The sequence below is a fragment of the Amblyomma maculatum genome, chromosome 11 (genome assembly GCF_055883805.1).
Source record: "Amblyomma maculatum isolate TAMU_Amacu chromosome 11, ASM5588380v1, whole genome shotgun sequence".
NCBI lineage: Eukaryota > Metazoa > Arthropoda > Arachnida > Ixodida > Ixodidae > Amblyomma > Amblyomma maculatum.
Window position 1 is genome coordinate 115,571,937 of NC_139354.1, and position 288,358 is coordinate 115,860,294.

General features: G+C 47.6%; 6 protein-coding genes and 1 long non-coding RNA gene across 9 annotated transcripts; 2 read left to right on the forward strand and 5 right to left on the reverse strand.

Annotated features, from left to right (window-relative positions):
• Window positions 1-9,366: 9,366 nt before the first annotated feature.
• On the reverse strand, window positions 9,367-44,238 carry TSG101 (tumor susceptibility gene 101). The gene is made up of 12 exons (XM_084583939.1): window positions 43,847-44,238; window positions 41,955-42,039; window positions 38,953-39,018; window positions 38,153-38,316; window positions 35,160-35,280; window positions 30,468-30,629; window positions 27,157-27,317; window positions 24,426-24,542; window positions 18,204-18,296; window positions 13,088-13,221; window positions 12,353-12,455; window positions 9,367-10,528 (listed from the first exon to the last, which is right to left on the reverse strand). Exons 1-12 carry the CDS (start codon window positions 43,889-43,891, stop codon window positions 10,448-10,450), a joined length of 1,332 nt encoding a protein of 443 aa, XP_084440065.1. The 5' UTR covers window positions 43,892-44,238; the 3' UTR covers window positions 9,367-10,447.
• An 8,818-nt stretch (window positions 44,239-53,056) lies between these two features.
• On the reverse strand, window positions 53,057-97,945 carry Tudor-SN (Staphylococcal nuclease domain-containing protein 1). Its single transcript, XM_084583941.1, has 13 exons — window positions 97,619-97,945; window positions 95,388-95,528; window positions 90,493-90,610; window positions 84,081-84,409; window positions 83,098-83,351; window positions 80,163-80,253; window positions 75,239-75,330; window positions 69,058-69,895; window positions 67,861-67,996; window positions 60,025-60,221; window positions 58,885-58,995; window positions 56,956-57,204; window positions 53,057-53,790 (listed from the first exon to the last, which is right to left on the reverse strand). The coding sequence occupies exons 1-13, from the start codon at window positions 97,682-97,684 to the stop codon at window positions 53,725-53,727; spliced, it is 2,688 nt and encodes an 895-aa protein (XP_084440067.1). The 5' UTR covers window positions 97,685-97,945; the 3' UTR covers window positions 53,057-53,724.
• Window positions 97,946-98,154: 209 nt separating this feature from the next.
• LOC146174781 (transmembrane protein 80-like) lies at window positions 98,155-122,272 on the forward strand. Of its 2 annotated transcripts, none has more exons than XM_084583942.1 (5): window positions 98,155-98,283; window positions 98,455-98,474; window positions 116,505-116,598; window positions 120,603-120,695; window positions 120,910-122,272. In XM_084583942.1, exons 1-5 carry the CDS (start codon window positions 98,274-98,276, stop codon window positions 121,116-121,118), a joined length of 426 nt encoding a protein of 141 aa, XP_084440068.1. In that variant the 5' UTR covers window positions 98,155-98,273; the 3' UTR covers window positions 121,119-122,272. The 2 variants fall into 2 exon arrangements, with proteins under 2 accessions (XP_084440068.1, XP_084440069.1); XM_084583943.1 differs by having other exon boundaries at window positions 98,168-98,283; window positions 98,455-98,497; window positions 116,526-116,598.
• A 10,852-nt stretch (window positions 122,273-133,124) lies between these two features.
• Window positions 133,125-192,340, reverse strand: LOC146174782 (ferredoxin-fold anticodon-binding domain-containing protein 1-like). Its single transcript, XM_084583944.1, has 5 exons — window positions 191,965-192,340; window positions 166,037-166,199; window positions 146,993-147,193; window positions 134,707-134,838; window positions 133,125-134,454 (listed from the first exon to the last, which is right to left on the reverse strand). Exons 1-5 carry the CDS (start codon window positions 192,113-192,115, stop codon window positions 133,563-133,565), a joined length of 1,539 nt encoding a protein of 512 aa, XP_084440070.1. The 5' UTR covers window positions 192,116-192,340; the 3' UTR covers window positions 133,125-133,562.
• LOC146174783 (uncharacterized) lies at window positions 186,902-191,954 on the reverse strand. The gene is made up of 3 exons (XR_014701963.1): window positions 189,349-191,954; window positions 189,000-189,180; window positions 186,902-188,871 (listed from the first exon to the last, which is right to left on the reverse strand). It is a non-coding gene; the product is annotated as an uncharacterized LOC146174783 (long non-coding RNA).
• A 223-nt stretch (window positions 192,341-192,563) lies between the features above and the next one.
• On the forward strand, window positions 192,564-207,047 carry LOC146174784 (choline transporter-like 1). Its single transcript, XM_084583945.1, has 2 exons — window positions 192,564-193,072; window positions 200,933-207,047. Exons 1-2 carry the CDS (start codon window positions 192,728-192,730, stop codon window positions 202,550-202,552), a joined length of 1,965 nt encoding a protein of 654 aa, XP_084440071.1. The 5' UTR covers window positions 192,564-192,727; the 3' UTR covers window positions 202,553-207,047.
• Window positions 207,048-213,028: 5,981 nt separating this feature from the next.
• On the reverse strand, window positions 213,029-230,400 carry LOC146174785 (uncharacterized). Of its 2 annotated transcripts, none has more exons than XM_084583947.1 (4): window positions 230,135-230,400; window positions 227,035-227,124; window positions 222,809-222,905; window positions 213,029-213,699 (listed from the first exon to the last, which is right to left on the reverse strand). In XM_084583947.1, exons 1-3 carry the CDS (start codon window positions 230,346-230,348, stop codon window positions 222,829-222,831), a joined length of 381 nt encoding a protein of 126 aa, XP_084440073.1. In that variant the 5' UTR covers window positions 230,349-230,400; the 3' UTR covers window positions 213,029-213,699; window positions 222,809-222,828. The 2 variants fall into 2 exon arrangements, with proteins under 2 accessions (XP_084440073.1, XP_084440072.1); XM_084583946.1 differs by having other exon boundaries at window positions 213,043-213,699; window positions 227,035-227,157.
• Between the last annotated feature and the right edge of the window lie 57,958 nt (window positions 230,401-288,358).

Below are 288,358 nucleotides of genomic sequence, written 5' to 3' on the forward strand. Positions count from 1 at the left end.
CTCGCAAAAATTCCAGAACTGTACTAATTCTCTTGAAGAGAGAGAAGTACCACGATGGGTTCGCCTGACTCCGATGGCGCAGCGGTGTCAACTTTACCGCAAGAAATATGAAGTATGCAATGCCTGCGGAAGACTCGGTCACAGGGAGGACGTCTGTCCGGACCTGAGCAACCTCAAGTGCAGAAGCTGCGGAATTGAGAGGCCACCGCAAGGTCACCAGTGCGAGGCAAAGTGCCAGCTATGCGGCGAGGGCCACCTGCTTGGTGACCGAAAATGTAAGGAAATATACAGGACTCCGTACGAGGTGAAGAAGAAGCAATGGGAGCGAAAAGTCAAGGATAAGCCAGCGCACGACGACAACAGAGGGCGACCGAAAGTCAAGCAAGAAGGAGGAGAAGACTTCCGCGTTAGAGAAGACTCCTTCCCAAGGTTGGAATCTACCGCCAACGAGAAGCCACCGCAGCAGCGAGGGCGTTCCAGTTCTCGCTCCATGGGACGCTCCAGGTCTGGGTCCAGGAGACGCTCGAGTTCGAGGGACGCGGCCAACCCATGGACTAAGCGGAACGCCAGCGGAGACCTGAAAAATGTAAGCTTCAACAGCGGGGCCTCCCAGGCTAGACCTAGGAAAGATGAGAAAGACGAGGAAGTCGAAATTCTTAAAAAAGAAATTGAGGAGCTTAAGGGGGTGATTAAAAAGCTAACGCAAAATCAAAATTCGAAACAGCATACGGAAAAGCAAGGGCCTCCCACTCCCGCGAAGCAGCTGCCACCTGCTCAGCCAGTCGCCCCGCCACAAGCGGCGCCACCGGCGAAAGGGGATGAGCAAATAGCGACTGAGGAGTCTCGCCCGCCCCCGGTGAAGCGCAAAATTAATGAAACAGACCCGTTCCAAGCACTCGAAAATAGGCTTGACGAAAAATTGAATTCATTCATGAGCCAAATGACCCAATTCATGAACCAAATTCAGAGCCAGGTACAGGCACTTGCAGGGGAAGTGCAGAGTTCGAATCGAGCTCATAGCCGTCAACACGTGGCAGCAGAATGTCGAGCAAACCCAGCTGCAAAATGGCCAGGCGCGTAAATGAAAACCAAATTTGGCAGTGGAACTGTCGCGGCTTCCAGCGCAAGAGAGCGCTACTGCAGCAATACCTTCCACTCATAACTGAGACCCCCCTCGCAATCGCCCTTCAGGAAACAGGGAAGGGAGCCAAACTAATGGGATACCAGGTGATCAACAGCGATCGAGGCGTGAAATCGACGGTGGCGACCTTTGGCAAGCGCAATGTAGCGGTGATAGAACACGATTTGAATTCGAGAGATATCGAGAACGTATTTCTCGAGATATTAACGGGACGAAAGAAGGATCCCAGTCTATTCCTTCTTAACATTTATAGCTCACCTAAGCAAAAGAAAATTAGATTTAGGGCCCTTATGCGCAAAGCCATCAAGGCGGCCGGGAATAATCCCTTGCTGATCGTTGGTGACTTTAACGCCAGACATCAAGAATGGGGCTATGCTATACAGGACACCAAAGGTAGGCAGATATATGAGAGGACACGCACGAGCTAGGTCTCACCCTCCATACGGATCCCGATCATCCAACAAGGACGGGTAACAGCGTATGCGCGGACACATCCCCAGACCTGACATTTTCAAAAAACTTACAGGGTTTAGACTGGCAAAATTCTGAGCAAAATTTTGGCAGTGACCGTTTCATTGTCGTTTCGGTCCTCAAAGAGGGCGTCAAGACGCACAGGGCGTGCCAACCGGCCGTTACGGAATGGGATCAATTTAGAGAAATCAGGGCAACCGCGCAATTAGAACGGATTGAGAACACTGAGGAATAGACGGAGGCACTCAAACGCCACGTTGGTGAGGCGGCGACAAAGACGCTGGTAGGAGACGACGCTCCTGGTATAGCAGATAGCCGACTGCTCCACATGTGGGACGCTAAACAAAGCATGGAACGCAGGCTGAAGAAACAAAAGTGGAACAAGAATCTTAGAAGACGAATCGCGAGGCATAACAAGGAAATCGAAAGCTACGCGATCAAATTGTGCGAAAAAAACTGGCTCAGCAGATGCGACGAAATAGAGGGAGGCATGAATCTGGGGCATGCTCCGGGATCTGCTGGACCCAACAAATTCAAAAACTCAATCGGAAATAAGATTGGCAAAAGTCAGACACGCCTTTGAAGGAGACGATGCGGCATTTATGAATAAGTTAGTAAAAACGTACGTTGCAGACAACCAGCGTTCCCCCCTCCCGAGCTACGGTACGTGGCACGCCCAACGAGGCGCTTGACGCCCCAATCACGGAGGCAGAGGTAAGGGCGGAAACTGTAAGACTAAAAACTAAATCAGCCCCGGGCCCCGATGGGATCACCAATAAAGTGCTAAGGAATCTGGGCGATGACTCTAACGGAATTCATTGGAAACGTTTGGAAAACGAGCCAGTTGCCAGATCAGTGGAAAACGGCAAACATAATACTAATACCCAAACCGGGAAAACCCCCCAATTGGAAAATTTGAGACCGATTTCCCTAACCTCATGCGTAGGGAAGTTGCTGGAGCACGTAATACAGACGAGATTAACGTGCTTCATGGAGCAAAACAACCTGTGGCCGCATGAAATGGTCGGTTTCCGACCGCACTTGTGCATGCAGGACGTAATGCTCCGACTAAAGCATGATATCATAGACTCGCGGTCGAGAGACGCCAAAGTGATCCTGGGCTTAGACCTCACCAAGGCCTTCGACAATGTCAGGCACGAGGCTATCCTCGAAGGGCTCGAAGTGCTAGGAGTAGGGGAGAGAACGTACAACTACATAAAAGACTTCTTATCGGGCAAAAAAGCCTGCATGATATTTCAAAATTTAGAACCTCCTACAATAGAGTTAGGAAGCAAAGGCACACCGCAGGGCTCAGTGCTATCGCCTTTCCTATTCAACGTGGCAATGAGAGGCCTCCCGGATAAACTTAACCAAATCAAGGGGCTAAATTTTAGCATGTATGCGGACGATATTAACCTCTGGATTAACCATGGGAGCGATGCGAGTACGGAGGAACGCCTGCCGTCAGCGACCGACATCATTGTCGATTACGCGGCTAAAAGGGGACTTTCGTGCTCCCCGCATAAAACTGAGTTGTTCGTTTATAACCCAAAGTACCTCCGCTGCAAGAATAGCGGGGAGTTTCATATTCAGGTGGAGGACAAACCGGTGCCAAAAGTAGATCAGATCAGGATTTTAGGGATGGTCATTCAATCCCACGGCCATAACAGAGAGGTCCTGAAAAAATTAGAAAGTTACGCGATGCAAACCCTCGGGCTCTTGAGGAGGGTCGCCACTAAAGGAAGAGGCCTCAGGGAGAGAAATTTACTTAAACTAATCCAGGCATACGTAATAAGCAGAATACGTTACGCCACGCCCTACCTGGACATCAAGGCCGGGGAAAAAGAGAAGTTAGACTGCCTGATTTGAAGATGCGTTAAGAAGGCGCTAGGACTGCCCATGGGTACCTCGAACGAACGACTGCTCGAACTCGGGGTAAATAACACGTGGGCAGAATTGGCGGAGGCAGTGCGAGTCTCCCAATTAGAGAGACTAAGCACGACCGAGACGGGCAAGGTAATCCTTGCAAAAGTAGGCCTCAACCCAGACAGGGGAGTTCAAAAAAAAAGCCACAATTAATAGTGAAATCAGGAATACCTTGGTAGTCCCCCCCCCCCCCCCCCCCTTCCCTAGGAATATGCATCCAGAATTTAATGTCGAAAGAAGGGCCAAACGAGCCGAAGCTCTAGAGCGACGGTTCAAGAACATGGGAGCAAAGGAAGTAGTCTATGTTGATGCGGCAAGTGGCAGAACAGGTGCGGCGGTAGCTTCGGTAGTCGATGGCCGAGGGGCACCGGTATCCGCGGCAGCCATCAGAGGCCGCAGCATATAGACTGCGGAGGAAGTTGCGATAGCGCTAGCTTGTGTAGGAACAGAAGCCAAGTTCATAATTAGCGACAGCAAAACTGCCATTCAAAATTTTGGGAAGGGGAGGATATCGCCGGAGGCGGCCAAAATCCCACCCAAAGAACGATAAATAGGAAAATTAGTTAATTTGGACACCCGCTAACGCTGCCGTCCTTGGTAACGAGGCGGCTCACGAGCTAGCCCGAGCTGTCTACTTCCGGGTAGCCGTCGAGCCCCCCGAACACTGGGCATACGACAAGCGTCTGCAAAATTAAGGGGAAATCATCGACCATTATAAATTGGGATGTAGACTGGTACCCCCGCCAGATGTTACACTAAATAATAGAGAAGCTGTCGCGTGGAGGCGGCTACAAACTAATATGTTCATGAACCCGGTCTGGGCGTTTCACGCGCTACCAGACCTTAGGGACAATGATCTCTGCAAACACTGTGGAGCAAGAGGGACCCTCGACCACATAATTTGGGAGTGCCCACAATCTCCAGGCATAGGGCAAAATATTACAAGTAGAGAAGCCTGGGATACCCTGCTGCGAAGCGCGGACCCTGCGATCCAGCACCGCACCGTCCATCTGGCGGAAGAGGCCGCAACAAGCCAAGGGCTACCTGCCAGCCTCTAATCCGCGGACGCACGACTCCCCGTTTCCGATGGAATTAAAAGTTGTACAACCAACCAACCAACAGTTGACGCTTAAAGGTCAAACATGGCACGGTCCGGGATTACACGAAAGGCCGTTCATGGCCCGGCTTAATATTGCTTTTGCAATAAAATTAGCTGAGGTTTGGCTTTGGTTAAACCCGGTAGGTTGCGTAAGCACCTCTGCTCTCCACTTCCTCTCCACATTTCGAAGCAGCAGCGCCAACGTAGCAGCGCTATAGCAGCGCAGCAGGCGAGATGGATGGATGGTTGGAATATAGGAGCATCCCCTTTGAAACGGGGTGGTAGCAGTAGCTATAATGGTGATTTTTCTCCCTATATCTTAATTATTGTTTTAGATTGGTTAACTATACCATCATTCTAACCATTGAATTTTTGTTTCTACATTACTAACATTATGTCACTTTTCTGCTTTTAAGCCACCAATCTTCCGGTCGTTTTTTGCTAGTTTCCACAGCCGGTTTATTCACCCAGCCACTGGTATCTCTAAACCCCAGAGCATCAAGAAGAGTGACTGCGCCTGCACCGACTTCCGGATGGATACCATTACATTCGAGTATAATATGATCGTTTCACTGGAGTTACCACATGCAGCACATCCGTCATCTTCATTGTTAAATTTCTTTTTGTAGCTGCGTGTTCTAAGGTACCCTGATCTAGCTTCAAAAAGTAGGGCACTGCCTCATGAGTTATCAAAGAAAGCTTCCTTCCTGATCTGCCTTTTCCACTTTCGGTGAATTCTACTCTCTGTTTCTTTTCCATAGAATTTATCCAATTTTTACCATTTGTGTTTTTCACCTGTTGCTTAACGCTCTTTATTTCATCGTCCAATTGTGACCAGCATACTTACTGGTTAGTTTCTTAGTTCTTTTCCTCCATTGTGAGTCAACGCTTTTTAGGTATAGGTATTTAAATACTTTAGCTACCCATCTGTTACTGTCTGATTTCCTCAGGCGTTCCTCATATATTTTACTCTGAGCTTCCCGTACTACGAAAGATGCCCATCCCATATCTCCCTGTACCGCTTCATTTGTGGTTTCGCCGTGGGCACCTAGTGCTAGTCGTCCGACAGCTCTGTGATTTATTTCTAATGTCGACTGTACCTCTGATTTCAGGCACAAAAACCGCATTTCCGAAAGTAAGCCCGGGCACCATAATTCCTTTCCAAATACCCCTCAAAACCTCATACCTGTTGTATCCCCGCAATGCCCTATGCTTCATTATCCCGGCATTTCTTCGCCCTTTGGCCTTAAGTGATTGCTCATGCTTTCCAATGTATGCCAATCCTTCGTTTACCCATACCCCGAGATATTTATATTCTGCTAGTCTGGGTATTTCATGGCCTTGTATTTTAAGACCCCGATCAGTTTAGCCATTGAAAATCAATACACCCGACTTAACCGTGCTAAAAGTGAAGCCTAGAGCATCCCCTTCGTCTCCGCAATACTTAACTAGAGTTTGCAATTCTTCCAGACTCTCAGCTAGCAGCACAATATCGTCTGCATACATCAAACCAGGGAGGCGCTGCTCTACCACCTTTCCACCTGATCTGTATGACAGGTTAAAACCTGGGTTACTTTCTTGTATCCTCCGTTCCAGGTTTATCATATAGAGCATGAACAGCAGCGGTGATAGAGGGCAACCTTGTGTTAATCCTTTGCATACCTTGACAGCTTCCGTACTTCTTTTGCCTTCCCATGTAATTCCTACTTTGTTATCTCGGTATATTTCCTGTAGGAACTCTTATCTCATAACCGATGCCTTCTTCTTTAAATATGTTCCACAGGAGTTCCCTATTTACGCTGTCGTATGCCCTGTTTATGTCCAGGAAGGCCAAATACAAAGGTTTATTTTCCACTCGATTTCGATGCATTGGGTAAGCACGAGCAGACTATCATCTAAGCGCTTACCATTTCTAAAGCCGTTCTGAAGTTCTCCGAGTATCTTGTTACTTTCTACCCATGCTTGCACCTTTAATTTCACCGCCTGCATGGCCAACCTGTACATAACAGATGTTAAGGTAGGATTGTAGGATTTTATGTGCATCCATTCTCCTTTCCCTTTATAAATCAAATACATTTTACTCTGCCGCCAGCTGTACAGAATTTGCTTATTCGTTATTACTGTTTCTAAAGCTTTTAAAGTTTCCTTACTTCTTGGACCAAGTTCATTAATCAGTTTGATTGGAATTCCATCTATTTCTGTAGATGTGTTTTTAGGAATATTTTTTTCTGCCTTTTTCCAGTTTAGATTGGTCAGTTCTAAGCTGCTTTGTATTCTGCTACCTTGAGTTGCTTCCTGATTTGCGGAGATTACCCTATCGTCGCTCTTAAATGACTCGGCTATAACTGATGTAATGTAGTTCACTGTGTTGTCTCCCTTCAAACAATTTCCCTCGTTATCTTGAACCTGGTCCTGCTTTCTTTGATTCTTTTTACCTAGCCAGCTTATATGGTTCCAGAATTTTCTTGGTCCGCCTCTAAAGGCATCGTGTATGTCAGCCATCCAGCGATCGGTGGACTGGTTTATTTTACTTTGGACGAGGACCTGTACATCAAGTTTCTTTTATCAATACGATTCCCATTTTTGGTCGATTTCCTTCTTATAGATACCTGTGCTTTCTTTACCTCTCGGTGTTCCCTTGAAGCAGCCCGTCATTGTTCAATGGCTTCCCTGACTTCCTTATTCCACCAGCTCTGTGGCTTCCTCTTGCCATTCCAGCGGTTTGCGACTTTAACCTCCTTAATTTTCCTCCTTATGAGTAGTTCTGCCTGTTCATAATCCCAGTTTTCCATGGGGCTTTTCTCTATTGCTTCATCTATGTCTGCGCTATTTGATCCTCGTTTAATTTTGCATTTACTTTTTGTCTAAGTTCCATTTCTCTTTTCATCAAGGGCCCCATCTGCAGACTAATACGTTTATGATCACTTCCAAGAGTACACTCCCCTGCTTCGTCTGTTTCCATTTTTGTGACCTCGCTATAAATTCCCTGCGACATTAGACAGTAGTCAATGGTCGTTTGCCTGTTGCGGAATTCCCACGTGATTTGGCCTTCACATTTTGTTTCTCTATTTACTATAACTAGATCGTGTCGCTCACAGAAATCTAGCATTAACTTCCCGTTACAATCCGTGTATCCATCCAGATCGTCAATATGGCCGTTCACGTCACCCAGCAGAATAATATCAGCCCCGTCTCCAAACTGGCTTATATTGTCACTGAGACATTCAACAAGATCCCCGTTTTCTTGCCTGCATTGATGTCCTGTTCCTAAATAAACCACACCTAGCCATGTCCTTATGCCGGCAATTGTTCCTGATACCCAGATATGTTCTTTACAAGATGATTTTATTCTTTGCCAATTTGTTCCCTGGTGTATCATCATACCTACCCCTCCACCCTTTTTTTTCCGTTCTCGTTCTGTTGCACCCTTCCCAGACGTAGCCTTCTATAGACGGCGAATCTTCTAGGTCACTGAGATGAGTTTCGCACAGAGCGCACATACTTATTTTGTCATCCTTCAACTGCTGTTCTATCTCTAGCCATTTAGCTCTTTTTCTACCTCCTTGCATGTTTATGTAGCTGATCCTAGTGCTAAATCTCTTTTTGTACTTTTCTTTCTCAACCTCCTCCTTGCCATTTTTTGGGGCTCAGCCTCTGTTATTACGCTTTCTTCTGCTTCCCTTCTAACTACCTCTGTGCACGAAGCCCTCGTGGACCCCCTAAAAAAGCTACAGCCCTGCCTGCCAGGCGCCAGCCAACCTCTGCTCCCACCCTTCTGTTAAAATGAATGCCAGCTCGCTGAAAAGCCCTGCCAAAACCTGCGTTATGCACCTCCCTGTTTACCTCAACCACTTCAAAACGCTTCTCCAGGCTTAACTTTCTTATGTCCTGAATAACTGTCCCCACGTCCTTTTCCAGCTTTTCGTTTGATCCAAGCCCCTCCGATACTGTGCATACAACTATCTGCGCTTGCTGTGTTATCTCCCTGATATCGTCAACTCCCTTAGTTACTTTCCACCACATCTGCAGAGCGGCCACAGCAGCGCCCCCACTCGGCAGCGGCGGCGCTCCATCTGCGGCGCACCGTGGCTACCGGCAGCGGCCACCCGACATCTTGAGCTGGGAGCCCTGCGGCAGCCACTCATGGAGACGTCAGCAGCCCCACCCAGCAGTGGCGCCGCTCCATCTGCGGCGCACCCTGGCTACCGGCCGCAGCCACGCGACTTGTGCTGGGAGCCCAGCGGTAGCCATTCCTGTTGCCATGGTGACGGCGGTGGCGTCACTCCATCTAAGGCGCACCTAGCTACCAACGGCTTGAGCTGGGAGCCCATCCGCAGCAGCTCTAAAGGTCACTGTGGCTACCGGCCACGGCTACGCGAAGGGGCTGAGACCTGGAGTAGTGTTGCTTGCGCAATAAAACATCGTTCTCACTTCGGTCTCATTTCGGTATCATTTCAAATGCAGAAAAACATCATGCTGGTGTTCAACAGATAAAATTACTGCCATGCAAATGGTTTTCAGCAGCTTTTCAGGCCCATTTGACACTTTCAACTCTCGGTTAACTCGAGCACTTTTTTTTATGGTCCCTTGAAGACCAAATTAGCCACAATAAACTATTCAACAACAATAATACAGCTCATCTGGTTTCATGCAGATCCCTTCTGTAGAAAAATCTGGCATATGGAATCCTGTTTAAAATTTATATTGGATTTTTCAGTAGGGTACACACTTCTGTGCAATTCTGGTTTATTTTATTTGCAAATGCAATGTAAATTGTGAAAAAAAAGAACATTTGCTATTTCTTCATTTTTAATTTGTTTGTTCACAGATCAGATATTTGATATTTGAATCGATATTCGAAGATATTCTTTTCCCATATCTGTATTCAATACATATTCGAAAATTAAATATTCGTACGCCCCTAAGAATAACACACCAAAAATGCCCAGCTTCTCAGAGTATGTAAAGAGCTCTTTAAAAGCCCACATAGTGAAAATCTGAAAGCCCTCAATTAGTGCTCTAGCTCATTTAATTTGTTTTTTTTAATTCAATTCAATTTTATTTCAGAAATATGAATTGTTTACACTGCCTCACTGTTTACACTCTGTCACACTCACTCAATTAGTGCTGCGGCTCCTTTCTTTCACTTCCTCCCTTATCTCAAGGAAATTCAGGTGTCCATCACGATGCAATACAGTTACTGCGTCTTTCCTTCCCTCGAAAAACTAGTATGCATATGTTTGATGTTGGCACCCCAGCAACAGTGCCTAGGCTGGGAGCCCTCCTCGCTGGCAGTTAAAAATTTCATTGGGTTGCCCTAGACGTCCTTAAAGGCACCTTCAGAACATTGCAACAGCAATAGATTGCATGCACAATCGACATCCACTTGTATTCCATTATTTATTTCAGGCTAGCAGAAAGAGATTACAACATGGTCACTTCCGTGATGCCCAGTGCCTGAGGCCTGAAGAGGCTGGTAAGTGAACAAAAAGTGCCCAGTAAATAGAAGTGAATCACTTGCCAATTTGCACATTACAGACAAAAGTTCAAGCACAGGTGTCTTTGTTGTCATTTCTCTGGCATCACCAGCTGGTCAGAGACAGGCCAGAACACTATCCCCAAACATACATGGGGCAGAATTCATTGAAAGAGAACATTCAGATTCCCACAGGTGTGTGTCACACCTCTCCAGTCATCAGTGGCAGCACTGCACATGAAACAGAAGCCCGGGGCTGCCCGTCTTGACGTAGAATCCTAACAGGGGTCCCAGCATGGAGAGGAGAGCGTCTTGCAACCTGGAAGTTGGTCGACTATGGCAACTGGGCCTTTTCCCGACACTTCTGCATCAGCACTCGCAGCAGGAACTGCTTCCGAGACAGCTCCCGGACATGCTGCAGTAACCAGCCATTGTGACGTCACAGGGTACACACCAACATCCAGTCTAGCCACACTGACATCAGAAACATGACAGGCTGAGGACAAGACTGGCAGACATCCTGGCCATGTGCGAACACATGCTAGGGCAAAGTAGGGTTATGCGATAGGTGCCAGGTCCCTGTGTCGGATATTTATAAACACCGTGCCATTCATGCTAATGCCAATTGTGATCCCTGCATCCATGATAAAGTCATTATGCCACCACCATGACAATCATCCCTGGTATGTGGTTTGATAAACGCCATTTTGATCTCTATGCTTTCTACATCTTCCAGACACTATAATTATTCAATGAGAGGGAATTTCTAAATTTACATATCTTTTGGAGATGCACGGCAAAACGCACAACCAACTTCCACCTCCCCTGATGACTAATTAAGCAGTTTCGATCAGATACTTCAGTATCCATGCAGTGATTTAGACTGCTTTCAAAGTGTTTACTGTACTCCTTATGACTGACAGCTGTCACATTAAATCAATATGCAAACAAATTGGCACATTTTAGGCACCTTAAGGACGAAATCATGCACTCAATACAGCAAAAGCAGAGCTGCCATAAAACACGAACGCATCCATTTTGAGGTCACTGAGGTCGTTTGAAGGTCGCTGCAGGTGTCTCTGAATGACATTTTGCTATCATTTTTTTCCCCGCTACTTTAAACACTTCAGCACCTTTTATTGCGGTTGCACTAGAAAGATCTGCGCTTGAGAAATTTGACAGTGTTCCAGTTGCATACGCAAATGTGGACACAGCGCCTCAAGAAGATGTGCAAGGATTCTCAATTGCAATCAGTGCATGAAAAAGTGGAAAGAGAAAACAGGGCAATGTAGGCAAACTAACTAGCATAGGCCAGCACAACCCAAGCCATCAAAAAAGCTGCATAGCCTGATCACCTAGAAGCAAAGACAATTTGGAAGCACCCCAAATACAGCTGGTGAACACAAACTTTGCATTCACACAAGCTCAAGGATATCATGTTTGCCTTTTTTTTGGCTGTGCTGATGTTTGTCCAGAGAAATACAGGGGCACTTTGACGATCTAAAGTGCTCAGAGGTGAAAGCCTTTAACCACCACTGTCACTGCCCTCTGTTTGGCCACTGTTTGGTTTCATTTGGCAACTCTTGCTGCCGACCGTCAATTGTGACGTCACCGTGCATGTGCAGTTGCGGTGGCTACTGGGTGTCGGTTGAGGCTTGCGCACGAGGACACTGTGCATGTGCAGTGAGTGCGTGCATTTAAGGTGTCTCAAAGCTTACTAATCAAGTAATTATCATTGAAAAGTTACTAATTATCATTAAAAATGACTAACTACCAATTAATTATTATAACTGACTAATTAACTATTTGTTAACTAATATTCATACACTTACTACTACATCATTGATTAACTATCAGTACTGAAACCATCCTAATCCTTCTGAAAATGATTCACAGCTGCTGCAGACACACGCATGGACACACTGGTGAGTCATGAGTCATAAAAGGCTTTCGCTTTAAAAGTCCATTGCTGAAATACTTAAAGTTAAACATTTTGCCTCCATCTGATCTCAACTCGCAATGTCAAGACCATCAATGCCTTCAGTTTGTTCCTTTGTCACCATGTTGGTTTGGACATCCTTGCTGGCATTATCAGATAAAGGAGACAGGCGTGGAAATGAGAGAAACACAGAACGCTGCAGCCCCACTCCTATTGTCTGCAACACTGGCACAAGCTCAGGAGCCACCCCATTCTGCAAACATCCACTTTAAGTAGGGGGGAGGGGTCAAGTAGACTGACCTTGAGGAACACATCCAAGTCAATGACTCCCTTGCGAAGCGCCTCACCCAGGTAATAGATGGCGTCCTCAGTGGCATTCTCCTCAGCAAAGGCATTGACAAGCCTGCACACACATAAACCACAGTCATATACTGCTACTTCTGCCTTGCAGTGGATTTCACATCTTACAACTTTGCGTAGGTATCACAAAATGAACAAGGTTTGACGGGGACCTCGAGACCACCAGCCATTTCGACAAGCGGACTTAAATAGCAGATTGAGGTTTAGTCCCCCTCCCCAATTCCATGGATATAAAAATTTAAGACATATTTTTCAAGACGGGAGAACAACAGGTAGTAGGGGCTCTGTAGGTCTTTTCTATGGCATTTCACGCAGAGATCCTTCCTTGGCTCTAAAACTGTGCACTGCAGAGGACGGGCTGGACTTTCCGCATGACCCAGACAGCACCTCAGTGCAAAACTTTTTGTCACCAGTTAGAATTCCACCAATTTTGTAGGAGACTGCAGGTAAAAACAGCTTGACAACACACTGCTGATGAATTCCATGCAGCAGACGACAAACTTTTCCCTGTGCCGTAAAAAGGAGGAAGACACAGAAAGGCTGCAGCATTACGGCATGGAGAAGAGTTTGTTGACTGCTGCATGGGAGTCTGCAAAATTCCGCTTTGTAGGCTACAAAGCGAGCTCAAAGAAGAGCAGTGAGCAATGGTGGGAAGTGGGTGCTGCTACTACTCACTGCTTGTACAGAGGAGCAGTGGTGACCACTGCCTCGTCCACATTGATAGCCCCCTGGTTCTCCATCTTGCGGATAAGCTCCTTTAGCTCCTCGTTGCGGTCACGCAGGTTCTGCAGGTTGGCCTCCAGCTCCGCCTGCATTAACACCCCGGGTCACATCCACGGAGGCAGAACAGAAACCTCCTCCCCTCCAATTACTCCTGCAGGCAGGCTGAGAGAGTTCCTACCACCAGGGGTGTAAACCCAGCCTCCCCCTACCATCCTACACTCTGGCTATGTGCTCTGGAACACAACCTGTCTCGCTCGAGTCTATTTTCATCATTAACTCGAGTCTGCTCCCTAATAAAATGTTGCACCCTTTATCACTCAAAAAGCAGCCACCAATGAGGGCACCAATATCTATGTGCACTCTAGATCAAGGCCGACGAACATTGCGACACTGAGGCAAATTTAATTCAGCGAGTAAAACGTTCTTTAACTACGTTTTGTGCAATGTTCGGAGGGAAATTAGAAAGCAACTAGCAGCACTGTGCCCAATCCTATCTGTGTATCCTTCAGACACTGGAAGTATGCTTAACTGAGAGTCCTAAATACTGCAAGATCCCCGGGTGGAAAGTGCAATGTAAACAAATATGGCTGCTGAAACAAAATCAGCAAAACGTCCATAGGCTCGATGTAAAATGAACGAAAAAATCATTTTCAGGACTGTTGCCTCGAGTGTTTCACAGATGCTCTCATGTGGCTTTGATCAATGCGCTTTCTTGTCTGGTTCATTTTGCAAGAATGAATCGCGCTGCCTTGTTTACAGGTGTTGTCATGGCGAGAGTAAATCGGAATAGGCATAACAGGGGACAGAGCAGAACGACAACGTGGAGTAATGAGGTCCTGGCAAATGCAGGCATAATCTGGGAGGACTGAAATCCTTACTGTTACCCTGCAATCTTGGTACTCTCGGTAGTAAAATCCTAAAATTTTAATACTTGCTCCTCTTAATAATAATAATAAAGAATATTATTATTATTAATAATATTTTACAAAATAATTGATAAGCCAATCAGATCATCTTTATTTTGGTTAGTTCTATCCATTCAGTCAATTTTTCCTCTAATGTCTTCAAACACCAATGTTTTGGCTAAACCAGTCCCACTGCTTTGACATGGTACGTCATCTGTCGAGCAGTGAGGCAAGCTCCACCCCGGCCATTGGCGCGCTTGCCTCGCTGCCCGACAGATGACGCACCATGTCAAAATAGCTTTTCGACTCTCTTCTGCGAAAATTGTGCACACCACCGAGAGCAGTTCTTTCTCGATTTCGAAAAATCTAGGCACTTATCAGATAATGTAAGCTATATTTTGCTACTTTGTGAACGTTATTTCAGCTCGAATGGGGTACTAGATCTTGCATAAAAATTTTTCAAATCCCAGCCCCCAAACATTCAAGACCCTGTATAATTGTTGGTACCTCGCGTGCACATCGATTTATCCAATTTTCCAAATTAATGGGGATCAAATTAATGAGCTTTCACAGTATTCAGGGTGTTCAGATGTTGCCAGAATTTCTTAGCTGCTTTTTATTCCTTTTTGTCTACTTTCTAAAACCTTTGGAACCTCTTTCTCTTTTTTTTTCTGGTTGAAAAAATAGAATCCTTCCCTTTTACATTTGATGCCGCTATTCCGATTTCCCTTCATGTATGCTTCTGGCTTTCCCCTACACTTGGAACATCTGTGCTCCCTGGAGGCTTCCTTATGTTTCTCTATGGCCCCCCTTAATATCCCCACCTCACCAGCTCTTGGATTTTTGTCTTCTTTTCTCTTTTGGCCTAAGTCGCACATTAGCAACCTCTAGCTCAGAGTGTCATTAACTTTGTGTAAAATCGTTCTGCTTTAGCATCGTCAGAAATTATTTTTTTTTAAACAGTTTGATTGCTGTTCTGAGCAAAGAGATCCCATTTGGCTGTTCATCATGCCTCGTTACTCTGCTAGTTTCTTGAGCAAAACTCAGCCTGATAAATTTATGATCACTGCCTGTGGTTCTAGAACCATGTTCACATATGTTCACGGCCCCTAGCCCATCGTACATGCATGTGACATTAGAGCACAATCTATTGTCACGTACAGACTCCCCACCCCCCTCCGTGTTATGATCGTGCCACAGACTCCTCCGTACTGTTAATAGCTTTCATGCATATCCAGCAGCATGTTACCAGTTGAGTCTGTGTACCCATCCACATCTTCTACGCATGTATTCATATCCTCTAATACAATTATCTCGATCGCATCTTCTTCCTAGCTTGTTAATATAAGTTTCTTACAGCCTACCACTTGTTTTCCTATTCCTATTTGTTCCTGTCCCCTGGTATACAAAGCCAAGGAGTGTTTACTTTCCCCTGCTACTTTTCTATTTACCGGTTGCCTTTTTGATCCTTTGCCATCCATACTTTTGTAAATGAATGCCCCAATTCCCTCCCCCAGCCCCGTCCACATCTTTCTGATGTTCTGTTCTGTTGCAATACAGTTAAGTCTACTTATAACGATACCGGTTTTAACAATATATCGGTTATAACAATGAAAAGCTGCTGCACCGTCCACTTTTGTATGTTTTCTATGCTAAATAACCCGCTTACTACCATGTCCTCATGCCGCATTATCAGTTATAACAATGAAGTCTGGCTCCTGAGTGCTCGAGCCAAAAGGTAGTGGAATTCGAAATCCTTCAAAAGAAAAAAAAAAAGAAATTCCAACTGCTGCACCATCCCCGCTGCGCGCTCATACAATAGAACCTGTTTACTGGCCTTCTCCGCATTGCCAGCCTCGCGCGCCTTTCTCCCGCCGCCCTTCCACCCCTCCGAACACAAATGGGCTGCGCCTATACCTCTACGCTGTGCCACCCTCCGAAACACGAATGGGCTTCGCCAACGTGCCGAAAGCCCTGATCTGTTCGCTCACTCCTCATTCTGCACAGTTCTACCAACGGATTTAGTTGTTTGTACAAGTTGATTGCATTGAAGTCGTTCCTGGCCACGTGGTATCTCCATCTCATTTGAATCGCCGCCGAAACGGAAGATGGCTTATCCGCCCGCTGATTAACGAACGACGTCGCCGGTGAAAAGAAAGCACAGGGCTATCAATTTGAAGACGAAGTGCAGAATCGTGAAGGACTACAAAGAGGGTAAGAAAGTGCGTGACTTGGTTAAGAAGTATGCACTATTGCAACCGACGGTGTCGACGATCATCCGCTTTGCTGAGAAGTTCGACAAAGAAAAGTCCTCGCTTGACAGTGAGCGCCAGTGCGTTTGACAAGGTGCCTATAAGGAGGTAGAGGTAAAGCCCCTCAATAAACTAAATGTGGCGCCATCTCCTCTCTCCTCCTCCGGCGGCGCCGCTCCTCCTGCATTTCGACCGTGGCTCCACCTACGGGGTGCGCGACTAGCGCGCGCTCTCCGAAGCAAGCGCCCCGATCGAGGGGGCCGTGCGCAGGTAAAAGCGCTGGCGCCGGCTCTCACCAGAACATTTCAGCTTGCATTTTGTCGCCATGTGTCCAGGTTAAAATATTGCTCACAGCTGAAACATAATTACCGAATGTTGACAGGGATTTCGCGCCAAAATAGTTTCAGCTGTGAGTGTCTTACACCACATGTACGCGATTTCGGCGTTGGTTCAACTCGCCGTCATCTCAGTGTGTCCGTAGTTCGTTATCCTTGGCCAAACTCAGCGGCATGCTTTAAAAAATTTGTAACTAGGTGGCGGGCAGGAACAATTTAGCAATAGTCTGTGTATGGTTTCTTTGCAGCGTTGACTAGTTTGCGAGCTGCCGGTAAACTTTAGAAGTGTGGCAGCAATTGTCTTCCATGTATTTTCAACTTCAGCTGCAGATAAGAATTAAATAGGCAGCGGAAGCTGCAGTCTGTGTGGTGTCTTTGCACCTTTGACTGACGTGTGAGCTACCGGTAAACTTGGGAAGGGTGGTAGCAGTTATTCTTTTTAATATTTTGCGCTGAGACGGTGCCGTTTTGAGCTGTCATGTTGTGTCACCATACGTTACACGATTTCGGCATCAGTTTAACTCGCCTTCACCTCCTTGAGTCCATCAGCCGTTGATAAAAGTGCGCAACATGCTTAAAAAAAATTTAACAAGGCGGCGGAAGCTGTAGTCTGTGTGGTTTCTTTGCAGGTTTGACTGAATTGTAAGCTACCGTTAAACTTGAGAAGCGTGGTAGCAGTTAGTGTTTTTTTAATATTTTGTGCTGAAACGGTTCCGCTTTCAACTGTCAGTATGTGACACCATTCGTACGCGATGTCTGCGTTGGTTGAACTCGTCTTCACCTCCGTGCTTCGACCAGCCGCCGGCCAAAGTGCGCAGCATGCTTGAAAAAAAAAAATAAATAAATAACTAGCCGGCGGGGGAGAACAATTTAGCAGCAGCCCGCGTGGCAGCAAAACACACGCCGATATGTGCCGCGTGCGCGCCGCCCGCACCGCTGGAAAGGAGGAAGCTGCACACCCAGCAAAAAAAAAGCGCGCGCGAGCACGTGACGGCGCTCGGCCAATGAGAGGGTCGAACGACGAAGAAGAGCGCCGGAGAGGAGGCGGGCGGCAAACTTCACATGTTGGCGCTACTTTTAGTTTATTGAGGGGCTTTAGGTAGAGGAGGCCCTCTACGAATGGCTTCTTGGCGCCTGTGCCCAGAAATTGCCTATAACCGGGCCGATTATGGCCACAAATGCGAAGCAGTTTGCCCTGCTAATTAACAATGTGGACTTCCAACCAGGTGGCGGCTTTGAAATAAAAGTTTTGTCTCTCTCCGCGTTACTTCTGGATTTCTCAAGCTGAGAGGCAGCTGCAGCAACCTTCTCGTATTTTTTACAAGGCCCCTTTCGGGGCAACCAAAACGATGCCTCGGTGGAGCTCGCATGCCACCTGCCGTCCGTGACCCCTCTTTGCAGTTACGCTTTTTTCATGCAAATCATTTATAACAATTATCGGTTATAACAACACAATTTTCGTGGCACTTCAATATTGTTATAAGTAGACTTGACTGTATCCCCATGTATGGTCACGATTAATTATAGAGCGGTTGCCCAGTGTAGGTTGCCCCACACTGTGATAGTAGTATCCTACCTGTTCTCGATCCATGCGGCTGATCATGTCATCCAGCTTGGTCTTGCCCTGCGTCAGCTCATCGTGGGTCCGCTTCAGCACATCCATCTCCGCCTGAAACACACACACATCCTTCACATCGATACACTACTACAACTTACACGGCACTACATCATCACAGTTGCATTCAGTCAGTTCAACAAGAACAAAACCGTGATGCATTTCTCATATAATGCCAGCATGAAACATTAAGCACATGGCGAAGTACCCCGTCAGCAGCAGTTGTCCACGACCACTTTTGAAGCAAAAAGCTTTACTACAAGGTTGCAGCCGAGCTTCGCGTATGCCGTATGCTGCGACCGAGTGACGTCGCAGTCAAGGCTAGCTGCGCAGCCCCCTCGCCATGCTCTGACGGCATTGCCTAGCAACACTTAAGAGGTGTCCAACTCCTCCTCATTAAAAAATGCCCACGATTATGTTACTTCCTAATGCGAAATTTGAGCGCAGCTCATCAGCTGTTCCATCTTTTCGATAAATTGAGGCAAAATGAAGAGGCGTCCGTGTGCTGTGCGATGTCAGGGCACGTTAAAGATCCCCAGGGGGTCGAAATTACTCCGTAGCCCTCCACTACGGCTCCCCTTTCTGTCTTTCCACTTTAACTCCCACCTTCCTCCCTTCCCTTACAGCGCAGTTCAGGTGCCCACAGAGCAAATGTGACAAATACTGCGCCTTTCCTTTCCCGTGAACCAATAGAGAAAAAAAAGAGGCAAGGATTTCGAGCAAGGCACATAAGCACAATTACTTACTTCTTTTTTTTTAATTTTTCACACGTATTCCTTCAAGAAACACTCCACTAACAGTTCTTGGCTGTCATGAAAGAAGCTTTGTGGTCCGAGAAATGAAGAGAGCAATTGAGCGACGTCAGTCAGTTGCTGCTAGCGCTGCCTCCGGCGACCCCCTTTTATTTTTCCTCGTGTGCTCCGGTAGCTGCGCGCGCTCCTGCCCCCATCATTCGCCGCTGAGTGTACCCCCCCTCCTCCTGCGAGGCTCCGGTGGCCAAAGCGCCGGCTCGAACGGGGGGGCTGAAAGGGGGGCGGAACTGGTTACAAGGCCGACGCCGACGCGAAACCCAGGAACAGCCGCCAAAGAGCTGCGCTCTAAAAAAAAAGAATTAGTCTCCATCCAGAATCGAACCTCCATCCCTTGGATCTCCAGCCGAGTGCTTTACCGCTGTGCCACACCTCGGGCCGCGAACGCTCTTCATAATTCCGCTTGTCTACTGTGAGGATAATAGCGGGATCCCGCGAGTGACAGATACTGCGATTGGCGCGCAATTTGAAAGTACCAAAGAGTAAAATAGTTAAGTCACTCAATTAGGGTGACGTCAAGGATGTGACGTCACCCATCTGCCGTCAGCTATGAGGACCAAACGGGAATGAGTGCACTCCTACGCCGCCGGGCGGCGCTTCTTGCCTTCCGCGAGTGACAGATGCTGCGCATTTCCTTTTCTGTAAACGAATTATAGAACGCCGATGAACTTAGACGCGCCCGACATGCAAGCCAAGGAGAGTTTAGCTGCTGGCGAACGGCGCAGAAGACTGGAGAAATTAACTTCTGATCCCGAGGCAGTCGCTGCTTTTCGATACGTAAGAATCTCGGTGATACGAACTCGGCTGATACGAAATTCGGTGTGATACGAATTGATAAAATTCCCCGGCCGAATTGCATTGCGTGCAGTGAGCAAAAAATCGGATGTTCCGAACACTTTTTCTTTTCGCTACGGGTGATACGAACTTCGGTATCACGACCGGTCAAGGCCCACGCACACACGCACAGCGAGAAAAGCGTCCTACAGAATCTCGGTGATACGAAATTCAAAGGGAGACGAAAATTTTCGTATCACCAAAAAACGAGCAAAATCCGTTTTCAAGCCTTCCAACAGGTACGAAATATTTATTTTCGTTGAAAGAAATCGTGTATATCCTTCTGCACCTTCTTTTCCATGAGATCTGATAACAGAGAATTCTGAAAACTCAAAAATTGGGCCGCTGTCTTCTCCCACACAGACTCGGAGGTCACGGCGGGCCGCAGAACATCGATGGCGTGCATCGTTTCTGCTGCCGTCGGCGGTGGGTCATCAACGTTTTGGTCGTCGTCATCTTCGTCACTGCATGGAATGCCAGGCTGTGATGACGCTTCCTCCGCAATATCTTCAACTGTGCAGAGACCACAGGTGGCGAGGTCGTCGTCCGCGATGACGAAATCGTCGACGCAACAGTCGACGTCAAGTTGATTCCAGACATCGATGGGAATCGGGTCTGGCACTTGCGAGGCAGTAGCCACAGCGGATTTGAAAACCCCACACTTCGTGAAACAATTGGCGATGGTCGTAGGAACGACGCGATCCCAGGCAATTGCAAGAAAATGCACAGCGTCCAGAAGAGTGATCAGGAGATTCGCGTCCTTCCGTTCAATCTTCGCGAGGAGGCGGCGCACCAACAAAGCTTTGAAATGTTGCTTAACATTCCTTATAATCCCAGCATCCAGTGGTTGCAAATGACTTGTTGCGTTCGGGGGCAGGAACACCACCTTGACACTCTGTAGTGTCATTTGATTTGGATGGGCGGTGCACTGGTCCAGCAGCAAAACTATTTTTCTGTTGTGGCAAGACATCTTGCGGTCGAGGTACGTGACGAATTCCATAAACAAAGAAGACGTCATCCATGCTTTTTTGTTCGCCTTGTAGACGCAGGGCAATCGACCGGCTGCCTTAAAGCATCGGGGCTTTTGATATTTGCCAATGACTTTCAGCGGCATCTGTTCTGATCCGTCGGCGTTGCAACAAAACAAAACTGTGATACGTTGTTTGCTCTTTTGTGCGCCCCGGCAGGCATCGCCTTTAAAGCACAAACTTTTTTTGGGCTGGAGATTGTAATACAGCCCTGCTTCATCTACATTAAAAACATCACGTGCCTCATATCCCGCTATGTAAGACGGCAGTGTGGTTGTCATCCAGTCTCCCACGGCGGAGGCATCGACTTTTTTTCCTTCGCCACAAACGGTCTTGTAGGAAAGATTATGACGCACCTTGAACCGGTGAATCCATTCACCGGAGGCCTGAAAGTCACCAATTCCAAGTGTGAGTGCGATGTCCGTTGCCTTCTCACGAAGCACTTTTCCATTGATGTTGACGCCGGCCGCCGTGACCTCTCTGAACCACGTTAGAAGAATCTTTTCCAACTTCACATGGTGGGCAGTTTTGGCTTCTTTAGAATTCATCGCGAAGTGCTGCACATTCTGCATAATTTGGTCGCGCTGACCAACGATCGTTGACAACGTTGACAGCGGCAGTCCTAGCTCCTTGGCCATGTCAGTGCGCCTTTTCTTGGGCTCTTTGTCCACCTTATTTAAAATTTCCAATTTGTCTTTAAAGGTCAGTGCCTTTCTCTTCCGTGACATTGCAGTATGATGTACCTTTTCGCATTGCCGAGATGATCACAAAACGACGCGCTATCAACGCGGTGTCAGCCTCAACAAACGAGAAAAACGAAGCAACATGTAGCAACGTGTTGCCGCTGCAGCGGAGACTCCGGAAAGCGGAAGAGCGTGGCCTGCTGGGCGGCGGAGAAATGTGGAGAGGGCCGCAAGGCCGTGCGCACAACTAAAAAAAAAAAAAAAAAAATGCGGGGGGGAGGGGAGAGAAAGAGAGAGAGCGGGAGGGGGGCAAGATATCGCCGCCTTCCTTCGCCAACTTCGCTGCTGCCGCGGGTTGCCAAGCCGGTTTTTTTCCCGCTGTAATTTTTTTTCTTCTTTCGCGCGCGTGTGCGTGATCCGTGCTATCAGTGCTGTGCCGCTGCGCACGCTTTTTTCGCTGTGCGTGTGTGCGTGGGCCTCGACCGGTCGTGATACCGAAGTTCGTATCACCCGTAGCGGAAAGAAAAAGTGTTTGGAACATCCGATTTTTTGCCCACTGAATGCAATGCAATTCGGCCGGGGAATTTCATGAATTCGTATCACACCACATTTCGTATCAACAGAGTTTGTATCACCGAGATTCTACTGTATATCCAGGCACAGCAAAGCTAGGCCATCTTTCATTTTTTGCTTTTTTCTTTCCTATTCATCTCAGTCGCACCATGTTTTCTCGCCGTGACACCTCTCATGCTTTCCTTCATTCGCACATTGCTCATTTCGTAAAAGGGTGAGTGAAAACATTCGTTCAAGTTTGGTCACACAACGTCAGCCCTGCATTTCTCGAGTCGCAGCAAACCACGAAACGTTGAGGCGTCATCGGAACAGATGTCCTGCAGCAGAGCCCTAAACACTCTGTCAGTCTCCCTACAAGGCTTGTTTTCCAACGAAAAGGTTTCTTTCTGATACGCCTCGCATTCTTTATGAAAACAAACATAAAGGAAACATAAGCATATCGCGTGGAGTGTAACTGTGGAGGTTAGTGCCACCAGGGACTGGGCATGCGTTGATAAAATGCGCATATGCAGTTCTTCGGCGGCGGTCACAGTAATTTTCATGGTTGCACTGTGCGCAGTATGCTGACAGTAATCTAAGTGCGCATCGTAATTTAGTAGGCTGCTGATTAATAAGATGTTTTCAAAAGAAAAGCTACCCACGTGGCATCTATTTTGACACGAAAATCTAATGTTCTGGTTATGGTGTGGTATCGCTTATAGCGCAGATTTTCACAGCCCATGCAGCCTACGTTAGAAGCAGTCTACACTGTAATCCAGTTTTACAGGCCATGCATAAGCATAATATATATGAACCCTGTCACATGAATAAGCCATTTCATGGCATGAAACCCTTCATTTTATGCATATCGATCGCGGCAGGATGGCATGTGGCAACAGCGTATGTGCAGTTCTCAAAAAAAAATTATTGACAAAAAATATTACCGGCCTAATTCGAACTATATATGCCAATTATTCTAAAGATATTCAGAAAGCTGAGAAAGAGCATATCAGTACACTCTAATCAGCTGCACGCACTGCACTAGCTCAAAAAGTTCTGCGGCGGTGCCGTGAGCACACAGTGCCAGTTCTGGCAGTTCAACGTCGCCAACAAAAAGCAGCCTGTCTCATGTTGCCCACATCAGCAGCCACCAACGCCCCCATACACATAAAGAATTTCGAAGCAACACACTGCAACGAAGCGTTGTCATAGCCCAGTTTCGATGTACGTGCACCTCGTACAAATGCATCGAGACTGCATAGAGACGAAACAAATTCGAATTCTAAAAAGCTCCAAATAAATATACAGAAAACGTAGCTTAAGTAGGCAATGCATGCTAGTTTAGAACTTTAAGGCTTGTTTTCTCAAAAGTTTGTTTCGAACATATCACCTTGCTTGTGGAAAGCACAACACTGCAACAGATGCATGAATTTAAATGCCGCTTGTTTCGTTGTAATTGGTGACATATGCTTTGTATCAAGACAGTCTCATATTTACCATCTAGACTTAATTTTTTTTATTAACGAGTAATTAGGCTATGATATATTTAAGCAATAAGGAAGGTGCATACTCCGTACATTAAAGAAAGGGCACGAAAATTTAGAAATAAATTAGGAATCTGTTGGTTTAAACTATACTTATTTAAATAAGAATTCCTTGATTTAGACCACACTTTTTATCAAATATTAAAACCATTTACAGAACCATAGTCAATTTTGTAGTCGTGCTAGCCTTTCCATGAGCAATAAACGATGTGAACAACATGTAAACTATGATAAAACAAAAACTAATCAAGATATCACAGTAAAACTTTATATCCGACTGTTTGATGCTATTTCAAGTCAGTGCACTAATTTCTATCGCTGTAAGTTGAAAAATAAGAAAGTTTGCCTCCAATCCCCTCATCCTCTCTAATGATGCTGTGCAGAGGGCACAGTGCTGCATGCCTGAAATTAATATGATAAAGTGCAGCACCACGAGGACAAGTCCACATGGTATACAGAACCCAGAGTCAGGTGAACAGATGAGATTTGGAAGATTTAGTTTTGTAGGCTCAGTGATAAGATGAGATTAGGAAATTCTGTGGGGATCAAGGAGATGATTCGGAGCATGATGCTGCTGCAATTCATCATTTTTTCCACAATGGGTGGGCACAGTTAAGATGATGATGATGATGATAACAGCCTTTCTATACAGACAGTGCATAACCAGTGCATGGAGAATTGAGCACACTCTCCTTCATTTCAAAAATCCCTTAACACTGCCCGTGTCCCTCACCTGTGCGCCAGAGAGGGTCTCCTTGAGGCGGGCCTTAACCTTCTCCTCGACAGCCGTCAGCAGGGAGGCCCGGATGTGCTCCTGGGTGATGGTGCCCGTCTGGGACGCAGGGGAAGCCTGCACCATTGCACCACCCTGAACTTTCAGGCCTGCTTCATACTGAACAACCTCAGTGTACATCCTGAGCACACAAGTGGGAAATAGCTTTTCTAGACAATGAGGAGAAAGCTATGAAACAGAGAACTCAGCCAAGTAGTTCTGCTGCATGATGGTGCATTCGGCTGCTTGGTACAGTCAAAACTCTATTTAACAAAGATATCCCGATTTGACAAAAATATTCCAATTCCCCTCAGATGACCATAAGGTCCAATGTTTTAACTAACTCGAAACAACGAAACTAATTTCGTGATCAGTCCCACTTTGTGCATCTTTTTTCGAAAGATGAAGGTCAAAAACTTCCTTTTTAGTCTCAAAATTTATTGGCTGCGAGCTAACAGTAACATTGTAGAGTACCTTCACCCCGCTTTTACCAAACTGCACTGTGCAAAACGAGATGTGCAATTTTGAATTCAATTCAACAGATCACGGGTGAAGTGGTGGATGTTCCTTATCTGCTGTGGCAGCTTGCGGGAACACACAAGGAGACAAAAGACATGCTGGAAGCACTCCAAATTTCTGCGGTCGTTGCTTAGTAAGAACATGCAAAGGTAACCCACTTCTTTGATGGGAGATAAATTTGCTGTCTCCTCGGGCTCTTCTTACTGAGGCAATAATTTTTGCTGCTTCTTTGCATACGCATTTGTTGTGTCAGCTGTTGCGGGCCAAAATTTCATTTTTGGCACAATTACGCCTTGTTAAAATGATGCCGTGATAGCTGTCTGGATACTGCAAAGCCACATAATCGAATGTATCAAATTAAGTGAGCGATTTTGGAAAGTTCCAATTTAACAAAATAATTCGTAGCTCCCCTCAACATCTTTAAATCAAATTTTAACTTTACACTCATGAAGCTGCTCGAAAAATGATCTTTCAACTCCAATGTGCTCAGGGGAATCTCCCAAGGTGTGGAATAGATTGCCTGCAATTACTTTAGCCCAAGTAGAGCTATATAACGGATATATCGAATTTTGGTTATATCGAACTCACGGAATATCCCCTTGAAAATCCCATGTAAAAGTATAGGAAAGCCGCGTCATACACTGAACTCAATTTCACCGGTCGTTCGATATATCGAACTCCGCACCACGCACTGGAAAGTGTGCCTTCCCCAAAGACGATCACATCACCCTCGGCCGTTTGCTGTGCGACGTTTTACGGCTGGTCTACGGCAGCGCCGCGCCCATTCCCCAAAGGCGCGCGCATCTGCGGTTATCGTTTCCCGCGCGCCAGCACGTGAGTGACATTTGCAAGCCATGTGCACGAATGAACCACAGAGAACCGGTGGGAACGAGAGGGGAAAAACGCGACAGAGCGAAGCGCAAGGGTGAGCCCATTCTTTTGCCGAGCTATCTCTCTCCTTTCTATTTCCCGGAATTTGTTCGCAGTAGCACACGCTACGCATGCGCCAAGCCATCTCAGCCCGTTTTCAGACAGAACGTCGGACGCTTTCTCCAGCATGTGCTGCGAACCCTCTGTGCGCGGCGGCTGACGTGCTATGGCGCCTGTGGACATTAACAAGTGGCAGATTTTTTTTTTTTTTTTTTTTTTTTTTTTTTTTTTTTGCGAGAGTCGTTTATTCTTACCGTAGTGCTGTACGCGCGGCGTAGCGTAAGATATTGCGGCTGCGCACGTTAAGAAGCGGCAGCTTTTTTTTTTCTTTTTTTTTTTGCGTGAGTCATTTATCCTTGCATGTATGAATCAACGAAAGCACGCAGTCAGCTGCGATCATGACACTGGCTTTTAGCATTTTGCGCTTCAAACAGCATTTAACTATCACGCTTTCCAATGATTTTGTGGCAATGTTCCGATGATTTCGTGGCAAGCATTCACAAATGCTTTAGCATTTGTCGACACTACTTCTTGTGGGTAGAAATTAATCCTGGATAGCACTGATATTTTACTGACAATACGTGCTCAACTTTGGACACTTCGATGCCAGTGAGTAACAGACCACAGTACAGAAAAAATTTTTCAGAGTTTGTTGCTAGCAAGTCACACATGCTGTGTGTGTGTGCGTGTGTGTGTGTGTGTGTGTGCGTGCGTGCGTGCGTGCGCGCGCGCGCGCGCGCAACCCTTGCAGGCTGAACCTTTTGCACAGCAGAGGTAGCAACAGCTGCCACACTTTGTGATAGTTACTGCGGGGGCTCCCCCAGCCCTCCTGCGTCACCCTTTCATCTCAGCATTTCAATGCAGTGGTCAAACTAGGTGCCAGCTTGGACTATTTTGAACAGCAGGAGCGAAACACTACTTTTTAAAGCGACGCTCACTACCAGTTGATGCAAATTTCACTTTAGGTAAAAGCTGACCTTCCCTAACTAAGTTCATGTACGCTCAGCAGAAAAAGATGCATTCGTTTTGAGAAAATCGCATTAAATATTTCTCCTGCCATTTGATTCAAAGACATGCTTACGCTGTTGTGAAGTGAGCGGCCTCTGTAATTCATCCCACTGCATCTTATTTAATAAATCGGGTCGCAGCTCCCTTTAACGGAACAGCTTACTGAAAGGTTCATTTCGAAGAATTAAAGCAACATTGTTAAATCATCAAAGAGAGAGAGAGAAGGTACACTCACGGTGCTGGCTGGTGGATAAGGGTAGCCCGTAGTGGCCGTGGCATTGTTGGAAGTTGGGTAAGGCGGGTAGGCAGGCGTTCCCATTGATGGAGGGTACACGGGGTATGGGGGCATTCCTCCACCCCCTGTATTGGCCGGGGTGGCACCTGCCGTCGCCGGTGCTGAACACACACCACATGCACACCAAGTTGGTGGCTGCCTAAAACTGACACCTTCTAAGTGCCACTAAATGCAGGAAACAATTCTACCTCGGATGTTACAAAGGAGAGTAAAAAAATGGCATCATCATCATCATCAGCCTGACTATACCCACTGCAGGGTGAAGGCCTCTCCCATATTCCTCCAATTTGCCCGGTCCTGTGCTAGCTCTATCCACTTGACCCCTGCAAACTTCTTAACCTCATTCACCCACCTAACTTTCTGCAACTCCCTGCTACGCTTTCCTTCCCTTGGAATCCAGTTAGTTGCCCTAAGCAACCATCGGTTATCCTTTCTTCGCGCTACATGTCCTGTCCATGCCCATTTCTTCTTCTTGATTTCCACTAGAATGTTAGACTTGAGTTATTTCTGTGACCCACTCTGCACGCTTCCTCTCTCTTAAAGTTATCCCTACTATTTTTCTTTCCATAGCCCTCTGCGTTGTCCTCAACTTAGTAGAACCCTATTTGTTAGCTTCCACGTTTCAGCCCCATAGGTAAGTAGAGGTAAGATGGAACTGCTAATATAATAATGGCATGCACTACTTCAAAAGCAATGGTGATGCCAATGGGAGTGTGCACCTATGTAACAGTGGCGGCCACTTTATGGCGCATGAAGTGTGGTGAAAGGCTCCAGGCATACCTAACCACCTTAACATTATCTGTTCCAACCTGCACTGCTGGAGATGCACTCTGCACCACAAAATGGCGCTCATGATGTCACTTGAATACCTCCTCTAGAACACTGGTCATGGAATGGCCTTCTTTGCACTGCGTGACTGCGCCCATGCAACCCACATGGTCTCCTTGGCCCACTCTGTGCACTCCCTGCCCCTTAACATTACCTACCTGTCCCTTTTGCGTTTAAAGGGCCTTCCCTCAGTTTAAAGGGGCAGTAGAGTGGCCTTTGTCAAGCATTTCCTTTGCGGTGCTGAACGATTTTGTACCCCTCTAATAAAATGAAGGAGGTGAGCGACATTTTGTTGTTTGGACCACGATATAAAACAGAGGGAAGAGCTAGTTTTCTGAAGTCCTCTCTAAGTGAATGCGCCTAGGGATCTCTAAAAGGCAGGCATAGAAGATAGCCTAGCAAAGTACGGTTAAAGGAAAGGGCGGCTACAAATATACAAAGAAGGCCACGAGGGAAGAAAAGTTACTGAAACAGTCAACTGCACTAGGGTGTAGCGAATGGGCACATAGTGTGGGCAACATTAATTAACAGCAGATGCTGATGTGTAGCATCTTCTCTACTTTCTCTTTGCTGTCCGCATGAGTGTGCAGTGGTAAAACGTCCAACTACTGTGCCGGAGTACCCGGGTTCGAGCCCAACCGCGGCGGCTGCAATTCGATGGAGGCGAAGCGAAGAGGCGTCTGTGTGTTGTGGCTGTATCTAGAAGGAAAAAAAAATGCACGGGCCTGCTACTGGTTCCGTAGCTGAGCCACCTCCGCTGCCTCGTGCGGACAGGAGAGAGAAAGTAGAGAAGAAAAAGAAGACAGAGAGAAAGATGCACGCCGCAACAGCCGTCTTCCACCACGTAAGCTGTGGCGGGTGCAATTACGGCCTACAACAGATAAACATTCGGTGGCTGGCTAGCCCCCGTCACAAGCGGCGTTGAGCTACCGTCCTAGCCCCGTAGGGCCAGGAACAGATAGATAGATGGATGTATTGAAAGGAAAAGCACACTGTGCACATTACGAAATTTCCTTGCCCCTCCTATTCCCATCGATAGCCTGCTATCGATGCTTTATAATTCATATCTTCCTGCTTTTCAAGCGCTCCCAGGATGCTAGAGCCATGCAGTGAGCAACAGAGGACTATTCTCTCCGTTCCAGTTTCCCGTTTCCTTTTTTCACTGTGTGGAGAGATATAAAGCCCCTCCGGAATCAAGTTAAGTAACATGCATATTATTTACGTCATGGCATCGTGCAAGGAAACGTTGAGTTTCCACCAAGTCTGACATGCATCTATGGACAAGTTTTTGAATGGGGATATCAGCAACACTGAAGATAAGTTTGTCTGTCCTATTTTAGCATCAAGAGTGAAACTGCATCAAACCGATCCAGAATGCCAACATGCTTCTGCTGGTAAGCTTTCCTTACTTGTCCAAATCATTCCGCGGCTGCTGCACGTTTACCTAGAGATACCCTGCGCATTCTACACACAGTTCTTATTTGCAAAGTGTCAGTATTTTTAGAAAGGGATCACTTGCTGGTGGTTGCATAAAGAGGCATTTTTTTTTCCATTACAGGACCACGAGCTGTCAACATTGGCATTACGTTGCCTGCTGTCATGATATTAATCAGGAACCACATTTTTTCGTGTAACACGAAAAATTGAGTACATATGATCTATACTCATATTTTGCACAAATTTCTTTATCAGAAAATGGTCACCTTTTAAAAATTTGTTATGAGCTACTTGCTCAAAAAAACACTGCCACCTTAACCATTTTCTTCACGTTTACAATATTTCAGAGTAAATGTTTTTTGCAAGTCCTTTTGAATAAACAAACACGTCGATTCAAACAAATAGCATTCAAAAGGTATTTCCTGCCTTTAAAACTTGATACTGCACTAAAACCACAATATAAACGAAGTCAATGAAATCCGCAGTTTGCTTTGTGAAACTGAAATTACACAACATTGAAATATGTCTCCTGCTCGCAGAAAATCCTCAAAACCTTTCATAGACCATTCACAGGGAAAGCCTATCGTTGTGGTGAAAATGGAGGTTACATGCGTGAGGGGGGCAACGCGCATGTATAGTATTGGGGCTACTTTATGGTCGTCATCTTTCTTAATGGTGAGTCCCCAAGATCAAGTAGAATCGCTCGACATTACACTACATTTAGCCATGCTAGACCTCTACAATGCTTTTTATTTATTTAGCTTCATTTTAGATGAAAACAATGCCTTTGTCGTCAGGGTGCAGTAATAGACTGATGCAGTTTACAATCAAGGTCCCTTCAGCGGCTTCTCAAATAATGCATTGTTTCTTCGCCACTTTTTCTAATTGATTTTCATCAAGCCTCTTCAGGTATAAACAGAGTATATTCAGAAATACAGCACCACTGCAGGTAAACATTATGTTCCTTAAAGGTGGGCAGTACTCACAGTAGGGTGTCCATGGGGTGGGCATGGTGGTCCCCCCTGGTGGGTAGGGTGGCATGCCTCCTCCCGATGGTGGGTATGGTGGCTGCCCACCACCACCACCCATGGCTGGGGCCATCACTCCGGCCGTGGGGCGGAAGAATCCTCCCCCTCCTCCCGAGGCACCTGCAGAGAGCCGAGGCTGTGAACTCTCTCTCTCTCCCTCTCACACACACACACACAGTCAACCCCGGCTGTCTATTATGCTTAGCCTAGCCTTACATGCTATGACGCATGGGAACTGTCATCTTGTCCTTCCCACAGCCTAGCTGTTAATTGCCCACTTGACTTGTGGGCACTGGCATTAAACATCTCATGGCCATCTCGAAGTCATGTGACTGTAACATGGCAGTCCTGTAGTGTGAACTCCCATTAACAAGACGTCACCTGTGGCGAAACGCCCGTCCCTGAGCACCTGAACAGCTGTTGATGGAGTTTCTTCGTTTTGTCACAAATAAATAAATAAAAGCAGAAATTGCACAATCCTATACAGCTGCGCTGGTCAGAAAGCCTGCCCACAAAGGCGCCTTGCCATGCCCATAAGGCAAGCACAGCGCATCTCCTGTCGCAGATGGTACGTTTCCCTGTTACAAGACTTTCTCTCCCCAAGAAGGGCACAAAAGCTCTTGCTGCAATACTGTCCTTTCCCTACACTAACTGTATCCTGTTGTCCCATAACCAGTGCAACACAACTACACAGAAGCACAATCACTCAGAGGTTGTGCGTTTGGATTCTACGAGCAGCATGTGGTTATTTTGAGGCGAAAAGCTTCACTACGCTAGTAAACACCGCGCTTCGCGTGAGCCGGCGTATGTCAAAGCACAAGTGACGTCGCACATGGCGCAAGTGGACGCTGCCGACTCAGTCACAAGAAGGGACACTTGAACCAGACACTTGAACCGCATCGTAAGGGAAGGGAGGAAGGTGGAGTGAAAGTCGAAAGAGAAAGAAGAGTCGTAGTGGAGGACTACGGAGTACTTTCAACCGCCTGCGGATATTTAACATACAGCACACGTTAAAGGTCCCCAGGTGGTCGTAATTACTGAGATTACTGAGGCCAAATTAATGAGATTCAAAGAAAGACTCTTGCGGGGCCGCCACAAAGGCCATAGTTCACGTATGAACAATGATTTTTGACAAACTGCCAAACACAAATTTTCTTACGATGGAACACACAGCTACATCTAGACAGATATTGTGACAAAATAACGGCTTGAAATATTATGACAACAGCAGTTTCGGTTCCGGTGTGGCTCAATTTTATTTCGGCAGGTGGCAACGTAAAAGAAATAATTATTCAGAATGGGGTGGTCATTCAAAAACACTGTCAAGCTCGTGTCTGAAAGTGCTATGAATTCAGCGCCCTTTGTGTGATTCCGCTGCTTCTTCTACTGTTGATTTCTTTTATGACAGCAGGACAGTAATAGCGGAAAGTCTTAGAACAACTTCAAGAACTCTGACTTCAGCTCGGGTGAATCAAACGTCAGCCTGGAACGTCATTCAACGAGTGGCCCAAAGAAAGCATTCTTTCAATTTCAGCTCTCTCTTGACCAGTTACACAATCTCACTCTGTGTTCCCGCTGTATTATTCCATTCACTATGGTTTTAGTAACAAGAAAAACACCAACATGTGCGTTAGCTGCTCCAAAACTTCAGCAGGTATAAAGCTCTTTCAGCCACATCGAGTGAGGTTTGGGCATGTAGACTTTCAGATCTTCAACTCTAATAACAAACTAGATCACATTCCGCCACCCTCTGCAAAATATGCCATAACAAATGGCACCTGTAAACCACAAAAAGTTCAAAACGAGGAAATTGTAAACTGTGCTATGAGCAGAGGAAAGCCGAAAAGAAAACGAAACCTTTTTAGCAATTTATCAACGTTATAATTAGAATGGCACACCTTCGAAATGGACTTCACCCCATAACATATCAGTGCCTTGGTAACCTACATTTTGTGACTGCAGAGGACTGAATCACGCAACAACCACTGTGAGAACTGAATGATGACCACTGCTTCCAAACAGCATTAAAACAGCATTAAACTCCAAGTTTTTACTATTGAAGAGACAGTGTATCATATCTGTTGCATTCCAATTATTTTTATTGTGGTGCTTTAGTTTCATATGCATGCCTTTTTTTTTTACTTTAAGGATGCCTTTCATCAAGTTTGCATAGCAACAGTTTTACATTGTGTGACGTACAGTTACTTTAAATGCTATTTAATAGCTGCACTTCAGTATATGTCGTAGTGAAATAATGTGAATATTTCGTTTAATTAAACTTTTTTTTCAGCGAGCTTTCAGCATCGTCTGTTTTATGCTATGGTCCCGAAAGAGTTAACGTAAAAAAATGAAATACCTACACAATACCTACACAATACCTACACAGGATTGGAGGAGGTCAGTTTACATCCCCATTCCAAAGAAAGGCGGTGCCAAAGATTGTTCCAACTACCGCACGATCGCGCTTATTTCGCATGCTAGCAAAGTGATGTTGAAAATCCTCCAAGGTAGGCTGCAGCAGTATGTAGATCGGGAGCTTCCGGATGTGCAAGCTGGGTTTCGCAAGAGCAGAGGAACTAGAGACCAAATTGCCAACCTTCGCTGGATCATGGAAAAAGCAAGAGTTCCAGAAACCAATCTACTTCTGCTTTATTGATTATGCGAAAGCGTTTGACTGCGTAGATCACAGCAGATTGTGGCAAGCTCTCCAAGAGATGGGAGTTCCAATTCACCTCATCTGTCTCCTCAGGAACCTGTATGAAGGACAAGAGGCCACAGTCAGAACTGGGCATGGTCTTACTGATTGGTTTCCGATTGAGAAAGCAGTGAGGCAAGGCTGCATACTGTTGCCCTGCCTATTTAACCTATATGCAGAGTGCATCATGAGGAAGGCCGGTCTGGACGAGTCTTCAGCTGGAGTGAAGATTGCTGGAAAACTTATCAACAACCTTAGATATGCGGATTATACCACTTTAATGGCAGAAAGTGAAGTGGAATTCAAGAGACTTCTGATGCGCGTACAAGAAGAGAGTGAGAAGTGTGGGCTTAAACTGAACATTAAAAAGACAAAGATCATGGCGTCTTGCCCTATCAAGTCCTGGAGCATCAATGCACAAGAGGTCGAAGCTGTGACAGATTTTCTCTTCTTTGGCTCCAAGATCACCTCGGAAGGATACTGCAGCCATGAAATTAGGAGATGCCTGCTTCTGGGAAAGAGAGCCATCGCTAGCCTTGACCGCCTAGTAAAGAGCAGAGACGTTAGTCTGAAAACCAAGATCCGTATAACTCGTGCTATGGTCTTTCCAGTTGTGATGTATGGATGCGAGAGTTCGACTGTGAAGAAGGCTGACCGCCGAAGAATTGACGCGTTTGAATTGTGGTGCTTGCGGAGACTCTTGAGAGTTCCTTGGACTGCCAGAAGATCAAATCAGTCGATATTGTCGGCCATACACTCTGACTGCTCATTGGAGGGTCAAATTCGAAAGTTAATGCTCAGCTACTTTCGTCATCTGATGAGAAGAGCGGAGTCGCTGGAGAAAGATTTGATGTTGGGAAAGGTTGAGGGTCGCCGGAGAAGGGGTAGGCAGCGAACGCGATGGTTAGATGGCATCCTCGAGGCACTGCAGATGAAGTTATGTGATGTTAGGAAGATAGTGAGAGACCGGAAAGCGTGGCATGACATGGTCCATAGGGTCACGAAGAGTCGGACACGACTGCACAAGCCACATTTAAAAAAGGCATTGTACCACCGTCTGTATATTCAGAAAATTTTTATTAGTGCTTTTTATTTTTATATTCATAATTTTTCAACACTTTGTAACTTTTTCCCCCATAAGTTTGCAAGTGCTTAGGTACATATTATTTAAGCATGTAAGACAGCATTTAAATAGCCACAGTTTGGTATATGTTAAAGCAGCATTGTATACTGCACGAATAAAACCAAACACTTTTCCCAGGACTCCACAGAACTGCTTATTTTCTCAGGATCTCAAAAAAGTTGAAATGAACTTCCTGAGATGGCGCCACTTGCACGGTTAATGAACAGCCACAGCGAGCAATGTACCCGCCGGGGTGGCGCAGTGGTTACGGCGCTCGACTACTGTTCCCAAGGACGCGGGATCGAATCCCGGCCTCGGCGGCAGCTTTTCGATGGAGGCGAAAAGCAAGGCGCCCGTGTGCTGTGCGATGTCAGTGCACGTTAAAGAACCCCAGGTGGTCGAAATTACCGGAGTCCTCCACTACGGCGTCTCTCATAGCCTGAGTCGCTTTGGGACAAACCCCACAAACCAACCAACCAACCACAGCGAGCAATGCACCGGGCAACCTCATGCACCACTGTGTGGCTGAACTACCTGGAAGAGTAACAAAGTAGCTTTCTCGTCACTGCCAAGAGAAGCAGTTGCCAGTGTTTGCGACTTTCCTGGCACGTCTCAAGATCAGGCAACTCTCAGGGAACAACTTTGTACTGGGCGCCTGGCCAGAGAGCTGAAAAGCTCTCCAGGCACTTCTATGTTTTTTCAGAGCATGGGACTTACTTTTTGGGTGTGGTTAGACAGGCAACCAGTGTTGCTGCATGTATTCCTATCTAGCCACCCATCACGACCTCTCTCTCAGGTAATCCCAATCACTCCCCTGCTCGTGTGTCCTCACCTGTGGTGGCCCTGGGCAGGTAAGCAGGTTGGCCATCATCCTGGGGCTTGGAGAAGACGGGCGGCGTCTCCCCAAACACGATGATCATTACCTGGATTAGGCCCAGCAGGTCCGATGAGGCCTGCCGAAACAGTGACACGCATGTCAGAATCAAATCATCATCAGCCTAATTACGCCCACAGCGAGAAAGAGGCCTCCTCTCGATATTTATAAGCACCGCAATAAAGCTTGGCGAGATCAAGTTGCAGAGTTCAAATTATTCAAAAATAATGAATTTGAAATTAATGAGCTCCCACACTAAGAAAAAATAAACTCAATATAAACTTACTAAAAAAGAAACAGCATAAAACTGCTAAGAGATGGATACATAAATAATAAATCCCAGTAATATATAAGACATACAATATGTGTTACATTGCCTCTCATGGTACTTAAGAAAATTTTGTACACCTGTCTGCAATGAAAGTTTGTCAATTTAATCTCCAAGGGACAAGAAAAAAATTTGAATTAACCTATGTAAAAACAAACTGACAACAGCCACTTGCATCACTGTAAATTTACTTAACGAAGAACTAGGCAACGGTTGCTCACTTTTTAATCACCATTTTTATGAATGCTTTAACGTGTGCCCACTCTCAGGAGCATCAGGGCAGAACTTGCTTGAAAATGGTAAAACATTCCACGGCATACTACATGACGTTACGCAGTATCAGTGACACCTCCTCACAAGCAGCCCGCGTCAAACGCGAGGATGCTCTGCATCAAGACGTGCAAACAGGGCTCGACGAGCGCACAGTTGTGATGCAATAAAAGGAACACATAGGTCAAAGCAACGGAAACGCACAGTGCAGCCATCGAGAGTGTCAAGCAGCACGCAGATTGGCTCACCGGCTGGCTGATGCGTGGACAATAGCCGCAGTCACCACAGGCTGATAAGCTCTAAAACTAAATGGTCAGCTTATGATATCCTTGAAGACGCGGACATCCGTCTTTCATTGCACCTACTGTTGCACAGGCGAAAGATGTACACAGTCCACTCCATAGCATGCATGACGGCTTTGAGTACGGCTATACTGACGATTGCTTATCATAGCAATCATACCTGGATGCAACGTACCCCTGTTTGAGACCTGTTGCTTACGTCCAAAGCCAGTGCCTTAGCTGGATGCCGGCTAGAATCACACCGACAGCAAAATCATTCGTACACAACATTAACTGGGGTGGAAATAATGAGCTTCTATCTGCTCATCTCGGAGATCACGCGGAACAGAGAGGAGGCACCCGCTAACCTCAGGCACCTCTGGCCGCCATGGAGCCAATTGCCTGCTATACCCATTCCTCCATGGTTTCACTTTCTCTTCCTGATTGCAGGCAACATAGCCTTGTGATTAGGCTGCCACACAGCAGACATGTTTCCGGCCACGCGGTGAGTGCAAGAATATCCAGGAGCAGCAGCGTGTCGTAACTGTTATCTCGTGTTTGAATTATGTAATGGGCCTTTTTATATACAAACTTCTATGGAGCTTGGCCCAACCAAGTAGTGCATTTGAATTACCCAAAAATTTGGATCCCCGACCGCCGGTGGCTGCGTTTTGATAGAGGCGAAATGGAGAGGCGTCCGTGTGCTGTGTAATGTCAGTGCATGTGGTCGAAATTATTCCATAGCCCTCCACTATGGCACCCTTTCTCTCTTTCTACTTTCACTCCCGCCTTCCTCTCTTCCCTTGCTACGCTATTCAGGTGTCCACAGAACAAGTGTGACAGATACTGCACCTTTCCCTTCCTGTGACCAATTTATTTTTATCTATTTATAAGCATTTTAAGCTCAAATTAAATAGCTTTGTTTACAAAGGGGCCTTCGTTCTTCAGGTGCTCATACTGCGTTCTGGCTGCACTGTTCAACAAGCTCTCAGTACTTAACAGTCCTTGTGCTGCTCAAGGACACCTTTCCAGACAGTTTTTCAACCCAAGGACACTTTGCAAGCACTAATGAGGTACATGATTTTGCCCTACCCAGAGCATAGCTTGCCCTTTTGCCAGCTCTGATGTTTGGCACGTTATAGTGACTGAAGTCTGCACTGGCATCAGGACTGAGAAGCTGTTGAAACAGCCCTTCCCCGAAAGCTAGCTGGCCAAGACCGGCTATTTGCGCTGGCCCAGGGAAAACTAGGCCGGCATAACTAGTTATCTGTGTGCAGTCCAGAAAGTGTTCAAACGTGAAGTGGCTCTGTCACACGCCTGGCGGCTAACGCAAGGAGAATAAACAAAGAGAGGAGGTGACGGCAGTTCTGAGTAAGTAGTGCTGTCGCGAAGTAAAAGACAAAAATTTCTAAGAGCACTGGAGAATCTGTACTAGAGAAATGCGAAAGCCTGACCGTTGCTGCTGCACACGGTATATCACAGGCCCCTTGTCGAACACAACCAGTGTTCCGTGGAATGCATCAAAGTTCACCAGAGTTCTACAATTGGTTTCTGGGAAAGGAAAGGTGAAGTTTCTGTCACTCGTGGAATCTCGCTGATACACCTCGCGGACAAATCTCGCCGATGCGAGATTTTGACACTCACTGCACACTTCTGATCCCTATCAGGCATTTATTTCACTCATTAAGTCAGAAACACATTCACATCCAGCTGGCGTGACGTCACATCCTCTAGACATCGATATTAGTCACATGGCTATTTCGACGTCTCATTGATTTTACTTTTACATTTTTGGCTCTAGTTAATTTACTAATCATCCTATTGACATAACTCTTTTTGTTTAGCATCCTGACAGCATCCTCTTTCAATTACAACCATTTGTTTGACCTTAACTCTTATGATAACGACACAAGACTGTGCACACGTTTCGTACGCACATTTTGCCCACACGGCCTTGCTGACACAGCCTAGTAATGCTTTCGCATTAATAAGCAGATAACAAGTGTGAAGCAAGGTGGGTCACATAATTTGCGTTGAATGCCCAAGCGAATAAGGAGGAGGAGGAGGCTCACAGGATTCCACTCATGCAGGTAGGGCAGAAAAACGCGCCCCGTCTGGTCCACGTGGCGAGACACCTTGATCTGCATGTAGGCTGTCGGCTTCACATAGCACATGGGCGAGTTGTACGGGTGTGTGTCTAGCAGCCAGATGCACACGGGGATGTTGTACGTAGCACCTGCAACACACACAAACTATGTAGGCACAGAAGAAGTAAATGCACGCCTGCAAACCTCAATAATCAGGCGATTTTCTACCAAGTGTTCTCGGGCTACCCTGAAGAAAAAATAGAGGATAGTGAAGGTTCCCACAAAGCATTTTTACGAACTGTTGGACGGTGCTCTCACTTGGTCACTCTCTCTCTTGCGCATATGTGGTGCTAAGCATGAGAACCTCAACAACAATTTTTGCACATTGCTTTTTACTAAACTACAGCCATCCATCTAATGTATTATTCCCGTTCAAGCCAGCTGCTTCTAAAAGCCCTGAAAGCTTCACACATTTAGAACAAAGCTGAACAGACCCATTACATCTGACTTCCCATATCAGTAACCCTAAGCAGTGATGACTGCTAACAGATTCTCGGAACCTTCAAACCATCAGTTCCAGCTGTATAGTCCTACAAGCGAGTCCGAAGGTTGCTGGAACAGCTTGGGTGTGTTATAAGATGCTTTCAGCCAGGCTTTACAGAACATGCAACCATCGAACGCAAACAAAGTTCAGGTAGACCCTGCTAATTTTCTTCTCGTAAAGCCTAACTCTGGCCAAGCTGATTCAACGTCCCAGCCGAATTGCTTTAATAAGAGTGGCTCACCTTTGTAGGTGACCGGTATGGTGCCATCCAGGCAGAACAGCTCCTTCTTGCTGCCATCGTTGAATACTGCAAATAGACACCAGTGCAAGGAATAGTGGCAACTGCACTGTGTACTACTTTTCTCTTGGGTCCCCATGATTACTTCCCCAACACTTCCCTTGGAGCACAAGGGTGGAAATCTGGCAAAGTTGGTGATTGCTTCGCCCTGGCCAATCCTTTTCCGCATGCCTGTTCTTGTGAAGAACAACATCAGTTCACAGATTTATGTACTAACTATTTATGACGACTTCAGAACAGCATTTTATTTCATGCTAGCTTGTGCAGCTGTTGAGTAATTTAAATTAACAGCCTTGTAAAGTCATCCCTGGGGCATTAGTTGAGAAGGAAATGCACAAGTTCTGGACATCAGCATGCTTCCTATGCTCTCTAGTGTAGAATAAACCATTTAGATTTAAAAAAAAAAGCACTTGGAGTGTATGATTACACCCTGCACATCTTTTTTTGTGCAGACTCTGCCATTATCAGTTGCGAAACATGGTCAAAAGACGCCCCAAACGCTTCTAAACACGCCTTAGATGCCACAAACAGCCGAGAGGTGAAACCCCAAGGCATGACAGATCCAACATGTGTAGCATGCAACTGGGACGCTGCCCAAAAACAACCGCAATCAGTGCTGTCTGTAACCACACTGGTGCCCAGCCAGAATGGGCCGGTATTTACCCAGGCTAGCATAATATGGGAGGCCCTAAAATGGAAGCACTGGCGATCTTTATATGATGTTGCTGCCAAACAATAATCTTCAAAATAAAAAAGGTTCCTCTGCATGAAGCTCAGTGACGAATGTCTCAAATAAGCGAGCATTTGCAAAGAACTTGCAGCCAAGACAAGACACACAATTTTTAGTTTCTCATTTTCTTTCACGAAATCAACAATTTCCTTCACACATTTTGTTCCTGCAAAAAGGCACCACAAATCATCAGTTGTGACAATGCCCAAAATATGTCCATTTAAAATAGTAATTCAAAGTCTAAACAAGTTGATAATAAACAATACAGCCATAGTGTCCTCCCATCCATCATACAAATTGCGAAACGAAAAGTTTCAAACAGTGCATTTTGAAGCGATATTAAACTGACTTTTAAATGCCTCGACACAACACAAACCACATAGCCAGACAGAAGTGGACGAAACAAAAAGACCACTTTTTTTTTTTTAGTTCTGTGGTTTGGCCTTGCGTAGCATTAATGCATGCCCAGTCAGAACAAGGCCCTCGATGTCTCCAATCAGGTCAATTCCTATTCATAATTACTATTTGTAGATACTGCAATCATCACAAAGTGATTTTTACAAGTGCGATAATACAATGACATACAGAATAATGCCTTGAACATAATTTAAAACAACTGAAAGTAGAAAAAATGCACATAATACAGGTTTGGGCCTAACGACAACAGTGAATAGTATATACAAACCTCAGCAACAGAAAATAAATATCACATGTGAAGTTACAATAAAGAAGCAAAATATATGAAAAATAATGTTACTCTACACATGGCTAGAATGGAGTTGGTATTGATGTTGGGACATTCTTTATTACTGGTTCCGGTCGAATGTTGTGCATGGGAAGAACAAATACTTGAAATGTTGCTACGTGAGGAAAACAGTGCTATTGTTAGATTATGCCTTTGGCAAGTCGTGTATTTTGAAGAGATAAATACAGTGTTTGTTATGTTAGCGATAAACCCCTTGTGCTCCAAGCTTGTGCAGCATGTATGCTCAGCTTCACAACGTGCTGCTGAGCTAGAGTGAGAGCGTCGCATCATTAAATCCTGCTAACTGCAGAAATGACAAAAAGAAAAACATCCTACTTCTTGTGCCAGTTTCGCAACCTGTCTAGTTGCATTTTGCCAGCATACCCGCACGCCTTGCCCCGTTGATAATCAACCATGCGCTGGCACCACTCCTCCAGTAAACAAATATCTGCAGATAGCTCATGGCCACTTTATAAGCGCCACGTTACATCCCATCACAGTTGTGAGCAGTGAGGTTAAAATATGGTACAGTTCTTTCAGTGAGTGCATTGGTGATCCAAAGAATTAGACGAGGTATTAGTCCACAAACTAAACTTCACTACCAGAGACCCCACAAGTAAAATATATATTATGGTCAGTATAAGGTTACTAACAGTATTTTATAGCTGTTTCTTATTTCCATGGTTGTGTTTTGAGAATATGCAATTGTCTTTCCCTTAGGTGTGACACCCAAAATTGTTACATAAACATTCGAAAATATGTGCTTCAATTCGCAACTAACCTTTATCAATTCATATTCACTTCGCACCCAAAAATTTGGCACTTGCAGATGTCTCATTCCTATGCTTCAGTGCTGCATTAGTAAAACCTCCCTTTGGTGCGAAGTAATCATTGTGGTTTATCCCAACAAAATCGATCTGAATTCTGCTGAAAGCCTGAAGAGCACAGCATGGACATGGCAATAGCCAACTGCTTGGAATCCGTGTTTACTTCTGGACTCTCAGGGAATTTGCGTCATGGATGAGCAATGTTAAGTGAATGAATAGGTATGTGCACAAAAAATTTATTGGCTGCTCTCCTTGCCCATTGGTTAATTTTAAATGTCCCCACTGTCCTTCAAAGACTGCCCTGGAGCCAACCTAAAAGGTGCCTCTGAATCAGCTTTAAACTGTGACTGTTGTTGCAAAGGTGCCAGATCTATTAGCACTACAAGTTCCCTCGCACCTGAATCACTTACACAAGGTTTCGTAGACCAACTACCTGCTCCTGTGGCCCACGCATTGTGAAGCACCTTTCCCAGTCTTAACAGTTCAGGCACTGTCACACACTATCATGATCCAGAAATCCAGTGGCGGGTGTCATTCATGACAAAGCATTTCTCATCTATGGGATGGATGAAATATTAAGCTGCACGATGAGAGAACAAGTCAACCGAGGCCTTGACACATGAAGAGTGGAGCAGGCCCTCACCGAACTGTGCTGAGGTTGGCGACAGGTTCCGGTAGTGCTGCAGGGCATTGGTGATGTCCTTTTTGGCTTGGTCTGCATAGTGGTACTGCGGCCAGCACAATGAGGACACACATTTACACACTCTGGGGGAGGCTGATAAAAGCTCAACCGCTGTGAGATAATTGTTACCTCATTCAGAAAGAGTGCAGGCCCTTACTGGGCCCCTGTGGGAGTAGATATGTGAAAGACCACTTTTGATATATGTCACAAAGATACATTAATTTGGTCACTTCAAAAGTTGCAGCTGCTTAAAAAAAAAAAACTGAACTATCTTTGAACCTGCAAAACAAAAATGAATGTAAAAGGAACACTCTATAGAAAAGAATTGTCTAATGAATCTGTTACTGTGGCACGGGTGACAGCTATTTCATCAAGCAACTTATTCTGCTAAGAAATGGGACATGCAATGATGGCAGTGCTTATCAACCTCCAGGCCAAAACACCACAGATGGAAAAGGGTTTGGTAGCCCAAGTCACTTAGAGTCATTAATCCCCACACACCAAACCAAACCAAAGGGTTTGGTGACAAGCAACACATTGCACTATGCTAGCAATGGTGACTTCGAAAACAATGGTGTCACTTATGGGGGCAGTTCTACACTGAGGTCCCAAGCAATTCCAGGGGGTCCACAAAGTAATCTAAACACAAAGCAGCTTCTGTGTACTCTCCTATTCTACACTGTGTGTGAAAAGCACAGAATTTCCCAATGAACTTAGCACAATAAAACGCATGAAAAGATGGCACACCACAACCAGCTTGCTCCAGAACGTCGCCCTACCGGGGTATGCCAGGGAGCAGACTAGGTCAGATGCATAAGTGCGTGACAGGCGTACGATCATGGTAAAACATTACTGCCATCTTTTAGCCGTCTCTGTAAACCCAAGCAGAACACACATTTCTCAAGGTTTACATCCTCTGTTTTTTATGCGCCACCTCATCGCGTGCAATGACAGATTCCGCTCAACGAGACAGGATATTCCCCATTTTGTGGTGATGAGAACTTTATTTCCGTCAACAATCTCATATTTGTCAGGCGATCCAGCAGCATAGAGTCTGCATTCAGACTGTCCCCTTTCTTCTATTCCAGCCTTATCTCTGCATCCCACTCTGTTCAGCTCCTGGTAAGTTCTCCTTAAGACCAACCACCTCTTTCTTCCGCTGTACAGCGAAGACGTTACACGTCCTGTCCCCAAGTCCATATCCTCTAGTCCCAGCGCTCAGTGCCACCTTGGACCACTGCACAATCTCCACGACGAAAATGTTCACATTTCGTTGCGTTTTGACAAAAGTGTCGAGCGCTTCCCAACGCCACACACAAAACGACTCTACTGCCTGTTACTCGTAAAACTCGTTCTAGGGTCAACAAAGTTTGATTCTAATGTGATGCTACAGCCAAACAATCAATTTGTAACGTCAACAACCGCACTCAGCAGAATCGAGGCCGAGTACGAACAGTGCTTAGCAAGAAAAGATTCGAAAGTTCCGGAACGGAAACAAGGGTGTGTGTGAGATGTTTACCAGCTGTCAACGTAAAACATTTGCCGCACGTGATTATACTACAGGGTTGCGTGTTGTAATAAAACCGTTAGCTGTATACCGGGAGGTTGTTACTTCCTACAAACGCAAGCATCAATTGCGTTGCTGTAAGGCAAAACATATGTGCGCTGTTTGAATTTATGACCTGCTGTGAGAAAAGAATCACATCACGAGATCAATTTCATCACACGGAAAAAACCTCGAGTTGTGCAAATAACTAGCAACCGCACAAGAGCACAATCATGATCTACGCTAACTACGCACAGTCGGCCCCACAAGCAGTCGCTTGCGTTGCCTACTTGCGTCGGCCACTCACCTTTGTAAGCAGAGAGGAGAGGTATTGGTCTAGAGACTGGGGCATTTTCACCGAGATGATCGGTGCTAAAGTGTGCCGCACTCCGCTTGGATGACGCACACTTGCTACAACAGGAGGGGTGCCATCAACACACACATACACACGCAAACGGCGACAGTAGCGTTCACAGCAGTGTCCATGAGTGCTCTCAAAAGTTGACGGACAGCCGCATACCACCAAGACAGAAAACCTTAACCAACACCCATTACCGCTCACAACAGTGCGACTGATATCAGCGACGATTATGAGAAGTCGCAGCCTTGTAGAGCACAGACAACATAGACCTTCCAATGCATCCCCCCGTTAACCCGGGTACCAAAAAGCGACAGCCTGATTCGGTCACAGCTCTAGTGTTCACGGATTGTCGTGACACCCGTGGTTTCTAAGGTAAACTCTGAAACATGGAGCTTGAACAATGCTTGAACTACACAACGAAAACATACAGTAAGAACATCTTACATATAGCACTCGGAGAAAAATATTTGGTTTTAAAAGAAACAAAAAGTAATAAGTTGCCATCGAAATATACATACGACCTACATAGCTAGCAAAAGAACCTGTTTTATTGTACGTCTGCCTCTTGTAGTTGTTAGCTGTTTATGTATTCCCGTATTCCAACCAACTTGCCCAGATATTTCCATTCAGAGCTCTGCGTTGAAAAAATACGACCCCGTTATAACCCCGTTGATCACACGGTCAATATACTAGGCACCGCAGGCGCTGGGTTTCACTTTCAGACAACCGAAAGGCGGCGATGCGGTCGACAGTAAAATGTCGCAGCGGGACTAGAACTTGTGTGAAAAGCGCGGCGCGTTTCCATTACCGGAAATGGCACCGCTGCTCACCGATGCCGCCAGGGGCGCTGATGCTAAGGGCGCTGTTAGGGTGGCTATCCGCGGTCGCTGCTCATGCATGGGGGCAAGTGCGCGGACTGCGCATAATTGCATGATTTGCGCACCGTGGTTTGGCTTTAGAATGCCGCTGAAGGTGAGAAATGGCTCGGTGACGGTGGTTTGTCGACACAAAGCAATTATGAGGCCCGAGTTAAGAAATATTCACCAATCAGAACGGCATTCTGTCTAGAGCAGATGACACGCAGTTGCGAGAATCAATTTTTTTTCGGCATAAATTTGCGGAGGTTTAATTTAACGGCAGCTGGACCACTCATAAGGTTCAATTTGTGTGCTGGCATGAAAAGTAGCTGACACAGACCCTCAGACACCTTTCTAGAATGCCCATCCTTCTCCGCGCTGCTAGGGTGATTCGGTCCTAATGCCTTCAGATTTTAATTCATTTGCTTTCATCTCGGCTTCCTCAACAATGTGTGGCATTTTTGTTTATTATCACCACCTTTGCCTCCTGCGGTGGTTTTCTTCGAAGTCCACATGTCGATGAGAAGCTAATAACAATCTGCCTCTTAAGAGCTTCAATTTCAAGCTCATGTGATGTAAACAGAGCATGCAAATTCGCGCTAATACGGTGAGGAAAATTTCAACATATGCGGAAGGTGTTGCATGCTTTTCTTTTGCTCTTTAGATGATTACATGGCAAGACTACTCTGTGTCGCGCAGTGCGTTTGTATCGTGAAAGAATTAGTGGCGTTTTTCTTGCCGAGGCCAAAAGGAAATGGCAAAATTGTACTGGAGGGCTACAGATTAATTTTTCGCCCCATTGAGTTCTTTTAAATGCTTTGTAATCTGAGCAATCGAACGTTTTTGAATTCCCTCTTCTAAGAAATGCTCCGAGGAAATGTAGCTCGTGGAGCATAAAAAAAAAAAGAGATGAGTGCACTTAACCAGCAAAACAGAAAAAGACGTGTTTCTGACAGAATACTTGTTTATTAAATCTATCATTATGTGAAAATACGGTCGCCGGCATGTGTACATGATGGTACCCAAAAAAGACTTCAGGTGTCTAGAGAATAAAGTGTGGCAGTTTTCCCTTATTCCGCAGCCCGCTAAAGCACGCATGGCTTCACTCTCTTGGCTTTCCTTTCATCTTCCTTTTGATTTACCCCTTTCAAAAAGAAGTGAACCCGGGTTAAGCAGTAAAATTTAACTACAGAATTCGTCAGAGTAGGTGAGTGCTGGGGGCAGCCTATTTTTGTTGTTTCGCCAATCATTTTCCACATGTCAGTCACCGACTTAGCGTGGAGACAAGTTCTGCTGAAAAAGCTAGTAATTTTGTTCTCTAGTGTCATAATAAGGTTGTACAGGGAGTGTGTGGGATACAAAAGCCCGCCAAGGTCCCACAGCATCGATGCTTCTGCGGGCAAATCGGAGCTGGGCACGTCTTCTTTCTTCATTAGGCAAGCATCCTTGCAGTCCTCACAGTCGACAGACAACACACGTTTCCTTGCCACATAGCCAGCGATATAATATATAAGGCGGGCATCACTTCGTTCAGCTGAGTAGGAAGCATGGTCCACAGACACTTCAGCTGCATCGCATTGGAGTGGTCGGCTTTCTTCTTCTTGCTCTCCACCGTCGGTCTCATTCAGTAGTTCCTCTACAGATAACAATGACTCAACCACGCCATCAGGCACATTGCCTCCTTTGGGACTTCTGGCAAGACTATAGAAACTGAGGCACCTGAAAGTAAGCACGGAATAGTAACTCATCTTTGAAGCCAAGTGTAAACAATTTAAATATGCAGTGTATATGATGCATGCAAGGTAACAAACTGAATATGGCAGAAAAACAGCAAGATTAGTAATACCTCATGATGACAATGAACTGGGCCGGAGTCGGGTGATGCCCCACCTTGAAGTTCTTGAAGTTCCTTGAAGTTCCGCACAATAAACCTATCAAGGAAAGAACGAAGAGAACCATGCATGAACTGAAGTCTGTATACGAGAACACAAATCACACCTGACGATCAAGACAGCACCAGCGGCCACTAAGGCAAGCACCTGAGAATGCGCATATACAGCGCTAAAAAGCGCGCCGTGGGATAAAATAGTTCATACCTTGCGTCAAAATGCTTCTCGCACACAGCAGAATTCTCTTCCAGTTGCTTATCAGCCCTGGGAATGGCGTTGGTCCATTTGGCGAATAACTCTTCCGAATTTGGAGCTCGGAAGAGGGACACTTTTTCTGTTGAAGATCTGTACCCAGAATTGCATCCAGGCACGAAGCACCAGCGCTGTGTCTTCTTTTTTTTTTTTTTTGCTGTTGGTGGCATTCTCAAAGCCGAGCCGACAACAAAATAACCAAAAAATTTCAGAACGCAAAAAGCAGCGCGTGCGATGCGTTCTTACCACGTGCACAACGCTACTGCAGCAATGCGCCGGGCTGCTTGCTCTGACGGCGCCGCTGTCTTCAGCGCCCCCACGCGGCATCGGCGCGCTTTGGGGGCAGCTTTCGCCGGCCGCTTTGCACACCTCAAGCGGGACGAAAGGGCTGTATGGACACCACGACGTCGTCTTGCGAACTGGAAAAGTCTGTTGGCGTCATTGATGCCACGGCGGGACATACTGAATGAATATTGGTTAGATGTTTGGAAAGGCTCGTCTTTTGCTGCTCATCTTGTGTCAGCACAGCTTGGAGCCGAGGGAGACTGCACCGCGGCAACCGTGTGGTCACGACTTGGCTGGTACTTTTATTGTCCACCCGTTATAACACGCTCTCGGAGCTGTGTGAGGCGTGTTGGCGAGGCGCACCTTGTCTCCCAGTAAACACAAAAAATATTTTTTTTTATTTTCTAAGAAAAACGAGGGCTCCCTGAGCGTCACCATATTCACCGTGGCTTTTGTGTGCGCGTGCCCTCAGCACGATGGAAGCAGCAGCGGAACCGGTTTGCAACAGATCAGAGAGGAGGCGTTTCAACATCCTCCTCGCCTGGAAACACAGCTTATGGTTATTAATGATTCGTCATTCATATTTTTCTTAATTCAAGACATATGGCCAGAAAAATTGGCTTCACTGTGGCTTCAGTGATATAATTAGCACACCCGGAAGCATATGAGTGGAAGCACCGATCTTGGCTGTGGTTATGAGGAGACAAACAGATGCTTTTTCGCACACTTACCTTTGCTAATGATGAAAGAACAGGGGAGAAAATGGATATAATAGAGGATTTCAAGATTCACGAAGGGGTCGACAGGCGCTTGCCGTCCCTGAAACTGAAAAGACATATATATGGATTTTCAAAGCAGAATCGTGGCATGCATATATGCACCTGGAGGCAGTGATTGAGGAAAATCTTTTCATGATTGACGAGGTAGCTACGAATATTTCATGGAATGCATACATATAGGGTGTTGCACAATTAGAGGCGCGATGTAGAATGCTTCTCCCAGATAAACCGCGGAATCCTCGCAGTTCAAATTTTGCACAGAAATGGTATTTTGTAGCTAGTATTTTTTAATACCAAATATGTTTGGGGTACTTGCCTGATTCGATCAAAAGAAGTCAGATGTTCCCATCTTATGCGGCGGCGACAACGCCAGACGAGCCACTGCCCCAACGATGGTACTGGTGGCGCCACCTCATGCTGCTTACAACTCAAACCTTCTGCCAAAACATTCGCCCGCTCTTTTTCTGCTACAGAGTTGTTGTAAGCAGCATGAGGTGGCGCCACCAGTACCATCGCTGGGGCAGCGGCTCGTCTGGCGTCGTCGCCGCCGCATAAGATGGAAACATGACTTCTTTTGATCGAATCGGGCAAGTTCCCCGAACAAATTTGGTATTAAAAAATACTAGCGACAAAATGCCCTTTCTGTGCAAAATTTGAACGGCGAGGATTCCACGGTTTAGCTGGGAGAAGCATTCTACATCGCGCCTCTAATTGTGCAAAGCGCTGTATTATGTGGACTTCAAAGGTTAGAGTCCAGAGGTGTCTCCAGTCTGTCTAGTACTCAACTACTATGAATTTCAGCTGCGCTGCTAACAATGCGCCATTGAAGCCTTTTGGTAGACTGGCAGGATAAGAAAACAATAAAATGTGTTCTCTCCATTATGTTGTAATGACGCTCATGTGATGATTTGAAATCATCCAGCATAACTGATCACCTAAAGTTACTCAACAAGCTTATGCAAGGGCAATAAACACATGTGAACGAAGCAACACATGCAAGAAGCGAATGATCATTACGCTTTGAACTGCAGTGCCACCGTATCCATCGTTACGAGCGGGCTAATTATCATTCTCATTACGAGTACTGTCAGCTTAATAGTCTTCCGAAAAAAGCTGACCAAGCACTCTGGTGCAAGCAGCTCGAGGGACAGGAGTGACTGCCGCTGAGTACGTGGTGCCCCCACTGCTGCCAATGCCTCCAAGGAGGCGGAGAACAATCCTAATAGGCAGGCCTCAACCCCTGCCGACAAAGCTGACTTGAATGGCCTGACCAGTGTTACTAGCAATGGTGCTGCAGATCAAACAAGCCAGAGTGATCCTGACAAGCAACCAACTACCGATTAGCCAGCATAACAGCGTTCTGCGATTTGTGGCTGTAGTCCCAGTCTCATTTTCAAGGTGGCCTTATAAAACTGTTACTGTTATATAAAGACCTAACGTAGCTTACCTTTCATCAATGGGAGACCATCACGATAAACTATTAAGTTCATTTCTCATCTAAACTACTTTAATTAAGTTTCGGGGAAAACGTCACAGGAAACCATACAAGGAAAGATCCACATGTTGCAGAAAAGCTTTCGAAGAATAGTTGAAAATGTTTCTGAAATGTTCCACATGCTAGAACGTTTTCTTAAGCAAAGAGCAGTTTTTTTTTATGCATTGGCTAAGATGAGCGAAGCTACATAGTACACTACACAAGAAACGTCAAGTAGCATATCAAATTTGCAGAACAGCGTATGGCTGTGAAACACTTGAAAATATACTACCCCATCTATAGAATGCCCTTGATTCGAATAATATTCCGTGAAAACAAATATCGTACTAGCTGTTAGAACATTCCTTACTGAATGACATTGAATTGAGGACACAACTGGACAAAATGTACTTAAAGATAAAGATTGAAATGGATGATTGAAGACTGCATTTATGAAGCCAAGTAACTATGTTCTACACTGCATGTGATATTGTGTGCGAACATACCTGGATTTGTTTATTCTTTAGTGGCAAGTACCTGTCATGTGCCTATGTAATACTGCGTTAAACATGTATTATCTAATTTGCAACTATGCCCAACATATTTGGTGCCAGTTTGCAGCTGTGTGTCTATGACCTCTGCTCCCTGCAGCAGGGGTAGCAGAAAATTAGGTGGGTGGATAAAGTTAAGAAGTTTGCAGAGGTCAAGCGAATATAGCTAGCACAGGATCGGGTTAAATGGAGGAATAAGGGAGACCTTCACCCCGCAGTGGGTACAGTACAGCAGATGACAATCTATGACCTAGTCAAGTTGTGTAAGAGACAGCTTTCATTGTGGGCACCCTGCCAAGATGTACACCCGTGGACAAAAGTGGTATACTCCACGTGCTGCGAGAAAACTGCCCGCCAGATTTTTCCGATAGAGAAGCAGTTATTTCTGAGATATGCATAACGTACCCTCCTTGATGTACCGTCTGTTGCAGAAGTTGGCAGCCCAACGCGCCGGGCGGAGGAGCAGTATCGCTCCCGAGAGGCGGCGCTACCTGGTGACGCAGCTATAAAGAGTGATGAGGCTTGTTCTCTTCCCGTCATCGCACGGCTGAGAGCAAAGATGTGCGATATCAACCCCGTGATGAGGGGAAGAGAACAAGCCTCCTCACTCTTTATAGCTGCATCACCAGGCAGCGCCGGCTCTCGAGAGCGTACTGCTCCTCCGCCCGGCGCGTTGGGCTGCAAACTTCTGCAACAGACGGTACTTGCCTTCTTGTCCGAGCAATTTTATGTGGCTCATTTTTTTATACTGAAAAAATGAAATTGTTGCAGTTCGCGTGGAATATACCACTTTTGTCCATGGGTGTGCATACATTCTGCTGGTAAAATAATTTATCATTACCACCTCCAAACAAAAAAGGCAATAAAAGGTTTTTCCAGGGACCCTGGTGTAACGAAAGACACTTTCCACTTCTCCTATGGCATTGACAAACGCCTGCTCTGAGTCATGAGACCTCTCACTTATTCTGGTGTATTTTATGTTGCCGTGATCTGTGCCGTCACCAGTGTGCTCTGAAATTCGCAAAGCACAGTAAGGTGAAGTTATCATCTGAGCTTGTGTGAAAAACAAAGCAAAAACGGGAAGACGCAGCTTCAAAGGTACGGTACCTTCACTCTCGCTGCTATGAGGCGAAAAGAAATTCACTTTTCTCTCGGCGGTCCGTGCGTCATCTAGGGACAATAAGAAAGTCTATGAAACTAGATAACCACAATGACCGACACATTCTCTTGCTTTCGTTTTACATTATATGTAAACAGTTATCTTCATTTTCCCATGTGTGGTACCAGGGCACAAGGATTTGCTCGGGAAGGTCTCCAGCTTTGCCAATTTTGCTGCCTGGCATGTGTGTGTGTTTCTGAATGGTAGCAGTTTTTTTTTTTTTTTCTCACGTGGTCTTAACTTTGCACGTTTGTAAGTTCACACATTCACATTTCTCGCCGCAGGCGTCCAGACAATTCGCAGACGCTCGAATTCTGGCATTACCAGGTTTTTCTTATACACGCACCGTACAGGTGGTTTTGCAATAGTAAAGGCGAGAAGTGATTAGGAGCGGGGTAAGCAAGTAACTGGTCCCAACAGTTGCTGGAACGTTATAACAGAGACATTTGGTTTATCGCTGCCGCTTACTGCAGCCGTCTACCGCTACTGCGCACCTTCAGCACAGCACACGCTGGTTGGTACCTGCGTGCAGGATGAGGCGGAATTTGACAGTAACTTGTCGCCATCTGTCGACCTCGGGGTGATCTGCACATGCGTAAAACTGAACTAAAAGTTTCTAATAAGGCAGTACTGCTGTCATCAGTAGACTCTCTGCTGTAAATTTTCATCTCGACTGCCGAGCAGTATATAGCTTCAACATTTCAAGCTGGCCCGAGTATTGTACCAGAGAGCCTCAGACACAAATTTAGATCATTCAATGTCATTATACCAGCAGTCCTGTATTGTGTGTGCGCACGTGCATTATTAAAAGTGCATGCACTTTTAAATATCACTTTATGGCATAGTTCCGGAACCACAACTGCATGTTTCACATCTAGCTTGCTAGTGCAGGATTCATGCACCACATTGCACGCCGCTTTTGGTTATCTTTCGTAGATTTTTTTTCTAACACATGGGGTTTCAAAACCCCTCGTGTTACTTAATGTTCGCTGCATGCCAGGAAATGCTCAATATGAAGAAAATTACATAACTTCGCTGCGCAATGTGCATACACTAATAGCTGTCACGGGTGTTATGCGTTTGATCACCTGTTTAAATGCACTTAGGCCCGAATTATTTTTTGACTATCATACTCCTTACATAGCAGAATGTGTTCTAAAACCAACCAACATTCTCACTGGGTGAAATGTTTGCCGGTTTGCCCAATTCGTTGGACATCTGATGTTTGGATATGACATCACAGCGCCAGCTGTCTGTTGGTTTTGTGTTGCAAGCAGCGAAAATTCAGAGACTTCATTTGTGACTTTCTGAAACGTAGCCAACTTTTCGTGCAATAAAAAAGAAGGGGAAGTGCTGGTAACGTTTCTGAAGGTCTATTGGTTTCTATTGGTGAAGTGCAGCTCTTTGTCTCAGTCAACAGTTTCCTTTAGTGCTACATAAACTGCAGGCACATGTCGCACTTTGAGCAGTGCACGAGGCCACTAGTGAAAGAGACAACTGCTGTAGTTTGTGCGCTGCATATGCACAGTGCCAAGCTACCCTTCATGTCGCTGACAGGGATCTCAATTTGCAGAATACTTTAAATGCCAAACACTGCACTGAAATATAATTCGGTAACTAAATCTTGGCTCGTACTTAACTCCAATCACATCTGAAAACTGTCACAAACCTGCCAAACAGACCCCGCTCCTATTGGTGTGTAGGTTCGCCAGTCAGAATTGACCAATAGGAGCGGCCATAGCCGATTGGTTTGCAACAGATTTGAGACAGTTTTTGTGATGTGTTCAGAGTGTAACTTGGCCCTTGCAAAAATGCATTTAAATGTATCCTGAAATAATTGCAAACTGTCCCTCATAAACAAAGGTCCCCACAACACTTATCAGTCCCAAGAAAAACGCAAAACAAAGCACTTGCAGGCTGCGCATTCAAAGTCAACTCCTTTATTAAAAGGGGAGAAAAAATTGTTTCACGTTTAACCACGGTCTGTGGAAAAAACAGTGGGACCACAGAAAAAAAAAAATAGAGCTACAAAATGAGTGAGGGGGAAGGGGGCGCAAACTGACAATAACCACCAGCGTTTTATTTTTTTTTTAAGCAAAACGAGCTCTTTCGTTGCAGAGACCGCACCACACCAGATGATGTCTGTTCTTCAAACTACAACTCGCGTCCCCCTTGTTTTATTTCACCAGACGGCAAAGGAAGCTCCTATAAAGTGGAGTGGGGTGGGCGAGAGCCAAAATTGCCTAGGCGAGGAGAGGAAAGCCATTAAACGAGTTAGTGTTGTCACTTTGCTGCCTCGCTGTGTGATCCCTGCAGAGAACGGCGGCACGGTCATCGGCACCACCTGGTGTCTGGCGTAATGCGGCCTCAGGGAAGCCCTCGTCTCCGGCACAGTAGTCCAGCAGGGGTAAAATGAGGGGAGGAGGCTGCCACCATCTCTCCCCTGTGCTTACGACGGAGCATCCCGCCTTCACTGGGGACCTCCTCAACGACAGGCGGAGAGCCACCACCAACCAATCCCCCTCGACAACGGCTCTGAGGCTGCGGAAGTTGACTTTGGCCGGGCGGCACCACCTCCTCAGCGGCCCCAGCCAAACTCCTTGGAGTCGTCCTCTGTGACGTCACCGTAGCACCACAGGTTCAGCTGCACAAGAGGGCACACGGTGAGGCACCCTTAAATGGGGGTCATTTCTTTCCAGGACATCATATGCTGCATGGTTTTCTTTACCTTCCACAAGGATGAAAAGTCTCCCATGAAAGGTGCTGTCCCCCATTTCCCAAACATGAGGATTGCAGGGATGACATGCTTTAAAAAACCCCAGAATCTTTTGTCACGAGCCACCAGAAATGGCACGAATGTTGAACCAGCCTTGCGCTACACTTTGTAAACTTTGCAGCCTTTTAACAAGAACCAAGGAAGAAATATACAGTATTGTAAGAAAAAATGCCTTTGGAGCGAAAGCTTCATGAACTATGCCATGTACCAGCCGAGGCCAACCTGGCAGGCCATTTCACCTTCAATGAGACAGAGGTCACAGTGTGTCTATACAGCTTAAGCACGGTACCCCAAATTGACCCTTGATCTCGACGTTTGACCTTCAACGGGAGCTACAGCATCAAGTGTTCCATAATAACCATGTCTGCCTATGTCAACCTAAACCTAACCAAAGCAAAACCAAGTAAAATGACACTTTCACTTCGCGGGGGGACCCTGGTCTTAAGACAATATTTTTTATTTACTGGTAGATTTTGATAAAAGTTGCACCATTTATGCAGATTTTTGTGCTGATTTCAAAATGCACATTACTTTTATGTAAGCCATTTAGTTCTGAAGGTATTGAGCACTTTATGTTCTCTGTTTGGAGGTGAGCTGTCAGTAAAACTACAGGAGTTATAATAAAAACTGACGTATCAAATCAATTTAGTACACACAGAGAATGCAAAAATCAAGATTGAATGTCCTGGTTCCATTATAACCAAAGTTACAGCTTGTCAAAGTTCAGAGACCAAAAAGCCACCTTGACACTCCAGAAAACATGAAATTCTTAAAAACTTTCCTCATTAAATACCACAAATTCATTTATATTGCTACGAAGATGACGAAGCGGAGCGCTCGCGCCAGGCCCGCTGGCCATTAGAAAAGCATATTTCATCGTCATGTCATCACGTCGTTCTGTTTTTGTTGTGTCGCCGTATTCCATCACTTGTCCATGCCACCACGTAGCAATATTTTTGCACTGTACATGAGTTTACCTTTCTGGTGCAAAAGGAACTATAGCAATATCATAAGTAGAACCAGAGATATCGCAGCTCCAAACATGTACCGACCTCAATATTTTGATTTTGAGAAATTGAGAAAAACATGTTGATAAATTTTTGAAGCACCAAAGCTGACAATAACTCATTAAAGTTGGTTCTGACTAGCTCCTGATGCCGATGCATCATTTCCCATCGATATAATTCACCCTCAAAAAATGAATTTTCTGGCGAACGGAACATATGGTCCAGAGGCCGCCACCAAGACGAGTGCGTTTGCATCGTGACCTCCGCAAAAGTTGGTGCCAAGTTCTGGCGCGCGATCGCCATTCTCACGTTCATGCAGTAAACGCAGTCGGCCTGCAACTAGTGATAAGCGACCGTTGCTCATTTTGCTCCGCGTAGCATTCAGAAGAAAGTTTATTTCGACAAGATTTGGGATTCCACGCAATCTTCTCTATGTTCCGCGTGTCGCGGGATGCTGCTTCGCGACTGCCGCTGCGGCTGGTCTCGGCACTGCCTCATAGGGCGATCTATCCCGGCATTGAAAGCTGCACTTGCTCACCTGCACCCTCACGGTTCCGTACGCGGCAGATCGTGCCGCTCCTCGCTATCGCACTAAGCACGACTGGCTATGCTTTGCCGTTATCAGGCCATCGCGGACTCCGCGTCGGCGCCTCTTCATTGATTGCAGATAACCAGATGCGGCGATGCAGCATCGCCAGCGCGTTTATCTCAATATTGCGCATTTCGCATTGTGGTTACGATGAGGGAACGGCGCTAGGCCGACTAGGCCTAAAGGAGAGACCTTTTCAAAATGGCGCCGGACCACGAGCAGTCGACGCCGCCAGCCAACCAAAGCTCGCCTTTTGCTCACGTGCGGTGGGAGTCCAATAGCAGGGCGTGTTTCATGCAATTTTGTTCCTTTGTTTTCCGCTTCGGTGGGCTCGCTCATGGTCACCAACCGGGATATAGGAATGGCCTGAATCGTGATCTTTCGAACGACACCAAGATTAAGCCCGCGGATCGCGTATTTCTCGAACTGCGGGAGATCGAAATTCGGCGCGATTTGACCTCAATTTAAAGGGCCACACGCACAGATTCTCGTCTTTGGTACGCTGTAACACGCAAATTAGGCGATATTTTTCAACGAAACTTCGGAGAAAACTGCGGAAAGATCTCAGAATCGCGAAAACGAGAAGATTGAAAATCCGATTTTCTGACCGATTTTCGGCTGCAAAGACCCAGGTCCCTCCTTAACTACGCTAGGGTTGAACCTCAGCTATTTATTTAACATATATTGCCATCGCCCTCACTCATAAAACATGCACCTGAGCACTCATTATATCTGTGGCCACTTGAAGCGGGTTCGACCAGCATGACCATCCCACTAATCTCACCTGATCGTGCTCATTTCAAGACTGTAATCAAACAAGATTAGCCATCTTCATGATTACCGCACAACAGTCGTAACTACGGCCCACATTACCCCTCATATAATGTCTGTAATGCACTCTTTAGGTGCAAATGAATATACAAACATACAGTGCTCTGAGCAGCAGCTCGATAAAGGCAGACAGCTGTGCCAAAGAAGAAGTCTGTGTCAGGGATTTACAGAAACTGTATCTCTGCCGAGACTTTGTAAGAAAGACTGCGCTTGCAGCACGCGAAATCTGTCAATGTAAGTTTTTCTCGCGATTTATCGTTGTTCTGTTGTTGTTGAAAGAGAGGAATATATACCAGTACATCAATACAGCTGACCACGTAGATTACAGTTTTAAAGTACGGGAGATAGCCATAAAAACTGATGTAATTTCGACTGTCTTTTTTTTCCCCAAAAACAATATGCAACTTCAAACACCGCTTGTATTACTGACCGATGATGTTTTCTTTTTTATGTTATAAAGAACATTTCAGTTTTGTGGTGCTGTGAGATTTTTGATCTGTTTTGTTTTGCCTTAGCTTTTTGATGCGATGTTGACTTGTTTCTGTGGCCGACACTGCTTATGTGATGTTTTTTTTATGTGTAAATAAAATAAACAAGGGGGCGCACCCGCTTCGCCTTGGCCGAGTCTCTGGCAGCTGTGTACTCCTGGAGCAGCTCCTGCAGGTGGCGGTCACGTCGCTCCTCGAGTAGCACCCAGCCTTCCTGGAGCAGTGTCTTGCCGATGTCGGTGCCCGAAGGGGTGAGCAGCGTCACAAACTCCTGGCCGCCCACCCGGTACTCCACGCTCAGCTGCAGCTGAGGCTCACCCGCAGCCTCCTCTTGGAATGCCTGCACGGCTTCCTGCGCCTGCTCTGGCTGCACAGAGGGCAATGACCCCAATTAAGCACTTGAAACTCACACAAGTTCAATTTAGAGCCACCACGGCATTTTTTTTTAAAACCCGCCATGGCAGCTCAGTGGTTAAAGGGCCCCTGAAATGTTACTTGCAGTAATAGTATATTCTAATGCAATAAATCCATAGTGGTGGTTCTGATGAGTATTCGAGTCAATTTTGAAAGCTTTGTGTGGGCCCGATAATTTACAAACAATTTTTAAAAAGTGCGCCTGGCGACCGCTCGCGACTTCTTGAGGTGCATGCGCACTGCGTGTAAACCTCCCATGCGATGTCACAGGGACATGCTGGGCACTGTTGCAATTTGTTTACTTCGTTTTATCTTGGATGCCGGCGAAGGCTGAGTTGAAGAGGAAGAGGAGCATCATTTTCGATCGCCCATATCTTCAGTAATAATAAAGGCAGTCTTAAAATTTCTGTACTGCGGTGACGATTCATGGGATACCTAATGCTTGTGTTTTCTGGTTTTCGTAAAAAGCTTTTTATGGATTCTTTCAGACACTCGGCTACCGAATGGGACATCCAGGTTTCAACTCAACCAAGGCAGTCACCTTTCAATGCAGGCAAAACACACAAATGACGTCCATGAGCTGTGCGACACAAATGCCTGTTAAAGATCCCCAAATGGTCGAAATAGTTACAGAGCCCTTCACTATGGCAGCTATTTCTCTGTTTCTTCTGTCACTCCCACCTCCTCCCATCTTCCCCAAAAACCAATTTGCAATTTCCACTTTCAGTAACTAGGCTCTTGTACAAGTTATATTAGGACTAGCTGGTCCGTTGTACAAGACTTCAGGTCTTCGGTCATACACTGTAACTTCTCTTCTGAGTTAGTACGTAGGGCAATGTCATCTGCGCAGAGAAGGTTACGGGCATGCTCCCCATGCGTTGCTACCTCCTTGTGCTTTCAATCCCACTCTGAGTACCAGCTGCTAGACACAGAGCGAATGGCACCAGATATATTAAGCCTCCCTGCTCGGAATTTGCTTAGTTGGGAGACAATAGCTTTTCCTGTGCAAGAGTATCACTGCTGTAAAGTCGCGGTAGCATTAAGGCGAAAGCCTTAAGCAGTTAACACACTATGGCTAACACGCTAACTTTGTGTTGGTATAGGACATAACCCCTTTATGAGACATCCCATCCAGTTGTACCTGCACCTTACGAAGATGACGCAAACAACGTCACAGCAACTCTCCCCTCCCCATACAAGAACGACCCACGATGCCATGCGGCAACAAAAGAAAAAGAGAAGGCTGCCCTTTGCTGGTGCTCGCCCATTTCTCACCCGTCCCCAAGGAAGAGACCGAGACCGTCTCAACTTTTAATAAAATGCTCTCCCTTGAGCTGCACAGGTCAAGAGAGCCAGTTATATCCTGCACATTTCTCTGCTGAACATAGACAACGATAGTGTACAAAGTAAGCCCAGGAACGCAGGCAATCCCTAGAGATGGCACCACCCTGGTGTCGAGAATGAAAGGCAGCGCGTGCTGCAATGCATACTGTGTCCATATCAATAAGGAACGCATTGACCAAGCAAAGAATACTGCAGCTAAATATGTTAAGCAGGTCACCAAAGCATTCAGCAATTCGGCATTTTAAAAATTCACGAAAAAGCATAGAGGCGGAAGGGAGGAGGCACTCACATCCTTGGGCAGAGCAATCATGGCCAGGCTGTACTCCCGGGCTGCTGGTGGGATGTCCCGAATGCCCAGAGAGGGCAGGGGCGCCAGTGACAGGGAGTCCACAGTGTCCCGCTGCACACAGGACAGTGGGTTACACACAAACCTGACAGCAAACCTCCCAAGTTAGGAAACCAATGAGAGTGGGCATGACGAGACACTGTTGCTACACAACAATGAACTTCAATAAGCGGACTCCTTCCTTCAATGTCATTAAAACAAAGGAGTAAGTCAAGGAGAGTGAAGAGAGGCACCATTTGTCTGATGACTTTCGCCACTGACCATGGCACCGTAGAGAAAGGTGACAGGTGCAGCACGGTTTATCGATTGGCTCCCCTCCTCACCAAATTGTTTCCCTCCTGCAGTGTGCCTGGCATGCCAAGCATCCACCTCGTGTGGATGAATGTCCTCATCTTACACCTCCACTCAGAATCGCTGTAGACCGAGAGGAAAAATTTTGCGTGCCTCTTGATTAAATAAGACAAAGCATGAGCATTGCTGTAGCAGATGGACAAGTGCACGGTGGGACTTCATGATCAGATGCTAACCCCTGCTAGGCACTCTTTAAACGCTCATAGTAGGATGGAAAAAATGCACACACATACGTGCATACACACACACACACATACACACACACACAGCAGCAGCTACTGCAGAGTACAGTTAGGAAAAGAAGGCTGAAATAGTAAAACAAAACTATAATGCTGTTTTCAAGTATGCTAATGCTCTGTTTCATGCCCTAAGTCTTCAGCTCACTTCATGCATGGTGCAATAAATACTCCATCTGTAATTATCCTCCTTTTGAAAGGCTGCTTTTATCCATTGTTTACATGCAAAACAACCAGCATGCTCACATCTTTCTTGGGTGGGGGGGGCACTCAGTTAAACTTCTGATAAGAAAAATTTTCTGGTCTCTTCCAAGTTCTTTAACAAAGGCTGCTATGCTGAACACTACACATGCAATGAGCATTTACCTTAAGTCAAAGTTTACGGCTAGGCCCGAGAGAATATTTGAATGTTTCAAATACTGAAGCGAACAATGCACTATATTTGAGACTGTTGCACAGCTAGTGGTGATACAGTGCTCAAGAAGGCCTCACTCACGTTTCCATAGTCAATGAAAAAGATGTCCATTGATCCGCTGGGGTGCACCTTCTCTACCCGTGCCCGGTACCACTGCTGGTCCTCTGAAAACTTGGCAGCACACAGTTCGCCCTTCTTCGGCACGTGCGCGCCCGGCACGGGGGGGTGCTCGGCCAGCTCCTGACGTAGCAGCTTCGTCATCTCCTCCAGCTTGGGGCCTGGGATCAGTAAGACAGGCAACCGCTGTCAGCAGAAGTGGCACACATCCCAAGCACAGGTTTGACAAAAGTTTTAAACAAGTTATCAAAGGTATTAGGAACCTAAATTCATGTCTAGTGCAAGCACAAGAAAGCTGGGACGAAAGCGAATGCACAGTGCAGACGTGAAAAAGCCTCGACATGCTAACGGGAGAAAAATTCACTATCATCGCATAATAGCAATTATTCATCCTCATAATTTTTTTCTGTGCTTGCTTGCGACAGCTTTCCAACTCTATCAATGCTGCAAACGGAATGCGCAGCTGATCCCTTATATAACAGACAGATACTGGAAAAGAGTTTTTGCCTGTTATGAGAGCGGTCTCTAACAAGCAGGCTCTCATGTTTTCACCACTTACTGATTTACGTCGTTAATCAGAGAATAGGAGTTCTACAAAAGAAGTCTATAGTATCTAGTTACATAAGCTTATAGTAGCTGCAAAATAGCAGTTTACTTTCTAGCCTGATATGGCGTCAAAATGCCATACGCTTTCTACTGACTGCAGAAAAATCAACCTCTACTCGCAATTTTGTCTGGTAGCTACATCATTTACCTTTCGTAGCTTTTTTTTATTGATAAAACTGAGTGGCTAGTAAATGACTTTTGACTGTTGGAAATACCATAATGTATTACAAAAAAAGAAGATAAAAAAAAAGCAAGAAAGCACTGTAGAGTAGCAGCCATGCTCAGTGAATGTGGTGAAAGGAGACCAACCATTTTTTTAGCCTGGACAATCGTGGACATCATCAGGAATAGCAGAGATCCAAAACAGCCACGTCCTCCCTTACAGCACCCTCCCGCATCCTTGGGCACAGTAGTCGAGCAACCTAACCACTGCACCGCCACAGCGGGGCGTGAACGAACCGAAGGGACATGCATAGGCGGTATGATGTTCCGATTAAGGGGGGACACGGGTCTTTGGGACCAAAAAATGACCAAAAAACCGATTTTCTGAAAATGGCATTTTTGGAATCTGTGGCTATTAATCTACAAGTTCACCAATTTTCTTCTTCCAGAAGTCAGTATTTTCAGCATAATAACGAATTGAAATCATCGCGCGGGCTGAATTTGCGCAGCAGCAGACGATAAAACGGCACATTTTTCGTTGCGCGCAACTGCCGTTCCGCCGGACCGATCTCGGCCATGTTAGGCTCGTTTGAAAGAGCGCTTTCTGGGTTTCAATTTCCCGCCGCTAGCGCTTGTCTGCCCTCAATGGCCACTGAGAAAAATAACCACAAAGAAAAACGAAAACGCGGCATCTGATTCGCTGCTGAGCGCACGTGACTGCAACTGAGCCATCCGATTGGCTGATTCTATCGCACGTCGTCTGCTTGCGGCGGGCCAGCAGCCGTTGAAAGCGTCCGAGACGCCATTTTGTTCTGAGTCGAGACCGAGGCGAGACGATGCCCCTCAGTAAATTCCGCTCGCGCCACAAATTCGGCAAAAAGAAGAAGAGTGCGCGCGGCGACAACTTTCGGAACCGTCCTGCGGCACCCGAAAGCTCCGAGGATGTGCAGGAGCCAGCGGCAAGTCAAGAAGTCCCCGCGGCCGAAATAGGCCTAGCGAGCTCGGCGGCGCCTACGCCCAGCGGACGCGTCCGCCACGACACGACGATGCTGCAGCCTTCGGACTTGATTGAAAAGAAAAGAAAAGCCGAAGGAATGCTGCAGGAGCTGGGTTCAACCGCAGCGACGAAGAGGAAAGCGGATTTCATCGCCACTTCTGATGCCCGTCTTCTTGACGCGACCGGCGGTTGCCGTGCGGACGATACGACGTTCACTGTTGTGAGTTTGGAGTCGCTGAACGAACTGTTGTCTGCTGTGAAATGTAAAGTGTGTGGCGGGGATGTCCATATTTCAAAAGGAAATCGTGAATATGGTCTAGCCGTTAAACTCTCTCTCGCGTGCGTGATTTGCGGGGACATTTCATCGGCATGGAGTTCGCCGCGCGTGCAAGGCAGCCAGAAGATAAATCCGTTTGCCGTGAATATCCTTGCTGCACGCGCGATGCAAAGTACCGGACATAGGCAAACGGCGCTGAATGATGTGTTTGCGGCGATGAACATATCTCATCGTGGCCTGCACACGAAAACGTGGCAGGACTACGTAAAGAGTAAGCTGACGCCCGCAGCAACACGCGCAGCCGAAGGAGTGTTGAAAGACAGCGCCCGTTCTGTTCGGCAACTCTATAACGAGTTGAACCTTGACAACCCCGGGAACATTTCTGTCTCTTTCGATGGTTCATGGATGACCCGGGGTCATTCATCCCACATCGGTGTCGGCGCCGTAGTAGAACTTTTTACTGGACTGGTACTTGACTATGTAGTTTTCAGTAACTTTTGTGCTGGGTGTGAGCGTGGGCCCAAAGAAGGTGACCCGTCCCATGAGGCGTGGAAAGAAAGCCACTTGTGCCAAAAGAACACGGACAAAAAGTCCGGTGAAATGGAAGTTCAGGCCGGACTTGTTTTGTTCGAAAGGTCACTGGAGAAACATGGCCTTAGGTACACGACCATGCTCTCAGACGGCGATAGCCGCACATTTCTTGCATTGCAAGAATCAGCTGTGTACGGCTACATCGAAATCAGCAAAGAAGATTGCACAAACCATGTGCAGAAGCGGATGGGAACGGCCCTACGCAATGCAATTGCCAAGCATAAAGGTGATGCAAAAGAGAGCTTGAGTGGCAAAGGAAAGCTGACAGGCGACCTTGTCACCAAGTTGACATCGTATTACAGCTGGGCCCTGAAGTCCCATGCTGGAGATGTTGGGGCAATGCATAAGGCAGTGATGGCTACCTATCATCACGTAACCTCCAATGATACCGTGTCAAATCACACCCTCTGCCCGACAGGCGCAAACTCGTGGTGCCGCCAGAATGCTGCTGCAGCCAAGGGAGAGCCTGCTCCCAAGCACAGATACAGTTTGCCACCACATGTGTGCAAAGCACTTTTGCCTATTTATGAGCGTTTGGCAGACCCAAAGCTGCTAGAGCGGTGCCAGCAGGGAAAAACCCAGAACAGTAATGAAAGCTTGCACTCCCTAATATGGTCACTCGCACCAAAGGAGCGCCATGCGTCACTGTTCTCCGTTCAAGCAGCTGTTGCGGAGGCTGTTGTCCGCTTCAATGCAGGAAACCTACAAGCATGCTCAAAAATACTGAGTGAGCTAGATATGAACCCTGGCGTCCAGAATATCAGGAGGATGGCTGAGAAGGACAGGCGCCGAACAGCCGAATCAGTACGCAAGCGTGCCTCTGCGGAAAAACATGCATCGGGCACTGAAAAAGCGGCATTCTAGTCAGCCCAAGCAGTCAGATTACATGCCTGGTGCATATTAGCTGTCTGCAAGTGTAAATATGTATATATCTTTTCGAAATTTTGAATAAATTGTGCCTAGTTTGTTTTTTCCCATTTTCTCAAAACTCAAATTTTGGACACTTGGCTGGTTTAGTTCGTCGATATCTCTGCATCTAGGACAGATAGAGATGTAATTCCTTTTTCTACATAAAGCTGAAGGTGCAGTGAATGCAATGATCGAAGCAGAATTCTTTATTCAAGCTTCAAAAATTTTTTATTTTGCCAAGTTAATTGAAGCATGATAGGCACGTCTTGAAGGACAACTTTCAAAGTGCAGCAAAATTGCTAATAAGGGTAAAATGGAAAAACTGCTTTGATCATTGCACTCTTTGGTCATTGTACTGTACCGCCATGCATTAAAAATGATGTTTTATAGAGGCGTTTTTTTTGCGCGGAAGTACTAATTAAATGAATAATTAATATTATTATCTCGGGAATTAACTGACATAGAGAAAAACAAGTTACATTTTTGAAATCAGCATAAAAATCTGAACAAGAGGGTATGATTTTATCAGGATTGGCTTTAAAATAATGAAAATAGCTCTAAGACCAGTGTCCCCCCTTAAGCAGCGAGTGTTAACCACTCTTTGAATTATTATGATTCTCACCTCGCAGCCCATTGCGTGGACATGCATTGCGCGGTCTCCCTACCTCCGCAAGCTGGGTCTTTTTTCGTAGTGATCCGAAATGGGAGGATCGCTGCCAGCCAGCTCACAGCTAGCTGCCGCTAAATCGTTGCGAGACGTAATGACGAGCTTCACTTTGTTTTCCAATCCGCAAGCGCGCAGCCACCATGCTGTGGTGCCAACAGATGGCCGTCAGCGCATTACTGCGCATGGGCTTCTTACTGTGTGCTCGTGGTCAAGACCACGAAGAAAGAGCTCCCGTGTTAAGTGTGAGATACTGACGATTGGAAATGTTGCAAACATTTCAGCACCAGCTCGGACAAACTAGAAATTTGCAATTTCTGAACGTTTAGGACAGGGGTCTCAAGCACGCAATCGCATGCTGCCCACAGAGCTGTGTGATACATCCCATTGGCTCCAAACATTGCAGCCCTTGCTCCAAAAGCAGATGCCAACTTTGTGAGCCAGTTTTACCACTAGACCATATTCCGAACTAAAATCGATTTAAAGGCCTTGTCCACAGACAGATTGTGTTCTTTGTGAAAATGAAAGACGGTCACTGGTGCCTTAATTGGCACGAACTTCGGACAGACATCAGCTGCCTTCAAGGCTGACCGTAATCAAAAGTCTTGGTTAGTTATAAGGGGGTTTTTGGTGCATAAGCTACAGTGGTTATCATGCGCCACACACAAGGTTCAACTGCTTGTTAAGAGTGTTAAACACATTGCTCAACTGGAACATCATACCGCTTCTGCATAACCATCATTTCTACCATAATCAAACTTGCTTAACTTTTTATTAATATTAATGTTTTTAATTTCCCACTGTTTTGGGTTACTCATTCATTATACTGTTACTTCTGCCCATTTGCGGCTCCTGGCCCAGGAGGGACGAAATAATGCCCTCATAGCAGTACGAGTTTGAGACCCTGGCTAAACAGGTTCTAATAAATACAAATTGCGAAAATGCGGTGCGAACTAAGGGGGGTATGAGGGTCTTGAAAAAACCCCTTTTTTTATTTTTAAACATATCTTGTTGAAACTTACCATGCAAATGCAAAACAGAATTACGATTTTAAACATGTATTTACATTTCAAATATCTCATTTCAAGGAGAAGATATGGCAAAATAAATGTCCTAATTAGGTAATTTTTTACGGGCTGTTACGGTCATTTCTCATTAAAAAAAAGACCTCATTTAGGAACATGCAGAAACTTCAAAAGGTCCACCGCACATCCTAAAGCTTTCCTTTTTTTTTAATTGTGGTATATCAGCTTTTGGCTAATACCTGCAACATACTTTTTCTTTCCTACTTCATTATTTACAGTCTAGCCCGGTTATAGCGAAGCCGCTTATAGTGAAATAGCGGTTATAACGAAGAAAGTTCAATTTCCTATTCCCATTTTTGCATTTTCAATACAATTTGGGTCCAGTTTTAACCAAGTAAATAAGCGCACGTCAGCGGATATAGCGAAGTGATTTTGTACCAAATGAAAATGTATCAATCAAAACACTTTTACGCCTTCAGGCAAATTTTTGTTCAAAAATAAGGACAAAATTTGGCTGATGGCCGCATGCGCAGCGTCGTCTGCACTCCCGCGAAGCGAAAGGTTGCTTCACTGCATCGCTTGGCTTGTAGTCTTCGCCATGCAGCGTCCAGTCGAGCTGGTTGCACGGCAAAAAGGCAATTTTTAATGACGTCACGGAGCAGCGTTCCACTTGGCGAATCGCGGTTCTTGAATTTCTCTCCATTCGGGTCTGAGCCCGGAAGAGAAACAGTCTGGCAGAAATCGTTGCGGGAGTGAGATAGCGAGAGAAGCGAGAGCGTTTCCTCCACTTTCGCGGATCTTTGTATGCGCTTCTCTCGCTGACGCCATTATGCCTTCCGGCCTCGTTCAGCTTTTTACCTTTGATATCTCATGACCCCTGACTTCGCCTGGACAATTTTTAAACAGTGGACCTACTCAGTTATCTCCTTTCTCAAACACAAACCCTTCGATTTCTCGACAACGTTGAGTTTTGCGAGCCCCAACACCTCAACGGGCAAGAGAAAAGTGTCGTCATCGAAGACGAAGCGTGCCATTCTGGACGAAGTGCGTCAAAACATGAAGAGTGATATCGCACAGTCCACACTCAACGATAATCAAGAACGACAGCAAGATCGATGCCATTTTCGACGACGGCATTGGCAGCGGGGACCGAAAGAGGATTCGGTGCAGTGGCATACGCCAACGTAGAAGCCGCACTTTACATGTGGATCTTGGATGCCCGATCAAAGAACATCCTGCTGAGTGGACCCGTCATGCTAGTGAAGGCTAAGGACTTGGGCTTCGCCAAGTTGCCAAGCTGCAACCTATGGACCAGGGGTTTATCGCTAACTTCAAGGTCCACTACCAGCGCCGAGTGATCGAGCGCCTTCTGATCGATGCTCGCCGACAACATGGCCGAGACGAAGGTCCCTTTGGTGAAGGCCATTTATTTTGCAAGCGGAGCCTGGAGGGACGTGAAGCATCTGACTATCGCTCACTGCTTTAAGAAAGCTGGCTTCTCCCAAAGCAGCAGTGTGGACACGGCGCCTGCTGAGGACGAATCTGTCGCGGTTGACAACACTGCAACAGCTGATGGTGCCACCACGACAGCTTGCTTGAAGCAGCTATGGAAGTCCGCTAGTGAGTTGGACTTTGTGCCTCCAGGTCTGTCCCCCATGAACTTCATTTCCACCAATGCCGAACTTGTTGCCGAGGAATTCACGCTTGACGAAGTCATCATGGAAGGAACGGATAGCACCTCCAAGAGTGACTGCGACGATGCCGGTTGCGCCCAGCCGGTGACTTTCGCAGTAGCCATCGCAGCTGTTGACACACTACGGATGTACCTCGAGAGTTCAGAGCAGAACTTCAGTTTGCAGTTGGACGGTATGGAGGCTGCGATCCTGAACACCGCACTTGCGTGTTCAGGGAAAGCTGAACCACTTCGTCCAGCTACAATAAAACAATTTGCACAAATTTGACTCTTTTTTTTTCGTAGTCCAGATACAACGAAATGGCTGATAAGCAAAGCGATTTCCAATTCCCGTCGGCTTCATTATAACCGGGCTAGACTGCATTTATGACTAAGAAAACAATACAATATGATTTACCTAGGCTTAGCATGTGCACTGAAGCTCCCGAAATAAAAAATTAAAAACCGCCCTGTGTCGTCGCCTCCCTCTGTCCTCTGCTGCAGTTTTTAATTTTCCAATGTCTTTATTAACTGCCCTACATACCTCCTAAACTTTTAAAAGTTTGTATGTGCCTAAAAGGCGTCCTTTTTAATGAGAGGTTACCATAATGGCCCGTAAGAAACCGACACATTATTTTTCCATACCTTCTCTTCATGAAAAGATGTTTAAAATCAGCATTCTATTCTGCAGTTGCATGCCAAGTTTCAACAAGACATGGTAACAAATGAAGTTTTCAAAATCATCATCCCCCTTAAACTGAACAGCAAATGCTATTCGCAAGCTATTTCAAGTTTTGGATATCTATGCACCCCTAACAGAAATCCCAGGCATCCAATATGTCGGCCAATAAGTTATAGCATTCAATCGGAGAGCATGACGCTGTGCCCTGAGCTTACCGTCGTCATAGAACTGAACGTAGAAGGACAGGTCCGGCTTGACCTCCGTGAGGACCACTTTGCGGTAGTTGCTCTTGCGGTCGGTGATCACCTCTTGGGGCTTGGTCTCCTCGGTCTCCTCGTAGTCCTCCCACATCTGCACAATGCATCGTAATGTAACTGTACTGTAACTTTGTAACCAAGGGTTGGATGGTGTAAAAAGGAAACAAACATTGCACAGAGTAAGCCAAACATGCGCCAGGCCATAGCGACAGCAGCTCTACCAGCCAGCATCAGCCAGTCAAACTGGCCCAGCCCAGTGTCATTTTGGATACAGATTGAATGTCGTTAGCATTCCTCTATTTTCTTTTTCTCACAGCTTAGCTCATTTTTTTCCCATTTTCCCGAGTCATTCCACTGTGCTGTGAAGTCTTCCTATACACGACGAAGCTGCTTATGATGGGTTTGACATTGTGGCAGTGGAGCTACACCATGCTGCACCATTAACAATGCGGGAGGACTTTATGGTTCCGAAGAGTTCTGCTTCGATGCTCCCCAAAGTATGCACACAAAATGACGGCAATGTGAAAGGCAGTTGCTGCCGTGCTGATCTCTTCGAATCAGGCAACCATTGACCAGCCTTTACCAATAAATTTACTGTGATGCAAGCAGTTCTGCACCATTTTTTTTTTTCTTAGGGAGAAGGGGGGGGGGGGAACTTTCATACTTATAACAGTTTTTCTAGTACCCTGAACTTAAAATTGACATTGACAAAACTTTATTGCACTGTATCTTCTTGCCAAAAGCGATCTTAGAGAAAGCAATGTGTATTATGCAAAATGCTATAAAATGTTTTCTTTCTTTTTTTACCATTTTTTTGCAAGATGATGCCACTTGCCATGACTGCTACAAAGCCCTTTGCCATAATGAAGTGGTGCTTCCAGCATCGCCAATAGCTTTATGCATTCAATCATTTGACACAACTGCAAATAATTGTTGCAGCTGCATTGTCTTCCCTCTGAGAAGCACAAGGCCATGTCGTCTAGTTTTGGTGCGTTTCGACCAATCAGATGACTCCAGGCCAAGGAGATAGCGACACTTTCGATAACAACGCAAACTCGAAATAAGGGTCCTGGTGTTACCGATATACACTTAACATCCTACGGGTGGCTTTTGGCAGCATTTCCGAGGCTACCTCCTGTAATTCAGATGCCCTACCTTAAGCCTCTGCTGTTTGGCCTGTTCCTCTGCAAGCTGGAGGGCGCGGAAGTGGACAGACCGCTCGGCCGTGAAGTGGACCGATGCGAGACCCTCCTTGACCAGGGCCACGGACAGGTTGACACCCTCGACAGTGAGCCAGCCGATGAAGTTGCCCGCCTTGTCCATGCCCTCCACTTCCACCTCCACCTCGCGCTGCAGGCACAGTGAGCGCGTGAAGTGCAGCGCCTCATCTCCGAAGCGTTCACCGGGCACCGCCTGTCCGCCCTGTTGGCGAGCGGCACGCGGGCACGAGATCCCTGCTAGCAGGAAGGTGGCCAGGCAGTTCTCGCGCGGCACGTACAACCGCAGCCGCGACCCGCTGGCCACAAACTCCACGACGGCCTCCATCTTGCCCGCCCTCTGGAGGAAGGGCAAGAACTGCTTGCACTTGGCCAGGTCGCCGGCTAGGTCGACGACCCGGTGGACAGAGGCCTCCTTCTTGGAGTGCAGCCCCCGGGCAGACTTCTGCGCCTTCATCTCAGCAGCCAGCAGGTCATTGTAGTGGGCTGACCGCTGGTCATCATCCTGGCGGTAGCGCACCACGGTGGCCAACCCTTTGCCGACCAGGGCCTCGGCCACGTTGATGCCGCCGATGGTGACTGTGCAGCACGTCTTCTCAGGGAAAGAGTTGGAGGCGGGCTGCTTGTAGTCGACAGACACCTGAACCTGCTTGCCAATGAGCTTCTTGCGCAGAAACTCTCGAGCCTCGTACATGAACGGGATGTCATAGAGGGGCCGAAAGCTTCGCTCCTTGGCTGTGGTGCCCGGCGCAGGCTCCTTGGCTTCCTCAGCACGCCTGCAGCAAAAGGTATGGGAAATTGTAATGCTGTAAGATCAAAGAAGACAGCTGGGCAAGGTTGTACATTTGACTAAGTGACAGCAACATAGCAACTGACGTGTAACATACAAGGGACAGCGAAAGAAGGCAACTGACCGGACAGTATGCCAGACTTCAAGTAAGGTTTATTGTCCGTGTAAAAGAAGAACACAGTTTTGCATTACCGTACGCTCAGGAAATTCCTTGTGAGCCCTTCCTTACCCCTTTCTTTATTGACGAAGCAATCTATCGTAAAACAGCATACAAAAACTCAAAAAACACATTAACACATTTTTCGACAGATAGTCTTATTAACTCTTTTCAGTGAGGGTGGCTATTGAAGGGGTGCCCATGCACTTGTCCCCAGCCTTATCGATGCAAAATGCCCCAAAAATTTCTATGTCTAGTTGCCTGTCTCCCTGGCTGTACCTAGCGTGCTGACCCACCGGTTGCCTTCTGTCTCTGTCCCTTGTCTGTTACACTAGTTGCTATGTTGCAGTCACTTAATTGTAGGCAATGCCACGCTGCCACAATATTGCAAGGCCACTGTTGTGGTAACTGAACAGCATTAATTTTATCTCACACCAGTATTCCAACATAAATCAAGATTAGGAAAGCCAAGCACAAAAGAGGTACTGTGGTCACACAAGTACAATCAGAGTATTTTTCTGCACTACATCGGTTTCAGAACGTACCTCGCATAATATATGAAAGCTTAAGACTCAACTGTTGTGTTGCGTTGGTTTTTATGGTGCATAAGCAACTAAGACTATCAAACGCCAAGAATGAGCTTAATGCCCATGCTTGTTGTATTTACTATTAGGGATTGTAATTATTCCACCTATATTTGTCATTCGCACTTGCTTCTTTTAAAAAAGAAAGATACAGTTCAACAATGGCATTCTTATTTAAAACCAACGCCACATCAAAATGGACATGTTCAATGTAAACAGCATCAATGTTTCAAGGCGATAGCGCTAAGGGGCCCTGTTTTGCAGAAAACCCGGTGTCAGTGTTGTGAGAAAAAAATTATGAGCAGCGTTCCGGCAGGTGGTAGTAGTTGGCAAGTGACGCAGCCTGACATGAATTCATCAGTGACGCATGGCATCATGAGACCAAATCACATGGCTCAGTTGCCAACTCGGGCTCCTCCTTTGGGACCGGAGGGTGGCATGGGAATCAAACTCTCCGGGACCTTTTGACCCCGAGTCAGGCAAGCTGCCCCAGGTCACGTGGACACATTCGTATGACTTGGTTAAAGTGGCACTTTATATCAATGCTGGGTCAGTTTTTCTCGTACGACTGTATGCTAAAGATTATGTGCAAGATAACATATTAGCTGTACCGCACCCCGCGGGCGAACGCGCTGGCTTAGATGAAGCCCAGATGCGAAACAAATCTGTTACTGAGAGTCCACTGAAGCGGCACTTTTTGAGGATTCTTCATGGCGGTCTATCTGCCATACAGTGAAGCATCCTCAACTCTGCAGGGCTGTACGCGCGGCTACAGCGCCACACTGCGTTCAGGGCCCCATATTTATAGCTTAATTTTTCCCTAGGTGCCTGGCACCAGAGAAAAAGGTGATTTGCTATTAGCTCACATATGACACACCCATGCCAAAGAGGACTTCATGATTACGGTTATTTAAGTGAGTGGCACAGCTGCAGCCAAACCTGGTCTGACAGTACATGCTCCATAAAGCTGCGTTAACGCCATACAGTTTACAGTTCAACCTCTACGTAACGAACCTCAACTGTGGTGAATTCCTTTACATTACGAAGTTTCTCAACTCCCCAACACCACACTCAGAATCATGTGTACTGAGAACTCTTTGTAACGCAACTGTTGCGTCATTACGCTGGCTATCTGTTATCTGGTATTGAAAATTTGGTAGAACTGCGCAAAAGTCTTGGGACAATAAAATATGAACTGCATGACAGGAATGTCCCATGCACCAGCGCCTACAAACACCCTCGTGATTTCTCACTCACAATGCTGACGAGCTAGATTTTTATGGAGAATGGGGCCTCTAATGCTAATGCGTTAAAATTGTAGACTTTATTCAATTGCATTATGACCAGGTTTAACTGTACCTGCAAAACTGCCAGTGCAGGTGACGCTCGTAGTTTATTTCTCCGGTAAAATAGCCAAGATTTTAGCACTAACTAGCCTTTGCCTCATCAAAATGCAGTGATCTGTGAATACTGGCCAATGTAAACACTAAATTTGGGTTCACACTGACTGGGTGATGTGACAGACACAAGAACAATGTTGTCCTCTTAGTGCATTTTGCGTCACACTGTCAACACGAGCGATTGCAAATTAGACCAAATAAAACTTCCGATTAAATGAAGGCTATTTGTATGATGGTGCCTTTGTGCTACTGGAATAGAGTATAACGGATGTCAGCCTACAGTGCACATAACTCAAACCAAACACAGCATTATGACAAGAACAAGGTTAATCCTTTCTTAGATGGCATGCTGGTTATCGTTGCACTGTGTTTGCACTGCCAACCAGGTTGGATTTCAAAACAAAATTCAAATAAATCTGCTTCACTCCTCTGAATGCTCATGGCCATCCAAACCTAGCGACATTAGGCACTCTTATGTAGCAGCTGATTAATGACATAAAAGGAGAACCGAAAGGACTATTTTCTGGTAATAACTAAGCACAAGAGATGAGACTCATAATTGGTGTGTATCCAGGAATTGATTTAAAAAAAAATAATAATAATAATTTTTCAAACAAAGGCTACAAAAAAACCAGCCATTAAAGATGGATTTTCACACTGCAGACTATTGGCCTACAAACCAGGCATCGTGCAGTCCGTAAGATGCGCGCCTGGCTCATGTATAAAAAAAAAGCTATGTGTATGTCTAATCAGCTTATTGCCACTCCTTCAAACTTCGCCTTCCACACTTGGTGGTAAGCGGATTAGGCATATACCATGTTACAGTCACCAAATATTATGAGCCCGTTGTCTGTCATGTGAATCTACCTCAGCAAGCAATGGAAGCAAAAGAACTCTTAGAACTAAGTGCGTGAGCCTACTTGCATAGCTTGTGGACAGCATTTTGCTGTGTTTATGAGGACAATGCAGAGAGCTACCGAATAAAAACTCGTAGGGGTAACATTAGGAGATAGGAAGCGTGCAGAGTGGGTCAGAGAAATAATTCAAGTTACTGACATTCTAGTGAAAATCAAGAAGAAATGGGCGTGGGCAGGACATGCAGTGCGAAGAGAGGATAACCAATGGTCACTAAGGGTAACAAACTGGATTCCAAGGGAGGGAAAGCTTTGTAGCAGGGGGCTACAGAAAGTTAGGTGGGTGGATGAGTTTAAAGTCGCTCAGACTATGTGCGCAACGTACGGATCATTCGTAAGGATCGTAAGCGTAAGCGCAAAAAACGTAATATGTGTGTACAGACTGCTGTCACATTGAGTGTACGATGTGCAACGTCCGCAGCCAGCGTGGGCGTAAATGTCAGGGAACCCGCGACTTTTAAGACCAGCACAGATAGATTGGGTCAGAGAAATAACTCAAGTTACTGACATTCTAGTGGAAATCAAGACGAAGAAATGGGCATGGGCAGGACATGTAGTGCGAAGAGAGGATAACCGATGGTCGCTTAGGGTAACAAACTGGATTCCAAGGGAAGGAAAGCGTAGCAGGGGGCGGCAGAAAGTTAGGTGGGCGGATGAGGTTAAGAAGTTCACAGGGGTCAAGTGGATGCAGCTAGCACAGAACCGGGTTAATTGGAGAAATATGAGAGGCCTTCACCCTGCAGTGGGTATAGTCAGGCTGATGATGATGATGATATGTCTGTTACTGCGGGACCAATGCACACAGCTGTTTTGGTTTTCCCTTTTCGGTCACGGGGCTAACCAGCTAGCAGGCGGCACCATCCAACGCTTCTACGTTGCTGCAGTGTCTCGGCTCGCCGGTGTTGTGTCGGTGATTGTGTCTGCCCGCAGCTTGATCATGTGCAGTGCGGAATCTTCTTCACCGTGGTATTATCAGCCTCTCATAAAAAAAAAAAAAAAAAAAAAGTTCGACAGAGGCCAATTCTCTACTACCAGCGGCTGAAATAGCACCGAGAGAAGTGCAAAACGATGCCTGGCTGCAAATTGCCAGAGCGCCGAGTCAAAGCAGTAAGTGCTTTTTCAATCCCTTTTTTCATGTGCGAACAAGCTCTCAACAATCAAATGCTTCCTCTAAAACTTAGAAAAGTGAGGTTATAGAGGCGGGGGATGCCCGCTTCGTCCCAATGCATTCTCAGCCCATCGGCTCCGTTGGCAAGTGACGAAACAGTTGGCCTGCAGCGAAAGGCCAATGCGGGGCGATATTGCGGTTGGGCCACAGAACGGAGCTGGCGCGGACTCATCGATGTTTGAAAGCTCATCGTAAAAGAGAAAAAGAAAACGGTGTCTTCCGAGAAGGGACGAGGCTCCACGGACGTTTCGGTGTCTGTCGCGCGCCCCAGATCATTGTTTGGATTCAGTAGTACGACCTTTGAGTCACCACCCCGGCCCGTCTTCAAGATCGCTCTGGGGCACTGGTAAACTGAATATTGCAATCACGGATGCAGGAAACTACATGCGAGTGGAAGTTGTTAAAAAAAAAAAAGTATGCTGCTTTTTTCTTTTGGCCATGTGTTGCGGGCGGCACGGCTAAAGGAGTATATTGGGAAAGCGTGAGGATGGAAGCTGGCGTGCAAGACGGGTGCCGGACCATACGCATGCGCTATCAAAGATTTGACAAACCCATATTTTATTCGTCTGTCTGCGTAGGTTGAGCGCACAGACGATGATAAGCTCATTTTAAGCTTAAAGAGCCCCGAACTCCGCTATAAGCCACTTGCTAACAGGCACCATGTTGAGAAATGCTAGACCCAGTTGGCCCAGAGTGGTGATTGGCTGGTTGTAAAGAACGCATCTTACCGAACGGCCCAGTGTGAACATGAGTGGTCGCAAATTATGTAAACGGGAGTTCCAGCAGCTATGCGCACTGCGATAAATACGACACTTACGACGGAGGCGACTGTAGTCTGAACGCGGCTTAAGAAGTTCGCTGGGATCAAGTGGATGCAGCTAGCACATGATCGGGTTAGTTGGAGGAGTGTCAGAGAGGCTTTCGCCCTGCAGTGAGTATAATCCAGCTGATGACGATGCTGATGCAGGTCAATAGATAGGATGGCCTGCCTGCAGTAGAAGGCAAGCTGCCCATTGTTGACGAATGTAGCAAATGCCTCAAATCTGAATCATGTCGCAGCTAGTCCAGACCAAAGCACCGCTGTCCTCCTCCCTCCACTCTCTCACCGTGGTGGCCTGATGCTAGAGAGGAAGATCTTGCGTAGCTCGTTGTCGCCCACCTTGACCACCAGGGCATCAGCATTGATCACCTCCACCACCTGCGCCAGGGAGACAAATGCAAGGCAGCACTTAACCCATGGCAAAAATAAACTATGTAAAATAAGAAACAGTGCAGGCACCAAAAGACTGTGCCATGCAACATGACTCACATAAGCATCTGTCGCACACAGCAACACAGGAATCTGGTGCCAACAACACGGCAGCCAGATATGCTTACATCATTTTCCTGATCAGGTTTGTTAGTTTTGCTACTTTCCATTAACGGCAAACCACTTGGGAAGTCGGTTCCAGATCCCAATTCAATTGTGAACATGCTTCTATGTCTTCTTCACGATGTGACTATGACCTGTTCAGGATCTGTTCAGGTTTTGTTCAGAAAATGCTTTTGCTTGTGGGGAATGCAAAGCAAATTCCAGGACCTCTGTTTCCTAAGTAGGAAAGCAAATTGTTCTGAGCTATGATGAATGCACCTAAGACACAGCAGCAACAGTCCACGATACAAAAGGACTATGCTCCATTTGACTTCAGCAAAGCACACTTAAAGAAAAACAGAACTTGCACAGAAAGTCGAGCTTGCTGAGCACAATGTGTCACTGGTATAATCCCTCTAAAGTCTAGGACAGAGTAATTCTGTTAAGTTCTAAGCAAACTGTCTGTGAGTGCACAATGACTTTAGAAATATAACGCAAGGAAACAGTTTAATTCTCTACAGCATTGAAGGCAATGAAAACGAGTCATGGGACAAGTGTGACAGTACAGTCAAACCCGAATATAACGAACTCGGATAGAGCGAATTATGTTTTATATCGAACACTCGAATTTCCGCTAGCATTATGCATATAAAATGTATTTTTTATAACGAACTACACATCGGATATAGCGAACTCAGCGCGCGCGATCGGTCGCCAAACGCCCGCCAACGGGCGGGCCTTTGTGCCGGCTCCGAGTTCTCTCCGGGCAGCCCACGCTGCCGGGCCGCAATACTTCTAGCGCATGCCGTTGTCAGATGGGAGGGGGATTGGCGACGGCTCCGTTCCCCAAGGTCTCACACAGCGCATACGTCATCACGCGCCCGCTAGGGTGCTTCTGCGCCGACGCCACGCTTCCGTAAAACGCAGGAGGGGCTCTCTACAGCAGCTTCCACGAGGGACCCTCCTGTACGCATGCGCGGCCGTCGCCCGGAGTAGCGTGAGTAGCCTTTAAAATCCGCGCCATCGGCCAGCCTCTCTTTGCAGCGCTCCTATTCGGCAGCTGCCTACTATGTGATCAAAGACGTTCGAGCAGCTCCGGACCTATTGCGCTTCGAGAAAGAAGCAACACCAGCCAGAACTGGTTTCAAGTTTGGGCGAAGGGAAGGCAGCCTCCGAACAACGAACGCGTCAGTGGCGAACTTTCCCGCATCCTCGGAGCTTTCTTTGTTCGCGTTTGCAAGTCGTGCTGCTGCTATCCTCACGATTCCGGACGTGCCTACGTTGCTGCTGGCTTGCATTCCGGCGCTACATCCTGCAAGATGACGATGAAGCAGCGGCGTGCCCTACCGCTTTCCGACAAGCTGGAGATAATTCGCCGCGGCCAACGCGGCGAAAAAAAGTCTGACGTTGCCGCGCATTTCAAGATTCCGCGGAGCACGTTAAGCACCATTTTGAAAAACCAGTCGGCCATCAGAGGCAATGCACAGGAACGACCAAATGGTGACGGCTTTCGCCACCGCAAGCTGGCTTACGACCAAGTAGAGAAAGCGCTGTATCAATGGTTCTTGGACGTTCGCGCGCGAAATCTGCCGGTCTCTGGCCCCATGCTACAACAGAAGGCAAAAGATTTTGCCTTCGTCCAGGACGTCGAGGGGTTTACAGCGGGCAGTGGTTGGCTCCAACGATTTGAAGACCGCTACTCCATCACCGGGAAGGTGGTTGCAGGTGAAAGCCAAGCAGTGGACGCTGAGAGTGCTGAAAAGTGGGTGCAAGACGTGTGGCGTGCTGTCACGGAGAGATACGAACCGTGCAATATTTTTAACACCGACGAGACTGCCTTGTTTTGGCAACTGCTGCCGAGCAGAACCTTGGCGCTAAAGAATGAGAAGTGCCGTGGCGGCAAATTGAATAAGGCCCGAGTCACCGTTCTTCTCACGACAAACATGGACGGTTCATCAAAGCTGCGGCCGCTTGTCATAGGCAAGTTCAAGTCTCCTATGTGCCTGCGAGGATGCACTTCACTCCCAGTCACAATACAACTCAAATTCTAAGGCCTGGATGACCAGAACGTTGTTCGAAGCGTGGCTGCGTGGCTGGGACGAGGAACTTGCAACGAGCGGGCGAAAGATTTGCCTCCTCCTCGATAACTGTTCTGCGCACCACTGCGGCGTCACGCTCAAGAACATCGAGCTTTGTTTCCTGCCACCGAACGCAAACAGCGGTTTTGCAGCCCCTCGATCAGGGGATCATCCGCGCTTTCAAGCTGGGCTACAGGTAACGCGTCGTTGAGCGGCTGTTGGTGAAATTGCGGGTTAACGACGAGCTCAAGATTAATTTGCTGGCCGCAACAGAAATGAATAACCGTGCCTGGCAAGACGTGACGCAATCCACAATCCGCAACTGCTTCCACCATGCTGGACTATGTCGAGAGGATACAGAAGTTGCTAGTGAAGCGCGCACTGTGCAAGATGACAGCGATGTTGCCACGCTGTGGGAAGAACTCGCTGATGTTCCGGACGCTGTGCCCGAAGAAGTTGCCCTGGAGGATTTTCTCACTGTTGACGACAACGTAGCCGTGACAGCGAGCCCGTTGGACTCGGAAATTGTTGCCGACATGCTGGCATCTGGTGCGAACGAGGAGACCGAGGAGCCGCCGCCGGAGGACGATCGCCCTCGCCCGACGTTGCACGAAGCCCTCGCTGCTACCGATCTGCTGCGCCGATACTGCTCCGGAATACAGGGAAGCGGACTGGAGTTTGTGGAAATGATGTCGCGTGTGGAAAGTGCGATTCTCGCTGATGGAGTTAAATGCAGTGTTCAGGCGAAGATCACTGCCTACTGCAAATAAGTGAGCATTTATCTGCAATAAATTTCTTTTGTAGATTCATGGTGAGCGGCACGGTTTTTCTTTAGTTAGTGTGTTTTCGCTGCGCTGTCTGGACATCGTGTATAACGAATTTGGTACTGAAGTTTGTTATAAACGGGTTTGGTTATAGCGAAATACTTTATATAGCGAACAAATTGCGTTGAATTACACAGTTCGTTATAACCGGGTTTGACTGTAGTGTTTTTTTTTTCTTAGAGTAGTTAAATATTTCTGTTGCTGCTGCGGCCAATGAAAGAGCACCCAGACTAGGACGGTTCAAGCCAGGCAAAGAGAGACCCTTAATCGTTAAATTCATTTTTTTTTTTTTCAAGATAACCACCATGTGCTTTCAAATAAAAAGAAATACATTAGAGGATACTCGCTATTTAAACTACGGCAACAAATCAAAAAGCATATACAGTATACTAAAGAACGTGGAGAAAAAATGAAATTGCAGTTCAATAAGCTGCACCTAGAGAATAAAGTTTTGATGTACAACGCTGAAACGGACATTGTCATTTGATTAGGCCAACAGCCATCACTGCACCTATCAGATCAACCACAATATGCTGCTGAAAGTGAATTTGTGAGCATTATCATTAATTGTGGCAGTCTAAAAAAGAAAACAGACCAGTCCCAACCATTCTCGGGAATGATAAATTCACAAGTGGTAATTAGAACAGAGTCTCCATCCCATATTACGCAGAGGAAAGATTGTAATGCATGCGGTGGTGGTGTGCTCATCCTTGTTCGCAGCAGTTTTAGATGCATGTTGGCGAACCTAAACGACTCCTGCGAAACTACCTGGTGCAGGGTGCTTCACTAGCAGTTGGTTCTTTTTACAGGCCTCTCAATCGAAGTAGTGGGCAGCTATTGTGGTGAAATCTCGTCCCTTCAACTCCTGGTATGTACTGACACCCCCAAAATAAAACGAAGCATAGGCCTGCCGAAACATTGCTCTCATTCGTATGAGCTGCTGATGAGGCGAACACCAAGAGTGTCAAGCTGAACATCCGAGTGTCCCACATGCACCCAAGCTGTAGTACACATGTATATCCGCTTGTAGGGCATGCCGCGAAAGAAATTCTGTTCATTCATGCGTTCAGTTTTATTTTGGGGGCACTAGTACGCTTGTCACAAGGCAACGTGGAAAGGGACAGTCCTGTCAGCGTTGATGCTCAGGTCGTTGCTCCGTCCACTTCGCAAACCCTTTTATTGTGTTCTGCCAGTGCCTTGCCTCACTGTTAATCGATCACTAACTCGCTAGCATCACTTTTCCGGTAAGGCAGTGTCCACCTTACACTGCTTCATGACAGCATTCAGTAAACTCCCTTTTCTATGTGAGCAATATGTCAAACTGGGATACTGACCGCAATCTTTGTCAAATAATTGCAAACAAGCTATTACTGCATGATTTGTTCTTATTTATTTAATGTCTGGTAGGCCTTTGCAGCCACAACCAATAATGGTAATGATGCGTAAAAACAAAATCTTCTGGCAATAATCCCTGTTTCATTTCATAACTATGCGTTGTGGAAAAACATTTTTCTCTTTAATTCAATCTCCACAAATTTTTTGAGATATTAAAATATGCTCCATCTGTGACCAATTTTCATTATTTGCATTCATTTTGCCCCCCTCCCCCCCCCCCCCCTTCCCCCCAAAAAAATACTTATCTTAAACACCTCTCATAAATATGCTCTCTTTCCGGCCATGGTTCATAAAAGATTCAATGTGCAATTTAAGTTGGCAGTATTAGGAAAATATTTGATTCTCAGTCTTTTAATAATTGCTTTGCACCAAACATTTGTACCTTTCCTTCAAAATGCTGCTCCTTGGCATCAATAGGGATGCCTGATGGTGTGTAGTCCTTCCACAACCGCAGACGCTTCTCCTTGGCCTCCCTGCGCACACACGAACACACCGTCTGAGCACACACGTTTCATTACAGCATAAGGCAAGTTATAATAGGCCAAATGACGACCAGGGACCATGTTTAAACAAAGCAATAATCTGCCGCACTGGCTCGGTGTTTAAGGGGGGAGGCTACCCTTGAACACCAACTTTTTTATTTCTTGAGGTATTCGAATGAAATTTTCAGGGTATGCTCATAGTACATACATTTGAAGAACTACCAAGTTTCATGGAGCTGGGCTCATCGGTTCTCAAGTTAGAGGAGTATATCAAGATAGTTTACATAGGTCCCTAGGGGCGGGCCTGGAGAATTTGCAAAATGTGCTAGCAGTGTGAAATTTGTTATGGTCATTCCTGGATAGTTTCCCCAGGGCAAGACAATTCCCTTTTTCCAAATTTCCTCTCCGAAAAATTTTAGTACAGCCCCAAATTTAGTGTTCAAATTTACACCTGACTTAACGATATTTTAATTGACTGCCCCTAATTACACATGAAATATTTTGAAAAAAACGAATTGTCTTGCCCTCAGAATTTTACTTAGGTATATAACAAAAAAAACCTCATGAAAATCCAATAAGCGGTTCTTGAGCTATGACTTTCCCTAGCAGCCACACCGTGAAAAAAGTTGATTCTGAGAAAACGGCTCTCAAAGGTTGAGAGAACAATAACTTTTTTGTTTCTCAAGTTATCATGATGAAATTTTCAAGACAGGCTCATGACATTAACAAATGAAAAACCACCAAGTTTCATAGTATTGTGCACGCTAATTCTCAAGTTACAGAAGCATATCAAACTGGTTCGAATAGGTCCTTTATATCAAGCCTGGAGAAATTGTGAAAGGCACTGGCATTGTGCAATTTGTCATGCTGATTCCTAGATAGGTTCCTCAGGGCAAGACAAAGCCCTTTTTCAAAATTTTCTTGCTGAAAAATAGCATAGAATTGGATTTTTTGTTATCAATTAGACCTATGTTGATTAACCAAATTAATTATGACAAATTCCAGACATAATATTTTGAATACATGGGCTTGCCTTGCCCTCAAAAATTTATTCAGGTACAGTCGAGCCCACTTATAAAGGCCCCACTTAAGACGAACACTCGCAATTATCACGAACAAGTCCGGTGCGGCCGTCAAAATATACATTAGGGCTATGGCGCTCCGTCGATCTTGGCTACAGCGAACATCTGTGCGACTAGCCGATCAGCTACAGCGAACGCCTTGGTGCCGCGGACCACTTTCCACATGCTGAGATCCGTCGATCCTGAGCCCTGCAAGCCGCGACAATCGGCATTCCCGATTCCCCCGCGGCATTTCGCCCTAGCTTGGTAGGCGGCGCAGACGCAGCAAGCGGTTTCCCGGTTTATCTATCGCGGCATCTCGCCGGAGGAACAAGAAGCGGCCCAAACGCGACAAGCGACTTCCCGGGTTATCTTCCGCGGCATAAACGCCGAAACGAAAAAAAAAAAAAAAAGTTAGCAAAGTCTGCACTGAATGCGTGTCGCACCTCGAGGCAGCCAACAACGACAGCAAAGAGCCGTAGCAGACGACGCGGGGAGGCGGAGACCGACGCGTCAGCGGCCGCAGCAGCCAATAGTAGTCGCCCGATCCCCCGCGTTCTCGCGGAGCGCGCGCTTTGCCCAATCGCAGCCTTGAATTCGAGCGCGGGAAACTTGAAAGCCGCCACGAGGCTCTCAATCGGTAGCAAGCCACGCCTCGACCGCGCCGCCGTCGCCGCCGCCGAGGGTGGCAGAAGAAAGCGCAAGAATTCACAAACAAAACAAGACCAAGATGGCGGCGCTCAGTTGGGCGGGAGAGGAATGGTGCGCGCGCGAAGTTTGGGAATTTTCGGCGCTTGCTCGCTGCTCCGCGGCTGCCGCCGCTTGTTAAATAATTAATTTCGAGCATTTCTACGGCAAGTTGGGCATTGATAATTACAGAAATGGTAGTTTATAAGACATACTACCGGAATATATAATCTTCCAAAAATCGACTTTTTCGCGATTTTTCGGTTTTCAAAGGTCGCGTCCCCCCTTAAGATGCTTGGGTATTGAACTGGAGTTCCTGGGTTTGAACCTGACTGTCGTGGCAGCACTTCGATGGAGGCGAAACGCAAAGGCTTCTGTGTGCTATGCGATGCCGGAGCACGTGTGGTTGACATTATTCTAGAGACTTTCACTAAGGCACCTCTTTCTTCTTTCACTCCCCCCTTCCTTCCTTCCTTGCCTTGCAACAAGGCTTGGGTGTCCGTCGAGAAGTGCGAGAAATACTGCGCCTTTCCTTTCCTATAAATGAATCCACATTTATGGAGACAGCAACAGAAAAGCGACAAGGATCAGTCTTCTAGGTTTTTTTGCCCCTTGTATCATTCTTTGTGTATATGCAGATAAACCAGATCTTCAGGGCTGTTCTCGCACAAGGCCATTTTGTGCCAACTGGCGCGCTGCCATGCAGCCATACCCTTGGGGACATTGGTGTTGCAGTATCTCAGCGGCCCCTTCTGTATGGTCGCTGCGATTTACTACGATTCGAGCACTGCCAAGTACTGGCAAGGACATTTTCATGGCACGATTGTGTCACAGCAAGTTTATTCGCGCTGTCACAGAGTTAAAATCGACACGTTAGGTATAAGATTTTGTTTGATATTCACGTTAATTATATAGTTGGTGTGCAGAACGCAGCTGCGCTAATGCTGCCGTTTTGGTGCTGCCATGCTTTACATCAGTGCTGAACCCCGCAACAAGGAGCATCCCATTGTTGCCCTGCCAGAACCAGCAGCTGGTAGATATAAGCATGCACCGAGAACGACACTGTCCCACAATGATCCGCACTCACTTTTCAGCCGCGCGCAAGCGGTCGGCTCCGCCGGTGACCGATGCTAGGCTCCAGTCGACGCAGCGGGCAAAGCCAGCACGCAGCAGGTGCTCGGCAATATTGCCGTTGGGGTGCAGCACGGTGCCAAAGAAGTTCTGGTTGGTGGCTCCCTCAAGCACCACCTCAACATCTCGCTGGAGCAGGCGCGACTCCGTGAAGTACTTGGCCTCGTCCGCATACTGTGACTCCGGCTCTCCAGGCCGCGAAGATGGGCACTGCAGGGCAACAACTCTGGAAGCGTCACTCTTACGCACCTGCTTCAAAGCACGGCCATTCCACACACACGCACCCTTTCCTGAGCTTCACTAGTTAAAAGAGCGCCATCATCGCCACCAGCTGGACTATACCCACTGCAGGGCAGAGGCCTCTCCCATATTGCTCCAATTAACCTGGTCCTGTGCTAGCTGCATCCACTCGACCCCTGAAAACTTAAAATTAACCTCATCCGCCCACCTGACTTTCTGCCGCTCCCTGCCATGCTTTCCTTTTTAGACATCCAATTTGTTACCCCTTTTCGACGATCAGCTATCCTCTCTTCGCACTACATGCACTGCCCAGAGCCATTTCTTCTTGATTTCCAACTAGTTATTTCTCTGATTCAGTCTGATATATGCCTTTCGTTTTTGCCTCCTCCCTTCCGCTCGCTCCCACCGCCCTTCAAAATTGCATTCACAGAACTCAAGAGTAGACACACCCGATGCCCTTCTGCAGCACATGTGTAATGGTAAACTAGATATACTAGAGTGCGTTACCATGCTGAATATGAATCGGCGGTCTTTCACAAAAGCCACTAAGTGGCAAGCAACGATCACGAGTTGCAAATAGCTTCCTTCTTCCCCTCAATGAAACCCTTTATGATCGAAAACTAGAACTGCAGTGTCACTTTTCCCTTGGGGTAATTTTGAACGATGGTGCCAAACACCCGAAAGCCTCACAGAACTCACCCGAATGCCGGACAGCATAAGAGTCAAGTAGTGGTAGTCAGGCAGCAGCAGCACGCGCACTGTGGAGCCGTCACGCACGTGCTCCACGACAGCCGGCACGGGCTGACGCCCCATCCTGTCGGCAAAGGTGCGGGGATCTTCGCCACTGAGGGTCCACTTGACGTCGCGCACATGCTGAGCCGCGTCCGGACCATGCTTGCCTCGTCCAGCCGCCTGCGCCGCCTCGTGCAGCTCACGCAGTCGCTGCTGGGCCTCACCCTTGCCCCCGGGGCGCACGTCCACCAGCCCCTCGGACACCAGCGACTCGGCAACATTCTCACCGTTCGAATCTGGGTATCCCAGAAAAGGGGGAGGGGGGGGAGAGAAAATGGGGTTAACTAATACAGTAAAATCTCAATATAATCACGTTCTATTTGCAGCTGAAAATTTTGTTCAAAATTGCGAAATTCGGTATGTTGATGTTCCAATGTTTCAGTGCTCCAGGTAAGATTGCAGGTTTGTAGAACACTCCTAGTTAAATTCCTCGAGAAAATGTAAATACAGTAAAACATCATGCGAGGAGAAAACACGTGAAAAAATGTATGATCCAAATTGCCTAATTTATTTTGAGAATATTGTACCATGGCATCCAGAACTCAGACTTTCACTGCAAAAAAGTTTAGATCAGCATTTCTTACATCAAAAGTATGAACAGCTCCATTTTCAGTTCTCACAGAATTCAGTAAATATTTGCATTTTCCTTGGCGCTGAGGAGGTTAAGCAACAAATCCTATTCGTAGACAGCAACGGCAAGCCGAAACCGCTACCTTCAGTGCTTTCGGATGCTTCGCCCCCCAACACCTGTGACTTGCAGAGAAACCGTTGCGACTGCTTACAGTCGCTTTGTTTTTGCTCATGCTGCTTCCCCCAAACCCGGCCCACTTGTATGCAAGCGCACAGTTTTAGTTACCAAGCAGTTTGCCATTTTATGCCCCTAAAGCACTCCAAAGAAAACACCATGTTTCATCTCGTAAAGTCTCATTTCCGTGGGTACGGGCACCTCATATGATGCCTCGTTGGCTTTCTTCGATGCTTCGCCCTTCGCACCTAGGCACCACAAACAGCTGTGGTGGGTGAGCTTTAGTTGGCTGCGAACACCCAGGTTCAGGGACCCCCTCCCCCTTCCTGCACATTAGCACATGTCCAGATAATCACAAAACGTACAAGCACAATTTGTCGAAATGTTGAACGTAATAACTGGGAGATGCTGTTACTCGGAAATGCAATAATCTGAAGAAAAATAGCGTTATTCTATGGGAGATATCTCACTGCCTGCAATTACGAGCATATCAAACAGGGAATCGCATAAAATGGGAACATATCAAGGAGGTTCTACTGCAATATATTTAGAAAATTAAGCAAGAAACCCCTGCAACGATAGCACTAACAAGGGCAACGGCTCTCCTTTAGGGGGATAATGAGTACTGTATATTGCCGCGTATAATGCCCATGCCACACGGGAAAATTAATGTCATTTCCACCGAATGACATTCGTTCAGTTTAATGCCATTTTTTCGACGCGCTGCTACACGACCAACACTAATGTCATTTGCAAATGATGGCAATTGCGATAGATACAGAAATGTTGGTGCGCCGCCTTTGCGAGAATGATGAGCGCTGTGAACGAAAGCAGCCTTTAAAATCATATTTATGCCTTGCATGACTCGTAACCAACCTGTTGATTACGACTACCCATTATGAAGTTAGCGACTGCGCCGGTTGCGTTTGTTTACGAAAGGGTAGGGAATGTTCACGCATCAGTGCCTGGGTGTGGAAAGCAGACGAATTGTTTCAACAACGAAGATTTTGCACACTCTAAGTGCAACACGTAAAATAGGCAGCGGCTAGTGTATTGACCGACGATGCTTTTATTGAATCTTCGAGTATTGCCCGATGGCGTAGCGCACCACAGCCCCGTCGAGTCTCGTCATCGCAAGATCGTTTGCGCGGCATAAATGCCCGTCGAAAAATGCTGGGCCCCAGCCTCATCCAGAAAGCAGACAACAAAACAGCAAAATAGCATCACTTGCTGCGTCGGATCCCGCGACCTTACCGAAACGGTGCTGCCCGCGAGAGCGGTGGACGACTGCACCCTGGCCGTGCACTACGCCCTGGTCGTCGCTAGGCCTAAACGGTTTCACATCGAAGCCACAGCGGACGGCGCGTTGGGAATAGTCAGTTGCCTATTCATGGAGCTGCTTACTGTAATTTCAATGGTGTCATAAATTTTCTGACAGGAAACGGAAGGTGTAATTTCGGCGACACATTAGCATTGGAGCTGCGTACTACGTACAGCACGAGATCGGATGAGCTGCCTCCAACGTTTTTTGCCTCACACCGGCGCTGCGGCTGCTACGGGACTGTAAGCCGAAAATCACTCTGGTTACTTATCACCAACAAAGGTTATTTTTGAGGTTCCTTTATCCAACCGTGTATTATTTAAGGTCAACAGATTTTGACATGTTTTCTGACGGTGGCGAAAGGAAACCGCTGTGCCTGCGCCCATGGACTGCGGCAGCCGCGGCCATTGCCGCTCGCGCTGAGTGCGGTGGCTGGTTGGCTGGTAGCGAGGGTTGAATTTTTTTTTTTCGCGATGCTGTTTGGCATGTTTCACATAATTTATTGATTAGCTACAAAACTGTAGATGCACAGTAGTATTATAATGCCTGCGGCACGTTTGCAGTTTATTTTGGGTATATATTCTCGCTGAGTCTCTGAAGTTGAGATAACACATACCCTCGTTAGTCGCATTCGAATGAGTTCCTCAAACTCATTCGGTGCCTAATGTCGTTTTCATCGAATGTCATTACATTTTCCCGTGTGGCAGCAAACAAATGTCATTTTGAACAAATGTCATTAGATGGAAATGACATTAAATTTGCCGTGTGGCAGGGGTATAAGTCGAAATTTTTTTTAAAATGTACTTCCAAATATGAGGGGTCGACATATAATCGGAGTCGACGTATAGGTGGAGTCTTAAAGTCGGCCTATATGCGGGGCCAAAGTATTTTTGACTGAGTTGCGGATAATATCACGCACCGTGCACTAGTAATTCTATAATAGTTGTCAGACACATTGAAACAAAGGCAAGCACTGTTGCGGAGGAGATGTGCATCCCGCATATCGAGTTTAAAGTGTCTAAGAAGTGGGTGACTAATTTCATGAAGAGGAACGGCCTAAATCTAAGGCAACGAACGACCGCATGCCAACGGTTGCCGAAGCCTACGAAGAAAAACGGAGCGCTTTTCTGCGCTACGTGAATGACTTGAGGGCAAAACACATTCATTCCTGCTTGGTCAAGCAGGCAACGGTGACCAGACTCTAGTCAGGCTTGACATGCCTAGCAATAGGACTGCGTCTGCAAAAGGAGAGCGCCAGGTCCGCCTGCTGACGGGCAACAAGCACAACCGTTTCATAGTCATGTTATGCTGTACGGCAGATGGTCACAAGTTGCCGCCATTCCTTCTGTTCAAGAAGAAAACAATCCACACGAAGGAAAAGTTCCCGCCAAAAGTCATCGTGCAGATGAATAAGAAGGGATTTTTTAATGATGAAATGGTCCTCGAATGGTTTTGTCTTGTGTGGTGCAAGCGTCCGGGGGCACTGCTGAAGCCCCGCAGAATGCTCATCCTGGTCTCTTTCCGCAGCCACATAACCGACCGTGTGAAAAAAGCGGTAGGGGACGCGGGATGCGACCTGGTCATCATTCCGGGCGGATTGACACCTATTCTTCAGCCACTAGATGTGACACTGAACAAGCCATTCAAAGACCGCATCGGTGCATTCTACGAGTGGCTGCTCCAGCAAGAAAACCCAAAGACACCAACAGGGCGGCTGAAGCAAGCTTCTTTTAGCGAAGCGGTGCAATGGGTCAACGATGCCTGGTATGAACATGGTCTCTGTGACGTTTTCCACGTGCGGCATCTCGGCATCGCTTCCAACGACCAGCGGCAGCAGTGCCTCATAAGATGATCGCGACTGTGTCCTCAAAGCGACGACGAGTCAGAGATGTCTTGTGAACGAATAAATGTTTCTTTATGACTCGGCCTTCTAAAAAATTTTTGGCCGAGCTAGGACTGCAGGGTGCGGCAGGTCGACCTAAATTCGGAGTAACTTTTTTTTTGCTCAAAGGGGGCCACGTGTTGGGGGGTCGACTTATAATCCGAGTCTCCTTATAATCAGCAATATAAAGTAATAGCAAACGGATGCAAATGCATCAGTTTTCTGTATATGTGCATGGCAAAGACCGAGCACAGCAACCAGAACTCAAAGCTGCCAGATGTCACCACAAGTATCATCATCACGAGCATCCGTTTACAAGCCCCATTGTATGTTGCATTGGCCACGTGGCGCAGCTCGTTACCACAGACGCAGAGAACACAAGGTCACACACAACATTTGTCTGTGCGTGACCTTGTGTTCTGCCCATGCACGACAGTAAATGCGTCAACTTCCTGTTCTCCACCCCCAGGCTCGCTTGCAATTGTGGGTCGAAGCAATGACTGAATGAAATCTACAACGGATCAACAGAAACGGCAGGTCTTATACTGCTCCTATCCATTTGCACAAATATTCTAGTATTTTTGTACGTGTGCAGAATGAAAGACTGCATGCTGGCGATTACCTGGCATGAGCCCTTGAGGCTCTCGTCACATAGCAAAATCACGCACCACGTCAGGAGTGCACAATAAATTAAACACATAACGTAAAATATGCACACAGCCTCCAAACATGATCTGAACCGACTGCAAAGAGCGCCAGTCAGTTTTCCTGGCCGCTGCATTAGGCAACTAAGCCATCATCGCAGCCTGACATCGCATGTGCTAAAAGTTCTCATTGCTAGATGAAAGCGCAGGGACAGAGAGCAAAGCCTGCTGTCTATGCCTCCAGCCTAAACTTGGAGACTTCTACCACTCCAAACATTTCAGCGTCAAATGCCAATCCCTTCACGCCAACTGACGCGCTAAGAAACTAAGCTTTGATCTTCTTTTTTTTTTCTGTCACTTGCTCCTCTTTGCAGCTAGGCAGCAGAGGAAAAGGTGGAAAGAGAGACGTGCTGCGGTCTCCCGCCATGCCAGGTAAGCACCCCACCTTCTTTGCGGTGACAGTAGAGAACCAATGATGGCACCCCCTTGCCTGACATCCCCAGCACCAGATGATGTCATGAACAGTAACTTGGGCGACCACAAGGCACTGCAGGTTGCCATGAGGAATGAAAGTGGAACATTTAGTGCCAATTATAGAGCTCTAGCTCCTCTTTCAAAATCTGTTTTTAAGTCTAAGACTGCTCTATAATTTTCTGTCTTAAGTGCTATGCATAGGTGAAAACAGCTCACGCTTGCACAGCTGTTGGACATGGCAGCACGCATGACTGAGCAGTCCCAAATGAATTTTTTTTATAACACTCTGCACAATGTATAACTAAGTAAATTAATGTAATTGCCTTTGGTATACAAATTTTTAGACAATTTTAGATCAGATGCAAGGTTTTAGGTGCTGGTTCCAGAATATTTTAAAAATTTAGAGTCTTAAATATATTACTAATAAATTAAAAAATATGTAACTACACTTCAGACACATTAGAGATTACGCATGCCAAATTTGGCCTTGATGTGACTCAAAGAAGTACATGAAATGCTGCACACAAATGCCAAACTCGCCCCAGAAATAAGAGGCTCAGAAAACCACAATCGAAAGTTATAAAATGTCTCTACGAAACAGCTTAGTGCTGGTGCTGAAAATATTTCTTTTATTGCTATTACATCCTAGTAGTGTGATGTGGGAAAGCCGGCCTTGGGGACCTTGGGATGCAAAAGCATAGGCCTAATAGCCTGCACGAGCATGTCTGCAAGCAAGACTGTGATTTGTTGCATCGCATGTTTAAAAATGCGTCAGACCTGCACCTTTAATAGCTGCCACGAGTGCTCTAGCCAAACGTTTTTAATAATTTCCAAATCATTTTTGGCTCTAATTCTTTTTATAAGTGGAGAAGGAATGACTGAGGATGTTCAAACAGTAAAAAAATCAACTCATTTTTCATTTTTTTCGAGCGAAATGACTTTTCTGACACGCGTGTTCTCTTAGCCCACACTTATATTGCAAAAGCACATGGGCACGCTTTGCCTCTTTTGAAATGTAACCGCCGTGGCAGGGTTTTAAAACTTGGCACTTTGGCTCACTAGGCTTGGCCACTGAGCCATTATGACGGGTGCAGCTGGTTTCAATCTCAATTCAATTCTTTATTCCTTCCAGAAATAATGCGCCTGGAAACGACCATGGGCTAGAAGCTGCTTCAACAGCTCGACTAGGCCCATGACCCCCGTACCAGTTACTCGTAAATGTAAGCGCATCGCAAGGACCGGCCTCACCATACCCTTTCCCAGGTAGAGGGTGACATATTCCCGGTCGCCAGTGCTGTACTCTGTTGAGAAAACCACCTCCTGGCCCACCAGCTTCTTGCGCAGGAACTCACGAGCCTCCCATGCGAAGGGCTGCACAGGTACAACAAGCACACCTTCAATGCAAAACGCTGCACTGCTCCACGGTGGTGCATGCCACCATGTGTCCCCTTAACCCTCACAAAGCACCGACCAGGCAGAACACCACTTCTCCAGTTTATATTGCTAATGCTCAACACAGATAACTTAGCAAAATTTGTCGCCAGTCAAAACTGACAATGACGATTCTCTGAGGCTAAAGCTGATGTGTTGACTTAACAAATCTCTGTTCTCAGTGAAAACAGCTGGCTCTCCTGCTGTTAGGACACGGCAGTCAACCATGCACAGTCCCCACATGATGCCACACACCTAGGCAATGTGGAAGGCCCATGTAAACAATTGCACAATAAAAGAGCCCAGTTTTATTTTTTTATTTTTTCGCTCATCCCTCTTGTGCTCCGCTTCAAATGCAGAGATTCTGCTCCCAAAGCGCATACAAACTTCAATGCTAAATGTGCCACACGACCGCTGCAGACTATACCTGTGACAATAGTTGCACTTTTTTTTTAACACCCCACAAGTATGACTGATGGCCAAGCCATTTCTTGCATGGTAATTACGATACTAAAGGACAACTGCCACAAAATTTCTCCCTCCATAAAAGGTGCTTGCTTCAATAATATGCCAAAAGAGAACACTAAAAACAAAGATGGTATTTTTAATAAGGGAGTAATTACTCATTGACACCCCCCAAGCACAGCCAATAGTTACAAAGAAAAAATATCTGACCAAAAACCATTCCCACTTCAACTTATTGACCAATTCGCTCTAGCCCTGCCATCTGCTCTGCTGGCCGTCCTGGTTAGCTCAGTTGGTAGAGTGACTGCCCCGGAAAGACGGTGGTTCTGGGTTCGATCCCCGGGTCAGGACGAATTTTTCTTTAACTGCGAAGTTTATGAGAAAGCTGTGTATAGCCTTGCTTTGCAGTCGTTGGCTGCGCTTGGGTGGATTAAATAAGTAATTACTACCTTATTACAAATCTACTCAACCCTTGGGGTATTCCCCTAAATATCTGATGGTATTTGTAGCTCAAGCAAGTCTGTCAGGAAGTGTAAACAAAAATTATGGCTAAACCTAAGCTTCACCAGGATATGATGCAACGCCACTAAAAAGTGCTCCAGGCGACCGCTAGCAACCGACTGGGGGCGACACGCTTCCGCGCGCAAATCTCCCCACTGACATCAGTGGGGCTGCTGGGGCGTGGTGAGGCGTCATCGCGACTTTTCTTTTTTCTCTCTTATTTATTTGAGAAGTACTGCCAACCTTCTGCAAGTTCTTCGGCAGAAGTGGGTGGGCAAATAATACAGAAAGTAAACAAGAGTAAAGCACAGCAAAATAGCTACACGGGTAAAAAAAAAAAAACAATCACGCAAAGAAAGCAAAATCAATGAATATACAAAACCAAGCAGAGCTCTTGTAGTAAAAGAATTTCTAGTGGAAGTTAATTACAGAGTAATAAGTGTGTACAAACAAACTCAACAAGGAAAAAAAATGGGATCGGCTTGAAACAATACAAGAACTTCCCACAACAAAGCTGTGCTCACTACACAAAGTTGTACGCACCGGCGTGGGTTGAGCTGAGGGCGGAGAGGAGGAGCATGATTTTCGGTCGCCCATTATTCGGAGCTAATAAAGCTAGTTTAAAAATTTCTGCGCTGCAGAGATGATTGATGGGATACCTATTACTTGTGCGCATTTTAACATTTTAGTAAGTAGCCTTCCCCTGACCCTTTAACGGGGCGCCACAAATAAGCTACTCTCAATAAAAGCACAGCGTTCACACTGTAGTTTAGATCAGGGAGCCCAGAGACTGGGCAACATTGGCATTAACTTCACTAAACCACAACTTCAGTGTGAACATCAGGAGTTCGAACTGATTCGTAAAAAAAAAAAAAAAAACTTTAAATGCAATTTTATCACCCATAACTGTGACCTTTGCTGTCAGAAACATAAGCACACTCATAGGCATGCTCAGAGACAGCCAATGAGCCAATTTTCTACGACTCGTGCATTTGGCTGACATACACACGCTTGAAAGAGAGATGCATGGCAACAGCTCATGCCACCATGCAACCACAGAGACCAACACTGAAGTGTGGTGCAATATCACGAACCAGAGCAGCTGACAATGCAGCCAAATTTTGCTTGGCAATGGCTAAGAGAAAGCTTCGGCATAGAGGAAAAAAGAAACAAAGTATTTCAAGTTGATATATTGCAAAGAAATATTAAAAAAATTCTTGGGATAATTACAACACTCCCTAATGCGAAATTTTAGTGTAGCTACTTACTGTTTTTGCGGTATATTGAGGTAATGAATTTGAGAGATGTGTGTAAGTATCTATGTGCCGTTAGTTACGAAGCACACTATTTTTCTCGCGAGCCAAGAGAATTTCTCAGAACAAGGGAAAGTGCCACAAGCTCTGCGCTGCTCGCTTGTGGCTCTTCTTTATCTTCTTCCAAGAAATTCTCCTCAGCTCGTGACTCTCGGTCGGTTACATGACACCAGCAGTGACGGCAGCTCTACCGCTGAACAGCAGATACGAGCTGTGCTCTAAACATTTGGTGGCTCATAAGCTCCATCTTTAAGAGCAGGATGTGACCGTATTATTGGGTACATTTGTATCATGCATTCACTAGGTCCACCTTAATTCTGCTTGAACCAACGAGCGCCTTCATGACTTATGGGTAGTGCACCTGTCTCACAGTTCAAAGGTCCCGTGTTTGATTCCCACCTAAATTACCCCACTTCTATTCTCAGCACAATTATTTTCCTTTAATAACAGCAACCTCTCAACAATTCAGCATCACATTTTCAGATCTTTTTTGTTTTCTTAAATTTTGCAGCTCCCATCCGAATTTTCCACTGACTGCCAAAGATGATGCCAAATTTTCTGCAACACAAGAGCCTTAGTGCTTAGCATGATGCAATAGCAACTGCGCTGCATTTACCTCAGCTGTACTCGTCAGTACACATACCAGCGAACTACCCATGCCTAGAGACCCATGCTATCGCACCATACTTTCTGATAATGTACATATGCTTGAGAGAGGATGATTCCACATACATCAAATTACTGCTTATATCGAACTGTCAGAATATACCCTTGAAAATTTCATGCGAAACAAGAGCAATTGTTGCAAATAGAGCCAGGCGTGCTGCATGATTTTAGGCACCTGCTGGCAGTGTTAACGTTGTAAACCATGTCATAAGGTGGCCGTCGCTCTGGCATACTCGTTTTCAATGCAATGCTGCTGTCAGCAGGGAAGCCAGCCTAGCTGACTGAAGGCTTCCAGCGGCTCTCACATGGCCTACTTAGACACAGATACCCACTGTTTTCTAACAGTAATTGAGATGTCATCTCATTTATCATGCATCAGTAACAAACTAGACCTCTTATGGTCTGAAGGTGGCTTTTCCCAAAGCATTGTCCGCTGCAGCTAGGGAGCGAGCTCAAACTTCAATGGCACTTTTGCTGCCTGGCGCGAGATGAAAGCTCCAATGCTCCGTTTCGCTCACACATACGCGCTTATGGAGCAGTATGTGAAGAAGCACCCAGAGCGCTTTTGACGCCTGGCATGAAGTGGCACTTAGCACGCAGGTGTGCTCACAGCGCCCATAGCGGGCAGTGTGCTCAGTGGGCAGCATGTTTTGCATGAGGCACCCCGTCAGCATGCGTGCACTGTATTTATGTTTCTAGGTAACAGAGAAAATAAACTATTTCATAATTCCTTTCGAGTTTGATATATCAAGGACAGGCTCTGAGGCCATGCTGAACAGAAGGCACAAGGCAAATGTTTGGCAAGCCTGACTGCCGCTTGCAGAGAAGCCATTCTCAAGCACTACAAATTTCACAAAGTGTCTCTTTTGGGAGGTTGGAGGCAGGGGGTCTTTTTGTGGCAAGCCAAAATTCGACCTCTCCTTCCTTTCCCATATAAAATGGAGGGGAGTCTGTTCACTTTGCATTCCCAATTTCCTGGTCTCTTTTTGGGGGGTTGGGGGAGGGCGGTCTTTTTGTGGTAACCACCTTCTGACCTCTCCCGTCTTTCTTTCAAATATAAAATGCACAGGGAATCGTCTCCCTTCACTATGCCATGTGCCATCTATGGCAAGTGACAGGTCACAACATGACATATGCAGGCACCAGCATTTTCTCCACAATATAACAGACAGCACTGAGACTTCATTCTATGTCCCAAGGGCTTCCACACACACTGCATCTGCCTCACCGTTCAGTGACTCAGCAATACAGGCCTCCTCACCATTTTAGAATGGTCTAGCTGCTGTGAGGAAATAACCCTTTTCAGATAGCCCCAGATAGTAATGGCAATTGTGAAATCCAAGCAAAAAATTCTCAATCCTGTGTCCTTCAGTGCAAGCAAAAAACCCCTTTTTGACTATTGCAGTAAGAGGATGAGAAATTTTTTGCCGTACACTGCAGGAAGTGTTTATCCTTGAAAAATGGTGCAATCACCAATGCAGTAACAGCCTTGCAGTGCTGCTACTGCTTTGGAAAGTTGGGTAGGCTCCTCCTCCGAAGCCACTTTGTCCAATTTGCGGCCTCAGTGTCACTTTTTGTGGCCATACAGATGTTGGACTGTGCAGAAAAGCGGACTTCTTTTTTACAATTCAAGTTTGTGTCAATACCGATTCCCTAATCATATAGCTCAAAGGGCACAGTCTGCTAGCAGTGGCGTGGTAATGTTTTACAGACAGTAAATCTCTTGCACGAAAAGACTTTTAAGAGAGAGAAACAGTGTCTCCTCAACCCACCTCGTCCTTGGTCTCAGCCATTTGCTCAGTGGGGCGCTTGGCCAACTTGGGGGCGGTGATGTTGGATAGATAGATGGTCTTCTCCGGAGGGGGACCACCCCGGGGTTGGCCCCGGATCACCACAGTGTCCCCGGATAGAACCTGGCAGAAGCAAAACCAACAACCACAATGCTTACCCTTCTTGCCTAGAACAAAAAGGGACAGCTCACAATAATACAATGCAATAAAAAGCTGCGCTAATAAGACACGGACGAAGGAAAGGTAGGACGCACACAAACACCGTGTCTTATTAGCGCAGCTTTTTATTGCATTGAACTATGAACCAACTAGCCCGACAAATTTTACTCACAATAATAGCCTTGCATTGTCACACAATATGCATGTCACCCTTCTAGGCATGGCACAATTCAAAGGCTGCCAACACAATACGCTCTCTAAATGACTCCTTTCAGTGACTTTCCAGCAGTGCTATCATATTCTTGAAACTTGTAACAAATTTAACAGATAATGCACCTTTCCTTTCCTGTCAACCACTTATTATTATGCTACAGAAACTGTGTCATTTCATTACACACACTGATTTGCAGTATCCCTGGGACTACAGATCAATGCACTGTGAAGACCCTAGTCCTTGCAAAAGCTTTTCAATATAACACATCGGTCTACTAAGGACTTTGCAAAATAGATCACGCACCAGCCACAAGACAACATAAGATATTGCCCTTGCCATGCACAGTGCACCTGTCACAAGTTTTCTTTCCTGCAATCATTCGTTAGATATTGGTCACCATGTAGAGTTTGCCAACCGCTAAATAATTTATAATAAAACTTCTTTCATGCTCTTTTAGCAATGGCTCCAACAACCAAACTATGGCTGGGATATTTAAGGTCAGGATATGTCACGTGAGGCATGAAAAACATTGTAGTTCCTGCTCATTAGACAGGCTAGATTAAGCACTGTAAGATATTAAAATCTAGGCAGCTTACTATTCTTCACATGAGCTCTACTAAAAATTCATGTTTCAGAGCCATCTTTTTACCGTTGAAGCTGAACAGCCTATTATTTATTTTATTTATCACATTACCCACAACACCTTTTGGCATTGCAATGCAATTACAAAATAACCAGCATAATGTATTGCCAACAAAAATAAACACAGAAAGTATCATGCACAATAACACAAACACAAGTGGGCATATCACAGCAGTGCAGCAAATAAATGTTCCATTGAGACAACCTTCTGGAACAGTTTTTAATTTAATGTCTGAAAAAGATTGCCTTTATAGTAAGTCTGTTCTGCATTTTTTATTTTGTAAGTGTGGTCTTTTTTAATTTTCCTAGCGGTCATAGCAGAATACCACACATCAATCTATGTATTTTAACATTTTGCTTAACATGCCACTTTTCATTGCAGTCTGCCAGTGTTACAAGGTTTGGCAAATTATTCACAAATCCTTGAGCCAAAGAAGGAACCAAAAGGCACTTTTGAGCCCATTTTATGTTTTAAAGACATACGACAGACTGAAGGGCAACGCATACCTTACGTAAGCAAGGGAAGTGCGCAATGACTCGTGAGTGCTGTTGATTTCGCGAGCAAAATATTACAGATCCAGTGGAATACAGGATCATGCCGAACTGCTTTTGACATTCTGTGCACAAGTCTGAATAAACAGTAGTCCGTACGCGCTTGTCCTGTGTACTTCATTTGCCTTGTCGTTGCTAGTGTACCATGCTGATGCCATCAAAAATGCTCATATCTTTATCACCAACCATAATCAGCCGAGAAAGAAAAGGGATCTCTACTTATCGCAAGTAGCTTATGCACTGCACGTTCGTTCAACGATTATTAGCAGGCATTCCAGATAGGTGCGCACTCGGGCATGGTTGCGTAGTACTACACCTGGCGGCTCCTAGTCCAACCAAGTGTAGTACAGACTTCCGCCGTAGCTTCTCGAGCAGCGAACGGACTTAGCTGTCCCAAAATGGTCAGCTAGTAAACACTCCGCAGTGAGCCCTACGGTGCAAGAGGGAGGTAAACGCCGTTCGCGATAACCGCGCGGACCCTTCCGGCCGCAGCACGAACCGGGTCAACACGAGGCCACGCGGGAAGGAGCGCTGTCGCCAGCGTGGCCCGAGATCGACGGCTGCTCACCACGGCGGCTCCATATGGCCCGCAACAATGGGATCGGTACCACCGTGTGCCGATCACCGTCGAAGCAGGGAAGCGTACCTGTTTGACGAAGCAGCGCTTAAGCGGCTGCGGCTGTTGCTGTTGTGGCTGCGGTGCGGACGACATGACCGGTGGCTCTCAAAGCAGGCACATACAGGGGGCACACACCAACGTTCACACGTGCACCGGTGCTAGCAACCACAAGGGGACCGCGGGCTCCGTCGCTCGCCGGGTCCTAGGTCGGGCCGGGGCTCGAGGGGGTTGCACGCACGCGTCTACCTGCGCACTGGGCACAAACTCCGTAGCTAGGGCTCCAACGCAGGGGGACACGACGCGGACGGCTTCAGCTGATGTGGCCGGTCCGGAGGAAAAAGGACTCGCAAGCCCGACGCCAGGCGCCGCTTCGCACGTGAAGACGCGCTCGCTTTTGGCAAATCGTCCTTTTTTTTTTTTTTTGGAAGCTGCTTTTTTTTTTTTTTACTCCGCAGCAACAGTACAATGCAACTGTGCCAAATATTTAAAATAAATATAAATAATTCTGTTCCACAGACACATGTCGATTTGAGCGCCACCGTCGCCTGCCGTCGCTATCATCGCTGTTATATCATCGTTGGTCGCTATGGCATCTATGCTGCTGCTACCGCTGTTCCGCGCAGTGTCGTTCATTGGCATGTTTTGGTAAACGAAACATCCGACGGATGCAACTCGAGCACGCATGGCGAGCGGTAGGTGTCACTCTGTTGCATTTTGTTTTTCAGCCGTACCAAGCAAGCTCATAGCGCTCGGTTGCATCACTCGTTTGCATTGCTCAGTTGCATTGCTCGGTTGCTTTTGGAAGTAACGCGATCTGACTGACCTACTCATTTCTTTTTTTTCTTTTTTTTTTTTTTTTACAGCACCGAACGGCGATCAGCTGGTATCCTTTTCCTTTGGCGGCAGGTATGCGTTCCAAAGGGACGAACAAAACGCGTACAAATGCAAACAACATCGAGCCTCGCAACCGTCAAGTTAAGTGAAACTTGAAAAATTCTTCAATCATCACTTTTTTATTTTATAAAAACCCGACGTTTCACTCCGAATTGAGTTTTATCCGACTGGTTAATCGAGCTTAAACTCTGTTAAGCATGGCAGCGTCCGCTGCCAATTTCCCTTCAGTTTCACTTCAAGTTTCATCAACCCAACCAGACAGGCAAATCTGTCGAAATGTTTAGCTTTCAACCGTCAAGTTGGCCGCTGTCATTATTGTGAGCATGTAATGATAGCTTGGAATATTAATTTGGGCTCAACTAGCTCGGCTCGCGGTTTGCTTAGTGCCGGCCAATTTATCTTCTCGGTCCCCTCCCAACCCTCCCCAATCCCTCTTTCTCCTGGTCTCATAATGCCGCTTCGTAAGGCCAGCATAACCTCCGATCTTGTACGCCCTCCCCGTTAAAATATCCTCAAAATAATAACAACGCGTGTTCACGGGAACCTCGCACATGATGTCATGTACAGTCCCTGCGTAAAAAAGTATACAACCAAAGGTCTTTGCGTCCGAGTCGTGCAGCGTGCATCGATTTACATCTTCAGCTACCATAATCCCGCGATAGCGGAACGCCCTCTGGGCTGCCAGATGTGGTAGGGAGGCCCGCCAAACAGAAACAACCCCCTTCGGCCGTATGTACATTCGACGGAAACTACGTCAGCGGGCTCCCCTTGGCAGCCTTGCATACTTATGAACCGCTTAAATGGCTGCCGTGCTTGCTATGAACAGACGTGCTCTGGGCGTGCAACGACCGGATACATTTTTATTTTCGTTGGGGCAGACTAATGAGCACGTGGCATGACCGAGTCAGCCCGTGCATGCAGCGTGCGATGGCGCTTGGTTGTGTGCAGACGTGTTTGAAAGCAAAACTGGTTGTGCATGAGCCGGTACAACTCCGAATATTCGAATGGTGCCAGAATGAACGCCGTATGCGCCTACATAATAGTGTAAAACCCCCGCAAGCGAAGAGGGCACCACTGAAATATGTTGAAAGATGGAGATCAGAGGCAATGGGGGGTCAGCGTACTTTCCTATCCTCAAGTGCACGTTCATCAAGCGAATGAGATGCCGAAATGCCTCCTCTCTGGACTGCTGAAAAACCGGTTCCGCTGCGGCTTCCATCCTGCTATGAGCCAAGTGCAAAATGCATTCCAGCAAGGAATATGGCGTACGCCCAGGGACCAATTATTGAAAACGTACATACAGCTGCTCATTTACTTCACTATAGTGACGGGGTGACAAACCCGGAGCGTTCTCTAAAGAGGTTAGCCCATTTATTAAAAAAAAAAAATGCTGTTAGCTCCGGTCGTCAGCGCGGCGAGGACACGGCGCCGAACCGGAGACAGCACTAACCTAAACTAACTTTCCTGGGTCACTGATCCTTAGTGCTTATACATACTGCACTGACCTTGGAAAGCGCACGCGTAAAGTCTCTTCCTAATTCAGTATAGGGAGCTTGCATGAAGCGATGCATGCTGGGTAATCCGCCATGATGATGTCGTTGACCGCAGACGACGCAGCACGGAACTGCCACACAGACTCGTCTGCATGATTGCGTAGTGCGTGCAGATGATGCTGGCGCGATCTAACAGACTGACTGCGGGTTCTTCACGATTCCAAAAAATACGTCTGCATGAGGGCGAGAAGGCAAATGATTCCTCTAGCGGCGCTGACGCGAATGGTTCGCACGGGCCAACACACGCGAGATTGACGCCAATCCGGGCAAGTATCAAACTATTTGAAAGAACTGAAATCACGAATGTCGGCGATCTCGACAGGCGGCCAGGTCTAGACGCATAGTGCAATCATTCGTTCGCGCTTGAAGAGGCGTAGCTTGAACAGGTCCGTGACGTACTGCTTTGCATTTCTTCATAGCGCGCCCGATTTTTCGGGTGCAGTCTCGACGCGTACTTTCCTTAGGAATCTGCCGACAATTGCACGCACGTAAAGGCAGCGCGCGAAAAGCCGTGTGTTTGCTGGGTGGATCATCGAAAACGACAAGGCACTTGCTCAATTCAGCCTATGCGCTGCCTGCCGTCTGCTGCCAGCGACATCATCATGGCGGATTACCCAGCATGCATCGCTTCATGCAAGCTCCCTACACCGTGGTGAGCGAAACCAGCGCGGTGCTTCGGCTTGGGACCCGAAAATGTCCCGAACCATTCTCACATATCCGACGCCCCCAGCAAGACCCCGGCTGTGTTGAGTGGAGAGGAGAGCTTTCATTTGGGTGCGAATGTCCTACCAAGAGAAAGACTCAGCATGCCATGAAGGCGGTGACTGGGCTTCCAGTCTGTCGCGACGGGCCCTGGATGCACGCCGCAGATGTGGCAGAGCGGGACATTTTTGTCAACACCGCAGTCCAAGTTCTGCGAGCTCTTTGAGCCGGTTAAGCTTATCTCAAGGCGTTAATACTCCGCCCATAAGTGCTGGTTTGTAGTGCTCTGGATGCTCAAAAACATCCCACAGACACACTGATTTCTCTGGTGAGCTGGGTGGTCCACTGCCGGATCGCAGCTGCATAGCGGGCCTCGGCATGCCTTATTAAAGCGAAATTAGCCCGTATTGGGCGAAGTTCCATCGGTGACTTTTATTTAAGGCCGAGGTGGTCCCAAAATGATGACGTCATCACGCCTTTGTCGAGCGGCAACTCAAGGACGGAGCGGCAAATACTCGCCAAGGAGGTCCTCCTTCCAATGGCGTCGTCCGTTTCCCGTAACGTGGGCTCAGCTGAGAAAGCCTGCCAGAAAAGAGAAGGTGACGGGCTTTTGTCCCCTCCCGTGAAGAATGGGCCCTACTGACCGTACCTCCAACTCCCACCTTCACAACACCGCACGCCTACTCCGAACAATACACGCCACTGCAGGGTAACAAAGGGCGTCTTCTTCCCTTCCCTTTTCTGCTTAGCATTAGGGTGACTCGATACCAGCGCCGCGCTTTACATCGAGGCACCCTAGCTTAGCTTCCGCTGTAGCGCCACAGAATAACCTGCCGGCGAGATTAGCCACAACAATCGCGTTCGATGTTATTGGATGGAGGGCCTTCTTTGATGTGTATTAGCCGCTCCGTTCTTGAGTTGTAACATGAGGCATACGGCCGAACGAAGCTCGCGCGTTGGCCATCAGCTTTACAGGATCCAGCAGATGACATCGCTCCTGGGGCGAGCCGCGGCAACGACCCTTCAAAGCCAAGCTCGCTGCGTAGATAAGAGGCCATGTCGACCAACGACAGGTTCATCGCCAAGACTTGAGGACGCGACCAAAGCGGGTAGTGTTCCGCATTTGCCGCCTTTCGCAGATATGGGTGCTCGGCGATAGGCACACCATCTACTGCGGCCGTCTTCGCATATACTCGGGCGCGCAAACAGAAGAATGAGGCTTGTCGTGAGAGCATGCACTCGCAAAAGTCATGCTTTCGCATTCCCACACTTAAAACATTTCTACAGCCCGTTTCGATGGGCGTATGTAGGGTTACCGTTGTCACATTTTGAAATGACATATAGCTCTAGCGCATGATTCGGCTCGGCCTCCTGCTACCTGTCGTGGACATCCCGAACACATATACGGCTCGAACAGTCTCTCGAGCCGCTCGAAGCGATATGTTCAGTACACCGCCGGCAGTAGTCATGAAAGCGCCTCCTTTGCAACGCTCACAAACTAGGGGACGCTTGGCCAGCGTCACGACGCTTTAACCCTCGTTTGCCGGCTCCCTAATAAAGTTGTACATACATACATACATACATACATACATACATACATACATACATACATACATACATACATACATACATACATACATACATACATACATACATATATACATACATACATACATACATTACATACATACATACATACATACATACATACATACATACATACATACATACATACATACATACATACATACATACATACATACATACATACATACATACATAGGGAAGGATTGAGTGCCAAAGGCACTTGAAGGCAAGTGTATCCGGGATATGGGGTGCCATATTGCGAGGTAGGCGGAAACGGGGAAGGTGAAAGCTAGTGTAAGTTGGAAAGCGGAGGGTATAGCCTCCACCGCGATAACAGTTGTGAGCGAAAAATCGTGAGCACGTACGTCTCGACATGTGGCAGTTACAGGTCGCATGGATTACAGGCATGGTGGCACAGAGCGGTACACGAGTATGCGACTGCCAACTCGACAACTTGTGTTTGCGTGTGCTTCATCTGTTTTGTTCCCTGCTCTGCTACCTTCTTCCAAGAATTATGTTTGCGCAGAAGCGAACGCGCCGCCCGATGCGAGGTTTATCGAACATGGCGCGGCGTCGGCAGGTGTGATGAAAGTGCCTTCTTCATAACAATACAGAACTGTGGAAAGATTGAGTGTCAGTTGAAGTCGAGTAGCCGTGACAGCTCCTGCAGCCACGCCGCACAGACGTTGTGAAGATGGCCAGGCATGGCTCATATTTATCCTTCATTCTTTGTATTCGCTGCATTCGTTGATTATGTGTGATCAACGAATATGCAGCGTGTTTTACTACTAGCGTGCTTTAGCAGACTGTAACGCAGTCTGATAAAACACGCATTTTCACTCCCCAAGTATACAATGCTTTTCACGTCCCCGAACAATTAAGCTGTACGAAGCAAAGCGACGTGGACGTTGGATCGCTGTCGTCCCGACGAACAGGCAATCAAGTCCGAATTCGCCTCCCTGAACTCCTTCTTAACAGCAGACACACTACAATCCTCTGCATTCGTAATTTTTCTTAACATGTGAAAGAAAAAAAAGTATGGCGCTTCAATAAGGTCCCCCCTGCTGGTGCCATATGTATGCCTGACTGATGGAAAGCGCATACACCATGATGCGCGCCCTGTCGTGCGCGCGCCAGCTGATGTTGCTTATTGCACAACCTTTATTTAGTTTGTGCTGTGGTCCAGACGGGGCACTATCCACCACGATAGCATGCATGAGCACCAGTGCAGTGTAGAAGGGCATCTAGCGTTTTTAATTGGGCATCCAATATTGTCTCTTTTGAGTATATAGTTTCATGAATTTATCTAGCGGCTTTGTTTTTCATGGCTTTTCTTTCACTCCTTCCCCCCCCCCCCTTTTTTTTATTACGAAAGCAATACTACTTTCACTTTCAAGTCTTTGCGTTGCGACGGCGGTGCACATGAAATGACCTTCGCATGACCTCTGTGTGACGTCACGCCTCAAAGCTGGGCGATTAACTCGCGCCGTCCGTGAGAGACGGCGGTGCGCATGAACGGCGGCCTAACTCCCGCTCTCTCCGCCAGGAGCGCCACAGGTGTTGTGACGTTATACAGCTGTATAAAGAGGCGACCGACTCGCGCCGTCCGTGAGAGACGGCGGTGCGCATGACTGCGATGCTGCCTACTGCTAAGGATGCTTTCGCAACCTACCGGGCTTAACCAAGCTAAGCCTCTGCCAATTTTTTTCTTTCATGCCTTTCCGCGCTCCACCACATTACGTTTTTTTTTTTTTTCAGGTGTCCGTAACACTTTCGCTGTTATTGTTTTTTTTTTTTTTTTTTTTTTTTTTTTTTTTTTTTTTTTTTACCGGCCTTCGCTTCTCCCCCGCCTCCCCTGCGATAGTCTTTTGTATAATTGTAAACTTTACTCCGTTTTCTGGCCGCCTGAGCGAGCACCTTTACAGTGTGGAGAAAGCGATCATTGTGAACCTGCCTCCTCTAGAATATCGTCATCGTCGAAAAAAGCTGCTAATGCCTCAGCAGAGAAATAGTTGAAGCCTTTCCAAGTTTTGCGTCACAGTTGCCTCCGTCGTTCTCGCAAGTACGGCTTTTCGTCAGTTTGTCGTATTTCTCTGTGTTGTTTTTTCCTGCGTCGTTTTCTTTTTTTAGAACGCCTGGATTTTGATTTGTCATACTTCTCTTTTGGTTTTCTTGAAGCTCCGTCTCCGTTAATTCCTTCTCTTCTTCTTCCACGCCCTTTTCTTCCCCCTCCGCCGCCAATTCTCCTTCAGTATTTTTTCTTTTTCTTTCGCTCTTCGAGCCTTTGCCTAGAAAGGCTTCCACAGGCCGTTCGCTCTTTCCGCTTGGCCCACGTGTTCCAGGTTTGCTCTGCATGGAGTTGTACCACATGTTTATGGGGTTATTCGCCACAAATATTGCGTATTCTCTACATTTTTCAGCGTTTTTTTTTTTTTTTGTATTGCCATTGCTTCTTCTTGCGCGCCCCGTCTCCTTTTGTCGTCTTGTTTGCTTCTCGTGTTTGCAGCGCTGAAGTGACCGCCCGGCAGACAGTCGAGGTCTATTTTTATCTCTAAGCTAGGTCTTGTGCCTTGTGGTCCCCGTACTGCCGTACTGTTCATCCGTCGCTGTGTCATTTCGCCTAGCCCAAACCGCCACCATTTCTCTGCATTATATTCCGACTCCTTTCCTACGGCTGCTTAAATCGGGCGCGAGCCCTGCGCAGGAGGCCGTCACCGTCCATAGCCTCCGAGATCGCACCCGCGCGGGGGGGGGGGGGGGGGGGAGGGGGGGGATCTCGGAGGTCACGACCCTCCTGTCACATTTCTTCCGGCGCCAACTCGTGGTGCTGCCTGTTCGCAGCGAGTGCTGCCCTCTGAATTTTGTATTAAGTAGCCTCCAGAACATGTCTTTCAAGTTATTTTTTTTTTCGCCATATAAGAAAACACCTGGAGAGCTGTTTCGGATTACCCAGTATCGCGAAATTCAACCTTTATTCACCTGTCACCTCGCCGCTTTTCGGTGCGTTGCATTTCACTTTTCGCTGTTGGCTCACTGATTTCCATGCTTTACCGAAAGATAAGTGATGCGACATAATCGGGATATGTCTACTCAAGTTACAACCTTTGTCAAAAGTTTAGAACCCGCAGGGGTTGGCGTTTTAGTAACACCATGCATCTCCAGCGTTCCAAATTTGAAGGCATAACATATCTGGCCCTGCCCCCTCCAGTGGGTAGGACTCGCGAATACTACATGAACCCCTCTACATGGCTTACAAGCAATTGACCCCTGAATTTTTGGACAAAGACTGCACTTGGGTGGTCTTCAACGAAAACAATCTGGTTCCTCAGCGAGGATTTTTCTGTTTCGCAGTTATAGTGCATGGAAATGGAAACAGTCTGAATTGCGGATTTACATGTTATGCCAGTGACTCGAAGGTCGCTGCAGTTCCCACGATAGAAGTTAGGACGTTTCATGCGCGTCGTTCGCTCTTGATGACCCTCTGGAACTTTCCGTTCAGAGGTTATTTTCGTTTGAAGTTTGCTCTTGGAGCGACCGAACGTAGAGCACACGTCTGGAAGGACGAGGTATACTGATTGCAGGCTGGCGATTCATAAATATGGTGGACATATATCCCGGAATCCCCTTCACTTACATCAGCGTAATCTATATTAGGGGACCCAAAAGAAGGAAGACTTACGGGTATGCACGAGATACCTGCCAATGTTTGAAGTATTGTGAAAAGGAAGGGCTAGAGGTGAGTGAAAAGAGACGCCGTATATAGCAGCTTGGTATGAACGCTAAGCTTATTCAACATGTTTGACACCGCGCAGCACGCGGGTGTAGAGCACTATAACGCGAGCGACTTTTGCGTAATGACTTCGTCGAAACGCAGCCGCGTCTTCGTACTCGGGAGCCGGTTTCCGCACAGAGCGCGAGGGAAGTCAGGCGCTGCCCGTTGGTCTGCACGAGCGATCGTTTCTCTTCGCAAATAAATAAATAAATAAATAATAAAACGTTTTCCGGAGGAGTTAGACACAGATGACGTCGGGAGGTGGGAAGTACAAAAAAAAAAAAAAAATCGGGATCGAAAATTGTGGCTGTTTATCCCGCTGAAACCTAGTTAATCGAGCGTTTATTAACCATAGCATCCGCTGCCAATTTCCGCTGCTTTCGTTCGTGCTCACTTCACCGTTTCTTCTCTAGTCGCACTTGTCGCTCTTCATTGTTTTCCGCCTGTAGTTTAGCACGTTTCGTAGCGCGGTCGTTCTTCATTGCTTCTTCTCGACGAGCTACATCTTCGGAGCGACAGCCTGGCGCCTGTGTCAAGGCGTTGTGCTCGGACGAGCGCACACTTCATTCATGGCAAGACTGAGCGAACAAGTGCCTATTCAACCACCGTGTATTCAACAACAAGTGCCTATATATTCTCCTACTCACGTGGTGTCGTGACCGCTGTGTAAGAATCAGCTTCGCCTCTCCATGACGTCATGATGTGATAACAACTTTATTTTTCCACCAGATAAGGAGGCTCCCAATCCCCGCCTCCGGCACGCAGGCCTAAGGGACGGGAGCCGAGACCTCCGCGATCAGAAGCAGGCAAAGAGGTCTTGGCTCTTCTCGGCTTCTTCCGCCAGGCGGATGGCTTGTTGCTGTGGAGCAGGGACCTCGCTCCGCAGCAAGGCTTCCCAGGCCTCTCTACAGTTTATATTTGTTTTAGCTCCCTGGGGAGCTAGCACATTCCCAGATTATATGGTCGAGGGTCCCTCTCTCCCCGCAGTGCTTGCATTTATCGTTTTTCTATCGTCCATCTGGACATAATAAAGGTCCCAGCTTGCAGGCGCTGCCATGCGACTGCCTCCCTATTGTTTAGACTTTTATCCGGTGGTGGCACCAGTCTCCTGCTTAATTTGTAATTTTGAAGAATCTCCGTATAATTTTGCAGACGCTCGTCCATATTCCGGCAATCGGGCGGCTCCACAGTTACCCGGAAGTAGAGAGCTCGGCCTAACTCGTTGACTGCTTCATTGCCAGGAACGGACGTGTGTGCAGTGGTCCAAATTAGGCGAATTTTCCTGTTTAGTCGTCTACTGGCCAGAATCCTCGCTGCTTTCGGCGAGAGACCCTACCCTTTCCAAAATTCCAAATAGCCGTTTTGCTATCGCTGATTATGAAATTGGCGCGCGTTCCGACGCAAGCGAGCGCTACTGCAACTTCTTCAGCCGTTTCGGCGTTGCGGCTTCTAATGGTGGCGGATGATACCGGGGCGCCTCGGCCGTCGACCACCGAGGCGACCGCCGCCTCCGTTTTTCCACTTGCCTCATTCGCGTACGCAACCGACTTGCTGTCCATCGAATCGAAGCTTTTAATTAGTGCTTCTGCTCTCTTCTCCTTCCTCTCTGTGTTGAATATGGGATGCATGCTACGAGGGAGGGGGGGGACGATATTTTCTCGGCAGTCCTGTGGGATACTTGACTTTTCTCGTAGTCCCCTATCTGTCTGCAGGCCTACCATTTCGAGTATAGTTCTGCCCGTGGTCGTTCGACTTAATCTTTCCAGCTGCGAAACTCTGACAGCATCCGCTATTTCGTCCCAGCTATTATGCGTTCCCATAGAAAGGAGCTTCTCTGTGGATGTGGTAATTGATAAGCCCAGGGCCCTCTTTATGCACCGTCGAATGAGAGAGTCTAATCTCTTCTTCTCCTCCGACCTTATATTTAAGAACGGCGTGGCATAGCTCACGCGACTTATTACGTAAGCTTGGGTTAGTTTAAGTAAGATTCTTTCCTTCAGGCCTCGCCCTTTCAACGCGATCCTTCTAAATATGCCAGTGGCTTGCGTGGCGAATCCCTCTAGCTTTCTGGTTGTTCCATCATTATATCCATTCTCCTGAATGAATAGTCCTAAGATTCTGATTTGATCTACCTTTGGAACTGGTTTCCTTTCTACTTTAATGTTCAATTCCCAGCTGCGCTTGCATCGGAGTAAGTTACAGATGAATAATTCCGATTTTTGCGGCGAGCATGATAGACCCATACTGGCAGCGTAGTCTACGACAATGTCCGCCGCAGCCTGCAGGCGCTCCTCAATACTCGCATCACTACCTTGGTTAATCCAGAGAGTGATGTCATCCGCATAAATACTGAAATTCAGCTCCTTTATGCTCCTCAGAGCTTCTGGGAGGCCCCTCATCGCACGTTGGAAAACAACTTGTAAAGGAAACCGAGCCCTGCGGCGTGCACAGTGAAGTTAGGGAGCACGCCGCAGGGCTCGGTTTTCTCCATGACGCGTTACGTAGTACGACGTCGCGCGGGCGCGCGCGCACGCGCTCGACCTCCTTACTGCATGCCACGTAACGCCCGCGTGATCTTTATGACATCCTACCGTTGCGAAAAGACGTCCCATATTCTCGGACGATTGGGATGGAGCGCATTTGGCAAGCACTCGCAGATTATGACTAGCAGCTTACCGGTATCGCTCAAGAGGAAAGTATACAACAGTTGCATCTTGCCTGTACTCACCTGTGGGGCTGAAACGTGGAGGCTAACCAAGAGAGTTCTACTTAAGTTGAGGACAACCCAGAGGGCTATGGAACGAAAAATGGTAGGGGTAACATTAAGAGACAGGAAGCGTGCAGAGTGGGTCAGAGAAATAACTCAAGTTACCGACATTCTAGTAGAAATTAAAAAGAAGAAATGGACATGGGCAGGACATGTAGTGCGAGAGGATAACCGATGGTCGCTGAGGGTAACAAGCTGGATTCCAAGGAAAGGAAAGGGTAGCAGGGGCGGCAGAAAGTTAAGTGGGCGGATGAGGTTAAGAAGTTCGCAAAGGTCAAGTGGATGCAGCTAGCACAGAACCGGGTTAAGTGGAGAAATATGGGAGAGGCCTTCGCCCTGCAGTGGGTATAATCAGGCTGCTGCTGCTGATGATGATGATGATGATTCTCGGACGTACGTTGCAACACAAGCAAAAGAACCTGAATCAGAAGAACAATGCTCAGTCGTTCTTGCAGTAGCTGGTAATCGCAGATTGACAGGGCATGTAGTAACGCGTAGAGGCGGGGATAATTGAATATCAGATTCTGCCATGTACGCGCTTGTTGCTGTGCAGCACGTTGTGTGCGTAAGAGGCATGAAAGGTAAGAAAGCGGCCTAGCTGGTACTGTGCTGAAGTGGTATAATTTGTCATGGTTGTACCAGCGTACTCTGTGCGTCGGGCTAAGTTGTTTTTATGCTCAACCCGCCAACTAACTGCGAGGTTCAGATGCTGTGTTATTTGGTATAGACCTTTTCAAAAAGTGCATCGTCATGGGCGCTGCCATATTGGATACTGGGCTGTGCTGATAGCACAAGAAAAGTTTAGGATTATCTCTTCCAAACCTGCCCCACAGTCCAGTCGAACCGGTTTCGCCGAGGCTCGTGAAAAGGTCTATACAATGGTCTTGAAGTAGGCTCTATTTCTGAGACAATTTTAAAGACTGAGCTACATGTGAGCGAAAAAATTTGCCGATGTATACGTTACTTCCTAATGCTAAATTTGAGCGCAGTTCATCAGCTGTTTCACCTTTTTCGATAGATTGAGGCAAAGACTTCGACAAGACATGCATGTACTATTACAGACAACTATGTTATTTTTCGCACATATTCCTTCAAGAAACACTGCACTAACAGTTCTTGACTGTCATGAAGGAAGAGAAATGAAGAGAGCAATTAAGTTATCGGGATGTTGCGAGGGGGCAGCGCGTGGCCCCATAGAAACGTTGCGCGGCGAAGAGACTAATGCCACAAGCTGCAGACAAGAAAGAACCTTCGCAAATATCTTAAACTGACCTGAAAACGCTGTAACCAAGGTTAGCTAGTGTCTCATCGAATTTCTAGCAATATATGTTTTAAAGGAAAATGAGGGCGGGCTAGATCTGGGCCAGGCCTTCCACCAAGGGCCGATCGGCTAGAGATCCAGACTGTCAAACTAGCTCTATATACGCAAACATCAAAATATGATGCTTTTCTCTGTGAGTGTGTGCATTCTCGGTTATTGCACATGTTACCCTGCAGTTCGTTACTACATACACACACACACACACACACACACACACGCGCGCGCGTGCTCTGTGGACACCTGAATCGTATACAGTAAGGGAAGTAAGGAAGGTGGGAGTGAAAATGGAGCTGGTTACAATGGAAGAGGCGCAGTATCTGTCACACTCGTTTCTGGGGGCACCTGAATCGCGCCGTAAGTGAAGGAAGGAAGGTGTGAATGAAAGTGGAGCTGGTTACGAGGGACAACGCCGACGCCGCGAAACCCAGGAACGGGCGCCAAAGGCGACGAGCAGTGCGGCGAAAGCGTTCATGGTTCGCACCGTCGCCTACTGGGCAAGATATATGAATGTGACAGCGCGAACCCATAGGCGAACCGACGACAACGCGAAACGGCGACGACGCTCTGTGTTGCTGGCATAGTACAACGCAAAACTATTGACAAACGCAACAGTCATAACAATTGCATGAATTGAAGTATTTTGCGACAATGTGCAAAATAAAATGGATTTGAAGCGTCTAACGTGTGTTAACTTGCACTATACGAGTAATCACGTGATGTCTTGTTTTGTTTTTGTTTTCTTGATTGCGATCAGACTCTTTGAATCCTTGGTCATTCACTATTGTTCGTACAAAGCGAAAATTTTACACGGTATAATGCACAATCACAATGCAACACTGCAAAAGAAGAAAAACGTGCGAAACGAGCAGCAGTGGCGTACGCTTCGCGATTGGCTGATCGCGCATGCATTTCCGGGCGAACAAGCGAAATTTTTCATTTCGGCAGATCCGAGCGATGAACCAAGCGACACATGCATTTGTGTTCGCGCGAAGGCTTAGCGCAACGCGGCCGGGCCGCCGTCGCGTTCACATGAGTTTTCGCATACATGTAGCTCAGCTTTAAATTGTTTCCTTAAAGTTTAGCTTTCCTTTTTGTTACTTGTTGCACAATTACAGTGCCTTGTATACATGATTTTATTTCTTTAGTGTAATCTATTTGCAAGGTAGGCGTAGGTTGTGCGGATGATATTAACTGTTCTGTATCTTTTGAGTTTTGTTAACAATATATGCCTGTCCTGCTTGGACCCTGAAAAGGGTCTGCAGTATGTACTAAATAAATACTAAATAAATAAAACATGCGTTATGTGTCTCAGTTCTGGCTAGTATTGTAATGCTGGCATGGCTAATTTTGTTTGTTCTGTGTCCCAGTTTGTTTTTGCATTTGTGGGCTCGTGTGATTAACTAACTTTGTGCCATTTTTATTACACCTGTTTGGTTTGCTCATTTACGTGATTTTTTTTTCTGCTTGTAAATCGTTTAGGTTTGCCCTTAGTATTATATGCGATCCCTCATTTTTGTACCTGTCCACATAGGTCCCAGAAGCTTGTCAAGCTCTCCCAGAAGCTTGTCAAGCTCACTGGAGCGTTTTCATCTGGTGTGCCTTCCTATTCGGTGAAATTAAGGCTAATTTCATTTGACATCTATGTAGGTCTTCGTACGGGAGGGGCGTTGAACTCATGGCCTGTGCGCGTAATCAGAGAGCGGGGAAAAATATGAGGCAAAACTCATGCCCTTCTCCTCCTCCATGCCGACTGTGGGGGCCACAGCTGTCCTTGCCCTCTCTGCAGGCCTTACTGAAGCGAGCACTGAAGAGCGATGGAACAACCAATATTGTGTGGTCTGACAAAAATTACCTCGATCTTCGTTATGCTCTATTGTGGTTACCCGAAATGAAACGAGCAGCTTTATTTTTTCATGCCGACTAAGGCCGATTCACTATTTGAGGCACACTGTTGGCCCGGTCCTGCCCCATTCAGGATCATGCACACTATATTGTGCTCTCACGTGCCGCACTGTCGCCCTGGCGCACTATAACAGACAATTGTGCTCCTAAAGTCGTCCCCACCAGTTCGGGGAGCGAAAGGCACATAGGCGTACAATACCTTTTACAGTGGGCATCATCCTGACTGGGCTGTGAGGCGCCCCTGCCTTTCGCAGTGCTGCAAACAGCTCGTGAGACGCAGTATATAGTTGATTGTGCGGGATAGGGGTGCTGAAAGGGGAGTTGAACAGAGGAGGTCAGTGAGTCTGAAGTGCGCGATGACAAAAGCTCCTTTCCTTCTTGGTCCGCCGAGTTTGGGTAACCTTGCTATGGGGCCATGTAGATTGTGCGTATTTTTATGGCCGGTTATAATTCAAGAAGGCTGCGACAAATACTCATCGAAAGAGTGGCCCTTCATCCAACGGCGTCGACCGACTGTCTGACGTCGCGGTCAATGACATTTCTTGGTAGCGCCGCCATCATGCGATTTCACACTATAGGGGACAACCACGTCGTCATGAGACTCGTTCGATGCTTGGCCAAAGGAGTCGAGTTGGAAACAAGCTGCAGGAGGCATTACGCAGTCAGTATTACCGTTAGTGCAGAACTTGGGAGTTGCAAATGTTTCGTCTAAAAGTGCACATTTTAAAGTGAGCATCATTAAGCGCAAATTCTTCGCTCAGCGTTGGGGAGTATTGGTGCTCTCATAAATCAGATATCATGCCGCGACATTTGCAGTGCTTTCAAAATGAGCTAATTTTAAAATACCGCCTAATTAAATATACTGCTTGGAACGGCGACCACGTTCCCCTCATCCCGCTTTTTTCATTCTCCTAAAGCATTAGCCGGAGTATTCAGCATCAGTCGGTCGACACAGGCAGCAGTAACTTATCAGCGAGAATTAGAATACGGTGGCCCTATCGGTTAAGTGGAATAGCGGTGCGCCAGTGCATATGCGCAGAATGCTGCGGTAGAATGGAGAAGGGTGTGGCTAGGTGTGGTTAGCGTCCCCCTATCCGCTCGGACTCTTTTCTCAAACTGCCTCATATTTTGTGAAATAGTGGAGCAGCGTGTCAACCACAATATTTCTGTAGAAATATTTTGCCATCACTAGTAACACCCATTTCTTAACAATTTCAAGCGTTATATGTACACGTGCGAAACGAATTATTTTCGCAATAATTTGGGCGTTTTCATGATCGATCGCGTAACAACTTCCATGTCGTATTTCCATCAGTTATGTATATGTATGTACCTATCACACTTCGCATGAAACTTCGCACGTCTCTGGAAAGAATTAACCGCCGTTATTTTGAGCTCGACTGCTACTAATTATAATACTAATTAGGCGGAGAGACATTTGTCTTCAGTGGAAACAAAAATTGCATGCAAAAGGGTTAAGTAAGGTGTGATGACGTTCAGTGACTGCGCGCTTCAAACGGTTCTCAAACACGTGCTTCACCAGTAACTATAACGGGCCCAGTCCGCAGACGGTACGCGCTCTTTGTGGAAAATGAAAAGAGGCGTTGGCTCCTTAATGTGCATAAACTTCACGGATGGACGCGTCACCTGGCTGCCTTCAGTAGACGTCTTCAAGTGTATATAGTTTTGTTTTTACGATAAATGGCGGCGGTGTTATAATGTCTCGTGCTCTTTCAGAAACCCTCTCCGAGCAATTTTGAAGTGGGGCCCGTCCAGCGTTTAGTGAGAATCGAGAACGCGCCGCATTTTTCCCGCGACGAATAGGAGGGTGTGACCTGATGATTATTATTAGTAATGCCTGTAGGCGCAAGGGCATCCGAGGCCAAAGAGCGCCAGAGACTGACATTGGATGGCTACTATATGTGAAATGCGAAGTAAAATGAAAACAAAACGTACTGGTTTATTTTTGTATTACATCATTATTTACTGTTTCTTATTTTCCTATTGTTTTTACTATGTCTATACTTATTTAGCGTCGGCTTCTGGCCTGCAAGGATGAAATTTTCGCGTTGCGACCCGACTAGCAATAATAGTTTGAAGCCCGCAGTGGCGTAAACGAAGGGCATTAATAAACTACGGGTGGGGGAGAGTGCGGGCTTAATTTCTGTTGCGCGATGAAATGTATTTGCTTTATATCTTATCATTGCTCTTGATTGCTTCCTTATATTTTTACTTATATGTTCTTCATGTATTTTTTGTTGAATAAAAGTTATTTGGGTTCACTTTGTTTTTTGTTGAGTCTGTGTTAGTTGGCAGGCGGCATGGCCTGGCGCTGATTGTTCTGCGGGTTGTGTGACGTCACCGCACCACATAACATGGCAGGAGCTGCCAACTCGGGCAGTTTATTCAAGATGGGACTCAAACCCGCGGCGCCCATGAATTGACACGATACAGCTAAGCCGCAGGCGCGGCTTAATTGGCACATACACATGCGCGTGCACATACATACATACATACATACATACATACATACATACATACATACATACATACATACATACATACATACATACATACATACATACATACATACATACATACATACATACATACATACATACATACATACATACATACATACATACATACATACATACATACATACATACATACATACATACATACATACATACATACATACATACATACATACATACATACATACATACATACATACATACATACATACATACATACATACATACATACGCCGAAGTATGAAAGCATCCAACTCAAGAGACAATAGGAGTAGAACTAGCAGAGCTATCAAAGGTAATCACCAGGCGCAAAGTGTCCGCCATAAGGGAGAAAATCGAGCAAGCTCTGAACAACGGTAATTAGGCATAGGCAAAAATCAGATCTCTTATTCACTAAAGGACAAGGCGTGCAATGTCGTCATCACTAATATGGGCAGATGTCACGTTTTTTTGCGCAAATATATTACTATATCCGTCATGGTTCACCAACTCGCCCAATCAGCCGTTCTTCTATAATTAATGTACAGTAGCCGAAGTAGTCAGGACAATAATCAGATTGGCAGTAGTGAAGAACAATCACACGTTCCGCCAATAGTGAAGGGCGAGGTTAAGAAAGCTTTAGAAACTATAAGGAGGGAGAAAGCAGCTAGGGATGATCAAGTAACTACAGATTTGTTTAAGGACAGTGGGGATATCGTGCTAAGCTGACTATCCTGTTGCCCGTTGACATCGACTGTACCGAAATCTTGCAGGAACGCTAGCATTATCGTAATTCATAAGGAAGGGGACGCTAAGGACTTGAAGGATTACAGACCAATCAGATTACTATCCGTTACGTGCAAGGTATTTACGAAGGTAATCGCTAACGGAATCAGGACAACCTTAGACTGCAATCAAGCAAAGGATCAAGCAGGTTTTCTAAAGGGGTGCTCTACTATCAATCATATCCATACCATCAATCAGGTGATAGAAAAATGGTCTGAATATAACAAGCCTGTATACATAGCATTCATTAATTACGGAAAAGCATTTGATTCAGTCGAAATATCGGCAATCATGCAGCCATCGCAAAATCAGCGTGTATATGTGCCGGATGTAAAAGTGCTAGAAGATATCATTAATGGCTGCAGAGCAACCACAGTTCTGCATAAAGAAAGTAATAAAATTCCCATAGCGAAAAGTATTAGGCAAGCAGACACGATCTCAGTACTATTCACAGCTTGTTTAGAGGAAGTATTCAGAGATTTGGAATGGGAGCAGTTAGGTTTAAGGGTTGATAGAGAATAGTTGCGATTAGCAGATGACATTGCCTTGCTAAGTAACTAATTGCAAATAATGATTGATGGCCTAGACAGAAAAAACACAGAAAGGTGGGCCTAACAATTAATATGCAGAAGACTAAGGTGATGTTCAACAGTCTCAGGAACGAACAACAGTTTACAACAGGTAGTCCAAGCACTTCAAGTGGCAGGCAAATACGTCTACTTAGGACAGTTATAGTAACCGAAGATCTTAATCATGAAAGGGGAATAACTAAGAGAATACGATTAGGATGGAGCACGCTTGGCTAGTACTCGCGGATCATGACTAGCAGCTTACCGGCATTTCTCAAGAGGAAATCTTATAACAGTTGCAAACGTGGAGGATAAAGGGTTCTATTTAAGTTGAGGACAACGCAGAGGGTTATGGAACGGAAAATGGCTGCAGGGTTTGACGTGAAGAGAGGAAGCGTGCAGAGTGGGTCAGAGAAATAACTCGAGTTAATGATATTCTAGTGGGCATCAAGAAGAAGAAATGGGCAGGGCAGTGGTCATAGCTTTAAAGAGGGAGTTCAACAGTCCTTCAAGTATTTGCCTTTGACGATGGATTTCTCGCCAGCTCTCTTCGCTACCTTACCAGGTACTGCTGGTGTTCGGAGGCTGGTTTTACGCCGTGTTCGCCGCCGGAGAGCTGTTCCTTCTGCTCTTCAAGGGTGAGTGTGACGTGCTACACACACGTGACGCGACACGCGTGCCAGTGTCGGTGCCTAAGTGACGAAGCATGCCGTCCACCATTTTTTGTTGCTGGCACGTATTTCCAGGAAGATGGTTGTGATGAGGAGCGCAGTGTAGAACAACGTTCAATTTTGCACGACAATGCCTTGTGCTAGAGCGCATGCGTAAACTTCGCAGTGCGAGGATCTAGGCTAGTGATCGAACAGCTGAAAGCTGACAAAAAAAATTACGAGGGACTTTTAGCGACTGAAGTAGTGAAAGTCGAAAGCATGAGTGCCGCATTTTGGTACGCAACTAGAATAATTAGTAAGTAATTAGTTATAAATAGTTAATTAGACATTAAGTAGGTAATTGTATAATGACTTAATAGGTCATCGAATAATTACTTAATAATTTACTCATCAGACATTAATTAGTAATATATAAATAGTCATTAATGAGTAATTATTTAATAAATTAAGTAGTCAATAATTACTGATTGATACTTGATTAGCTATGGCAATATAAGGCCATTCGCGCATACTGTGCTGGTGCTCTGTGATTGGTCGAGACCTCTATGACGTCATCCCGCCTCGGCCAATCAGAGCCGCCGCAAGAGCGGGACACATTTTGTCCACGACAGCATGAGCCATTAAAGGCTTTCGCCTTAAAATTGCAAATGTTCACCATGGGGTCCCATCGTAGGAAACCCGTGGCGGGACCTCTAACTGGCAGTGTTAGATAAGGCGCCGAAGCAGGCATTTCATCAACTTCGATGTTTCGCGCTCACCTATGCATTTAAACTAAAAGCCAGCCGTCCCAAACAGTTCAGTTTTTTGGGGCTCACTCACGGTTGCCATAATAGAGAGCGTTTGTCAAAACAATGCATATATCCCCGAAGTCCTCTATGGGTTTAACGTCAGAAAGCGACTCAGGCAATGTGAAATGCCGTCGTGTATAACGTGCTTAGGAAATTTCGACAATTTTGGTTCTTTAACGTCCACTGACATCGCACAGCACACTGCGCCTTGCTTTTCAGCGCCATCGAAAAACGGCTGCCGCGGCCGGGATTCGATCCCGCATCCTTGGACACAACAGTCGAGCGCCGTAACCATGTACCACCGCGGCATGTTAATAAACTAACTTAGAATATTTTCCTATTACGGCTTGCGATGTATAAATCGTAAACATCCTGGAAGCCGTAGCGATGGAATTTGCTTTTAGGGCTAAATCCTTCCTAGTTCCACGCGCGCAAATTCGTCTGCAGCGTTGTTATTGGCTTTGTTGACAAACATTTTTACCCACAAGAACGGCGTCGACGTACCACCGTCATAAACGAGCCCCTATGTGGCGCAAATTTCCCTCTTTGGTGTCAAAGGCGTGACTCAAACATTCTTCGAACATTTCGGGTGGTGTCATATAATTTCGCTTCATCCATCATGCTAGTCAAATTGAAGACTAGTTTGCGATAGGTATTCGAACCGATGACATATATATACCTCCTAGTTGTACGCCTTAACGCCTTACTATGGTCCCAGGAAAATCTTTCCGGGGACCATACCTTAACCGTCTAAACACAACTCGTCACCTAGCGCAGCTGGCACCTTCAGGGATACAGTACGCAGGGTATCGCGAACCAGTCACATGGTGGCGAGAGAAACATATTTATTGTTAAGGATTGGAAGATCGCGGACGACTGCACCTCAGTGTGACCCCCATACAGGTGTGACCTCCAAAGCCCAGTTAACAAGAGCTTCCTGTTTTGTTTTCTCCTGCCTGAGCAGCGCGGCTCTCTTCGGAGGGCAGGAGCATGCATGCGAGGCGGAGGCTTGACCTGACATTCCCATAAGATGGTATCTTGGGTTTCCAGTTCCCGGCAGTTTAGGCATAAAGGGTTATGCAACCCGTTCTTAATAAACGACAACCTGTGGGAACTTATAATAGATCTTAGTATGGATCCTTGCATCGCGGTCTGTGCTTTGCTAAGGTCTGCTTGCTGAGGTGGATAAATAAGTCTTCCATCCTTATAGCAGCTAGTTATATCATGGTACGTGGTGAGTGCTTCACCCAGGGAGTCCGAATCTGAGGAACTCACCTCCCTGCTCGTCAGACCTCGGGCTGTACGATCCGCGTCCTCGCGAGCCATATGAGAAAGCGTGAGGAGCACGGCCGTCGCGTCAGCGCATCCCGTAAGTCAGCTTTTGCCATCGCACACTTAGGTGGCCATAGCGTCTGTGCTGAATATTTAAGGGTGGTGAGTACCTGAAAAATTCGAATAGGGAATCGAATACTATCGTATTCGATTATTCGAACTGAATCAACTATGTTGTAGAATTTTTTAATACTGTTTGAAAGTTGGCCGGAGTTCTTTGTTGTTGTTTTTTATTATGAAAAGGGCCCGTCGTAGTATTTCCTTCGAGGACTGTTGAAAAAACACGGGCCACGTCGATGCTGCATGAGTACCATCTTGTAGCGACCAGTAAGCGTGGGATGACCGGTTTAATGATGGTATACGTGGTCCGTTCTTGTGGCAGTCCTCGTAATGCTGACACATGGCCTCTATAACTATACGACGCACCAAGGCCTACGCAAATTTAGCAAGGTTGCATAGAAGCCCGATCTCAGAACCGCTCTATAGCTGCAGCCTCATGTTCTGATGTGTGGTTTTGGTTTATTATCTTTCGTCATCAATACGAAAATGTAATTTTTCTGCGCGTATAATATGACGCACATAACATTAACGTACTGAATTCGTGTTGCGTCGCCCGCCGCGGTGGTTCAGTGGTTGGGGCGATCGGCTTTTGAACCAAAGGACGCGGGATCGAATCCTAGCTGCGACGGCCACTTTTTGATGGAGGCGAAACGGAGTGGCGTCCGTGGTCAGTGGACGTCAAAGAACCCCATGTGGTCGAAATTTTCGGAGCCCTCCACTACGGCGTCTCTCATACGCGAGTCGCTTTGCGATGTTAAATCGTCTAGTTGCGAGTGCAGTTAGTTTTGCATCTTTGTTCCACCAAAGCTCCACAAGTTAGCACCGAACCGCAACGCCGTTGCCGGCACTTCAGTGAATATCGCTATTGTTTGTTCTGCATACGGTTGTTCGCAAAAGTAGCGAATATTAGTACAAATATTTGATTCCTATTCGATTCATTACTATATTCAATTCGTATATATTTTGGTGGACAAAAGCTACGCTATTCGTGCTACATTCAATTCGAGTATTAGTACAAATATTTGATTCGTATTTGATTCAGTACTATATTCAATTCGTAGTTATTTTTGTGGACAAAAGATACACTATTCATGCTCGATTCCGTTCTGAAAAAGTACTCGCATACCCCTACACTGTGCTTGCGGGCTCGATTTTGCGGGTTGAATTCATGGTGGCACTGGCATGCTTTTTTCCTATTGAGATGAAATGAATTACGCATTTTATTGCATACAGCATGTGTTTTGAAAAGAACATTATATAATTTCCTGAATCAATATGCTCTTCTTGAATGGCATTCCTCGCAACGTAAAGATATTTATGAGAGGCAAAGACGGACAGACAAGAAAATCTTGGAACGTGTATTGTTTGCATAGTTTTTCTCGCGTAGCAGACGCCAAATATGAGGAAAGAAAGGTTAGAGTAATTTATTTTCTCAGCCAACGCCACGACCCTGTTTTCGAAGCGCACTTGACCAGACCAAGTCCAAGCCGCAACTTCAAGCCGGGGCCGGCCCAGGCCCGGCGAAACAGTACATTTTCCGGCCCACCCAACACGTGGTCCGACACAGGCTTTCGGCCCGAGCTTGTGCAGTGATCTATTCCCTAGTAGAGACCGACGGAACGCGGTTATTCTCAACGATCTGTTTCAGTCGGATCGGCAGGTCCAGGCTTCGAGACATGAATTAGTACGAGCGCTGCTCAGAAAGGTATACAGCGCACGAAGCGACTATCGAGTATTCTTCTGAGTATGAACGGTCCTGTGTACGCGAGCTAGCGCCTGCTCTCTCCGCAGGGCTTAGCCTTCCCTATCCGAGCGGCAACATGGCGTCAGAGCTGTGCTTGTTGGCCTTCCTGACGGTCGTCGAGAGCGTGCGCCTCAGCCTCGGTGAGTGCAGGTGCCTGCTGCTGACGACACTCTCAAGTGATGCGATATGCTTAAGCGACATTGCCTGCTGACTGAGGTAAGCGGTCTAAAATTAAATTACGAGTTCAGATGGAATTCCGCGGGTGTTGAGAGTGGCCCACCATTGCTCCCGCGCAGTCTTAAAGCGGTTAAGTTGAAGGAGGAATAACTTGGCGCGTTGGCGGCTCCTTCCTAGGCAAGCGGGGCAACCTGGTGGGCGGCCCGTGCCTGGCGCTGTCGCTGCTGCTGAGCGTGCCGTCCGCCTTGGGAGCCCTCTACTTCCTGCTGTGGCAGACGTACGTTCTGCGCCTCGACTGGGTGCTGGCCGCGGGGCAGGCACTGCTGCTGTCGCTGCAGGCTCTGCTCGCCATTGTTGCCATCGGCTCCGCAGCCACGGCCAAGTGAAGCGGCGACCCGTCACTCTCGAGACCGGAAAGCTTAGCCAATTGATGCACGTGATTTTTCATAACGCTGTAAGAACGACGAAGACGCACACATTGAAAAGTTCACTCTATGCACGTGGAAAATGTACAGGGTCGCTGACCGTTAGGTGGAACACGCGAGCGCATGGCTGCTCTTTTCACAGCGCCATTGCCTCCGACCTAGCCGCGTCGAAGCAAAGTAGCAGGCCACTGTGAGCGTTCGCCGATTTGGTTCGATGCGCGGCTGTATCGGATGCAATTGCGCTTCGAAGAAAGCAGCCACGCGCTTGCGTGTTCCCCCTAAGAGTCAGCGACCTTGTAGGCATCTACATATGCCGTTCATATCGAGATAGCGATTGTTCTGTCTACACGCGTGCGTCGTCTTTCGCTTCGCGCCATGTCTTTCACTGTGCGCGAGCCGATTCACTTGTTCACAATACTATTTCTTTCTTGCAGTCATTGAATACCTTGGATTTGTGCGAAGGGCTCTTTTTCTCACTGCTTCTTTTGTGTCGTCGTCGTCTTCTTGCGCTGATGCGACAGGCTGAGAATAGACACTCGAGGTGCCGCCTGCGTTGTGAGTGCAAACATGGTAAAATGCGGCGGCAGATGTCAGTGACCATTGAAATTCGTTTGAGTTGCCTTGTCCTAGCTTTTCGTACCCTTAGACTTTTTACTGTGACTGAGACTGTAAAAAGATACGAATAATTTTCATTTCTGTTGGCATATACAATTGCGTGAGTTAATTTAGCATTCTTATGTAAACGGTTCTTTAGCATATTTATTAAAACAAAGTGAAAGTGTCTGGTGCCAGAAATGAAAAATAATTTAATGGAAAAGACAACTTTCCTTGCTCTTAACGGTTCATTCACATGTGATAACGCACAGGCGCGCCTTCGCACATATACGAATTGATCGCCTTCGTGCTTTTAGAATTCATCAAAATGATGTGTATTATGTATTTATTAAACCGCCCAGTTTTTTATAATTCAGGAATAAAGGAACCAGTAATAGAATCTTGGAAGTTCGTATCCGATGTTTCCTGTGCCTGGCCATTACGGGTAACTAAATCGCTGTGGTCGTGGTCAGTGTGATGTATATGTCTTCGCATTTGATCGAGAGCGAGCGTTGCGTGGCAATAAAACGTATGAAACAAAAGTTAACAGGTGTGTTTTCCGCGGCTGTACTCAGGCCGAAGCTGACGGTAAGTCTTAGTGGTTGTGTTTAACACTTATGAGCAGGGTGCAGCTGTTCTGTACCAGCTGTAAAACTTTTTTCGCGAGCGTGGCACCACGCTGAGACGCGTTTAGTAAAAATATTAACTTCGGGCAGCGGTGCATCTTATGTAGCTTGCCCTTGCTAGCACGAAGCGTAAGGAAATTTACAGCAGAAATTGCCGAGAATGCATGCTCAGTAATGTGGTTAACACTTACTGATATTGTTACATTAGGCGGTACATGCACTGATATCTGCTTAAGGACGGAAGAAGAAGAATCTAGTGAGTTTTGGTGAAGACGACGTTCGAGCACTGTCGGTTGGTGCCCGGTTGACGCTGCTGTGTTTCTGTGTGCTTTGTGCGGTGTCATCTTGGACTAATCTCTTGGCCTTACCTTGCCACGTATCATCTTGGTGGAGGTGACTAAAGATCCCCGTGCGCACAGAATAGAATATCAGAGCAAAATAGCACAGAAAAAGCTGGATTTGCGCAGTGGCCGCCACCTAACTGGGCTCACAACGACGTCAGCAAAAAACCACTATGACCTCCGAGGCAGCCCCTACCATCGCAGCAACATCGGCTCAGCCAGTGGTACTCACGAAGATCCGCCACCCTCCCATTTTTAATGGGGAAGACAAGCCGGACGTTGACGACTGGCTAGATGAGTACGAGCGCTGCAGCAGAAACAACCACCGGGACGCGACCATTATGCTGGCGAACATAATCTTCTATTTGGCAGGAACAGCTCGGACGTGGCTCCAAAATCAAGAGCGAGAGCTAGTGACCTGGGAAATCTGTAAACAAAAGCTTCAGGATTTATTCGGAAAGCCGAAGCAAAGACAGCATTTTCCACTCGAACCCAATCCCCACATGTCTGTGCTACTTAGCAGGGTAGATGTGTAGGCCAGTTGGTGAGACATAAGGAAAATAAAACCGCAGCAGACACAGGACGGAGGCTAGAGACAACACAGGGCGGTACTGGCAACTGAAACGTTTATTGAAAAAACAGGGGCTTTTAAAGACAGATGGCACATGTGACCTTACAATCAGGTAAAGTGGGCTGAAACATGAAAACCAAACAAGACCTTCGGCGAACCTTAAAAGACAACAATCAGCACGTGGAAGTTGATAAAAGGATGATAACAAGCATAATCTGTAAAAGAGGAAATCATTACAAAATAATCTGAACAATCTACAACAGCACATGAATGAAAAGACAAAGATCTCCGCACTAGATGAGCATGAAACGAATCCAAAACAAGAGGTTCAAAATCATTTTTATCGGCCGACAACCAGGGGAGAAAGTGGATGCATACAAACAAAAAAGTATAACAACCACCCAAGAAGTCACATGACAAGGAAATCTAGTTCTTTTTGGAGGAGAGCGACAGAAGGTGAGCTAACGCATTCATCTGGATGCGAACGCTGGATGGCAACCGCCTCTACAATCTCTCTGTCAAGTTGTCCCTTCCTTCTTCCTATAATCTCAGTCTGGCTGAGCTGTGGGCGACAGCCCTGACAACTATGGCAGTGAATCGGCAAATTCGAGCCCCCTGCCTCCCCCAAGGAACGCGCGTGTTCTCGTAAACGATCATTTAAGCACCTACCGGTTTGTCCAATATAAACACGCCCACAACTGAGGGGAATCTTGTAAATAACCCCTTTCGCACATGCGACACGCTTGTTCTCTTCTAGGTGTTTTATGCCACACGTGCCTGATCTGGAAACATTCTTTCTCACCAAATTGTACAATCTGGACAGTTTGCAAGGTGCAGAAAGAACAATATCAACGCCATATTTACCTGAAATCTTTTTAAGATTATGTGAAACCTTATGAATGTAAGGAATGACTTCAAGTTTCCTCTGGCTAGTAGTTTGTAAGGAGACAGGTTGTTTTTCTTTTTCTTTCTTGCGTAGCTTCTTGGCCACCGATTCGGCAATCGCCCTTAACAGGAAACTCGGGTAACCCGCCTTCTCCAGTCGCTCCACTTGAAGATGAAAACTAGAATGCAGCATGTGAACGCATGATTTTAAAACCGCGGATCTAAAACATGAAGAGGCTAGGCCTCGCTTCACCACCTTAGAATGAGAAGAATCGAAAGGCAACAAGGCTTTCCTCGTCCTGGGTTGGAAGGCCCAACACACATGATCACTGTGGTTAAAAAGCAGTTTAAGATCTAAAAACTGAATGGAAGCCTTTTGTGGAAGTTCCTAAAGTCGCCTAATATCTCGTTAGCTACTTCTGTTAGAACATCATCGGATGAGTTTCAAAATAATCAAAAAACCATCTACGTATCTAAATATCTTTCGATGTGGAAGAGTTGTTTTACTCGATACCACACGAAGAACTTTTCAGCGCAGTAAGAGAGTTGATTGAAGTTTGTGGAGTGGTTAGGTTCCAGAACTCCCGTGGTGTGTCACCAGATTCTTTTCTTGAGCCCCTTTCTTTTTATCTTTGTTCCACCATTGTGTCTTTTGACGAAAAATTGTACGTTCAGAAGAACGGAATATGTATAGGATCTAGCGTCGCCCCTGTGCTGTGTGAAATCTTTCTTGCGCATTTAGACCGTTTGCTTGAGCGTAAGCTAACACAACCCTTCATTGCAAAGATATTTAGATACGTAGATGATTTTTTGATTATTTTGAAACTCATCCGATGATGTTCTAGCAGAAGTAGCTAACGAGATATTAGGCGACTTTAGGAACTTCCACAAAAGGCTTCCATTCAGTTTTTAGATCTTAAACTGCTTTTTAACCACAGTGATCATGTGTGTTGGGCCTTGCAACCCAGGGCGAGGAAAGCCTTGTTGCCTTTCGATTCTTCTCATTCTAAGGTGGTGAAGCGAGTCCTAGCCTCTTCATGTTTTAGATCCACGGTTTTAAAATCATGCGTTCACATGCTGCATTCTAGTTTTCATCTTCAAGTGGAGCGACTGGAGAAGGCAGGTTACCCGAGATTCCTGTTAAGGGCGATTGCCGAATCGGTGGCCAAGAAGCTACGCAAGAAAGAAAAAGAAAAACAACCTGTCTCCTTACAAACTACTAGCCAGAGGAAACTTGAAGTCATTCCTTACATTCATAAGGTTTCACATAATCTTAAAAAGATTTCAGGTAAATATGGCGTTGATATTGTTCTTTCTGCACCTTGCAAACTGTCCAGATTGTACAATTTGGTGAGAAAGAATGTTTCCAGATCAGGCACGTGTGGCATAAAACACCTAGAAGAGAACAAGCGTGTCGCATGTGCGAAAGGGGTTATTTACAAGATTCCCCTCAGTTGTGGGCGTGTTTATATTGGACAAACCGGTAGGTGCTTAAATGATCGTTTACGAGAACACGCGCGTTCCTTGGGGGAGGCAGGGGCTCGAATTTGCCGATTCACTGCCATAGTTGTCGGGGCTGTCGCCCACAGCCCAGCCAGACTGAGATTATAGGAAGAAGGAAGGGACAACTTGAGAGAGAGATTGTAGAGGCGGTTGCCATCCAGCGTTCGCATCCAGATGAATGCGTTAGCTCACCTTCTGTCGCTCTCCTCCAAAAAGAACTAGATTTCCTTGTCATGTGACTTCTTGGGTGGTTGTTATACTTTTTTGTTTGTATGCATCCACTTTCTCCCCTGGTTGTCGGCCGATAAAAATGATTTTGAACCTCTTGTTTTGGATTCGTTTCATGCTCATCTAGTGCGGAGATCTTTGTCTTTTCATTCATGTGCTGTTGTAGATTGTTCAGATTATTTTGTAATGATTTCCTCTTTTACAGATTATGCTTGTTATCATCCTTTTATCAACTTCCACGTGCTGATTGTTGTCTTTTAAGGTTCGCCGAAGGTCTTGTTTGGTTTTCATGTTTCAGCCCACTTTACCTGATTGTAAGGTCACATGTGCCATCTGTCTTTAAAAGCCCCTGTTTTTTCAATAAACGTTTCAGTTGCCAGTACCGCCCTGTGTTGTCTCTAGCCTCCGTCCTGTGTCTGCTGCGGTTTTATTTTCCTTATGTCTGTGCTACCTTGCCTATATTCAAGACGTGTTTTCGTTGTGCCGCAAGGTGAACAGCTTCCATGCCAGAAAGTGACAAGATAGGGCATATCCTCAAGGGTATAGCGGATGATGCGTTCAACATCCTTTTCTGTACGGATTGCGCTACCATCGACTCGATACTTCAAGTCTGTCGAAGATTCGAGCAGGCTAAACAACCTCGTCTCGTACATCGCCTTGACCGCCTTCCGAACACGGCGGCTACATCATCCTGCGCTGACCTGCCTCCTTTGCAACAGTCTTCTCATCCAGCAAACATCTCTCGGATCATCCGCAGAGAACTCGAGGCCTCGGCTCCTGCATCACTCACGTCTCCGCCGCCCGACACCATGGCCATGATACAGGCCGTTGTTCGCCAGAAACTTGCCAACGTCGGCATCTCCTCCAGCCCCGTGCCGCCATCGTCACCAACGCACCCTGTTCCTGTAGTGGCTGCTGCTACCACCAGCCAGGCTTCCCCACGTCGCTACCCTAGCCGCAATCCTGCAGAGTGGCGCACTGCTGCAGCTGAGGCTCAAAGGAAGTACCTTTGCAAGACAAACTGAACCACCTTTGCAGGCTGCGAGGTTAGAAACTGGGTTTGGGCCCACTGCGGAGGAGGGGCGCGCAGCGGGGTTTACGGAGCTTCTTCTAAACGCACACCCCTAGAAAAGCCGAGCGCCAGGCCGGGGGACGCTTGTACCCATTTTTACCGGTTGGTGTCCGGCGGTGGGTTTTGAACTAACCAACTCCCGCAGCCGAGACGGGCGCTTATAACCACTAACCGCGCCGGCCACACATCTCGTCATTGCTGTAGCCATACCTTCTTCGCCCCTCGCTCTTGTTACAACGCCGACCGTCGATACTACAATGGACCTCGACGCTTCCCTGCCCAACCAGAGGAGCCCCGCCCCGCCTATGATGGACCTGGACATTATCTTCCTCAAACAGATCAGCCTCGCAACGAAACCGTCCCCACTGCCCGTCGCTCCAGCCGATCTCCATCCCCACTGGCTCGTCGATCCCGCTCACCGGTCCCTCCTCGCAGCTCCTCCCCATCATACGCCGGCACCTATTCGGGAAACTAGCGAGTGCAGCGCCCGGGAGTGGCGCTGCATTACCGACCCGGACTGTCAACTCGGAACTGACCCCCACACCCAGACGTAACCTCATTGACATTCTTGTGGACGGAGCCTTCGTTTCTGCCCTTATTGACACTGGAACCCATATTTCAGTCCTTAGTTCGTTGTTCCGCCAGCGCCTAAAAAAAGTTCTTATGCCCGCTCACACCTCTACAGTTCATGTTGCTGATGAAAACACTGCTACCATCATCGGAATGTGCACTGCGGGCGTCAGTATCGCCGGCCACCACGTCCCTGTGTTCTTCGCCGTCCTTACTACTTGTCATCAAGACGTGATTTTAGACCTAGACTTTTCAATAGCCCATTCCGCTCTCATTGACTGTTCCTCCGGACTCCTGCGCCTAGCCCTGCCCTATTGTGTTCACGACCCCAGTGCTGACCATTCCCAGCCTCGCCTCCGCTCCAGTACATTTACTCGCCTACCTCCCGAGGCGGCTGTATACGTGCCCATGTTACCTTTTCCCTCCCTTCCTGACGACGACTACGTTGTCAACCCCATCACCGACGTCACTCTACAGCGCAACATCGTCCTGCCTCATAACATTGTACACGTCGATAATAACCTCACCTACATTCCCGTACTTAACTTCTGCATGTCTTCGCAAGTTCTCCCGGAGGGCATTTTCCTTGCCGAGCTGTCCCCTTTGTCCAGCTTTATTATTTCTGCAGTGCTGTCCGATCGTCACGCCGAGGTACCTGCACAATCTGTCCCGTCACTTAGTCCGGAGGACCGCATCTCAGCCATGGTTGCCTCTGACCTGCGTCCCGAATATGCCAGCGCCCTTGCCGACCTTTTGCGGTCATACAGCGACATTTTTGATTTCGGTAACGGATCCCTGGGCCAAACGTCCGTCGCCACACATCGCATCGATACTGGAGATGGTCGTCCTATTCACAGACGGCCTTACAGAGTTGCTCTTTCCGAGCGCCGGATCATTCAGGAAGAAGTGGAGAAAATGGTGGCCAGCAACATTATTGAGCCGTCGAGCAGCCCCTGGGCGTCTCCAGTAGCACTCGTCAAAAAGAAAGACAACAGCTGGAGGTTTTGCGTAGGTTATCGACACTTAAACAAGATAAAAAAAGACGTGCACCCTCTTCCAAGGATCGATGACGTCCTCGACTGCCTGCATGATGCCAACTACTTCTCTTCCATCGATCTCCGTTCTGGATATTGGCAGATCTCTGTTGACGAAAGAGATCGTGAAAAGACGGCTTTTGTCACCCCGGATGGCCTCTACCAATTAAAGTTGATGCCTTTCGGCTTATGTAATGCCCCTGCGACCTTTGAGCGCATGATGGACTCCTTACTACGCGGGTTCAAATGAACCACGTGTCTGTGCTACCTCGATGACGTCATCGCATTTTCATCAATCTTTGAGGGCCACCTTCATCATGTTTCGGCTATTCTTGGCGCCTTCCGACGAGCTGGCCTTCAGTTGAACTCCAAGAAGTGTAGCTTTGGTCGCCGGGAACTCAAGGTCCTAGGAAACTTGGTCAACACCCATGGCATCCAGCCGGATCCCGACAAAATTCGCTCTGTAAGTGATTTTCCTATACCGAAATCTAGCAGCGACGTGCGTAGCTTCCTCGGACTTTCGTCATATTTCCGGCGATTTGTACCAAACTTCGTGGAAATCGCCCGTCCACTCACGCAGCTTCTGAAAAAAGGGGTCTCCTTTTCTTGGGCTGGGACCACGAACAATCAGCCGCCTCCGTCGCTCTTATTGCTCACCTCACCGATCCGCCAGTGTTGGCTCACTTCAATCCGTTAGCGCCCACAGAAGTACACACCGACGCAAGTGGCCATGGAATTGGTGCCGTTCTCGCACAACGTCAGCTCGGTTCCCCTCGCGTCATCGCCTATGCCAGCCGACTTCTCTCTGCTGCCGAACAGAATTATTCCATCACTGAACGTGTGTGCTTAGCCCTAGTTTGGGCCATTACGAAGTTCCGCCCTTATTTGTATTGGCGGCCATTCACAGTAGTCACTGACCACCACACATTGTGTTGGCTTTCCACACTCAAAGACCCTACTGGCCGCCTTGGACGTTGGGCCTTGCGCCTTCAGGAGTACAATTTTTCAGTAGTTTATAAGTCTGGCCAGTTGCATCGAGACGCCGATTGCCTGTCCCGCCATCCGGTCGACCCGCCAAGCCAACTTGAATGTGACAATGACACTTGCGTGCTCTCTATTTCTAACTTTTCCGACATTCGCCGGGAGCAACGCCAGGACCCTCAGCTTCGCGGAATTATCAATCGCCTCGGCGCCGATCGCCATGACCCCTCCCTTCGTTTGTTTGTGCTCCACGACGGCACCTTATACCGGCACAATATGCGACCTGATCGCCCCGACCTTCTACTAGTAGTCCCTTAGCACCTACGCACAGCCGTCCTTGAACAGCTTCACGACGTTACCACAGCGGGTCATCTAGGCGTCTCTCACACATACGGCAGTGTGCGCCGTCGGTTCTTTTGGCCGGGCCTATACCGCGAAGTCCGCCGCTACGTGGCTGCCTGTGACCGCTGTCAACGCCGGAAAAAGCCATCAGTTTTACCAGCTGGGCATCTGCAGCCGATCGACATCCCCACAGACCCATTTTCTCGAGTGGGTCTGGATCTTCTAGGGCCTTTTCCACTGTCCGCATCGGGGAACAAATGGATTGCGATGACCACTGATTACACCACACGCTACGCGGTCACACGAGCAATACCAACCAGTTGTGCAACTGATGTCGCTGCTTTCCTTCTCAATGACGTTATACTCGTCCATGGAGCTCCCCGCCAACTGCTCACCGACCGTGGCCGTTGCTTTCTTGCGCGTATAGTCGACGACATCCTACGATTGTGCAACGTTCGTCATTCTTTCATGACTGCCTTACGAACGGGCTTACTGAACGCCTTAACCGGACAATAACTAACATGCTGTCTATGTACGTTTCTGATGACCACCGCGACTGGGGCATAACGCTGCCATTTGTGACATTTGCATACAATTCGTCGCGTCAAGACACTACCGGCTACTCCCCCTTCTATACGGCCGTGAACCTCTGCTTCCTTTTGACAGCCTGCTCCCTTCTGTCGACACTGCCAGCTCATATGCTCGTGACGCCATAGCCTGAGCTGATGCTGCCCGCGTTGTTGCAACCGACTCGCAGCCTCCCAGCCCTCCCAGAAACGTCGCTATGATTTCTGTCATCGCAACACTCAGTATTATTGCGGCTCTCTCGTGCTACTTTGGACCCCAGCTCGCCGCGTTGGCCTTTCGGGAAAACTTTTGCCCCGTTATATAGGACCGTACCGCATTTTACGACAAGTGACTCCAGTGACATACGAAATTGCACTCTTGCACCCCGCAACGCATACCTCTACACCACGCACCAAGACGGTCCATGTTGCACACCTCAAGCTGTACTACACGGGCCCTGGTTTGGACGCTATTACGCACCGGGACGGTGCTTTTCAGCCGGCGGGGTAGTATTACATTAGGCGGTGCATGCACTGATATCTGCGTAAGGACGGAAGAAGAATCTAGTGAGTTTTGGTGAAGACGACGTTCGAGCAGTGTCGGTTGGTGCCCGGTTGACGCTGCTGTGTTTCTGTGTGCTTTGTGCAGTGTCATCTTGGACTAATCTCTTGGCCTTACCTTGCCATGTATCAATATATTCAATGAGGCGGGAGGATGAGGTCAGGAAGTTTGCAGGGGTCAAGTAGATGCAGCTAGCAGGACTGGGTTAACTGGAGGAATCCTAGCTTCGCTCTGCGGTGGGTATAGTCTGGCTGGTGATGATGATGATGATATATTGAATTGTGCATCTTGAAGCTGAGCGAGACGCATACGGTTACAGTGACAGAGCACACGTCGGGTATGAGTTCCGCGCTCTGTGCGTCTTCCATTGTCACCGTTTGTGTTGCGTGTGCAAAATGTGCAGCTACGTATTCTGCTACAGTGTGCTCGATATGGGTTCGAGAGTAGTCTGGTCATATCTGGTTCTGCCTGCTGTGCTTCCATACTTCTGGGTTGCTGTTGTTCATAATTCTTTGCCAAACACAGACACACTTTCTGCACTGCGCATAGTGCAGTTCGGCTCTCCGCTAATTACAGCACCGGTGGTGCAAACGGTGTGTTCTTTTGACCAATTTCCAAATATTTGGACTGATCCTCGATTCTTAGAAATATGTCTCGGGACGGAACAAATGACTGCTTTAGCGATGAAATTTGGTTTTCGGTATATGCCGTGCAGAATCTACATGAATGTAAGAGATATTTTGCCTCAAATCAAGCAAGAAAGCGTCAATGTAGCGTTATAATAAAGCGTGCATTCTGCTCTATCATAGCAGAATGCCATTCGCCGTAGTGAGTTTCGGTGCGACGTGTTGCAATGTGCAGTTGTCGGCGCGGCAATAGTTTCAAAAGTCATTTATTCGAAATGACTTTTGAAAAGTATCCAGTGACTGGATACTGAATTGACAGAATAAGCGTGCCAGCGAACGAAATAATAAATCAAACATTCCGGGCTATGGTAGTAGGACAATCTGCAGTCTTAAACAGGTAATATGTATTGACTATTTCATGCAAACCAGAGTAAATAATTATCGAAGTGTTGATTTATAGCTGAAGATAGAGCCACTCTACGTTCGGTAAGATGAAGCCGGCTCCTCCGAGAAGGCTATATGATGCATCGATGAAAATTAATATTATTTGAACTGGAGTAAAGTTTGAGGGGTATTTGAATACGGTGGCCTGTAAAAAGACCCAATATTTATCCGAGACTCATGATCTAAGGTTACTTGCTCTGCACTGTCTCATATAAGTTAGATTCTACATTCATTCGTAGGACTTTCGACCATATATACCAAACCAAACGTCCATATATGTGTTACTGACGCTACCGTTGTCGAAGGAGGCGTCACGCATATGTCCGGGCCACGAACAAAAGCCACGCAGGTCCTCTCCGGGCTCCCGCCGCGAATTCTTCAGGGGAGCTCTGCTCCGCTGTCGCGCTGCTCTCCAGTTTCTCACGAGGCACCCTAGCCTCTCAAGTTAGTCGGCCGTTCCGGTCTCGGACATCTGGTAGGAGATGGAATGATCAGATGTACTGAGTGAACTATGCCGCCGCGGAAACGGACCATTGACGCCATTCGAGCAAGTGGTAACGCAACGTAGGGACAATAAATCTGTTAACTTGGTCTTGTTAAACTACTATGTTGGCTACACATACTACAGCGTATACATTAACAGAACACCGCCACTGTGTACGTTATGGCCGTTCCGGTAAACTGTTCAATTCGGTGATGTTTTGTTTAACGTCCCAAACTGACTCATTGGCTGAAAGACTGGGAGAGAAGGGAGAGAGATGTGTGGTTGGTGTCGATATAGTCTGAGGCTCCAGCGGCTGCCGCTGCTGTCCGTGCTCATGTTACGAGGGCCGTTTGAGCCTCGAACCGACTCATACCATGAGGGAAGCCATAGTGGAGGGCTCCAGAAATTTATACTACCTGGGATTCTTTATCGCGTTCTGACATCGCGAAGTACACGGGCGCGCCTTGTTTCTCGCCTCCATCGAAAAGCGGCCGCAATGGCCAGGATTTGTGATTGATAGCCGTAAACATTCATTGACAGCTATTGACCCGTTGCGGAAACTACCATTCGTAATCTCACAATGAAATTTTGATCACTCATGATCACTTTTTTTTAAATTCAATTTAAAATGACCACAACGGCTATGAGGAAACTGGACTATATGCAAACAAAACCGACTTTGTTAGCAGTCTTGTCAAAAAGAAAAGTTTGTTTATTATAGTTTTTGTACCGCAACAGACAAAACAGCCTAACAAACAAAATAACGAAGATGAGACACCACCGCCCGGCTTCTTTTTTACCTTTAAGTTTTGAAGCAGCATCAAGTGCTCGGGTTTTCAGATCTGTGCCCATATTCCTTCTGTGCAGCCTCCAAGTCGGCGTGCTCTTTCAACTGACGTCCACAAATTTCAGAGCTTTCAAGAACACGTGTCGATGTCAGCAGTCCTTTGGCACATCGTATGCAAGCATTGGCTCGTCACCTTACCTGCACTGGCAGCACATCAGTGAGGGCACGTCCCAGTGCGAGGTGGAAATCGCGCGCCGCTTCCCGACTCAGGGCTTTCCACAGAGACTGATAAACGAGTCGGTAACATCGACTCCTTCGCCCACTGTCAGTAAACGTGTAATCGTCAACCAGTCGGATGCTTTGGAGAAGCTCTCCCGCCGCATTGTATATCAACTTGAACAAAACGTGTTCGTCGAAGCCCTCACCCAGCCACATGCTGAGATCGTGCGTGTACAATGTGCCAGGATATAGAGGGCCGCTTTCCTGGTCATGCCCAGACAAAAGAAGGCGCCAGTCATCCAGGCAGTTTAAAGCAAGAGACAACAGCTCAACATGAATACTTAGCTGCCATTCAGTCTCATTGCCCTCAGCCGGTCCTAAATAAGAGTTGTTGAACATATCATCTAAGGAACAACCAAAGCTGCTGATGTCTGCTGAAGTGGTCAGAGCGTCCGATGAAAGACCGTTACACACTTGAGACGAGAACCGCACTGTAGCTACATGCAGGCTGCGACAGTAGATACGCCAGCATGCGGTTGTCGCTGTCCCCGAGTCATCACTGTCCCAAGAGACTGTCGCAGGAATAAAAGGGCAAGACGAGAAGTTGTCGCCGCCAATGTCCTGCAAGATGGCACGACAGCCAGGCTTGTCCACGGTGATGTCGAGGACGTGGCCGAAAGGGGGCTGCACTGGGGAGCACACCGGCACGCTCACCATGCGGCATCGCCAGCGAGTTCCGGACTCGCCGCTGCCATCAGAGGTCGCCCATGGTGCGACGATGCGGGTACTCTCGACGCCTAATGCGGTGGCCAGGTGATGCACTGTTCTTCCCAGTGGGTTTTCGGGCGAACCCATGAGTGACCTGCAAGGACAGAGGTTTCGGTCAGCGGTGGCTTTTCGTAGGGCTTTTACTACACGTGAACTGCGTCGCCCTACGTCTAAGCTCACCGTGGGACCACCAATAGCTAGCTATAAGCGTCGCCATCCAGTTTTCTATTTGTGCACACAGGTAAGCTTGGTCCTTGCCTACAAGTTCGCCCGCGCCTGTCTACATAACGCGCTCCTTTCATCCGACAGTCTCTAGCACTGGCGGTGTCCTTCCGTGTGCACCTACCTCAGGAGACTGGCCACGAGGTTCTGGTCGGCTTGCAGGGAGGCAGCGCTGGGCAGAGCTGCCACTGCGCTGCCCACCAGGCAGAACACGTGCGTCAGGGCGCCCTCGATGTGAAAACCCTTAGCTCCGCCCCTGTCGAGAAAGCACATAAGCAGTAAATTCTTGGCATTTCATGCCTGTTTCTGAGTAGGAATTTGAACTGCTCAACACAGCGAAGCAAACGAACCCATCCATGGCGATGGCAAGTGACATTCTATTTCGGCTAGCTTGCTGGGGTTCAGCGTTGGAACTGACCTAAAACGAAACATAAATGCAGTGGCGATTTTCGAACACTTAGCTGAAAGTTCGCAGAATGGGAACAGCTTTAGGATTTTCAGCGCATGCGATCAGCTAACGCTTGTTTACAGCGACAGCTGCTATAGGATTGGTTGGTTAGCCACACGCCTCTGCATTCTACAGAAAAATCCAGCGTCCGCCACAGTTGACTTTGATTATTGGGAGTTAATTTTTTTTCCCGCCTCGTACGGTGGGCTCGTGGCAAAGTGAGGAATTGTGTTCTCCACATCCGGGGAAAGGTACAAGGAGATAGGGCATAAAGAGAAAGGGTGGCTTGAGAGTTATGACAAGCGCACAGGGATGCACGCGGGGAAGGTGGCTGCCTCTGGAAGATCCCAGAGCGTATACGTGTACCGCAGAAGGAAGAGGTTATGGCAAGGGAATGGGTAACATGAGGATGGGTCCATGGAAAAACGCGGAACTATGAGGCAAAGCCAACTATAACAAGTTTCGTCGAACATGAGTCAAGCCGGGAAGCGTAACCGTATAGCAACTTCGGTGTACGTATTTGACAGATTCATACAAAAATAACCAGGAGGCAGGAACTTGAGAATACAAACACAAGCCTGCAATTATACATTCAAAGTTTAATATCCGTACAGTTAAGCGCAGTACGAAAAGCCCGAAGAAGCACATGACCAACATTCCTAAACCCCGACAGCTTCCAAGATTTCTGACACGAGATTTGCGAGAAGCAAATCAGAGACATACCAGTATTTTATCCAATACGCACCGCTCGTACTACCTCCCGCGTTCTGACACCAGTTGACGAACTGACAACCTCAATAGAGGGCTTGGTATGTGCGGGCGGGTGTGTGATGAAACAATGCCACCTTCAGTTCACATGGCGCCTTTATATATCGCATAACTGAAACACGCATATCGCAATGCTTACGCCCATCCGTCGGCTTGTATATTACCTATAGGGGCTGGCGGAGAGCATTAAGTATAGCACAAGATAAGTTGTGACAACCTTCAATTAATTTGAAAACAATCAAAAGAACAAACAAAATCATAGCTGATACCATGGTATATGCGACAAGTTACTCGTTTTCTATTTCTGAATGGCCGCCTCACATTCCGCAACCCAATTTTGCTTCGCCGTCGCTTTTTCGTCCCAGACGTGGGTGGTGCTTCTGAATTAGTGTGGTGTGGGTGGTTGCTCGGTGCCATTTTTAAGGGCGGTTCAGGAGACGGGAAGCATATCGCATATCTTTATCTCAGTCTCACACGTATGCATGCACGCACGCACAGCGTTTTTTTCGCAGTGCAAAGGACTGCGATGCAATGTAAGAACGAAAACTTAATGCTTGGTAATTTAGCAATGGCCGCAAAACAAGCACCGCTCCTTATTCGAGCTAGAATCTTCAATTTCCAGCGCCGTAAGGTTTTAAACGCGCAATCGATGAACTTGTGACGTTTGATCGCACCTTTAAATGCATGTAACGGACTTGAGGAAAGCCACAGCGGACGATTCTGGCTGAAAGCGCGTGGGGCTATGGCCGGCTACAGATATCGCCGCGAATATTTCTAATGTTTGTTTTCTCGCGTCGTTTGTTCGAAGCCGTTGGAACGCAGCGTAATCGCTTTGCGGAGAGAGAGGCGACCAGATTTCTCGGGAATGATCGTAGTCTCGTGGAATTGCTTCTACAATGCTCAAGGTTGCCGTCAGGGGAATTTCGAAAAAAAAAAAAAAAAGAAAAACTGCTGTTTCCCTTGTCGTCTCTAGCAAATGTAACCATGAAATGCATCTACTGTAGATTGCTGTAGGCCATAGGTGAGTCTGGTCCCATTGTATTTAGTTTGTCTCGTTTGTCCCTGTCTCTTTTGCACAGTCCATAGAATTAATACGAGTCCAGAATGAACTGGACGCTGCTAGTAGCCTTGAACTCGGGCGTGTCCAGGTCAGGCCATGCCACATCGCAATCCGAAGTTCCTTTGCCGCTGACATCGTTAATGCGCAGGGCGATATCAGGAGGCGCATGCGCACACAAGAGTCAGGCTGGTAAGATTACCGAGCCGCAAGCCAAAGTTAAGCTCATTTCAGGCTCTTGCCTTTCAAAACACATCCGCTCGGGTGCCAAATCATTTCCGCCGTCATCACTATTTTTTCCCGTGTCTACTCGCTGTTCAACTAAAAACTGGCGCACAACCTTGATATACAGGTATAACCCGTATTTGGGTGACGGATTAAAGAGGTTCCTCTGCCCCAGATAATGTTCCCAGAGCCCGATAGAGCTCTGAGTAAAACACTAGTCAGCTGCGGCAGCTCCAAATAGACACCTAATCTTTTAATCCGTACATTTACTCCAAATTATTCCCAGAGGAGTACGATCGCATCTCTACTGGCATCAAAAGGCAGATATACCATACATATTATATTCATGTAATCAAGGCACGCCACCGGAGAGTCTGCAGCTGTCTACCCAATCGCAGGTGAAGGCCGCGCTGCTCAGCCCAGACCGGAGGTTCAACTCCAAGTCAGAGCGAGCCGAACAGGTCGCCAAATTACGTCGTTGGTCGGCCACTTAGCATCTGGCCTAGAACTGGAGCCAACCGCGGGGAGGGGACACTTGCCGAACTCGTACCTAAAGCCCTTCCTCAATAAAGCCTTCCACCTCCTGCTATCTCCAGAAAAAAAGGTAGAGCCCAGTGCACACGGACAAAATTTATCCCCCGCCGGGGTGGCGCAGTGGTTACGGCGCTCGACTATTGCTCCCAAGGATGCGGTATCGAATCCCGGCCTCGGCGGCCGCTTTTCGGTGGCGGCGAAAAGTAAGGCGTCCGTGTGCTGTGCGGTGTCAGCGGACGTTAAAGAACCCCGAGTGGTCGAAATTTCCGGAGTCCTCCACTACCGCGTCTCTCATAGCCTGAGTCGCTTTGAGACGTTAAACCCCACAAACAAAACCAAATTTATTTATCCTTGATCGGGCTCAGAGAGCCGCCGCCGTCTTGTTTGGGTGGCCATTTGATTATGTTGGTGATTATTTTATTTCATTTCGGTACCAGTTCCCGCCTATAGACAGCGGCCATCTGCCCTTCAGCGCGCCCGGCCGCGTATCGGACGTTTCGCTCGCCGTGGCCATCTGACACCCTCCGCCAGACTTTGGGCACGTGCGCATTCAAGCAAGTCGGCGCCTACAAAGTACCCTTTTTGTTTGCAATGTTTTTCAGAGTTCGTGCGCAGCTGGAAATTCCCACACCACCGCTAATAAAAACCGGCCCGGCAGGCACCATTACCCACTTCTTATCCTGCCTCAGCTGTAAGCAAGATTTTGTTCTAGGAATGGATGGTGCTGGCCAGTGTTGCCTGGGAGCGGTATGTGGTAGAGGTGTGGAGAGAGAGCGGGGGAGGGGCGCTTTTTGTGGACGGCGCGAAAATTTAAAACTGCCAGTGAAGACGGGGACGGAGGGGCGGGGGAGTCTGTTGCACGGGTGGGGGCACGTGCTCGAAATGCTATGGTAGGTAACCACGAAAGCCTTAACACCTAGCGGACTACTTCCTGTCGTGGATGAATAATGTGTGGCGGTTACTGCAAACTTGAATTGTAAACGACTTTAGCTATAATGAGGTGGTAGCATTTTTCATTCTCGCACGCGAGAGTATGATGGTATTTCTTCGCCTCCAGTGTGCTGCCCATCTCACCCATGGCGACCTATAGCGTGAACGACGCTACGTGATCAAGTTTTGCGTGCCGCCTAGCGACTCCAGAAAGTTGTGTCGATCTGACTCTGAAAGTTGTGTCGATCTGACTCACCGACGACAGTCTTAAACTGGACCGCTGAAATTTCTTTTTGTGCCCTAGAAATATAAGGAATTAAAAGGACGTCATTCTGATAAGGAGAACGTTGCAGTCAAACAGCTAGAAATGTATTCACTGATTTTTTTTTTTCAGGCAATGCAGAAACAGCACGAGTGCATTTCATTGAAAAGAAATGACATTGAATGAGGCGAACGTCCGGTGAATAGTTAAAAAAATAAATCAATATTTAAGAGAATCGTAACAACCCATATTGTTGAGAGTTCGACGCCGATCCGTCTGTTCAAACATGTTTGAGCCCGCTGTGACGCAAGACGGAGTGCCGGCAGGGCAATTTATTTTATACAGCCCAAACTAACTAATGTTAAAACATGTTGATTCGATGAAACGAAGCTGTCACTAACCACTTGACCATAGTCGAAGAAAGCAAGTACGTTCCGAAACCCGTAGGAGTTCATCGTGCACAGTGAGATCGACACGAGCATCGGCAGTGAATGATTTAGATGATAACACTATTACGCAATGATTGTCCATACATGCCTGGGATGGGACCTTCGTTCTTGCTTAAGGTCTAATCGAACTGCAAATATGAACTTTAAATGCGCTTTTTAAGTCAACATGCATGCTTCAAAAAGAACAAAGGCGTCATGCAACGAATATATACCCGATCATTACGCCATTTTCCTTAAATACAAATTCGCCACCACTCCTGTTGCACTCGAGCAAGACCGCTTCCTCCATTTCTTCGAACCTTACAGTAGTGCTGGTGACTTTCACACCATACGGCGCCTTGGCTTCCGGTGTAAGTGGAATTAGAGTAAAACAGTCAACGCTAATCGTTGGCGTCGATAATCCGATCTTCGCCGTGACTTCAGAACCCTGAAAGGCGCCCCGCGGGTGCTTCAGTGTGCGCCAAGCTGCACCCTCAAGTTTCGTCCTTCTGTTCGGCGTCACGTTCGCCCTCAGGTTGGCCGCACATCCCGGATGACGCTCGCATGCGTTTGTTGAAGATGGGAGCTAAAAATTACAGGGTCTCTTAGATGTCTCTTAAGAGGAGAAAGGCGAAAGTCTACACCGCTCTTACCCTACAATTTCCATCCCATCGTTAGCATCTTGTAGGCATTCGTTGTAGTGCAGCATATAATTATAATTGGTATACAGCAAGAGAAAGGCGCAACTCACACTTTCCCCGGCAAGTGTGAGTTGGGACGGTACACCATCGCTCCTGTCGCGTGGCGTTCCTTGGCGCGCGTTCAAGTGCGGGATTACAGATGGCAGGGACGTTTCCCGCCTCGGCCAATCAGAACGTCGCAAAAGCGGGACACACGTTGTAAACGACAGCATGAGCCATTAAGGCTTTCGCCTTAAAATCGTCTTTTGTATAATAACTAGAGGCAGCTTGTGTTTTAATAGCCTTATCTGAAAGCTTGGTCGTCACCTTTAGACTGACCACAGCCGAGAACGACGCCCACAGATGCCGTCATGTTTTTCGCCGACGTATATACGAAAACCGACTAAACTGCTAAAAAACTCTGCTTTGGAAAGTTGATGTCAGTTTTAGTGCGAATGCACTATTTCCCGAAATCTAACCCGGCCGGATATTAGCAAACCATATCCCGTAGGAGCACTCGAGCAGACGATGCTTTCCTCTGAGCAAGCGCCACCTGGCGACAAATAGTGTGTATATTGTCTAAAACGAATAAGCTCCAGTGCGCCTACGGGATATGGTTTGCCAATACGCATTCCGGAGAGGCCGAATATATCTCTCAGACGCTCTAGGAGTGCTGCGGGAATTAGGCAGCCCAGAAAGATGCGCTCCGCTGTCTGTCGGGCCACGGCCGCTCAATGGAGGCGCACTTGGGCCTCCATTGAGCGGCCGTGCTCGGGCCAAGCAGAAGGGGACAGGTCAATATTTCCCGACGTCGCAGGGACGAAGGCGCGCCGTCTGATTGGTAAGATGTCTCTTGCGAACCTCCACGTCAGGGAGGCTCGGCGTGCATCGAGGAAGTGGGCGGTTATGTACTGCCAACTGGGTCTTTCTGCGCGTAGCATGTAGCTTGATAGGCGGGCAGGGAGCGGAGGGGTGATCACATTGATAATATTGTTACGGTGAAATAGAAAAGGGGTGTTTATTTACAGTGATATGGCAGTGGGATAAGGTGAAGCCTACTAGCCCCCAGGGACCAACGCTTTCTGCTCTTCTTCTCCCAGGCCAGCACATTCTTCCTCGTCGTCAGTGGCATGACATTTCCCCCCGACTCAGCCTAAGCCCTCTGGGCGTGTTCGTGAGTCGTGCGAGGCTGACACGGCTTCAAGCGGGCAACATGACATAGTTCGGTTTTGGCAGACCGACGACCCGATGCTGTCAGGCGGGCTATTGCATAAGTTAAATCGCTGATGCGTTTGACAACCACATATGGGCCGTCATAGTGAGCCAAGAGTTTTTGATGTAGGCCACGGCGCCGAATTGGACGCCACGGCCAGACTAAATCACCTACAGAGTACGTGACCCGCCGGTGACTGGCATCGTATCGCACTTTAGAACGTTCTTGTGAAGCACCAGACCGTAATGGGGCGATTCTCCGAGCTTCTTCGGCGAGACAGAGCGTCTCAGCCAGGCAGGGGTCTTCACGGCTTGTGAAGGGCAGGATAGTATCCAGGGAGTAGCGTGGCGGTCTGGCATAGAGCAGGAAAAATGGACTGTACCCAGTCGTCTCATGCCTGGCGGTATTAAACGCATACGTGATGAAGGGTAGTATGGTGTCCCAGTTCTTATGCCCTGCGTCCACATACATGGCTAGCATGTTGGTAAGCGTTCTGTTGACGCGCTCAGTCAAGCCATTTGTCTGGGGATGGTATGGCGTCGAGTGCCGGAAAGTTACGGCGCATTAACAAATGAGCTCTTCAACATCAGCAGTGAATTGTCGGCCTCGGTCAGTGATGACAATTCGTGGCGGCCCGTGTCGTAAGATGACTGAGTGTAGCAAGAAAAGCGGCACCTGATGCGCCGTAGCTGATGTAAGAGCGGCGGTTTCACAGTAACGTGTGAGATAGTCCACGCAGATCCAGCAATTTCCATCCACGGACTTCGGAAACGGACCTACGAGGTCAATGCCTACTTGATCAAACGGAGCTGTCGGGGTCTTCACAAGGTGCAGCAAGCCAGATGGAGTTGCAGTTGGACGTTTGTGGCGTTGACATTGCTTGCAACTGGCAACGTATTGCTCAATCGTCGAGCGCATTCTGGGCCAGTAAAATCTTTCTTGAGCACGGTGGAGTGTTCGAACCGATCCCAAATGCCCAGAAGTTGGATCATCATGCATAACACGCAATACGTTCATGCACAGCGTCTTGGGAACTACGAGTAGGTATCGCTGGCCGACAGGCGAATAACTCTTTTTGCATAGGAGGCCATTAAGTACACAAAAACGGCTTGCAGGTACGCTGGCTTGGGCGGCGGCAAAGAGAGGCTGCAGACTGCTATCATTTTGCTGTTCCGTTTTGAAAACATTCGTGTCGGGGAACGCTGGCTCGAGGGTCGATATATAATTGTCGAAATCGTCGCTGTCAGGCCCAGTCGTGGCAATTGGCATCCTAGAAAGACAATCTGCGTCTGCATGACGCCTCCCGCTTTTGTACACCACGGCAAAGTCGTATTCCTGTAACCGGAGGGCCCAGCGTGCGAGGCGACCACATGGGTCTCGAAGGTTCCGCAGCCAACAGAGTGAATGATGGTCAGTTAGATAGTAAACGACCGTCCGTACAAATATGAACGGAAACGCTGCACAGCGAAAACTACAGCCAGGCATTCCTGTTCGGTGACTGTGTAGTTTCGCTCCGGCTTGCTCAGGGTACGACTTGCGTACGCGATAACATGCTCTCGTTCATCGTGCCGTTGGACAAGGACTGCCTCGAGACCGCTTCCACTAGCGTCCGTGTGAACTTTGTCACTGCAGCAGGATCGGAGTGACGTAGGATGGGTTTCGATATTAAAAGAAACTTCAGTTGACGAAATGACGCGTCGCAGTCTGGTGTCCAGTCAAAAGTGGAGTTTTTGTTGAGAAGGCACGTCAATGGGTAAGCGACGTCAGCAAAGTGATGTATAAAGCGTCTAAAATAAGAACACGACCCTAGAAAACTGCGCAACTCCTGCACTGCCTGCGGGGGTTTAAAAGACTCAACAGCGGCAGTTTTCTGGGGATCCGGCATTACACCATCACCATTGACAAGGTGTCCTAGCACCAGCGCTTGGCGCTCTCCAAAGCGGCACTTTTTCGAGTTTAGAATTAGGGCGGCGTTGTGCAGACAAAGACGCGTACTAGACGGTCATTGTGTTCTTGGAAGGATTTCCCAAATATGACGACATCGTCCAGATAGCAAGGACAAATGTCCCATTTTAAGCCGCGCAAAACTGTGTTCATAAAGCGTTCAAATGTGGCTGGAGCATTACACAGCCCGAATGGCATAACATTAAACTCATAAAGGCCATCTGGCGCTACGAAGGCTGCTTTTTTTCTTATCCGCAGGGTCCATTGGAATTTGCCAGTAGCCAGATCTGAGATCAAGACAAGAAAAATAGGACGCACCAGAAAGGCAGTCGAGGGCATCGTCTATGCGAGGAAGAGGATAGACGTCTTTTTTCGTAACAGAATTTAGACGCCGATAATCGACGCAGAATCGCCACGAACCGTCTTTCTCGCGTAAAAGAATAACAGGAGCAGCACAGGGGCTAGATGACTCCTGTATCACCTTCTTCCGTAGCATGTCCTCCACTTGCTCATGAATGACTTTGCGCTCAGATGGGGACACGCGATATGGCTTTTGACGAATGGGACGAGCCGAACCAGTGTCGATGGTATGATGGGCCCGATGTGCAGGGGAGAGGTCGGTCTACCTGTTTGAGAAAAGTCAAACATAGGCGAAAAGGGTAGAAGAATATCCACAAGAGTACGGCGTTGAGGTGAGCTGAGATCGGCGCTAATCATGCGGAAGATCGAAGTTTCATCAGCAGGCAGAGGTACGGTGGCACTCGTAGCATCTGTGACCAAAGCAACGACGTGGGGCGCATCGGGTTCACAGGAGGCAAGCTTCAATCCCGTTGGTAAAACAGCGGGCTCGGACGATGGATTGATTTTCATAACGAGGCACTACCGTGATGCACGGAGATCATACAATGAGGGATAATATTTTTCTTCAGGCATGCAGAGTGAACTGGGTGCACCACGGCCTGAAATGAAACCTCGTCAAGAAGTGGAGCGGACACGGGGACGAACATGGCAGACAAAGGTGGAACTACTGTGTCTTCGGTAATACTAAAATCTGTGTCTTCATTACGGCCACTTTCAAAAAGAGTCGGCAGATGCGAGCCGTCAAAATGAACCTCTTGACTTCGGCAGTCCACGGTAGCGCCACAAAACTTCAAGTCCATTCCTAAAATGATGTCATGCGTAGAGTGGGGTAAGACTACGAATTCGGCTTGAAAAATTGCACCACCCACAGACACTTGCGCACTACACACACCCAGTGGCCGCAACGCCTCTCCACTCACACCACAAAACGTTGAAGCACGGTCATATTCAAACATCACTTTGCGTCTAAAGAAGCGCCTAAACTGATTATTCATCACAGACACAGTTGCACCCGTATCCACCAAAGCTAATGTATACACACCATCAATGAACACGCGAATTTTGTTTTTGAGCATTGTAGTTGGTAGCTCAGCTACAGAGCCAGTAGCAGGCCCTTGCATTTTTTTTTCATCCTCCTACAGCCACAACAACAGCACGACATCGCACAGCGCATGGACATCTCCATTTCGAAACGTAGACGCCGGTAGAGGGTAAAAAGCGGCGCATAGCAGCAACAAAGAGAGAATGCGCGTAAGAAGGTTAAGAGCACGGTAGTTAAGAGAGCAGCGGAGACGCCCGAACAGAGAGCGGCACGGCTTGCCAAACGGTGATGCCACACTGTCGAGCGTAATAGACAGAGCATATAACCACCGAGATAGGGCATATAGAAGAGTTCAGTCAACGGGAATCAATAGAAGAGGATCCGAAGGCACGTCGTGTGACTGATCACTCCATTCGAGTTTCCAAAAGTGCATCTCGGACCCGGACATCATTTTCTTTTCCTACTTCCTACAGCAACAAGAGGCAGCGGAGGTGGCTCAGCTAGAGCCAGTAGCAGGCCCGTGCATTTTAGGGCGAAAGCCTTATTGGCTCATGCTGTTGTTGTGGCTGTAGGAAGAAGGAAAAGAAAATTTAAGGGCCTGCTACTGGCTCTGTAGCTGAGCCACCTCCGCTGCCTCGTGCGAACAGAGAGATAGGTTGGTTTGTGGGGTTTAACGTCCCAAAGCGACTGAGGCTATGAGAGACGCCGTAGTGGAGGACTCCGGAAATTTCGACCACCTGGGGATCTTTAACGTGCGCTGACATCGCACAGCACACGGACGCCACTTCGTTTCGCCTCCATCGAAACGCAGCCGCCATGAAAGGATAAAGACGAGGGAGAGGAAAACGCGCGCCGCAACAGCCGTCGTCCACCACCGAAGCAGTGGCGGGTGCAATGACGGCCTACAACAGACAAAGTTCGGTGGCTGGCTAGCCCCCGCCGCAAGCGGTGTTGACCTACCGTCCCAGCCCCGTAGGGCCAGGAACTGCCACCCCCGGCTCATGCTGTCCTGGACAATGTGTCCCGCTTTTGGGGCGTTCTGATTGGCCGAGGCGGGATGCGTCCCTGCCATCTACAATGCCACACTTGAACGCGTGCTCTGTGAAAGGTGGCTGTTCCTGGCCCTACGGGGCTGGGACTGGTAGGTAAACACCGCTTGCGGCGGGGGCTAGCCTTCCACCGAATTTTGCGGCGGCTGTCGCGTGGCGTTCCTTGACGCACGTTCAAATGTGGGATTGCAGATGGCAGCACAATTTGAGACTTCTGGGGGAAAGGCACAGTATCTGTCACACTTTCTCTGACAAGTGTGCGTTTGGACGGTACATTATCGCACCTGTCGCGTGGCGTTCCTTGGCGCGCATTCAAGTGTGGGATCGCAGATGGCAGGAACGCTAGACAAGATGAGACCTCAGGCTTTCGCCTTTCACTACTTTAGTCGCTAAAGTCACTCGAAATTTTTTCTTTTCCTTCTTCCTACAGTCACAACAACAACCACTGAAAGTTTTGCTGTTTGAAATAGCCGCCGGCATGCGGCTTCATAACCGTGATTGTAGCGGACGAAAGGATCGTGCACTGTATATTTTTGCGTTCGGTATCACAAGGTGCGGCTTTTTATCATCTTACTTGTCGCGCAATATGAACCGAGATGTCTCAAATTATTTTGGCCACTTGCGTCTGTTTCTACAATATTCGTGTTTGTTGTGCTAGTCACCTTCAGCGGCTTTATCTGGATGCTTCTTAACCGACTTTAAATTCAGCGCCGACGAATTCAACGGGCATTCCTTAGTTCGACGACCAGCGAGCGCGATTGCTGCCATCGACGCCGCTGAGTTCTTTAATTATTTTGACGGCGCAAGCCAGCCCAATAAAGAATTCATTTCGGTGGGATTCAGGTCAGCTCGATTGTTGCCTACGGCCTAGTCACTACCGCGTGACAATATTTTCAGGAGCAGGCGAAGACTAACTGTTTTCCTTCCTGGCCTCGCAGAAGGGGCACATAGATGACGATGAGGCGGAACTGTCTTTTGGTTCTGCTCGCTTCTATGCTGGTTGCAGCTGTCATCTAAATATCCTGCAAATGCATTAAGCCTTCACGTAACAATATCTATGTTGGGTGATTCTTCCCCTAACTTGACAGCTTTCGTCTTCATACGGTAATAATATTTGCCGGCTCTTGGCCCGCAGGCAACGAAATTTTTTTCAATGCGGCCCACATGCAAGTGTGAGCTTGAGATACTTAGGACACCTATACTGCCCGTCTCCAAAATGAGGAAAATTAAGTTCAAAAGTGATTATTATTACTGTAATGAATAAACATATTGATTTTTAACCTTTTTAGATTAAACTTGAAGGCTGATTGCATTGCGTGCCTTCAAGATTACTAGCGACGATGGTGGCAGCACACCTCTGTGTGTGATGGTGCAACCTCTCAGCGGCGATCGGTGTAGCAGCAGCACAACACTGAGTTCAATAGCGGCTGAGAATCTATAAAGCTTTGTACAAAAGGGATGGACGCCAACCTGTATCCCCTGGGAGTGTATCCCGGTGGTGGGCGGAAGGGCTCCACGCTGCGCAAGACGAAGCCGCCAGGCGCCGCCATGTCCAGTACCTGCCAGGTGTCGGCGCCCGTACGGCGGAGAGGGAGGTCTGCCGGGGTGCCCCCTTGGCCCCGACACAGGGTCAGCCGGACGAGCGAGCCACGCCTAAGGACCAGGCCTGCACTGCGAAGAACACGACGACGCCGTCGTAACTCAGAAACTATGTGTAGTACATGCCATCTATCGGCCTCCCACACGGACTTGGCAGACATACCAGTAATTGTGGAAAACGTACCTGTAACTAGTCAGCTCCTTTTCTCAGAGTTACTACTGAATGTTTTAATTTGTCAACTTTGGCGCTTATTGTCAACGAGTTCGTAGCCTTGAAGAAGCCAATGCCATATCAGGTCAAAAAGAAAACATCGCCGACCAAAATATTGTCAAAATGTTAAACGTTTCTTTTACTAAATCCTTGTCCTGTGCGAACACAGCTTCAATAAAAGCCGAAACGTCTAACGTTTGAACAACAACGCTCTTGGTCAGCGAACTTTAGCTTTAGCCGAGAACTCACTCCACCAGACGAGAGTTCTTGAAACCTCGAATTTCACAATGCTATAGCCGTTTTTATAACGACGAAAAAGCGAGAGCTTCATGTAAATATGGCTACGCTGATTGGAAAGCTTGGATTAAGCACATTGTGCGTTTCTCCAAACGTCAAGCCCGTTCTTCATCAATCTCTTCGAGGAGGCCATTCTTAGCCGGGGTGGCTGCTCCTGGCCCTACGGGGCTGGGGTTGGTAGGTCACCGCCGCTTAATTGCGGCGGGGGCTAACCTACCATCAGACTTGTATCTGTTGTAGGCCGTCATTGCACCAGCCACCGCTTCGGTGGTGGACAACGGCTGATGGGGTGCGCGTCTTTCTCTCCCTATTCTTTTTCTTCCTTCTCTACTTTCTCTCTTCTGTCCGCACGAGGAAGCGGAGGTGGCTCAGCTACAGAGCCAGTAGCAGGCCCGTGTATTTTCTTTTTCTTCTTCCTGTGGTAGACGTAGCCGGTATAACGAGCAAGACTATTTATACATCAGGTAATGGCGCCCGTTTTCGCTCTGCTTGGCGCGGTCGCCCATGCCGGGGTCTCCCGGCGGTCCGCTTGGTTAGCTTGCCGCTTGGGGCACTGTCGTCAGTGGTGCCCACTACACCCCCCTTTCTTGAAAGGTTTGATCTCACAGGTCCAGGCGTTCTGGTCGCTTACAAACACGTCCACTTCTTGTGGTGCTCGTGTCCTGCAACGGTTGCAGGTGTCTTGCTGTACGTCTTGCTTGTCCTCTGTCGGTTTGTACAACGTAGTACCTTGGTTCTGATGTTGGCTGTGTTACCACGCCGTGTGATGCAGCTCCAGCGATGCGCACCGCTGTGCCTGCTGGTAAGCGCTCTCGGCTCCGTACCTTGTGCCGGGTGTCGTATGATCGTTTTGCACGAGCTCTGTAGGCTTCATTATTTTGTCTCAATTCGCTGTCGTCCCACTTCGAGGCTAGCAGCTTCGAAGTGGTTGGTACTGTGGTGTTCAGACGACGACCCATTAAGAGTTCTCCTGGTGAAAACCTTTCCACGCTGGGTGTGGCCCTGTAGGCAAGCAGCGCTTCGTGTATGTTGGAAGACTTCCTCAAAAGCTGTTTTGCTGTCTGCACAGCCCTCTCAGCCATACCGTTGCTCTGCGGGTAGTAAGGGCTTGAGGTTGTGTGTGTGGCTCCCCAGTGATGCACTAGTTCTTTGAACTCTATGGAAGTGAACTGCGGCCCGTTGTCTGTGCGTATTGTCCGTGGAACACCGTACCGTGCAAACATTGACTCCAAGACTAGGGCTATGTTTTTGTAGCTGTCCTCGGCAGCTGTTCTAGCTCGAAAAATCGGGAGTAGTCTACTACTACAACATACTCTTTCCCCTCCAGCGTGAAGAGATCCATGCCGACTGTGTCCTAAGGGTGTGCTGGCAATGGGGTTAGAAGCAGGGGTTCTGTTTCTGGCTTTCTGTGCTCTCTGCAAGTTGGACACTTTTCCACGTAGTCTTCAATGTGCTTGCCTATGCCTGGCCACCATATGCATTCTTTTGCCCTCACTCGGCACCTTGTTGTGCCCAAGTGGCCTGCATGGAGTTTTTCCAGAACCTCTACTCTGATGTCTGGCGGAATCATTATTCTGTCGCCTTTGAATAGCAGACCATCAACGAGCGAAATCTCACTAGCCACCTCGACGTACCTTTTCAGGTCAGGTGACAGCCCATGCACAGTTGGCCATGATGTGCAGAAGGTGGCCACCCTGGAAAGTGTTTCGTCGGACTGGATGCTTGCCCTGATTCTGTCCAGCACTTGGTTTGAAGCAGGGAGCTGTTCAAGTGCTAATTCTTCAAACTCGCGCACTGCACTCTCGAGAGTTCTTTCTTTGTCTGCTGGTTTCCCAGATGGCTTCCGGGACAGAAGGTCAGGTGTGTACAGCTTTTTGCCGGGAGTGTGGGACATGGTGTAATCGTACTCCAAAAGGCGCATCCTGAAACGTTGAAGGTGAGGACTCAGCTCGTCAAGTCGTTTAGTCGTCAGCAGCGGTATTAATGGCTTGTGGTCCGTTTCCACGTGAACGGTTGATCCCAGCAGGTATTTGCGGAAATGTTCGCAAGCCCATGTGATTGCCAGTGCCTCCTTTTCGATTTGGGCATATCTTTGTTCTGGGGCATATCTTTGTTCTGTATCCGTAAGGGAGCGTGATGCATATGCCACAAGTAGGAGCTTTTCGTGCGACTGCTGTAGAAGTACAGCCCCAAGATCATATGAGGAGGCATCCACAGACACTGTGTGAGGCAACTGAGCATCGTAGTGAGTGAGAATCGGCGTCCTGCTTAAAGCTTGCTTGAGTTTGTCAAAACTGCTGCTGAGCTGGGCCCCAGTGCCAGTCGGCGTCTTGGTGAAGCAAGTCTGAGAGGCTTCGTAAAGTCTGCTAGCTCTGGAAGAAATTTCGCTAAGTGGTTTGCAGAGCCCAAAAAAGACCTGACTTCTGACACATCACATGGTGGGTCGAGCTGGACTATGGCCATGACCTTTTCCGGGTCGGCGCTGACTTCTGTTGAGTTTACGACATGTCCTAAGAATGTTACTTCTCTTTGTCAAAAGGAGCACTTGTCGATGTTGAGGGTAACACCTGCATCTTCCAGCTTCCTCAGCACCAGCAGTAGGGTGGCGTCGTGTTCCTCAGTTGTCTTCCCTGAGACAATGACGTCATCTTGTAGACAACTCACGCCATCCAGTCCTTCGAGCACAGGGAGCATTTCTCGTTATAACTCTGGCGCTGTGGAGATTCCGAGAGGAAGCCTCAAGAACTGGAACCTGCCAACTGGTGTGATGAAGGTTGTGTATTCGCGAGAGTCCTTGGACAGTGGCACCTGCCAGTACCCTGCTCGTGCATCTAGGCGACTGAAAACTGTTACACCTGCTAATTTTGCAAGACGCTCGTCCACCGTAGGCATGAGCACACGCTCGCGTATTATTTGTTGGTTGAGTTGACCATAGTCCACGCAAATGCGCAGCTCATTGTTCTTTTTTCGTGCGACAACCATTGGAAAACACCACTCGGTTGCTCGCTCGATCTTCTGGATGGCTCCCAATTCTTTCATCCTTTCTAGTTCTTTCTTCACAAGTGGAAGCAGTGGAAGAGGCACGCGCCTAGGATAACTGACTGCGCATGGCTCAGCATCCTTTTATTACTTTGATGCGGTACTCAGTCTTCATGACTCCAAGCCCAGACGTTAGCTTTGGGTATGAAGCCAAGAAGTTGGGGACATCAGTTGATTGTGCGAGGGTTTCGTCTAGCTCAAGAGGGCGCTGTAGAATCCCAAGTGATTCTATATAGCTGGTCGACTGAGCAGCGGTTCTTTTAATCATTTGATGATGAAGACTGCTTCTTGGACTTCAGTGTTGCGCCAGGTGACTGTTGCATCGATGTAGCCGACAGTGGCTATCGCTGTCTGGCCTGGGCCTATCAACAGCTGTTGCGTTGACTTGATGGGTCCCATGACGGTTCTGTCGTACTGGTCGTGTGCGATTGCAGTCACATCCGCGCCGGTGTCGACCTTGAAGGTAAGAGGCAAGGTGTTCACGGTAGCAGTAATCCTCCACGGCGTGTTCACTCCAACTTTGATTTCGCCTAGATATAGCTCTCAGAGATCTTTTGGTCGTTGTCGGATACTCGAGGTCTCGTCCTTCGGCTTAGACATGCAGACGCGGGCATAGTGGCCTTTTTTCCCACACTGGTTGCACGTCTTGTCTATCGCGGGACACTGTCTTCGTGTTGTCACGCACACCGCCACACTTGCAGCGTTCGTCTCCCGTCTTAAGTGTACGTTGAGGGCGCGACTTGAAATCGTTCCGGGGAGTTTTGACGTTTGTCTGGCCGCGAACGTCTCCCATGTGGAGAGCTGGCTGTTCGATGGAGCGAATTTCCTTGTGTTGAAGTTTCACGCTCTCTGAATTGCGGGCGGCTGTGATTGCTTTTTCGAGAGTGAGTTCTGCGTCAAGCTGCAGGCTCTCGCTGAGTTTTACGTCTCGCAAGCCGACCACGAGCCTGTCCCGAATCAGTTCGTCTTTGAGAGTTCCGTAATCGCATCTTTCGGTCATCTTGAACAGTTCAGTCGCAAATGCGTCGATGTTTTCATGCTGCTCTTGTTTCCGAGGGTTAAATCGCGCTCTCTCATAGATGACATTCTTTCGAGGTTGGAAATGCTTTTCAAAAGCACTCACCACGGCGGAGTATGATGACATCTGTTCGTCTGTCAGTTTCAAAGCAGCGAGCACATCCTCCGCTTCTTCGCCTATGGTGTAGAGTAATGTGTTGATTTGCATCGTCTCGTCCTGTCCTGTCAGACCGGAGATGAGTCGGTAGCGTTCCCACCTGCAGTGCCATCGTGTCCAATCTTCGGGCTTGCGGAAATCGAGCTTTGTCGGCAGTTCCACGGCGACCGGGTTGAACATCATTATCGGAGTGCCGCTCGCGCGCTCTTCGCTCGCGCCACGAGTGTCTGGCATGACGCTGCGGACGCTTACGTTGGGCTCGCTGTCCTTCTGGGTGTCATGCTGCGTTGGTTATCTCGCCACTGCCACCATGTGGTAGACGTAGCCGGTATAACGAGCAAAACTGTTTATACATCAGGTAATGGTGCCCGTTTTCGCTCTGCTTGGCGCGGTCGCCCATGCCGGGGTCTCCCGGCGGTCCGCCTGATTAGCTTGCCGCTTGGGGCGCTGTCGTCAGTGGCGCCCACAACACTTCCTACAGTCGCAACAACAATATCCGGCACGCCGCCTTTTCAGGGCCTCATTCCGAAGTGCCTTCTTCGCGTTCTGATGCGCTACTGTAGCAGGGTGTTCGTCCTCCTCAATCTCGCGCACTGTTGTAGGGGCCTTAGGGCCCCTATTTATACGTATCGCCCTTCTAGCGCCCTCTACTTTCACGTCACATTGACATCACCGCACGTGACTGAAAGTGGTCACGGGCCGCTTAGCCTACGTGACTATACCCTAGTCACATGGCGACCACCAGGCTTAACACAGAGGTTTGACTTCTAAATCGCGTTACCCCTACCTTGAAGAGGTCACGGAACACTTGGTGGCCTACTTGCAGCTATGCCCCAGTCACATGGTGACCACCAGGCTTACACAAAAGTTTAACCTCTAAATCTCATGACCTTGAGTGGCCACGAGCCACTTGGCCTACGTGACTATGCCTCAATCACAAGGCGACCACCAGGCTTAACACAGAAGTCTGACCACTAAATCTCATGGCCTTGACCTTTGGAGGTCACGGGCCACTGGTGGCCTGCTCGCGTGACCGTCAAGTGCCATGTGACCTTGACAGCGGTCACGACCTCTTCGTGGGCTACGTGACTATTCCCAAAGTCACACGGCGACAACCAGGTCACGTGAATTTGATCTTGGCAGAGGTCGCGGGCCACTTGGAGGCCTACGTGACTGCCCCAGTCACATGGCGACTACCAGGCTTAACACAGATGTTCGAGCTCTACATACCCCACAAAGTGATAAGCGTGCGTACTCGACGGCTCCATCTACTTGCCGCAGTGAAGCTTTTGCTTCAAAATTGCGTTTTTAAAGCCGCGCATAGCGAGAAATGTTTTTCGCAAGAAAGTAAAATAGCATTTCAAGAGCGCCGGAAGTACAGTATAAACGCAGTCTCTGTGTGTGACGTGTTGCAACATCTACGGTGAAAATGGTTACGGGTCTCGACTAACGTACTCGCGGATGCGGGATCGACTCCCTGCCTCGGCAGCCCCTTTTCGATCGAGGCGAAAAGCAAGGCGCCCGTGTGCTGTGCGATATCGGTTGCACGTTGGAGAACCCAGGTGGTCGACATTTCCAGAGTCCTCTACTACGGCGTCTCTCATAGCCTGGGTCGTTTGGGATGTTTGACCCCACAAACCAACCAAATTCGAAACGTCTGCGCAACTTACCCTGCATCGGTCCTCAACGCATTTATCGTTTGGTTCGATTCTCAGTGCAACAGGAGTGATGACAACAGTTGATTTTGAGAACCCTGGCATGCATTGTGGGGCAATTTGCTTTATTTTGAAGAGAAAAGTTTTACTACGAGGGTCGGAGCCGAGCTTTGCGTATGCCGCGACCGAGTGACGTCACAGCCAAGGCTAGCTGCGCAGCCCCCTCGTCAAGCTCTTCCGGCAGCCCGGTCGGGACTGCTCTCGGTTGAAATGACGATGATAGTTGTTGCCAAGCGGCGACCGGAACGTAGCTCCAGCGAGAGGCAGGGCACAAGGCAGCAAGGGGATCGAATTTCACCTCCACCACTTGTGAAACAAGGCCAGGCCCAGACGGCAAGGTCGTGAAGGCAAGGCAAGGTATGCCGTGTCAACGTTTAATCCGATGGAGAACCCAGGCGCGTGCCGGTGCCAGCGCCGCGGGACGATGATGATGATGGTATGTACAAAAGAAAGAAGAAGAGCATGGTATGAGTTATTTTCAAAAGTGCGAAGGCTTGGAGAATAGATGGATGGTCCCTGTACAGCAGGTGTTCTTGCTGTTTCTTCTGCTGCCTTCGCTCGTACCGAGTGGTGTTGGTGACCACCGCTGCGTCCGTGGCTCAGTGACACATTGCGGTGCGGAGATGACGACTTCTCTTCTCGGACTGTACACGTTTATTTACACTTTTTACAATTGGCGTATTTACACAAATGTCGTCGGATGCGACATCGAACGTAGAGGGCTAACTGCGACTGGTGAACGATCTGAGGTCAGAGGCTAGCAGAATCAGGCCTTGGCCTCCTGCTACACTTTAGGCCGGAGTCCCTTGAGACCTCCGTCAGCCTAGCCTCCCTCTCGAACCACCCGTCTACCCTCGACTCTCGTCCGAGCCCAACCCTCTTCCGAGCCCAACTCTCTTCCAAGCCCCACTGTCCAACGCTCGCTTTCTTAGCGTTACCCAAAATCCCAGTTTTGTCCGTTGACCAATCAACGTACGCCACTCTGTGGCCAATAACATACATTCCTTTAAAATGGGCTGGCCAATCATTGTGCCACATATACCCTCTCCTACGCATGTCAAATAAAACACACACAAAGCACGCACTAGGCGGCGAGTGGTTGCGCACACAAACACATACATCTGCAACTTTTCCCTCTCCAAAATCCTCCTACGCAAGAGGCGCCAAACAGTCGCAAAGACAAACGGCGTCAACGGTTACACTTCCGAAAATACATAAAAACACACACGCGCAAAGCTCAGGCCCACACATTCCGATCCCTGCTCTTGGTCGGTTGCGCGCGGGCGGCGGATTCAAAGGGACACACAGGCGTCTTCCCGGGAAGACATGTCAACAGCGCGTTCTCCCCAGGCCTGTGTTACGCCGCGTTTCGGGATTTATGGCCTCCGCGCCCTCTCCACTCGAACCGGGAGACACTGCAGTTAGCGCCGAACCCGCAAACCACTGCGCTTATGCTGTGCGCTCTAACTGCACTGCTCTGCCTCCCTCGCGGCACGGGACGGAGGGAGCCGGTGGCGTCGCCCGCTGCCATGTGTTCTGGGCTCACTTCCGAGAAGCGGTCGCCCGCGCGACCGTCATAAATCTGCCCGCGTCAAGCTGCCCCTTGACCTTGGCGGCCCCTTCGGAATCTCGCTTCTGTGCGAAGCCCGCAAACTTAACTCCTCCCCATCGAGAATGTTGCGCGTACACTTGCTGTACGCTCAACATAAAACTCCTCTAACGGGAAAAGGAAGGGGGGAGGGCGCATTGTGGTGTGGCGTACACCAAACAAAGCAAAACAAACAAACGCAGCTATGCAAACAATAGTGCAACGCTCCGTACAGAGGCGCGCGCGCCCTGAACGACAATCTCCGTGTGCACGTTCGCAAACGGTAACTAAACCATACGCCATACAAGGCAACACAGCTTGGCATACATAACACCAAATCAAGCAATAAACACTGCATAATCAAACGCAAAACAATACAAGGTAACACGTGTAAACCACATCATACACAGAACATAGGAGTGCCAGATACTGATACACACAGACAAACTAACAGTCCTTATTCAACGCTCAAGTACAGGCAGGACCCTGCCCTGTACGTTCCTTGGTCCACCATGGTAATTTCACCCACCAATATTAGGTGAATAGCACAATCACCGCAATCTTCCCCATACTCAACAAGCCAACGGGGCTTGTTACAACTTCCAACACCCCGATGAGCGGCGACCTGAGCCGTCCACTCTAGATACCACTCTCTAGCCTAGACAGAGCATCGGCACACCGGTTAAGCGATCCTTTGATGTGCGAAAACTCCAGATCATATTTTTGCAGCGCTAGAACCCAGCGAGTTAGGCGCGCACTGGAGGGTGTGGACTGGGTCAGATAAGTCAGCGGATTATGGTCCGTGACCACTTTGATCTTAGCACCGAAAAGCCATGTGTCAAGGCGGCTCAGCGCCCACACAATTGCAAAGGCCTCACGCTCGATAGCAGACCACTTCGCCTGTTGCGGCGTTAGCTTTTTACTGAGGAAGGCGATAGGTTTCTCAGAACCATCCAGCTCCTGACTCAGACATGCACCTACCCCTTTTTCCGAGGCATCAGTAGTTAGCACGAACGCCTTACCTGTCTGTGGGGCACTTAATGTCGGAATTGCCTTCAACGCAACCTTTACATTGTTAAAGGCTCTTTCAGCCTCTGAGCTCCATGGAAGATTGTTCGGCACGCGTCGGTTCGTGAGATCGGTCAGAGGGCGTACAACTTCGGAGTAAGATGGTATGTACTCCCGGTAGTAGTAGAAGAGGCCCAAAGCGCTACGTAGTTCCCTTTTCGTTGAGGGACTCTTAAGCTCTGCTACAGCGCTCACTCTCTCTGGATCTGGGGAGTGTGTGCCAGATCCGACCACATGCCCAAGGTACCTGACTTTAGGCTGAGCTAAGCGGCATTTTTCCGGGTTAATCGTTAGCCCCACCGATGCTATCGTGGCAAGAACCGCTTCCAGGTGCTGCATATGTAGCTCCCAAGTCTCAGAGTAGACGGCTACATCATCTATGTAGGCGCACGAATAGTCTCGGTGCTTTCGCAGGATCTCGTTCATGATCCTCTGAAACGTTGCCGCCGAGTTACGAAGTCCGTACGGCATCACTCTCCACGCGTAAAGACCACTGGTGGTCGCAAATGCGGTATGCTTCTGAGAGCCTGGTTCAATCGCGATTTGCCAGTAACCTCTCGTCATATCTAGAATTGATATGTATCGGGCCCTGGCTACCTCGTAAAGCAGCTCACTGGTTTTTCCCATCGGGAAGCTATCCGCTTCAGTGACAGCGTTCAAGCGACGGTAGTCAATGCACATTCTTACTGTGCCATCCTTTTTAGCAACACACACAACCGGATGCGCGAAGCTACTTTCCACGGGATATATGAGTCCCCATTCTTTCAGTTGCTCCACCTGCCGTTCTACCTCTCCTCTCAGTGCTATCGGCACACGATAGGGATACGCCTTAATAGCTTTAGCCCCTTGAAGCAAGATGATTTTGTGCTCACCGACGTTACACCTTCCCGGCCTTTCAGAAAATGTACTGCCGTACCGTCTCAGCAGCTGATCTAGCTCCGTCAACTGTCGGTTTGACAAGTGCGTGCTTTCCTCTAGCAGTGCAGCCACTGTCCTCCCGTTTTCACTAAATTGCGGGGTTTTTTCAATCTCGCCAAACTCTTCGTCTGAGTCAAAGACCACGCCGACGTTATTCACCCGAGCGTAGTACTTCCTGAGGCGGTTCGCGTGCACCCATTTTTCTACGTCTCCCGGGAGCTGTACGATATAGCTGTCTGGCCTCACCTGCTGTTTCACTTCGGCAGGTCCGATCCATTTGGGCTGCATTTTCGCGACCTGTCCTGTTTCTAGAATCAGTACCTGATCGCCCGCCTCAAATGATTTCGGCCTCGCCCTGAGGTTGTGCCTATCAGTGTATAACTGTTGCATTTGCTCACCTCGTTGATCTGCGGCACGGGCTGCTTCAGCCATTCTCTCTCGGAGCTCGGTCAAATACGCAGATGCGACTTTATTCAACCCTGTCGGGGGCTCCCACGCTCCGGTCCACGTCTTTTGTAGTATGCTATGAGGCCCCTGTGCCACCCTACCGTACATAAGCTCGAAAGGGGGTATTCCTGTGATCTCGTGCGGCAGCTCACGGTACGCCCAAAGTAGACAGGGTATATATCTATCCCAGTCCCTGGCATGGTCGTGAATCACGTGTCTCAGCATGGACTTGAACACTACATTCCACCTCTCTACGAGCCCATTGCTCTGCGGGTGTTCCGGCGTAGAGAAGCGTACTTGTGCTCCCAATCGCTCTGCCAACTCTTTCGTTAGCCCTGCCGTGAAATTAGCCCCTTGATCACTGCACACCAGCTCTGGTACGCCGAAGCGTGCAAAAATGTCCAGCAACGCCTGACAGGTGGCTTTAGCAATTAGTGCTCGCAGTGGAATTACCTCAGGCCACCTCGTGCAAAGGTCGATTAAACACAATGCATACCGATGTCCGCGCGCAGAAGCCGGCTCAATAGGCCCTATGCAGTCAAGGTAGACAACCTGAAATGGCTGCTGCGGCCGTGTCAACGGGGTTATCGGAACTCGGTCCGTCACCTTCCTGTTAGCGAAAGTCTGACACGTGTGACACGACTGGCAATGCTTTCTCACATCTGCAGACATTGTTGGCCAAAAGAAGGCACTGCGAATACGTTGCTTTGTCTTTTTCTCTGAAAAATGCCCGCCGCACGCTTTATCGTGTGCTAGTATCAACACTTCCCTTCGACGCATCTCGGGTAGGACCAGTTGTTTGCACTGCCTGCCATTCATGTCATCTTTTTGAAATAAGAGTCCTCCTTCAATCACCATGCCATGCGTTCCATCGCGTCCCTGTGCCCATGAGCTTTCTAATGACGCATCTTCTCTCTGCTCTTTCGCGAACGTGTCAGCGCATTGCTCGCCGTTCGGCACCGACGATTCTGCTGCAACTGCTCCGTCCTGAACACCCGTAGGGCCGCTTTCTATCGCCTCGTCTTCGGCTACCTCTCTAGGACGCACGCTCTCCTCAACCGCTTCACGGGCGGCTTCTTCTGCCTGCACGATGCGTACGGCTAGCTCAGTGGCTTGTCTCTGCACTTTCCTCAGCTCATCGAACGCATCTGGGGTTAGAAGCGCATCTATCCCTTCCGTTAAATGGTCCGTTACTGCGCACAGTGTCATAAGCTGAGGGGCTACACCCTCGTCATTAGCAGACAGGCTCAGTGGGACATACATCAAATCGGCTGGAACTGTCTTACCAAATGCTCATTTAAGGCGAACTTTGCCTGCACCCTGAATGTCTGCCTCAGCCGGGATGACATTCCTTCTCAGGATAGTAATGTCAGCACCTGAGTCCAAACAAGCCGTAAATGGGCGCCCCGCAAACGTGAGCTCAACCCAAGTTAATTTCGACGTAGAAACGGTGTCTGTCGGCGTTGCCGCGCACTCGTACACATCACATGCAGCTCTGGCAGTCAGCTTTTCCGGTGCGGAGCCCTTGGCGCGTTGCCCACCCATTATTGCTTTAGGCCTCGTTTGGTTGCACTGCCATTGGTAGTGACCCATCTCACCGCAGGTGAAGCACCTAGAAGACGGCTTCCGATCGGTCCCATGGAACCTTCCTTTTCCTACGGGGTCCCGCCAACTGTGTGAATCAACCTTACTCGCTTCAGCAACCTTCCGAGAATTTGGGCGTTTGGAAGCTCTGCTTTCCTCGTATCCCTGTGCTAACTTGGCAACATCCTCGGGTTTTAGCCATTCCCCTGTCTCATGCTGTAAGACATACGTGCGCATGTCATCCTCCATTAGCTGTTTAACGCGATCTGCAATCAGTAGCGCCCGCAGATCTTCCAAGCTTGTTATGTCTCTACTACGCAGGTAGTAATCAAGCAACCCTTCTAGTTTCGTTACAAACTGTCCCCATGTTTCGCCGCCTTTCCGACAAGCATAGAACCTACGCTTATATTCCTCAGGTGTGAGCTTTAACTCACCCAGAATATAATCACGCACTTCCTCGTAGGACTGCCTTCCGCTTACTGCCTTATTTGCTATCAGCATGCGGCTTTTCTCGTTTAAGAATGGGACAATTATCGAGCCGCGTACCTCCTCGGGAATCTCGCAACTTTGAAGCATACCTTCCGCGCTTCGAAACCATGCGGGGGCCAACTCGTCTTTCTCTGGCATTGGCGCGAGAATAGCGCGTAAATCTTTTGCATATCGACCCAATCCAGATCGAGCGCCTCGCCCGCCTTGATTCTTTAGTCTCTCTAACTCCACCTGGAGTCTCAGAACTTCAATCTCCAGCTCTTTTTCTCGCAGTCTGGCAGCTGCGTTGTTTCCTCCTGACGTTAGACCTCTGTCAAGATCCGCGGTTACCGACGCACTACTAGAACTTTGATCATGATCGCCAGTAATGGTACTGCTCAAGGTCTGCCCCCGCTCATCGGAAGCTGTTGCGGCGGAGCTCTGACCCACGCCATCAGAGCTGTCCGTAGACTTTTGGCTCTCTGACCGAGTTACGACCATGGTGAACCCGGAGAAAACAGGACAAGGACCCACCTGTATACAGCTAGTGTCAGTCCGTCGCACTGGGTTGCCGTGCGGTCACTGCTTTCGGTCCGTCGAACGCTTGGACACCATCAGCACATCAGGCTCAGCATCGGTCGTCACCACTCGAAAAGTCAGCCTTGGTGCCCTTTCTGCTACGCCGGATCTGCGCAGCCTCGCTGGAGTCGCTCACCGTAGCTGCCTCTCTAGGCCGGGAGCGTCGATTCACGGGGCACCTCGACTTCAAACTTCTTCTTGGTCAGCCTTGGCTCACCGAGGTAGTGTGCCACCCTCCGTGTACATCAGTCCGAGGCGTCGTCGATCTCTCGCCACTCCGCAGGAAGTCGCTGGGCCGATCCTGTCGACTGCGCCAGTTATTTTCAAAAGTGCGAAGGCTTGGAGAATAGATGGATGGTCCCTGTACAGCAGGTGTTCTTGCTGTTTCTTCTGCTGCCTTCGCTCGTACCGAGTGGTGTTGGTGACCACCGCTGCGTCCGTGGCTCAGTGACACATTGCGGTGCGGAGATGACGACTTCTCTTCTCGGACTGTACACGTTTATTTACACTTTTTACAATTGGCGTATTTACACAAATGTCGTCGGATGCGACATCGAACGTAGAGGGCTAACTGCGACTGGTGAACGATCTGAGGTCAGAGGCTAGCAGAATCAGGCCTTGGCCTCCTGCTACACTTTAGGCCGGAGTCCCTTGAGATCTCCGTCAGCCTAGCCTCCCTCTCGAACCACCCGTCTACCCTCGACTCTCGTCCGAGCCCAACCCTCTTCCGAGCCCAACTCTCTTCCAAGCCCCACTGTCCAACGCTCGCTTTCTTAGCGTTACCCAAAATCCCAGTTTTGTCCGTTGACCAATCAACGTACGCCACTCTGTGGCCAATAACATACATTCCTTTAAAATGGGCTGGCCAATCATTGTGCCACATATACCCTCTCCTACGCATGTCAAATAAAACACACACAAAGCACGCACTAGGCGGCGAGTGGTTGCGCACACAAACACATACATCTGCAACTTTTCCCTCTCCAAAATCCTCCTACGCAAGAGGCGCCAAACAGTCGCAAAGACAAACGGCGTCAACAGTTACACTTCCGAAAATACATAAAAACACACACGCGCAAAGCTCAGGCCCAAACATTCCGATCCCTGCTCTTGGTCGGTTGCGCGCGGGCGGCGGATTCAAAGGGACACACAGGCGTCTTCCCGGGAAGGCATGTCAACAGCGCGTTCTCCCCAGGCCTGTGTTACGCCGCGTTTCGGGATTTATGGCCTCCGCGCCCTCTCCACTCGAACCGGGAGACACTGCAGTTAGCGCCGAACCCGCAAACCACTGCGCTTATGCTGTGCGCTCTAACTGCACTGCTCTGCCTCCCTCGCGGCACGGGACGGAGGGAGCCGGTGGCGTCGCCCGCTGCCATGTGTTCTGGGCTCACTTCCGAGAAGCGGTCGCCCGCGCGACCGTCATAAATCTGCCCGCGTCAAGCTGCCCCTTGACCTTGGCGGCCCCTTCGGAATCTCGCTTCTGTGCGAAGCCCGCAAACTTAACTGTATGTACAAATTAAAGAAGATCCGTGGAGGGCTCGCAATATATGCACTATGGCACAATTACAGTAGTTTGATTAATGCCCGCCCGCAAATGTCTTCGGTCGCTGAGCACTTGGCAAATCGTGCGGGCCTCCGCAGTAGCTCCAAGCGCAGAGGTACAAATGTCCATGTACAGAGGTACGATCCGCGCGCGTGCTGTGTCCCTGTCACTGTTTACGACGCACGCACGCGGTACACTGTAAAAAACACTGACGGCCGACGTGGGGAAATCGGACGTTATCGAGGATTTAATTTCGTTACAGTAAACGTGCCCTACCACACATTTTAGTTATCACCTCAAATATTGCCGTTCGTTCAGGCTTGATCGATCAACTAAGAGGGGAAGGCTGTTTGTTATTGTTACCTATGTCAAATTTTTGTCACAGCTTCCATGTCTTCACAGCGTACAGAACATCAATGCGAGATCTTAATATAAAATAATTTTGGGTCCACTTAACGCACCTTAAGAGGGCAATACGACGGCGATAGGCTTGCATACGTTGCGCACGGATGAAGGTTACCGAAGACCACAACATGCAAAGTACAGCGCGAGAGTGTGGTCGTTAAACATGCGGGGTCATCAGCTGCAGAGATGGCTACAGGGTTCCGCACTCGCTTTCTACGAGAAATTCCTGGGTACGGGTCACCTCCGATATATTTATATCGGTGCGTTCAGATAAGAACGGTAATCGAGGTGTCGTGACCATTTTTTGTTTTCAATGAAACATTTATACGCCGTGGGAAAATGTCTCCACATAAAGGAATGAACCTTAGTTTTGCAAGATACGACGTTGTTTCCTCGAAAAAAAAAACAAAAAAAAAACCAAAGCAAGTCGTATGTCACTACAGCTGGAAAATGCCGTTTTCGCCATTTCTAAAAGTTGCAAGTTTACAGACAAGCTGCTTGCGCAAAAACATCTTGTCACCCCTTATTTTATGCTCACTAATGCTGTGTAATTTTTACGTATACAAATACTATTATAAGCATGTTTTGTTGCTGTATTTGATTTTCAAAAAAATCGCAGCAAACTTTGCTTCAGGAGCGACGCACTCCATAAATGTTCACATTCAATCTTAGATACAATCATGACGCCTTGAGCTGTTCGCAATAAAAAATTTTCTCTTCATTATGTAGGTTATTTACTTTATTGCAGATACAATTTAGAGCTCTAGACCACTAGGTGTGTTCTACACAACGCATCAAAGTCATCCGAAATTTAAAAACACACAAAAAAGGGGCAACTTTGATTCGACTTGAGAAAAAAAATCTTCACTTTTTATCAAAATCCCTGTCAAGAGTTCTCAGTGCCACAGAAATATTAGAGGCTAAAAAGTGTTGCATTATATTGTTTTACAGTACAAAAACCAATATAAAACTGAGCGCTTGCCTGCAAATTGCTGACATTCAGCCTCATATTGTGGCACTCAAAATAGTGTTCCACCTGCAGCTTTTTCCCTATAATATACATGCCTTGTACTCTATTTGTGGAAACATTTGGAGTTCTAGAATAGCCCGTTATGTCTCCATATTATTTTGAAATCGGCCGAAATTCAAAAATATAAAAAAATGGACAACCTTCATTCAAATTTAGAAAACTACCACAACTTAGATTTTCATCGAAATCTCCTAAACATAGTTCTAGTACCTTAAAAAAATATCAGGCCTCAAGTGTAGTGAATTATGTAAACTAAAAATGTAAAAATAAATGTAAGAAAGTACGCATGTTATTTTTCTGTAGACGTGCATAGGGCTTCAATGCAGGCATCAAAATTTCGACATTTGCTTAATTTAGTTAATTTTATCTGATGCAATGTCCAAATCATTCTCAATGCTTATAAAGTCTCTTTATGCTTGTTGTCAGCGTTGCAGATAGTGTGCCAGGTCAAGACGGCAAGGCAAAGTAAGCCTTGTCTAGCGTTTACTCCGATGGCGAACCCAGGCGCGCGCCGGAGGCGGCGCCGCGAGACGATGGCGATGGTATGTACAAATGAAAGAAGAAGATCCATGGAAGGCTCACAATAGCTTACAAATGAAATAAATTCGCTACTTATGGCAATTTTATAGAAAAAGACAAGTGATGGTTTAACTTTTCCTCTAACCTGTGTTTTCTATTTGTTATTGCGAGATGCAATGGTCATCATTTCAGTTTTTAATTATATTATTTGATTTCAGAGTTATGACAAAAATTAAAAATGCTCTATTTTTGAAAACCATTTTTCTAATGTGCACTTAAGTACAATCATAAGAAAAGCGCTTTGCAGCATTATAGATTTGATGGAATTTTATATTTCTTTATGGCAGCAGCAGGAATGAGCCGAGATGACAAGTTGTTGTTGCGACTGAAGGAATAAAGAAACGAAAATGCAGCTGAGCCACCTCTGCTGCTTCGTGCGGACAGAAGAGAAAATAGAGAAGAAAGAAAAAGAAAAGGAGGAGAAAGATGCGCGTCGCGTTGTCCACCACTGAAACGGTAGCGGTTGCAATGACGGCCTACAGCATATACAAATATGATGTTAGGCTAGCCCCCGCCGCAAGCGGCGGTGACCTACCAGTCACAGCCCCGTGAGCAATCACCAAATGTTTAGTTTTCTTGTCGACAGAGCTATCTAGCCTAGCCTCCCCCCCCCCCCCCCCCCCCCAGAAGCACTTCTATAGAATAAAAGACATGCGTACATTTCCATATTTATTTTTATAATGTTAGTTTACATATTTTCAATACTTTTAGTGCTTGTTATTTATACAGTACTTAGAATTGCTTTTAGTAGATATCGATAACAATCGAAGTTTGGGTAGTTTTCTAAATTCGAATGAAAGTTGTCCATTTTTGTTGTTTTAATTTTGGCTGATTTGAAAATAATACGAAGAATGAACTACTCCAGAGCTACAAAGTTTTCCAGAAGTAGAGAACTAAGCCTGGATACTATGGAGAAAAGGTTTCAGGTGCAACACTATATTGAGTTGTGCTAGAATGTAGGGCTGAAAATTGCCAATTTGCAGGACAAGCGCTCAGTTGTATGTTTGTTTTTACCATTTTAATCAACGTAATGCAACAGTTCTTTAGTTCGTAATATTTATTAGGTGCTAAGATTCTTGAGAGGGAGTTTAATAAAAATCGAAAATGTGTTTTTTTTTTAAGTTGGAATCAAAGTTTACCTTTTAAAGTTAAAGTTAAATTGGTTCACAGGAAGGGAAAGGCGCAGTAACTGTCACACTTGCTCTGTGGACACCCGAACCACGCCGTAAGGGAAGGGAGGAAAGTGGGAATGAAAGTGGAAAGAGAGAAAGAGGAGCCGTATGGAGGGCTACGGAGTAATTTCGACCACCTGGGGATCTTTAACGTGCGCTGACATCGCACAGCACACGGACGCCACTTCGTTTCGCCTCCATCGAAACGCAGCCGCCGCGGTCGGGTTCGATTACCTTTTATTGCTGTTTTCGAATTTTAGACGATTTTGATGCGTTGTGGAGACCACACCTAACGGTCTAGAACTCCGAATTATGCCCGAAATTAAGTTGTATAACATGCATAACAGAGACAAAAACTTTTAGTGCAAACACCTCGAGGCATCATGCTAGTATGAGAGGTTGAAAGTGGACATTTTTGGAGCGCGTCGCTCCTGAAGTAAAGTTTGCGATTTTTACTAAATCAACTGCAACGATAAAACGGGTTTCTGATAGTTTTTGTGAAAGTAAAAGTCACATAGCGTTCGTGAGAAAAACCTAATGGATGACAAACTTTTATTGCGCCAGCAGCAGGTCTCCAAACTTGCAACTTTTTGAAATGCCAAAAAAAAAAAAAACGGCGTTTTCCACCTCTAGTAATATACGATTTTTTTTTTCCGTTGAAACTATGCCCTATCTTGAAAAACTAAAGTTCATTCCTTTGTGTAGAGACATTTTCCCACCACATACGGAAATTTCATAGAAAACAAAAAATGGTCATGGAACCTCGATTACTGTTTTATAACGCACACATATACGCTTTTTTTCTTCTCGTGAAGTCAAAAGCAGAAGCTACCTATATAGCTCCTTTTTTTAGGATTTTCCCCGTATAATTGTTTTCTCACTATACAATGCCGCGCCAAAGCGCTAACCTACCGAACAACAACTATAACGCCCCCTGCACGACTTGATAAAGCACTCCCGGACTCAGTGCAGCCAAGAAAGAGGTTAGCGTTGCTTCGAGATAAGAGCCAGCGGCTGCAGCCGGCGCTCCAGGAAATCGTGGCAAATGTCGCGGTTCGCTTGAAGCCAGCTGCTTAAGAGAAAGGGGGAGGGAATCACCTGACAAAGAAGTCTCGCAGCAGCCGGCGGTTCTCGCCGATGTTCATCTTCCCGCCCACGTGTGGGAAGTTGAAGACGATCTCCTTCAGCTCCGCGCAGTGAGACACCACCCACGGGTGCTCGTGTAGCCGCCGGGCATCCACGTCCGTAAGCACCCGGACACCTGCGACGTCCAGAAATCGTCTGATCGTAGAAAGAACACTACTTCACGAGGTCTAATTAGGTCTTCGGAACTGTTTTCTTCGACCTTTCAGCACCTGCCGATTTGCCAAGCGCTGAAAACTCGGGCTTCGTAATTGAGATAGGAGGGCGATATCAGAACAGTCTTCCAGAGCCCCTGAATCTCGACTTGGGCAAGCTGTCACAAGACCATGCAGGCACGTTTGTACAGAACGCTTAATGCGGGGCTTTATATCTATGGTCGCTCCTGGCTACTTGGACAGCTTACATCACGGTTCTCCTCACGAGCAACGTTGCGTGTAACAAGGACAACAATAAAGATCGACCTGTCATAACACACCATCCCGTAACTCCTTTCTAGCAACATCAAATAGGTACCCCCCTCCCCCCCCCCACACACACACGTAACCTACGCACAGCCGTACTTTTGCACGATAAAGTCGCTAAAGCCATAGTTTAGGCCCTACCTAACTCTCAAATTTTCGTCTCCTGCTCTGGTAGCGGCGCGCACACAGGACTGCGTCTTTGTCAAATAAACTAACAGAGGAAGGGATAGAGAAGGCGGAAGCCATTGGCTCCCGAATTTGAGCCTACTCAGTCGATTCACATGGTCATATTTCATGCAAGTTCATGTTCGCTTCACGTGTGTGAGCAAGAGTCCGTCAGTATAGGTCATGTTACTCAGCTCTATTCGAAATGTTCGCCGACTGTCCCTTACAAGAATTCATACCTCAACTTATATCAAAAATCTAGATCTGAACATATCCCGATTTGGGCAGGTATCGCCACATCTGGTCAGATGTGGTCATATCTGCCTAATTCCTGATAGGAATACCAGGTATATCTGGCCGTGTATAACAATATATCAGGACCAGATATGGCGGTCTACGAGGGGCGTTCATAAAATTCGTATAACCAATACCATAAGTTTACAAAAGGCGCACGCGAAAGGCATCTAAATGAACTCAAAATATTTACATATAATGAAATATATAATGTGCTCTGTACAGTATTGCACAACATCGCTAGAGCATAAAACCAACGATGGCAGCTTCCATCTAAAATATTAGAGAGATTTAGCTTACCGTGATCCGCGATCCGCTACCGTGATCCGCCACTGCGCGTTCCACTGCGCATGCCCAGATTCCCTTGACGCTGATAGATGGCGCCACATACTTGACGTCGGCACATAGACCTGCCGCGTCGGGACCAATCAGCTTGTGCGCGCCGCCCACGCGCGGTAGAGGGTCACGGTGGCGGATCGCGGGTCACGGTAAGCTAAATCTCTCTATTTAAGTACTCCCAAAGATCCGCTTTCTCTATTTACATGGCCGCCATTCAGATTCATGCCGAGCTACTGTCAGTGTGAATAGATTATGCCTCAGTCCATAAGAAAGTCATCAAGTGGGGCAGATGATTCTAACTTATTTAAACAAGCCTTCGTGACCAAAAACGGAAGGGCCGAGTCGCTCGATGATGAATCAGAGTGAAGGCTGTGTGCTCACTGACCGACGGATAACTCTAGACTAAGTAGAAAAATAGCGTAACATATGAACGCAGGCTCAGTACACACATTTTTAACAATAACATGTGCATAATGAAGGTTAACGCGCACGTGCAAAAATCTTTCATCTGCTCTATCACAATGCACAGGTTCCCTCGGCACAGGTGAGGATGTATCTACGGCGGTGAAATATTGCACCATCCTTCATATTCCACGAAGGACACACAGCGTGAGAGAAATTCCCAGGGCGAAGAAGAGAGCGCTCAAGTGGACGCTCTTCATGAACACTCAAATGAGAGGAGCGAGGTTCTGCTGGAATTCATCCATGAGCGGCAGAAGTGCATGGTGCTGGTCAGAGGATATGTAGGCAAAGAAGTTCCCACGCAAGTCTTATTTCTGTATGTTTGTTCTTTCATGCCAATATTGAGAACTTTAGTCACAGGTGGCACCATCCGGCGGTGAAAGAAACGAGGGTTACTGGTGTGCTGCGACAACCACCTGGACTAATGTTGGTCGACCGGCACCAGATCTCGGCCTTAATGTGTGTGCTTCCCACCGTCAAGCTGAGTTGGCTGCTACGCGAGACCCTACTTGGCGCAGGCACGTACACAATAGAATTATCGTACTGCTCTCAGATTATGAACGCGACCTTTCAACTAAATCCTCGAATGCTCCACTCTGAAGAACGTTCCGCGCAATGGAGCATGGTTACCGTTTTGCCGACGCAGCAGCAAATTAACGCATATGCTTTGCATCTAACTTGTCGCGCAATGATTTCGCCAAAGAAGCAGCATGAATTTTTTTCCAAAAGTACGATGGTCCGCAGCCTTAGCTCCGTATTTTAATGTGGCATGTATTCCAGCACGTGATACAACTTCCACCTTCTACCGGCGCCGACGGAGTTGCGAGTCCGCTCGCTATTTCCGAGTTGCTGGCTGCAATAGATGATGCGAAACGGAAAAAAGTGCCGGGATCAGACAATACTCAGTAGGAGGTTTACAAGAATCTAAATACCGCTGCACTACCTCAATTACTAGACACTATAAACACTGTATGGCTGGAAGGTGTCGTGCCTGAGAGCTGGAAATCCGCTGTCATGATCTCTATTCCGAAACCAGGAAAGCTTCTAATGGCCCTTGCCAACTTACGACATATCATAACACCAACAATGTGCAAGCTGGCAGAGGAAATGCTAGATACACGACTTTCGCGGTGGTTTTAGCAGCATGGACGTTATCACCCCTTCGAATTGGATTTCATCCACATATGTACTGAGAACGAGTATTACTTCTAATTACGTTTCATAAATTGGCCTTCACCTTTCCAAGAGCAAAGCTACATGCACATCGGCTGCCAACAGCTGCACGTCGTAAACTTACAAGTCCGATTCGTCTCTGCCCATCAGGCATCCCATTGCAAGAAAATTCGAGTATAGAAATTCTAGGTTTGACGATTCATGATGGAAAATAGCGCGAAAGTACACGAAGGACGGAAGGAAGTAAGACACGGACAAGCGCTAACTCGCAACTGCACGGTTTATTGCTGAAGCACGCAATAAAAACAGGTCACATGAAAAAACAAAAGGGAAGGGAAGAGAGAGAGAGAGAGAGAAGCAGCCTCCTAAAAGTAAAGCTAGGTCAACATAGACAGTGATACACAGTAACACGTGCCACTCATTGCTGGGGGGGGGGGGGGGGAGAGATACGGCTAAGTATAGATAAGTAAAGTTAATGTAAAGTAGAGTCTAAGAAATCAAATTCGCAATCTACCAAGTTAACCGACGGTTCGCTGACACACAAATTTTGACATTTTTTAATATAGTAAGCCTCCATAATTTCACGAACCAGCTTGTCACGATGTCAAAAAAGAACGGTGGCCATAGAAAAAAGCGGTGTGCACTTTTGATTCCCCTTATGGTTCTCTTTAATGCTACAAGCGCGGCAATGCTCCGGAAGATTACCAGACTGTTCTTTTAAGGAGTTGTGGTGTTCCCCTAGCCTAACGTTGAGACACCGGCCCGTTTGTCCTATGTAAACGCCTCCGCAAGACAGAGGCAGCTTATACACCACGCCGATCCCACAGGGTACAAACGGCGAGCGGTGTTTAACGGAGCACCCACGCCTCTTTTTCTTGTCGCCGCCAGTTTCCTGCCGATTTCGAATATGGGAGAACAAACTGTTCAATTTTGTCGGTCCAGAAAAAACCACGGAAACACCATAGCGGCTTCCCACCTTCTTTAGTCCGTGTGCCATCCTATGGACATACGGCACGACCCCAACCCTTTGACGCTCCCGTGTAACAAGATTTGACTTATGGCCTGCCTTAATCCAATGCACCAGTTTTCCACAAGTCATTTTAATAACATGCATGGGATAGCCAGATTCCTTCAACCTGACGACCTGTGCAAAGACGCTCTTTTGTAGGCTAGGGGAACACCACAACTCCTTAAAAGAACAGTCTGGTAATCTTCCGGAGCATTGCCGCGCTTGTAGCATTAAAGAGAACCATAAGGGGAATCAAAAGTGCACACCGCTTTTTTCTATGGCCACCGTTCTTTTTAGACATCGTGACAAGCTGGTTCGTGAAATAATGGAGGCTTACTATATTAAAAAATGTCAAAATTTGTGTGTCAGCGAACCGTCGGTTAACTTGGTAGATTGCGAATTTGATTTCTTAGACTCTACTTTACATTAACTTTACTTATCTATACTTAGCTGTATCTCCCCCCCCCCCCCCCCCCCACCCCAGCAATGAGTGGCACGTGTTACTGTGTAACACTGTCTATGTTATGACCTAGCTTTCCTTTTAGGAGGCTGCTTCTCTCTCTCTCTCTTCCCTTCCCGTTTGATTTTTCTGTTTTTTTTTTTCATGTGACCTGTTTTTATTGCGTGCTTCAGCAATAAACCCTGCAGTTGCGAGTTAGCGCTTGTCCGTGTCTTACTTCCTTCCGTCCTTCGTGTACTTTCGCGAATTGCTCCTAAAACGGGCGGCACTAGTTCGTCCGTTGCACGCCAATTGGTGAGGGCAGTTCTGTAGCCAGGTAGTGTTTATCAAGCCCAGTTTCAACATTTTTACAAGAGCACAATGGGATCGGCTTGAGGTAGTGAACCGAGAGGCTATGAGGACCATTGCGAAAAAAAATTTTAATTAAGGTTCACACTTTTCTACCTTGTGAAAATTTTGTTTGCATTGAGCCGAGTGCAAGAAGTGTTATACCTCTGCCACTTGTACACTACTACCGTTCTGATGTTGAACTAAATGTGATAGCAAAACATAACGGCAACCGGTTTGGAGCAGTTTTGGAACAATATTGTGCCTGAGCAGGATGGAGCAGGGACTGCAGTTTGGAGCAGAATGGAGAAATTGGAGCAGTGCTTCTACCCCTGAACTACGCACTCCAATCTTCAGCCGCCAGCGCCAGTCCTTCCTCCCTGGAACTTTGTGTAACTAAGTGAAAACAGGCCAACAGTTAGACCAAAGTCTATCAACTCGGCACCGTCACTTTGGCAGCGATTGAGTGAGCAAGAGGCTCACCTGCTAGAAGAAGCCATTGTTGTATACGTGGATGCAAGCAACCAAGGTTCCGAAGCAAGAACAGCAGTCTATTGTCCATACAGACCTGGTACGTTTCAATTAACGGAACCACCTACATATTTTATGCTGAGGTAGCTACAGTTCAAGAGGCACCCCGCTCCGTGGTCGCCGCAATTATGCATCCTATCGACGTTCTCATTCGTACCGACGCCCTGCAAGCAGTTCGGCTTCTCCGAAGTGTCAGCCGCTGTCCAGGAATGTCAGGACATCCACCAGCTCGCGGCACATATACGCGACCTATACGACCGCATCTATAGTGGGTTCCACGGGTCCTTTTGCCTTCTCAAACATATGCAGATTTAGCGACATGCCTCGTGACCTCAAGGTGATCACTGCCTCGGTTCCTTAAATTGGACAATACTACTCTCCTTTCATAAAGAAAGAGACACCTTCGGCGCCGTACACGTGCTCTTATCCCTCCGTGTGCGGTAACCCTCCCCCATGGTCTCACCCGTGTAGAGGAGGTTGCGCATCGAATGGTCCGGGTCGGGGTTGCCCTCACTCCTGCCGGGCCTGCCGTTACTCGGACGTGGCCTCATTTTTGGCATTTATAACCCTGCCAATGTGGTCCGATACGCAAACGTGAAAACACTGAAGCCGACATTCATCACTTGCTGTGTTACTGCCCAACATTCAGAGGGACAAGAATCAGACACCTGATGGTAGCGGATCTTTCAACAAGGAATCCTGCTGCATATTGGGCGCGAGCGCCACCACTGGAGCGAACGGCGCTAGCGTCGACCTAGGGGAGCAAGTGGGATCACGTGACTCCTCTTGCGGCTGCTGCAGCAGACTCTCGATTGAATTTGCGCGTTTTAAACGCTAATAGTCGCGTTTCTTTATCTAGTTTTGCTTGATAATGAGTGCCAGCATTGTACTTTTGATGTTACATCGCTGCTGAGGTTGCTTGAAGTTTATTTAAGCTGTTGCCACGGTCCGTCATTACTTTGTATCCGGACGTACGCGACGGAACCGGCGAAAGCTCCCACTGCTACCTTAAAAAAAAAAAAAAAAAAAAAAAAGCTCACGGAATCTTCTTTATTCAAGATTTTAATGGGCACAGAAGCGAGTGGTAATTCTCTTGTGCGCAGCAGACATTTCAGCGAGCAAGGTTTTGTCCGTGGAGTTCGCGTTAAAGAGTTCGGTGAGTAGCGGCAAAAGTAACGGCGCGCGCTTTTTAATGTGTGCTTATCATTTGCGAAGCTAACGACGACGTATTGCCGACAAAATACAAAATATGCTGCTTTCACGGAGCAGTACGCTCTCAGAACAAGGAAGGATCGTGCGAAAGGCAGAGGGTCTCATTCTTCTGAACGAATGTGTTGACAGTTGCACTGAAGTGAACTAAAGATGCTGCAGCCACGGGCAGCGGATGCATGATGAGTAGTCTCAGACAGCGTCTGCAGTGCTGATGTATTTTCAAATGTCAGAGTACGTGAATAAATGGGAAATAGAGCATTACATGCTGTGATAGGTTGAGGTATGCGTCAGCAAAGCTACTATGCGCGAAGAAAACAAAAATGTGCGCCCAAACCATGATTGCCAACAACCGGTAGTCAGTGCGCAAGAATTCGCTGTGTGGGAAGGACTGCGTGGGAAGCACTGCGTAGGAAGCACCTCATGTCAGGCAGCCCTCCCAGGCTGCCACCACTGCCCCCACAAAGTCAACCCACCGAAATGACACAGACTAATTTCGCCAAGTTTATGGCAGAAGTGCAACAAGTAATACGAAGAATAGAACACCAGGTAGCCATGCGAGGAACAAACATCCGCACCCTGTGAAAACAGAAAATCACCGAAGGCGTTAAAGATAGCATCAATCAGAGATACTTGGCATTCGAAAACTACAGTACGAGAGATGAATACGAAAACTAAACATTGACAGTACAACCAAAGGAGCGAAGAAAGAAAAATGAGAAATATGGCAGTGGAACTGCAGAGGATACAGAAGAAAACAAGGATTATTACAATATATCAACACGCAACTAACTCCACTGGACGTAACTGCTCTACAAGAAACAAGGATCACCCCAACAATCCAGGGCTACACGTGCTACGAAAACACGGAAGAAAGTAGAACGGCAATCCTAGTCAACAAAGCCCTCATCGCCATAGGCCATAATGTGATAGACGACACAGACGTAGAGCACGTAATAATAGAGATCACACCGAAGAAGAAAAGAAAGGAAGTATATTCATCGTACATATATACAGCCCCCCTCCCCCCCCCCCCCCCCCGACATTTCAGTTCAGTCGTGTCCCACTCTTCGTGACCCTATGGACCATATCACGCCATGCTTTCCGGTCTCTCACTATCTTCCTAACATCACATGACTTCATCTGCAGCGCCTCGAGGATGCCATCTAGCCATCGCGTTCGCTGCCTACCCCTTCTCCGGTGACCCTCAACCTTTCCCAACATCAAATCTTTCTCCAGCGACTCCTCTCTTCTCATCAGATGACCAAAGTAGCTGAGCTTTAGCTTTAGAATTTGACCCTCCAAAGAGCAGTCTCAGCCAGCACCACAATTCAAACGGGTCAATTCTTCGGCGGTCAGCCTTCTTCACAGTCCAACTCTCGCATCCATATATCACAACTGGAAAGACCATAGCACGAGTTATACGGATCTTGGTTGACAGACTAATGTCTCTGCTCTTTACTAGGTGGTCAAGGCTAGCCATGGCTCTCTTTCCCAGAAGCAGGCGTCTCCTAATTTCATGGCTGCTGTCTCCTTCCAGGGTAATCTTGGAGCCCAAGAAGAGAAATCTGTCACAGCTTCCACTTCTTGTCCCTTGATGCTCCAGGATTTGATAGAGCAAGATGCCATGATCTTTGTCTTTTTAATGTTCAGTTTAAGCCCATACTTCTCACTCTTTTCTTGTACGCGCATCGGAAGTCTCCTGAGTTCCACTTCACTTTCTGCCATTAAAGTGGTATCATCCGCATATCTAAGGTTGTTGATACGTTTTCCAGCAATCTTCACTCCAGCTGAAGACTCGTCCAGACCGGCCTTCCTCATGATGCACTCTGCATATAGATTAAATAGGCAGGGCGACAGTATGCAGCCTTGCCTCACTCCTTTCTCGATCGGAAACCAATCAGTAAGATCATGCCCAGTTCTGACTGTGACCTCTTGCCCTTCATACAGGTTCCTGAAGAGACAGATGAGGTGAATTGGAGCTGCCGTCTCTTGGAGAGCTTGCCACAATCTGCTGTGATCTACGCAGTCAAACGCTTTCGCATAATCGATAAAGCAAAATAGATGGGTTTCTGGAACTCTCTTGCTTTTTCCATGATCCAGCGAAGGTTGGCAATCTGGTCTCTAGTTCCTCTGTCCTTGCGAAACCCAGCTTGTACGTCCGAAAGCTCCCGATCCACATACTGCTGCACCGTATACCCTTCGGGGATTTTCAACATCACCTTGCTAGCATGCGAAATAAGCGCGATCGTGCGGTAATTGGAACAATCTTTGGCACTGCCTTTCTTTGGAATGGGGATGTAAACTGATCTTCTCCAATCATGTGGCCACTGTAGGGTTGTCCAAATTTGCTGACATAATGTATACAGAACGTTAACAGCGTCATGGTTGAGGTTTTGAAGAAACTCAGCTGGAATGCCATCAATTCCGATAGCTTTGTTCTTCTTAGCAAGGCTGGCTAAGGCCCATTCAACTTCACTCTTCAGGATGCCCGCCTCGAGATCAGTAATCACAACCGTCTTATGTTGGGTTTGCATATCCGGGTCCTTCTTGTACAGTTCTGTGTATTCCTGCCACCTTTTCTTTATCTCTGAGGCTTCAGTGAGGTCCCTGCCTCGTTTGTCCTTTATCACGCCCAGCTTAGCCCAGAAGCTTCCTTTAATATCTTTGTCTTATACAGAGCTCTTGTGTTCCTCAATTGGCTGGTGTCCTCAACTGCTTAGAACTGTATGTTCAGGAAGGCATTCTTATCTCTCCTTGCTATTTTCTGACAATCCGCATTGAGAACTTTGTATATTTCTCTTTCCCCCATAACGTTTGCCATCCTCCTTTCCTCAGCTATTTGCAAAGCCTCCTCAGATAACCAGTTTGCTTTTTTGCATTTCTTTTGCTTTGGAACTACCTTAGTAGCAACTTCTTGTATTATATCACGAACATCAGTCCACATCTCTTCAGGCTCTCTGTCTTCTAGATCTAATTCTTGAAATCGCTTCCTCACTTCCACAGCATATTCTGATGGAATTTGATCCAGATCATACTTGAAAGGCCTTCTATTTTTCTTCAATCGAAGCCTAAATTTGGCAACAAGAAGCTGATGATCGGTGCCACAATCGGCCCCAGGCCTTGTTTTAACTGCTTGTATAGCGCTTCTCCATCTCTGCCGGCAAATAATATAATCAATCTGATTCCTGTACAGACCGTCCGGTGAAGTCCATGTGTACAGGCGCCTCTTGTGCTGTTGAAAATGAGTATTCGCTATGGTCAGGTTGTTTTCTTGACAAAACTCTACTAGCCTCTGCCCAGCTTCATTTGGCTCACCAAGACCGAACTAGCCTGTTATTCCGAATATTTCTTCACTCCCAACCTTAGCATTCCAGTCTTCTATGAGAAAAAGGACGTCTGATGATGGAGTGCGGTCTAAAAGGCATTGCAGATCAGCATAAAATCTCTCAACGTCAGCTTCTTCAGCAGTAGTGGTTGGTGCATAGAATTGGATAACTGTTATGTTGAAAGGGTGACCTTGGATCCGAAGTCAAATCATTCGGTCATTTTTGGGGCTGCACCCTAGCACTGCTTTGCGCATTCTTCTGTTTACTATGAGAGCGACCCCATTCCTTCTCCTGGATTCGTGCCCACAATAAAAGACGTAACGGTCACCGGAAATAAATTCTCCCATTCCGGTCCATTTCAGCTCGCTGATACGCAAGATATCAATGTTCAATCTGTACATTTCTCGCTTGACGACATCCAGTTTACCTTGCGTCATAGATCTTACATTCCATGTTGCTACGTGATATATCTCCTTGCAACATCGGACTTTCCGGTCGCTTCCCGACACATCCACAACTGAGCGTCCTTTTGGCTTTAGCCCAGCCGCTTCATTCGTCCTGGAGCTACTAGGAATCGCCCTTTGTTCATCCCCAGTAACATGTGGGACGCCTTCCAACCTGGGGGGCTCATCTTCCGGCGCCATATCATTAATGCTATTGTGACTGGCCATAGGGTTTTCTTTGCAGGAAATACTGGAGTGGGTTGCCATTACCTTCTCCAGTGAATCACATTTTGTCAGAACTCTCTGCCGTGACCTGTCTATCTTGGGTGGCCCTACACAGCAGAGCTCACGACTTCATCGAGTTTCGCAAGCCCCTCCGCCACAAGGCAGTGACCCCCCCCCCCCCCCCCCCCCCCCCCGACAACGCACGGCGAAATACGACGCGCTGCTTAAGGGAGCAAGCAAACTAGCCAAAGGAAACGCACTATTCATATTAAGAGACTAACGCCAGAGAAGAGAGCTGTGTATACACAAGGACACATATGAGGAGAGGAGCGGTAACCGAGGCAACCGACAATATCGACTGCGAGCTCATTACGGAAGCCGACACCCCTACGAGAATCACAAACAGCATGAACAAGGACGCCTGCCCCGATATCACGTTCGTCAAAGGAACAAGGCAAGCGGAGTGGGACAAACTAATGGAAAACCTACGAAGCGGCCACTATATCCTAAAGACACAAATTAAAATAGCGGGTAAAAGACGACAGATAGGGAAGGCAAACATAACGGACTGGAATACCTTCAGAGAAGCATGTGACGACGTGATAGGAAGTATCGAGTCCATCACGGAGTGGGGGAACATGCTGTAAAAAAAACAATGCAATTTCACCAAAGAAATCGACCGTACGCCGCAAACACCGGACGTAGACTCTAGACTGCTCAGGCTATGAGAAGCTAAGAGGGGACTTACAGAAAGGTGGAAAGGACAGAAATACAATAGAAAACTCAGGCTGAAAATCTCGGAAATCACAAAAAAGGCAGAGGAGTACACAACGCAGGAGTACAGAACTGGCAACAATTTAGCGACTCCCTAAACGGAACCTTAGCACCGCAAAAACATGCTGCATACTTAAGGCACCTCTAGATCAAGCAAAAACAAAGACAGAAAACAACAAAGCCATATACCGACTGGTGCACCAATACGAAGGAACAGACTCGGAATTATTAAAGTACGCAAAGCGTACTACGACGAAGGCAACCCTGCATCCTACGCAGAGCGCTACAAAGGAGAAGAAAACAAAAAGCTAAACAGGCCCATTACCCGGGAAGAGGTGTATGCGGCAACAAGAAGCGCGACAAAAAACACAGCCGTGGGCGCAGGCAAGATCAACGCGCTCATTCGGAACCTCAGCGACGAACAAATCGAAAATCTAACCGAATACCTCAATGGGCACTGGCAAGCGGGGACCGTACCAGAAGAATGGAAACATGGAAACACGTGGAAGTCATCATGATCCCGAAACCAAGCAAGCTCCAAGTAGAAAACCTCAGACCAATCTCCCTTGCATCGTGCCTAGGCAAAATTTACGAGTGGTCACGAGAGGATACAAAACTATATGGAAGGAAACGAGCTGTACTCCCACAGCATTTTCGGCTTCAGAACCAAGCTCTCAAGACGTGCTCCTACAAATCAGAGAAGTACTGACCAACATCCCGCTCAATGGAGAACACATCATCATGGAACTGGACATCAAAGGCACTTCTAATAACGCAAGCCACGAAGTCATCATGACATTACTAGACAACTTGAACCGCGGCATGAAAATACACAGCTACGTCAAGGTATTTTTGTCCAACAGAACAGCAATAATCGGCCTGCGAGAGCTAAGATCTGAAAAATTCAACACCCTGAACAAAGGCACGCCGCAAGGATCGGTCATTTCGCCCATCCTGTTCAACGTCGCCATGATCGGGCTAGCCCAACTAGAGCAAGTCGAGAGAGAGAGAGAGTAAACTTTAATTGTTTAACGGAATAGCGTGGGTGGTTTCCTCAGTCCAGGATACCATTGTCCTGGGCAGTCTCTCGGGCCCTGGTGAGCAGGCTGCGCTGCTCAGAGAGACCCGTGTGGGCCAGCTCTGCCTCCCACTCCGCTTGGCTGAGTGCTCGAGCTTTATATTCCTCTAATTGCTCTTTGCAGTTCCATATCATGTGAAGGATGTCCGAGACTTCACCGCATGCAATGCAACTGTTATTTTTTTATTTTTCTGGCGATTATCTGGTACTTTGCTAGGTTTGGGAATGTCCTAGCCTGTATGTTCCTCCAGGTTACTGCCTCCTGTCTGCTGAGGTCTGTGTGTGGTTCTGCGTATCGTTTTCTTTCTAATTTGAAGTATTGTATTAGTTCCCCGTATGTGAGAGGGGTTGAATGCTCTGGGGCAGCTGGCGCAGGTGCCCGGAAAGTATGCCCTCGGGCTATCCTGTCGGCAGCCTCGTTGCCGTCGATTCCCTCGTGTGCCGGTATCCACAGGATTGTGTGCTTCATGTTGCCCGTCTTTTTTTCCTGCTCCATTATTCGGTGTGCCTGTTTGCATACGCATCCCAGGAGGAAATCGAAAACGCACGACACGCCATGTACGCCAACGATATCACCGTATGGGCAACCAAAGGCTCACTCAGGGAAAAAGAAGAAAGACTAAAAGAGGCCGCGGCATGTGTAGAGGACTATGTCAAAGCAAGAGGACTGGCCTGCTCGACAGAGACGTCCGAGCTCCTAAGAGTATGACGAGGGAAGAAGCACCGCACTGTCCCCGAGGAAGAAAACCTTAGGCTGAACCCTAAACGTCCAATCTGAGGGGCAACTAATCGCAGAAAACAACACTCATCAGAATATTAGGAATGTGGTTACAATCGAACCAAAGATGCACCCTGACAGCCTTTGCAGCTCATGATGAAACGATCGATGTTCTCAAAGAAGCAAAATTTAATAAAGATTGAACTGGATTACAATAGGTTACATAATGGAGCTTCCGGAGAGCGTGGCCTCCGAGATCACTTCCGCGCGCACGTTTCTCTCCGGCCGTTCCAATCGACCGGAGAGAGCGTAAGTTGGAAAAGGGGCGTCTCGCCACCTATGCATCAAGTATTCCGCAGCAGCTTGGCGCAAACTATAGACCTTTTTAGTTTCGATGCCTGGGTGCAGCCATCTTAAATTGATAGTGGCGCCCCGTATGAGCCAAACTGCGGAACGTCCGCTCCGGCGCCTCTTGACGCCATCTTGGGCTGTGCTGTGCGTGTTGATGCTTCGGTGCGGCAGTGTAAAAGTGCTGTTTCGCGGTGCTCGTGAAAGCTATACACCTTGGTGCTATCTGTGCTTTGTTTGAGCGCGCCAGGAAACCGTATAACATCCTTTTGACATAGCGGCTGCTGTTGGAAACAGCACAGCGGCCGGGGTGGCTGCGAAGGACTGCGCTCCATTTCAGCAGTGAGGATATGTATCTGTTATATCTTTGATGATACATGTATTTTCAATTATATTTTATTATCGCAATGGTAACTGCACACAAAAACACACAGCGAATGAACCGTACGGGCAGCTATCGAATTCGGAATGCAGATATGCTTTCCAGTTATCGCCGCATTGATTTAACATGAAGTGTGACCCATTTCGATATACGATCGAGCTGTCCGGCTTCAAAAATGCATACTTTCGAGTTAAACTACGGTTCAAGACTAGCACTTAAAGGAAGTGGGGTCTAAAGTACCATCCGTCGACGTTTTTATAAAGCCTTGGTGTTCGCCCTGCGGCGAGACAACATCGTATACACCCCCGTCCCGTACGTCGTGGCAGCATCGTTTGCACGATGTATTGTTGAGCAAAACGTCGAAAAATGTACGCTCTCAGCGGCACCATGAAAGAAAACGACAAATTCATAGTACATACAGCAGCGCTTACGAAAGCGGCGCCTACGGCACTTTCGTCGAGCGCTACTCCCTAGTCGTCGCTAGGCCTAAATTGTTTCGCATCGAAGGCACATCCGACGACGCTTTGTAATTGCTCAGCGCTAGAGTAAAGGTCTCTCATGGAAATGCCTTACTGCCGATCCCATAGTAATATTTCGGTGACGCCTTAGCAGCGGAGCCAGCGTGCAAACGATGAGCCGCGCGCCGCACCAGCGGTAATGTGTTGCGTAACTTGTTTGTATTGCAATTATCAAAACACGGTATGGGTCAGAAATCCACAAGAAAGATTTTTTTTTTTTTTTGCTGTCGGCTTGTTGGTTAAGTGAAGAACAGATTTTAGCACGCTCTTGCATTGGAGGAAAAGATCCACCGTGTCGTTGGCGCGGAGGGCTTGCGGGAGGCACAACCTGCCTGGCGTGCGTGGCTACTACGGCGGAGGAAGTGAAGTGGGCATCATATTCGTGAGTCCGTCAAATTGGTACTAAGTTTATCTGGCTTACATAAAACGTTCATAGGCGAATTAAATAAGGTTAGACTGGAAAGCGGTGAAGCAGAAACATATTGTTAAGGTTTATTTACAAAGTGGTTCTGCCCCTAAGCCTGATGTGCTAACCAAGATATAGTGACCTTCCTCTTCTTCCACTTCTGTTCCGGAGAGACTCTTTTTTCTCTTCCTTGTTCTCTTCTGTTCGCATGCCTGACATTTCCCCCTTCGCAGACGAAGCCCCTGGGCTGTCAGTCAGAGTCCCGAGCGAGAGTGGCAGCGCTTCATTCTTGCGACATGAACTACCTGTGTTTTCCGAGAGGGGCGACCTTGGGAACATTGGAGAGACACGACGTAGTTCAACTCATTGATGCGTTTGAGCACAATAAATTGGCCTGTGTAGTGCGACAACAGCTTCTGGGACAAACCACGCTTGCGGAGAGGTGTCCAGAGCCACACTAAGTCGCCGGGAAGGTAGGAGACATCCTGATGCCGACGATCGTAGCGCTGCTTAGAGCGGTCCAGCGAGGCCAGAGTGCGTAACCGGGCGACCCGACGAGCCTCTCCAGCGCGGCAGAGGGTGCTCGAAACAGACGGCTCGGTGTCGAGAGAGAACGGCAAAATGGTGTCAAGAGAACGTCGAGGTGGACGGGCGTAGGGGAGGAAAAATGAACTATAGGAATTAGTTGTCTCATGCTTCGAGGTGTTATAGGCGTAAGTAATGAAAGGAACACGTCATCCCGGTTCTTGTGCCGCGAGTCAACATACATCGCAAGCATGTTCGTCAGTGTCCGGTTTGTACGTTCGACGAGGTCATTTGTCTGGGGATGATACGGCGTAGAGTGAAGCAACTGGCAAGTACAATAGCGCAGAAGCTGCTCCACAACATCTACCGTAAACTGGCGGCCTCGGTCACTGATAATTACTCGAGGAGGCCCATGACGGAGGACGACAGCGTGAAGAAGAAAGAACGAGACGTCAGCGGCGGTGGCGGAAGGGATGGCGGCAGTTTCACAGTAACGCGTGAGATGATCAACGCACACGATCTGAACCAGCGATTGCCTTTGGACGAGCGGGGAAACGAGCCTATGAGGTCAACACCCACTTGCTCATATGGTGTGGTCGGTCGTGTCACCGGATGTAAGTGGCCCGGCGGAGAAGCGGGGAGCTTGAACCGCTGGCACTGCACGCAGGAGTTCACGTAACGCTGAGTCGTTCGACGCATATTTGGCCAGTAGAAACGTTCCTTAATGCGCGTAAGAGTCCTGGCAAACCCCAAGTGCCCAGCTGTAACGTCATCGTGCATAGAGTGTAGAACAGAGGAGTAGAGGCTAGCCGGAACGACTAGCAGAAAGCGTGCACTGCCAGACGAGTAATTTTTTCGATACAGCAAACCATCGCGAATGCAGAAAGGGTTCGCAGATGCCGGATCACAAGCTTTTTCAAAAAGTGATACCAAGTCTTGATCTTTTCGTTGTTCTCGCTGGAAAGTGGCAAGATCCGGAAATTGTACGGAAACGGCGGCAAGATACCCACACGGCCAATTATGTCCGTCGGACGTCCGGTTAAAGTCCGCACGTCCGGAGCCGGAGCGGGACGACCGCCGGAAGAACGAAACACATCCGAAAACGGATAATCCGAATTGGGACATAAACCGGTAGGAACGAAACACAGCCAAAAACGGACATCCGTTTTGGGGTGTCCGTAGGATTTACGAGGGATCATCCTTCTCGGATCAACATTCAATTATTTCGGAAAAATAGTCTCTCGATACAGACCTCAACAGAACCCGCGCTCATCAGTTCATGTGTGGACACTGGTGGGCACTCATTAGTGGAATGGGCTACCAAGGGAATTCCGACCTGAGCGCACTCATTATAACATCTATGTACCTGTAAAAAAGCAATAATCCCAGCCAGTCATTGCATTTTATATGAAGTTATCAATGTCGCGTTTTCTCGCGAAAAGCTATCCATTTAAGAAGCTGTCAGGGCAGTTATGCGGTGTTCAGCAGTGCACTGGCCTTTTCGCACCGCTCCTTGGACGCGCTCACAGCACTGTGATTCTAATTGCTGCATTTATGATGTCACTAACCGCAAAGAAACGTCTTCAGTTCATTAACTTCAATCGCACATGCATTGAGCCAGCGCTTCGAACGCACTACATATTGGGTGCGTTCCAATACCCCCTCGTAGACGTCTACTTAGACGGCTACGCGAGCAGCCGCCATCTTGGGATGCGTTCCAATTCTCGCGAAGCAGTCTCGCGAAGATGGCTTCGCCGAAGTCAACATCGATGCAGACTACTTTGCTGTCTAAACATGGCGGACAGAGCGCGTTTCGCTCTGAGCGAGTCGTGCGTGCGGTTGTTGCAGTAGCTGTACGGTGGTCGTGCTCTTTGCGAACGCCGGAGTATGCATATGAACGATCTTTCAAACGTGAGTTGTTACGTCAGTGTATGCGCTAGCTAGAGGCTAATTTAGCTGTCTTTATTGTCGTGAGATGTAGCACTGCAGATTCTTTTACCGCGCTAAGAGGAAAGCGTGCGTTGGATGCTGTTGGTCTTCTTTTTTTAACTTGACGAGTTTCTTCAGTCTGCTTTAGTCTTGGTGTTATCGACGAACTCGTCGCACCTCGCCGGGAGTCAGGACGGCTGCTGTACGGCGCATGTGTGTGTTTCTACCTTGCTGTAGTAGCCGTGGCAAACTTCCGCCGATTTTCAGTTAATCTCAGAAGAACGAACTCGCCTGACGATGCCTACTTGTTGCGCATTGATTTTTTGGTGCCTGTACATTATTAAAACAAGTTGTCTTTGGTTACCTCGTCTAGTGACTACAGACAACAGGTGTAACGGCACAGTTTTTCGTTTGCCGGTTATCACCTTTCGTCCGTAATCGCCTCAAGTTTACAGTATTTTGCATGTTTTCATTCTTACAGCTGTGTGAATGAGACATCTGAGAAGCATGTACACTTCAGCATCAGTAATAAAAAAGGAAAAACGGACTAACGTTCTCTTCCGCCAATTCGTGATAGGGTTCATTGCGTGAGAAGTCTGTCTGCTACAAGTTAACCTATTAATAGTTTATCTACGTTGTGGCAATTGCACATGTAATATTGTTGCTGCAAAAAGTCGGCGAACCGTTAAAAACGTGATTTTCACCTGTATTGTCATAAATCTTTAAACAAAACAGCGTTATAATAGTTGTTAAAACTGTTTAGTTCAGCCTTTATGCCGCGAGGTGACGCTAGGCGTAAACAGGTAGACGCGTTCCAATACGCGAACCTGTAGACGTCTACGTAGACGTCTACGAAGCAGTCTTGCTAGACGTCTAAGAATTGGAACGCACCCATTATCCACCTTTTATTCGCCATGCTTGTTTACATATCATAGATGGCTTCGGCAGCTTCGGCTTGTCTTGACTCAAAGTGTACAAATAATAACAATAAACTGCCGTTAAAAAATTGCTGTGTTACAAAATGCTGCATAATATTTATTGTGGCACATTAAAATTTTAACTGGGAGTTTTATTTTGGCATAATGGGGTAACATGCCAGATATGCGTTACTGGCGGCTCGGCCAAAGTCTCGGCTAAGCCAGCTTAAGCCTACGCCAGCCATAGCCGCTACCCGCCGCTCAGCACGAATGGCCGTGTTCTCTCCGTAGCTTCGCTCGTCGGCGTGCGAGTCACAACCCGGTGCATCTAGCCGTGTCGTGGTAAGTAAACATCTTTTAATGCACCCATCAGGGTTATTTAAGTGCTCTTCAATCTGTCTAGTAATTAACAGCGCAAATTTTGGTTTTGGGAGTGGTTCATTTGGTACGAGTGTTCCAACGGTCAACACGGACCGCAAAATGCTTCTGTCGGTTAATCCGCTCGCTTATTCACGCTGAAATTCGACACACGTATAGCATACAACCGTCTGTCTTTTTTAATACCAGTTTAGATTATGTACTTGCCTGATTCGACCACAAATCATTCGAAATCCTTCTGCAGCATCGTTGCCGCGGCGACCCATAAGCAGCCAAGCCTCGTTGTCTGGGTGGCCGACCGCCGATGCTGCAGACACATGTTTCAGCTTGATTCTAATCGTATCAGGCAAGTAAATTGCCGAAACCAATATTAAAAACGATACAGTTATGTACTATCTGGCAAATAACAGCCGTATAAGCGAGCGGATTAACCGATAGAAAGGTGTTACGATTCGCGTTTAGCGTTACAAGTTGCAACAGTTAGAACGCAGCTCTGGTTAAAATCGCATACGTTCCTACTGTTTGCTCCCAGAGGCACTGCTTTTATCTTTTTAGATAGTAGTAGTAGTAGTAATCTCATCCCATGATTGTCATTCGCTGTGCAAATGTTTTGCGCGACCAATTTCGAGTTCTCGTGGTATTTTGAACTGCATTTTTTCTAGCTGCAGTGAGGAGCCTACACTCGGACTCAAGGGGCACCTCTGAGGCTGTCGCGAAATCGTGGCCGAGGCATTCATCGGAACGGTCAGCTCAACCAGCAAGAGCACATCTGACTAAGCACGTTTTTCTTGATATATGTACATATCGTGAAATAAAACCTTCATTTCACTTACGACTAGTCCTTTTAATAAAAATAGTGGCCTGCCACCGTTTTATAAACAAATGCATGTAAAAACCACGCGGATTTGCTAGGTATGCATGCTACTATGAAACGTCCAAGAATAGTCCGTTTGTCCGCGCTCGGACGTCCGCTGGATTAACTGCACATGTTCTGCGGTCTTGCATCGGATGGTCCGTAGGACGTCCGAGAGGTGACTTCGGGACAAAAACCGGACGACCGACGGAGGTCCGAACGTCCGAAGCGGGCGTACCGACGGTCGTCCGTCGGACATCAAATGCCGTGTGGGTAGTCGTCAAAGTTGTCATCGCAGAGGGTAGTTGCGAGAGGCAGCCGCGAGAGGCAGTCAGCGTCAGCGTGTTGGCGGCCACTTTTGTACGACACTGTAAAGTTGAACTCCTGAAGGCGTAATGCCCAGCGGGCCAACCGACCGCAGGGGTCGCGTAGATTCACCAGCCAACAAAGCGAATGATGATCGGTGATGACTGTAAAGGAACGTCCATAAAGGTACGAGCGAAACCGCTGTACGCCAAAAACGACGGCAAGGCACTCTTGCTCCGTCACGGTATAGTTGCGTTCAGACTTGATAAGGTTGCGACTTGCGTAAGCGACAACTGTTGGTTTCCGTTATGCATGCCGTTGTATGAGCACAGCACCCACGCCGATGCCACTTGCGTCAGTGTGGAGTTCAGTAGGAGCTGTCGGGCTGAAATGACGCAGTATGGGCCGCGAGGTAAGAAGAAACTTGAGCTGGCGAAACGCAGAATCACATTCAGGAGTCCATTTGAAAGGAATATCTTTCTGCAAGAGGCATGTGAGGGGGTAGGCAACGTCAGCAAGCTTAGGGATGAAGCGTTGAAAGTAAGAGCAAAGTCCCAGGAAGCTCCTGAGTTCTTTCATAGACTTGGGCTCTTTGACGCAGCTGACAGCTTCAATATCACAGCCGAACTCGGACTGTCGATGCATGCTTGCCGCATACGCTCTTGGTAATCATGTTGCGATTTCTTTGATTCTTTGCGCAGTCCACGATCACGCATTGCTTTACCGATGACATTACCACTAAAAGGGGCGCTAATAAAGGTATTTAAGTCTCTCAAATGACAATATGCCGAGGTGCAAGGCCGCTCTGCTATGCATGAAGCGTGCGAATGCACAGTGAAGGGTAATCGTGGCACGTTCAGGCACCTCTGCCGTCATACGAGTATATGCAAGGTATTCGGAAGTGATCCCGTTAAAAACGGATCAGCTTATACGATCGAATGTAAGGAGAAGCTATTACCTCATTTGTAAACTACGCGGCCCGCCATAGCATAAATGTGCGCAATTACCACGAGAGTTGCAGCTTATTTCTTGTTTTCACTTGTTTGCATATGCTAGACTGGGTGCAGTGCTTTTATTTTTAATTTTTACTCCTAGGTATGCCTATACACGCAGAGGGCCAAGCCGAGCAAGTGGGTTAATTCAAACGAATTATGATTAGACTATAGAATAATGGCATGCCTGCCGCACAAGTTAGCAATTTTTCATTAACTTCAATGATACGCGAAACTTATCAGAACATTTTTGGCACTAAACCTTCGCCGGTTGTAATGATACTAGCCACTTTCTGAACAATATTACGAGGCAAACACTGGGAGCAATTTAAAAAAGACATGTTTCTTTATTTACAAAACTCATGAGGTGGACAAAGAGAAAAACAATATGGGCAAGCACAATCAAGAAGTACACACAAACATTTCGTTATTTACAAACTTCAATCACCACATGATGACTACTTGCATAGTTTTCCATTCGCAAAGATAAAACTCGCAAGACTAAACATGCAGCTCCTATCTTGCTCAGCAGTTTGTTTTTCCGGTAAGCTGCTTGATCAATTACTATTTTTCCTGCGTGAGATAAGCAGTGGCCATCTTCGTTGTTTCAGTGGCGTGGTCCTTCCTTACTGCACAAAGCTAGAAGAGAGCACCTCTTGAAGTAAGCAACATAAGCTATAGCAACATGTATACGCTACACATGGAATGTATCGATGTACGCTTCACTGGAATTTGTTATATTTGCAAGCAAGCGCAGAAGCCTTAGGATTAAAAATGAGGAGGAAAACGAATGTCTCATCAGTTCACCAAACTGCAACAAGACCTTGCAGCTAAGAAACATGCATGCCTTTGACCACTTGACCATGCGCTCGTAACGTTGATTGACCGCCAGCTTCACGAGTGACCATTATATAGGCATTCAAAGACTACCACCTACACGAGGTAGTCTTGACGAGTAACTGTTTCATAAGCAAAGAAAACTATCTAAATGCGGAAATTCTAAGTAGAACGGAACGCATTATGTGAATTCGCAGCAAGAACATCAACACTCCGCTTCGGTAGTAAACACAACACTTAAATTGTGAAACATTTCAGACACACCTTGCGGTCAGTCTTTGCTGGAAAACCAGCTAAAAATCAAAGGCTACGTGACACACTCATAACAAATTTTTCGTCAATGTACACGTGCAAACAACGAGAGAATCGCCAGCGGAGATACGCCGCGAGCAGGCTGGATGATGCATCAACGCCTAGGTGCGCACTGCCGCCTGGTGGCGCCTGGAGGAACTGACAAACTTTAGCAATCGTCTTTGCAGTCAAACATGCTGTCCTGCTCTTGTAGCACTGCTGAAGCATGTGCCAGATTTCTCTCGTACAAGAGATCAGCAATTAAGCTTGCTAATTGTGCCGCCTTTTCTTTCCCTACATCGGAGGGCTGCAAAAGAGAACTCACAATCTCAGCTGGTGAATTTCTATTTCTTAGCGGCTTTAGCAAGTTGTAGAAGGCAAGGTTATTCACTATAAGCAAAAACTGCTCTGAAGAGGGGTGGTCATTGCAGCCAAATGATTGTCTTACAATGCCAAATAAATTCTCCAATTTGTCTTGGCTCAAACTGGTTGTCAGGCGATATTTGTATTTTAGTGATGACGTCACATAACTCACACGTGACAGTGTGCTTTTCAGCATCACATGAAGTCCGAGGGCAGTCCCTACACTGAGAAATCCACCGCCGTGCTGAGCGGCATAGCGTTCCTATTCATTCAGGAAGGTTAGAAATTCTTCTAGAAAGCTCGCACTTGCTGACTCTGGGCGAAGCCCTTTGGAGGGCACCCTTGATGTCATGATAAAAATCAAGCGTTCCATGAGCTTCACAAATCGTTTTGTTGGCTCAAATGTACGGAACATTTTGTCTAGCTTATCCTTGTAAAAAAAAAAAAAATGTCCTTTCAAAACCTCATCACTGAAAAGCTGGAAGACAAGGTAGACACACATTTTCTCAAATGCATTCAGCTGCAAATGGGGCAAAGTTAAATCTGGCATGACTTTCAATGTAAGTGCGTCTTTGTCAAACTTCCACGTTTCTTTGATAATGCCGACATGTGCATTACCACCCGGGATCTGGAATCCCTTAGAAGTAAATGCATTCCTTATACATGTGAGGAAAATCAGAAATGAAATGAAGGTTCCTTGTTTTGTCCACGGGATGTTGAACCTTGTACTTGATTTCCTGGGCTGATGCTGGAAAGATGGAATGCACTTTGATTAACACAATAAAAAATGTGGGAACAATGCACACACACATTAGGAACTTGTTACTAGCTAAAGAAAGCTAGCAACTAATAATTCCGTTAGACAAAAGTATGTACCTTTGATGCCGAATAGCCTCCACAGGCAACGATTCCATGAAGCACCATCACAAGTCTAGATGTCAACGAACAGGTCATGCTTTTTCAGCGAGGATTGTGGCCTCTAGCAAAATCTTCGAAAGCACCGGTGCCTTAACATTGCCTCGGGCGGTGAATACGTCAAGTATCTGTGTCCATGTTCCTGCAAAGATGAAGCACTATTTGATGAGTCGTACAGAAAACAGCAAATTGGTAGCTGCATCAATTTCAATGCGAAGTACTCTGGCAACATAAGCACTTTTATTATAAAAGCAATGACAAACATCACTAACAAAAAAATAGGTTCACCCATTCAATTTGAATAACTTACCTTGGAATGGTTGGAACATGACGACAAGGCCACAGTCACTTGTTGCTGTTTTTGTTGTGTTGTCAGTAAATGACCTAAGGTCTACGAAGCCAGTAAGCTCGCCAGATGGTCTCACACTGATGTTTTCGGAAAGCTTAATTTCATCGAAGACAAGTCCGCCATGGTGACTGAACTAATCCATGTCCTGGGTTTTCTCCACCCTGATAGAATGCTAGTAGTACCAAATGACTTTTGAAACTCTGCATACATTTATCCAGGCATGATTTGTTAGGCAGAGCCATTATTTCGTGCCGCCTGATGTGCTCATAGAGCTTGGGGCTTCTCATACGCATAAGAATGCATTCTAATGTCCATAGCTTGTCGTAGTGCATGCCGCAGGTCGACTTTCTGCGGGCTGCGTCAAAACACGTTTTAACAGCAAGGCACTGTTTGGTGGAAGCCCGCTTTGTTTCCAAGACAGAGCTGGAAATAGATTCGTTTATAACCCGAAGCTTCGCAGCACTTTTCTCGGCAGCAATTGAAGTAACTTCTTGGCATTTCGTTGCTTGTATGATATACTTGGCTTTTTCTTAAGCCGATATGTTCTGTTTAGTGCCAGCTTCTTCGTGTACTTACATCGCAAACAGAGTCTGCCGTCAGTTAATCTCCCGAGTCAGTTTTTTGCAAAGTCTTGCCTCCAAACTCAACGCACTGTCCTGGCTGGATTGGGTGGATTTAAAAGCCTGGGCAAGGTATTAAGTTATCGACCTTTGTCAATGCTGCCACGGCATCGTCAAGCGTCTTGATACAAAATTCTTCAACCTTTATGTTCTGACAGTCAGAACACACAGCAATGGTACGCACTCGTCTCAGCACAAGCGACCTGTGAACATGGCATAAAGCAACATGCTTAGTGACACACAAATTTTCTACCCCAGAGCTACAGTGCCACCCAAAGCATAATGTTGCAGGCTCATTTGATAGCACAATTCAGCTGCAGAGGACAGAAGGCAGTGGAATGTCGCTGAATGGGTGCGGTCTTGCCTCTGAGAAGCTTTCATTTCCGTGTTCCTGAGCGTTGCCGTCTTCCAGGAGGTGGTGTTCGGCGCGCTTCGCTTCGGTGTTGGAGCGTAAATATCTGCGAGGTTCCTCTCTTTTCTCTTTTTCGAGACACTCTTAGACAAGTAGGCGGGCACGTCAAGCAATATTGTGGGAACAGCGTCGTCAGTGAGCACTGGCCGTTCACGCTCTATTTCGACGACCTCACCATTAATGATGTGCTTGAAAGTTTTGAATACAGTGATTGTCAAAATCACGGGAACACACCACACTTGTCTCATCCAGCACTTTGTCATGTTGTTTTGTTCCTTGCCTATTCTTCTCGACGAAGAGAGTCTGTGGGAGCACGGAACAGCGAAACCTTTTTGGCACATGACTTATACCTCCCTTTGCACAGGGGCACAATACACGTTCTGCCTGAATTTGGGGCTACATAACAGTCTTGAAGAACTCCAAGAAGTGCAAATAATAGCGCAAATCCAAAGACTAAAACTAATGGCAACAGGCACAAGACTCCTGAGTAGATATGGCGGGGTGAAGCTACCATAAAGGAGACACAAAGCACAGAGACGATACCTGACAAATGCAGAAACACCATCAAAGTAGCACTGATACCCAGGAATATGGGCCCGAACCTACACATGGTGCGAAGAGAAGCAAGCGCAGAATATGTACAAAGAACACTGGCAATTAGAAACGATAGAATTAGGAGACGCCGCTACATACACTGAGGACAGAAACCACAAGAAAAGCAAAGTGGCAACAGTGATCAACTCGTACCTAAAAGAAATCATCAGCGCATCAATCCGGAACTGTACGGTAGTCGAGGCCGAAGAGGCAGTCGTGGCTCTAGAGGCAGCGGAGGGCTACCGATCCAACAGGTCCTTAACCATACTCACAGACTCACAAGCTGCATGCCGCAACTACCTAAACGGCAGGATCAGCCACAGCGCGCTCTGCATCCTCCGCTCAAGTCGTAAACCCGAAAACAACCAGGCCAAACACACGATAGTTTGGGTGCCGGGACATACTGACATTACGGGCAATCAGGAGGTGGATAGGATAGCTCGAGGGTACGCAACAAACCGAGCACCCAACCATCCCGACCCCGCTGAGGAACCCGAGCCGGTAGCCCAAAGCTATACAGAGATGCTAAACTGTACTACAGAGGGATAAGACGAAAATACCCGCCCCCACACAAACAACTAAATTAAACGTTTTCCATCCATCCATGGTGCTGCTTGGTCATGCTCGTGATGGGATTTGAGGCGGTTGTCGGAAGTGAAAGTGGGCGCAGGACAGAAGCTTCATCACGAAGGTCCCCAGCCGGCCTGCATGGCTACTGCAGTGGGGGCGAATAACGCGGTGGTGACCCAGCCTGACAAAAATGTGACCGTGGTCTGTTTGTGCTGTACGTGTTTATGATGGTATATTTGCGTTTTCTTTTTAATATCTCCGCTATCACATATATGACTAGCTAGCTGGGATATCACCATTATATATCCTTATGCTGAACCACAATAATTTCATTTGGTTGTTTACCTATCTCCATAGGGAGAGATAGCAGTTATGGCTCACCCATGGCGCGAAGTTTCTCCATGTTCTCATCAGTGTCCACGGCAGGGTTGGAGCTCTGCAAACAGCTGGCCACAATGTTGAGTGGGCCCATTTCAGCAGCGACAGCCACCGTGTACGAGAAGTCGCCTTCGCCCACCAACAGGCAAACCATGTCGACTGCACGCTAGTTCAGACAAGCGGAGGTCGGATCAGTTCGCCGGCCGCTGTAGGCTACGACTGTACGGCAGCGGCTCTAACAGCATTGTATCAGCTTCTATCACCTGACGAACAGCATGTTCACTTTTACGGTTTCTCTATGCTACTTCCACACGCCCAATACCCACGACACACCAAGACACACTACCACAACAAACACACGTGCATGCTAATGTTGATATCGTTGGCAGCGGCTGGTCACGATCATGTTTCCTAGAAGTGATAGCGTCAAGGAACGTTCAAGTTTTAATGAAACATTATCCTTCAATGCACTTTGCGGTACAGAACGGAGCTGATAATTTCGATGCCAGTTTATTTGACGCCACACCTGTTCAATGAGGCCTTTGAGACCACCGGCAACAACGCTTGTCGTCGCTGCCATCGGTAAGGTGATCTCGGAGGCTATTTTTAACGTTGCTGGCGGACGATAGCGTCTGGCGTCGCTTTCGCATCACTTGCAAATTTTTGACTTTGACAGGTGTTTGAGTTTGAGCAGCGCAAACATTACTGGGTGGCAAGACTCGCGTTGGTCATACAATCTACTTTGGCTCATATTGCAACTGCGGCGATGGCCGCGGAATCGTCCTCAGCGTCGGAACGGCGTCCGCGGCTCAAGCAGCGCGGATGCACGGACCTACCGTGGCTGTTCTTGCTCGTGGCGTTCTTGGGCGCCGCCGTGTTCGTGGCCTCGTTCGCGCTCGCTCTGGGCGATCCTCGTCGGCTGGAGCGTGGCTGCGACAGCTTCGGCAACGTGTGCGGCGCGCGCAACGCTCCCATGGGCAGCTTCTCATTCTCCGGCTTGGACGCTACCGACCGACCCTACCTGTTCTACTTCGACCTGGATGATCCACGCCGTTCGCTCAAGATTTGTGTGAGCCAGTGCCCGCTCCGTGCTCTGCGCACCATGGACGAGGTATGTCTAGCTTCGGTGTGCCGCGCGATGCAGTTCTTTGCTGTACTATCTCTCTCTGTAGAGTGACGCTGATTTGCTGACTGCTTGTATTTCTGTTCACTTTTAGATCCTACTACTCCATGCCAAAGCTACAAGTCTTTTAAGATCTCGAATCCCACAATTTAGCTTTGCCGAAAAGGGAATACAGTTATCAGCAAAGTGTGAATACATGTTTGACTCTTATTATCTATCTCCAGCAGTTGTGGAACAAATCCTAATTCAAAACTGTGACATAGTGGAGGGCGCTTGGCACAGCTGCGCTTTTTAGGCAGCTATCACGCACTACGTAGGATATTGCAGCCATCAAGACAGGTGAAGCAGCTACACTTAACGAATGCACACTTATTCTCTTACACTGGTGCATCATACAAGGGAGAGTGGGGTGAGAATTTGACTAACAAGGTTGATGGGTAACAGTGTGTTTTTTGAGCTCTTCGATAAAGTAATCTCATAGAAGCATTTTTTATTAAAAGAGCAGAAACTAGGAAACGAAACTGGGTTTCGGCCAAATGATAATTCCACAACTGACCAGTATACGACTTCACGGATAAATCTGCCATGCACACTTTCATTCACTTAGCTGGCGGTCGTAAGTGACAGCTAGGGTCATTATTTGGCTAAAATCACCAAAAGCAAGCTCAAAATTTTCTTCTGCAGTCGAGGGTGAATGCTGATGGCCAGGTATCCAGTGGCATCACATGCTTGTCTTTGCCAATAAGAGACGTTGCTCAATCTTCCAAATCCAATCTCCGATCTCACGGGGCCAAAATTCATTTCTGCTGCTACAAAACACCACCTAATTGTGGAATATAGTGGAAAGGACCAGAAAACTATAGTGAACATGCTATGGAAGTTTCATTAACGTCCAAGGAGTAGAAAAAAAAGAATGCTCCAGTTGCCATAAGGCTGAAACTCTAACCCAACAGAGAATGTAGAACTAGAAGTAGATAATAAGCAGATGCTAAGCAGCACAACAAAATATATAATAAATAGTGTAGAGCAAATACACAATCATGAAAGAAACCTGAAAGCAGCAACAACAGAAGGGAACAGGCAGAAGCCAAATGCAAGCAGTGACATCCAGACAGTAGGTAGCCTCCAGTTTGTGAGAGTAACACATATCGATTGAGTTTACGTGCACCTGTGTGTTGTGCAATACTACAGCATGTTCCACTAGCATAAATGGTGGAAAATTTAAGGGGGCACTCCACTTGAATGCTCTCCCCCCTTCATTTCTCCCATATGGCATCTTCCAGGTGTCCACTGTGCGAGCTGCAAGCCTTGTGTCGTTCCTTCCCTCATAAAACATTTATACAGCCAAACCACAGACAGAGCTGCACCTTACGATGTCTCTTCCAGCTACATAATTCCGAAAGTGCAGTGTAGACACAGAGGACGGGCATTCATCCTTTTCTCTTTTTCTCTTCATCTGTGTTGACTGCAGCGCTTCCAAAATGATGTACTAGTCTGATTCACCACCCTTCGAGAAAACTCCAGCTGCACATATTCATGCAAACGCAGCGACATTTAGGCTTATTGTTGTGCCCTTTTCTGGAATTCGGAGTTGAAAAATCGGCCGTTATTTGTGAAACCCCAACTTTGAGTAGAAATTAGGGTATGATCAACAAAGCATTCCATTGTTGGTGTTTTCTTGGGTTATTTTTGAACAATAATTATTCGTAGTTGATGAGACATTTTGTGCATGACAAATTCTCTACTTTGCAGCTTGCATCAGGGAGGTCTTCGAGTCTTTTTATTTTTATTTGGTCATTCATTGCAGTCATTTCTTCGTATAGGTGGTATTCACTGGCGCACAGCCGCGCCGCGGCGTTGTGGTGCTACGGCGCTGCCCGCCATTTTTGCGGTGAACGTAGCAGGAGGCCACCGTGCAGACGACCTAGCGCATTGCTGGTGCTAGTCTCGTGGTGTGGACTGCCAGCCATGAGACAGTGAAACATTTGGACTACTGCGCGTTGGGAAAACTATTCATGATGGTGTTCTGTAGAGGCGACCTAGTGCATTCTGCTGGTGCAAGTATCGTGTCTTGTGGTCGCAATGCTTTGTGTGCGGATTGCGTGGCAGCGAAACGTGGGCTGCCTTGTCAATTGCACTACACCCTGACCTGCGAAAGTGATGAAACATGAGCGAATACGCAAAAGATCTGTACAGCGTTGAACGCGACAGATACATAGCAAAGGTCTGGAAATGAGCTAGGTGACAACGACCCTTTTTCCATTGGCCAACACCGAGCTAGCTGACCGACGATGTGAAAGTCACCTACGTGTGGATACAGCGGACATATACTACTATTTTGTCCGCAGCACAAGCTTTTTGACCAGAGAGCAGTTAAAATGCAAAAAAAAAAAAAAAAAAAAAAAAAAACATCTTTGCAGTTGCACAATTTTTGTGAGTGGTCTGGTTAAGCAGCCAAAGGTTTAAGTGCTGCACGATGGTAACGTCATTGTTATCGGACAGGTAAATGTATTCTAACCACGTGTTTCGAGCCAGTCTTGAGCATGCACTAAATTTCGCCATTTTCTGCTCTCTGAGTTTTCAGGTGCACCATTCATAGCCATTTCGCGAAAAACCACTGGTTCCATCTATGGCTCCTTATCAGAGCTGATGGCGAAGTTGTCCACGGCCACTGTACCTGCATGCTGTTCTGGGAGAGGCACGCTCTCACATTGGAGTGGGTCCTGCTTTTTTTTTTTTTCTTTTTTTTTACTTAGAGACGGTAATAAATAGCGACAACCTTTTATGACCTCACTGTCTGGGGTCGGCAATCACAAACCTCACGCGCGCCCGTCCTAGACATCATGTGTGCACCTAGACAAAAATCAACCCTCTATTGTTGGATTCCACAAATTGATTGATTCCTACCTTCCCCTCCCTCCTCAGTCCTCTCATATTTCTGTGAAAAATTTTGATTTGTTCCTGTCATTTCCTGCCTCCCCAAAAAGCGTGGTCGTCTTGTCGAAGTTTTAACTGCACCCAGTCAAGGTGCCCCTCGTCCATGTAGTACGCAGGTCATCAATTAAAGTTCGAAGCACCTTGTAGAACCAAATGCATTCGTCAGAGCTCCAAAATCGAAGGTTCTCTCCAGATACTTCGCTCACCTGTTATAAAGGGCGCACCACACTCGCGGTAGTGGGTCGCTGAGACATTCGGGTCCTCTCTACAAATTTGTTCCAGCCATATAGCCCTCCGTTTTAATGAAAGTGCTGCCATCTTCAAGCATCCTCCCTGCCTTGGTTTTCATATCGAGAAGAACCCCACATGAGGCAAATTTCATTGTTGCGTCCGTTTCGTGACTGGTTCGTGCTGCCGTTAACTGTGCAGAACACCATCATAAACCGTTGTTTCCTAACTGGCTCCAACGCGCAGCAGTTTAAACGTTTGGCCGTCCGAACGGCACCGCGGGACCGTGGCCAGCTGTACACACCACGAGTCACAAACAAAGTGCTGCAACCAGAAGACCCGCACCAGCCCAAGACACAAAACCTGCACCAGCAATGCACTAGGTCGTCTGCTACGTGCACCACACAAATGGCGGACGGCGTTGGTGCGGCGTAGCTGTGCACCAGTGCATTCCACCTATAAGTTATCATCCCGGGGAGGTACACTTCCACATCTTTGTTGCCTTCCTGCCGTGTCATGTTCACTTCTATAACACTCAACAACACAGTGCATATCTTAAATGCTTGAGGCCTTTAGAAAGTAACATCAGCTCTGGGCTCCATAGGTCTGGACTTCTAATTGGAAAACTAACTTATTGAGCCTCTGAGCTAAACTAGGGGAAAATCTGCATTATGGATGACATGTGTTCAGGTGATAAATATAGTCAACAGTTGTCGAGAACAACTGCTTTTCAACTCAGACATCCGTTAATTTTCATACCATATTTTCATCTCCATGCACAGACACAGGGCACATTCTTGAAGGTAAATTTGCAGGCAGAAATAAAGCTGAATCCAGTTTTAAACCTGCTATGCACATAAAATGGATGGAAATCTGGAAATAATGTGCCCATACTCAACTTCCCTTGTCACCCTTGACGTTGGGTCGGGCGTGTGTAGGACTCCTCATTTCCTCTAATTATGAAAAAAAAAAAAACCCCTTGATCTGAGCATTTTTTTGCATAATTGTGTGTTGGCAGCAGCATTTGATTTTTTTATAATATTGCAGGCGTTGGCTTAAATGACAGAACAGTAGAAACTTACATAATTATTTCGATGCATCTTTGAAAATTAATATCTGGGAACAAATCAAGCTCTGATTTTGTCTTGATTGCTGAGCAAGCTAGCGCACCAAACAATGCGACTTCTATGGAGAGCCTCATGATGTCGCCTCCTTTTCAAAAGATGCAGTAATGGGATAGCATTAGAAGTCACATCGAGGAAAAGATGTGACGACTTGCGACATCATTTCCCATTGGCCGACACGGGTGTGTTGTCACCAACCACAGCTACCAATGATGAGCCAGTAAAGCCCACTGGGAGACTCTCTATTGCACCACTCTAATTGATTGGCCAAAATTGTGAAATGCAAAAGCATTTTGTTGTCTCATGAGTGCCTTGCACTGAAATTTTGGACAGTGCATGTCGGCACAAACTGACACTTAAGAAAAAAAAAAAACTGCTGCAACTTGGTTCTAAACTCGTGCCAGAGCGAACAGGTCTTCCCTGGCCCATGCACGAGAGCACTATACTATTGCCTCAGCTGATCACACCTTATATGAAACTGCAACACACACTCGCGTTTTTGCAGTAAAAATCATTGCCTTCATCAAGTTCCATCTACAACACACTTTTGCACTGCACAGTGAACATCGTCATTTTCATCAAGTTAAAAATATTCCTTACATACATCATCTGGGTGAGTGCGGGCAAGGTTCGCGACTGTAGCGTCAGGTGAAGCAATCAGGTGATGTGGCAGAACTCATAGTACTTTTACATTTTACATTTACAACGCATCTAAGAAGACTTAACTGCACCCCTGTTAGGTTTTTTTTGTTGCTTTTTTTTAGCAGCATTCATTCTGGACAAACCTGCTGGGTTAGCAACTACGTACCACTAACAAAAGCCAGTGGCGACGCACCCCTGCACAGGCATCAGCTGCTGTGCAGGCATAGCATCAGAGAAGTGACAGTGTGTGAGTGAAGACATTTTATGTGAGCACAAGGATCACGCAATCTTGCATCGAGGCAGGCTGACAGTAGTCTTATGGGTGCTTTTAACAGTGATGGCTTGCACGGCCATGTGCCATCTCTTTTTCAAAATAGCTAAGGAGCAATACTGGAATAAGTTCCACTGCTGAATATTGGTGCATTGCTGTCGAAAGTCCCACTGTTCCAAAAATGGGAGGGGTATGCTTGTGATGTAGTGCTGCTCATATTTTTTTAAAACATCCACCTTTGCACGATCAACTGCATATTCCAAAATAACTAGTCAATTTATTGTATGCATGCTTAGTTTGCTGCACCATATTATGGACTGTTTGTTCTGAATTCCCTAAATTTTAGATTTTCCAGCTCAGAAAATTGGAGCTTTTCAGTAAATAGTGGTTACACTGACATTACATGCCTTGCATATTAGCTCCACACCTGTACACTGCTCAGCCCTGCCTTGTTGGCTCAGTGGTTAGGGGGCTCGACTACTGAGTTCTAGGATGCTGGATCAGATCATGGCCCTGGTGGTTGCTTTTCGATGGAGGCGAGAAGCAAGGCACTCATGTACTGTGCAATGTCAGTGCATGTTAAAGGGACAGAACACTAGCCAAAATATGTCATGAGATTATGATGGAGATGACCTTGCCTTATATAGTACAGATTGAGCACTGCAGTATCAAAGAAAAGAAGCTTTACAATTTTAATTTGCCATTTAAAATCGCATAACAGCAACTGAGGCGCTATCTAGCGGAGAAACCCTATTAATTTCGGTGTAGTACCCCACGTAACTAAATGACAGCGAAATATAGCTGATTTTCGTAACTGCACACTGTTTTTTTCTTTTAGAAGTGCTCGTCATAATTCATTATATTTTGCGCTCACTCCAGTGCATCCTTAAATAAAAACCACGCCTCCTTTCGCACCGCGAGAGGCATGCTTTCAGGTTTTGACACTAAATGGTGCCACAGTGTTTGGAATTCTGTGAATGAAGCGACGATGATGCCCACTAAAACTTTCGTCTACAAGGCATGCATTATCATGCCGTAATAGCATTGAGTGTGAAAAAAGAGGATGTTACACTACGCAAAAAAGAATGTCTGATTACTGTCTTGAGAGTGAAATTTTTATTTGTTTTCTGTATGTCCTTTCTGTCGACCACCAGTCGTCTTCGTGGTCGCTGCTCATGGCTTCCAGCATCGGACTAGATAAAAACGGGCGCATGCACTGATCGAAAAATTCTCAATAAAACTTTTCTACAGCGTTTCTACAAAAACAGTTATGGAATCGAACAATTTAGGCATCAATCTTTCCATTGCGCTAAAAAATTCGAGATCTAAATTCTAGTGTTCCGTACCTTCAAAGAACCTCAGATGGTCAAAATCCCTGGAATCCTGCACTGTGGCGTCCCCATAGTGCGAGTCGCTTTGGGCCGTTTAACTCCATAAACCTAAACCTGCACAAACCTAAACCTGCACACTTTTACACTGCAGATTTTTACTCAGTGTCTTTATGCAGCATCCTCCCGTGAAAGCTGCGACCTGCATCAGCTTGATGGCAGAGGAGGAATTGAAAACATATTGGCATGTTCTGATACTGTTGCCCTTTCCCTGTGTGGTATGAACTGGTAGCTGTGGCAGAAATCCACCTCTTAAGTGCAAAGAAAGTGGGGTGGCAGCTGATGATGGCAATGTACTGTGTGTTGAGCTGTTGTTGGCAAGTTACGCTTGTCAAACTTAGGCTGTCATCTAGGATGTTGGAGCTGTGGTCAGCAAAGCAAAAGACTGAAATTTTAAAGCGTTTAATGGTTTTTTTCAGGAAATCCTTGCAGACAAGCACTGCAATGAGATGAGTGATGAAGCATATGCGCAGTGTTGACAGCAAAGTAGCTACTATGTGTGGTTTTATGCTGTTCTTGTATCCCAGCCCTCCAGCTCTGTTGTATGCAAGCTTGCGCACACTACACTACAGGTGATAAATAGGGCCCAGTGCACTAGAGAGCACTTTTGATTGCATTGAAGTTGAGGAGGGCTTTGGTTGCTCATGGAATTTGGTACAGTGTAATGCTACTTTCATTTTGTTTGTCTTGTAAAGCTTGTTCACACATCATTTTCCAGCTGTTTGCAGCACTGCGAAACGTAAGGATGTCCCATGTTAATCTGACTGATGTGCACTACATGACTGTGTTCTTATTTGTTAGGTGTGAGAACGGGGCAGGAGCGCGTTCATGCTGTGAACATCTTCCTGATTGTCCCAGATTTTCCTTACGTTCTGCTGTGCTGCAAACAGCTGAGGAAGCGGAGTATACGCAGATGACATCTTGTGAATAAACCAAACACCAAACAAAGTTTTCTACATAGCAGGCATACCAATTTGGTCAGTTGGTGCGTGATGGTGTTGGCTCGAAAATAGTGCTAAAAGACTGGACCTGGCGAGAGTCTTCATATCTTTTTATTTGAGATTGCATTTTCTTAGTGTTTGCACACTACCCCATTTAAAAAGCTTGTGTTGTCTGCATCGAAAGCATTCGGTTGTTAGTCGTGAGCATTCCTCACGTGTGTCATACATGTCCCATCTTTTAGAGTTGTTTACTGGTTCACAAAGTTCAGCAAGCATGGCTAGGCTAATTGATATGGTTGAATAATCCTCCTGTGCAGGTGCGTCGTTTCAGCGAAGAAACCGGTTCGTCTCTGTGCCGGTACGACGTGGGCAGAGACCTGCACCCGGTGCTGTCTAACAAAACGGTGCTAGACCTCTTCAACAAGGAGCAGCAGACGACAGGGCTTGGACCATGCCCTAAGCTGCCCGTGCCACCAAGCCGGCCCATTCTCAACCGCTGTGTACCGGACGACGCCAGCAGCTCGGATGTTTTCCGTAGCATCTATGGGTACCTAAATGGTGCGGACACACTTCAGCAGGTCGTTGGTGACCTCTTCGCCGCTTGGCACGAGGTAGCCGCCATGTTATCCTTTGCCTGCGTCCTTTCTTTCGCATTGGTCCTGCTCATTCACTGCTTCCCACTACTCAGTGCCAAGCTCATCCTTATTGTTTCTACGGTGTCGATGGTCGCTGCCGCGGCCGTGCTGTGGTGGACATACGCAGATATCAAGTTTCATCTCGACATGACGCCATTCGAACGCCTCCTCGAGGAGGCCGCCAAGAATGAGCGCGCATTCTTGGTTTTTGCTGTGGGTGTGACATTTGTGGCTGCGGTCCTCCTGCTGGCTGCAGTGGCGATGCGCCACCGCGCTGGTCTGGCAGGGGCCCTGTTTCATGAGGCTGGTCAGTGCGTGCGCCGCATGCCCTTTCTCCTGGCGCAGCCTGTCTGGACGCTGCTTGCACTGGCGGCCCTTTTTGCCGCCTGGACAGTCGTGCTGCTTTACCTGGCCACGGCTGATCATGCCAGCCGTGAAACTCGCCCTATTGCCTCCTTTGTTGGTGGACCTGTCAACTCGACCGACCTGGCTCCTGTAGCCGAGGTGAGGCACTTTACGCTGGTTGCCTATGACCGACCGTCTTGGGTCCGCTTCGCATGGTGCTTCCAGCTGGTTTTCCTCCTTTGGGCTGCTGAATTCGTCCTCTCGTGTCAGCAGACGGTCGTCGCTGGTGCCATTGCATCGTGGTACTTCTGCAAGGACCGCACCGTGCTCATGTGGCCCGTGGGACGGTCTGCAGCTCGCCTGCTGCTGTATCACCTTGGTTCCGTCGCCCTTGGCTCACTCCTGATCCCAATCTGCAAACTTCCCCGGCTCGCACTTCTGGGCCTGCACCATTGGACTCGTGGGCGACGGGGTGGCAGTTGTGCTGGCAGCTCTCGATGCTGCTTCGACTCAGGGTTGCTGTATGTCAGCCACGATGCATACACCGTGGTGGCCATCCGCGGCACGTCATTCTGCACAGCCGGCCGCACAGCCCACCTGACGATGGCAGAGAGCTCCGGTGCCTTTGATGCATGGGTGCTCGACGGCACAGCTGACTTCCTGCTCTTCTTGGCCAAGTGCCTGGTGACGTCAGTGAGCGGATTGTTCGCCGTGGTGCTCCTTCGTGGGAGCGCTGATCTGCAGTTGTATGCTGTGCCAGTGCTGGCAGTGGTGGTTTTTGCGTGCTTTGTCGCACATTGTGTGCTCTCCCTGTATGGGATGATTGTGGATACCCTGTTGTTATGCTTCTGCGAGGATATTGTGTCACAGGATGCAGAGCGGGAGCTGTATGCTCCCGAGGGTTTGCGCAAGCTGTTGCTGGGTGATGCTGCGACGCTCAGGCCTCTGGCCACCTGAGAGTTTTTATTTGAAGCGTACAGCCAGTATCATTTGCCATGCCATCTTTCGAAACCACCATGGCTAGCTATACAATGCACATGGAAAGAAAAATTGTGCTGTGCCTCCTGTCGCAAGCCATGCGCACAATAAGTTAAGCTTGGAATTGAGCTTTATGTTGCTATTTTTTGGTTAGTGCAGTTTATTAGCACAGAGAGGTATTTGATTCCACTGTGAAAGTGGTACTTCTAAACCATACAAAGTCATTGGCATTGTTTTGTAACAACTGCTGTGGTGTGCACAAACAAGCCAGGTAGGCTAGGCAGCTCTGTGGATGAGCCAGGCAGCTTTTTTATGCTCAGAGTGCGCATTCTTCTACTTGCCTAAAAGGATAGTTTTTAGCAGATTTTATATTTTGTCTATGTTGTGTAGTGCAACGTATATATGTCTTGAACACTGTGCGTGCTCTGCTTACTCATCTGCTGGTCACAAGAGGTGAGAACTTTAACCAATGTGAGCTGCACGCTTCAACCGGTCAATGTCATCTGCCAAGGAAACCAGTCAATCACCACTCTCATCATCACTCGGAGTACCAGGCAGCCTTGTAACTTTTTTGACATATTTTTGGCAGAAACATGGTTGTGGTCTCTATGGAGACATTAATATATACAAAAATGGTTTGTAGTGAGCAAGCAAAGCTTGCTGTACATGTGGATAGGCTGTTTCTGTTGGCTCTGTGTGGCTACTTCTTGGGAGAACTGAAATGAGATTTGTGATCCGTGTTGCAGCAGAGCATTAGGAACTAACATTTTGTTAATTTGTAGCTAGAATTTTTTTCTTAGACAACTTTCATTTGTGCACTACACCTGTTCTGAAGTGTGAATTGCTGGGCAGGTTTTTAATGTTTTGGCAACAGAAGAACTGGCGGAAAACAGGATGGCAAATGTGTACGCATGTGCCTTCTTGTGGCTTTGCGTCCTGCTTAAAACACAATAGCATTAAAGGCCCCGTTCACCAAAAATCTGGCTCTGAAAGCCATCCTCCGGCATTGACATTGCGAGCAAAAAATCACGATCATGGCGCTGGCAGACTGTAGCTGGCAGCTGACATGGCCAAGCACTAACTGTGCGTAAGGCTTCCTGACATTACGTTCAGCAGAAGCTGCCAACTCTAGCCTCTCCTTTCATATGGGAGGTTGATATCAGAATCAGCCAGCCAGAACCCTTGCATTCATGTTACCCCTAAGCCACGCAGGCACGTCCACACGGCTTGGTTAAAGCGGGGATTTATATATATAGGCTCATAGCCCACACTGTTGCGTCATACCCTTGAAGGCAAAGCCTAAGTGGCCCTTATAATTCTCTGCCAGTCCTTTTGTTGTTAATACAACTGTTCTTCAGTTGTTGTTTTTCTGCATATACCCACGTAACATTACAGTTTTGCCTGTGGCATACTCTGTCACTTCATTAAAACAGTGACGGAGCTTTTTTAATGCCATTGTGCTCCATATTTATTTTGCCATCTTTGGCAGAACCTAACCAATGCACTCTCTTCTTGTACTCACATGTGTACCTGAAAGCACTGGCCAATTGAGTCCGCCACACGTTCCTTGTGGTCACCGAGCTGAATATGCCTGGCAGTGAATTGCGCCGAGTGAGACTACTGCTTTTGTGGCTTGCAGCTCACTGTCAGACTCCGCATGAAGCCCTAAGTGTAGCACCTAATATGTCCAATCATTTACATCACATGACTTTGTTTTTATTGTTCTGGTCCTTACTCGTCTGATGTATCTTTTACATATCCCAAAGAAAATTTATTTTGTCCTTCATGGGCTGCCTTTGGGCAGTGTTGCAGCTTCTGAAGCCACTCTCCTTTTTTCAGTTTTTACTGAAACATTTTTCACTTCTGATTACTGACTTATTTATTGTAGTGCTGACATTCAGCGAGGTGTTGGCTGCTTCATTTCACTGCACCAATTTTTTTGCATATTTACCGTACAAGAGTTACATGAGCTTATGTAGGTCCCTGTCAATGAGTGAAGTGCACTGGCGTTTTGTAGTCTTCAGAAATGCTTTGTTCAGATTCAGAGATGCACCTTTGTTGCTGCCAACACTCGCACACTGGTGCAGCACTTGCACTTAGGAGAGCGGAAAGTTGGGCGAGTTGGTTAACATGCACACTGAAAAGTTTGCACGTGGACACAAAGACAAGAGAGGAAAAACAGACGAGCGCAACTCACAACTGAAGTTTATTCAAGACGTAAGCCCAAATAAATAAGAAGGAACAACAAAAACCAAACAATGCTGACAAGAGAAAAAAAATAAAACAACAACAATCATATTTAGGCACAGGGATCAACTTGTGCGCGAGATTGTGGAAGCCTTCCACATGCGCATCAGTGGGGATAAGTGCGTAAATCAGACTTCCGTCTGCTTTTCTGATAGGGAATTTCAATTCTTGGCTAAATTACTATGATATCTTATCTAACACGCATTTCTTTTTTCTCTTTTTAGCATTGCTTGGTTTTTATCGTTCCTTCCTATTTATTTGGGCTTACGTCTTGAATAAACTTCATTTGTTAGTTAGCGCTCTTCTTTGTTTTAACTCTCTTGTCTTTTTGTCCACGCACAAACTTTTCTGTATGCAGCATTTGCAATTTGCCACTGTTTGCTTGTGCATCAAGACTGGTTTGATGCCCTGGAAACCAAGGCTTGCAATCACCACAACATGGTTCCTAAAGAGAGCACAGTGTTCCTATGCTGCTGCTGAGGCAGTCGCTTTGCAGTAAGCATAAAGTTTCCTGTTGCTTGGTGAAGTTGTTTGGTGGTCTCTTATTGCAAGGTACTCATATGGCCTCACCTATGGCTCGTGGTTGTATGCTGCCACCCTGGAAAATGCTCCATTTGAATGTGCAGTTGCATAGTCTTCTACAAAACCTGTTGTTTATCATCCTTGTAACAACGACTATGCCAACATGCTCACAGTCTGGCTTTCTTAAAGGGGCCCTGCAGCACTATTCAGTAAAGTTGTAATTTTTCTGGGTTTGTTTCATGTACAGTACAGTCCACTGTTAAAGGGAACATGCAATCACATGGCCTAAACAGTTTGCAAAGCGCTGCCACCAGCAACTAGTGAGAATGGGTGGCACCATGTGCATGCTTGGGAAGAGTATAGCCTGCCGTGCTTACTGCACATGCACCTTGTGCGAATGTTTTTTGCAGGCTCGCTCAGGAGTGCTTTGTAAAGCCCGGCAGCCACGTGGTCTCATGTTCCCTATAGACCAACACTGTGTTTACAAACAAAGGGGGCGCTCGGAGGAGGACTAAAGCTGTTTTAAAGAGTCATTGGAAAGGAGTTGCCAACATTCATAATGACTGCAGGCTCCCTGCTGCCTGTAGAAATATAATGTTTGGCTCAGATGCCTACGATGTACCATCTAATGACTTGATGAGTTTATAAACCATGCTCAAAAAGTGTTGCAGGGCCCCTTTAACACTAGTACTACTAAGATGTGTATACTGTGCCATCCATAGTCAACCCTCTGCTACATCTGACTTTTTGGTGTGCCAGTTTGCTAATCCAAAATGACTGATCTGTAGTGACTCATTATGTTGTACTAACTTGTGGAACTTTTTACGGTTACGGATAATGAGTTTTTATCACTGCTTCAGGAGGCAGGTGGGGCCTTTTGCTCATATGTGCTGCATTTATTTTTCACCAATAACGGCCTGTGCTGGCACATTTTTTGCATTCTGAATGTTTGATTTGAAAGTAAAGTTAGATTTTGTTGGTCTAGGTCAGCACACTGAAATATGCATGTGCCTGCACACTGGAACACGACTGTTTTGAACAGTATGTTATGAGAAATTCCTGTACCTCCTGACATTGAGTGTCAGTACCAAGTCATCACACTCCTGAATACACAGGGTACTTTTCTTTAATCTGCTGGAACAATTACTCATCAGGAAGCATGATCATGGTCTCTGTAGGTCGCTATCGTGTCTGCCACTGATGAGCTGGTGCTCTTGCCTTGACTCACTTCCCCTCTGTCTCAAGCCACAAGCCATGAAGAGCTGTGGTACGCTGTAGTACGGTCATCACATTTGTTATTTCCCTGCCAGGGTGGCTGCATGGTGAGCTACAGGAGCTTCCTTAGAAATTGGAATTAAGGAGGAGCACATGAATTTTTAGGGGGCAGTTGATGGTAGAAATGAAGTGGTAGTCATTTGTGTAAGAAAAAGAATTAGTTGCAAATTAAGGGGGAGCCTTCAAAATCTAAGGGAGCATTAGGGAATCAGTGGCAGCAAGGCCCACTTTTCAGCCAGATACCAGATGTGTTCAAATTCACGAAGTTGCTTCATCTTGAATATGCATGCATAAATGGTGTCAGTGCAGAACTATGTGCTTCAATTATTCATGCATTCTGGAGACCTGTACATTTGGAACTGAGTGATGTCCGTGATATCAACCACATTCCTGTATTATCACTTGTGAAAATATTTTTTATATGAATTCACATGAGCCTTTGTCTTTCTGCATCAAATGCAAGGCTGGTGTTTCTCGTGATTGCAACATTTTTGTTTATTACTGCTACCATCTTCAACTGAGCATGGTGTGGGCACTCTTTCTGGAATGCTCAGGCAGAACAAATGACATTGAGTAAGTTAGGGCTACCAAAAAAATTGACCCACTGCCTGCACTGCTGACATAGAACAAACTTCGCAAAATGATGGGCAAGTTTTGTTTTTTTTTAGCACGCCTGAAGGTGGCAAGGTGAAATATTTAAAGATAAAGGCCCTCTGAAGTGAACTCGCAATTGGGGCAGCAGGTCAGGGGAGAAAACCCAACCTCTACCGGTAAGTAGTTAGAAAGGATGGGTTGTAAGGGATGAACTTTTGAATTGCTATTTACTATTTTTTTTGTCAGAATTTTAAGGAAATTTCGGTCGAATGCTTTTAGGGATGATTATTGTGGTAATCTTTTGTCATAAAAAGTCGCTTAGAGTATTTTGGCGTCTTTATCGGCATGAACAATTTGTCGAAATAGCAGTACATGGAGCTGTGCTTGTATGCTTTGGCACAACTTAGAATCACAGCAATTACAAAAATGGGCCATACTTTTATTACTGCACTGAATAGTCACAACAGCAGTCAGATTCGTTTTTCATTATTTGACGAGTGAAACAAGCAGGAGGAATTAAGGTTATTGAGGCTTTACTTTTACGTGGTGGTTATTGTCTTAGGCCGCACGAAAAGCTTGCAACAGACTACCTGTCTATACTTAAATACTTAAAAATGGAAATTGCGCTGAAAAAGACGGACGAGAAGAGGACATGGATTGCGCCCGTCCATGTCCTCTTCTCGTCCGTGTCTTTTTTAGCGCAATTCCCTTTTTTAAGTATGTATGACCGAGTAGCCCAACAACGTGCTCTGTTACCTGTCTATAGCTCGGGAATTCTGTGCCAGTTACTGGAGGCGTATGTTGTATGCAACTATGGAAGAAATTATTGCCCCCATGAAAAGTAACAGAAGTTTATAAACAGCCGGCAGTTAACATAAGAATGAATTTGCAAGGGCCGGTCATCGCGTGGTATTCGCGTCTATGGACGTGCAGGAGCTCCCGCTCAATAACCGGGGTAGTACAGCCACGTGGCAGGGCATGGTTTCTGTGACGTGCATGCACGTCATGGAGGAAGGAAACAACTTAGGAGTAGCCCTTGCCATTCCCAATGCATTGGAGAAAGTGTGGCGGAAGTGACGTCAAAATTTAGGGTTAGCCAAGTCGGGCCATTAGCAACGGCGACGTAGCGACGTTGTTGCTATGAAAACTCGGGCCACTAGCAACAGCGTTGCTAAGGGCCCTAGGTACGTGAGCGTCGCGGAGAAAGAAAATGCGGAGGGTAAAGGAGGAGGAGAGACGTTTCAGCGTTCGGTCGCGGCGCGGCCGCCTCGGCTTCAAAAAAATGACGTCAGGGCCTCTCCTAAGTTCTTTCCTTGCTCCATGATGCACTTGTAGGAAACGTTGAAGCTTCTTCTGACATGGCAAACGTGTTGACCGGCCAGTTGGCTTAAACTACTGTGGAAGATGCTCCGACAAAGTTCTATTAACGTTGGCTCCGACGACGCAGCCGTGCTGCAGTGAGAGAGCGCTCTTTATGACCAGAAAAAAGGCCGCCGCCAGGGGCAGCGCATGATAACCATCCTATCCGCCGCTTTTGCTGGCAGCGGCGCACGTACTGATAGCATTTGAATTAGCATTAAAAGACCCTAACCTAAATATGTTTGTTTACGTTATTTATGCGTCAGTTTCTGGGTAGAACCTTTCGTACCTCTTATCCTCACCAAATGACCCATTTCCAATGAAAGAGCACTAAACAAGGGTAGAGGGGGTGGGGGTAGCCTCAGTTCGCAGAGCGAGCCAATGGGGAGAATGTTTTTGCAGATTGTCAATTAGCAATCACGTGACACATGGGTGACGTAGGCTACACGTCACGTACGCGTATCTCGCGGAGTCTTTCTTTTCGTCATGGCTCCAAGCAGTAAACAGAATTTTTCTCCCCCTGGGGAATGAGTGAGCGCAGATTTTGTGCGTTCGCAGTCTTTTGCTTTCGTTTTCTTTCTTCGGGTGGTCTGGCGGGGTTAGAGCTGGTATTCGCATATATATATATATATATATATATATTGTGAGCCTTCTGTGGACCTTCTTTCATTTGTACATGCCATGATCTTCTTCTTTCATTTGTACATACCATCATCATCGTCCCGCGGCGCCGGCTCCGGCGCGCGCCTGAGTTCGTGATCGGATTAAAACGCTAGACAAGGCTTGGCTGTCCTTGCCGTCACGACCTCGCCGTCTCGACCTAGCCTTCATTTACAAGTGGTGGAGGCGAAATCTGATCCCCTTGCTGCCTTGGGCCCTGCCTCTCGCTGGAGCTACGTTCCGGTCGCCGTTTGGCAACTGCCACCATCGCTATGTCTACCGACAGTGCCCACGAACAAGCCGGACCCTCTACCTCGGCTGCACCACCCCCTCCGACTGTGCCCACACGACAGCGCGACCCGCCGCTGTTCGCTGGTCGTCGCGATGAAGACGTCGATGACTGGCTTGACACCTACGAACGCTGCAGTGCCTACAACCGGTGGGACGATGCTCTGAAATTTCTCAACATCTCGTTCTACCTTATTGAGGTGGCCAGGACTTGGTTCATCAACCGCGAGCCCCACACAACTAACTGGACCACCTTCAAACAGCAGTTCCGACAGTACTTCGCCGACCCGGCAGTTCGGACTGAGATCGCGAAGACCAAGCTCGCTTCACGCCGTCAAGGTCCTGATGAGTCATATGCGTCTTACATAGAGGCCATACTTGCACTCTGCCGGCGTATTAGTCCCACCATGGCGGAACATGAACGAGTACACCACGTCTTGAAAGGAATCAATTCTGCGGCGTATAACATCCTAGTTGCTCAGAATCCTTCAACTATTGATTCCATTATTACGACCTGCCAACGCATCGACCAGCTGCACTCCTCCCGATTGCAGCCCGCCAACGCTACTGGCCCGACCTATGCTGATCTCGACCTGCGGGCACTTATTCGAGCCATCATCCGCGAGGAGCTCCAGGCGCTCAAGCCTGTCTGTCGACACGGGTGCGAACACTCTTCCGCAACATCTAATGACGCAGGTCTTCGCAGCAGCATCAAAGAAGAGCTGGCAACAATCACCGAACCTATAACATCTGGCCCTCCGGCACCCCGCTCAGTACCGACTTACGCGCACGTCACAGCATCCCCCCCTCCTTTAGTTCCCCCGCCTCGGCACCAAACTACAATCACGGCAATGCAATAACGACGGCTCAACCTGCACCACCCTATTACGCACCTTGGCGCCCCTCCCGACCAATTTGCTATTACTGTGGCATCAGAGGACATATATCTCGCGTCTGTCGTCGCCGCCTCCAGAACGAGCACCGTGGTTACGATACCTTTGAAAGTGACATCCCTCCAACGTCATATTATCAACGCCGGTTTACTCCAAGCCCACCTCGAAGGTCATCCCCACCTCCAGAATCCTCGTCTGAGCCTCGTGGAACCCATGCATCCCGACGTCGGTCCCTATCCCCATACCGTCGCTCAGTTTCCCCTCTCCGACCCGCAACAACTATCCCTGTCCGCCATCCGGAAAACTAAGTGTTGCAGTTTCCGGAGGTCAAACTGCACTCTGCGAACTTACCAAAAGTCCTCCAGATCGCCCGTATAATGTGATTTCTGTTTTCGCTGAAGGATTACCGGTCGAAGCATTGATTGATACAGGAGCTGCAATTTCTGTCATTCACGCTGATTTGTGCTACCGTTTGCGAAAAGTGACGACACCATATGATGGGCCTGAACTCCGTGGAGCCAATGACGTCCCTTTGCGCCCTTTAGCAAAGTGCACCGTACGAATTGTTATTGACGGCGTCCGCCATCATGTGCAGTTTGCTGTGCTCTCACCATGTGCGCATCTGATGATTTTAGGATGGGATTTTTTGTCAACCGCTTCGGCGTTAATTTCTTGTGGCGACCGTGTTATCCATATGACAGACAGCGATTTTTCATCTGAAGTTTCTGAACGACGTCATCCCCTAGTTGCCGCCGCTGATACTGTTTTGCCTCCTCAGTGCGAAAAACTGCTTACCGTTGTTTCTGACCACATCACTGACGGGGACGTACTCATCGCACCATCTCATCGTCATCTTGCACGCGGTATCGCCTTCCCGTCAAGTCTTGTGAGGTTCTGCAACGGCTCAGCGACAGTAGCGGCCACTAACACTTCACGTGAATCCCTCGTGCTCCCAAAAGGAACTTCTCTCCCCTGCATGGTGGATGTTCAACCTTTGTCCTTGATGGTGCTCACCGCCCCTCCACCTCAGCGCCGTGTTTCGCCAGACGTCTCTCTTTCTGTTCTCACAAAGACTATTAATCCTAACCTCACGCCGAACCAACGCCAAGAACTGCTGACATTGCTTCGACACCACCAAGCCATTTTTGATGCCACTTCCCCACCACTCGGACGGACTAGTGTTGCGCACCATCGCATCATTACTGAAGGTAACTCTATCGTTCGCCGACGGCCTTATCGGGTTTCCCTCTCTGAACGAAAAGTAATTGAAGAAAATGTAAATGACATGCTCCACCGCAATATTATTCGTCCCTCGACAAGCCCATGGTCCTCCCCAGTAGTGTTAGTTAAAAAAAAGGACGGCTCGGTACGCTTTTGTGTTGATTACCGGGCACTCAACAAAATTACCCGCAAAGATGTATACCCAATGCCAAGAATTGATGACGCCCTTGACTCTCTCCAAGGCGCCGAATATTTCTCGACTTTGGACCTCCGCTCTACTGGAAAAATTGTACGAGATTTGTACAAGACTGCTGTACGCATATTGCTGCGTACAGCCTAGGTGAACGTACAGCCTAGGTGAACGTACAGCCTAGGTGAACGTACAGCCTAGGAGAACGTACAGCCTAGGAGAACGTACAACCTAGGTGAACGTACACCCAACGTGGCCGTACAGCCTACGTGAAGTGTACGACATACATGGCATGCATGACTGCGTAATCCCATCACAAAACTAAACGCGTATATATGCAGAGCTGTATGTTAAGAGCTGCCACTGGTCTGTGGGCCAGATGTTTCATGTCCTATTTACTTCTGCTCCTTGAGGTCTGCTGCATGCCAAAATTTAATCAGTTTATCACCACCCGATTTACCCGTCCCCTTCGCAGGTTGAATTGGGAAGTTGCGCTTTCTTGTCATGTTTGACATCGTCGATCAAGTGCAAACCTTAATATGTAGCAGGAGTGTAATGTCACACAATTTATGTTTGGAGACTCTTCAGTCTGCGTTACAATTCTTGTATTTGCATCAATATGTTTTGAAAATATGTATCATAGTACTGTTGCATGACAGGTGTGTAAAACATTAGAGCAGTGCAGAATCTGCATTGGAGTAATATGAAAGCACGGATGCTGCTGTTGGTTGCCTAATTCACTTCTTGTTTACCCATTTTAGTCTTTGGTACTTTCAAATTGCGTGCCAACACCCTCCTATGCCCCTTTCCGGCTCTACTTCCGGTTGCGTGTCACATCCTTGACGTCACCCTAATTGACTGATTTGACTATTTTAGTTTTTGGTACTTTCAAATTGCACGCCCAGTCCCTTCCTATGCCCTTTTTTTGGCTCAACTTCAGGTAGCGTGGCGTCAGCTTGACTGGTTTAATTAACATGTATTTGATACATCTCGGCCGCACCCTAACTGACTGACTTAACTATATTTTAGTATTTGATACATTCAAATGTGTCCCCAAGCCATTGGATCACGGTAGACAAGCGAAGTTGTGAACAGCGTTTAACGATCTGGGGGTGGCACAGTGGTAAAGCGCTTGGCTGGGGATCCAAGGGATAGAGGTTAGATTCCCGGTGGAGACAAATTTTTTTTTTTTTGAGGAGGAGTCGCACACCTCTTAAGCGTTGCTAGGCAATGCTGGCAGAGCTTGGCGAGGAGGCTGCACAGCTGGCCTTGGCTGTGACGTCACACGCATGCGCAGAACTAGGCTATGTGAAGCCACGCGAAGCTGCAGTCTGATACGCGTAGGCAAGCTTTCGCTTCAAAAGGTACGGCATGCAAAAACCTGTGCGTGGTTACCGACCCGCACACAGCGTGAGGATTGTTCGAGACTCAGGATTCAAAAGATGCAAAACAGCAGTGTGATCTTAGAGGACGAGAGACATTGACATAGGAATGCTACCATGCTATAGTGATACTCTGCATGGTTGCAAGGCTCCTACACCACTCCTCATGTTTGTGTTGCGCATAATACTAATATCCCAGCTGTAGGCCTTGTGCAAGGCCTCAATCAGTGTTTGCTGCAGTTGTGACAAAATGTGTTGCCGAAATGATGCCCTCCATGAGATATGCCTCATGTGTAAAGCATGCATGCTTGGAAAAGACACTGTGGTCACCTGGATTGGCTTTATTCATGCCATGTCTCAGCATGGCTGACACACTGCGGTCACAAAACATCTGCTTTCGGTCCACCAGTTTGGAGCTTGGATATAGGTTCTCTTGTTCTGCTGCTCTTGACCTGTTGGGTTCGGGCTTGGATACAGGTTTTCACTGTGCGACGTCTGCAAAATGCAAAAAAAAGCAGGACTATATCCCAGATCCAAAAATTCAGCTCATGTCTTTCCAAACATTTTGGGAAAGGGACAAGTAGGTGCTATACTATTATTTGACAACAATTCAATTCAAAAAGTTTCGATTCTGAACTACAGAAATCTGAGGAACTGACACGAGCATACAGACTGTTCAGCATCAGACCCCCACAAAATTTAATACCTCAGTCGAACAGATATTTCAAGGGCCTTCGAACCATGTCCTATCGATCAATCAGATAAATGAAGGGGAAATGAGGGTATTCGTTATAATACATGAAGAAAAGAAGCCAACAGTCGGCGAGGCCAAGGAAAGCACTGGGGATTGTACTTTGTTTTTTTTTTTTTTTTTCAATATTTGCTTCGGTAATCACACAAATTAGTAATGTAATCTGTTTAGGGGAAAGATAAACAGAAAGTAGAAGCAAAAACAATGTGCCGATGGTGGGGACCGAAGCCACGACCTTCGAATATCGCGTCCGGTGCTCTTCCAACTGAGCTACATCGGCCGCTGTTCCACCTGCTACTTTCTTACGTATTAATGTTGTCTATATACGAACCTTGAGAGTGTTCACCAGCGCCGCCCTCATCCATAGCGGTGGACGTGGAATGTCCTGTGTTACCGCCAGCGTCACATAGAATGTGATCAAGAGCGAGGGCGAAAGCTGTGCTTTATGCTACCTATGGCTTCAAGACTTCCAGAACCGAGACCCCCGTAGGCGACAAGCAGATAAATGAAGGGGAAATGAGGGTACTCATTATAATACATGAAGAAAAGAAGCCAACAGTCGGCGAGGCCAAGGAAAGCACTGGGGATTGTACTTTATGGGTTTGGTCCCCACCATCGTCACATTGTTTTTCCTTCTACTTTGTGTTTATCTTTCCCCTAAACAGATTACATTACTAATTTGTGTAATTATCAAAGTAAAAATTAAAAAAAAAAAAGACGAGTACCCTCATCTCCATGTCCACCGCTATGGTTGAGGGTGGCGCTGGTGAACACTCTCAAGGTTCATATAGAGACAACATTAATACCCAAGAAAGTAGCAGGTGGAACAGCGGCCGATGTAGCTCAGTTGGAAGACCACCGGACGCGATATTCGCAGGTCGTGGGTTCGGTCCCCACCATCGGCACGTTGTTTTTCCTTCTACTTTGCATTTATCTTTCCCCTAAAAAGATTACATTACTAATTTGTGTGATTACCAAAGTAAAAATTAAAAAAAAAACACACAAAGTACAATTCCCAGTGTTTTCCTTGGCCTCGCCGACTGCTGGCTTCTTTTCTTCACCTAACGATCAATGACATTTGTACACCGCTTCATGAAAAGCTACAATAACTACAAAGTCAAGAGAGCAGTGCAAAACTGGAGATTTAAACGGCCTTCGAGAAGTAGAAGTGTGCACTCTTGGATATGGCTCAGCATACACGGCTAAAGAATAAAAATAAACCTGAAAGATTATGCAATCCTACATATATGATCATATGAAGATGCACCTCGACTCAACCTTCTGCCTCTGCTCCAAAGTGAAGGAAACAGCTGTTCCTCTACTCAAGGCTTGGTTAGAATTCATGACGGCCTCCGAGCGTTCCTTTCAATAAAGTCTTCTTGAGAAATACCATGCGGAAAGAATGCATGGAGACCTTGACTGAAACCTTTAGTCCCAGCGATCCTCGAGGCATTTTTTTTTTTTTTTAGAAATGAAGCTTTACTTTAATCGCTCCTCGAGTGCAGGAAAAAACTAAAGTTTTCTCACGAATTTCAAAGTGGCAATGACACTAATATAGGGCCACTTCGACCTCCACTTGCAAACATGAGGCATTGTAGCGTTCACACGCTGTGCGGACTTCATTCTACTGCATACAAAGCCTTTTATTAAAGCGGATACAATACGATTCACAGACCCACTCTTTGAAGCATTGGCTCTGTGGGAACCTCAATCTGACTCGAAAATACTGAAACATTGTTTCAAGTACGACCAAGACAACTCTCTCGAAGTCCATGCAGCTAACGATGAGCATGGATAGCTGTTGTCAGGTGCAGCTTTTAATGCTGTAGTTGATCACCGCATTATACTGCTGTGGTATAGGCATATTTCAAGTTGTCACCGGATGCCTCAGCAACATTTCAGAGCGTGCCGAGTGCCAAATTGCAGCAAGCATTTGACGGCTAACAGCAAACAAAGCATGTGCAGGGGTTTCTATGAACCACTGTGAACAGTGGTGCAATTGTAGGGAATGGCATATTGTAAATAGGAAGAGGGAGGTACTGGAGGTGCAGTCGTGCCATGAAACACCTGTGCTGCACACATCGATGGCTTGCTGATTGCCTCGGTGCATAATGTTTTAGACGCACGGTGCTGTGGGGAGGGGGGGTCAATTCTGTCTTCAGAGTGGCTCAGGGATATTCGCAGTCAAGTACATTTACAATTACAGCTCCTAGCTTGCTTGGAAACAAGCGGCATTTGATTCTGGAAAGCCAAATTTCTTGGCTGGGGTGCATGCGCTGCAATATGCTTCTTTGCACTTTACATGTGCTCAACGCTCACCGCCGAGCACTTCGAGTGCAAACACACAACTAGGTCACTAGATTTCACAGCAATTCTAGCACTTCTCAATGCCTAAATCCTGTTCTACACAAGCTTTATGTCAATGACAGAAAATGTTGCCAGACGTGAATTGTTTTCAGCCATTTTTCACAGCTGCCTTGTTCATGCAGTTTGCAAAACATATTTTTGTTCTGTTGTGGCCAAAGAAAGACACAAACGCAGGCAGCCAGGAACGTGAGTTTTATTCACGAATGCCTTTGCTTATATAGCCCTTGTCTTGCGCATGCGCCTAAATTGACATCTGATATTGCGCAAAACAAGGGCTATATAGGCCGAGGCGTTGGTGAATAAAACTTACTTCCATTCCCAGCTGCCTGCGTTCGTGTCTTTCATCGGCCACAACAGAGCAGTTTTACTAGACTGGGACTTTTTTTTATGCAATAAAGCAACTCAGGCTATGAGTAGTGAAGTGCTCCAGAAATTCCAATCACCTGGGGTTCTTTAATGTGCACTGATGTTGCATAGCAAACGGGTGCCTTACTTTTCGTCGCCATCAAAAAGTGGCTGCCGCAACCTATTAGGCTGCGACTCTTGAGGCAGCTTGTTGATGTTGTTCAGAAGGACTTCACATTCGAAAATGACCAGGTTACACGTAGTGGCATGTACTTTCCAGGCCAAATTTTGGCCTTTGTCTTGTCCCTGTAAGCCATGTGTGCTGCCTAGAGTGGAGGGATATTTCTAGAGGATACGAAGTCATAAGAAATGCTGAAAAGCATTCAAGAATCTCAACTGAACCTTGAGTAGAGAAGACTGTTTTCTTCACTTTATAGAGCTGAGGTAGTGTCAAGTAGAGACATGTTTGTGAATTCGACCCCAAGGGCAAAATTTGAATTAAAAACTATTCCACAGGCATAACAGACTCATGCCCTAATGTCAAGTCCTCTGAACGTTCAGAAGCAACCTCTATATTCACAGGCTAACAGAACATGTTTCCCAGGATGCATGAAAAGGCAGCTGTGAAAAACAGCTGAAAACACCTCACTGCCGCTGTGATACAGTTCATGTAGAACATGACATATGCATTGAGAAATGTGAAATTCAGTGACCAAATTTGTTTATTAAGGTTTGGTTTGAAGTTGCTGCTACACTTGCTCTTTGACCTTGCAGGGCTCAGGGGCAAGGGGAGAAAACATGCATGCTGCTTTGCAACGTATGCACCCAAACAAACAAATTGAACTCCCTGATTGGTTTACAAAGCTGGGAGCCACAATGGTCACTGTGCTTGAAAAGCCATGCCTTCTGCCTACCGTGAATGTGTCTCCACAAAACGAGTGAACCAGCCACTTAGACAGCACCGCGAGTCTGAAGACGTCTGTACTACCCTGATATAACAACTAAGCCATTGAGCCTCTAGCACAAATGTTCATTGTTCCAAAGGCTCAACTGCGCTGCTAGTGGGCCCCCAGCTTCCTTTATACGAATGTGCTAAGACCAAAAATGGGAAGACTGCCCAATAGGGGGTGATGAAGAGGCCATGTTTGATGTTTCAATGTCCGAAAGGGGGGGGGGGGCTGCCACTTTCAGGCAGTGTCTGATGAGTCCTAATCTAAACATTCTGAGCATACACACATGCAGCAGCAAGCGTGCAATACATGTCTAAAGGTGTACGCCGAGATATCTACAGGCCGTCACCGAGTGTTCTCGCTATGTCTCCATAGCTAAAGGAAAACTGATCTGCGTGCCCACCACCGCAGTTTTCTCTCAGCACCATCGGAGTGCTGTAAGTCTTCAATGCAAAACCATTACTAGCCCTTTTACACGTAATGTCGTCTGCGACCGTTGTTGGCTGTGATGGTTCTGAAAGAAGAGCAATCACGCCATTGTTGTGCATAGAGCAGCTTGGTAAGATGAGGCATGCGGCTGAGCTCAATACAGGAGGATCAGATGGCGTGACATTTGGAAAAACCCTTTAACGTGGAGTGCACCGAGCAGCTGCCCTTAGCTCAGATCGAAAGCGAAGCCAGCAAAGCATCTATATCTACTGTGGCTGCATTAGCTGTGCACCGCTGCCTACAAGAAACGCAGTACATCAACTGTGTGTGCAGCCAGCCACACCTACTCTCGCTCAGCTAATGTCTGCTTTGATTGATTTCCTGCTTAGCCAATGATGCCAATGGTGCTAGTGGGGCCTTTGATGGAGATGCTGGCAATTAAGACGTGGCTGCTGATTCCGCAGTGCCGGTTTTGCAAAAGCCATTCTTTGCAGGCAGAAGCCCCTTATCGAAACATTTAGGGCAGTGATCGTGCAATCAGAAAGTTCGGTCAAAAATCTGGTTTTCTGGAAAATCAAAGGGTTGGAAGGTATGTACGCAACATGCCTTTCCCCACAAGTGTGTCCCTGTCTCTGGAAGTCACCATGCAGAGCAAACTTGCTCTTAGTCCTCAAATGTGTATCATAGCTCTGCATTAAGTAGGTTCTGAAACATTGCTCCCATATAGTGACAATTTGAAATGTGCAGCACCACAGAAGTATGTGATGATCAATTACAGCATTGCAGTTTGTGATAGGCCATGGTTATGCATACTTGGTGTCAAAAGCTGGGATGTCAGGAGGGTAGCCAAAGCTGTATCCACGAAACAATATGCCAGAAGTTCTGGGTTGAACAGGGTTGACCTGGGCCGTCACTCAGCCAATGCTTCACAAAACAGATCTGTGCATACTCACTGCATCCACTTTTGTGAAAAGCTGGATAAACTCGCAGAACAAAGCACAAATAGCGAGCAAATGATATAATGTCCCGTGTTTACAAGTTGAGTGGCAGTCGATGAGCCCTCAAGGTCACCTAACTGCCAACAAATGAAAAGCAGGCATTGAGGGCTGCATGGAGTTGAAGTTCAAGTGAAAGTATTTTTTGTGAAGTGCCAATTTCCTGTCACGATACTCAATCTCACAAGCTGTACGCTGCCCTGCGAATGGCACAGGAGCCCTGGCCCATTCAGGATCATACAGATTATAATAGGTAATTGTGCTCCTACGTGCCTCTTGCTCCTTGAACTGACCAGGGTGAAAATGGGGGCACAATTATCTACAAAGGCTCTTTGCAAAACTCAAGAGTATCAGCTATCCTGCATAGCGCAATTCCCGTGGGAAAATATTTTTGCAGGTCCTGGGTGCACAGTCACGTCACACATGGATGACGTAGCCTGTACGACACATATATGTATCTCCTAGATTTTTTTTAACAGATGCGCACTGCTCAGTCAAGACGAGATGCGCGGGAATGTAGTGAGCAATGATTCTGTGCGTTTGCAATTTTTTGCTTTCGTTCTGTTTCTTTCGATAGTTTAGTGTACAGCTTGTATGGGTATGCAAAGCGACGCGGGGACTCTGGAGTTGAGTCGGCTTTTTCGCATCATGTCACCGGGATGGTGCGTTTGCTCTCCGCAGTGTAATGAATATGTGCAAGAGTACTTGCCGTATGTGGGGCTGCATATATTCAGTACCAGAGCTTGAGTTATTTGCGTTATACACATGCAGTTTTGTAGTGGCGCGAAAAATTATCCTGTCAAGACAGAGTATCTTCTGAACGGTGCATAAACATTGATGTTTGGATTAAGACATGAAATAGTATACAAGATGTTTCACATAAGGTTTGGTTTATGGGGTTTAATGCCCCAAAGTGATTCAGGCTTGTATCACATAGCGGGCTTAACTTAAGGTACAAAACCTGCCCCAGTGCACGGGCACAGAAGCAGCCAAATCTTCAGTGCTCCCTCCACTGCCACTCAGGCTATCGCAGCGCACACCTCACTGCTACGGAAAAAAAGGAGCAAGCGTGCATACTGCTCTGTGCTTTGCCAAGGGCAGCTCCAGGCGGTCACTCGTTTGAAACAGCACCACCTGCGCTGGCCAAGCCCCCCCCCGCCCCCATTTTTTTATCCTCTCCACACTACTAAGTAAAAAAAAAAGGAAGAAGCATACATGCTGCTGTGCGCTTAGCTCGGAGAACAGCTAGACCCCCCTCCCACTACCTCCACTCCCCCTTCCCACCCACCCACAATTTATTGAGCGCCCCGGGCAGCTTGAAGCAGTCACTCGTTTTAAAGCACTTTGACAGCCAACCTCCCAGTACCCTTTCGTCCTTCCCGCATAGACGAGAAAGACCTTGCAGCCCTTTTCTCACTCCCTCCCAGTAGAATGAAAAAGGAAAAAAAAAACCGCCACGCAGGATATGCAGGAATAATACAGACACGTCACTTTTGTGTCAACAAGGTATGAGTTGCTTTGGCCTGAGCAGAAGATAGGGAGGACTAAAGATTTGACTGCTTCTGTGCACAGTGTGTTAGAGCACAGGGCTCAATCGGCCACCTTTGTACCTTAAGTTAAACCCGTTACATGAAACAACTATAGTGCTAAAAAAATGTTAGTTCAATAACTAAGCCACATCTTGTATAAATTCACAGCTTAATTTCAAACATCAACATTTATGTGCCCTTAGAAGATGCTCTCAGTCTTGACAGCTATTTCTTTTCACCACTACAAAACTGCAAGTGTGTGGTGTGCATGTGTGCAAATAACTCATGCACTATAAATATGTTCGCAGCCCCACATAGGGTCAGTAGCCTTGCACATTTTCATTACAATGAGGAAAACAAACGCACGATCCCATTGCGAAGAAGCAGACTCATGACTCAGTTCTCGTGTCGCTCGAATATCAGCAACCCTGCCAAACCACCAGAAGAAAAAGAACGAAAGCTAAGCAAAAATTGCAAACACACAGAATCAGTGCTCACTCCACATTCCCCCGCATCGTGCCTTTTGACTGAACAGCGCTTTTCTCTCAAGAAAAAAAAGAATACAAACTCCACGAGTAATGTGTAGGTGACATATAGTAGGCTATGCCAATGAAGTATTATGTGATTGTGGACTGAGGACCTGCAAAAATATTCTCCCAATCCCCGTTGCGGCAGAAGTTGGGTGCCATGCTGAATATTTCTGTATTAAGTCTCATGTTATGCACGAATCTTGGGAGGAGCATGCCTTCTCTATTGAAAACCAAAAGGGAAGGGAGGGGGGTTCTGAATGGTACCTGTAAGGTTAAGGTGCTCTTAAGAGCTTAATCCCTTTAATAGAGAGAGCAAACCAAGGCAGAGTGGAGCAGGTAATGGATGTGGTCATTGTCACAAGAGATGTCTCCCGGCAGCACCCTATTTCTGCCCCCAAAACAGGTTTTACCGCCACAGTGAAGGGGTTTTCGCTGAGGAGAGAAGCACTGCAGAAGTATTCTGCCAGAACAACCCCATACCGCCATTTACATTTGCTGAAACTTGCGAGTTCTGCCTCCTCACTCACAAATCATGAGGATGTGCTTTGGTCTACTCTCCATGGAAGGGGTATGGTATCGGTTACCTTTAAGCCTCAAAACAATGCTTTTCACAAACACGCACATATTTCAAGGTGGAAGCAAGGCCACCTGTTTCTTGCCACATTTGTTATCATCAGCAGCTGCATTTCAATGAGGACAGAAGCCAGCAACACTTTTCTCAGTAGTTTGTAGTACCTCCGCCGCCAATACAGCTAGCCGAGAAGCAATAACTGCTTGACGTGATTCCACATGCACAAATTACATCAGCTTAACACTTAAAAGTACAGATAACACTGAATTTTCCCATCCAATTAAACGCTCAACCACTTCCTTCTCAGTTGCTGCAGTGCTACTGGCATCCCGGTACGTGGCATCCCAGCCATGGCGGTATGGTGAAAATCTGCAACCAGTATGCACTCAAGAACTCTGATCACATGTGGCCGGCCTGCCACTACTCAGAATACTGTCAATCATTTTCAAATGAAAGATGGTAGTACTTATGTGAAAGCAGTGCAATGTCAAGACTACTGAAACCTATATCGACTGCATTGCCCCTACTGTACTCTGCTAATTTAACTTGCAGTCAGAGGAATATAACTAGCCCAACAACTGCAGCAACCACAGTGAAGGTGCATGAGCTTCACTTCAAGGTGTACTATCCTCACATCTTATAAAATCAGCTGGTAATGAGATTTGTTTCAAAACTTCTGGCTTTTCCTACCTTAAAAAGAAACTTGCATTTTCTGTAAAATAGCATTTTAGTGAATAGAATGCAAAAATGTATAACACAAGCTAGCTTCAGCTTGTCCTCAATGTCCTTTTATTACCCTAAAGCTGAACATGAGCTATGAGAGACATCATGAAAGAGGGCTTCTGGGCTAATTTCCAGAGCCCTCCCTCTTCCACAAAAAGTTCTTTAAACTGTGCACTGGCACTGCCCAACATGTAGGCAAATTTGCATTTTGCCTGTATCGACAGGCCCCAGGCACCATTCCATTCCATATTCTCAGGCTCAGCAGCCAAATGCCATAGCCAGTAAGCAATGGCAGCAATCAAAGAAAACACTGAAGAAACCTGAACCTCAAAATAAACATAAGGAGCCACAAATGCAATAGTAGGTTAGGCAGATAAGAAACTACACATGCTGAAAAATGTCTTCAGCACTTACATCAATGTCCTACTTGCCCATCATAGCACTGTGCGATTCTGGCAAAGGGTATTGTAGAGCTTGAAGAAGCCATTGCTTTGAAGCAACATGGAGCTTGCTGTAAGGTAAAAAGTACCATGAACCAAGAAATCAAAGCATAATATAGTGCGAGACCTACATGCAGAGGCTTTGTGAGCAAGAAATAAAGGCATAGAATAGGAACACCACAATACTTTTTTTTTTCTTGAAATGATGCGTGGCATGCTGGTGTAAGTCACTGTATGAATTCGCCTCTGCCTGCTAAGTAATCCTAGATTAATATTTTTTTGGATTCAAACTTTCACTTTAGGATTGAATTCGTTGAAGGGCGACTGCCTATAAAGCCAGAGAAGAAACAATGTTGACATCACCCGAGACATACCAACACTGAAATAAATCCTTTCACTCCATCTCGTCGCCAGCCTGGCAAAAGAACAGGTCAGGCATCACAGTGCCCCTAGTTACAAATAAAGCATTTACTTGATTTTAACTGCAAGTACATTTTAACATCAACCTATCCATAATCCACTAATGCCCACTAGGCCCAAGATCAGACAAGCTCTCCCTTTATGCTTTATATCGAGCGAGCCTCTTAATTTGTAGTGCAGGGCCTTAATACATGCCTGTAACTACAATACTACTTTTCTAAGAGATGTGGAACTTCATTAGAATTCATTTTATGACCTAAGTAGCAGAAATTGTATTTTATCTTGAAACAAGCAGCCCGAAAAAACAAGGCTGTGAAAGGAGACAAGACAGGCGCTAGCTTGCAACATATAAAGGAGTCAAGCAACAATGCAAACCACTCAATCACTTATAAGCAGAAAGCAAAACATGAGTCACTAAAATTTAAGAGCACTTCCCTAATCTAGATATCCCAACTCACTGCATGTTAACACGATGGACGGCTCACTAGCACATTCATTACCTAGTCGTGAAATGCCTTCAGCTTCAATAATTTTCCAGCTGATTTGAAATGGATGACAGCCAGAATGTGCGCAGCTAAAAGAAACTGAAAGCAACCAGTGCATTCTTTACAATGCACAGCCAAGTTGGTACCTCTACCTATATCTACATAAATGGAACCGCTCGGATATTTTAGTGATTGATGTTTTGCTGTCTGCTTATCAGTGACTGAGCAGTTTGCGGCGTTGCTTGGCTTTATATATTTCATGTTTGCATCAATAAAATTTAGTTGCGAGTTACTGCCTGCTTGCCTCCTTTCACATCCTTGTTTTTTCGTGCTGCTACTTTCAAGATGACGCCTTACCAACTCATGCAAATTGCCATCCTTCTCAAAGTATGTTAGTCAAAGAAATTTACTTCATTTGGTACTGACCAACACACATGACCAGGTTTGATGCAACTTAAAGGCAAAGACAGCATCATCATAAAGCATGAAAGTTGGCTCAGAAATGCACCTCTCCATGCCAGTGTAGCTTGCACAGACATGAATTTCTGTGGTAAACAAAACACTGGGCTGCTGCAAGGGTGGTACAGCAGAAGCAGAGGGTGCTCCGACAGTAAGAGGAAATATGGCATTGAATCTTGCTATACACGGAGACATGTTGTGGGCTATGCAGCCAAGGTACGAAAGGAAAGGAGACAAGTTTTAGTCTCTTTGTCGAGGAGAGTGGTTTGCTCACTATTTGGGCTAGGCATGTGCGGGCTTGAAGTGAAGGGAGAAAGTTGGAGAGTTAATGCAAGGTCACTAGCGCTGAAGTAACCCACTCTACATGGCAAGGGAAGAGAGGTATGTTGCCTTCACTTTCTTGCCTAGCTTCAGCTGCATAGCCAGACATTTAACCCTGAGTATAGTGATGTGCTACCGTGTAGAATTGAACACTGAAAGTAGCACAGGAGTACAGCATCATTATTCTATCCATGATAAACAGGTAATACAGGTAAAGAGCATGCTGCACTCTAAGGTTGCTGACGGCGTATTTACTTATCTTACATTAAAAAAAAAGTTAGTGACCCATAAATATGATACTTCTGCTATTATCTGATATATGATACTTCTGCTATACTCCACAGCTATGTAAATTGCATGAAGAAAGTGAACCTATGGATAGCTTGCACTGACGACTCACTAGGCACCCACTGGTGAACCAAAAGTAGAGCAAAAATCTGTCTAATTTGCCTTCACCATCTTCATCATGCAGGTATTGCAGACACTAAGCACAGTTCACCATCATAGCACTTATGATATCATCCAAGCCATCTATAAAAGCTACCCAGATTATCACATGAACATTTCAGTAGAGATACGACTTTCCAAGGGTCATATGACACTGACCAAATTCTCATGAAAAAAAAAATTACGACCAAATCAGCACCTTTCTCGGAGTTCAGTGCATGGGCGTGAGATATGCTTTTACACTTCTTTTCGTCAACTGCTACTGTTTCAGGAAAAGGGGTCATCAAACTAAGTAACCTGAGTAGAGTTGCAAACAACGAAATTTAGGAGTGTGGTGAGGGGCAGACTTTGTGGCATTGCGAAGGTACTCTACTAATGCTAACAGTAGGCAGCCTTGATTTGATCATGGTGTTCAACATGCCAAAGAAACTGACTTCGAGGGTCAGCCATTGTAGATAGCTCTGGATAATTTCGACCATCTACGCTTCTTTAATGTGCACTGACACTATAAAGCACATGGGCACCTAGCATTTTTCCACCATCGAAATGCAACCACCCCAGCTAAGACCGAGCCCGCGTCACCCAGCTCACTAGTCAAATGTCCTAAACGCTGAAGCTGCCACAGTAGGATGTAGGCAGCCTTGAGGCAGGGTTGCATTTGCAGGCATGTTTTGTACAAGTCAAGCTTATATAAGCTAGGTATGGCCAAACTGTGGCTCATGAGTAGCATGAGGCTCCTTGCAAAGTCCAGGTGCAGTTCACGACTGCTTGGCACCTGTCCACCTCTCACCATTTACAGTATTTCTGCATCTACAGCCAGCTTCTTTTTTTTTTTTTAGGAAAAAACAAAACAAAAATACAGCCAGCTTCTCTGTTCTTTCCCCTTTAAGTTCCAAACCACCTTTTGTTTAGTCTTCTTTTGAACAATGAAACAATGTGCCACCCTATGGACACACATCTAACAGAGCTGCTCACGACTGTAAACATGCTCATTCGAGAACTTCAATCTGCTTGCTTTACAAATGGGGCAGTAGAGGCATATTAACAGTCGTGGCATGAGTTCTTCACTCTGACCACCTGCTTTGTTAAATAAAAAAAAAAGTCATTATCATCATTTACTTTGCTCTTTGTAAAATTGCCTTTTTAGTCGAGAGTTCTCATTAAAGGTATGGCAGCTGTTGCTGTAGGCCCATAGTTAACGAGCTGTCTGACATATGCCCGCACTGTACTCGCTTGCTCATACATGGAGCTGAGCCTTAGCAACCTTCGTGGTGATGCAAAGAGATGTTTGCCCAAGCTAACATCTTGGCATTTCCATAATGGCGCAGATCAGTGTCTCCACTCCCACTTGTGCTATGAGCATTCCTGTCACTAGCACATATTGAAACCAAAAGCGATGGCAGCAGGCAATGTGACATATGCCAGCAGAGAGATGTTCACTTGCTTTTCCTCCACACATAGTGAATTACAATCCCAGAACTTAAGTGGATTGCCCGCTCCACAACAGAGCACCTGCATCCAGCAGAGATTGTGTCCCGACTGTGTTTGGAACTCATGCTAGTGCAAGTAGGTAGTGCCCATGGACTGACAGAGGAATTGCCAGTCATTCTGTGCGCTAGCCTGTGCTTCGTGTACATATGTCGTCTGTTTTAAACCTGTAATAGGTCTTAGAATGGTGTTGACCTCAACAGTTTATGCCATTCTTTCAGATAGTCTAGTGCGGGCAAGCACGGTAAGATTTCTTTGGCACTATTCTCAAATAAAACAAAGGCTCAGATCACTGTTTTCACTGTTTCAGAGTTGAGGAATGGCTTCGAGTTAACAAATAGCACACAAAGATTGTTTCTGCACATAGTTTTCCAGTCGCACTCAGAGCTGAGGTCTTTAAAAAAGATTATTGCAGAATACTGCTGCTCTCAGACTTGCTGTCCTCAAAAGTGAGCACTAGTTCATGACAGCAATTTGCATTCGTAGCAGCGGCAAGTACCAATAGTCCATTATTGCAGAGGGCACAGCAAGCGCAGCAGAGACAATCTACTGGAAATGGTAGGTGCAGCTGAACACATACTCAAGTAAATTTCCAGCCGGTCCTGTTGATTTCGGCAGAGCAATCCAGACTGCTCCATGGAGCGATCTTGGCTCAGCAATCGCTCCTCATCTGCATTTGGAAGATGAAACCTGTGTTCCGGATCTGCATTTGGAATACAGTTGGTCCAAAATGAGCAGAAAAGAATGTTATGTGACCACAGTCTGTTATTGGAATTCACCATATACAGAGTTTTACTGTCTACCACCTCGATCTGCTCATAATTTAAGTAGCATTATAAGTCTGTGATCCTGCAGGGACCTCCGATCTCACACAAAGGATTCAGTGGCGTAGCAGGCACAACACACATCAAGAGGTGCCTGATAGTGTAACTTGTAAGGAATGTTATGCTAACTCTTCGTTACTTGCTAGCAGAGCAAACAGTATGTCCGTCATCAAACCTTCTTTTAAACCCTACTTCATGGCAATGGAAAAAGGCATTTCGAGTCCACTTGAGGTCTAACTTAGTACAGTAGCGATGAACAAGTCCCTGAGCCTGCCATGTGCCAAGGCGTAAATGCGCTTCACTGTATTGCACGAGTGAACAACCGGAAGGCTGGAAGCTTGAACAATCTGTTTCCAGAAAATGGTGACGTTGTTTGGGCAGTTAGGTTGGAATAATAAGCAAGCACTCTGCCCGTACCTTCATCTACTGGATTTCCTCTCAAAGGTATGTATGCCCAGCAAACAATGTCTGCAACTTAATCCAGGAGTAAAATCGCAGCATGTTCTGAGGACTTCGATCATAACATTGAGTTTTTGATCATTCCAGTCACCTCAACATCAAGTCCAAGACATATGTGGCAGCTTATGGAACATTCGCACATACAAAACACACCGAGAAATGCAAGCCAGTCAGTCTAAAGGCAGCCTATCATCCTCATATTGTTCATAGCCTTCCTAGTGCCACCAAATTTGCTTCCCTACCACCCTCTGAACATGCAATGTTCCACCCCAACTCGGGTTACACACAAGCAGTGCACCAAGAAAGGCAAAAGTTCATCCCTAGCTCCCACTACGTCAACTCGGAAGAATGTGCAGAGTCGGACCAGATATATAAATTTTCACAAGAGAATTCAGTCAAGTGCCATCTTTCCATCTTTCAACTTTACTTGCTCTCTAGCAGATCTAGCTTGGATTCATTTTGCACTCAAAGCTCAAGTTATGTTTCAACAACTTCAACATACTTATCAGGACTGCAGTGCAACTGTCTCTATTATCCAACCTTTTTTTTTTTTTTTGCTGAAGTTGACATGGTGAGTGAGCAGTCTAGTTATACAATAATTTTTTCCAGTTTTAACAGACAATTAGAGAAATAATTTTTGTGAGCTTTCCTTTTTAAAGCTGCTTTGCTGACAAGTTCCTGCCTGCAAGCCAGTGAAGAAAAAGTGGGATTATAGCTATCTGCACACTTCCATTAAATGATCTCAACACTGACATGATGATCAAGTGATATCTAGGAAGATATTGGCACCAGCGCAGCAAGCAGTCTGCTGCTTGTGCATCAACGGGCCAATGCTATCGAACTGCCAAACCTTTTATCATGTCAAAACACGCTCAACCGATCAATTATGAATTGTGAAAGGCTACGCACTCAAAAGTGGAAACACATCCATTCAAAAAGTAAAAAGAAGTAAATTGCAGATTGTAACGTGACTGTTCAAACCATGTATGGAAGTGCATGCGGCCACCAAACGATTCATAAATGTGGTAGCCATTCATGAGCTAGATCCAGACACACCACCACTTGTTGTTGCGACTAAAGGAAGAAGATAACGAAAATGCACGGGCCTACTACTGGCTCTGTAGCTGAGCCACCTCCACTGCCTCGTGCGGACAGAAGAGAAAATAGAGAAGAAAAAAGTGGGAGAGAGAGGCACGTCGCAACAGCCGTCGTCCACCACTGAAACGGTAGTAGGTACAAAGACTGCCTACAACAGATAGAAATCCAGTGGCAGGCTAGCCCCCGCCGCAAGCTGCGGTGACCTACCAATCGCAGCACCGCAGGGCCAGGAGCAGCCACCCCCCGAAACCACTTCCTTATCAACATCTACAGTTGTTTCTACAAAACATGCATAAATTTAAACAAAAACACCACACTGGAATGATACCTTGAGCAAAGGCTTGTTTTGCTTGGAATCCTGCATGCACTCCTCAATTTAAAACCTGCATGAATTTCATACACTGAGTACAAAAAAACCTGCACACATTTTGATTCACATTTCATATCAGGGAAGATGTCGATGGGGCATCTCAGCACAATTAGTTCAGCTTCATTTGTAGATAATTACACAAGAAAATCAATACTATTGGTACTGTTGAATGCATAATTAACTTTACACCTTACTGTTATTTTTGGACTGAAGGCCTGAGTTTGGTGTCTGTCATTTATATGCACTTTGTAGTTTTTGTGGATTACTTCAGTCAAAACAAATTATGCAAAAGAAAATGTGAAGCCAATACAGGTGAAAAAATTCCAAAATAGATAAAAAAATTTTTTTTTTTTTTTACCTTCTACTTGCACCCAAGGCTCGACAATGGTGCTTTAAGTACGATTACAGCTGAATCATACTGCCGTCGCGTGTTCGCCGGCTCCTTATCCCATAATCCGCAATATTTATAGAACATTTGAATAATGAGCTAGCCCTGTCGTAACGCAGGTAGGTTTTACCGCTTATTCAGTCCGTGTAAATTCAATGCACAAGCGCCGGAGCTTCAACTGCAGCACAACGTAAGGACCGGGTCGAGGCACTTACGAAGTTGCCCATACTAAATTCTTGCCGAAGGCTGAATCGCAGTACGGCACCGGCATCATGCACCCCGCAATGAGCTTACGAATGATGATTTGTACGGCATATTTTACTCCAATCGTGCAGCCCACGACACTGTCTCTTTTCCAAGACACTGCAAAAGCATTAACACCCCCCCCCCCCCCCCCCCTTACTTTGTCAAAACCAAACAACCGTTTGTTATGAACGCGTCTTGTTGTTTACGAACTAACAAACTAGCATTGTGTTGGCATGCATGACCAGTTCTGCGCTGTTTTCAGAAGAATGTGCAGGACAGAAGGAAATTTACTTACATCTGAGATGCCAAACGTGTCCCGGGTGGTGACCGCCCTCCAATAGTCCCGCCGTCAGCGTAGTGTTTCCAGTGAAAGCGCACAAAGGAAGACGCACTATCTGTTGGGCACGCCGGCACACTTTTTGCACAGGTTTACACAGAACCTGACGACGCTTCTGCACATCGCACGAGCTATTCTGCTGCGCTTTGTGCCTCGCAAATCTCGAGAGCATGACGCCGCCAGCAGCACAAAAGAAAGCGCGACGCCGCGACGCCGCCACCAATGGCTATGACTAGCACTACAGCTTCGGCTGCTTCGGCTGCTTCGGCTGCTTCGGCTGGTTTCGACTTGTTTCGGTTTCGGAAGTTGCCGACTTCAACGGCTTTGCTGTTCGCCTAACAGCGGCAAGCACGATGTCAAGTGTCTACGCACTAACGCTACATGTTTGTCGTGTATGCGCGCCTGTAGTTTGCGCATTCAGAAATGTGGCGGTGCTAGCGAAAGCTAGCGGTGGCGGAAAAGACCACCGTGAGTTTCGCTTCTTTTTTTGCAATGCTGGAAAAACTGCGTGCTTGTCATGTACGTCGGGTTGACAGATAAGAAATGCGTTGCGGTGGTTCAGCAAATCGGAGCTTTGGCCCAATGCATCGCCAAGTTCCTTGCGAAAATTCCTGATCATAAACAGCGACAGTGGCCATTGTTTTAGTTGTGTGTTTATATTGGAAGATCAAGTGATTTGTTTGAAAACAGACGCCGAATCCTGCTCGCACACTGTTCCACTGGTCACCCGCGAGCGATACCTTCTTTTGTGATTTGTGCATCACTACTATCAGTGTTCAACTCTTGAATGGTGATGAAATTTTAATGGCTCTAGCTTATAGCAAAAGCAAAAACAGTTGTGTGAAAGCATGGCGCCTGCAGTCAGGCAAGATATGCGACATGCAAAAATAGCTTACCGGTCAAGCTTCAAGCGAAGACAGTGTGGGGTGTTTACTTGGGGATCCGGTAAAAACGTCCCCGGAAAAAATGTCCCTATTGGCGAAGTAGGAAAAAATGTCCCCGAACGGGGCTGGAGTCTTGCGCTATAGGACGTAGACTACGTTTCTCCGTGGCGAACTGCAATGATGAATGATGCATGTAAACTTTATTACAGCGGTTTCACCTGTCGGCTTGGAATTGACCGCGAACATCGAATTGATGCGGGCATTCATGACAAAAAAAAATTATGGCAGCGGTAATACAGTGACAGTGACATGCTTTAATTTACGCAGTTCTTGTAAACATTTCGGGCCCCCAGAGGACGCAGGTTCCATATGATGATTACATTTAACTTAAAGCCGAGAAAGAATGGCATAACATTTGTTGGCTTTTTTCATGTGTGTTCCAGAATAAATCTTTTTTAGGGCCGATTTTGGCCTTGGGGACGTTTTTTCCTAGTTGCCGCTTCTTCAGGGGACGTTTCTTCCGGAGACGTTTTTTCCGGGGACGTTTTTACCTACACATGTTTGCGTGCACGTTACTTCAATTAAGCACTAATGAAACTGGCCATACAAATATTTCAACTTGTCTCTGTGGCCTACAGCATACATGCAGTAAAGAAGCAAAAGCAGCCAAGCTGCTTGTTCCATGCAGCCAAGCTGCTTGTTCCATGCAGCATAAATAATTATGCACTGCTGTTGGAAACTGCACAGCATATATTGGTGGACGATCGTTGAACGTGCAGCTTTCTTCAATAGGTTACGCATCTCGAGTGACGCAGCCTACAGTGACACTGAAAAATATGCCATCTAAAAGACATTTCCTTGCAATATTATGCTGCAGCATATATGTGTATAGTATGCATAGCTTCGAGGTGCAACACATATACTGTTGGTATCGCCCCTCATAAAGTACTAGGATTTTTGCATCTTTTCATCAGTCTAAGATCACCGATTCAATCGCTTCTTTCTTTTTTTTTTTCATTTGACAATGAGACTGACAGCATTTGCAAGTGTCATTACGCAGCAGAAAGCTTCAATTCAGACTAGTTCAGTTCAGCAAGGGTTTGTTATAGTCTCAGGAAACTTAAAAATGGCGTATAGATGTAGATGTGCAAGTCAAAACTCAAAAGGCTGTAGCAACTTTTTTGCTCGGCATATCCTTGCGCTGAAAAAGAGAGTCAGTCCGGTTGTTTATAATCAGCCACATGAGTGATGTAGAGAAAGAAGCAGAATTGTTGTCATCTTCTCTCCCACCCCATCTGTTAGTGCTGTTCAGTCGTTTGAGAATTGTCTTTCTGTGGTCTTTGCAAGGGATTATGAGTTCGTGAAGTTCAGTACTGGAGTTGGCTTTCACATTTCTGTTATCATACTTACTTTTCCTTCTACAGATGAAACTCCAAGCCAATTCTTCATACAAACTTGTGATGCCTGACGGTGGTAAAGCTGTGCAGTTATAGTGCATCACCTCCATTCATATGAAAAACACAATATAAGGGTGATTTTGACTGCCAGTTTGACTATCGTATACATGGCAGCGGCAACACATCAACATTGTGCACACAGCATAGTGGCAGATACAATGAACGAAGGGCAGTGCTAGTCAAGGTGCGCAGCAGGAACATCATTTACTAAACTTTAAGTGAACAGTTCTCATTCGACTGAAAAGATTCTGCACAATAAATACCAAAAAAATCCCGATTAGTCGACATATTGGTCATGACATCACAGTTACATGACCTCATGTGAGAATTTCAAACATCTCACAGTGAAATAAAGCTAACAAAATAGGGAGGGTGCAAATGAAGCCAATTATCAAGGAAGCTCTTCTAATGAGGACATTTCAGAAAATAGTAGTTTAACAAAATAAATACGTTGATACTAAAGCTCAACCCATGTGTGCCCTCTGCATGCAATGTCTATAGCCATGTAGGGTCAAAGGTGTGTTAGTGGGGCATTTAGGGAATGCTGTTACATTGGTAATAATTTTGAAAAGTAGATAACTTTAAACGAGAAAAATTATATAAAAATTTGCAGAATGAAAATGCAGTTCATGTTTAAGATGCTGTCACGTCTATTATTGAGGTAAACTAGCTGAAGCTCCAAAATTATTTTAACTTTGTGTAACTACTTTCTCTTCTTATATTTTGCACTGATCATTATAATTAATCTTTGACCTTCTGCATGTTATGCCACTGATGTGCGTTCAATGAATTAAGTTACAATGCTCAAATCTTGTCTTAGTTCATCTTATTTCTTCCGCATTTCTTTCATGCCATGATTTATATATTGCGGATACATTTTTGTTTTGTGATATGTTCATGCTGAACTCTGTATTTATTAAAGAATATGTATTCTATTGCCTATATTTTACATTCAATGTAAGCAGCACGCCCATGTAGGTATACGAAAGCATTAAACTTGAAATATATATGGCATATATATCAATGATTATTCAGGAATTAACATGTAAATACAATATGGTTTGCCAACCACATGAAGGAAATTGGTATCAACTGTCTAACTCGGTGATAAACTGTAAAACTATGACACAAACTTTAATTCTCTTAATGATCTTTTCTATTTAACTGTCAAATATGAGGACATACATGCGGATGATACCACTAAATGGCAGAAAGTGAAGTGGAGCTCAAGAGACTTCTGATGCACGTACAAGAAGAGAGTGAGAAGTTTGGACTTAAACTGAACATTAAAAAGACAAAGATCATGGCGTCTTGCCCCATCAAGTCCTGGAGCATAGAGGGACAAGAAGTGGAAACCGTGACAGATTTTCTCTTCTTGGGCTCCAAGGTAACCCCGGAAGGAGACTGCAGTCATGAAATTAGGAGACGCCTACTTCTGGGAAAGAGAGCCATGGCTAGCCTTGACTGCCTAGTAAAGAGCAGATACATTAGTCTGCCAACCAAGATCCATATAACTCGTGCTATGATCTTTCCAGTTGTGATGTATGGATGCGAGAGTTGGGCTGTGAAGAAGGCTGACCGCCGAAGAATTGACTCGTTTGAATTGTGGTGCTGGCGGAGAATCTTGAGAGTTCCTTGGACGGCCAGAAGATCAAATCAGTCGATATTGTCGACCATAAACCCTGACTGCTCATTGGAGGTTCAAATTCTAAAGTTAAAGCTCAGCTACTTTGGTCATCTGATGAGAAGAGAGGAGTCGCTCGAGAAAGATTTGATGTTGGGAAAGGTTGAGGGTCACCGGAGAAGGGGTAGGCAGCGAACGCGATGATTAGATGGCATCCTCGAGGCACTGCAGATGAAGTTATGTCATGCTAGGAAGATAGTGAGAGACCGGAAAGCGTGGCGTGATATGGTTCATAGGGTCACGAAGAGTCGGACACGACTGAACGACTGAACTGAACTGAACGGATGAGGACATACGCCTATGAATATCTTCCGAACCAACTAGAACATCCAATTGAGAACTATATATATACCATATGAAGTGCCATTTGAAATCCCGGGGACCAATTCAAATTTTCAAAACCACTTTGAATATCCAATAGGGTAGGACATATATGAATTGTAATCCTGTATAATATGGAAAATCCAGTTGGGATTCTAAATGATCATTATGAACGTGAGAACAATTGGGAGTGCCCATTGTTTGCAAAACCATTTGGGTAATTCCGTTACCTGCCAAATTGGTCGCAATTTTGTGCCCATTTGAGCTCATATATGGCTGTATCTAATTGGGTCAGTGTGGGGCCGAATGGAACCATGTTATAACTGGTTTAATTTTTTACGGGGAGGCTTAGTGAGCCAACTGAACTCGCATGGACCCTGAATGAGCACTGCGAAATCGAATGCTGGTGCTGTACGAGCATCGTGATTTTAAGCGAGCGTTACGATGTCTCCTACAACTGAGCGTACGAGCTCTACGAGAGTACGTACGGCGTCTGCGGGGGTTTTACGTGAACTGTACGAGATCTTCTACAAGCTGCTTGAGCCCTCGTACATCTGTACAAGACATCCTACAATCCTCGTACAACCCTACGAGACATCGTACACGCTCTAGGAGACACCGTAGACGCCTTACGAGACATCGTACAATCCTCGTACAACTCTACGAGACAACGTTGACGCTCTAAGAGACCTCATAGAATTCTTGTACAAATCGCATAGCTCTTAGAAATCTCCCACATTTCTCGTACACATCGTAGCAATCTCGTACATTTCGCATACACTTTTTCAGTAGGTAGGTTATTGGCAAATACCTATGCACGAGGACGATAAAGAAAAAACCGCTTTCTCAACTCCCGATGGCCTTTACGAATTTAATGTTATGCCTTTCGGACTTTGTAACGCACCAGCGACATTTGAAAGAATGATCGATACTGTGCTTCGTGGCCTAAAATGGAGAACCTGTTTATGTTACTTGGATGGCATTGTCATCTTTTCGTCAACTTTTAACGACCATCTCACGCGCCTGAATGAGGTCCTCACGTGTCTGGCTTCAGCGGGCCTTCAGCTCAACACCAAGAAGTGCCACTTTGCACAGAAGGAAATTAAAATATTGGGACATCTAGTCAGCCATGACGGCATTCGTCCAGACCCTGAAAAAATCATCGCAGTCTTGAACTTTGCTCGTCCACAACGGATTACAGAATTGCGCAGTTTTCTCGGCTTGGCGTCTTATTTCCGGCGTTTTATAAGGTATTTTGCAAGTATTGCTGCTCCACTTCATGAACTACTTAAAGCACGCAGCACTTTCGTGTGGACTGAACAGTGCGAAGCCGTTTTTAATAATCTGAAGCACGCCCTCACATCAGACCCTGTTCTTGGCCACTTCAGTGACAGCGCTCCAACCATCCTGCACACTGATGCTAGTGGTCTCGGTCTTGGAGCTGTACTCCTGCAGCGCGATGCAACTTCGCGTGAGAAAGTGATTGCCTTCGCCAGTCGGACTATGACTCCAGCTGAGAAAAACTACACCATTACCGAGCAGGAGTGCCTTGCCGTCGTCTGGGCTGTCCAAAAATTTCGCCCTTACCTATATGGTCGGCATTTCACAGTTGTGACCGATCACCATGCTCTTTGCTGGTTGTCTTCGCTCAAAAATTTGACAGGCCGACTTGGCCGTTGGATTCTACGCCTGCAAGAATACAATTTCGACGTCACTTATAAATCGGGTCGCCAACACCAAGACGCCGACGCTCTTTCTCGCTGTCCGCTTTCGGAATCGGCTTGCTGTTTTTCTTCCCAATGCATTTCCACCTATGACCACAGCCGACCATCTCTTTCTCCGACGTATATCACAACAGTTTCATTTGATGACTCTGAAAACAAACGCGCTCTCCGCTCACAGCAATTAGCCGATGCCTACTGCCGACCCATCATCGACCGCCTTATTGGCGCTTCGGACCCACCAAATGCTCGGCTTCGCCGACAACTTCGCAATTTTAAGCTCGAAGATGGCATCCTACTCCGCTTCGTGTATTGCCCTGATGGAACTCGCTGGATCCCAGTCGTGCCGCGTGTGCTTCGTCCACGTATACTGGCGGCTCTCCACGACGCTACTGCAGGTAACCTTGGTGTTGACAAAACCTACGACCGAGTGAAAAAACGATTCTTTTGGCCTGGCCTATCTTCCTGCATTGCCAAATACGTCGCATCCTGCCCTCTGTGCCAACGTCGCAAACGGCCGACGTCTTCGCCCGCTGGCCTTCTACAACCTGTTCCCTGTCCCGCCACGCCATTCGACGTAGTCGGGATCGACTTATATGGTCCCCTGTATACCTCTCTCCGATGGGGGTAACCATTGGATTATAACAGCTGTCGACCACCTTACACACTACGCTGAGACAGTACCTGTACCGACCGGTTCCGCTCAAGAAGTAGCAAATTTCTTTTTGCGATCAATTGTATTGCGCCATGGCGCTCCTCGGGTGCTCCTAAGCGACCGCGGGACGGTCTTCTTATCGGCAGTCGTTGCCGAAGTTCTTCACGCGTCATCCACCCTTCATAAGACAACCTCAAGCTACCATCCCCAGACTAACGGGCTGACTGAGCGATTTCACCGCACCTTATCCGATATGATCTCCATGTACATCACACCGGATCATCGAAATTGGGACACTGTTCTACCATTCGTCACTTTCGCCTATAACACAGCAGTACAACGGACTACCGGTTATTCTCCATTTTTCCTCGTTTATGGCCGTCCTCCCACTACAATTCTCGACGCTTCCTTCTTCTCTACGCCCGACTACTCCACATCAGTACCTACCCAGTTCTTATCTCGTGTGGCCAGATGCCGTCATCTTGCCCGCCTAAACACAGCAGCGTGCCAGGAAGACCGCAAGAGTCGCTACGATTCTAAGCATCGCGTGGTCTCTTATCGTCCCGGTGACGAAGTACTACTTTATACACCACTGCGCACCCCTGGCCTTAGTGACAAATTCCACCACCGCTACCTTGGTCCCTACGAGATCATCCATGGTAGAAGAACCAGCCAAACTTCTCCAGTTAACTACAAAGTCACGCCTGTTGATCCCCCAGCCGATCGACGCCACCGTGGAACTGAAATTGTTCATGTTTCTCGCTTGAAACCGTTTGTGCGCCGCGGTACATCGGTTAATTAGGAGCGGCCAGGCTGGCCGCTTCCGACCCCCTGGGCAGATTGTGTGAGCCTTCTGTGGACCTTCTTTCATTTGTACATGCCATGATCTTCTTCTTTCATTTGTACATACCATCATCATTGTCCCGCGGCGCCGGCTCCGGCGCGCGCCTGAGTTCGTGATCGGATTAAAACGCTAGACAAGGCTTGGCTGTCCTTGCCGTCACGACCTCGCCGTCTCGACCTAGCCTTCTTTTACAATATATATATATATATATATATATATATATATATATATATATATATATATATATATATATATATATAGTTGTATGTACATAATTGAGGCGTAACTTTTAAGGTGCATGAACGGCTGATTGAGCCAAGTAAACGACAGAGCAAATCTTGTTATGTACGCCTGTGATATTCTTAGGAGGCTTCTCTCTTTTAGGCCTCTCCCTTTTACTGTTATCCTTCTGAATATGCCTTGCACTTGATCCGCATATGTTGCTAATTTCTTTATGGTATTGGTGTTGTTGCCTTTATGATTGATAACCATACCCAGGACCCTCATCTCCTCGGCCTTCGGCACCTCTAGGCCCTCTACTACCACTTTGATGTTTATTGGCTTTTTGTCTCTGCTGTCTGCTATGCAACGCCGTACTTAAATATGAACAAAGAGAACATAGATAAACCAGACAGGATACTGAGGAAATGTGCCAAGAGGGTTCTGGGACTTCCCATATCCACATCAACGGAACGTCTTGAGAAAATGGGTATCCACAACAGATGGGCCGAGCTAGCTGAGGGAGTTAGAATAGCTCAGCTGGAGCGACTTAGCCAATCTGAAACAGGAAGAAAAATACTAGAATGGATAGACATCCAACCGGGATACTCTGCTCATAAGACAGTGGATATCCCGGAAGAGATAAGAGCCAGGATACGCGTCCCGCCTATGCCAAAAAATATGCACCCCGAATATAACAAAGAGAGGCGCGGGCATAGAGCCAGAGCCTACAAGAAAAGAATGGGAGAACAACCAGCAGAACAAGTGGCCTACGTAGATGCTGCCTGTGGACGGCAAGGAGCAGCCGTATCCGCAGTAGCCGACGGAACAGGAGCACCTGTAGTATCGGCTTCAAGCCGCACGAGAGACGCCAACGCGGCGGAGGAATTGGCAGTAGCGCTCGCTTGTGTCGGTACCAAGGCTAAATTAATACTATGCGATAGCAAAAATGCGGTCAGAAATTTTGGGAAGGGAAGAATATCAGAAGAAGCTAAACGAGTGCTCGAATCGAGGCCGCTTGAGCGCAACGTGGAAATTATATGGATACCAGCACATGAATCCATCGCAGGGAATGAGGCTGCTCACGAGTTTGCCCGAGCTCTCTATCACCGGGCGGCTGCCGAGCAGCCCTCTTGCATGGATATAAAAGATAGCCTAATCTCGTATAAAGAGGTTACAGAGCACTATAAAGTAAGCAGAAGGGTCTATCCGCCGCCAGACCGTTCCCTTGGAAACGGGGAGGCAATTGCATGGAGGAGACTACAAGGGGGAAATCATATTAGTCCCTTTTGGGTATATGCAACAATTTCAAAAGATGAAAAGGATCTACATTGCATAACATGTGGGAGATGGGGCACTCTAGATCATATTATTTGGGAATGTAACAACAGCCCAGGAGCTAAAGAAAATATAGATAGAGACGCCTGGGAGACCCTGCTGCGAAGCGAGGACCCTGCTCAGCAGCAGCAAGCCATCCGCCTGGCGGCTGAGGCCGTGAAGCAACAATGCATATTCACCAGACCTTAGTTCGCGAGGCTCCTGAGTAAGGCTCCATCAGGCCTGCGTGCCGGGGAGTCCGAAACGGAGCTTCTTCTCGGTGGAAATAAAGGTTTTCAACAACAACAACAACAACAACAGAGCAAATCTTCAGCACTCCCTCCGCTGCCTCTCAAGCCAAACGAGCCCATACCTCACAGCTAGCGAAAAAGAAGAAAGGAAGCAAGCGTGCATACTGCTTTGTCGAGGGCAGCATGTTTCTATGACGCTCATGCGTTGTAGAATTCCTTCCCTCAATCTTTATTTATGTCGCTCTGGATTCACGCCGTCGAATCTTTATGCTTCATGTAATGACGTGGAAACAATTGAACATTCTGCCACAGGTATGCTACTCAGAGAAGAAATTATCTAGAAATACCTCTTACTCGCCTAGGATTGCCATTTACAGTTCCTGTCCTGCTCTCCTTTGGTGCGACCGTCAAAGGGTATGCCCTAAAACCGGTGTGTGACTTACTTCATAATTATAATATTGCTACTGGAAGATTTGTGTGTTAGCGCTGATCTGTCTGAATTGTATTTTTTCTTATTAATATTATTTTTAGTCATTTACAATTTTATTCCTTTTTTTCATTGCTTTCTATTACATCGCCTCAAAATTTCAAGTTATTTCAGCAACACTAGCTACTAATTATTAGGTTATCTATACCATACAGTCAAATCGACATTATCAAATATATTATGTCACCTACAACGAATTCTGGCCAATCCCCCACTGTGGGTATGTGCCATTACAACGAGGGAGAAGAAGAAGAAGAAGAAGAAGAAGAAGAAGAAGAAGAAGAAGAGGGCAGCTCCAAGCCGTCACTCGTTTGAAACCACGCTGTCTACGTTGGCTAGCCTGCCCGCCCCTAAAGCCCCTTTATTGAGGGGCTTTACCCTCCCTCCTTTCAACCTCTCCTCACTAATAGGAAAAAAAAAAACGGAAGAAAGCGTGCGGACGGCTAGATGCTCTCCCACTCTCTCTCCGCCAGCTCGAAGCCGCGCTCCGACGGCCAAGCGCTATTCTCACTGCCCCAGTAGAATAATAAAAAAAAGAAAACAAAACAAAATGTCGTCAGGACACGCAGAAGTGACGTAGTAGCTCTACGTCACTTTTGTGTCATGTGATTGCACGATCACGATCTGCGAAAATACCCTCCCGAGCCAACGGGGAGAATTTTTTTGCAGATAGTCGATACGCAATCACGTGACACATGGGTGACGTAGCCTACACGTCACGTACGCGTATCTTGCGGAGTCTTGTTTTTTTTTTTCCTTGTAAGAGGAAGCGCTCGCGGCAGTTAGTTTTGTCCACGCCATGGCTCCTCCTCCAACACACACCTTCTCCCCTCCCCCATGGCTCCAAGCAGTAAACAGAATTTTCCTCCCCCGGGGGAATGAGTGAGCATAGATTTTGTGCGTTCGCAGTCTTTTGCTTCCGTTCTCTTTCTTCCGGTGGTCTGGCGGGGTTAGAGCTGGTATTCGAAGCGACGCAGGGACTTCGAGTCGCGAGTCTGCTCCGAGACCCCCGTAAGCTACAAGCAGATCAATTAAGGGGAAATGAGGGTGCTCGTTGTAATACATGAAGGAAAGAAGCCAACAGTCGGCGAGGCCAAGGAAAGCGCTGGGGATGGCCCTTTTATGTCTTTTTTATGTTTGCTTAGATAATCACAGAAATTGGTAACGAATCTGTTTAGGGGAAAGATAATTAAACGCAAAGTAGAAGAAAAAACAACGTGCCGATTGATCTTAATTGATCTGCTTGTAGCTTACGGGGGTCTCGGTTCTGGTAGTCTTGAAGCCATAGGTAGCGTAAGAGGGTTCTAGCACAGCGTTCGCCCTCGCTCTTGATCACGTTCTACGTGACGCTGGCGGTAACAAAGGACGTTCTACGTCCGCCGCTATGGCTGAGGGTGGCGCTGGTGAACACTCTCAAGGTTCGTATACAGACAACACAAATACCCAAGCAAGTAGCAGGGGGGTACAGCGGCCGATGTAGCTCAGTTGGAAGAGCACCGGACGCGATATTCGGAGGTCGTGGGTTCGGTTCCCACCATCGGCACGTTGTTTTTTCTTCTACTTTGCGTTTAATTATCTTTCCCCTAAACAGATTCGTTACTAATTTCTGTGATTATCTAAGCAAACATAAAAAAGACATAAAAGGACCATCCCCAACGCTTTCCTTGGCCTCGCCGACTGTTGGCTTCTTTCCTTCATGTATTATAACGAGCACCCTCATTTCCCCTTAATTGATCTGCTTGTAGCTTACGGGGGTCTCGGTTCTGGCAGTCTTGAAGCCATAGGTAGCGTAAGAGGGTTCTAGCACAGCGTTCGCCCTCGCTCTTGATCACGTTCTACGTGACGCTGGCGGTAACAAAGGACGTTCTACGTCCGCCGCTATGGCTGAGGGTGGCGCTGGTGAACACTCTCAAGGTTCGTATACAGACAACACAAATACCCAAGCAAGTAGCAGGGGGGACAGCGGCCGATGTAGCTCAGTTGGAAGAGCACCGGACGCGATATTCGGAGGTCGTGGGTTCGGTTCCCACCATCGGCACGTTGTTTTTTCTTCTACTTTGCGTTTAATTATCTTTCCCCTAAACAGATTCGTTACTAATTTCTGTGATTATCTAAGCAAACATAAAAAAGACATAAAAGGACCATCCCCAACGCTTTCCTTGGCTTCGCCGACTGTTGGCTTCTTTCCTTCATGTATTATAACGAGCACCCTCATTTCCCCTTATTTGATCTATATATATATATATATATATATATAGATGTTGTATGTATATAATTGAGGCGTAACTTTAAGGTGCAAAAGCGGCTGATTGAGCCAAGTAAACGACACAGCAAATATTCAGCACTCCCTCCGCTGCCTCTCAAGACAAACCAGCCCATACCTCACAGCTAGGGAAAAAGAAGAAAGGAAGCAAGCGTGCATACTGCTTTACCGAGGGCAGCTCCAAGCCGTCACTCGTTTGAAACCACGCTGTCTACGATGGCTAGCCTGCCCGCCCCTAAAGCCCCTTTATTGAGGGGCTTTACCTGCAACAGATGTTTGGTTTGGGCTAGTTGGTAGCAGTTTCTTGAAGACGTAGCGCAAAAAAGACGGGGACAACTAACACAGATGTAGACAGGACAGTCTACATCTGTGTTAGTTGTCCCGTCATTTTTACGCTATGTCTTCAAGAAACTTTACCCGCCCCTCCTTTCAACCTCTCCCGACTAGTAGAAAAAGAAATACAGAATAAATCGTGCGTACGTGCTGTTAAGTGCGGACGGCTAGATGCTCTCCCTCCGCCAGCTCGAAGCCGCGCTCCGACGGCCAAGCGCTTTTCTCACTGCCCCAGTAGAATAAAAAAATAAAAAAATAAAATAAAAACAAAACGTCGACAGGACACGCAGAAGTGACGTAGTAGCCCCACGTCACCTTTGTGTCATGTGATTGCGCGTTCACGACCTTCAAAAATACCCTCCCTGTCTTCGTCTGGGCGAAGACAAGACAAGTCCACTTGTCGAAATGTTGGCTACACCTGCGGACCGATGTTCACTGTAGTTCGAAATGTCGTTGATTGCTGCTTTATTGCGTTTGCTTTGCTTATGCTGTGTGATGCGGCATTCGAGGAAGCGCCATATGAAAGGCGCAGCACGGACGCCTGAATCGAATGCCCGCCGGACACCCACCGTTAAAAATGGGTACAAGCGTCCTCCGGCCTGGCGCCTGGCTCTCACACGGGTGTGCGTTTGGAGAGGCTCTGCAAACCCCGCTGCTCTCCTTCTGGGGCAAAATAGTTTCGAACACTTCAGCCTGCAAAGGTGGTTCGAGTTACCGTGTTTCACGCGGTTCAAAACTGGAAACGAGTCGTGTTCTGCACACGCGAAAACTCGGAACCGCCTTGAAGTTTCAAGCATTTCAAGTGCGAAATAACGCTCTTTAGGCGATTCAAGTGCGTGAATCGCCTGTATGTATGTATGAAAACTTTATTGATCCATCGAGAAGGGGCCTTCTATTCTCGGGCCCCGGCACGCAAGCCGGAGGCACGGGTCAGGAAATACCCTGCGGACTAAGGACTAGTGAAGTTGCATTGTTTCTTCACGGCCTCAGCCGCCAGGCGGATGGCTAGCTGCTGGATGGCGGGATCTCCGCTCCACAGCTAAGCTTCTCAGGCTTCTCTAGTATCTATGTTTAAGCCGGCGCCTGTGGAATCGACGCTTTTCCAAATTATGTGATTGAGAGTGCCTTTTTGGCCACAGCTAGCTTTTGCATTTCGAATCGTTTTCATCTCCGGTCTGTGTCAGGAAGACTCAGACTGGACAGATGTAATTTCCAGCTTGTAAACGCCTCCAAATGCGCGCCTTATTGTTGGAGAGAGGCCGATCTGGGGGCGGATAGCTACTTCTATTTAGCTTATAGTGCTCGGCAATTTCATGCAATCTTTTATTCCCTTGCAATCGGGTTGTTCCGCAGCCGCCCGGTGGTATAGAGAGCTAGGGTGAGCTCGTGTGCAGCCTCGTTGCCAGGGACAGATTCGTGTGCAGGTATCCATATAATGGATATTCTTCGATTAATAGGATTTGCTAAGAGGATGCGCTTGGCTTCCTTCGAGATCCTCCCTTTTCCGAAATTCCAAACAGCAGTTTTGCTGTAGCTAATAATCACGTTTGCCAGCGTACCAACGCAAGCGAGCGCAACCTTTTCAGCTGTGTCTGTGTCGCGGGTGCATGACGAGGCCGTGAGGGTATTCCGTTTCCATCGATTACTGCCGAAACTGCAGCTCCATATGTCTCCCGCACGATGCATCAACATAGGCTGCTAGGTACTTCTTCGGCTATCTTGTTTCTCATTGTTTTTGCAATGGTTTTTGCTCTGTGTTCTCTGCGTTCTTTATTATGTACTGGATGCATGTTCCTCGGCAAGTGTGGGACCAATAATTATTTCCGCGTGTCGAAAGGAATGTCTGCTTTTTTCATGTAGGCCTCCATCGGGTTGGAAGCCTATTCACTCTAGGATGGTTCTCCCCGTTTTTGTCTGGCTTAATCTTTCTGGTTGCGCGATTCGAACCGCCTCAGTGAAACCCCATAGGCTTCCGTTTTATCATACTATATGTATTTTTTCAACGCCGAGATTGATTCATCGTCTAGGCTTCTGAGGATCGTGTTTGTGATTCCATCGGGTCCCGGAGCCGATCTCGTTCTCAGGCCGATTATCTCGGCTCGAACCTCGGCTTCTGTGATGGGAGCATCTAGATCAAGATTGGGTTGGCCCGTATATTTTGGTAGTGTGCTGGCTTCTATTTGGCCTATGCATATCTCGAATAATTTGTCAATTAGCTAATCATCCGTCCCTTCGAACGCGTGCCTAGCCTTGATTTGCTTGATGTTTGCCTGCATTTTCGATTTTTCCGGACCTAGTAGGTGTCTGAGGATGTTCCACGTCTTGGATAGGCTCATGCCTTGTTCCATGTCGTCACATTTGCCGCACCAGTTTGGTTTATTTAATTTTATGGCGTATGTTTCTATCTCTTTGTTGTGTCGGTCTAATTTCTTCTAATCTTGCGGTTCTATCTCTGGGCATTGAGCATTTTTTCTTGGTCCCCTTTTTTGTTCCACACATTTAACTGTTTGCTGTCTATTTGGTGGCGCATCCTCATCCTCTAGGGTGGTGGATGCTTTTGCCACGTGCTTCTTGAGTTGTTCCGACCATTTATTGTGTTGGTGATGTTTTCAATAACTTCAACCTTTCTAATCTGTCTAAATTCGTCCCATTCTGTGATCTTGGGCTGTTTAAATCGTCTGGTTGTGGCCTTCTTACTTAGAGTGGAAGTAATAGGTCATTACCGGATGTGACGTCAGATTACGTCACATCTGGTCATTGCCGATGACGTCACAATAGGGTGGCACACCACGATTGTGAACACTGCTTCGGACTCAAGCCATTGTCACAGAATGAGCGGCATATCCTTTAATTTACCAGCGTTGCATTTAATGCAACCGCTGAATAGTTTCTGTAATCTTAATATGTTTACGGTGCCTGTAAAATGTGGCCGTCGGTCGGGCGTGCAAGAATGCGCACGTGTACGTTGCCTCAGAACGGTATAGCTTTCCCTTGGTTAGCTCCAACCTTCTCCATGCTCGAATGGGAGAGTACGTGGTGCTCGTTTTGTCCGCCCCTCTTACTCTTTCCTCACTGAAAGTCACCGCTACTACGTCCAAAGTTTAGAGCTTCCCTTGTATGTCCGTGTATGTATTTTTTCCTTGGCAATGTGACCCCCCAAAAGAACCGAAGTTGTGGCGTACGGGACTGTTGTTTTTGTTGTGCGTTACTTTTTTCAAACCTAAGATGGCGGCCACGCAGTGTCAAAGTATGGTGCGTCTACGTGAGCCTTCCTCTGTGAGTGAACTATTTTGCCCGACTTTGTGCACAAGGCATCGTCCACGAGTGTTCCTTCCTCAACTCCCGAAGGTTTAAAAAGGAGACGACAAGACCCCAAAGTCAATTCGCTCCTTGGAATGAAACCCGAGCTGGCCGTGTACTCCCGGGGGGGGGTTCCCGATCAGCACTCGCTCCTACGGACCGCAAAATGCCCCGAAAGGATCGTCGCCTTCGAGGGCCGCCCCGTCTGTGTAGTCCCAGTGATGGACTGCGTGTTTTTTTCACTCGTGTAGTTATCCTTTAGATTGCTTATTGCGGTCTACTAAATGTTTTGTGTATTCCTCGTTCTGAGCCTATAAACGTCGTCTTAGTGCTTCAAATCAACACGTCTTCGTCTCATTCTTCACGTTTGCCTATGCCGGGCATCGAACGACACCCCCTTTTTTCATGTCTCGGTGATGACCTCCGGTACATAATTACTGGTGGTGGTGGTGACAAACGTTATTGATCCAAAAGGGGTGGATGTATGCATCGGCCGGATCTATGAACATCTAGCCCTTACAGATACTGGGTGGGGTCCCTAGTACGGGACCCCAGTGGCGTCGGCCGCTGCCCAGGCGCGCTCGACCAAGGCCTTTTGGGCCTGCAGGTCATAGCAGCCGAGCAGGGTCGCCTCCCAGTCCTCCCGAGTGGGGTTGGGGTGAGGAGGAATAGCTGGGTTGGATGGGCAAGCCCACACCATGTGGTAGATGTCCGAAGACTTCTCCGCACAGTGCGGACAACTGCCCGTGAAGGAGGGATTAAAATGTTTTAGTGCTGCCGGGCACAGCAGAGTGTTGGTATAAAGACGGAGTAGAAACCGCTCCTCCGTCTTAGATAGACCTTTACTCGGGCGAGGGTAAAGGCTATGACAAGATTGATAATAAAGAACAATGTCTAAAAGAATACGCGGGTTCGAATTCGAGATCCTGATCTAGGGGGTCGAGATGGGAAGCCCGGAAAGAGAGGGCGCGAGCGGCGGCGTCGGCTGCCTCATTCCCCTCGAGACCCATATGAGCAGGAGCCCAGTCAGGTTTGCATAACGGCTTTGAGAAATGACGGTTGTATTGGGTCATCAAAGTTGTTCCAAAAGACACGCATATAGGAGATGCAAGGCACCGACAACTGAAAGCAAAGATGAGAATATAGGGTTGTCATCGCCCAATAATTTTTATTATCGCGCATTGCGCTCAGTCTGCACGTCTTCATCGGTCTCTGCGTTGCAGATCTGAAAGGAGGCTATGCCAGTACGTCGGAAACGCTGAGATATCGCACGATGGCACGCCAACAGTCGGCGCCGAGAGCATCACACTGAGTGCCGCTGACCACGGCGTGACAAACGACAGAGCGGCGGACGACGCCGGTGATGACCAGGTACTCGTCCCGCAGAAAGCTCTCTGCCGAAGCGATCGCGAGCAGTGCCTCGCTCTCCGTCTGTCCGGACGTCTTCGTGACGTGAGCGAGGAGGCATGGTCTTCCGAAGAACAGTTCGAATGCCTCCGCGCACTGCCTGTCTTTGCAGCGTAGAAGAACGAATTCCACAGCGCGATTCAAGCCAGATCTGTTCCTCCGCAAAGTTTCAGTAATGGAGTAGCTAGGGTCTCTAAAGAAGTATATCCCCGCTCGGAATTCAATTATCGCTGGGCTCATTACCTCGGACGCCTCTTCCATCCACTGCTCTATATCTCCCGATGTGATGAGCAGCTCAAGCGTTGTTATCGTCCTATTACGAGCGAGGAAAGCTAACAATGCAGCGGTCGGTTCGGGGCCCAGCGCACCCATGAATATACTCAGCTCGCTTATGCTTCTGTTCGCTTCGACAGCATCCAGGAGTTGTTGGACAAACTGCGAAGTGTCGCTCATCTCGACAATGATGCATCTGACAGATCTACAGGACCTGAGCAGTTGCCAAAGCGCGGTCGCCTTTTCTCCACAGAGGCATTCGTCGATGCGGACGCTGACAGTTCTGACGCCACTACTGGCGGCCAAGGCATGGAACAGGAGCTTGAGCGTGGCTTCAGAGATGCGGCAAATGTCTACTTGGCCAAGCAGATCCGGGCACGATGCGGTACTAGCCAGGAGGGTCGACACAGCCGCCAGGTCGGATTCTACCAGGGTGGGCAGCACCACTCGGCTGTAACCATCTCCGTGGGCCAGGTGCTCCGCCAACGACCTCCTTCAACAGAAAACGATAACACATCACCGCGGTTACCTTCGGTTGGAAAATGTAACGCGTATCGCGAGTTCTGGCTTACCAACGTCGCACTTGCTACCATTCCTGCAGTTAACATCCAGCTGCAGCGGCAGCGCTATGCAGCGTGAATTCGAGAGCACACGCGAGTAACGAACCTGAAATACAGTTCGACCTTCGACAACACGTGTGGTGAAGAACGCAGCAGGGCGCCTAGTCAAGAGAAATTACAGATCCGGATCAGCCACGATTCTGACGCGGCCCACTCCAGCGCGCCACATGCGAGATGTATACAAAACAATATTAGCAGGAGCTTAAGGTGGGTTCAGACGAAAGGACCGGAGCGCGGACGGTCCGCGCACGTCAGCGCGGATCTGGTCCCACGTGACCACGCGTCCGCGTGTCCGTCCGGCCGTCGAGCATTCACACGAAGCCGGCGGACCATCCGCGTGTACCCTCCTCCGCTGTTCGCGCGCTGCCGAAAACCTTTCTACCGAGAGTTTAAACATGGACGCCGAGCGAAACCGTCTGGCTGTTCTACGTGAAGTGTGCGAGGACGACGAGGAAGCGAAAAACGTTAATTCATTGCAAGCGTTCTTTATTGCAAGCATTGCAAGCGTTGTTTATTGCACGACTGGCAATGCTCTGCCATATGTCCTACTCCTTGCTGCACCTTGCGGCAGTGTTCTGCCAGATGTTCGTTTAGGCATCGACCACTTTGGCCGATGTAGCATTTGCCACACGACAAGGGTACCAAACAGACCCCTCCTATGCTGCAATCAGCCACCTTGTTCTGATGTCTTATCGTGCATTTGGCGCTTCAGGTCTAATCGAAAAGCTAACCCTGCACAGTCTGGCCAGTTTCACGGGGGCCGAGAAGACGACTCTAACGTAAGAGCGAGATCCTATCTTTTTGAGGTGATGGGATATCTTATGAGCATATGGGATGAAAACCATTTTTTTGTTGTCTTCCCGCAAAGATCAGCTCACACGTGATATTATTGAGTCCAGGGCAATTCTTAGATGTGGCCAGGCATGTGTGGGTACCCCGTCATCAATTAAGGCTAACCTTAATTGATAAGGAATTGCACTTTTTGAGTGGGAGAAGGGTACGATAGAGTAGCAGTTGGGATGCAGCACCTGTGGCACTGTAGGTATCAAATGTTTTTTGTGTGTCATTCGTTTGTGTGTCACTCTTTTTTGTCTCTCCCCCTTTTTCTTCTCTATTTCTCTGTTTGTACGAGGCAGCGGAGGTGGCTCAGCTACACAGCCAGTAGCAGGCCCGTGCGTTTGCTTTTCCTTCTTCCTACAGTCGCAACAACAATAAACAAGCACACCGGATGCAATGTTAACAGGAAGAAGTTAAATACACGTCGAACACATTTCACCCTCGGAGCTATGAAGTCACGTTCATAGGTGTGAGACGCTTAATTTTTTAAAGCCCTTAGCTGGGAGTCACCGGTACGTTTGTTCCATCGGCCTAGTCAATATACTGCTTTTTTAATGCAGCACCATAATAATTGGTTCAGAGGAAAGGAAATGCGCGGTATCTGTCACACTCGTCTCTATGGACATCTGAACTGCCCCGTAAGGGAAGGGAGGGTTCGAACCCGACCTCGGCGGCTGCGTTTCGGTGGAGGCGAAACGAAGAGGCGTCCGTGTGCTGTGCGATGTCAGTGCACGTTAAAGATCCCCAGGTGGTCGAAATTACTCCGTAGCCCTCCACTATGGCTCCTCTTTCTCTCTTTCCACTTCACTCCCACCTTCCTCCCTTCCCTTACGGCGCGGTTAAGGTGTCCACAGAAAACAAGTGAGACAGTTACCGTGCCTTTCCCTTCCTATAAAGCAATCAAGGGAATGGAGGAAGGTGGCAGTGAAAGCGGAAAGAGAGAGAGAGAAAGGTACCGTAGTGGAGGGCTACGGAGTAATTTCGACCACCTGGAACTTGCATAGCTGTTGCGTAACGTTGCCTTGAGAGGACGCTGGACTGTTGTATCCTAATGTAGGCATTTCCATTCCTGCCAGGATGGCCTCAATACATTAAATATACGTCACGGTGGTATATGAGCACACTAATGTATTGCGTAGACTGAAAGCTATATCGTCAGTCGACAGCGCACGTACCTCTCCTCGTCGGAGGCCTCAAACGGGGGCAACCTAAGTTCCTTCAATGTCTTGTTCTCGCGAAGTGCCTCGCACAGCGTCAAGACAGCGTTCGCTTCCATCTTGACCTTCCAGAACTCCAGCCTCTCCAACGTGGTGTTCCGCGACAGGGCCAGTGCCACGTGCTCCATGAAACCGTCGGCGACATCACAGTCTGTGATGACAAGGTCGAGGAGGCATGTGTTTCTGTTCAGTGCCGAGGCCAAAGCTCTCCCGTAGCGAGAGTGCATGTTGGAGCGACCAATGAGCAGCCTCTTGACGCTGGTGTTCGAACCGAGGGCAAAAAACAAGTCTCTAGGTGTGGTCCACATATACGCCAGATATATTTCGAGCGTTGTCAGGCTCACGTTGGCGTTCAGAGCATTCGCTACGGCAGACACATTCCACTTCGCAAACATTCCAGTGTACAAGGTAAACTTTTGGATAGTTGGCAGGCTTCGTGCCAGCTGAGTCACCGCATCCTCATCTTCGTAGGTGCAGACCTCAACAGTCACCGACTGGCATTTCTCGAGGCGCTGCAGGGCGTCAAAAAAGCAGTCCGAGAATTTTGAGTTGGTGACCTGGACAGACTTTATGGAGTCCGCGTTGTGCCGCAGCAGCGAGAATATATCGTTGTCTTGAGCTTTTTTTATCTTGAGCTCTTCAATGCCGCGAAGAGCGTCGATGTCTTCCTGTGGCAAGTAGTAGTAACTCCTGGAAACAGCGCAGAAATTTATCTCCAAGGAGCGAATGCCCTTTCCAGGTGGCCGCCGCAGGCGAATGGGAGCGAGCCTCGAGGCAGCGACTGCGGGGCGAGAGGCGCACGTTACGCTCAGTTCGTCAATGCAGCCGTGGTGCTCCACCAGCCACGAGATGAGGAAGGCCGTCTCTTGCACTGCGTTCGTGGGACGCTTGTCTATGGTCCCGTTCGGTGAGTGCCGAAGGCTGAACTTTCCTGGACTGTGCTCGGCAAGTTCGTACTGGAGCCCGTATAGCACTCGGTTCCATGCGCTCAGGTCTGAAGCGAGCGAGCACCGCTCCTGAGGCCCCGAAGACGTGCAGGTCGCGTTGAAGTTCAGTTGGCCCCTCCAGGTATCCGCCGTTACTGTGCTTTCCATGACAATATTTCACGGCCCCCGTAGACGAACGCCTCTGAGCTGGCGCGCCTGCACGTGCTGTAACGTAACGTCTTCGTTCACGGCTTATGTTCATTTGTCCCTATGGTGATGATGACTGCACATAGGCGCGTTGCAGGCAGAAACGTTTATGAACGAGGGCAGTGTTCTGGATTTATGGAAAGGTCCCTACGTCTACGAAGTTGTTGTTTACCAAACATACGGCCGACGCCCACACAGGGGGATCGGCCAAGAATTGGGCCGCAAAGAGTTTCTAATGTATACTTACATGCCTAAAATGAAAATTATCGTGTCTACATCGAAGGTTTTTTTTTCTTCACCTCATTCCCGCGTAATGATGCTGTCGCATGCATTGACGGCCTCTGTGGTGGTTTCAGCTTGGCGGCAATCAGTTCGGAAAATGAGTCCCTGTAAGAAACGTTTCTTCGAAATAAGTTGTCATGAAAAAAAACAACCTTTGTGAAAATTTAGAGGGGTTCAACGCTTCTGAACCAATGTCGAGCACTAGCGCGGTTGATACATGACACACAGTGCTGGTTTTAACGTTTATTTTGCTCATTTTTTTCCGCGGTGTAAGGATGACGAACACAGAATTGCGATCACTAGTAAACTGGTGCGGCTTCTATGTTTACAACGGTTAGTAGTAGTCTTGCGGCATCTTGACGAATGTCGGATCCAACGCCTTGTTACACTGTGTCGTAGGAACGTTTGTATCCGAGACCTTCAACAAGACAAAGTGCGTTCATTCTGTCTGCGAATGTAATTTCTTCGCGAATAAAGTTGGTTGGTTGATTTATATAGGGTTTAATGTCCCAAAGCGACTCGGGCTATCTATATCCCATAGTGAATGGGTCCAGACATTTCGACCACCTCCCACACCCACCTTTCTCCCTTCCCATACGGCGCGGTTCCGATGTCAACAGAAAAAGTGTGTCAGATATTGCACCTTTATTTTTGTGTAAACTAATTATCAGGTGTGAAACACAATGGCGGCGGCCCTCTAAAATTTAGCAGCCCCCCTCAGCACAGTGTAGCTGGCCCCCCAAATCTGGGGCCTCCTATTTGAGTTCTTAAAATGGCGCTCGTATGGAGGCTCCCGAGACTTCCTTCCACAATCCCTCTCCACAGCAGCATGGTCGCCCACGGCGTATGTGACTAGAAACACATGTACGCCTTTCTAGAGGTCAAATTGCGGAGCCAGAGGTCATTCGCTGAAACTTGCTGGAGGTGGTCATAATAGGAGTACAACTGTCGCTCTAAAATGCCCTTTTATTGAAGTTGAAAAAATGGCGGGGCTTAAGGCATGGCTTCAACCTACAGCGATAACAGCAAAAGCTGTTTAAACTGGCTTTTTATTGTCTTACATGGTTCAACACAGTTTTATTGAGGGGACGCTCAAGCTTGAGTAGACGCGAGAGCTCCTTTAACACTGCCTGTTTTTCATTCCACGATTTTAAAGCATTAGCTCTGCTACTCAAGTCGTCAATGTCATTTTATGCCACAGTTTGACCTCGAACTACAGCTGTTGTTATGCGTGTACGCTGCGTTGCGGCCTAGCTACCATGGAGAAGTGAAGTGAAGAAGATAGTCCCATATGCTGTGTGCCAGCCGCCACGGAGACCAAGAGTGAAGAGGGTATAGTTTAGGCAGGCTCCATACTTTGGGTGGTGTCAAGAAGGTGCGTCTTTAGGGTGGTGCCAAAAAGGTTATAGCCTCCTTGTGTGGTGCAAAAGGAAAGAATCCCTCTGGAGCCTTTGAGGAGAGCGGACATGTTATTGCTGCTTTCCTGCGCGCTCCGCGCCCTTCTCGTACATTTAGCCGTGTGTCATAGGTCGGCTCGGACGGCTGCATGTGGTGGTGGTGATGAAAAACATTTAAGGCGATGAACAGAGACTTCGATGAACGTTCCGGTTCCGAGTGACGATCTGCTACGCGTCTCTTCCACAGGATAAACAGTCCCATGATCACAAAAAATCACATGGAACCTGAGAAGCTTCCATTGTAGGCAAAAATCCTATAGTATAGGGCGTAACGTCAATGTCCTTTCTGAGAGTCCGTTGAAGAATGTCCCAAAAACAATGGATCACAGCAATGCGCAAAACAATGATCTATAGTTTCTGGCTGCTGACATAGGCAACCTGACCATACCATAAGTCCATTTTGCACGAAGCCACGTTTTGACAGGTAAAGTTGACGTGTGAAGTTTAAGTATTTGTGACTGATTGTATACAGATCTGTTGCACCCGATTTAATACACTATTGTCTAGAAAGAGAAGGAAAGGCTGCCAATACATCGGTACAGGAAATAACTTCTCAGTCAGAACTTCTATCACCTGTCTTCTAGATAGACTGCATAGGTATTTTAAGCAAAACCCTACGACGAGGAAATGGAACGTGTCGGAAACTTCCTTAAGAAAACCCCACAAAGGACCCTCACTCCTGTGACCAGTGAGCGTAAACAAATTAGACAGATTGGCACTTATTCGTCTATTAAACATAGTTAGGAGGAAAAGATGGCTTGCTGTTTTAAAAAAGAAAAACATTGAAATAAGCCGATGAACAAATATGCGCTGAAGACCAGCTCCACCAGCCTCCAGAGGGAAAAACAAATTGTTTCAACACACGGGCTCCCATTGAGAGCGCCACACAAAAGTAGCGAAAATTCTATGCACAGGACTTTACTTTGTTCCTTCCATAATGCAACACCTGCTTGGCATAGATAATCTTCGAAATCAATATATTGCATAATTGTGCTCGTGTGAATAGAAAGAGCTTCCTACCCATTCAAGCCTGAGTTTGTCGCCTAACTGATGGGAGAATTCCTGTGAGGCCTACTACTGCGATATTGATGCGAGGGAATCCCAAAATACTGTAAGTCTGCATAGTCCCACCTGATGCAGACAAAAAGAAATTAGGTTTTGTAGCCAGTGACCTAGCCAGATTCCTATTGGTTTATCAAGGTTAAGAGACGCACCAGAATTCTCACAAAAATTAGCTGTGACTTAGCTAAGGTTAAGCCTGGATATCTCGAAGCGAAAAACCGCTCGTCTAGCCTTGCGCATCTAATATCTTCGCTGCTTTTTAGCCAACTCCCAAGCTACCACTTCTGGATCGGTGTTTTTGCGGCGACCAATTGTTGTTTCTTCTCCTTCCATGGCGAGAGAGAAAACTTCATTGTCCACTGGTGTGGGCCGCGAGCTCGGACCAGGCACGGCCTCACTGCACTAGATGTGTGACAGTCCATGTCGCTGCAGCACATCCACGGCCCGCGTGATGGCGGTCTTCTGCCGATGGGGGTCCGTCGCGCGCAGTAAGGCCTCCCATTTCTCCCAGGTGGAGAGCTCCGAGCCCGGCTGGGGAGGATCAACCGAGCACTCCATCAGGATATGTGTTAATATAGCGGTGGGATGAAAGCACAAGGCACAAGATGGGGTGAAGGCACTTGGGTGCATGCGGGATAGTAAGTAGGGCGTGGGAAGGGTTCAGATCTGCAGACGGTGCCATTAGATGTGGTGGTGGATAGTAAGGAATGGGTGGGATGGGGGGTAGAGCTGAAGCTTGACTCGATAGGCCTGCATCAGCTCACTGAAGGTATACATGCGCTCTCTTGAGTCGTCCAGGCCCGAGACCGCCGCCGCCCGGTTTATTAGTCCTCGGGCGTGGACATTGACGGCCTCGTTGCGAGGGTTTTCCGAGTGTGCAGGCACCCAGATCAGCTCCACTTGGCGGGATGGTGGTGGTGGTAGTGGTTATTAATTGTATATATAAAGGGAAAGAAAAGATGTTTGCCAGCCCCGGTATCTGCTATCTGATATCTGAAGCACCTGAACTGGAGCGGCGGAAATAAAGCGATAGCGAGGAAAAGGTAGATGGTGGTGGTTGTGGTGACAAGCTTTATTAAGATGAGCCTTAGCTGTGACATCCTAGGGATGGAATGGCTCTTGGGTGCGTGTCGTGGCCGGAAGGTGACGTTTCCCGGCGACGACCAAAGCCCAGTCCACCAGCTGCCATTGGGCAACCGGCTCAGAACTGGACACCGCAGCCTCCCATCGCTCGAGGTTTGTGAGTTGCCATTCGGCAGGTGGAAGATGCTCAGGGCAAGAATACAGCGAAATCTGAAACACGTGCCGCCTTGTTTGAAATCAATAGCCTACTTAACCTACGTTCGACCACTGCTCGAATATGCTTGTGCCGTATGGGACCCTTGGCAAATAACACTCAGCAATAAAATTGAAAACACTCAAAATTGAGCAGCAAGGTTTGTCCTTTGTCGGTACTCGAGAACTGATAGCTGCACCGTCATGAAAAATGAATTAGGATGGGAGACCCCCTCCTCTCGAAGAAGGAAATTAAGACTTAAACTGTTGTACCAAATTTACCACAACAAAACAGGCATTCGAAAGGAAATATACTTACATAGGCCACATTATGTTTCTGCTCGCACAGATCATTGTTTTAAAATTTTGGAATACAGTGCCAGAACTAACATGTATGCCAGTTCCTTTTTTGTCCGATCCATCAGTGAATGGAATCGGCTTTCAAGTCATCAAGTGTGCTCCATAAATGAAGATGTGTTTTTTTCCACTCTGTAACCCCCCTGCTGTAGCGCCCTCGGGCTAAGCGGGGTAATCATTGAATAAAGAAGAATAAAGAATGTGAGCAAAATCCGCTTTTGGAGCACCACAGAGGGTGCATTCTGGCGTGAACAGTCCCGGGTGAACAAGGGCGAGGTAGGCAGGGGAGAGGAAAGTGCGGGATTGTAGCTGGCGCCACGTCACCTGCTGCAATTTAGTGAGAGACTTGTGTGGAGGTGGATAGGCAAGACGTTGTTCGCGGTAGTGCACAGTGATCTCGTGGTATGTGATCATACGATCTCGAGCGTCACCCCAGGCGTCGGCGGCTCCTGCTCGGCTGACGAAACCTCGAGCAAAAGAATGAGCCGCCTCGTTACCTGGGTGGCCGGCATGGGCTGGGACCCAGAGAAGCTGAATAGGTCGGATAGGAACGGGAGATTGGCTGAGAAGCCGGAACGCGGGTTCGGAAACACGTCCTTTCGCAAAGTTTCGGATGGCTGTCCTCAAATCAGTAAAAATGAGGGTCGTCGATGTAGTAGAGATTGCTAAGGCTACTCCCGCCTCCTCCGCTTCCGCGGAAGTGGAAGCGATGACAGTACCTGCGGTAAGAAGGGTGGAGGAGTTTGACACTACAGCTAGGGCGAAGGCGGGAGAAGATGTGTAAGAGGCAGTATCGACGTAGACGGTCTCCGGCTCTGTGCCATAGTGTTTGTGTAGGGCGGCAGCCCGAGCAGCACGACGACCCACGTGATGTTCGGGGGTGCATGTTCTTGGGTACGGGTGAATGGTAAGGAGTTCTCGTGTGTGGCGTGGGAGGGAGAAGGTGTGAGCGTAATATTCAGGGGGACGTAGACCGATAGCGTCAAGAATGTGACGGTCGGCTAAGGTGGAGGAGAGCCGATCAAGTTGGGCAGACCGATGAGCCTCGATGAGTTCGGCGAGGGTATTGTGTACGCCCATCTTAAGAAGACGTTCATTCGACGTGTGGCGGGGAAGGTTGAGGGCCGTCTTGTACGCCTGGCGGATAAGGCAGTTGACCTTGTTCTCCTCTACTCGAGAGAGGAAGAGGTATGGTAATGAATAGACTACCCGAATAAGAACGAAAGCCTGGATCAGGCGAAGGGGGTCGTGTTCCCGCATGCCACTGTGTTTATTAGCGATTCGTCTAATCAGGCGGACTGTTTGTTGAACGGTAACACTGAGCTTGGTGATCGTGACAGTGTTCTTGCCATTATTCTGAAGAATCATCCCCAGGATGCGAACTCTCTGCACCTCCGGGATTCGGACGGCGCGAATAGTGACCTCGATTCTAGGTGGGGGAGCTTTGTCGATTCTCGCTCTAGGCGGGTGAAGGACCAAAAGTTCAGATTTGGTGGGTGAGCATGCAATACCGACCCTCTAAGCATGAGAGGTCACATCTGCGCCAGCCTGCAGTCTCTCTTCAATGTTTCCCACATTACCTGTGGAGGTCCACAGGGTGATGTCGTCAGCATATAGAGAGTGCGACAGGCCGGGAATGGCTGACAGAGCCTTTGTCATTGGGATGAGAGTAATATTAAACAGAAACGGAGAGAGCACAGATCCCTGAGGCGTGCCTCGGTTACCAAGGGTAAAGACAGGGGAGCAGAGGGAGCCGAATGTGATTTCAGCTGTGCGCTGGCGAAGAAAGGCTGAGATGTATTGGTGAATACTATGGCCGACATGTAGGGATGACAGAGCGTCCAAAATGGCCGAATGGTGTACATTGTCGAATGCTTTTTCCAGGTCGAGGGCAAGCACCGCGCGCGTGCGTTTCCTGTTGTGGGGGTGAATGATGTCTTCTGAGATCTGCAGCATGATATCTTGAGTGGAGAGGTGGGGTCGGAATCCTATCATTGTGGGGGGAAGAGGAGTTTATCATCCATGTGTTCCTGGAGACGAGCAAGGATTACGTTCTCGAAGAGCTTCCCGAGGCAAAGCGTAAGGGAAATAGGGCGCAGATTTTTGATATCAGGAGGCTTGCCTGGCTTGGGGATGAAAGTTATGCAGGCATGAGTCCACTGTGACGGGAGGGTTCCCGTTCGCAGCACTGATTGAACAGGTCCGCAACAGCCTCTACAGACGAGCCGTCCAGATTGCGGAGCATCTTATTAGTGACTTTGTCAGCGCCGGGGGCTGAGGTGGTTCGGAGTTTGTGCATGGCCGCGCGAAATTCTGCTGGGGAGATATCCGCGTCGAGCTCCGGGTTGGGGCTCCCCGAATACGGGGGAAGAGGCGTGGGAGGGGTTGTGGTTAGATATTGATCTTTAAGGGCTTGGATAAGCGCGTTGTCTGAGAGGGGGAGTTGATGCGGTCGCAGAGTTGTCCATATTGTTGATGGGCTAGGTCGCGTGCATGCGCTTCAATCTCGCACACAAGGTTAGAGATACATCGTTTAAGAGGTCTATTGTGCTTTTGACATAGCCAGCGCCGCTGAAGGCTGGCGTGTGCTTCCCACATATGGAGAAGGCGGCTATCAGCACTCGACGTGTCCTCAGGCTCGGGAATGGTGGAAGTAGCGTGGGCGACATCGCGGATGAAGGTGTCGGTCCATTCAGAGAGGTCTGTGATGGTGTCCGGGCCCAGCCTCCGTATCTGGCGGAACTTGTCCCAGTTCACCACTTGAACTCCTTGTCGTTTTAGCGGGGTAATTGAAGAAATATTGAGCTCTGTGGAAATTATATAATGGTCACTGCCAAGTGAATGGTTTGTGTTGACCCATCGGCTGTCATGGATGTGTTTGCTAAGTGTGAGGTCTGGGCTGGTGTTGTGTTGAACACTTGACCCGATCCGCGTGGGGAACATGGTGTCATTAAGCAGGGAGAGGCCTTCGTCCTGGATGAATGACCATAGGGAGGTGCCTTTACGACAGTTTTTGCGGTACCCCCAGCTGATGTGGTTGGTGTTGAAGTCACCCATTATAAGCAGTGAGGTGTTCGAGCTTATCGATATCGCCTTGCGGAGAGCAGCAAGAAGAGGGGCAGGAGGACATTTGGGAGGGCTGTAGAAATTTAGGATGAAAAGACAGTGATTTGCGTGTGCGGGGGAGGAGCTCCAGCAAGAGACCGTCCACGTCGTCTATCTCTAACGGGTGCTCTATCGCAGTTAGATTGCGATCAACTAGTGTGGCGAACCTGGTCTGTGGTGGAGTAGCTGATTCGTATGTAGTGTAATTACGGAGCTTGACTGACGTTAGCGTTTCCTGAAGCGCAATGACACTGGGGGTGTCGCAGCTGGAAAGGGTTTGTAAGTGAAACTGCAGGTTGTCTCGTTTTGAACGAAACCCCCTGCAGTTCCACTGCCATGCCTTAATGGTTTGGGGTGTCGCAGCCATTTTGGACAATGACGGAGAGCGCGGAAGATGTAACGGGTGACGTATGACCTCTGGGGGGAGGCTCGACAAATTGCGTTTGGATTTGCGCGACAGACGCCTCTTGATTGCTCTGGCGTGTTTCGAGCGCCGCCACGCGGTCAGAAATGTTCTTCATCCACGTTTGAGTTTCAGAGCGGAATGTGTTAAGTGTCGCCATCATGCGTTTCTCAAAATCTTGCATGAATGACGTGACCTGATGTACAAGGTTGTCAGTGACTGGCTGGGAAAGGGAATTAGCATCATCAGCGGGCTTCCGCTTAGCGGGGAGCCCACGTGCTGGTGACGTGGCGCGTGAGGAGGAGGTGGAGGGGGTAGAGACAGAGGAGGAATGGGGCATGTTTGGATTTGTCGGGGGTTGCACCACTGGGGGCAATGGCGCTGGGGAGCGTTCACGCCTTAGGAGCATTTGGAGCTGCTCTTTAAGAGCAGCGATTTCGCGACATTGGAATGATAATTTGGCTCTCAGCTCCGCGTTGTCTTTCTCGAGCGAGGAAGGCTGCAGCCGCCAGCTCACCTGGTTTTTAGATGAATCCTGGACCTTTTGGCCTGGAAGTGGCGGGAAGGACACGGAACGGCTCCGACTGCGGTCAGTTCTTGAGCGGGAGGAAGAGCGTCGGCGGCTTCGCGACTCCCTGAGACTTTTGGGTGGTGGATTTGGTGGTAGACCTGCTGGAGGCGTTGTCCCAGTATTGGAGACAGGCGTCTTGTTACCGGAGCGCTCGAAACGCACTTTGCACTTGCGCGTTCCTGTGAAGTGCGCTCCGTTGCAGATGATACACTTGGGAGTGCAATCCGGCGTTTCTTTGATGGGGTGAGACGCACCACAGCGTGGACAAAGGCCGGTGCGTTCCTTGGGACACACATCAGCACGGTGGCCAATATGGACTTGGTGCGTCCTAGTTGGCGAGCGTCGGCGATCGTAAAATGCCTATTGGTTCGGCTAGCGTTCAGCGCCACAAGGTCGGAGAAGATTTCTTCTTTGGTCTGTTTATAAACTGCGTTGTAAAGTATCCCACTGACAGCGTTGTCAGGGGCAGCGACGTATGTTTTCACCGGGTTCTGTCGGTCGTGAAGTTGCAGTTCTTGAATCTGGACATAGCGCTTCATTCGGGCTTCTGAAGGCGTACTTACGGTGAATGAGTTATTGTAAGGGTTAAGCCGTAGCTTGTCCTGAGCCCGAGCCTCTGCATAGTCAATCCTGTGCCAGTGCAGAGAAGGAGAAGAGCACCGCCATTAATGAGACGCAGGTCGAGACGACCGCCCGGGCGGAACACGATCTTGAAATCCGAAGTTGGTAGACGAGGAAGGGGAGCATGCTTCTTGATTTTGTTTGTAGTAGATACGCCTTGCAACGACTGGGCCGGCTTCCCTGGACCTGCCTGAGAATTGGACTCTGCTGATGCGTCATTTGATGACTGCTTCATGGTGGGGTAGAGTTTGTTGCGGGCCGGACGGCGCGGGTCCACCGTGGATCATTTTAAAATTCTTGAGAAGAAATTTCTTCGCCTTCGATGGCGTACTCCATCTATGATGATGTAGGCTCGAAGACGCACGAGGCGATGAGCAGCCGGCGGCGTTCGAAAAGGTAGAGGAAATCAGAGGTGAGTGATAGGGAGAAAGAAAAGGGTAGGTAAAAATAAAAAATGCCCACGATTATGTTACTTCCTAATGCGAAATTTGAGCGCAGCTCATCAGCTGTTTCATCTTTTCGATAAATTGAGGCAAAACGAAGAGGCGTCCGTGTGCTGTGCGATGTCAGGGCACGTTAAAGATCCCCAGGGGGTCGAAATTACTCCGCAGCCCTCCACTACGGCTCCCCTTTCTGTCTTTCCACTTTCACGCCCACCTTCCTCCCTTCCCTTACGGCGCGGTTCAGGTGTCCACAGAGCAAATGTGACAAATACTGCGCCTTTCCTTTCCCGTGAACCAATAGAGAAAAAAAGAGGCAAGGATTTCGAGCAAGGCACATAAGCACAATTACATACTTCTTTTTTTTTAATTTTTCACACGTATTCCTTCAAGAAACACTCCACTAACAGTTCTTGGCTGTCATGAAAGAAGTTTTGTGGTCCGAGAAATGAAGAGAGCAATTGAGTTATCGGGAGGCTGCGGGAGGCAGCGCGTGGGTCCATAGGAACGTTGCGCAACGAACAGATAGCAGCGACTCGCTGACGCCGCTAGCGAGTGAAGCGAGCCTGGAAGCGAGTGAGAACGGGATGCACGCACCGTGATCCGCCGCTGTACGGTTGCTTTCTGCGGATGAAGGATGCGAGCGCTATTGTATCCCCCTCCGGACCGGTCGTCTCGGTGCGCCCGCATACTTGCGGAGCGGGTCGGCGTTTCCGCAACCGGAGAGCACCCTCGCCTCCACTCAGGAAGAGGGGGGGTCTCCTCTTTCTGCATGGCGGCGACGGTGTTCTACGCAGCACGTTGTGTTTAGCTAGCGACGTCAGTCAGTCGCTGCTAGCGCTGCCTCCGGCGACCCCCCCCTTTTTTTTCCTCGTGTGCTCCGGTAGCTGCGCGCGCTCCTGCCCCCATCATTCGCCGCTGAGTGTACCCCCCCCCCCCCTCCTCCTGCGAGGCTCCGGTGGCCAAAGCGCCGGCTCGAACGGGGGGGCTGAAGGGGGGGCGGAACTGGTTACGAGGCCGACGCCGACCCTGCCGCGAAACCCAGAAACGGCCGCCAAAGAGCTGCGCTCTAAAAGAATATATACACTATGGTACAGTATACAGTAGTTTGCTTGAGGCCCACCCGCAGATGTCTTAGGACACTGAGCACTCGCCATATCGGGCGGGCCTCCGCAATAGCACTGCGTCCAGGCAACTGTTCACAACGCACGCACTGGCACACCAACCAACTGTACAAAACACAGACGGCTGTCATGGGTGATCGGCCGTTATTGTGCGAAATAGCACACGCGGAGCGTTCAGTCACAGTAGTAGTAAGTAATTGGTTCACAGGAAGGGAAAGGCGCAGTATCTGTCACACTTGCTCTGTGGACACCTGAACCGCGCCGTAAGGGAAGGGAGGAAGGTGGGAATGAAAGTGTAAAGAGAGAAAGAGGAGCCGTAGTGGAGGGCTACGGAGTAATTTCGACCACCTGGGGATCTTTAACGTGCGCCGACATCGCCCAGCACACGGACACCACTTCGTTTCGCCTCCATCGAAACGCAGCCGCCGCGGTCGGGTTCGAACCCGGGAACTCCGGCAGAGTAGTCGGGCGTCTTACCACTGCACCACACAGCGCGCACTTATCTGACGAGGTGAAATAGGCGGGTCATCAAGCCCGCCTGTTTGATATACTCGCACAGGCTCACGTGTGTTCGCTCGCGAACGCGCGCACTGCCCGGCGGCCACAGGAGCACAGCTACGCTGTCCGGGATTACCCCCTGCGTTCTGTAAGCCGCCAGCAACTCACGTAGTGGTTCGGCTAGCGCGGCGAAGTGCAGTAGAAGATGTGCGAGAGTTTCTACCGCGCCACAGCCGTCACACATGTCACTGGTGGCAAGTCCGTGGCGCATCCGTCGTTCCCCCATAGAGAAAGAGATTGGTTCCCCAGGCCACACACATCCAATGCGTGCACGGAGGATCATTGCGCGGTGCAGCCGAGTTAGCGAGCGGCCGCTGACACTGTGAATGCGCTCACCTCTTGCGATGCGTGGGTCGGGGTGCTGCGTTCGGAGGTGGTCGTCGATTACGGCACGCACGTCCTCCAAAGCGAGTTGCTCGTCGCAAGGAGGGAGCTCATGTGCTGCGGTCGCGAGCTCGTCGGCACGTTCGTTGCCCTCTTTGCCGCAGTGCCCGGGGATCCACTGTGCCCGTATGGCGCAGCCGCGCTCCGCCAAGCGCTCGAGACGCACGCGAATTTGACACAGTAGCGGAGTTCCCCGGCCAGTGGTTCGAAGGCGGCTGAGGGCAGCGCGGAAGTCACATAGCACGGCACCCCTGGATGGCGGCGGAGTCAGTTCAAGCAGGCCTAGGCGTAGGCCCAGCAGCTCCGCCGTGGTGGAAGAACCCAGGAATGATAGGTGCAGCTGTCTGTGCAGTTGCAGGGCGGGGATGGTAGCCGCCGCTGCTAGTGAGCAGCTATCGCGGGATGGTTCAGGAGAAACCGATTCTAGCATGCGGAATGCGGTTTCATGGATCCTGCCTCTGGCGAATGTCTGTGCCTGTTCTATGAGCAAGGGCGTCTTATATACCCTCCCCCCCCCCTTACAAATGCGCACTGCGCACGGCTGCGGTGAAAGGTGAAACGGTGGTGAGGAGCAGAAGCGGCGGCGCACATGCGCAGTAGCGCGCGGCGGCGGCGGCGGACGGTCAGGCGACGGCGGCCACCTGCGCCATGCATGACGTCACTCGGTTTCTCGCATGCGCAGAAGTGGTACATCTGGGGCTCTGGCTCACGCGAAGCGCGGTGTTGGTGAGCCCAGTGAAGCTTTTCGCTTCAAAACGCACAGTTTCGCTTCGCGCGGAACCTCGATCACACTCTTTTTATCAGAACAGAAAAAGGCAATGTCATCAGCATAAGCCAAAATCTTCAATTCATATTGCGATAGTGAGAAGCCATGAACTGCTTTGTTCTTGATACTACGACATAGGGGCTCAAGATAATAACGCGAATAACAGCCCTGTCGAATAGATGATTTAAGCAGAAGGGTTTTGGTAAAGTTTGATGAACAATCAGTCTTGTAGTGGCCGCTTTATAACATAGATTCCTTTAAGCAAGACAACAGTGTTTGCACTCTCCAATACAGCAAACAAGACATCAGGACGCACCTTATCAAAAGCTTTTGCCAGATCAATCTGAATTAAGGCCACTTGACTGATTTCATCTGTCACCGTCTCCATCACGGAACGTGCGATGTCGATATGGTTTTGTACACTACGGCCTCTGACTCACACACTTGGTGCGGCCCTAATAAATATAATGCCGCAAGCTGCAGACGAGAAGAAACAACCTTCGCAATGATCTTATAATCCAAGTGGCATATGGATATAGGATGATACCCTTAAACATTTTTCAACCGACATGCGTCTGTGGTTTTTCAGGAATAATATGGTATTACCAGTATAGAACGCGGGAGGCAAAAAGCATATGCCATAAGCTGCACAGAAAACTTTCAATAAGGAAGGTACTAAGGTAGGCAAGAACGCTGTATAGAACTCACTCCTAGACCATGCGGGCTAGGAGACATCTGGTCCTGTAGTGAACAAATGGCCGACTTGACCTCATTTAAATTAATAGACCCCTCAATGGTTGCCCGCTGCTCGTCTTCAAGACGACTGAAATCTTTTAAATTAATTAAATCAGACCTAATAATCGTGTTACTACTAACACAAAAGAACCACGCATAATAGTTAAAGGCACCAAGAATACCTGGCGTGTCAGTGTGCGTATCACTTCCGCAACGAATCTCTTAGGCCTCCTTGGAAGGAGCAGCTTGCCTTTCATTAAAAGCTCAGCGAGATGGTTGCGCATTAACGAACCACCGTGTTTGCGCTACGGTATCTACGCTCTGCCCTCCGTCGCGGTGATCGCAGGCGCTGTAATTCCGTATCAAAGTCTGTGTAATTAGGCATTGGGGTGCAGAAAGACGTCACGTTTATCATGGCCTCCTTAATGTTCTCTTCAAAATCTGCGGAGAGGCCACGCAAGAACATTTCACCTTGGTTTGGTAAAACTTTATTTCCCACAGTAGGAGTCCTGAAGGACACTCGGCTAGGCGCCAGGTGTTACACCGTACGCATTGATGATAAAGCAATATCCTACGAAAGCAGCCATCGCTTTCTGGGAGTGATCATCGATCAAAATCTTTCGTGGACTCCCCATATTTCATTCATGAAAAAGAGGCTGACAGCGATTGCTCACGTACTATTCTTTATTTGGGGGGGGGGGGGGGGGTAGTCCTGGGAAGCGTCAGTGCTGTCAATGCTCCAGCTGTACAATGCATTATTCATGGGATTCCTTCAGACAGCTTACCTGCGTTTGGAAATATTAGAAAAACCAACTTAAGAATTCTACAGAGCGTTCAAGCTCAAGCTCTACGAACATGCCTGGGATTGCAGAGATGTGCCTCTAAGGCTGCTACCGTAATAATTGCCCAGGAGCATCTCATTGCTACATACCTAACAGTTGACGCTCTGAGGGCACATTTCCGACACATCTCCCGGGTTCCTTCTCATCATTTGACCAGTTTCCCCACTACCAGGCCGCGTACACCGTTTACAGAAACCGTTGATGCACATCGTGCTGTTCTGCCGTTCCAGTTTACACCCGCCTCTCGACCGGCCTCTCCACTATGGAGCCTGCACCAACCCCGTGTGCATCTTTCAATGCCCGGCATCAGGAAAAAGGTCGAGCTATCGCCGACTGAACTAAAACAAGTAACTCTCGAATGCTTAATGAGCACCATGCAAACCGTTTGCACGTTTATGCCGACGACGCAGTGAATGCCGTAAGTTCTTTGGGCTCTATGGTCATCCCCGCTAGGACTAAATAAGTAATAGGACAATTCACCGGTCTTCGACAGCAGCAGAGCTGAGCGCTCTTCGTGTCGCAATTAGGCATATCAGCCGGCAGCGTCCCCAACAGTTGTCTATTTTCAGACTCCAAACCAGCCCTGCTTACAAGCGATTCATTGCCGTGGAGCCATGAACAACTCGTCGCGGAAATAGGAAAACTTTATCACTATGCCATAAATGAAGGACATGACATCTACCAATGGCTTCCAGGACACAGCGGCATAGCGGGCAATCTCCGTGCGGGCGAAGTCGCACGAACCGACCACCAAGACGGCGATTGTGTGTTGATCTCCTTTTCCAGGGCAGACGTAGCGGGCAGGCTTCGCGCACTTGCGCGGGCGCATACGCTCGCATTGTGGAATTCTGGCCAGTTTGCGAACTGCCGCTTAAAATCCCTGAACCCTAACCTGAAGCTCCAGCTTCCACCCCGCCTACACCGACGTGAAGAAACTTCGCTGTGCCGCCTGTAGGTTGGTTTAGCGTTCACAAACTCTTTTGTGATAGGTACGGCAAATAGCCCTGCATGTGCAACCTGCGGAAGCGACGAGACTATAGGCCACATTCTTTGTGAGTGCCCCATATACAGTGCAGAAAGACAGTGTCTGCCGTGTGTTGGAGCGTCTAGATGGACGCCCACTGACTGAAATCAAGATTCTAGGTCGCTGGCTGCGGCTATCGTCGGCGGTGAAGGCCTCCAAGGTACTGCTCCGCATCATGAAAACCATGAGCCTGATCGATAGTCTGTGATTTTGCTGTTATGTGACGTGTAATGACTGTGACATGATGTGATGTGACGTGGTGTGACTCTGATGTGACTATACTGACTCCATCCATCCCTCTCTTAAACATCACTATTATATCCACTCATCTCGGTTTATTTTACAGGTTAACCTCCCTGCCTTTCCTCCTTCTCATCTTCTTCCTCCTCCATGTTTGCGACCTAATCAAGGCACCCTGATATTTTTCTGCACTAACTTGTTGTAACTGCGCTCTAATATTGTTGATATCACCTTGATGCGACCCCAGAGAGATCCTTACCAACTGAAACAGTTTGTTCAAGGTACGGTTCAAGAATTTGATCCGTGATGATGATATAATTGCGAGACCCTGAACCTCCTGCTTCAAATGTCCCACTTTTGAAAGATTGAGAGATCGGCACGTGTCCACGTGTCTTTGAAGCACGCGCGTGATCATGAAACACGCATCATAATTATCCATCTACTGTGAGGATGTTAGTAGCGATGACAATGACGCTGCAGGTAGTGATACTGACAATGAAAACATTAGCAATAATAATTACAGTGCATTTAGTTGATAATGGTAATGACAGCAAACGTGATGAATCGAGTGAACCAGCAATGCTTATGCTTTCACAATTGATGTAGTGTAGATTCCTCAGTGCTCTCGAATTTTTTTTTATATGAAGGCCAAAATAAACGAAATTAAACAGCCGGGCTGCTGGTTGTGGCGTCCAGGGCGTGCCTAGTCGCAGCTTCCTCCGCCTACGGCATTTCCCATCGTCAGCAGCCGAACTTGGACATCCGGCTCGGTGCTGGACAAAGCAGCCTCCCACTTCTGCGGACTGCTAAGGTGCTAAAAGGCAGGGTGCAAGTGTGCCGGGCAGGAGTATAGGACATGAGAGTAATCGGCGCGGGAGTTGTCGCTTAAACGACATGCCGGAGAGTACGTCCCGTGGTGGAGGAGGGCCAGACGAGCTGGAGTAAGAAAGGCGTGCACCTTAAGGTGGCTCCACAAGTGTTGGTGGTGCTGGAAACAGATTTGTGCAGAGGCGGTAAGGTGAGACGAGAAAGGTGGTACTGCAAGGTAGCATCATGGCACGTGAGGAGCGCGTCGCGCAAATCTATTCTCTGTGAGGGTGGGCTTGCTTGGTCAGTCGAATCGCGAGCGATGGAATTGGCCGCCTCGTTGTCAGGATGAGCCGCATACGAGCGGGTATGCCCAGATGATTTGGGTAGGCCGAGAGGGGATGATGCCGGAAAGAAAGATTCCGTTGGCCGTGGATGCAACCCATCCAACCGCGTAGTTGTAGAAAGCAGGCTTCGAGTCATTGGAGATGCATTCGGCGAAGTTTTGAATAATGTAGCAAGGACAATAGCTGCCTCCTTGGCCTCGACAGACGTAGATGTGTAGACTGATGCAGTATGAATGGATCTAAGAGAATTATTATTGACTGCAATGGTGTGGGCTGTGTAACAGCGGCTTGGGGCGGCATCCACATAATCCATGGCTCGTTGTCGTTTGTAGTCACACCAGAGCGCGGGGTATCGCGCTCCTCTGATGGAGGTGTGGTGTTCGGGATGCATACTTTTAAGCAGGTGATTAACTGTAAGGAGGGAGAAGATGTGGGAAGGGATAGAGAGGGAGGTGGGAAGAGGGATAAGAGGCAGGAGCTTAAGGGTGGAGAGAAGTTACCGACAGGACTGGTGCGGGAGACGGAGGAGCTGAGCCATGCGATGTGCTTTTGTAAGCTCCGAAAGCGAGTTATTGACGCCCATAGAGAGTAGCAGAGTTGTCGATGTTGATGTGGGAAGGAACAGAGCAGACTTACAAGCCTAGCGAATGAGGAGATTGACTTTGTCCTTCTCGATACGAGACAGAAAGAGATAAGAAAGAGGATATATGAAGCGGCTGAGAACAAAGGCCTGGAAAGCACGGCGGAGGTCATGTTCGCGCATGCCGTGGTGGCAGTTTGCAGTGCAGCGTAAGAAGCGTGTGGTTTGGTGTAAAGTGTTTGTGAGTCGAGTGATGAGGGTATTGTCCTTGCCATTACACTGAAGAAAGTGTCCATGAAACCGGAGAGTAGAGACGACAGGAAATGGTGTGCCGGTAAGGTAGACAGTGACGGGAGAAGGCGATAAGGGGTCTACGCCTCAAGGAATAAAAAGCAAGAACTCTGTTTTGACAGGGGAGCAACTCAATGTGATATCCCGTGCGTGAGTCTCCACCACATCAGACCTGCCTGGAATGTGGCCTCCATGTCGCCGAGATTTCCTGTGGTCGCCCAAAGGATGATATCACGTCGTAGAATGCATGCGACAAGGATAGGATATTACGTAGAGAATGTGCTAATGGGAAAAGGGTGATGTTGAAAAGAAGAGGGGACAAGACAGAACCTCGAGAAGTACCCTTATTGCCAGGAAAGGAGAAGTGGGCCGTATGAGATTTCGGGCTGTACGGTGGGCGAGGAAAGCGGTGATGTAAGCATGGACACGGGATCCGACATGGTGGGATGAAAAAGCATCCAGAATCGCGGTATGGTGTACCACGGCCGGTCTCGGGGAGGTAGGTGGTAGAAAACATTTATATAGGACAAATACAGGAGGTTATGCGTGAGCTGACCCTGAAGGGGCCAACCCTCACAAACACTACGTGGAGGTCCCTAGTTCGGGACCCCAGTGGCGTCTGCCGCCGCTCGGGCTCGGCCGACTAAGGCCCGTTGGGCCTTCAGGTCGGAGCAGCCGAGCAGGGTCGCCTCCCAGTCCTCCCGGGTTGGGTTGGGGTGAGGGGGGATAGCCGGATTTGAGGGGCAGGCCCACACCATGTGGAAGATGTCCGAAGACACCACCCCACAGTGCGGGCAGCTGCCAGAGAAAGCAGGGTCGAAGTGTTTTAGAGCTGCCGGGCACAGCAGTGTGTTGGTATAGAGGCGGAGTAAGAGCCGCTCATCCGCCTTTGAAAGGCCTTTACATGGGCGGGGGTAAAGGCTGTGGCTAGATTGGTAGTAATTTACGATATCTGAATGTATAAGCCGGATTAGGATCAGCGTCCTGGTCGGAGGGGGAGGAGGAGGAAACTTCCCGGAGAGAGAGCGCGCGGGCGGCGGCGTCGGCAGCCTCGTTTCCAGCCAGCCCCTGATGAGCAGGAGCCCAAATAATATATCGGGTAGCGGGGTCCCCAATGTAGGAGCTATGTTGAAGAATTCGGTAGACTAGACAAGGGGTCCAGCCCTATTCGACATTCCGACAGGCCCCTCGCGAGTCGGAAATTATATATTTCGAGTCAGAGTGGGAAGCAGCCAATGCTATGGCGACCTCCTCCGCATGAGTTATGTTGCGGGCCCTGAAGCTAAGACCGTTGACTGTTTTCGCCTCGTGGACGACTGCGGCCGTGTACCACCCCCCATGGTGCGGGCCAGAGGCGTCCACATAAAAAACGCCGGGTTTAGAACCATAATGGCGTGCCAGGGCTTCCGCCCGCGCCAGGCGTCTGCCATCATGGTCTTCGCATGCCATTTTGGCGGGAAGAGGGCGTACGCGGAGGGCGCATCTCCACGGCGCTGGAATGCGTGCCCGTTCTTCCATAAGTGTCGAATGTTTGATGTGGAGCCGGGGAAGAAGGCGGCGGCCCGACTGCGTCTGCGACAAACGCGTATATTGATTTGTGAGGTGCGCTTCCCTCAATTCCCTGAAGGTGTTCACCATTCCCAGCGCCATGAGGCGCTGGTTTGAGGTATTCACCGGAATCTCGAGGGCCCGCTTAATGATTTTGCGGAGAATGACCTCGAGGGCATCCTCATCTTGCTTCCGCAGGTGGAGATATGGAGTCAAATAAAGGATTCGACTGGTTACGAAGGCGTTTGCCAGCCGCAAGGCATCCTTGCTTCGTAACCCCCCGCGTTTATTGGAAACCCGGCGGACCATGCGGCCCACCTGGTCCCCCACCTTGCGGAGTTTAGCCAATGTGGTGTCTGGCTTGCGGTGTTGGTGAATGAAGACTCCCAGTACTCGGACTTCTTGTGTTTCTGGAATTGGACCTGATTGAAGAGTAAGTTGAATTTTAGTAGTGCATTCTGGAGAGGGGCGGATGTGCACAAATTCCGATTTCTGTGGGGAGCACTGAAGGCCGCAGCGGCTAGCGTAGCAGTCTACTATAGTCGCCGCCTGCTGCAGGCTGGCCTCAATGTCTCCAAGTGAGCCCTGTGTAGCCCACAGGGTGATGTCGGCGTACAGAGCATGCTGCACGCCCTCGACAGCACCCAGCTGGGCCGGCAGGCGCATCATGGCCAAATTGAATAGCAGGGGAGAAAGCACTGCGCCTTGCGGCGTTCCCCTGGTACATAGGGGGAAGGGGCCGTGTTCGTTATCCTGAATGCGGATGTAAGATTGGCGGTCTGTGAGGAATTGGCGGATGTATTGGAAGGCACGGTGGCCACAGTTGGTTTGACTTAAATGAGTGAGAATAATATCATGCGTTACATTGTCGAAAGCCCCCTTAAGATCCAGGGCGAGTACGACCCTGTCGTTATGAGGGCACTCGAGGCGGTCAAGGACTTCCCGATGTCGTTGATGCAAGACATCCTGTGCGGATCTGTGTGGGCGAAATCCGTACATGGTGTCCGCGAAGACATGTCGTGTCTCAATGTATTCAGACAACCGGTCCCGCACCATCGTCTCCATAAGTTTGCCCACACAAGAGGTAAGAGAGATGGGGCGAAGGTTGTCCGTGTTTATTGCTTTGCCGGCCTTTGGTATGAATGTGACCACAGCGGTTTTCCAATCAATGGGGAGTGGCGTATCTCCTCGCCATATTGCATTGATGTAGTCCAATAAAGTTGTATAAGCTGAGTCGGGAAGGTTAGCTAGTAATTTAACAGTGATTTTGTCCCGGCCAGGTGCAGTACCACGTTTCATTTTGCCCAGGGCTGCCCGTAAGTCGTGGAGCTTAAACGGCTGATCAAGCTCAGCGTTCTCAGAGCCTGCATAAGAGTACGCCTGCCCACGGGTGTCCTGTTGTTGCACAAATATCGGTCCCTGAGTTTGTGCGCGAGTTGTGTAGTATTACCAGATAAGGTGTGGATTACACGCTGAAGATGTTTTTGTGTTTCTCTACGGGTCTGAGTTGGATCAATGAGGGCGCGAAAGAGGCGCCATGTGTTTCGGCTGGACATTTGACGCGCTGCGGTGTTGCACCTATCCACCCAGTTCGGCGAGCTGGGCCGCATACTCAGCCGCTCGCTGGGTGAGCTCGGCAATTCGAGCTTTAAGGTTTCTGTTATGTTTCTGCCGGCGCCATCGGCGGACGAGGGAGTGCCGAGCTTCCCAGAGGTGGAGTAGGCGGTTGTCCACATCCGATACCACCTCTGAAAGCTGAATCTGAGTTTCGGTGGAGCGAAGGTGTGAAGCCAAATGCTGGGACCATGAGGTGTACCCTTGCTCTGTAATGCATGTTGTGTTGTCGAAATTTTGTCTGAATTTCGTCCAATCTGGAAGACGGGCTTGTGTTGTGGGTTTAGAGAGTGGACGAGTTCTGATTGTGGTATTGATAATGCAGTGGTCGCTGCCGAGGGTTTCCTCGGTGTTGACCCAGTCTGCATGTTGGATGTTATAAGTAAAGGTGAGGTCCGGACAGGTGTCCCTTGTCACGGAGTTACCAAGTCGGGTTGGGTGGACGGGGTCAGTGTGAAGAGTGAGGCCCAGCGTGGACGCAAGCTCCGCCAACCTGCGCCCTCGCAGGTTGGCGGAGCTTCATAGTGAGCAACCGGTAGCTCACTGTTGCAATTTGAAAGCAGCTCCAAGCTGGTATAAATAAAAAGTTAATTAGGTAATCTTAGTTAATTATTAAGCTAATTAGTACCCTTTAAGGCTTCTGATTTTTCTCTACTCTTAATACAACAGCTAAAAGAATAATCGACAATAAAACTTAATTTTCCTATTTTTAAAAAATAGGTAAAATCTTAGGTGAAACACCCTGTATATTGCGGCACGGTAGCTACTTTTGTCCCTTTTAACCCAAATTTTTCCCAAGCCTGTACAAGAAGAGGAATTAAAAAAAAACAACTGAATGAGCAGTGATCCCATCGAAGCTTCTTCAAGGCTAACATGACAGCAACTCGTCTGCAACAGCAAAACCGTCTTTCAGCGCTAGATGCGAAACCATCCATGTAACACCGAAGATGAAAATAATTTCATAAAACTGTAATGTAAATTGCAGAATGCTTGCATGATATAGAGTGTTAGTATAACAGTCAATGTAAATGTTGTAGGACTGAGTTTTAAATGTTGTTATAATTCATATATTAGCAAATGTGTTGTAGTATAATCTTTATTTTATTTTGCAAGTAAACATTCTTTTAATGAAATTTTTACGTGGTATTAGGCTTATTATGAAAACAATAAAAATGTATTGATATTCATGACACCACTTGTGCTGGAAGTGGTAAAAAGAGGCCAATAAATGACGCATGTGATACTCGATGCAGTGGCTTACAAACGGATTCACCTGCTATATCGAAAGTATGCAAGAAACACCTAAAACGTTAAAGGACACTCTAACTGATGACACAATTAAAGCCCTATAGTGACCCCATTGAGGCTCTCTTCGGGAAAGTAAGGGTAATGTGCGGAAGGAAACGACATGCTAGATGCGAGGGCCGTAACAGCTAGCGGCACTTGACTACATTGTCAAGACGGACGTTTCATCTGAGAGCAAAATGAAGGCACCTTGCGTCGATGCCAATAATTTCTGCTATGCCGCAATTAGTAACCGAGGAACTGAAGGAAGTGATGGCATCTCCTGCCATCCCATTCCCCACTGTCACATATTCCGGTTTACCTTACGTCGCTGGATATATCTTTAAGTAATCAACTTCGGGTGTGACGCTTGCGCGATTCTTCTTGAAACTAGCGAAAGAAGCAGCCCCATGTATACTCTTCTATGAGGACAATATTCTAGTGGACGGCATTATCCGAAACCAGAGCTTGTAGTCCTATTGGACAGTTTTTTTTTTTGTTTTTTTTTTAAAAAGCTGCCGTGCACCTACTACACACAAATGTTCTCGAAGTACTTAAGATCCTGATTCAATCAGCACTTGATAATTCACCATTGAGTAGCCCAGAAGGAATTGACAACAGCCGTGTTATAAGATACGCCTCCAATATCTGAAATATTTCTCAGAATCCTTCTTACTAGACAGAAGGAGGTAACAGTGCGCCGGATCCGGGCAGGGGCGGCTCTGAACCCATCTGTTCGACATCGATGGCAGGAAAAAGATCTACCAGTGACTGCCAGGTGCCCTCACTGTGACACTCCACCTGACGTCTGCGATGTGCGTCACTTGTTGTGGACGTGTCCATCAACGACTCACATTAGGCAACGGATAATCGTGAAGGTGTGCCTGCGGTGGAATGGCGATAGTGATTATGAGAAATGGACAATGGACACTCGCTACACTGCCAACCTTCTCGAATACATAAGCGCAACTGGACTTCACTCCTTCTTTCACCTTCTGTCTCCTGCATCCCATTCTCCCTTTCTCAACTTATGCCTTGTGGCAAACTTTTCGAAAAACAAAAAATTATGCCTAAAAAGTGACAGACAGGAACGAGAGACCAACTCCTTATGTGTACAATCCATGCAGGAAGATTTTGAGACTGCAAATTTTCTAGCTGCAAGTCGCATTTTGATGAATTGATAAATAGGCCGCAGTACAACTTTGAAGGACCATATTTTTTAGTGTTTGCCGCTCTTTTCAAATATGCATAACTGTTTATGCCCACTTCCTTGACTAAAAGTTATTGTTTATGTTTAAACAGACTACCTCTCTCATACATGTGTGCACGGGCAGATGCATATTATATTACTTTTGGGTAGCCTTACCATAATATATGTCATACATGTGCGTCTCGCGACACTACATATACATCTTCGGTCTTTCAACCGACCGATATATTTTGAACGAAGCTAGAACAGCCCACTCCACTAGACAACTGAAATTTTAACTATATGCGTAAATGTTTGTTCCTTACTCTGAATCTGAGACGCGCCATGAATTTTCGCCGGTACTCTTTTGTTCTGAACGAAAACGGTAGCGGTTGACAAAATCTCCACCCATCAGTTTGCCATGCACTAGCGTCAGGTCGCCCTACACTATACTTACAGCTTTAAAATGCACACTGCATAGCCTGGTACATTTATTTTGGTACAAAATTTAGGGCAAAAGGTGTTGAGGTAAATATACCCGGAGCTTTATTCGACCGCGCGCGGCCGCACTGACGAAGAGGCGCGCGCGCGTGCGCGAATTATTGACTATTTTATTTCTCATACACGGTCTGTTGTTGTTGTTGTAGGAAGAAGGAAAAGAAAATGCACGGCCTGCTACTGGCTCTGTAGCTGAGCCACCTCCGCTGCCTCGCGCAGACAGATGAGAAAATAGAGAAGAAAGAAAAGAAACAGGGAAAGAAAGACGCGCGCCGCAACAACAGCCGTCGTCCACCAGCGAAATGGTGGCGGGTGCAATGACGACCTACAACAGATAAAAATTTGGTGGCAGGCTAGCCCCAGCCGCAAGCGGTGGTGACCTACCTGTCCCAGCCCCATCAGGGAAGAGGATACACACACGGTCTAGCGCTGATTACGGCGTCTTTGTATAAACTAAAAGAGGTGAAATTTCGAGACCTGCCGGTTGCAACTGATGCGGGCGGAGCGAAGAGCAAGCGCGCGTTTCCCTTGCGCGCAAACGGCGGTAGCAGAGGCGCCGCAGTGGGGCGGTGGCGACCCAACCGAGGCGCGGCGGGCGGTGGAAACAGACCCGATTGGAAAGGCCGTAAGAGAAGAGAAGCGCGCTCTTCCTCGAGACCGGCCGTGGGTATACATTATAAAATGCTTTAGTAAGGTTGTGGGGCCCTTGCCCCTCTGTTTTGGAACATAACCATGTAATGACGCATCCGGCGGCACTCGGTCGGCGCCGACGCTACTGCGCATGTCATGCAGCCTGGGCTCTGACGCGTAACGTGGCACGTGACTGCTCACTTCTTTTGAAGTCGTGGGCACCTCATAACATGCTTACGCAGGATGGTGGAGTTCAATATTGTCAAACGAATAAGTGCTGGCTTTCACAACAACTGTTTATTCCTTGTATACATCTCAAAGTGACCTTGGCTAAATTTAATTCCAAACTATCGTACAGCCGCCTCAAAAGCTTCTGAATTAGGTGACATATGTTGTACTTGCACCATTATGCCTACCAATCTTTTTGAAGAAGGAAGCATTGCTACAAAATTAAAGGATTAAGCTCACAAATTATAGCAACACTTGAAGAGGGGAGAACCAGAGTATTTTGACATCTCTCCCTTATGGTTTGCACACTGGTCAGCTAGTAATCCAACATTTCAAGAAACGCTTGTTAATCTCATCATCATGTGCCACAAGTGTGTTTATGGTAAATTAGGTACTACAAGGACTTGTGGCTATAGTAAATTAGGTACTACAAGGCTACCCCGATGAAAGTCGTCTAGGAAAGAGTATGAAACAACCAGTTTTAGGCATTTAAATTTGAGGAACCTGAGTTCGATCCAAGCCATAGTGACCATATTTTAATAGAGAAAAATGTAAGGCACCCATTTACTGTGTGATGCCAGTGCATGTTAAAAAAAAAAATAATTGGTCAAAAATGAGCTGGAGACCTACACTACAGAATCCTGCAGAGCCTAAGTCAATTTAGGACATTATACTAACAAAACTGAAATGCACTGCTTCTAAATTTAGGTGAAACAATGCTTTTGCTGTTTAGTAAATGCATGGCATGCAATACATTGTAAACCATTTATGCAGAAGCAGTTTGTTTTACTGGCAAATGTCTTTAACTTTTTGGCAGGAAAAAGTGGCAGATGTGACTTCAGTGTTACAAATGACACTGGGCAGCCATGCAGCCATCAAAGAACCTACTTTGAATTGCAAATAGCCACATTTGTGTTTTCAAGAAGGCCCAAAGCACAGTGAATAAGCAAGATAGCGATGAAAATAATTCATTGAAAAGAAAGGTGGAGAGTTCGGCCAGCAGCAATATGACCCTAGCGTGCATGCTGCTCCACACTAGAGAAGGGAGAAAAGGGAAATAAAAGGAGATTGAGGATACAAATGGTTGATGACAATGTTGTAGTGTAGTGAATTGGTTCGAGTTATAGAGGAGACCACGCACACAGTGGATTGCACTCGTCTCGCATAGCCGACGCATAACACATTAAGTGCATGTTCTCCACATGCACCAGTTGTCATTGCACACATACACCGCGCAGCTACACACTTTCACTATCATATTCTGGTCCAAATGCGTAGACAGGCTCGCCACGCACAGATTCTGAAAAAGCTCAAACTAGACAGAAACATGATTGATCGAACTGTAAGCAGCTGTATAGGCATGTGAAGCACAGCACTAACAATTTGTGGTGTGTCACATATGGAATGGTTTGACTTAAATTGACAGGGTACCATGCCATCAACTAATGTCTAAAAGCTGAGATGATGACTGGTTGGAAATAATCCAAGCCCTGGGCGATGCAAGTACACAAACATAATCCAAATGTATTGTTCTTGAATGGCTGCTTTCCATATTGTTGATATTTAAATTAAAGTAGTGTGGTGTTGCTAGCATGTTTTTCTGAAAAAATCTTTCTGTGCAGCTAACTTCATTGCAACATCTGATTGAAGCTAGAACACCTGCAGCAGGACAGCAAGACAAAAGTGTCCATGCATATTGCAGAACTTTTGTAGACATGGAAAATAATAAAGTATGATTCATACTTATGAAACCTTCGCCCTTGTCTTCGTTTTGATAGTGCGGTCCTAGGCAGCTGCTGCACCAAGATTTTCATAGGTCAACAGGCCCACCAGAACCAATGCACCCAACCGACCTTCTGCAGGGAGATCCAGCCGCGACCGATTCCAGTGACTATGGGGAATGTGTTAATAAACCAGTACTACTGGAACTAGTAGGATCCCAGCAAGAAACCAGGAAATTTTTACCTTGGATAAACAATTATCTTCTTTTGCATTTTTCAGCAATTTCTCTGATTGCTCTTATTATAAAGTGCTGTACTCTTACTACGCAGCTCACAACCCCTAAAAGATGTTGGCTACACATCTATAGAATATCATTTAATACCTCATCAAGAGATGTGTGGGCATATGTGGGTATCCGGTACATGTTCACTTTATACTCTCTTCAACGTGTACATTATAATGTATATTATAATGATATATTATTAACATTTGCGGCAAATATTCACTGGATGTTCACTGAGTATAAGTTCTTTGGCTAAGATTTTTTTTTGTAAACGGATTTTACGAACGTTTACAAGGGAAAGTTATCAGATTGACGGCATGTGACTAGTACTTTGTGTCATTATTTCTACAATTAGTCATTTAGCTTCGAGGTTATGACTTCCTTCAAAAGTCCGTTTTCTCGCGCCAGCAGCTAACTGCATAGGTCTTAATGGAAACTATCGCCTAATATATTGCGCTACTTTCGACTCCAGTATAAGCGAGAAGTGTAGCTCCGCGTTTTATTAAATTGACTAAAATCCAACCTACATATAGCACTAGCCGAGTATAAATTATTTGACAATGATTGAAATATACTGCTAAGAGCAATACGGGCTGATCGGCAATGTACGCACCTTACTCCATCCTTTTGAACCTTTTGCACGATCCAAGACGTGTTAGTTTCGACGCTGTAGGTTTCCAGCCATTCGTTGACGGCTGCCTCGTTTGCCAGGTTCGCGCGATACGTTGATTCGTGCCATTTTGACGCGAGCTCATCTTTTACGAGCTCGAGCGGCTCTGGGAGCTCGTCCATCATCTCTAGTTATTCGCAATTGACACACAAGTTCGCCAAGCACAAAATCACCCTGGTTAGCACAGCGCTCAACGGATGAGCCAAGTGCACGGGCGTACAACCCAGAAGCACCGGACGAACCGCACGGAGCTATGCGGATGGGGAGGAGTGCAAACTTCGGGGTGTAGCCGAGCCGAGCGACGATTCCAGGACATACCAGAACAAGAACAGCCGCGCAAGTGACCACTGGACTGACATTTACGTGACACGTGACCGGTAACCGACCGACGTTTACAGAACACCAGAACAAAAAGCCCGCGCAGTGGCCAATGGACCGAAATTAACGTGATCGCGTGAACCAGTGGGGAAAAACGTAAATACGAGCCCTGCGCGAAACGAAACTGAAACCATGAGGAGTCTCGTCATAAGGCGCGCCCGAACATTGACCTTGCCCGAACTTTTAGCCGACGGCAATTCGCATTATTTTTACGTGAACTTCAGCCGACAGCCGTGCGAAAATATGGGCGCTGCGCTAAAACGACACCGAAACATCAGTACCTTTGACAAACATCAGCGGGAAAAAAACGTAAATGCGAGCCCTGCGTCAAACGAAACTGAAACCATGAGTAGTCTCGTCACAAGGCGCTAGGGAGAAACAACGTCGCTATAGTGCTCTAGAATATTGGGCAGTGTGACGACCGGCGCCGGAGAGCGGGCCGCTTTTGCGATGACAAGAACCGACTCCCGCGAGAGGGCGCGACGTGCAACAGGGGTGCCACGTTCGCCGCTCGGCGCGTAGAGGCCGCGGGATAGCGGGGGTACAGAGGAGGGGTGCGGTTCTCTTTGAAGCGATTTTCAGACGTTACGCAATCAGTGTGATAATTAATAAAGAGGCGACTTATTCCAGGTGCTTAAACTGATCCCTGTCGTTCTTTTACGTCTATCTGGAGACATTGTGCACGCTTGGGTAGTCCTTCGGAGCAGCGCGCTATGTTTGAATCGCTATCTTAAACTCTCAACATTTATTCCTGCGGACAGTTACAAACCGTCCAGATGATCAAATTGTACTTAATTTTTGCAACGAAGCGTGGTGTTTTGCATTCGTTTTTCCTGCAAGGGAATAAAGGCTACTGCCCAGGAGCGCTATTAACACGCGGAGAAAAACAGTGTACATGCGAATCAAAGCTTGTGCTTAGTAAGGCCTCCTTAGGAACACTTATTTTTTACAAACCTTATTTACGAACACCTGCTTACATTTTTCAGCTTGCGCTTATTAATACATAACAACGTTTATCTTAAATCGTGAGTTCTGTAATATATCTCTTTAATCGGTTTTCTTTATGTGCCCTAATCACCGCTTATATAAATTACAAATACAGTGTGCGAGCAAAACACATTTATTCACTACAGTACTAACTTAAAGCACTGTGGTATTTACCGGCAAAAAAAAAAATAAACAAGGTATACGCGACTCAAGCATTTGTTCTTTGTTCGCGATTAACATATACGTATATCACGGACATTTGTTTGCGTGCCACTAACCAAAGGGTGAACCAGCTGTGTAGATGAAAGAAAAAACAAAAAGTCAAGTACAGCTACGGCATTACTTCAAATAAAATGTCAAAAATGAAACCTGTCACATACGTAATACGTTCATAGTGGGCACTTGAGTGCGGACGCTTTACTGGCATCAAATGGTACAGAGCAAACAAACAAAAATAAAAGCACTGATAATTACGCGTCGAATTGGCAGGTATGATGCAGTTCTTGGCGCGCACCGAGAGGAAGCGGAAAAATGCGAAAAAGATGACGGACACTTAATACGCAAGCAATTAAAATAATGCCGAAATCAAACGCGGACATAATACGTGTTTATTCTTTGAGTGTGTGGTATGAAATATGAGTAATCGACTGTATATACTTGCAACTACTGCTTACCGGACTATATATAATCGGGCTACTTGCCGCGGGTGCTCTTTATAATTGTTAACAAGGTTGATATTACACGTGAAATACTTCCAAAGGAATTTAATTATTTTCCCTTTGGGAACTCTTGTCGTGATTCGCTTACTTCGCAAAGAGCGACGCCGCAAAAACACTATAAATTTCATTGCTTAGAGTGGGAGCTTTTCTGGTGCTCCAAGTAGGTAAACTTTTTGAACCTTCACATTTTACAGGAAGTTTGCAAAATCTGAAGTGCAAAGCAGTCGAAAAGGACCGTGCATCGAGCCAAATTTTTGAGTAAATTGCGACCTAGCTTCGAACCTATAGCGCTATTTTTGTTCATAGTGAGAAACTGTGCTGGCCTCACAACCTCTCTTTCGCAGAAGGATGATCTAGCGGAAGCGAATAAGTGTATACCCTATAGCCTCTGCGCCCTCTATTTTCCGTCGTTATTTCTTTTTCAAAGCTATTCATTTTTTTTTATTTTGTATGTACATAAAACAGGACTAGAGCGCTCTTCTGGAGGTAATGACTTGCATATTACCGGTGGCTTGCGTACCCTAGAATGGAAACATTTTCTTGAACAATTAGGTCATCTCTACCTCCATGCGGGTAGTCCACATTTAATGCATTCCAACTGAATGCCGACTTCTCTTGTGGCTTCAGTGACGTACTGTAGTCGGCATAGTTGGCGTGGGAAACAACGGAATATACCATTTTGGACTGTTTTGATAATGGGGTTACTGTGACCAGTTATAGTCAGCGCTCGAACGCACGTGTTGTATGTTTCACTTCTTCATACATCCTGCCTCCAAACTGCCCTCTTTTCAAAACGACTACATTTCTGGACGTGAATTAGGTGCTTTAGGAATGCTAAAGCAAGCTGTACGGCGAGTGAAGCGTGCTGTGCGAGTCGTACGCCGGCCCTCTCCAAGCTGTTTTCTTCGGAGCCAACTCCTGTCATGTTACTTCCCCGAGGTGTTGCCGACGGCCAAAATGGAAAATAAATTAGGTGATTGCTAACAGTACTGAGCACCGTTAACCGGCATATTTGTAAAATCTTGTCGCGAACAGCTCGAGACGACGCACAAGCAAACAAGAACGTACAGTCCGCGCGGTATCCGTCCCGCCGCACAGCGCGCATACGCGGGCGCTCGGACGGCTGACACACCAGTTGCTGGTGGCGCCCTCTGCGCTGCGGCGCCTCCGTCATCGCAAAAGCGGCCCCTCGCTCCCATGCATTTCGCGGCGCGGTCGACACACTGCCCAATCTTCTAGAGCACTATAACGTCGCTGCTACCCGCGGAAGTGACGTTGTGTCACGTGCTTGCGCGTCAAAGCGTCGTCTGCTCGAGTGCTCCTACGGGATATGGTTTGTCAATACGCAGCCGGGCAAGGAGGCGGCGACCCGACAGTGTCTTAGAAACACGTGTGTATTGGTTGGTTAAGTGAGCCTCTCGGATCTCCCGGAACGTATTCATCATGCTCAGGCCCAGTAGACGCTGGTTGGAGGTGTTCACGGGGAGATCGAGGGCTCTCTTAAAAATTTTGCGCAGGATGACTTCGAGCGCATCCTCGTCTTGTTTCCGAAGGTGGAGGTAAGGAGCCGAATACAAGATTCGACTGGTTACGAATGCATGCGCCAGCCGCAAGTCGTCTTTGCACCGCAACCCCCCATATTTGTTAGAAACCCGGCGGACCATGCGGCCCACCTGGTCCCCCACCTTACGGAGTTTCGTGAAGGTAGTGTCCGACCGTCTATGTTGATGAATGAAGAGCCCCAGTACCTGGACTTCTGTGCGTTCAGGAATTGATCCTGTCTCTAAAGAGAGCTCAATTTTGGCCATACACTTTGGTGATGGGCGTATGTGTATAAATTCAGATTTTTGAGGGGAGCATTGAAGGCCGCAGCGGCAAGCATAACGGTCTACTATGGTTGCCGCTTGCTGCAGGTTGGCCTCAATATCTCCAAGGGAACCTTGCGTGGCCCACAGGGTGATGTCATCGGCATACAGCGCATGCTGTACACCAGCGACAGCACCCAACTGGGCCGGCAGCTAGGTGCATCATAGCCAGATTTAATAAAAGAGGAGACAGCACTGCACCCTGTGGTGTTCCTCTGATTCCAAGTTGGAATGGGCCATGTTCGGTGTCCTGGATTTTAATGTAGAATTGGCGATCTGTCAAAAATAGCCGAATGTATCTGAGCACGTTGCGTCCGCAACCGGTTTGTGAAAGATGAGTGAGTATTACCTCATGAGTAACGTTGTCGAAGGCTCCTTTCAAGTCTAAGGCGAGTATGACCCTGTCGTTGTGGGGGCATTCGACCGGATCGAGAACGTCCCGATTAATTGGTGTAGTAAAACATCTTGTGCGGACCTGTACGGGCGAAATCCGAACATGGAGTCTGCGAAGATGTGTTGATTTTCCATGAACTCGGACAACCTGTCACGCACTATCGTCTCCATTAGTTTGCCCGCACACGAGGTTAGAGAGATGGGGCGAAGGTTGTCCGTGTTGATGGCCTTTCCAGCTTTTGGAATGAAAGAGACAAGAGCAGTCTTCCAATCGATGGGGAGTGGCGTGTCCCCAAACCAAATTGAATTGATGTAATCCAATAAGGACTGGTAGGCCGGTCGGGTAAGTTAGCTAGTAATTTGTAATTTTGTCCCAAACTGGGGATATGCCGCGTTTCATTTTCGCCAGGGCCGCCCGCAGATCGTGGAGCTGGAACGGCTGATCCAGCTCAGCGTTCTCCGAACCTGCATAAGGGTGCGCCGGTCCGCGGGGATCCTGGATAGTCCACAAGTATTGATCCCGCAACTTGTGCGCTAGCCGAGTTGTGTTGCCCTGAAAGCTGTTTTATGGCACGTTGTAGATGTTTCCGAGTTTCTGTGTGTGTCTGCGTTGGGTCGATAAGAGCGCGGAAGAGCCGCCAGGTGTTCCTGCTGGACATCTCCTGCGCCGCCGTGTTGCAACGATCCACCCAGTTGGCGTCTGCGAGCTGGGCCGCATACTAGGCCGCCTGCTGGGTGATCTCGGAAATTCGAACCTTAAGTTTACGGTTATGCTTTTCTCGGCGCCACCGGCGGACAAGGCAGCGCCGCGCTTCCCAGAGGTAAAGGAGGTGGTTATCCACGTCTGATACCGCCTCGGAAAGCTGAAGTTTGGTTTCGGTGGAGCGAAGGCTAGAAACCAATTGTTCGGACCATGAGTGGTGGTAGCCTTGCTCGAGTATAGATGTAGCTGTACTGCAATTTTTCCTAAATTTGGACCAGTCTGGGAGTCGAGCCTGTGTTGTGGGTTTTGCTAATGGTCTAGTCCGAACTGTAGTGTTTAGTATACAGTGGGCGCTGCCGAGGGTTTCCTTAGTGTTGACCGAGTCAGCATACTGAATGTTGCGGGTAAAGGTATCCGGACACGTATCCCGAGTCACGGAGTTACCCATACGTGTTGGGTGGACGGGGTTTGTGTGAAGAGTGAGGCCCAACGTAGACGCAAGCTCCGGCAACTTGCGTCCCCGTTTCTCTTCATGGCGGTATCCCCAGACTCGACAGAGGGTGTTAAAATCGCCCACAATCAAGAGGGGGTCCGAGCCGTAGCTTTCAGCGCACGGCTGAAAAGGTTCGAGAATGATATATTCGGCAATTTGGGTGGGCAGTAGACATTTAAAATTTGCAGTCGTGGGTCCTGCTTGCGGAGGGGGACGAGAGTCACCATTACATAGGAATAGCCAAGTTGGAGGTTCAAGTCGACCATATTTGCTGTGTAATTTTTATGAACGAATAGACAAGACGAGGGGTCTTAATGAAACGTCGTATTGTTAGGGTGGTGCCTCTTCCTGGCTCCTGAAGGGCCACCACGGCGGGCATATGCTCGAAAGTTGAGAGGAAAAGCCGAAGGTCGGCCCGCTTAGTGCGAGACCGTAGCCCTCGGCAGTTCCATTGAGTTACAGTGATGTGGGAGGCCAATTTAGATAAGGGGGAACGCCTACACCGAGGTTGTCCCGCCATGCTCAGAATTTTTGGTTAGAGGAGGGAAAGTAGACGCCCCGGAGCCATCAACCCGGGCCGAAATTCAGCTCCCGGGAGGTGCAGCTATCTTCCTCATTTTCGATGTCAATTTCTCGACGCGAAAATTTTGAGGGCCTCTGGATACGTTTTTGAGAGGAGCGGCCCGGCGAGACGTGCGGGGGAGATTCGCGACATGTTGAGCGATCATGGTAGGAAGGGCCTCCATGACTTTGGCAATGATACGCTCCATTGCCGTCCTAAAAAGGGTTTCGAATTTGGCGTTAAGGCGGGCCTCAAGAATGGCCACGGAGGAGTCCGAGGTCACCGGTGCCGCTTCATCGCTCTTCATGGTTTCTGCTTGTGGGGAAGATTGTTGGGGAGGAGCAGTTTAGTTTCAAGGGCTTGAAATTTGGCAAGTAGCATCTCGTTTAGGACCCGAAGAGAAGCTACCAGGCTATGAAGCTCGGCGTCGGCCGCCGAGCGAGCGTGAGGAGAAGGGGGTGGGAGGAGGAGGCAACCCAACCCTACCCGAGCCGCTCACCTGTTTTCCCTTTTTGACCGCATTTGCCCAGGCACCGCTTTGGCCTTGCTTAAGTTGGGAGTGGGCTTGCTTCTCCGATCCGCCTTGTGAGGGCGGTGGTGGCGCTTGGTCGCCTTTGATGTCACGACCGCTTGAAGGTGCTTGCTTCTTGGAATTGGTGGCGTCACCGCCGGTGACGTGATCCTGTTGACGTGGCTTCATGCCCGTTGCGCCAGTTTTGGCGCCCTTTTGGGCAATCGTATTGGTGTCGAGGCGGTACTTGGCGGTACAGTCTCTGGAGTTTGTGGCATGGCCGCCACCACAAACAGCAAATTCCAGCTTACACTCATGAGGGGCCCGCACTCCCTCGACGAAAGGAGCCTGTAGTCCACAGAGGTCACACTTACCTTGCAATGGATTTGGGAATGTGTCGGCCCTATGGCCCACGGTGCCACACACCCGCAGGCTGGGATAGTGCGCAGGTAGACAAGGCTGCATACTGTCGCCCTGCCTATTTAACCTATATGCAGAGTGCATCATGAGGAAGGCCGGTCTGGACGAGTCTTCAGCTGGAGTGAAGATTGCTGGAAAACATCAACAACCTTAGATATGCAGATGATACTTTATTGGCAGAAAGTGGAACTCAAGAGACTTCTGATGCGTGTACAAGAGAGTGAGAAGTTTGGGCTTAAACTTAACATTAAAAAGACAAAGATCATGGCGTCTTGCCTATCAAGTCCTGGAGCATCAAGGGACAAGAAGTGGAAGCTGTGACAGATTTTCTCTTCTTGGGCTCCAAGATTACCCCGGAAGGAGACTGCAGCCATGAAATTACGAGATGCCTGCTTCTGGGAAAGGGAGCCATAGCTAGCCTTGACCGCCTAGTAAAGAGCAGAGACATTAGTCTGCCAACCAAGATCCGTATAACTCGTGCTATGGTCTTACCAGTTGTGATGTATGGATGCGAGATTTGGACTGTGGGGAAGGCTGACCGCCGAAAAATTGACGCGTTTGAATTGTGGTGCTGGCGGAGACTCTTGAGAGTTCCTTGGGCTGCCAGAAGATCAAACCAGTCGATATTGTCGACCATAAACCGACTGCTCATTGGAGGGTCAAATTCTAAAGTTAAAGCTCAGCTACTTTGGTCATCTGATGAGAAGAGAGGAGTCGCTGGAGAAAGATGTGATGTTGGGAAAGGTTGAGGGTCACAGGAGAAGGGGTAGGCAGCGAACGCGATGGTTAGATGGCATCCTTGAGGCGCTGCAGATGAAGTTATGTGATGTTAGGAAGATAGTGAGAGATCAGAAAGCGTGGCGTGATATGGTCCATAGGGTCACGAAGAGTCGGACCCGACTGAAGGACTGAACTGAACTGAGGGCTGCACTTGGACAATTTCTGAGTTGTAGGCCACCGTCCGAGGCTTCACTTTTCCGGCAAAAGTCAGACGAGCCTTAGTGGAGGTTCCAAATTTGCTAATTTCTAAGATAGTGTCATGCCTCCACTGGACACCATCTTTTAGGGTTTCCGCTGTTTCGTGATTTGCCACAGTGATGACGCAGTAGCAAATTTCTTCGCCATTTTGCTTGGGATGGCCTCGCAGTGGCACATCTCCCTGAGCTGATTTGTTCGCGAAATCACCAAGCAGACGGTCCGCCATGTATTCGTTTTTGCTGCTCGCAATGAGTAGATTTTTCTCGCGGGAAACGACGAAGCTGAGTTCGGACGCCATCTGCACGCCGATATAGGCACGCAAGGCTAAGCCCAGCTCACCACATTGGAAGACAGTCCCGATGGCCACATCGGTTCGGGCTTGATGATCACGACGAAATCGTCGGGGCGGAATTTGTGGAAAGGCCTGGGCCTCCACTATGACTTGGGTTGGCGATCCTTGGCCGCGTGCGAGACGCGATCGAGCTGAGATGGGGTTGACTAGCCGGATGTCAACCTGGCGTCTGCCGTCATCTTGGCTTTCCGGCGCTGAGAGCGGCTCTCAACGAGACGGAGGAGATTTGAGTCTCGGAGCGGAGCTGGTCCGATGGTGCCGAATCGGGTTCCCCGACTTGAGGAACCGTCGACCAGGTCATGGCGTCCGGGCCGTAGCCACGTTGAGGCAGGGCGTTCGCCATGTTGATGCGGAGAGTGGCTACCTCGCCGCCGGACGCCGGCGCAGCCGTTAGACTTAGCGGCGGCGCCACCGAGCGCGAGTGAAATGGTGAAAGTCCGCTCTAAAGTGGTGAAATATTTGCCCACCGGGATTGAAGTGGTGTCCTTGTGTGCCGGGCAGCTTGCTGCGTCCGATGTATGTCAAATTTGCGGGGTTTGAAGAATTGGTCCGTAAATCGTGTCAAAGACTGACGGAGCCGAGGTGCCACGCGTCCATACGTGCGCGACGCAAGGTAGCGCTCCTTGACAGAGGTGCCGTTATGGAAGGCTGGGAAATAATTTCGACCACCTGGGGGTCTAACTTGCACTGACATGGCACAGCATATGGACGCCTCTCTGTTGTTTCTGTTGGTGGCCACCTGCAACAAAGTAAATTCGACGCGTTCCGTTTTCATGTGATGAAGCGACTATGCGGGCCCCTCTCTTCTTTTCGCCAAACGGATATCAAAGAGAGAAAGAGGAGCCGTAGTGGAGGGCTACGGAGTAATTTCGACCACCTGGGGATCTTTAACGTGCGCTGACATCGCACAGCACACAACGAAGAGGCGTCGTGTGCTGTGCGATGTCAGCGCACGTTAAAGATCCCCAGGTGGTCGAAATTACTCCGTAGCCCTCCACTACGGCTCCTCTTTCTCTCTTTCCACTTTCATTCCCACCTTCCTCCCTTCCCTTACGGCGCGGTTCGGGTGTCCACAGAGCAAGTGTGACAGTTACTGCGCCTTTCCCTTCCTGTGAACCAATTTAACAATTCACAATTATATACACAATTCATTAAGTTGAACATATTTAAAAAAAAATATTGTGTTTAAATACTCCCGCAGTTATCTTGGCAAGTGTTTCGCCAGCAACAAACCTCTTCGCTTCTTTTATATGAATGAAATATTTAGGCAGCGACACTTCACGTACCTTCTCTACTTAATGATGTAATCAGAGGTACTGTTGGCAATATGGGGCAGTGAGAAGTTGACTATCTCAAGCGGTTCATTTCAGTCCAGTGCTTCGAGGTGTTTATAGCCGTTGTAGAAGTATGGACGCAAAGCTCCTGTGTGCCGGTGCAACTGTCATGAAAATTTCGATATTCCATGTGAACAAAACAATTGGCAGTGGCTTAGCTGGACTATGCCAGGATATACGTGGCGAAAGGTTCGTTTCCCTTGTGGCTCTCGCTTCGCCAGTTCTGCGCATTCGCGAGGAGACGCCGCTCGCCTCCGTCTGAGCAGTTTCGCGGTTTACTGTGCGAGGTTGCCCCGCCGGTGTGGTGCAGTGGTGAGACGCCCGACT

Excerpts from the sequence above, each read along its gene's own strand:
- TSG101 (XM_084583939.1), bottom strand. The coding sequence starts at position 43,891 with ATGCCCCAGTCTCTAGACCAATACCTCTCCTCTCTGCTTACAAAG. Across the intron at positions 35,281-38,152 it reads ACCTGCATGAGTGGAATCCT|GCCTCATCGGACCTGCTGGG; the intron begins GTGAGCCTCCTC and ends CTGTTTCGGCAG. Across the intron at positions 10,529-12,352 it reads ACTTGGATGTGTTCCTCAAG|CATGTCCGGGAGCTGTCTCG; the intron begins GTCAGTCTACTT and ends TGGTTACTGCAG.
- Tudor-SN (XM_084583941.1), bottom strand. The coding sequence starts at position 97,684 with ATGTCGTCCGCACCGCAGCCACAACAGCAACAGCCGCAGCCGCTTAAG. Across the intron at positions 69,896-75,238 it reads TCTAGCATCAGGCCACCACG|GCGTGCTGAGGAAGCCAAGG; the intron begins GTGAGAGAGTGG and ends CTTTTGCTGCAG. Across the intron at positions 67,997-69,057 it reads CCAAACAGCAGAGGCTTAAG|ATGTGGGAGGACTACGAGGA; the intron begins GTAGGGCATCTG and ends TGCATTGTGCAG.
- LOC146174781 (XM_084583942.1), top strand. Across the intron at positions 98,475-116,504 it reads CACCGAACGGCGATCAGCTG|CTCTCTTCGCTACCTTACCA; the intron begins GTATCCTTTTCC and ends ATTTCTCGCCAG. Across the intron at positions 116,599-120,602 it reads GTTCCTTCTGCTCTTCAAGG|GGCTTAGCCTTCCCTATCCG; the intron begins GTGAGTGTGACG and ends CTCTCTCCGCAG.
- LOC146174782 (XM_084583944.1), bottom strand. The coding sequence starts at position 192,115 with ATGGTTTGCCTGTTGGTGGGCGAAGGCGACTTCTCGTACACGGTGGCT. Across the intron at positions 147,194-166,036 it reads CTGCGAGACTTCTTTGTCAG|TGCAGGCCTGGTCCTTAGGC; the intron begins GTGATTCCCTCC and ends TGTTCTTCGCAG. Across the intron at positions 134,839-146,992 it reads TACACTCCCAGGGGATACAG|GGGCGGAGCTAAGGGTTTTC; the intron begins GTTGGCGTCCAT and ends CTTTCTCGACAG.
- LOC146174784 (XM_084583945.1), top strand. The coding sequence starts at position 192,728 with ATGGCCGCGGAATCGTCCTCAGCGTCGGAACGGCGTCCGCGGCTCAAG. Across the intron at positions 193,073-200,932 it reads CTCTGCGCACCATGGACGAG|GTGCGTCGTTTCAGCGAAGA; the intron begins GTATGTCTAGCT and ends CCTCCTGTGCAG.
- LOC146174785 (XM_084583946.1), bottom strand. The coding sequence starts at position 230,348 with ATGCTCTCGAGATTTGCGAGGCACAAAGCGCAGCAGAATAGCTCGTGC. Across the intron at positions 227,158-230,134 it reads ACACGTTTGGCATCTCAGAT|ATCCGGAACACAGGTTTCAT; the intron begins GTAAGTAAATTT and ends TTCCAAATGCAG. Across the intron at positions 222,906-227,034 it reads CCGGCTGGAAATTTACTTGA|CAAGCTCCATGTTGCTTCAA; the intron begins GTATGTGTTCAG and ends TTTACCTTACAG.